The sequence below is a fragment of the Rissa tridactyla genome, chromosome 5 (genome assembly GCF_028500815.1).
Source record: "Rissa tridactyla isolate bRisTri1 chromosome 5, bRisTri1.patW.cur.20221130, whole genome shotgun sequence".
Taxonomy (NCBI): domain Eukaryota; kingdom Metazoa; phylum Chordata; class Aves; order Charadriiformes; family Laridae; genus Rissa; species Rissa tridactyla.
In genome coordinates, this window is record NC_071470.1 from 39,168,343 (window position 1) to 39,456,700 (window position 288,358).

Sequence of the window (288,358 nt, forward strand, 5' to 3'; positions counted from 1 at the left end):
CATCTGTGCTGTCAATGTCTCAGGCCAGCTGAGACGAGTCCCACCCTCTGAGACAGAGGCAGTGCTCTTGAAAAAACAGAATCAAATAACCTGGAGCCGATGCAGCACTTCTGGGCTGCAGCAGGGACGGTGTTCATGGCTTCGCAAAGGCCATCCCCGCCTACTCATTGCTGGAACACAGTTCAGCCGAGGAATGCATTTTCTTGGCTCTCCCTGACTGTTCAGGGCTTAACCGCAACAACTTCTTAACACTGATCTCTGCACGCTGTTAGCAAACGTGCTGGTCGTAGCGATTGCCGGAGCCTCAAAGCTGCTCCTTCAAGGTGGGTGTTATTCTATGTGCTTAAATAGCATATTTATCTCCAGTACCAAACATAAGCTGACTCACAGATCCCCAGATAGTGCCTCTATCCAGTGTTGTTTCTAAAACACACAATATTGCTATAAAGACACCTCTTGGGAGTGCCTTGTTGCTGAAGAGTCCGCTGTTTTCCATCTGCATTCTCAAACACAGCCACAGCAGCAGCTACCTTCGTGTGTGCAGAGTAGATCCTTTCAGCAAACAGTTGCTGCACAAGACAGTTCCACTCTTTGCAAACCAACATTTCTTGCTTCGGCAGGTGTCTCTTCGCCTCCCCATAGTCTTGAACCTCCACTTGCACGTTAAGGGGAACGTGATGCCCAGAATCATAGAATGCTTCAAGATCTTCCAGTTGCAACCCCCCTGCCATCGGCAGGGACACCTCCCACCTCCGAGCCTGCTGCCTTTGCCAGCGGAGCATCCCTGCAGCGTCCCTGTGCAGGGATGTGCAACAAGTAATGTGCTGAATGGGGGGCTGTTTTTTTCCCCATCCCTCTGCCCCCCAACCCTTCATCCTCTGCTGCTTTCCCTCTGACTGGACACTCACACAATAACGATCATAAGGAAAGCTCAAAGCAGTGGAAGAAAAGCAGAAAAGCCATTTTATATTTCTTTTGCAAATCAGAACGCATTGTACATTTTAATAATATTCATTTAAACTGGGAAAAAAATAAAACCCAACCCAGCCCCCCAGACTTTTTCACATGATAATGAGACACTGTTTCCTCCCAAGAAGCCCAAGGGATTACATAGCAATATTCTTCTTGAGCCAAACGTTACGCTTCCTTGAACAGCTGCACAGGGCTCAAATTACAGTGGCAATCACCCTGAATTGTGCCACAGAGCTGAGCTTTTACTGCAGCACCTAAGAGCCCAGAGATGTGAGACCTTCTGGGGCTGCAGATGGGGTGGGAGTACAATTTCCACCCCGGGCAGGGGCAACAGGTTGAAGCCAAATAGCCATGGATGCAGGAAGCCAGCCTCAATGATCTAATGGTCCCTCCTTGCCTCTGACTCCATGAACTGTATCCCATAAATCCAACACAAAACAGAGCCCTACAGTCCCATCCGTTTCCTTCTCTTTTTGCCTTCCCTCTCCCTTCCCGCGCAACCCCTCCACCCTCCCACCCTACATTTTGCAACGACTCACCTCACGGAGCGAAGGCAGGTCTGCTCCCAGCAGTTTATTCCTCCTCCCCGTGCCTCCCAAAAACCATGCCCTGGTGATACTCCTCTTGACGGAGTTATACCGATTTAAAGAAGTGAGGAGCAGGCATTCTTCCTTCCAAGTTTCTTTCACTCCTAAAATTGGTTTAATCCTTTGTTAAGCCCTATAATATGTAGGTATCTGCAGCTGCACTGGAGTTAAGTAGCATGAAACTATTAATCTCGCTTTAGCGGTCAGAGGTGTTGGCTAGCCATTTATTTTCAAGCCCCAGATGCTGCTCTGAGGTGGTTTGGGCTGCTTGGAGGAAGGGGGGAGGGTTGCACCAGATTTCTCCCAACCTGAATTTTTCTGCAAGTCCCTATTTCTGCTTGCTCCATCCGTAAGACAACTCATCCCTGTATTTTGTGTGTGCTCTGCACGTAATTGTGCATCTTCCTCTTTTAGGCATTTCCTACTCTCTAGTGCTGTTCATGCAACCTCTAGCAAAATACCTGCTCCAATGCTGTTATTATCCTGGGCTTTATTATCCCAGTTATACTTTGCACAACTATTTTGCACAGGCCTGCAAGAGGCATTTGGAAAACTAGTTTCAATTTAAAATCTGTAAGTCCTTACTGGTTTGGCCTGTCACGACAGGAGGAAGCAAAACGTCTTGATGTGATCTAGAAATCCAAGTTCCTTATGTGTTGTTTCAACAGCGCATGGGCAAAGCCCATGCAAAGTTTCACTCTCGTTAAGCTGCAGGCACAAGTTTAAGTACACGTCCAGCCACTCCCATGGAAATCGGATGTACCATTCACCCTCTTAATTACAAGCCCATGTGTAAAAGTTTAGATAAAGTGTAGTTTAATAAACTTTGCATAAATGCTAGGCTCCAGATCCCAGAGGACCTATGTTTGCTGAAACCAAATTAGCTTGAGGTGGTTGAACAACAGGGCTTACATCTGTTCTGCAAACACACTCCCCAGCCCGTTTTTAAGTTGATTTAAACCAGCATAACTTCACCCAGGGAAGCCGGCAGCCTAGCCCATGTCACACTTAGCACTGAATGCCGCAGCCCCAGCTCTGTTTCTGCTTATACTACGAAAAAGAAGCAGTTCTCCCATAGCTGATGGTGTTAGACTGGTGTGAAACAGGAGCTACCTTCAGGCAGGCTCTCCCAAAGCTGGGCAGGCAATGCTCCAAAGCCTGGAGCCTTCCTGGTGCCAGTGTGCTGTGCAATTTGCAAGACATCTCAAGGATGAGACCTATGAAACCCAAGACAATATAATATAACACATAATTTAACTCCATTCCTCAGCCATGAACATACAGATTGAGCACACTTCCGCTGCAGCCACCTCCAGTGTAAACCTGGCTCAGAGTAAGCAAGGTGCAAGAAACTTCAGGCGCATTACCACTAAGGGGGTAGTATTAAAGATAAAAAGGCTTCGAGAAGAAAGGTGCTACTGATGGTGAAGAGCCCAAAAGCTGGACTTATGTGTTTCTCTTTTCGTAAAAGTCAGGATGAGGGCATTTGTGCCTTCAGAGTCTTTATTTTTTTAAGAGTCTCTCTTTTCTCTGGCATGAAGCCAAGTTCCTAATAGCTACTACCAGCCCTGCATGACAGCTAATGGAGAGCTTGTGGACCTGCATCCCAGCGTGGCATGGGAAGGTCACCAGACCGAGCACAGTGGAGCCAGAGACGTGGAACCCCCTGGACTGTTTTTGTCTGAAATCCCGAGGAGTCAGCTCTGGAAAGGACTTTGCACCGTCTGGCTTTTTAAGCGGGGTGTTTTCCTGTACAGCCACCTCAGGTCTTCAGCAGGAGTGGCTCTCCTGAGAGCTACTAACAAACATGCCAGATCATTAACCTCCGCCAAGGGGCAGGTGCCTCAACAACCATAACCAGCCTTGCTCCGTCCCCTGGGAAGCTCTGTCAGGAGAACTGAGCATGCGAGAGGTGTACACTCCAGCTGTGATTTTTGACAGGGGGTCACCAAAACAGCCCTGAAGCCCAAGGCTGGTGTCTCCTGCCACTGCTGCTTTCCTGGTCATAGCCAGGGAAGGTGGTTAAGGCTTCAGGCAGCTGAGAAAATGGAGATTAGTCTTCTCCCAGACGGTGAATAACATACAGCTGTCTTTCCCAAGAGGTAGCCAGCTCGATGTGTGAGCCAGAGGGAGAAGGAGGGAGAACTGGTAGCAGAGCTAAGAGACAGAAATAAAGCTAACTGGTGTCTACGGGTAAGTTTATGCATCAATCCCTCAGTTAATTAATGCCTGTTGGTGGAACTGCACCCAGCAGAGGTTGGGTACTGCGCAGGGTCTGTCTGTACAGCAGCCAGAAACGCACCTGCATCCCTGGAGCGGTGCCTGACCTCCCCGTCATCCATTTGACGGGGTGACGCCGGTTCCCAGGAGGTGAAAGCCGCTACGGGGATGGCGGTGCCAGGGGCTGATTAGGGAAGGTGTTTTCATCCCTGGTACGTGAGTCAGCCAGGGCCAGGCTGCACGTCAAGGGCAGCAACCACATTTCCTTGTAGCAGCATCGACGAGGGCTGGGCAGCACCGTTCCACTCCCTCCAGAAAGGGCAAAGGCAAGGAAGCGATGCGCTCGCAAGAGCCTCTACGATGAGCTGGGGAAGAGGAGAGGATGGGGAGGTGCCAATGCGATAGCATCTCCTTCCCTTCCTTCTCTTCCTCGCCTATCTGATCTCTTTACGGGAGGCGAGACCTCCTCAAACGCACCCAGCACCATCTGCCTGCCTGTCTGCCGATGCGCCCTCGAGACGGTGCTAAGAGTCTGGCACCCGTCGCGGGGCTGCCAAGGCTCTCGCTCCGCCGAGGCTCTCGCTCCACCGAGCCACCGCGGGCACCAGCTGCTCCCCCCACCCCGACGTCAGAGGAGAGAGTCGCCGAGGTCAGACATAGCAGAGATGCTTCTCCGCGAGAAACGTGGAGCGTCTGGCGCGGCCCCTAACAATATGCAGCCTGTCTTTGCCGTTTTGTTTGGGTTTTTGTTCTGAACACACAAAACTGCCTTGCCTCCCTTTATTCCTCCCAAGAATACTCTGCACAATGATGCCAGCTCCTCTCTTTTCAGCCCCTTCCCTCCAGCTGAATGTGCAGAGGGTCACATTATACCGGGCTTCGGCAGCGGCTCTGAATGCCTTTCGTTATCCTCTCGCTGGGCTCCGTTTTGGAAGGAAGGAGGGAAGACAGAGCTATTTTTATAGCATCTAGGCTCTCCCCAGACTGCATCTAACTTGCTATTGTTGGTCAATGATCTTTCAATTACTTTCTACACTCGGGACTTTGCTCTGTTCTTGCAAAAAAGGGCTGATGTATTCAACACGCTCTTTCCCATGAGCAGGCTGGAACTGGACGATTAGGCTACGCAGAAGAGTTGCTTACAAACAAAGCCTTTCTTTTTATAAATATCAGAGTTTGAAAGTGCAGTTGGCTCCCCCCCCCCCGCAGCAAATTTACCATTCTGTGGTCGTTTTCAAAAAATACCTGTCAGAGATGGCATGCTGAAGTGTTTTTTCTGTTCCCAAGGAGCACAAGTTACTTTCTTTAGACTTTTTTTTCTACTATTTCCTTTTTCCTCCTTACTCTTTATACAATACCCCGATTTTCGTTATGAAGCTGGAGGTTATCTCAAAATATGCCAGGATTTCAGAGGAGTGGCTTTAGAGAGATTATGGCTCTGGGCTGGGAGCCACACTTTCCAGGTTTGGACCTAACTTTAGTCCCTAGTCTATACAAATCGACATTTTCCCAAACAGACAGTCTGTTTTCATAGCTACCCAACCTAAGGCAATCAGATGCCGGTCTTCAGGGCCTGCGTATCTTCCCACTAAAATCAGATGGAAATATATGTGTCAAATATTTCCATAAAGCTCTTTCAAGACACGACCTGAAAAGGGAAAATCTACAAGAAAAACAGAAGCAGAGCAGATACACTGCGAGTAACTCGGCCACTGCGATGCTTTTTGCTGAACCTGGATCAATCCAGCAGCCTTTGCGGCCTGTAGAACTGTACAGTATGAAATATTGTTTCTTTTGAATTAGATAGAAAACCAAGATCCTAACATCTGTAATCACTAGAGCTCTTACAGGGCTCTGCACAGAGACCAGTGATATAACGCAGGTCTACGTGGGGTTGTCACCATGTCACTAACCACCATTTCCACAATTATCTTTGAAAGGGTGTAAGGTTCTTCATTTTCTCTTTCAGTTTCTGCAGTACTCATAAAGTTTTATTATTAGTTTCCCCCTACCCTAAAAATGAAGGACCTAAAGCAACTGCGCAGATGCCGGTATTTTTCAGCTGTTCATCACTACCGTGCTTGCAAATCTATCAGACCTTTGTTCCCGGCAGCACTTTAGTTACTATATTTCATTCCTTATTAAGCATATTTTCGAAGGACCTTTGGTCATTACTTCCACGTCTAAATGAAGGAAAAAGAGAGATCAAACTGGACCTCTAGCAAACTCCCAGTTTATGCCTGAATGTGCTTAATAATTGGATGTGTGTTGTCAAACATGCTCACGGCAGGATTTCCAGGTGGGTGGGTGGAAAGCAGAGGGTTTCTTTGCTCATTCCTGCTGTTCTGACACTTGTATCAGCTGGGGACCTTCACTGCAAAAGCTCCTTATTTGCATGAGAGGGAGGAGGACTTGTGCCAGTGTGAGGTCTGGGACACGATCACAGAAACCAAATGAAAACAAGGGTGAGCTGTTTGCAGGAAGAAGTCTGAATTCTGTAGAGGGAAAAAACCACGAAGCAAGCCCTTCAAACGACCCACGGAAGATCACGTGGCTGTTGTTAAGTGTAGGGCTGGCTCACACACCTCCCCAGACAGCGACCGAGCTCCTCAAGTGAAGATATTTTGGTCCGGGCCTGATCCTGTTCAGATTCAGACTTCGCCGGCACTGCAGAGGCGAAGCACCGACGGAGGGAAGAGGAGCTTTGGGGAAAATGGGTTTTTGTTTTGAGTCATCTCAGTTGCTTGGCCTGAAGTTGCATTTAATGAGAAAGGCTTTAGTGTGATGTGTGCGCTGCTTTTTTTTTTTTTTATAATAGCAGGAATTTCTTTTTAGCTGTTTGCTTCAGCCTGGGAAGGCGAGGAATTTCTCGTGGGGTGCAAGGGATGATCTCAGTGCTGGATGGCAGGACATCCTTTTCCTTCCTCGTGCCATTTAGAGAGCAAGGAGGATGTTTTGGACGGGGAGCAAGGACACGCTGCTGGAGCCAGACTGCCCCATGTCATCTGGATACAAGCAGGGCAGCTGGAAGGACCTGCTATGGAAGGGACGGGGCTGGGAGATGCTGAGGATTTGGGAACATGGGCAGAGGTCGCAATGGGTGGAAACAGCAGGTTGGATGAGGAACAGAAAAACTGGCGATGCTGGGTTATGAGCTAATTGGAAATAGCTGGGCCCTTGGGAAGGGTTATTTCTGGAGTTTAGGGCTCCTGTGAAATAGCTCATCTCAACAGAAGGAAAAAAGCATGTATAATACAGCATTATGATTATGGCTTCATGTGATTTTTGACCCCAGATACCACTATGACTTGATCCATTTTGAGTCGCGCAGATAAACAGACCAAGCAACGAGCTTCCCAGGGCAGCTCCATTGTTTACACATCCATGATACCCAGCTCTGCCCGTGACTCAGCCATCAGTAATGATGTTCTGACCTTATTAATATCAATGGGAGTCTTCTTAACAAGGACATAATTTCACCCCAGAGGCCAATTCATTAATTAGCATCTCCGGCTATCCTGTCATTGGGCATATGAAGAGGATAGTAGCTTGACTTATATACTGAGCAAATATGTGCTGAGTAAATATGCACTGAATTGCATGTGTAACGACAACATACAGGGTCATAAAAGTTTGGCAGCGAGACTGAAAAGAGACGAGTGTAGCTCCTCACCCCAAATGCAATTCAGTGCTGGTGGTTCCTGCTCATGGTAGAGTCTTATCTGAAATCAATGTCCAAGGAAATGCTTGCTTAATAATTAGTTGTTGATTTCCCGTGCTGCATGAAGTCGTGCGAGAGTCACTTAAGTGCTGTTCTGATGACTATAATTTTTTTAGCTGTGATACCCGGGATTATTCCATCCCTCAGTGCAATACCCTTACTGTGTGTGGTTTGCAAAAACACCATTGTCCTGTTGTGCCTGTTGCCAGGAAAGGGTGTTTTAATCATCCTAGTACATCTATTATGAAATATTTCTGTTTTCCAAAATAAAAATAGCTTAGCCTGCACTCTGGGCTAACCTAACTCCTCCCCTTCCAAACCGTATTTTCATGTCAGAAAGCTGCCTGCTAATAAAAAAAAAATAACCAAAAAACCACAAAATGAAGCATTTTTGTACATTCTTCGCATGTTAAAACTGAACAGACTAAACTTAATTTAACAATAATGATCTCCCACAGTTAATGTTTCATGCAGACAGCAACAGGGCACAGTGTGATCACTAACAAGGTCACGAAAGGATTTCTTCTATTGTGCAACATTCACGGATGTTAGTCTTCTCTTAAGTATTCGAGATTGGCCGCTGGGAGCTGGCAAACGCTCTATTAGCTGGACTATTGGCTTGTCATGATGGGAGAACTCTCTCTCCCTACTCTCATTTGCTGGATGATCTTAATCTTAACTCTTCATTTAAGAGAGTTAAAGTTTGCTTGATAAAAACCAACAAAACAATCACTGCACAGATCTGATCATTTTAGTTATTCGGTAGAAAATCTTTTGATTTGCCGATTTTAAGGAAAAACAATCAGAATAAGGGTGGGGAGAGATCTAAGGAGAGATAGCATCTCGTGTTTGTCCATCTAACTGGAAAAAAAACCCACACAAATTGTTGAGCACAGAAGCAGTTCCTCAAGTCTGACACTGATGCAGAGAAGTTCAACCGAAGTCCAGGATGGGAACAATTTCTCCAAATTTATTCTTACCATGTTAACCCATGTTTTTGCTTTCAATCTCTTGTGCAACAACTAGCAGTATTTGGCAAGAAAGGGGGGAGCAGATGTTGTGAAAATATGAGTATTGTTATCTCTGATAACTGCAAGTGAATACAAACAGATGTGGGTAGAGACAACGTAGAGGATGGAGGCGGTATCTGACAGCAGATGCCAACCCCAGGCCTGAGCTGGTAATATCTAACTAAGCCATGTGGTACGGAAGCTGTGCCAGAGAAGTTTCCACTGGTGGGAGCCCTTTGGATAGCAGTCAGCCCAGCACAGCATTTTTAAACTGAACCCAAGATTTCATTCTCCTTCTTGGGGCCTCAAGCAGAAAAGGCAAAAAAAATGCAACACAATGGTTCTGTTAGACAGATGCTTGACTCACAAGACGACACAAACTGGTCTTTAGACCAGTTTCCTATCTGCTCACCACCCTTCATTATCCCTGGCAATTCACTTAGAAATCACTGAGGCTCCCACTGAAGAACCTCCTTCAGCTCAGATAGGTAACTAATATTTTGATTTCTAAATACAAATAAACTAAACGAATATAGTCAGTTGGCTACTTCCATCTAGTCTGTTGTCTGCCTTTGCATTCCTGTACCTAAACCCTATCACCCTTTTTTACAGGGAAAATGTGAATAATATCTTTTTTCGCCTTTCATTTAAAAAAATATTTATTTCTCAGCTGTTGACATCTGTCTATATTTGAAACAAGGTGTTACATTAACTATTGAGTAACTCTAGATACAATCAAAGAGATTAATGGAGACAGACCAAAGGCAACATTTACCCAAGAACACTGTCAGCTTTCTCACTCCTTCATCCCACTGAAAATGAAAGGTCTGATAATTTCGAATAGCATCTGTGTTTCTGTTCCAGCCTTCCTGCTGCAAATGGCATCCCTGCTAGTGTGTTTACAAGAGTTGGCTGCTTTGCCCATGAACTCAGGAGAGGACAAGAGACTGCTTTACTTCTTCTCCCTCTGTTCTTCGCTGTTACAAATTAAGGCCTAGAAATCCTTGGAGAGCATCAGCTTAACTGGTTTTCCAGGGTAGGAAGGTATCCCTTTTTGCAGATCCCTGTTTTCTTGCTTCCACAATTAAATAGTGAGACAGATGCATCTCCCCCATTTTAAACAGGAAACCTTTACTACCAAGTCATGACAAACATCCCACGCTGGTGAGCTTGGTTTGTTTGTGCCACTGTAATTCTTGCGGGAACAGCAGGCTGCTTATTTTGCTTAAGCCAGACCCGATGACGGCGGATCTCAGCACTAAGCAAGCTGACCCTTGGAAAACCCCAATGCACAACCTGAGCACGAACAACTGCGGCTTTAACTGCTTCCACTTCCAGCTGTGGAATGCAGCATCCCTTCCCATTGCCTGGACCTCTGTGGCAAACCAAGGCTCGCCATCCTGTACAACTGGCAGCCCCCTCTCCGCAGGGCCATGGCACAGGGGTGGCACACACCTCTCCTCACTCAGGAGCTGGTGTCTGCAGTCACATGGCCACGGGTGGAAGATCCTACAATCATAGAATCAAAGAATGTGCTGGGTTGTTAGGGACCTCTAAAGGTCACCTAGTCCAACCCCCCTGCAGTAAGCAGGGACATCTTTAACCAGATCAGGTTGCTCAGAGCCTCACCCTGAATGTCTCCAGGGATGGGGCCTCCACCACCTCTCCGGGCAACCTGTTCCAGTGCCTCACCACCCTCAGTGTAAAGAACTTCCTCCTAATGTCTCACCTAAAGCTACCCTGCTGTAGCTAAAAACCATTGCAGCAAATGAAGCAAAAGCGAAATTAAAAAACAAACAAACAAACAAAACAAAAAAACCACCCCGAAAATCTCGGCCTTTTTTCCTTCTTTCTCCCTCCCCTTCAGCCTCGAGGCCTCCCACACGCCTCAGCGCCTCCCCACTCCCGCTTTAGGGTCAGTTTGGGGGGGCTGGCCGGGGAAGCAGGCCCGTGGCGGGACGAGGGGTGTCTGCCCCGCCTCGGAGGGTCCTTTTCCCGGAGGCGGCCGGGGAGGTGGCTGCGGGGACACCCCCGGGCGGGGTGGGGGACACCCCCCCCCCCGCTCTATGCCTCGCGGGCGGCAGAGGTGCCCGCCGCGGGGCCGCTCTGCCCGTCCCCCGCCGCCCGACTCGCTGGCAGGAGGGGGCGGGGCCAGGGAAGGCAGAACCCCGCTGCCATTGGCCGACCTGCGGGTGGCGTCATCGACGGCGGCCCGGCGGCGCCGCCTGGCTGCTGCGCGCTCGGCTCGCCGCCTTCTCCCTCCGCCTCCCCCCCCCCTCCCTTTCCCCACCTCCCGGCCACCGTAGCGGGAGCGGCGGAAGCCCCCTCGCCGGCCACCGTCCCGGGAGGCGCCGCGGCGGATGGTCCGCGTTGTCCCGCCGCCGCCCCCCGCCCGCCCCTGCCGGAGTCGGCGTCGTCGTCGTCGGCGGGAGCAGCAGATGGCGCGGGAGCGCGCGGTGCGGCGGGGCCCGGGCTGGAGGGGCGGGAGGCCGCCACCGCGGCGGCTGCTGCTGGCGCTGCTGCTGTTGTTGATGCCGGCGCTGCCGGGGTTGGGGCCCGCCGCTGCTGCTGCCGAGGAGGCGACGGCGAAGGAATGCGACAAGCCGTGCGCCAACGGCGGGCGGTGCCAGCCGGCCAGCGGGCAGTGCGAGTGCCAGCCCGGCTGGGTGGGTGACCAGTGCCAGCACTGCGGGGGGCGCTTCAGGTGAGTCCCCTGAGGGCGGGGGTATCGCCGGTCGGGGACGTTTCGGGACAACATGGTCGTGGGTGCGGAGATGAGGCGCTGGGAGCCGGGGGGGAGCAGGTCTGGGGGCAGCGGGGGGCGGGGGGCTTGGTATGGCCGGTTTAGGTTGCCCTAGGGGACGCTCGGGGTGTGAGAAGGTGTGAGGTTCGGGGCGGCAAAAGGGGTGGGAAGCTTCGGGGCTGAGGCAGCCCAGGGGCCCTGGGTGCGAGGGGCAGATCCAGGTGAGGGTCAGGGGTTTGTTGAGGGGACAACAAGGGGCTTGGGTGTCCCCGGTTGGGTCTGCTCAGGGGCAAGCCTGGGGACAGCAGGGATGTGGGTGTGAGGGGCTGATGCAGGGGGGTGAGGCTGTGGAGGGCTGGGTGGGAGCCGGGTGAGGGGGACAAGAGGGATTTTGGTGCAGTCGGGGAGGTCTGGGGGCATGTGGCTGTGAGGGAGGGTGACGGAGGGTGACAGGGTGTGACGGGTTGGCAATGCACAAGGCCAGGTCTGGGGGTGTCAGTGGTTATGGGAAGCCTGGGAGTGACGGGATGTGGGTTCCGGGTGCCCCACCGAGCGGTGGTGGGTGAGTGCAGGGTGTTTGTACCCTAAAGAGGTGCGTTTGAGGGGATGTTATTTTGGGTGTTGGCTGCTGGGGTCGCACGGGGTGACTGGGGGTCAGCTGTGAGTCTTGGGGGGCTGTGGCGGTGTAGGAGCTGGGACGTGGGTGTAGGACAGGTAGGTGTGGGTCTGGGCGCAATTGACTGAGTAGGGCTGAGCCTTGGAGGTGATGGGGGGTGAATGCGAGGGACTGGGCTTACGTTGTGGTAGGTCTGGAGGGAAAATCAAGCTGGGGGGGATTGGATGGGGGACGTATTAGGGGCAGCAGGGGTGGAATTGGGGGCTGTGTAAGTCTGATGGATGAATGAACCTAAATTAAGACTGGTTTTGGATGTGCGTGGAGGTGGCTGGTGTCAGAGACAGATGAGAGCTGTGAGCAGCGGCTGGAGGACAGCGTGGGTGTGGGGCCAGTTCCTGGGTGGGGGCAGGTAGAGGAGAAACACTGACTGGACCTGGCTGGGAGCAGGTTGGAGTGGGAGAGGAAGGGCGTGCAAGTGGGTGTTAGGGCTGGGTGGAGGCAATAGAGGTGTTTGGGGGGGGTGTTTAAGCAAGCTCATCTTGGCACACAGTGTAAGCAGTTGTTGGGTTTGGTTAAGGGTGAATTTGGGAGGGGTGTGTGTTGGGGACAGAAGTGGCATCTTAAAGGGGGTAGCTGGCACCTGGGGAAGCTCAGCTCTTGGAGCAGAGGAGTGTGTGCAGGCGCTGTGCTAGATCTTGGGGACGGACAAGTGGGAATAGCAGCCTGGTGGAAGGAAGCTCCATGGTTTGCTCCTCAAGCTCCAGAGTTGAGTGGCTGGAGGGGACCGAACAGGGCAGGGGGTGGTGTGAGGGTCCTGCCTCTGGGCCAGGTCTTTTTTTTTTTTTTTGAGAATAAAGATTAAAAGGTGGTTCTGGGCAGGGGGATGGCGACCTCCCAGCCCTACGCTTGTCCAGGCCGTTTGCATATGTATGTGTGTGTGCAGGAGCAAGGGGTGTCTGTGCAGGAGGAAGGTGATCTTTGGGCTGTGCCATACTGGAAAGCACATTGCCTGCTGTGCCGAGACCAGTTCTGGTGGTGATGGGTTCTCAGACGGGTTGTGTGTCTGAAGACTATCCCACAGGATGAGAAATTGGAAATCTTCATGGGAATAGGCTGGAAATGCACCTTGGCTTCTCTATATAAACTTACATTTTCAGCAGAAGGTTTTCCTGTAAGATGATTACCTGCTTTGGTTTTGGCAGCTGTGGCAGCGAGAACGCCAGCATGTGTGTCTGCGTGTGTTAGGTGAATTCCCTGGGCAGAGCTGTTCCTGGAAAAGAAGGAAATGAAAAACGGATGATTATTCTAGGCAGCGATTGGTTTCTCAGGGAGCTTCTTATGGAGAGTACCAACCACCCTTTGATGATGCTTGCTGTAGATTTGGGGGAAGGGGCGCTGTCTGTATAAGCCGAGGAGGAAAAACACTTTGTGTGCTTTAGGAATTGAGGTTTCTATTTTTTTATTTGTATTTTTTGACAGTCTATAGACGGGTGTGTGATGCAGCTAATTTGAAAGGGGATTTGTGTGGAAACGATGCCAGGCTAGGCAAGCCCTGGAAGTTGAAAACTTCCTTTTTATTGTTTTTTTGCCACTGTCATGATAAGAATTTTCTTCTACTTGAGAGAAAGTGTTGTGGAATAGCCATTTACCTGTAACTTTCCTTGGGTGGTTAAGGATGTTGGTCATTTTAAGATCCGCTACTAATGGCTTTTTTTGCCTCTTGTCTGTTTTGATAAATCTTGTTTCTTTTTTGTCTAAAATTTTGACTAAAAATATCATGCATGTTTTTCTCTAGAGGTGTTCTATTTAGTTGTTTATTTATGAGTGAGTTGAAGTTTCTAGGAATGTTTTTAAACTTTGAGCTCTGAGAAAAGTGCAAACAAGTGTTTTTAGCATTGTTTAGAGCTTTGCAGTCACAACTTTCACATGCCTTGAGTTTACTCTGTCTCCTGTCAGAAATGGCATTGCAAGGTGTTTTGGTGGTTTTTTTGTTTTTTTTTTTTTTTGTTGCATGCTTGTCAAGAGCTTTGTTTTAAAAGGCTTGATGTGTGTTAGTAGGCGCTGTAGGTACAAATGGCAAGTAGAAGGGCAGGTGAAAATTATTTTTTGTGTGCTATATTCCACATGCTTATATGCTTGACTGAGAGATGTAATTAAATTTGGCATGTTAATCTTCCTGTCCTTATCTAGATGTATATGATGACTATATTTGTGGCTTTGACTTTTTTTTGTTCATGTTGAACACTGGGGTTGTCATGATATAACTTGTGCTTTGCTGACCTACTAATGCCTCACATTTTCCTGCGTTAGCAGCAAAGACGGAATGTTGTAGCTTCGTCTTGCAGTCTGCTAGTATTCTACCCGCCGCCTTCATGGGGAAAGTCTGTTTATTTAGACTGAGCTAAGAAATACAGGTAACAAACCTGGGGTGGACCATTTTCTCTCTTGTTTCACCCAAAACACGAAGGCGGGGGATGATATGCAGTGTGTTACTGTTCTAATGCTGATGTGTGGGGTTTTTTTAAGGATGTGTGGTGTGCTGTGACTTCTTAAAAAGAAAGAGGAATAGCAGAAGTGTTACCTGCATTTGGTTTTGTAAGTCATTGTTCTGGGTTGTAGGACTGGCTTCTAAGGAAATCCTGACCTCTGCACAGATCAGGGGTGCTCTTTGGGGGGGTGCAGAAGATTGAGTTATTTTTTTTTTTATTAATTTTTTTTAAGTTATGGAACCAGCCACTTGAGTTCTTTAAAGGTAAAGGCTAAGATCTTGGTTTTATGGGAAGCTGAAATAGAAAATACAGGACGTGCCTGATGTGCTTGTGTTTTCTATTTCTGTACAAACCTCCAGTGGGCTTCTGTGCTGGCTGGAGTCTGCTGTAGGCCGGTGGCTTTAAGCTGCTGTAGTCCGGGCAGGAGAGGGCTGCTGCTGTGAGGCTGTCTGCTGGGAGGGATGAGAAATCTCCTAGTCACAGAGCTGCAGCAGCGCGCTGGAGATAACGTTCTTGAGCAGTGGGAGCTCAGGAGCACCAAACTCGCGAGTGAACTTGTCAGCATTCCATGTTGTACAGTCGAAAGGATGCGGCAAGCTTTGAGACCACAGTCTCTTCAAAGCGCTTTCTCTAGCTCAGTGCCACAACCTCTTGTCCTGCTTGAATTGAATTGTTTCAGCCGTCTGTCTGATGAGCAGGCAGACAAGGACTCCGGAGGGAAGTAGAGCACAGTTGAAGAAGTGACCATGATTTTGCATGGATTTATTGGTCAGAGATTGTAGAGGATTGGATTAACAAATTCAAGATAGTGCTTGGCTTCTGAAACAGTAATTGTAGGCAAATTGTATACATAGGCACACTGATGGGTGATTTGATGTATGATTGTAGCTGAAAATATGAACAGAAATACCAAATGATTCCAGAAAACTGTTTTTTGTGTGTAAAGGCACTGGTTCCCCTTTCATGGTAATGCTTTTTTGAGGTGGGAGATTGAAAATGCTAAGCAGTGCTTAGCAATGCAACGTGACAGTTGGAGGAAAAAAAAAAAAATTAAAGTGTATCTTTTAAACTACCTTTTTATTAATTTAATGGAGACAGTTAATGGGCTGCTGATTGAACATTATTAAGGAGTTGGTGGTAATACAGTGTCCTTGGCCAAAGAATATTACAGTGAAGAGGAATTTTATCTCTAGGAGATTTGGGTAAATCATAACCTGAGAGAGCTGCGAACTGGCAAAGAACTATCATAGTTTCCTTTCTTGAATAAATGGGAACTTTTAGTCAAAAGCTAGTATACAAAACCATTGTCTTAAAAAACTACCTGATACAGTTTAAAGCTTTAGGAAAGTCAGGAAACTACTCAATATATCTAAGGACATTGGTAATTTGAATCAAATCAGTTTAAGTGCTTAAATTAGATTTGGGTGCTGCATTTGTGCCTGATCCCCATTCTGTTTCTCTCTTTTCATTACTACATTATCGTGCTTTAAAATGATTTTCTCTTCCATGTTGCTGTGTGAAAGGCTTGCTCAAATGTTGTGCACGGGTGATAAAATAATAAGCTATTCAAGTAGGAAATCTTTAAGCATTATCAATTTTAAAGAATACACTGGAGGAAAAAAGAACCTTTATACACTTTTATTTAGTTCTTGGAGGCATTATTTCCAACTCTGGATTTATAATTTTGCTAGGAGGTGCGTGTGTGTATCTGTCCACGTATGCATATCTATATTTCTATCTATCTATGCATGTTTTTAAATAGTCTGTTCATTGAGAGAAAAACTCATGGCTAATATTTCATCTGAATTCTCACTCTGTTGTTACTCTCACTGTTTTATTGGCCAGTCTGATGTTTTAATAGGGCTGTTTTAAGAACAAAAATTCATCCATGAAATAATTCAGTGTTTTTGAAATATCTGAGATGTTCTACACTTTTTGCCTTGCACTGAACAGCCAGCGTAAATGTTTGACTTGTGTGAAGTTTTGTTAATGTTGCAATAAGCTCATTTCTTATCGTTACTTTTCAGTCTGCTTTATAGCAAGGAGTTGATAGCGGAAAATTCAGAACAGTAAGACAATGCAGTGCACGCTAGAGCCTCCCTGTCATCTCTGCCTCATGCACATCAAACGTCTTCACTGCCGGAGCATTGGTTATTAGAATTATCGAACAGCTCATGGTTTCAACCCGTGAGAGAAAGGAGTAAGTAGCGTCCAGCTGCTGTCGTCCTGCTAAGCACGTCTGAGCGTTGAGACCTCTGGGAATGGTGCAGGTAGAGGGTAACGTTCCTCTGCCTGTCAGTTCCAGGAACATATCACTGCCTCAGACTTGATTGCAAATGCCTCCTTTTCTGCAGTGGTCAACAGGAAAGACATTTCTGTCTCATTTCTCTCTGTCTGTTTGAATATCAGAGAATAGCTGCCTGAGTCACTTTGGCTGAAGTTGTCTGACATGGCACTGGATTTTTCCATTATTTCAGAGTCTCGGTTGCTTCTTTCATTATGGATCCAAAATAAGCTCATGTCCAACCGGGTGTTTGTTACCATCTTAGTCAATTTACATTTAACATAAATGTACTATTGAATTATCAACAAATGACTGAGGTTAGCACTGTTTTCACAGAAACGGTGGGGTTTTTTTTTAAGCTTTCAAAAGAACGAGGACCAGCAATGCTTTTGTTGTGCATCCTGATAAAGTTAAATAACATTTGGAATGCATATGATGGATTTCACTTTCCTGGCGTGTTCCTCTGAAACCTTTGTGAGCAATCAAATCTAAAACCATGAGCTTACTGTGCCTAACATAAGTGTCTATGAAGATTTGTGCTGAAAATCCTCTATATATTGAGATAATGCTGCTGCTGACCAAACTATTGTATTATTGCATTAATTTGTGATACCCTTGGGTGCTCTTTTCTCAAACAGCCGGTTTCCTTGAAGAATTTCTTCTAGTTTGAAGTTCCAAGCACAGTGCTTGGAATTAGCTTCTTGATCTGGTAGAGCTTTGCTTTATTTTCCTGCACTTAGAATGTTCTCAGCAAGTAGTTCTTTAGGAGCTCTTAAATCGCATCTGCTAAAGCATAGTGAAAAGTTATTGTAAAAAATGCAGAAGATGGGATTAAGGATTACGTGATTTTTGTAGGTAAAGCGGTTTTGGTGGAGGAGTGAGCCGCTGCAAACTGGAATTCACCGTAAGGAGGACTGCAACAATTTTATTACAGTACTTTGTTCTTGTATAGCCATGTGGTAACATCTGCCCGTGTAGCCACTGCAGTGTCTTGAAAGCAGGGCTGGAAAATTTGATAATCAATTTTACAGCACAGAACAGAGATGATAATTTGCTTTTGTGCATGGCTTTGAATCAAATACTCATTTAGTCACTGAAATACCGAACCAGTAATGATGTTTGCTTTTTGTTTCCTGCTTTTGTTCCCTTGCTTTGTTTGTGGCTGATACACATGGTGTTCCTTTAGAGTCTACTTGAGATTGTCACTAATGCCCTTCCCTCCCATTGCTTAAAATAAATATTTATCTAATAGAGATGCAGGTTGCTGCAAGGGTTTTGATGGATGTGCTGCACACGTACAATTCTGGGCACAGTTTTGCTTTGTAGAACCTGAAATCCTTGGGATTCTCGCTCCATCCTGATTGTGTAGTCATGAAATCATTAGGGATGGTAAGAGACCTTAATTGCACACGAACAGTCTTCATGTGAAAAATCTGATAAGCTAAATTTGGTACATCAGGAAAGTGGGTGATTTTTAGAATAATGTTTTCAAGAAAATGGACTCAGTATTTTTAAGGCTGATAATAGGCTTAGTGCATCTTGTGTGACAAAGAAGAATTTAAATGTTTTACTGATTGGCTGAGCAATATCCCTGCTAAAGAGGGGCAGCTGATCTCTAAATCAGCTTGTATGAGCTGCTTCTAGGATGCCCCAGGATCTAGTTAATGTTCCTGGTACTGGTTGTGGCATAATTTGGTAAAACAGGTTTCCTGCAGTATTGTCAGATTCAGAATTTTCAGTTCTCTGAAAATGCAGAAGTGGAACTGAGCTGGTTTAAGGGAGATCATGGTAGCGGAGGTGGTCCAAGGGTTTTCCAATGCGTAAACTACCTTTTCTTCCCCTGCCGTGCCTGCTGAGCTCAGAGCTGCAGAAGAAATAGTGTTCCTGTACACAATGCTCATCTCAGACACGCTTCTTGCATGTTGTAAACATTAAAATAGGGGTTGTTGCTTTGTCTAGGTACAGAGTGTTATATGTCCTGTTACGGGTGAAAATTATCTGTAATGTCTTTTACTAGTAGCCAGTGCCACTCGGCTTTCTGTAGAGACTAATGCAAGATGTACGAACGCAGCTGGGAAAATCCCAGTTTTTCTATGATTTTTCTTCTCTCTTTTTTTCCTGTTTTTCAGAAACCTCATTTTTTTCTTTGCTGCTTTCTGTAATCTGAAAGGACACAAAATAAGGAAGGCTACATTAGGAAAACACCCTTTTGAAGACTCTCTTATTAGTCAGTGTTTGTATTGCATGAAAATTTAATATCCGTCTCCAAGGTGGTGCTTGTCTACTCAAAGTGTAAGAAGCTTGGCACAGGTGAATTAGCATTTTTTGTAAACTCCTTTTATGAACTGAAATACAGAGGTGAGAACTACTTTTCCATTCAGAAAATTTAGGTTGGATTTGATATTATTTCATTGTGAAGTGAAAGAATAACTGTGTCTTCAATTACTCTGCTTTTAAAGCTGTGGTAGTTTTCATCCCTGCTGTTTTTCAGTTATTAGTATTGCTATGAAAAAAAAAATTACACCTCCAGTGGATTTAGCTTTGGCGAGTTGCTGCTGGTATAATGTATAGCTGTGTATTGAGTGGGTTTTGGTTGGTTGTTGTTTGGTTGGGTTTTTTTTTCCCCAATGTCTTTGTGCCTGTGTGATTATATCCTTCCTTTCAGTTTTTGTAATGCTCTAAGTATTGGCATTGTGGCACTGTTGCCAGATATTTTGAATGTAACTGCTGTATCTGGAGAAAGTCTATGATTGAGGTTCACCCTGTGCACAATTTTTGGATTTCATTGCTTGTTAGGATCGAGAATGTGTTTGAGTTCTTCTAAAATAAACTTTTCAAGATGGCTTTGTGAAGGTGTTTTGTAGCAATGTGCAGCATGTTTCCTGCCAAAGTTCTGCACCTGCTGTTTAATGATTAATTTACACGGCTGATACCCTATTAATGAAGAGAGGAGAGCGTCGCATGAATTTTATAGCGATTTCAGAGCTTAGTATCTCCAGTGTCTGCCTTTGTTACATACTTTGATCTTGGGTGGAATCATCAAAGGTGATGCCAAGAAAAAGATTTCTAGCCATTGCAAGACCTGAGACGCAAAGTATTCTGGGGCTGAAATGCTGACTCTGCAGGTCAATGTTACAAGAAAAAATTCAGGCAGAAGTCCTGTACTATTTCCCATCAAGGACTTCTGTGCTGCTAGAAAAAAAATATTCTACTGTATCTGAATTGTGAGCATACATTGAAGTTGTTGGTCCGCTGGAAGAAAAGTATTGAATTCCAAATAATATATTGGGAAATAATTACTTTAGAGGTCACTGATGATTCTGTGATTTTTATTTTTTTTCAAATGGAGACTAGGAACAGGCATAGGTAGGGTGCTGCACCTGGGGAGGAATAACCCCATGCACCAGTCCAGGTTGGGGGCTGACCTGCTGGAGAGCAGCTCTGTGGAAAGAGACCTGGGAGTCCTGGTGGACAACAGGATGACCATGAGCCAGCAATGTGCCCTTGTGGCCAAGAAGGCCAGTGGCATCCTGGGATGCATCGAGAAGAGTGTGGCCAGCAGGTCGAGGGAGGTCATCCTCCCCCTCTACTCTGCCTTGGTGAGGCCGCACCTGGAGTACTGTGTCCAGTTCTGGGCTCCCCGGTTCAAGAGGGACAGGGAACTGCTGGAGAGGGTGCAGCAAAGGGCTACCAAGATGATTAGGGGACTGGAACACCTCTCTTATGAAGAAAAGGCTGAGGGATTTGGGTCTCTTCAGTCTGGAAAAAAGACGGCTGAGGGGGGATCTTATCAACACTTATAAATACTTAAAGGATGGCTGTCAGGAGGATGGGGCCAGGCTCTTTTCAGTGGTGCCCAGTGACAGGACAAGAGGTAATGGGCACAAACTTGAGCATAGGAAGTTCCATCTGAACATGAGGAGGAACTTCTTTACTTGGAGGGTGGCAGAGCACTGGAACAGGCTGCCCAGAGAGGTGGTGGAGTCTCCGTCTCTGGAGACATTCAAATCCTGCCTGGACGCGTTCCTGTGCAACCTGCTGTAGATGACCCTGCTCTGGCAGGGGGGTTGGACTAGATGATCTCCAGGGGTCAGTTGCTTTTATTTTTGTTGAAAAATTTGGAACTAAATTTATTGTTGTACAAGGTAGACTCTGTTTCCAGATGCATTTATTTATAGGTGCTGCCTGCTTGCTTGACAGCATGTTAGTGCACTTTTGTTAACTGATTGATTTATTGCATTCAAACATGTCACAGGCAGATCTTTAAATTTGGGTCAGTCAGTGTCTGTTTCTCACAAGCCCAGGTTGCAGTGAGTCTTTAAAGTCAGTGTTTTTCATTTTGGGGATGGTAATGGGTGTTTAAATATGCCCTCTTTCAACTTTTGGAGTATGAATCATTTTGAGGAGGTGTTGAAGTGGTTCAAAGTCAAAAACAGAACTTGACTTCCCGCCTATGCACATTTTTTCTAAAACATCCATTCTAATGTTGCTGGAAATATTTATTTTTTTTTTCCTCCTCATGGATATCACTGATATTTTATGAAGTAGTTTTATTTGAATTTATATTCTGAGCCCAAAGAAAACTCAGAGCTATGTAAAACATAATAAAGTTAAAATAGGAGTTCTTGGATCATTTGCAGCTATTCTTAGTAACCTGAACTATTGGAGATATCTGGGACAGCAAGCAAATGTTGTCTCAATACGTGCATAATTCCCAAATGTGAATTGCATAATAACAATTTCTATGCAGTTTTGGTGTTTGAATGTGAAAGGATCGGGATTCAGATTTCTGGTGGAAAACAGGAACATGTGATCCAGCTGCAAAAGCTGTAGTGACTTTATAGCCTGTAACTTTTCTAACAGCACGTAAGGAAGAATAAAAAGAGTGCAAGGGGACTTCAGTCCTGAAAAGGTGAAGGGAACGAATAAGTGAAGAACTAGCCAAGGCTGGCACGCTGGTTGGTTGTATAAAATGTGCAAGTCACTTCTGAAACGTGTCTGAAGTTGAGACCGAAACGAGTTGGTGTCTGTTCTGCAGTTCTGCTTTTGGGCCCCATCCTGGGTGTCTGTGAGCATCCCTTGGCTGGCAGGCACGGCACTATGGGCACTTGGGGTTTGAACCAGAGCTCAATGGGAGGAGGAGAGCAGTGACGGTGTCCCTGTGCCAGCCCTGGGGGCTGAGGGATGGTGGACGGCTGCACAGATTGAAATCTCTGCAGGACCTCGGTTGCTGTGAGCTGTAACAAGGCTTATGGATAAGAACATGTGGGTTCCTCTTGCTTGATGCTAGGTTGGAAAAGAGGTGCGATGTGTTCTGGTAGCTTGGAGGTAGAGAGCAGTTTTTCTCCTTTGTCCGCATTGCCTGGTAATGCCTTTTTAAGCAAAGACAGTCAGGTTGTATATTGCTATAAGTTGTGGGAGTGTCTCCTGAAAGGAAAGGATGGTATCACAGCCAGTGTTAACTTTTTTTGTTTCCCCCTCTTCAGTTCTGTTAAAACTCCATGTCAGTTTATCTGTGTTTTACTTTGAAAAAATTTGGGGTGTAGCCATAGCATTCGTAGGGTGCGATTCCCTTGAAAATAAATGACCGTGTAACTTCAGGAATCAAACAGAAATACAGTTCGTCATCTAATCTTGGTTCGGTTTCCCTACCTATGAAACAAGGACAAGTAATTTATATGTTTCAAAGATGCTTACATAGGAATTTGGGGGTTTAGAAGCCATACTTTAATGGCAGTTTTGCATGGCAACTGGTATCCAACTCGTCTATTCTGAGAATAATACTGTCCTATAGAAGGAATGCGGTTAATGTTACTATAAATATGCCTAAATCATCTTCACTGAGGCTTATGAAAAAGGATATTGTGTGTTAAAAGGGATGAAGTTTAAATGTGATCTTAAATTCTCTATTCAGTGCTGACAGGAATTTGTCATGTGGAATTAAAAGAAAAAAAATCACTATGTGAAAATTGTTATATCTGATCAAAGCTGGTCAAGGCATCAGAATATCTTTTGTGCCTGAGGTTTGCATGTTTTCAGTACAAGATGTGTATGTATGAGATGAAACACGGTGCTGGAGAAGACATCCTTTGCTGTACTCCCAGCCTCCTAAAACCCACTGATCTTTCAGTATCTCAAGGCAGCTAGGACAGAAACACGGTGAAATGTGAGTGCCGAAATGAAAGTACGGTGGTTTGCCCTATAAAATTGTATACAGGGCATCCTCAAGTAGTGAACTGTAGTGAGCCATATTTTACCATGATGCTCACCAAAGATGGTGAGATCTTGCAGGAGGTGGACTGCTGGTGATGCTGGCCGGCACACCTGCTATGGTGGAGAAGGAGGAGCATCCTCCAGAGCAAGTCACTATGGCTGGGCTGGAGGTTCTCTCAGGGAAGGTGGGGGGAGTTTTTCCTTTTTTTGTAACTTCATGTATCTTGTTCTGAGCTAAAAAAATAGCTACTGGGCTGAAAACCTAGGCTGTGCCACAGGACTCAGAGCATGCACAATTGTTGTGGTCCAAATACTTCTGCTATTCCCGTCTTCTAACCTTTGTGTTCTTCCTCAGTCCCTAGATCCTTCTCTGTGTAGGCTTTATACAGCCTTCTAGGAAGCAGCTGTGTTTCTGTGATCTCTTGAAGAAGGATTTGAGAGCTTCTCTTTACACCATGTGTGAGGAGGAAGGAAAGACATTCTGCCCTGTTGCTTTGCAGACCCGCTGCAGTTTGGAAATGGGTGTATGCAGTGAGCCAGAAATCTGAATCCCTATCCTTTCACATTCAAACACCAAACCTGCATAGAAATCCTCTCCTCTGTAGACCCTGATTCTGTAGCATTACCTGAAAAAGACATGTATTTTTTCCTCTGTTAAGGCTGGAGAACAGGAGAAGGCAGTGCTTATAAAGGGATTCCTTGCTTTTACCTGTGGATTTAAGAAGAAATTCTGTAGGAGACAACTGTGTATGTATCCATTGATTTCTGTTTGCACTTTATTTCTTCATAAATTTCCTATTGATTTAAAGCTATGATGGAGTCATGGACATCAGCAGATTTGCAAAAGCCTGAGCACTTCATGGCTAGGCTTTGCGAGGTCTTCTTTGGGCATCAAGGCTGTCTTCCTTTTCTGTAGCAAGGTCAGTAAATAAGTGATCTCCTGTCATCCACTGAAGGAAATCTTACCGTTCAGGAAGACTTATAAGATGCTGTAGACACAACTGGAATTGCTGATTCCTGTAGTGTCTGGTAGCATAAAGGTTTTGTGAATGGTGTGGCCGGAGACAACAGATTCACGCTGAAAAATTGTAGCTGGATGAAGGCCACTATCCATCGATTCTGGAGGAGATAAACCCCTATGAATGATTTCTGTAATATCTTTGACATCATCTTGATGTCAGAAAGTATTGTGGAAACTTAAGCTCCCTTAATTTACACATGTGATATGAGTAGTACAAGGTGTCGTGCCGAACAAACAGACTGAGTGTCGGAAGCCCTTTGGGAGTCTGGGCTTGTGATGGGCTAAAGATTTACAGCAGGTCAGGACTGTGACTTGGCACAAGTTGCTTTCCCTTTAATCTCCAATTAAATAAAAAACCCCTGGTAGCTATAATTCTAACAGAGTTATATATACACACATACATATATACGTATATCTCTCTCTCTACAGTGACTGTCTGGCATTTTGACAGAGGTTCTCCTTTCTGCTAATGACATAGAGCGGAAATCACTCTGTAGCTAAGAGTCTTTTTATAAGCTTTTCTCCTTGGTCATATGTGTTCATTATTAGCTCTTGAGTATATAGACAAAGACTTTAAAAACAAACTCTGGAAAAATTTGTCCCTAATTAGTCTTGTGTTGCTTTAACCTCTGCATGGGGTGAAAATAGAAGAGGTGGTAATTTCCCAGCTGTTGTTGAGATGGTCTTGTGCTTCTTATGTGTAAAAACACTTCTAGTGTAGATAAAGCCGTACAATTACCTAGGTGTGAAATTAAAATAATTATTGTGCAAGTCACTCAGTGTTCCTTAGTATATAATATCCTGTTTAAGTGATGGAGGTAAGGAGGAAAGAAGAAATAGTTTGTCCAAAGTAGTTTTGATACATAATACACTTCACAGTATATGTATTGTCTCATCTTGTTAGGAAAGGTCTTTATGGATTATATAATAAAATATCTAAAAGACACATTCTCTGGCACTGATATTGTTTCAGACATTCACTTACATGTAGTGTAAATTAAACATAAACTTTTTATGTGTGGTATTGTGAAGTTAAACCCTGCTTAGGCTCTAAAAATGTGAGTAGAATGTTGCGTTTTGAGGAATGCTATCCTTGGACTGTATGGGAGGTGAGCACGCTAACATAGGCACTGAGTATTTTAACTGACTCAAGTTAGGTGATGTCAATATGCCACCTTCAACCTTATTCCAGGTCATCTTCAGAAATACGTCTGCGGGAGCTTAGCACGTGCAGGTGAAGCCAAAGAGAATATAGCATGCTGCTTTGCTCTTTTTGCTTCCTGCTGGCATCGACAGCAAACTTGCGGCAGCAAATTGCAACAGGATTGAAAATGAGGAAAGGAAATCTCTGTCCATTACGTGGTCTGTTGGGGTTTTTTTTTGTTTGTTTGTTGGGGTTTTTTTTTGTTTGTTTGTTGGGGTTTTTTTTTGTTTGTTTGTTGGGGTTTTTTTTTTGTTTTTACAAAGCTGTGCATTGTACCTTGACTTCTTCCCTGTGTTTTCAATGAAGTTTCAATTCAGAAGGGTGTAGCTCACTTCCCTCTCCAAGTGAATTAATGCAGGACAGAATTAGAGGATGGTTTTATGAACTGGTTAACTGCTTTGATGCCTAATTGATTCAGTACAAGTAGGTACTTCGCAGCCCTTGTAGACTGAGGCTGGGGTGTTGTCAGATTTTGATGCAAATCAGAGTCTTAGCTCTCAATCTAAAACTGGTCTGAGAGAGCTGTTTCCCACACCGCTGTTTAGGAGAATGCGGAGTCCTTTCCCAAGCCGACTATTAAAACTGCAGAGCTCCTCCTGAGTCCTGGAAATGAGAACATGGTACGTGTGGATACATATCGTGTTACTTATTTGTACTGAGAGAGTATGTAGGAGTCCTAGTCATAACATTTGGATTGTGTTCCCCCTAAAATAGTCCGTGTCCTATGCCATCTTGATTATTTGTACCGATGGCATTCGCATTCACTGATTCAAATAAAATTTTCTGCCTTTTTCATTGCAACTTTTGAAATCTTAATACTTTGGTTATATCTTCAGAAGTTGTGTTATTTTCTCTATATCCTTCACTACTTCTAAAATTTTCCTCCATGTAATTATAATCAAATTTTGCCCCTGGGCAGGTGTACTTATAATCTTTTAAGAGCAGTTTTAAAAATAGCGAGGGTGAAGAGCTGGTCATAGAAAGTAACAGTAGTTGAGTCTTTGGTCTGTGGAATAGTGATGCGCAGTGTCTATTTAAAACAAACAAATAAGTTGTGCGAAAGATGATCTGTGTATTTACAGACCCATTAATCTGACCTTGAAAGCAAACGGGACTTTAGAGCACGTTAAAGGAAAGAACGATTGGAGACACAGAAATTGCCAGATAGGTTTGCCATTTGTAAGTGATGCTATTTTAAATAAAATACATCATTATCACTCTTGCCAAAGATATATATGTGGGGGTGAGGTATTTTTAAGCATCATTTAGGATGAAGGCATCTGTAGCAGGTAAATGTTGCCTGGACTTTGGAAGCCCGTTTGATGCCATGTCACCCAAAGTACTGTTGAAATAGAAAAGCTGGACTACGCTACGTGATGTGTGGAGAACTTTTCACTTTTGGTGTGGTGGCCAGGAAAACCGGACTAAGCTGGCAACCAAGTTTATCTTCCATCTGTCACTCCTCTTCACATAAAATTCATCAGGCTCCTTCTCAAATGATAGGTATCGAAGGTATCGAATTTAAAAGGGGAGTACTTTTTTGGTAAGAAATTGGAGCTGGAATAGGATTTAATATTTTCATTCGTGACCTGGGTAGAGTCCATGGATGTGCACTGATTACATCATTTATGACATCATTGGGGAGCCTAGGTACAGAGAGATCGCACTGTCATCCTGGGAAAGCAGGGTGAATAAAATGACAGAATGGGGGTGAAACAGCATTGTGCAGTGTGGTGTTACACTCGCCGTGGTGTACAGAAAAAACCTGTTAAGATGAAGTTACACAAAAAAGACCCAGAAACAGTAATTGGTCTTTGAATGGTGGTTATTTGTCAGCACGATGCATTTCGTGAGACAAAGCAAAAAGGCAGTGAGGAGAGGAGGGAAAATGATATTAAGGTTCAAAGCACTGGTAAGAGCATGTCCTGGGTAATATCATCACCCTCTGATCAGATGCTTTCTCTTTTAATCACCTGTTAGTAAAGAGGATTCTTCTGCTCTTGTTTTTAGGGGGTCTCATTGTCATTTATGCCTAAATTCTTTATGTCTATTGATTAGCAAATGCTTGTGCCTGCAGCTATTTCTTATCAGCGTAAGAAACAGGTAGTATTCATTCAGCAATGCTTCACAGGTGCTAAACACAAGCTATTATTTCAATTACTGAAGGTGCACTTGGCCAAGCATGTAACTCATCTGGTGATTTGGAAAAATGGAACAAATAATGTTGGTTTTTTTTTTTTTTTAAAAACTAAACAAGTCCTGACATTTAATCTGGAGAGTTCGATGATTCACTTTGGCACCAGTCATTCAGTGATCCTGTGCATCACTCGCTGCACAACCTAGTGATGCTGCCATCTACTCAGATGTGTTACAAACTGGAAGTCGGTAATTGCCGACACTTTGTCATGCAGTATTCCCTTTTAAAATGTATTAAATTGGGTTAGAAGTTTTTTGGTTTGTGGGGTTTTTTTTTTTTTTTAATGCGTTGCTCTCCAGCTAACAGTTTAGGCTGGGAGCAGATACAGATATTTTGTTTCCTAATCAGTACTATGTCAGTATTTTCCCAAATGGAAAAAATACTTTTATATAACTTTTCATAGTTAATTTTTAATATAAAGGCCTGTAACATGCTTAATATAGAACAACAGCCTCAGATGGAAACAATTAAAGCAAAATAATGTGTTTATGTTATCATTCAGCGTTGTTTGGCGTGGTGAACTTCTGACAGCAGAGTGGCTGGGTGTTCGCACCCGCCTGTGCTTTCCATCGGAGCTGAAGTTAACCCCAGAACCGCTGTTTGAGGAAGCCTGGCCTTTCAGGGGCCTCACAAGAGGTCTCAGGTCCTCTTCTGTATGTAAAATTAATTTGGAGTAAGTCCAGTTTTTTCATTGCTTGCAGTGTTGTAATGTTTGGGGTTGGCAGGTTGTGTTTTGGTTTGGTTTTGTTGTTTTGCGTTGTTTTTTTTTTTTTTTTTGAAGTGCAAGGTTTTATGTTTCCAGCTTTCTGCTGGAAATTGTTTTCTCCCAGTTCTGGTTGCGCATGTGACAGACCCAGCATTACACGTAGTCAGTGTTCTTACGATACAGTTTATGTACTTAAGCACTTGTAGGATTGTAACGTTAATTTCAACCATTTTAGCTTGTAATGGTTTGGAAAATTCAAGCAAAATCTTGTGTTGGAAGTGATATTGTTGGTGAGGAATGGTGGAACCTGTGGAAGGCCAATTATGTATCTTATAGTTTTTAAGCAAAATTTCAGTAAGGCATATTTGCAAATACTCTTTTTTCCCTAGATTTATTTACATAAATGATTTTTGGTTTGTTGCAACCTTCCTCTTTGGGTTAAAAAAATGATTGTTTTTAATATAGTTCTGAAATGATGACGTTAGTAACCTTGTAGTGGTTTTGTGCTAACATGTCGCTTTGATATAATGCTTCACTACTCTCAGATGTTCATAAAATACTCCTCTTGCCCAATGTACCCATGTTTGGTAAACGTGGAAATGTGATGAGGGTAGGCAGGGTACTGAATGCTCTGCTGCAAATTAGTGGCCGAAAGAGGTTTTGGAATATCAAGGCTTGTTTGGCAGAGCAATGTATGCATGTTGACAAGTCACGGCACCGCTCATGTAGAAATAATTCTGTCTCCAGAGAAAAGAGGACGAAGAGCCATGGGAAAACGTCTGCTTTTCAGTTCGCTATGGAGGATCACAGGCAAAAGACAGCTCTGAACCGAACCCGTAATAAATGAATCAGCTCTGACTTTTACTACTCGTTCTCCAGGCGTGAATTACTTATTGATTATTATGCCAACCAACACTAACAGTATGAAATCCTCTGTCTTGCTGAGGCAGTAAACCCCCCATGCAAATAGTAACTAAATTCATCTGGGTTCGGAAGCAACAGCAAACCATGCTCCGTTTAATTCACTGATTTTGTACAAACTCTGAAAATGCCCTGTTTGCTCTCTGAGGTTAAAAGCGGCTGTTGTGAAAGGTCCCGTCCTGCGTTGGATGGGTTAGTTTAATAATTGTCTTTGGCCATAGAGCCCTCTCTGCTTTCAAGGATTTTGAATGTTTGCTCTTCATGAAACACTTTGGGATTCTGTGTTAAAACTGTTGACCACACATAGCAGAAAATAGTGGCTCAAGTTAAGCTTTTAAATTAACGGCCCAGCTCTTAAAAGCGCTGAGCATTCACTATTTATCAGTTCTGGCTTTTTCTGTCTTTAAAATACCTGCCCTTTCAGACAGTCATTTAGGAGAAGGGGGAAAAAAGAAAATCATTATGTAATTTGTTATGTAGTTGATGGCAAGCGTTTAAATGCTACTGATTCTTACCGCTTTTGTGGTGTTATTGCCCATTAACCTTCATTTGAAACGGGTGGCAGTGCGAGGGCATGCTGTACCTAGGGCAGCTGCTGCTTTCTCACCTGTAATATTTAACTAACGGTGAGCAGTTAACCTGCTTTAATTTTACAGCAAAAATTTAAATTGACATTTCCTGGAGAATGCCATTCTGTGGTTCAAGAATTGTCGGATGCTTCAAACTCAGCCTGTTAAGCTTGCTGAGATGAGAAACAAACCCCTAAGTTACGCAGGTGGATAATCTAACTGAATGCTTCCATTTCTCTAAAATAGGGATTGTAATTAGTGGAACAATTTGACTGTGAGCCAGTTTGAACAGCCTGGCTTAATCTAAATAAAATCCAAATGCTTTGAGCAAGTTTTGTCTCCCTTTCTCCAAATCAGGCTTTAATAAATAAATTAAATAATGAGATGCAAAAAGCTCAAAATAGTACCGCAGAGCTCTTGGCATGCAAGAAGGCATCTATTTCTGCAGGCGGGATGAAGGGGAAAAACAGGTTGGGTCTCCATCCTCATCCTGCTTGGACTTGCATTGGTCTGCCATGGTAGCTCCCCTTCATCCCAGAGCTCATCCTGGCCGGTGACGCTCCTGAGAGCTGGGCACCACCTTTCTCTCCGCTTTCCTCTGAATCACGTTTGCTTTTTGAGTTTGCAGCTCTGTGTATTCAAGCATAAAAGGGCTCAGACATGACCAGTGCTATAGGAACCCCACCCAGCCGAGTCCCCAGTCGTCCTGGTGCTTGGGATGCTCCGAGGGGCTCTGAAATGGGACGCGTGAGTTTTAAGATTACCGAGAAAGATTGTGCAGCCGTCGTTTTTACATTTTTGCCGGGCATTTTGAAACCGCTGCATGCAAGTCTTTTGAATACCATAGTTAAAAGAAGTCTGGACAGTCCGCTATGGAACTTTTCCGCTGCATCAGGAGTGACTGCAAGTACCAAGTCTCTTAATTATGTCCGGCTGCCTTTAAACTTAAAAAGGCACCAGCTGCATGAGTGTTTATTTATATTTTTGCATAGATAATTTTAGCATAAGAACAAAATGATTCCTGAAAACTGTTACATCCAGTGACTGGTACCTTTGTATTTTTCATGTGTCAAAGAGGAATTTATTACCATAATTGCTTCACTTCTTATTCCTTGCTCTATAAATTATCCCTGACAGATTAATTTAAAGCACAGTAGATAAGAGGAAGTTACTGGCCTTATGATGCATGGATAATTCTGTGGTTAGGTCTGGAAAGCATTCAGCTTGAAATTTCCTTCTTTTAATAACCTGAAATTTGGTATTTGTTGTGTTAAGTGCCAGAAATGAGTACTAAGACACCAAGATTGCCCTCAATGCTATGCCCGTGACCATTCATCCAGCCCGACAGCAGGGCAGAGAGCTGCTTTGGGCCAGGGATAATACTACAATCAAGAGAGAAACAGCCTTATAGATGCACAAGTTGCATCAACACCTTGAAATCCTTGCCACGAACGCAGAGCGTGGCGAGGCAGACAATGCAGCAGTGTTTGAGCGTGCCGGATGGAAGCACTCGACGTGAAGTGGGTTATTGCTTTCTGCTCCAGAGGACTCTGCATAAGTGGTTCTCCTAATCCTTCCTGATAGGGTACATCTGAATTTTCATGTCTTAGTTGCAGCAGTTTTAAGGCAGGAATGAAATTTTTCTTACAGGACTAAAGGGCGCTTACTGTAGGTGGTCCGTGTTTCTCTTGTAAGTAATGTTTTAAGTCATCTTGGTTATGAATAGAGACAACTAAATCAAAATATAAGAAGCTAACTGGGAAACTGGAATGAGGCAAAATCTTTTCCTTTCCTGTTTTTCTTAACAAACTAATGCGAACAGAGCAACATTTTGTGCCAAATTCCTTGTTAGTGCAAACATGCGTTTCCTATGGATGTTACTGGAGTGAGGAAAGAATTTGTGATGACTGAATCCTAAACAAGGAGGTGGCATTTTTTTTTTTTTTAGAGATGGTTAATTGAGAGGCGGCCTGTAAATCACGCGCGATTTAGTAGTGAAGTGAGGGGTTACTTCAAAACTTTGCATAAATAGCGTTGAGCCACCGTCTTTGTTTTTGTTGTTACAAATCTGTTGGGAGCAGATGGAATTTCATTTTTTTCCCACTGCTGTCCAAGAATAACTCCTTTCTAAGTCGTTTCAGAGGCGATGGGAAAGGTGCATATGGCAGAGGTGGAGATGGAAGCAATGAATTTTGCAGCTACGCCTTCCCCTGGGGGAGTTTGTCTCTTGCCCGATGGGTGCAGGTGCTGCAGACGGGTCCCACCAGAGCACCTGTGCTGGAAGGACGCACACAATTGCCTTACCTTCTGGATTGACCCCAGTGTCTGTTACATAGTTTGTCTGTTGGATTTCTTTTTTTGTAGTGGGTTTTGTGGGTTTTTTGGTTTTGTTTTTTTTAGGGAGAATTTCTTTGCTCTGTAGTGGTTATCAAGAGAGCTGTAAGTTAGACTCTGCCTTACTACAAGAAAAGAGGGGAAAAAAAAATAAACATGTATGCATATCTGCCTCCACAACTGAGAAATCAGTAGGCTGGTGGTTGTGACCTTCCCTGCACTGCTGAGCTATTTCATAGACAAACACTCAAGAGCTACTTATCCTATAAAGAAATGCTAACAGATCTTGGATTATAAAGACGTTGTAGCGAGTCTGTTGCTAAGGCTGCACTGACATAAACCATAAATTTTGTATTATGTCCTAATGAGTGCATTGTTACCAAATTTTCAACACTCATTCCAAAAATAAAATGGTTTCTCAATCTTTGCTTGATTAAAAAGCACGTAAAAAGTCTATTATTTGGAAGGATTTCTTGTTTTTTAAAGTGAGTTTTCATGCTGCTGCTTCTTCCATCCCGGTATGGAATCAAGGCTTGGTGTTTTAATAGCCAAGAATCTGTCTTGGTGGGTTAGGAAATATACGGATTGTTAAATTTATGGTGCAGATGCATTTAATAAAGCGTAGCAGTCTATAGTGGCTAAAAACACTCCTTTTCCGAAGGGATTTATACTTGCTGGTCACAGCGAGGCTGCCAAACATGCTCCGGTTTTTGAAAATCACTCCAGTTCTTCACCTCCTTGAGTGCGGAGCTGTTGAGTTACTGGATGTCTTTCACATTTGGTTTATTTTCTCAGGCTCTTAAATAAACATTGTGGTTTGAGTGGCGTGGACTTACTTCATTCTTGCAAGAAGCTGGTGGAAAAGCTTAGGCTAGCTAATGGAGGAAGCTGAGCGTGGTTAAACCGATCTGTGCCAGCAGCAGAAAATTTTCATTTACGGGATTAAGATGATTTAACCAAATCTATGTAAAGTCTGGCCTTTTCTCCATTTTCTACACCGGGATATTGGCTCTGCATTTGGGTGTAAACCAGAGCAGGTGTCTTCCCATCTCATCGCGTTGTATTAAAAGCTGCATTTCCTTATGATGGCAACTAAATGAGCGATTCCTAGCGCATTCATAGAGTTGATCAAATTTGTTGACTCATTTCGAGGAATTTCAGCAGCCATTTAACTTCTCCTAATAAAAGTCCGTGCACTGGAGGGTTTGCATGGAGCGGGGGGGGGTTATGCTCGCCGCACGTGTGGCTGTATTGCGCCGACCTTCTTAAACGTCAGCATTTCTGCTGCGGAGTCAAACATACAGGTTGGTGTTAATATATAGAGGTGCTAGAGCTGCACTTCGGTAGCAAATTAATTCTTGAGGAGCCTTAACATTTATTATACTTCACCCCCCTTCCCCCCCCCCCCCCCCCTTGTTTACCATCTTAACGCCAGATTTTTTCAGGTTGGTATGTAACCTATTTTGGCAGGAGTGTGACTGTGTTTGGGGGCGTATGGTGTAGATGAGCCCAGCACACTGCTGTGCAGGAGCGCAAGAGGAGTGAGAACCTGTAGCTGTACGGGCGCTCGGTATTTGCATTTTTAGTATGTAAATGTAGTCCTGCCTAAATTCGAATCATCTGTGGGGTTTTTTTTTCTTTATTTTTGAGTTTTGTTCTACTTAACAAAGGGGAACTTCTCAAGGAAGCTAACTGTGTGCATCTGCCTTGATTAAATACTTGAAGTATTCAATATTTAGCTCTTTTTTTTTTTTTTCCCCTGCTTGGTGTGAAATCGGTTTCATTAAAAATGAGTCATTTGGGGAAAATACCACTCATGCTTTTCTTCAAGGGGTTACAAATCATACTTTTTCTCACTGTGATTAAGAATTTAGCACAATGGTCCATGGGACAGAGGAACAGCTGGCTTGAACTGGAAAATGGAAGGGGAGAAGGACTGGTACTAAGTGTTTATGGAAGGCAATTACAATTCTGTACCAATATGTATGTGGAAATGAGAAGTCCCTGTAAAACAAGACATTAGGAGAGCTTTTTGTTCCTGTCTGTCTTTCTCCTGGATATTGGCAATCTGAAGTTAAACTTTGCTTATTTATGTTATGAAGGTAGGTGCTCATTTCCAGTTGCTTCTGCTGGTGCCGAAAGATGTTCAGCGGGAGGGGAACTCGACTCTGTGGTCAGGAGTCGGTGGTGAGCTGGGTTCACCTCTGTGAGCCAGGGTCATAGTCCCTGCTTGAATGACTGTTCACAATCTTTCAGGTGTGTGTGCTGGAGGGGCTATTAGGAAAGAGAGCTCATGTGGCTGGAGAGAATATGTCTGGGAGCAAAATTCGCTCAAAATGGAATATTTTTATCAGATCTTAGAAGATTGTACTGAATCAAAAAGGTGGGGTTGTTTTTATTACTGATGCTCTGCAGACTTCTCCGTCTACCCTCAATTAATTTATTTTCTGCCCCCTCCTTAAAGCCAAATGGTATTTACATGCCTTTCATCCTTTAAGGTGGTAACACACGCGAGAAGAACGTTTTTGGGCCAGACAGTATATCCTTGTGTGGTATGAACATAGGGGACTGCACTTGTCTTGTTCTCTTAAGTTTAAATTTAATGTTCAGTGCTTATGAGGTCTCCTATGGATGTTGGATTATCAAGGTATAATTCAGTTGTTATCTTACCTGAAAATCTGTTTCATCAATAAATGTAATATTTTCTTCCGAGTTTGTTTTTGAATGTTTAGTTGTCAAAGTGCTACATTGATGTCACTGGTGTCAAGAAGCAGAATAAAAAGGTGCAGGAGCTCTTGTGAATGTTCAGTAAACTGTTGCAGCAATAAATTGATTTAAACAAACACAGGCTGCCCCAAACACACGTTCCTGCCTGGATTCCTTTTTGAATATTGATTCCCTGCTCTTTGCATGACCTTCTCCATGTCGCTTCAGCCAGAAACCTGCTTTAAAATGTTAGAGATTGTAATTCTGTAGGTTCACAAAACCCTGTCTGGATCTTGGGACGTACTCTATTATTTTAATGTTCTACACCTGAGGATGTGCGTCAAAATCCTTTTTTCGTGTGGGGACCAAATGGAAGTTAACCTGCACACTAAGCTGTTTTCTAACTTTTTTTTTTTTTAGGGGGGGGAACAATTTTTATAGCAGGTAACACTAATATGTAGTGGCTCAGAAATTTTTGAAGGCAGGAAATAAAAGGAATTATTTCTATGCCTGTTAGGAAAGTGGGTCAGACTGTGATATTTATTTATAGGATGTCTCAATATTTTCATTTTCCTTTTTTTTTTTTCTGAAAAACTGACTGATCTTTGGCTTGAGCTTTTCTGTAAGTGATGCTAGCAGGTACTGCGCTCAGCATTTGGCCTAGGAATCAGCGTTAGTGGAGGGGGACACGTTTGCAGCTAAAACAGACTTTAAACATGCTTCCTGAGGGTTCAAATGGAGTATTTTGTGGTGCAGTGGTTAGGAAGAACTGGACAGTGGTTTGGAAAAGGCAAAGGGATTGCTGCTGCTGATTTTACTGTCGTTGTAAAGACCTAGGTTTTTGCATATGTCTTAGCAAAGTGCAGCAGGATGTTGGTCCTCTACTCCATGGGGATGGCCTTAAACTCCATTTATTTCAATTCCTGCTGGCTGAAAGGTTAAGTCAGCAGCTCAACCCCAATTCATTCATAATGCAACACACGTCCCACCAATGAACACTTTTTGCCTGGGTTTAAATGTAGGACTGGTAACTTGAAAGCTTATCAAAGTGAAGTGCTCTTCACCTGGAGGAGAATATGGATGTGTCTGTCAGTTCTGAGCATGTGCTTTAAAAATTTTGATTACAATGCCTTATTTACAGGGTACACAGGTGTGGTGTACTGCAATTTAAATGCTTGTGCAAGTACTTAAGATACATTTTTGACTAATTGAATGTTTCTAATTTTGGGAAAGTGCTGAAAAATCATCCAACAAACCTCGCGTGCTGTTTGCAACTGAGTGTGAATCACAATTAACTTTTGAAACAGAAGAGAGGGCAGAATAACGAAAGAATCAGATGTGCGAGCTGCATCTTGAAATGGTCTAAAATAGCTCATTTGTAAAAAATGGTATTTTTTTGTGCTTTATTAAGCCTTTGAGCTTGCAAGATCTTGAAAAAAATCATCTAGATACGTATTAAGTTTGTTTAAGGGTCTGCATAGACTGAATATGTGTAGACTCTTTTTCTGTTAAAATTACACTGATTGTATTTTACCTCAATATGAGTTGGAAATTTTGCATGTATGAATACAAATGGTACAAGCAGAAATTATTAAACTAGAATCTTGCATAGGATTTGTTATATTTTTAATATCTAACCAGAATTTAAGTAGTGCAGCATGTTACTTTTTAAAAAAGAGACTCTGTAATTTTACAGAGTGGGATAATGAATTTAGATAATAAGGGATTCACCCCCCTCTAGAAAACTAAACAAAAATTTGATGATTGGACCTAAAGTTTGGTAAATGCAAATCTGGGTATAGTTTAAGAAAAAAAAAATGTCATAGTGTTTTTTTTTTTTTTTTTTAGTCCTTCTGAGTATATTTAGAACCATTATTTTTTCCTGGATGATATAGTTTATTTAAGCATAGGTTATAGTGTTTGTTTTATATATTACCTGAAGTCAGGCTGGATCATCTAATGCAATGAATTTTTTTTTTGATCTTCCAGTGGTAGACCTTGATGGGACCTGTCTGGCTCTGGAGATCTTTCATCATTAGCCTTTGATGATTCTCTTTGATGATCACAATAATGTGCTTTCTCCTTACTTTTGTCTTGCAGGGTGTTGAGTTTTGGGTGATGCTGAGGCAATTCCTGGGGGGTAAGGCTGTTTGCAAGGGTTCTTGGCCAAAGGTTGTAAAGATTCCTTGTGTGCAAGGGAAAGAGAAGGGTTGATACATTCCTTTTGCTGCTGCAAAGTTAAGTGGTTTATGATGTGCGAGCTTTATTTGCTTCTGCTCGGCACTGTCGTCTCCTCCTGCCTATCGTGGAGCAGATAGCTTACTGGTATGAAGCCCAGGAGCATTTCAGGGCCACCAGTGAAGGATGAGAGTTGAGTTTTTCTAGGCATTACAAACACTTGCAGCTAGATTATCTTTATTTCAAAGAACTAGGCCAAGATCCAATAAATGGATTTGTGAACAGATGGGGAAAGCATAGTGCAACTGTTACATCAGCTTAATAGACAACTGTTGTAGCGTTACACCATCTGTGTGGCTGTTGTCTCAGGTACGGGCGTTGGGTAAAGGTGGGCTTCAAGGGGACGTCATGAAGTGGCCTTCCGTCATGGTAACATTTCTGCAGATAATACAGGCACTGGGGAATGTGTTTTGAAGAAAAAAAGACTCTTGTGGTATGGAGGCAGAGATCAATGATAATACAGGGGTAGCAGAGCAAAGCCACAGAAATCTGCACTTACAAAATACTGCTTGTGTGAAGGAGACGCTCCTGCGGTGTAATAATAATAATATCTTTTATTCTTTGCTTTCACCAGTAAATTTAAATGGAGGGAAGAATTTGCAGTAGTCAAGGTACACAATAATGTTTACATTTACACTGCAGCTTGGATGTTTGGTTCGACAGAGATAAAGCTGAGGTTATGCAGTGAACAATGCTGTTTTGTGGTCTCTGAGATGGGGCTGGAAATGAAGATACAGGAACGTAGACCAGAATCTACATCTGGGATATTTTCAGTTTGAATTTAATATCTGGTGAAACTTAGAGGCAAGAACATCAGGTGGAGCTACAGCACATTTTTGGTGCGTCCAAACTCAGATGTTATTACATGGCAGTGTCTCTAACCGGTGTTTGTGAAACTGGTGAAATGCCGGTGTCTTTTGGGATCCAGCAGAGACGGGTTGTTTTTTTGTTTTTCTTCAGTGCTTCTGACATGAGGAAATGGGGTTGGAGGAGGGTAATGAGCTTTTCCTTCATCGTTTCTGTTGTCTGAGTGCTGAGGTTGGGTAATTTGATGTCTTGTCAAATGACTTCTCCCTGGATATAATTCACTTAACTTTTGGGTTTGTAGGGTAAGAGAGAAAACAAGCTTCTTCCATAAAGAGGAGCTGAAGTGGGTTTTTAGATTAAATGTCTCTGAAATTCCTCTCCTTCCCCAGCAGGAGATCTGGTTGGGCAAGTTGAACTTTAAAGGTATGACTAGAAACTGGGAGGAGCTCCAGGCATGGCTCAGCAAATAAGCCTAGGAGGGGATACGTTTCAAGATTGGCGCTGATGCTGAAACCAGCTGGCAGCTCCAGCAGGGTAATGGCAGAGGCACCAGCCAGCCCCAAAAGAGATGACTTCGGTGGCATTGATTTTTGGTGATAGCAGAAGAGCAGGAGCTGGGACAGTGTGTCAAGATTGGGAGCCTGATGGAGATACTGGTGGCCAGCTGGAGAGTGGCAATGTTTGAAAATATTTGGTTTCTAGCATGTTGACTTAATGATTTTATTTTTTTTTTAAGACTGTAGCAGCATTTGTGCCTTCTGATCTCTCTCTGGCTGTCCATGGTCATTCAGTCTTCTCTGGAGTGCAGCAGGTTGTCAGATCAAGGCATATCTTTCAGGAGCAAAGAAGGATTTAGCAGGTTTGTGAGCATCAGTGCTGCAGGTTGTGACTCAGACAGGAGAGGCTGCGGTGATATGTTTTTATCTGCTGCAATTTCACTGAGCATCCTTTGTCAGACCTCAAACTAGGCTCTGCCCTTATCTCTGATCAGCAGCCAGGAAATCACTTTCCATATTTTTACATATCTCACACAGAAGGGCAATGCTAATCTCCTCCTTTGAAGAAACAGTGTTTCCCATATCAAATTAACTGTGTCAGTCATTCAAATTGTTTTTTTTCTGAAGCAAGACAGCTCTTCAGCGTCAATTCATCCGTACCGTGGAAAGTGGGATGAAAACAGAAGCTATTAAATGTAGAGGGTGATTATCATTCCTCTCTGACCTCTGTGCCATGGCAAAATTGTCATAGCAGTGCAGAGTGACCTTGAAATACCTTATTCTCTTTGGAGGAAAACCCTGATGAAGGCAATGCAGAGGATGGCTTTGCAAGCAGTGGAATAGCGGCATGTTGCCGTGAGAATGCAAGCAAAGAGCATCCTCAACCAAAGCCATCAGATTTTGTAGGGATTTCATGTCTGTGTGCGCCTCTGTTGCAGAGTATGGCTGTAAATGGCATTATTGTGGGGAATTTTGAACTCTTGCTTTCCAGATTGAGTGTTTATATCAGCTGGGGTTGTAGCAAACTAGTGGAGGTACCTTCACCTGCACTTTGTGCAGCTTTTAGCTTGATGGGAATTGTGTGAGTGCTCTTTGCTGGAACCGTTGAGGAGTGTCCCCGTTGAGGCTGGGACCTTTCTTCAGATCCTGTGTCCCCACCACCGCCCGAGGAGGAGGACAGGAGCTGGGCGGCTTCTTGAAAAAGGGGAGTTGCACCATCCCAAAGCTCTTACCAAGTAATAGAAGTCACAGGGTAGAGCTGTCTTCAAGCTGATGCAGAAACTAGTGCAATAGCACCATGAAGGAGTAACTGAAAAAGCATTAGGTTGAACAAGCAGTGACTTTGCACCCTTAGTTGTAGAGTTAAGGTGATCGATGCTTATAAATACTTAAAGGGTGGGTGTCAGGAGGATGGGGCCAGGCCCTTTTCAGTGGTGCCCAGTGACAGGACAAGAGGTAGTGGCCACAAACTTGAGCATAGGAAGTTCCATCTGAACATGAGGAGGAACTTTGAGGGTGGCAGAGCACTGGAACAGGCTGCCCAGAGAGGTGGTGGAGTCTCTGTCTCTGGAGACATTCAAATCCTGCCTGGACGCGTTCCTGTGCAACCTGCTGTAGGTGACCCTGCTCTGGCAGGGGGGTTGGACTAGATGATCTCCAGAGGTCCCATCCAACCCCCGAGATATGACACTTCTAGTGTGGTGGCAGCAGTGACTTTTGCATGAGTTTACTCATCTTGAGGACTCTCTTATCTCAGTTGCAGTGGAGGCTTTGGATTTGAGAGGGAGTCTCTCTACATCTCTACATATCCAGAGTAGTTCATGGTCTTTGGTTAGGCACCTATTGCTACATAGGTTAAATCCTTATCAAACTCGATTTTGCAGTAATGTCACTACCTTCATCGGTGTGAGATCTGGCATATAATTATCTCTTCCCAGCTGTACCTGTGGTGTGGCATCTAGCTGGCAGAAGAGGGAATTTAGCTGTTGCACGTTAGAAATCCATGAAACAGATGCATAGATTTTGTTTATCTGGTTCTCTCATCCCCTGTGTGGCTGGTCACTCTTCTATGCCTATAAATTAAGGCATTTGCTTATAACAAAGCCTAGAAGGATATATATTTTTTAACCTCAGTGCATTTATGGAGAAAATGAACAAAGCTAAATTGTTAATCAATTTAGGCTAGCACGCCGTTGTTCTGGTAATAGGCTGTAACAGCCCTTTCTTTATTGGCTTCAACTTCAAATTTACCCGAAACAATGGCTTGTAATTGTGGTGTGCTTGAGGCAGCACAGCAGCACTTGGAAAGGAAAGGGGAGAGAAGAGGAAAACTCATTGTTTGCATCAGTCTCTAGATCTAGCAACTTCAAAATTAGGATGAGCAACTGGGTTTCGGGTTTGTTTGGTGTTTTTTTTGTCTTCTCTTTTTTGTGGGTTTGTTTTTTTGTTGTGGTTTTTTTTTTTTTTGAGTGGAAGGGCTGTGCTAAAACTTTCCAAACAATATACTGATAAGTCTTCTGTGTCATAAGTGTCATGGCAGTCTTACTGAAAACAATACAAACCGATTTTTAGATCCACTGATAACCTCTTAGATGTTAAGGTTTAATGTATTTTATAAACCAAACCAGCCTGCTTACCTTTTCTGGTGAGCGATGAAGAAAAGGCAGTCTGCATTTTCTCTTTTGTACTACTTCTGTTGAAAATAAGTATATTCAACACTCTGTTGCCATCATATAGTGTACCTTTAATGTTGAAATGCTTTGGAAGTAAGTGCTGCAAAATGATTTAGTCCTAAGTTAGAAGCTACTCTTGACTTTGACATTTTGTACTCGGCTATTAGCAAGAGGATTGCCTTAGATTTATTAGATGGTAATTAGATAACATTTTTGATTCCGTGCCTAGTTGTGCAGTTCGTGTCTCTGTAGGAACTCTGTCAGTGTATACTAATTTGTATTTGAAAAATATCCACTGATAGTATTACTTGTGTTATTATTAAAAACACATGGATTTATCTGGTATGCTTCAGTATGAAAATTTGGCTTTTTACCCAGGGGATGCCATTGCTTGCTGGCTGATTTTCTTGTGTTGGTGTTGTGCTTTTTAGGGGCTCCCAGAACTAGAGGGGAGTAGCTAAATACACAGAATTCTTTTACATAAAGTATTTCTTTTTGAAGCAGGCTCTCTTTTGTGAGATCTTCATCCTTTTCATTGCTTCCCTTTTGTCTTTGTCTTACAGAAAACTGAAATAGGCAGCACTCAAGGTTGGAGCCCTTTGAATACGCATGCCATAGATTCAGCTCCCTAACTCCTTTTTTTCCCTTCGATTCTTAAATACTGCAGTCCACTTGAAAATCCATGAAAAATTTACCCCAGCTGTACACAACACTGTTGCCACCTGGTAAAGTTTGAAACAAGCTTTGAGTGGTGTTTGTATGCACATGAGTATACGTATATATTTTTAAATCTGAGTTTTGTAAACAGATTGGTGCAATTGTTTTTCCACCCTGGAGGTTTTAAAGTCAATATTGTAGCTTTATAGGTGCTAACTGCTTTACCTATGCTTTGTGTATGTTTTTCCACCTGGGTGTATGTGTGTTTATGCATCACAGAGAATACTTAAAGGCCTTGCTTTTTTGTTTTCTTAGGGTGTAGCAGCTGCTCCTTGCAGAGCTGTAACACCCAAGTAGTACAGAAGTGCTTCTTGTACAGTAGCATCATGTACTACCAAGTTAGCAAAGAAAATGGGAATCGGTCCCTTTCCATACTTTACGGAGTCTGATTTTTGTGTCTGAGTGATAAAATTATAAATATGCACAAAGCATTTAGTAGGGCAAAAGACCTCGGAGCCTGGTGGTGTTGGTAGCAGGTCACCCAGGAATAGGTGTCTTCTAGTGTACGTGGTGAGAGTAGTTCTAGCGTGTAGCCCCGTGTGTGTTAGGGAAATGCCCTGCATTGAAGTATTTCATTCCTGGATTGTTTTTCCTCCTCTAGTTACTCATGTATTCCCTTCCTGAGCCTTTGCTCCCAGACGAAGCCAAAACATTGTGTAGGACATGTCCTACTTATCAGCGCTCACAGTACTGAGCAAGGCACCGTCACGTACAGTGCAAACGGGACCGGCTTGGAAGGGACAAGGGATTTTGTTTGCTTTTTTTAACTAGAGCTGGGAGATCACTTTAACTTTTTATATTGAATGTAAAGATAAAATTCCATCTTCAGTTTGCTTTTAGTGCTTAGTATTTATTTCTGTCTGTCTTAGAGCATGTCCCTGCCAGTGTTTATAGAGTAACGCAGATCTGCTAATGCCCTGCCCGTGCCAGGCAGTACATGGGATATGAACTTGGTTCCTATTTCTTTTGGTTTCAGAGACATCAACACTGATTTTTTATTTTTTTTTTTTAATATCCTGTATTTGTTCGTAATGGCAGCAGCTTCTGAAGCTTAGTAAGGAATCTGAGTAACTTACAGATAAGTATTTAACTAATGGTGTATCAGAGAAATTTGACTTTGCTTATTTTTCTTAGAACTAAATCCTGTGTTTTGATTTTCCATTGCTGAAATATGATTAGATTATGTTGATGTTGAAATGCTCCTCTTTCTCTCCTCCCCCCCAACCCCCCCCCCCCCCCCCCCCACGGCCCCGAGATGTGACATGGCTGGGGCAACATTACTAACAGGATTAATATTTTTTTTCCATCACTCTTGATAGCATTTCTGTGGTGAATGATTTAGTAATTGTTTCCAGAAAAAAATGTTCAAAGCATTTTCTGAGCAGAGGCTCTTTGAGAGCTTGGCAGATTGCATATGGTTGTTTTTAGCTTGTGAGACTTGCTCAGGTTTCCAGAGTCTGTTTACTCTTGGTTGCATGCAAAGTGCCGTCGGCGTTGTATCACTGATATAGTTTGATTCGTAGCTTTTCCACAGATATTATTTTCAAAAGGATGAATTTTTAAACAAAAAGTCTAGATGTTATTACCTACAACTTGGAATTTGCATCTGTTTTTGCAAATTCCTGGTCAGTAGATAAGTAATTTGAATTTTCAAAGATGTCAAAGCCTTAAAATATATATGCATGTGTGATTATGTTTATTTATCTACATTTCTATCTACATCTGTCTGTGTCTGCATAGAAGGTACAGATGCTTCCTGTAAAAAAGGAACTCCTAAAAATTGTTGTTTCTTCGCTTGCTTAAATGTAGATCTCATGCAGAACTTCAGTAACTGGTTTTTAAATTTTTTAAGCTAATTTTCTGAGGTTGAAAAGTATTATAATAAATTAATATGGAGGAAGAAGAAGGTAGTTTTCAAAATCTGTGTTTTCTGCCTCTTTAACTTGGATCAGAGATGAACCTTGAAAGATTCTGGAAAACCATTTTGACTCAGTCAAAATGTTTTAAAAAGATTAGATAATAACATTAACAGATCACTAGGAAAAGACACAGCAAAGGGTTCCAAGATACCGGTTTTAGGAACTTCTGATCTTACTTCCTTCTCTTTTCTGCCAAATTTGATTTTAAAGAGTGTTTTTGTTTTAATGAAACTGTGTTTTAAGTAGGACAATTTAATTTTGCCAGAAGGCTGTGATTTGGACCAGCCGTGTGCCGATGATGGAATAACCTCCCTAGGTAGGAATCCTGTTTCAGGTGCCAGTACATGCTCTGCCAAAACGTGGTGTTTGGGCATCTTTGGATACTGCATCCATTTGATGTCATCCTTCCCTGGTAATTTTATTTTCAGCTGTTTCTGTTATACTTCAGCTGTTTGTTAAAACCAATCTGGAATATTTGGACTAATGCATATGAGATGGGAGAGTGTATCCCAACAGTGTGGTTCTGGCTTTTGTCTTCAGCCCATGCGTGCTCCTACCAGTCTCTCTGCTAAGGCAGAAGATGCGGAATCTCAGTAACTGTTTTTTGGAAGCCCGAGTGATGTATCAGATCTGCTGCCCCAAACTCCTGCTAGATCCGTCTCCCTCAGCCTTGATGGAGCGTGATTGTCTTCTCTGTTGTCCGTGGTCTTTGAAGAAAACATACCTTGTTAAAATCTATGGAAAGGAGAAGTTACAGCTGCAGCCATTGTTACCTTCGTTTTCTCTTACAGTGTGGGTGTGTTTGGTTGTCACGTTTCAACTAGGAGTAATGGAAATGTGAAAGCAAGTTTGGCATGGCTTTGCTCACTCTTTCCAGTACCTGTATTCATGCTCATTACAAGTAATTACAAGTTACTAGTAATTACAAATTACTATCAATTTCGTTCATACAACAACAAAGGGTTAAGCATAGTTCTGAAATCTGTTGTGAACTTTTAATCAAAACTCCCTTACGAGTTCCAGACTGGGTTTGCTACCTGTTTGGACATCCCTACAAGCAGTGTCAAGACAAATACAGTTGTCTAGAATTTTAACTGTACAATGTTTTGCAGATGTTGACAAAAATGAGTCCTTTGTTGGCATTGTTCCCTTCTCTCTTTCAGTAGCATCTTGAATTTTTAATGGTTTTAAGCGCTGGTGTTCATTGAGTAACCTGGGATGAATGATTCCAACTGTACTTTCTGCTTTTACCTCCTTTTCCAGAGTCTTTTGCTACTGTCAATTTGTCACCTCCTGTTATAGGTGCAGAAGGGAAGGGATGTTCATGGGGTAGTCCTAGCACCATCCCGGCGGTGGGGACCACTCAACTCTTTGGCTTCGATCGTTTAATGTGGGATGACATGGGAATAGGAACATGCTACCGAAGGTGGGGGATGCCTGGAATAGCCACGGTCTGATGTTATCCGGAGTTGTGCAGCCCTAGATAACATGAGGAATTAAGGTCGTCTTTGGCACTAGAGGGTTATGGGGATCAGTCCTTCATTCAGAAGGCCGTAAAGGACTTTGTGAAGAGTCCGATACAGAATGGGCAAGATGTTGCGCCATGGAGTGCATCTAAACTTTTTCCAAGAATTGTGTGGTTTGTATAAATAGTTTAGGAATAACTTCAGCTTTTCTGTTAGGGAATTCCTTTTGCTGGCTGCATGGTATTGGTCTGTGTATTAGTCTTTGTTTGTGGAGGAAGGTTGTTTTTTTTTTTTTTTTTTTTTTTTCTTAGGATGCTGCTTTGAAACAATACTATCAATCTGATAGAGAAACCGTCAAGCTCAACTCATTCTTTAAGGACAGTTATCAGAAAGCATGTACAGAGTTTAACAGGAGAATCCCGATTGCCTGATTGTTTTTTGTTGTTGTTGTTGCATTGTTGTTGGTTTGTTTGTAGTGGCTCTTAAGTAAATGATAATTTAAAGATAGATCTTCTAAATTTCCGAAATCCTTTATGAATGTTTACTACCATCAGAGACTAATGCTTGTCTTTATTTTTTATTTACAGGCTCACTGGACCTTCAGGGTATGTAACGGATGGGCCTGGAAATTACAAATACAAAACAAAATGCACCTGGCTCATTGAAGGAAGGTGAGTGTAGTAAGCATCATGTGGTTTTGTGTTGCTTATTGTGACTTTTAGGTGAGGTTTATCTTCACTGAGTATTTTTAGATCTTATGATTCTTTTTTGTTATTCTAAAAACTAGATAGGGCAGCACTTAGTTATTCTTGGTAAATAAGTTTTTGGGGTTATGTGCAATTGAGCCCTCCAAACTGACTTCTGAATCACAAGTTTGCTGTGTAAAATAACATTCACATTGGAACTGTGTGTGGAAAATGGGATAAATGCATCTGTGTAAATAAATTAAGAACTAAAAATTATTTAACTGTTACTGTAGTGGGCCATTCAGATTCACTGTGTATGGGGCTTTTGGGCAGTATGACAAAAATAGAGCAAACTCTATTAAAGCCCTTATTCCTGAAGAATCAGTTTCTGTAACGATGCACTTCAGATGTTTATTTACCCACTAGGCCATGAAGAGTTCAGAGGGACCGTTGACCATTTTTACAAAGGTCTTCTAAACTGCAAGAAGTCTCTTAAACCTCTTCCCCTCACTTCTCTGCCCTTCCTGTATTTGATCTTTATATTGCCTATAGTGATTTTGGGAGTAGCCTATTTAGCGCGTATCCTCTGACTGTCATCTGATCAATGGTGCTGCAGTTCGGAGCCTCTGACTTGTTGAAATATGTTTTTCATAGCAGCAGCCTGATGCCAGGACTGTAAAATCAATTTGTATAGTCTGTGAAACTTTGCACGGTCAGTTACGATGCTGTGTGTTAACAGCTATGTGTTAAGTCACATTCCGTGCTGTTCCCTGAACCTGTAAGTAGAGAGGTAGGTGAATAGGAACCAGTCATGAGAGAGCATGAATGATTTCACTTGCGTGGAACGCCTGTAAGCTGAGGTCTCTTGGCATCTTGGAGGATCAGAAATTACTAAAAGCCCAGGGTACACTTTTTTCTTCAGTCTTCTCTCTGTGTCTGGGAGGTCCGATGGGTGGAGGGGAATTGGTATTCGCTTCATCTACTTCAGACATTTATTTTGGATGAGTAACTTAAATACCCAAGCTCCCAAAATATTCAAAGGTAAGGGCTAAGCTGCTCCAGAGAGCCACCTAGAACACTGAAACTGGGAGCCTACCACTCACTATTAACTACATAAGGAGCCCAGTTCTTTAATGTGGTTAAGATCAAAGTTAGATGCCGTAAGTGGCAACACCTCTTAATTTTTGTAGGTAGTAAAAATAAAACTGTGGCCGGTTTGGAATTACAAATAATTAAATAATGTTTTGCAAGAATGTTATTACAGACAAACCAGCCTCAGCAATTCCAGTACAGCCAGCTTAACCCTCATAACTTCTTTTTCTAAAAGATAAAGTGATTCATGTTTTTATCAGATGTGAAGTGTTGCTCACGGGTCCCCGATAATGTCACCATAACTGCTCCTTCAGCCTTTGTTTGCTAGTACTGAGAGGCTTCCTAGAGAACTATCACTTCCTGGGGTTTGAAGTGAGATCTTACTTGCTGTAAAGAGGTGTACAAAAATGTTCCTCCTTCTTTCGTAGCCAGGTATTTAAGTCGGCATCCTTTTCCTGCTTCTGATTGTTTGTACCCTGCTGTCAGAGGATGGTGGTAAACAGAAAGGAGATAATCACACCGATTAAAACAGCTGAAATATGCACCCTTGTGAAAATAGCCCGAGCTCTCTGCCAAATGTGAAATTCCCAGAGAGATCTGGACTTGGAAAACAGCTTCTGCAAAGCTGTTAAATTCTGCTGAGTGCCCTCACCTCAGTGCTAGTGTACTGGTATTTCCAGGGCTTTTGAGGGAAGCAAGTAAAGGCACAATCCAAATGTGCAACTGAAGACAGTAGATAAATTCAGATGTAAAATAAGCCATGTGTTCCTTACTGTACTCCTTTTTGCATCGTTCCTGGCTCTTCTTGGCTGGTGTCTGTCCTGTGTCCTCATCCCAAGGGTGTCCTTTTCATTTTTCCCCAGGAGCACAAGGCAAGGCAGATGAGATAAAGACAGTCTGAGGCAGAACCGGTAGCCATGTGCCTTGTGATTCTGTGAATGAGTGCTGTCTTTTAATGAGTTGTTAGCTGTAGAAAAGATAATATCTTTCTTTTTGTTCTCGGTGTAAAGCTTTTATTGATTAAGTATTTCTTTCTGCTCTACAGCTGTCAGACAGTTAAAATAGAAGACAGCCCCCTACAATTTCATAGGCTGCTCAGTTTTGAAATGCTGAGTACTATTTGTACACTTTCTTTAAGCAAGACATCCTGGAGTTACACCTGCTGCTCTTTTTTCAAAGGCCTGGAGTAGATCATTGTGCCTATCAAAAAATATTCTTTTGCAGAATAACTCCCTAAAGAATTCCCTTTCTGTGGGAGAGAAGGACTCTATGGCAAGCGGACATTTTACTAATTTATTTGATTAGGATGAACAAGGGTTTCATCTGAACCCAAGGGCATTGCTGTTGAAGAGATCCTAATCACTTGCATCCATCCTTTCAACAGCCACAGCTGTAGGTAGGAAAATGCAGTGCTGCTATATATCCACAAGTCACAGAATCACAGAATCTTCATGGTTGGAAAGGACCCTTAAGATCACCGAGTCCAATCAAACAACCTACAATCTCTGCCACTAGAGCATGCCCTGAAGTGCCACATCTAGACGTTTCTTAAACACCTCCAGGGATGGTGACTCAACCACCTCCCTGGGCAGGCTGTTCCAGTGCCTGACCACTCTTTCAGTAAAGTAATTCTTCCTAATCTCTAATCCAAACCTCCCCTGCCACAATTCCAGACCATTTCCTCTGGTCCTGTCATTATTCACCTGGGAGAAGAGGCCAACACCCACCTCTCTACCACCTCCTTTCAGGTAGTTGTAGAGGGCAATGAGGTCTCCCCTCAGCCTCCTCTTCTCCAAGCTAAACATGCCCAGCTCCCTCAGCTTCTCCTCATATGACCTGGTCTCCAGACCCCTCACCAGCCTGGTAGCTCTCCTCTGCACACGCTCCAGCACTTCAATGTCCCTCTTGTACAGAGGGGCCCAGAACTGAACACAGCACTCGAGGTGAGGCCTCACCAGTGCCGAGTACAGAGGCACGATCACTTCCCTGCTCCTGCTGGCCACGCTATTCCTGACACAAGCCAGAATGCTGTTCGCCTTCTTGGCCACCTGGGCACACTGCTGGCTCACGTTAAGCTGGCCGTCCACCAGCACCCCCAGGTCCTTTTCTGCTGGGCAGCTTTCCGGCCACTCTTCCCCAAGCCTCTAGCGTTGCTTAGGGTTGTTGTGACCGAAATGCAGGACCCGGCACTTGGCCTTATTAAACCTCATACAGTTGGCCTTGGCCCATCGATCCAGCCTGTCCAGGTCCCTCTGTAGAGCCTTCCTACCCTCAAGCAGAACAACACTCCCACCTAGTTTGGTGTCGTCTGCAAACTTACTGAGGGTGCACTCAATCCCCTCATCCAGATCATTGATAAAGATATTAAAGAAAACTGGCCCCAAAACTGAGCCCTGAGGGACACGACTGGTGACCGGCCGCCAAGAGGATTTCACCCCATTAATCACAACCCTCTGGGCACGGCCAGCCAGCCAGTTTTTAACCCAGCGAAGACTACACTTGTCTATGCCATGATTCGCCAGCTTCTCCAGGAGAATGCTGTGGGGGCTGATGGGATGCACCCGAGAGTGCTGAGGGAGCTGGTGGATGTCATTGCTGGTCTGCTCTCCATCATCTTTGAAAGGTCCTGGAGAACAGGCGAGGTGCCTGAGGACTGGAGGAAAGCCAGTGTTGCTCCAGTCTTCACAAAGGGCAAGAAGGAGGACCTGGTGAACTACAGGCCGGTCAGCCTCGCCTCCATCCCTGGAAAGATGATGGAACAACTCGTTCTGGGCATCATCTCAAGGCACGTGGAGGACAAGAAAGCTATCAGAAGTACTCAACAGGGATTCTCCAAGGGGAAATCATGTCTGACTAATCCAATAGCCTTCTATGATGGCATGACTGGATGGATAGATGAGGGGAGAGCGGTGAATGTTGTCTACCTTGACTTCAGCAAGGTGTTCAATGCAGTCTCCCACAGCATCCTCATAGGGAAGCTTAGGAAGTGTGGGTTGGATGAATAGACAGCGGGGTAGACTGAAAACTGGTTGAAAGACAGAGCTCAGAGGGTCATGATTAGGGGCACAGAATCTAGTTGGAGGTCAGTGACGAGTGGTGTTCCCCAGGGGTCAGTACTGGGTCCAGTCCTCTTCAATATATTCATCAATGACCTGGATGAGGGGATAGAGTGCACCCTCAGCAAGTTTGCTGATGACACAAAGCTGGGGGGGGGCGTGGCTGACACACCATAAGGCAGTGCTGCCATGCAGAGAGACCAAGACAGGCTGGAGAGTTAGATGGAGAGGAACCTTATGAAATTCAACAAGGGCAAGTGTAGGGTGCTGCACCAGGGGAGGAATAACCCCATGCACCAGTCCAGGTTGGGGGCTGACCTGCTGGAGAGCAGCTCTGTGGAAAGAGACCTGGGAGTCCTGGTGGACAACAGGATGACCATGAGCCAGCAATGTGCCCTTGTGGCCAAGAAGGCCAGTGGCATCCTGGCGTGCATCGAGTGTGGCCAGCAGGTCGAGGGAGGTCATCCTCCCCCTCTACTCTGCCTTGGTGAGGCCGCACCTGGAGTACTGTGTCCAGTTCTGGGCTCCCTGGTTCAAGAAGGATGGGGAACTGCTGGAGAGGCTGCAGCAAAGGGCTACCAAGATGATTAGGGGACTGGAACACCTCTCTTATGAAGAAAAGATGAAGGAATTGGGGCTCTTCATTCTGGAAAAAAGATGGCTGAGGGGGGATCTTATCAACACTTATAAATACTTAAAGGATGGGTGTCAGGAGGATGGGGCCAGGCTCTTTTCAGTGGTGCCCAGTGACAGGACAAGAGGTAATGGGCACAAACTTGAGCATAGGAAGTTCCACCTAAGCATGAGGAGGAACTTCTTTCCTTTGAGGGTGGCAGAGCACTGGAACAGGCTGCCCAGAGAGGTGGTGGAGTCTCCATCTCTGGAGACATTCAAATCCTGCCTGGACGCGTTCCTGTGCAACCTGCTGTAGGTGACCCTGCTCTGGCAGGGGGGTTGAGCTAGATGATCTCTAGAGGTCCTTTCCCCTACCATTCTGTGCTATAGATTCACTTCCTTTTTATCTCGGGGTCAGAGCACAACACTAGTGGTGTTTTCACCCTCCTTGAGCTGAGCCCTAAATTAGATATCTGCTGTGGCTTCTGTGTGATTCTCTTTAGATGTGTCTTTGTATATTAGCCATGAAACTAATGGTATCTAAATATATGTTAGTTGATTATGGCTTAGGGGGCCTCTTCTGTGTATGGAGTGAAGGAAATGCTGATGTGTTTTGGTGTCTGAACGACTGTTACCATCCCCACATCAACTAAATAAAACCTTTATCCTGCTGATACATCCCAGAAGATCAGGCCCCTTGATGGTCTTCTCTTAACTTAGTATGTCAACAGACAAGACTCTTAACTTAGTATGTCAACAGCCTAGACTCTTCTTGACCTGGCCAGTGGTGTTAACATTGGGGTCTGCTGGGCCCACTGCCTTCAGGTGGAAGGCAGCAAGTCTTTTCCCAGGAATTCCAGCTTGTTCATTGTCAACTGGTCCCAGTATTTTTTGTAATGCAACTTCAGAAGAAAGTCAAGCAACCTGGTTAGTGTTTGTAAGGAATGGGGGGCAGTGAGTGGTTACTGCATCTTGACAGTCCAATAATAATCAAAGGCCTGCCTTTTGGAAAAAGGTAAAGCCGCAGGGCCTCCCATCCTGTAGAAGTCGGGTCTCCTCTGCATTCTCTTGATGTGTTTTCTCCAGCTCACAGGAAGTGGTGAGCAAGACTTTAGTTAGGATCCACTGAGGCATATTTCCAGTTTCCAGTTTGGAGGGAGTTCCCTCAGGAGGGCCATCTTGCAGTACTGCAGAAGTAATAAAGTAATAGAAGAAGGATTTCTGCCAGCTTCTGGGCAAATAAATAATCTCAGGCCATTGTAATCATATCAATCTGCAGAAAATCCCTTAAACAAGAAAAAGAGCTCTGGTTAGTTCCCTCATGGTGGCTGTGATTCTTCATAGAATCATTTAGGTTGGAAAAGACTTTTAAGATCATTGAGTCCAACTGTAAACCTAACACACTGCCAATTCCACCACTAAACTGTGTCTTTAAGTGCCACATCTACACATGAATGTATTGTCCATGTAGATTTTCCATGCTTACCCCGGCAAAGCCCTGTCATCAGGGGAGTCAGTACTGGTAAAGAGCAGAGGGCTGGCAGCGCCTACTCTTCAGTTTCTGACGTTGGTGGTGGGCAAAGGTTTAAGGACACAGTTTTCTGACCATAAAGAATCTGTTGTTTAATACCAGGGGAGTGTGCACACAAAAAGAGAATGCCACAGAATGTTTGGTGCATCTGCAGTTACACTGAGTCACTCAGTTTTAGTTTTGTTTAGAGGAGAGCTTCACACCGGAGGAGTTTGTTGGAGGGACTTTGTCATGTCTGTCAAGTGGCTAATTACAAATCTCTTATTTATTATCATTTTTTTTACAGGCCAAACACAATCCTCAGGCTTCGATTCAATCACTTTGCCACAGAGTGCAGTTGGGACCACTTGTATGTGTATGATGGAGATTCAATTTATGCTCCCTTACTGGCAGCTTTTAGGTAAGTTCCCCTTGGTAAGGATCTAACTGTACGCAATGATATTTCTTTAACTTGGAAGCTGAATCAAATGTGGCTTCTAGCAGTATAAATATGTTCCAGTAATCTAAATATATAATACTGCAAATACAGCAAGTGTCCTTTTGTGCAGTCATCATCAGCATAAACAATTAAGGAGTTGTTTTTGCTTTTACAATGAACAAATCATGTTACTACGCTATAGCGTGTAAGTATTATGTTTTCATTTCCAAATCCTGATTATTTGAGAGACAAAAAATTATTGTCATCTGGTTGAGCTTGAGATGATTCAGTATGCAGGCTCCTTCTAAAGTTGAAAACTGCCCCATTTATCAATTTTGAACATGACTTAAGTTTGACTCATAGTATGTCAATGCTGACAGAAAATTAATCTACATTGCAGACACACAGGTCTCACAGAACTATGTATATCCTTACGTACCTTAAACTTTAAATTCTTAAACTCTTTGGAACATGTTCAGAAACAACAATGATGGGTCAGACAACCTTGTATAAACGTGTAAAAATATGTGTTCTTCTGATGAATGACTGGTATTTGGCTCATCTGTCTGTGGTGAGAGACCAATTTGTGGATGTTGGTTACCCATCGACATTTCACGAAGAGACCTAAATATAACTTGTGCGTTTATGTACTTTAGTCTTGCAGTGACAAGCACCACCTTATGTTTTCTGTTCTTTTAGCTGAAATCAGAAAAATAATCCCAAGTTGCGTATGGAAAAACTAATGGTTCCCTTTGGACTCTGCTTGTTCCAAGTGGCTGATTAACTATTTCCAGAATTAACCTTCTGCTGTGCTTCCTTTCATTTGTGAAATGAAGTTCTAAAAATACTTCATGTTTATTCTAAAAAATCCTTGTAATCTCTATGAGGGAAGATCAGCATAGGAACAAAAAGTTGATTAAAATAAAATTTAAAACAGCAACATGGTGATTTTGGGTCTTCAACTGAAAATGCAGAGTGGTTTTGTAATGAAAGAATGCTTTGTGTAAACCTTCAGGCTAACCTGAGGTCAAAACAGGACACACAAACGAATTGTTATTTTATTCTTACCCCATTTGAAGAAGAAGCAACCTTCTCTCTTCTAAAACTGCTCCCCAAAAAAACCTGGAAATGCTCTCCTGGTATTTTGCACTGAATTGATATGCAGGAAGAGGGGAAAAAATGTCATCTTGACTCATAGTCATTTTGTTCTAATCGAGCTAATTTTTAACACGCTGTTGAAAAGGTGAAATGATCATGATTTGTGCCTGCAGTTTCTCGTGTGTTTCCCAAAAATTAATAGGCTTTCCAAATTGAGGTTATAAGTAGTTCACAGCATTAACAATTATGGTTCAGACTTTAAAATCATCTGTAAATCACTAGGAAGTCTGTGCCTGAGGAGAAGCAAGCGTGAGCTTAATACAATAACATTTTTGAGGTAGGAAAAAAATTCAATTATTTTTTTAAATTGCTTCTTTAGATGACATTTGAATTTCATCTTCATTAGTAGTGAGCTGTGTTGTTCAGTAAACCAAGTTCAGGAAATAGCAGATGCTTCTAATTTTGATGAAGTGCAAAAAAGCATCTGTTGAAAAATACCTTTTTCTGATACAAAAATAAATGCACTAGAATTTTTCAAGAGCAGTGTTGATATTTTATCTCTCTTCTTGGATTATGTTATATTTTAATATTAACCATAACCATATTTCACTGTTCACCATTTTTGCACCGTTCCAGGGGATTTGCAAGATTGAGCTTTGTAGAGCAGGACACTGTAAAGTTTTGGAGTTTCTTGATAAACACTGTAAATTCCTCCTTCTCTAAACTTGGGGTTTGTTACCTCCCTGGCTTTTTACAGTAGTTGCCTGAGCCCTCGCTTCTTCACTTGCTCTCATGTTTTTTTCTTGACCTTCTGCTGCTCACGTATGTGTGTTTACAGTATGGTATTTACACTGAATATAAAGTGATCTTGGAAATCCTCAGTACTGGACTATGGAGAAACTTTAAATTGGTTTTATCAATTTTTAACTGTGATAAATATTTGCATAATGCAAAGATTTACACAGCGCAAATGTCTGCATAAACTGTTTACTAAACTCATTGTAGTCCGAGTGTCCCCAGGGCTGTCCAGTCCTGTACATTAAGCTTTTTTGTTTTCTATTAAGCAGGGTTAAAAATATCTTTGCTGGTTTATATGTGTGATCACAGGCAACGTGAGACTCTAAATCTGTTGCTTCAAAAATGCAATAAAAACATGGAGGAAACAGAAATCCAGCATGTTCATCTGCACAGTGAAGAAATCTGAAGCAGATAAACTCCACTCATCATCTGTGAATTTTGTTGGTTCTGTTTTTACCTCTACTCCATGTTAAACATTTACTGGATCTGCTTTTGCACCTTTATTTTCATTTTGCGCGGGTCGGCAGGTGGCATTTTCCTCTTCAAAAATGGTAATTTTTTTGCAAGACCTTTGGCCGTGGCTCTGCACTTAGTGCTGGGGGGGTGGGACCACTGAGAAGCACCTCGTGGTTGCTGTCAGGCACCCGATGAATGGTGGTGGTGGCAGCACTGACTGATGGCAGTGGCTGCCCCACGGTCACTTGCTGAGCTGGCCGCTCTGTGGTGCCTCCGTGTGAGCTCCCGCACCCTCAGAAAACAGGAGCAGCTCACCTTCCTTTCGTTACTCGCAGGTGGATATGCACCCAAATTTGAGTCTAGGCACAGAATGTGGGGTGAGTTGGGTTGGAAGGGACCCTGGTCTGATCCCTCACTCAAAGCAAGGCCAGCTTCAGAGTGGGGTCAGGCCCTTGCCCAGCCAAGTTGTGAATTTCTCCTAAGGATGGAGATCTCATTGTTCCTCTGGGCCAGTGGTCCAATGCTTGGCCAACCTCATATTAAAAAAAAAAAAAATAAAAAAATTATACTAGTATCTAATGAGAATTTCCTTTGCTGAAACCTGTGTCTGTTGTCTCATGTCCTTTTTCTGCAAACCTCTGGTCTTATCTCCTGTGTAATCTCTCCTTAGGCAGTTGAAGGCAGCAATTAGATTTCACCCCATCTTCAGCTGTCTGTCCTCCAGGCTAAACAAACCTTGCTCTTTCTGCTTCTCCTCATAGGTCATATGGCTGTCCCTCTTCTGTTTTTTTTCCTTCTATTCCTTCAATTCTTTGTCAGAAGTTGTAACCCCACATTGCTGCCATGGGCACATGCAAAGGCTCTCTCTTTCTTCTGCTTTGTCCTCCGTGCCCTTCTTGAACTAACCCACAAACACTGCTTACCCCTCACCATCGACTTGTCTGATATTGCTTAGAGCAAATGATCAGCTGGTAACAGCAGGGGGGTTGCTAACGAGGATTAATTACACTGGGAAAGGCACAAAGCATGTTGAGTTGGTACTATTTGTGTTTCGAGAGTATCCAGTGGAGCTAATCATCTTAGAGCTGATCTTATATAGACGTATAGGAAGAAGTGGTCCTTGCCTCTGGCACATACAGGCAGAGAATGAACTGAGGGTGGATGGACGTGCTCTGCCTAAAGATTGGCCATAGATGTGGTAGATGTCCCACTCCTGGAAACGTTCCAGGTCAGGTTGGACGGGGCTCTGAGCAACCTGGTCTAGTTGAAGATGTCCCTGCCCATTGCACGGGGGTTGGACTAGATGACCTTTAAAGGTCCCTTCCAACCCAACAGATTCTGTGATTCTATGAGAGAAGACAAAGGGACTGTTTAATGCTTCAGTTTTATTGCTCTGTTTGCTTCAAAGCATGTGTTGCATGACCTTTGTTCATGTGCATAATCAGGTTTTTGCCTGTCAATGTTCTTGCCTTCCTCTGATGGAGCTGGCACTCAGCACATAATCAGTCATCACTTCCCAAATCAGTTCTTATTCTGTGTCCTGAGATACGGGCTAGGGGATATATTATATTATGACCCTGTGCTGGACTGTGTTGTGATACGGTCATCATGTACACACTCAGTTCATGGAGCAGTCCAGTTGACTTTTTGTTCTACCAGGCTGTTGTCTAAGTATTTATTATTTTGGTCTATTTGTTTTCTTTGTATCCACGATAACTTTTAGAGCACTGATTTAAAATAAATAAATAAATAAAAAATCAGTGTAAGGTGAGGAGCAAATGTATTTGGGATTTTGCTGGAAATGTACCTGCTGAATGATGTTCCCTTGTTTACATTTACTGGTGAGCCAACTGATCCTTTGAAGGCATGAGAATTGATTAATCAAAATGTCTTTGTGGTGGAAAGTCAGATTTCTTAGAGAAATGTAAATACATTGTATCAAAATTGCTTTTGTTCACTAAACCTGTAATCCCCTCCAAAAACATCAAATCAATTTGACGAGATGGACACAGACAGTTTCTATTTTAGAGTTTTGAAAGGATAAATCCTCATAGTTAAATCGAGGCCTGTAAAGGAAGTTCAGATCAGAAAGTTTCTTCAGTTCTTCACTTTCTCAGTTCTTTTCTCTTAAACTCTGATGGACTGAAGAATAAGGCTTTGATTTTTTTTGATTTTTTGATTTATTTTTTTTTTTAATTCAAATGTTGTGTACTGAGCTTTACAGGTAGCAGGCAACAGACTTTAGGTATTAAAAAATGAAAAGACGTTTGCACCATGGCCGGTAGCATGCTCTGTCTCTTGAAGACTAGATACTAAAATAATTTTTTAACTTTTAAAGTACTTCTTCACTGTAATGGCAAAAAAGATGTTATTTCTTTTGAGGCTTTACAGTCCAAGTTCTCCTGAAATACAGCTTTTTGTCACGTTCACCATGTGACATAATCATTAAAAATTACGGAGGCATATCTTGATGTGCTTATGGTTTGTCCTTGTTCTGCTGGCTCTGGAAGGAAGAGCGTCATGTAAGAACTGGAGAGGTTTTAGGGGCAAACCCCCCTTAATCCGGGGGGCTCTTGGGCCAGGCTCGCCCTTTGCTGCTGCTGCAGCAGCTGCGTCTGTCTGTAGTGCGGCAGGAGAAGAGGGATTCAAGAAAAATTGTACTTTGGGGTGCTGCCAGCTCTCAATAATGAGTCTTTTTTTTTTTATTTTTATAAGTGTCATTGTAATAGCTTTCCTTCCTTAAAAGTCTCTGTTTGGGAGTTGTCTTGCTGCACAAGAATCTTAGCTTTTCCTTTAAGAAAATCAATTTGAGGTGTCTCCTTATTTTCACCCCCCTCCTTTTTTTGGCATTGATTTATTTTTAGTCTCTTGTAATTTCTGTTTTAGGCTTGTTTTTTTTTTTTGTTTATTTCTCTTCTTGTGAATGTAGCGATCTGCACGGACTGGTTTTTAGTAAGGAAGAAATGGTGTTTGTTTTGCATTCATGCGTGTCCAGATGGGTCAAAGCATTTAAAAATTGAGAGAAGAGAATGGTTTCTTATTGCATTTCAATAGAATGAGAAGCCAATGTAGTACCAATGCTTTGGTATCACGTTCATCCTTCCTGTTCTCTGTGATGTGTACTCTGTGTTGTCTCCTTCTCCTTTCCTGGCTCCCATCTTCCTTTTTGACTGTTTTCTGCCCGGTAGAGCTGCTTACGTTTTTGATCTCTGCCACGCTGGCAGGTTGTGTCTCAGGAGAAAATGATGAGACGCTTGCATAGCAAATCAAGGAAAAGCGATAGAGGAGATGCCCTTTGTTTTAAATAATTCCTATTTTTCTGTGCTGTAGGGGAGAGAGGAAGGCAGGCGGTGTGTGCAGGGCCACAGAGAAGTCAGGTCTCCTGGATAGTGTTTTTTCACTCTGCCACTGGCTCTACAAATCCAGCCCACAGAAAATAGAAGTTATTTCAGGGCAGAGCCAGGGGTTTGCCTTTCAATGCCTAAGAAATAGTGTCATTGGACAGCTGAGCTGATGAGTAGGAGTATTTATTTGCTTTGGAGTAGTGATGATTGCGAAATGTTTTGAAACCTTATAAAAAGAAATAGAAGCGGTACATTTTGAAATAGACTAATCTTGGCCAGAGTTGAGTCTCTGGGAGATTCTGGATTGTAGTTTAAAGGAAATTTTGCATAATCCTTTATCATTCTGATTCTGCCTATTGGATTTTTTTTATTCATGGCAGATAATCTAAATTCTGTTTGTGCTGGTTTATTCAAAATGATACTGTGCACACGCTAATTTATTCACCGTTTTCTGGTTCAACCTTTCACAGACCTGATCGTTATCATTGTGTTTTGTTCTTTTCATGGCTTTCTCTTGAATGAAATTACAATCTCTCGATGAGGTTTCATCAGGCTGTTTTAAACTTGTATAGGAGGGATAACATCCTCTTTAGTACACTTACGTATGAGTCATTAGAAGAAGATGGAAAGAGAGGAGCACGTGGGTGGGAGACTTGGTGAGAGCATCCGCTACAGAGGTACCTGCGTTCTTCCCAAACAAATCCCAAAATCACGATTTTTAAAAGAAAACAAATAATTGTCCTGTGCTAGTCCTTTTATTAGGAAAGGTTATTGGGGAAGACTTTTGTCTTCTCTCACTATGACTGTTCGCTCTGTACTTTTATTCTTTGCTGCTGCTGTTCTCCCCTCTCCAGGGCCTTCCAGTTAGATTGCACTTTAGTATCAGTGATCAGTGCTGCAAGAATAAGACCAAAGAAGAATAAACCAGAGCAAAAGAATTTTCTCTTGTCCCTGAGCTGTAGTTTGTGTTACTCTGAACTACATTCAGATGTCTTGTTTTCCTGTGGCGGAGAGGTACCATCCTATGGTTTGCATTACAAAGGAAAACTATGAACCAAATAGCAAGGAGAAATCTATTAGACTTTTTGGTCTTTGATGTTTCATGAGACAGTCTTTTGGGAGAGATCATCTTCATATCAGAAGCCTCAAATTTTAGAATGAAACAGGTACTTCTTACACGTGGAGAGAAAGGCAGTGAATTTTGCCTTTTAATCCCAGATCCTTGAGATCTGAAAGAGGAAAAAATAATTGGCTTTCTCATGAGGAAATCTTTATTGAGCTACATATCAGCAAATGTGCTGGAGTTGTTTAGCCAAAACATGGGATCAGATTACTGTGTTTTTATGGCATGTTGGTAAAATGAAAGTTATCTTTTTGTCCACAATAAGACTTGCTGTGGGGGAAGGGCTGTTGTACAGTTAGCAGTTTTACCCAGCCCATAGGTAACACGTTCCAACATCTATAGCAAAAGCTTTTGGAAAGGATCACTGGGTGTCTGTGTTATTCTTGGAGCACACCATTGTATTGTATTGCAGGGACAGAAAAATTCAGGTCACAAAAAAGTGCTTTACAGGCAACGTGAATGGGCTGCTGTGGATAGCTGTGAGTGTTTTCCTCCGGTGTAGAAACTCATTTACCCTGTCCTGGGGATCTGTCTTCAAATGCATTTGCTCTCTGTTCTGAATAAATCTGAAGAGAGGAAAAGTAAGTTCTTTTCAGGGGGAAAAAATGCTTTTCATCGTTGCTTTTTAGTCGGTGGTGCCCTCGGATATTCAGAATTCACCAGGCACAAAACCAGGCTCGGCTGCTTTCCCAGGAGAGCTGCGGGGCTCTGCCGCTGCGCTGGCTGCCTGCAGCCCCGGAGCTGCCTGCCGTCCCCTGCCCGACACCCTCCGCTCTGGGGCTCGGAGTCTCTGCTTTTCAGAAAGCTTTGCCTTAGCCTTTGAAAATAGGACTGAGGCTGGGGGAACGATGGTTCTCTACAAGAATTCACAGCAGCTGACTGTGAATGGGCGGTGGTAGACAATGCGCTTTGCTTAGATAAAGGATTTTTAAAAAATAAATTGAATAGACTTCAAATTTATGCCTGATCTTATGTCTTTTGTATGAGGGAGGAATTGACTTCTTTGTTTTGTTGTTGTCAGGCTTCTGTTAAAAGAAGAATAAACGTTTCCTTTCAGATACAAACTATTTTATGCAATACATAAAGGGGTAGTAGTTAATCTTTTCAAGAGACATTTAGTCTCATTTTCAGATTACTCCAAATGTTTTGGCAAACCATTGTTACATAAATCTGTACTGTGTCCAATCTCGAATACTGTAAATAGTCTTGCCCTTCATCCTCCCTTCTCTCCACCACCCCTGGAAAACTAAAAGGCTGAAGGAACTAGCAGAACCTGGAAAGGTGTAGAGAAACAGCCAGAGGCATCCAGAAGTGTGAAGCAATGAATGGGGTGGGAATAGTGAGCGTGATAATCTTTTAGGACAGAAAAGGCAACAAATGTGGATGCGATAAGTCAGATGGAACTTTATGAAAGAGTGGATGGCAGGATGATGGTGAGTAAAAGGTGGTTGTACTTACTTCTCCTAGAGGAGGAGCTCAAGAGACAGTGGTGGATGATCAGGCAGCAGATGTAAAGCGAATATAAGAAGTCCTTTCTCTGCCACTGCAGAGTTAAATTGTCAATGTCCCTGCTGCAGATTTTCTACATGAAAAGGGTAAAAATGGTTGAGAAAGGAATTAGATAGAAGCACGGATGAATGGTTTATTTAAATGGGCTGACTTGGGTGCATTCTCCAGGTCAAAGCACCTGAACTGTGGGTTTCTGTAAACTGGATAACACATCGCCAAAATGCCCCGTACTTGCTTTATTTGTCACAGTCTTTCCCACAGTCTTTCCATTTGCTGTAGTCCATAGTCAGGAGGAGATACTGGGCTCGACAGATGTTTAGATGGGCTTGGTATAGCAGGTTTTATGCTTTTGGAACACAGTAATTTCTGTTTTCAAGTGTGTCACCTTGTTTTAGGAATGGGTCCTGTTTAAATCATGGCAGAATAATAAGGGAAGGAAAGTAGACTTTTTGGGTAAGAATAACTGGAATTCTAGACAGCTTCAGATTTACTCAGGTTAAACACTTTTAATATACACTTATCTTGCAGAACAGCCAAGTTGATTACTTCAGGGTTTTCTGTTTGCATTCCTTTCTGCATCCATTCCTGTTGTAGACCAAAGTCGTGCATGTTGAGGGCAGCAGTAATGCTACTCTCGATAGCCGTGATATCCTAATTTGTCTGCACTCCTTGTTGGTAACATGGTCACCATATTGCAGATAATTAAGCCAAGTAAGAGGCTTACTAAATTGGTCCCTGAAGAATGTAGTTTTACCTTTCTGAGAGGGTCTTGAGGGTTCTTACGCCTTTGTGAACGGGGTTGTTCTGAGGGTTGGCTGCGTGTGTGTACTGACAATGTTGAGATGTTTTCTTTTGACTATTTAAGGAGTGTTGTTGAAGAAAAACAACCTGATAACACTGCTCTATGAAAATCATTACTTTATGCAAATTCATTATACTTCCAATAGGTGCAAGTAAATACCTTGTTTCAATTGTTTTATTAATACCGATGCATTTACTGTTGTTGCTTTGCTCCCTTTTATTCCACTTCTAACATTGTTTGGGATTTTTTCTTTTCCAGTGGTCTTATTGTTCCTGAGAAAGATAGCAATGAAACGGTACCAGAAGTTGTAGCAACTTCTGGATATGCTCTTCTGCATTTCTTCAGTGATGCTGCCTATAATTTAACAGGGTTTAACATCACATACAAGTAAGTAGTACTACTCCAAAGTGATGCTGCAAGTTGAGGAAAAAGAGGTTTCCTCTTTTCTCAGTTTTGTCTTGAAATAAGCAATTGCCGTTGAAGCATGTAATTATGAGCAGATACTTGGAATTTAGATTTTTATCTTTATTATACCCTTGCAACGGCTAATAACTGTAATGTGCTCAGCATTAACTTCAGTTGTCAATTGTAAGCGTGCGCAAATGTTTACTCAGAAAGACATCATATTATTTATTTTATGTTATTAGATTTATTGGATCATAGTCAGTCAGCCAGAATTGATGTATTTTGTGCGTGTGTGTGCTCTTATGCATTCTGCAGAAATACTTCTGCAGAAAGATGCTTTTGCATAAGCACACGCGTTTCACCTGGAACACTGAACTGTACCTACTGTTGAGGATTCTCAAGCAGTTTTCTTTGGGATGCTCTTTCTTATTGAGTCCTTGGATTGAATTGCTTAATCTGTCTCCTTTTTAGTCTGCAATGGTTTTGTTATTTGGTTCATATTTTAAATATTATAGATGGGTGCTTTCTGTTCGCTAATGTATATTTAGTCATCATTGATAAGCTTTTTAAAAATAATTCTAGGGTACTCCCTAATTCGTTGTCTGCTTTTAGAAAGGTTTTGTTTTGAAATAAATGTGGACATACTAGCAGACTTGTAACTTCTTGCTTCTGGTGGGGAACGTGGATTTTGAATTTTTTGCTCCTACAGATAGAAGTTATGTTTGTGCTGCACTGGGAGATTTTGATTTGGGTGTAACTTGCAGAAGTTCTCTCCTCTCTCAAAAAAATGAGCTGCGAAATCCTTGGTCATAACCGACTTCTTGCAAAACTGGAAGTTTTCCTTAAAATGATGGTCTTAATTTTTTGAATTGTATGAGGTTTAATAAGGCCAAGTGCTGGGTCCTGCATTTTGGTCACAACAACCCTAAGCAACGCTAGAGGCTTGGGGAAGAGTGGCCGGAAAGCTGCCCAGCAGAAAAGGACCTGGGGGTGCTGGTGGACGGCCAGTTTAACATGAGCCAGCAGTGTGCCCAGGTGGCCAAGAAGGCCAACAGCATTCTGGCTTGTATCAGGAATAGTGTGGCCAGCAGGAGCAGGGAAGCGATACTGTGCCTCTGTACTCGGCACTGGTGAGGCCTCACCTCGAGTGCTGTGTTCAGTTCTGGGCCCCTCTGTACAAGAGGGACATTGAAGTGCTGGAGCGTGTGCAGAGGAGAGCTACCAGGCTGGTGAGGGGTCTGGAGACCAGGTCATATGAGGAGAGGCTGAGGGAGCTGGGCATGTTTAGCTTGGAGAAGAGGAGGCTGAGGGGAGACCTCATTGCCCTCTACAACTACCTGAAAGGAGGTGGTAGAGAGGTGGGTGTTGGCCTCTTCTCCCAGGTGAATAATGACAGGACCAGAGGAAATGGTCTGGAATTGTGGCAGGGGAGGTTTGGATTAGAGATTAGGAAGAATTACTTTACTGAAAGAGTGGTCAGGCACTGGAACAGCCTGCCCAGGGAGGTGGTTGAGTCACCATCCCTGGAGGTGTTTAAGAAACGTCTAGATGTGGCACTTCAGGGCATGCTCTAGTGGCAGAGATTGTAGGGGGGGGTTTTGTGTGTGTATGGTTGGACTCGGTGATCTCAAAGGTCCTTTCCAACCATGAAGATTTTATGATTCTATGAAGATTCTATGAATATTAGTCTTGGTGCCTTCATCCTTATTCAGCACTTAAATATACAATGGATTCTTTGAAAAATGCAGAACATTCAGCACCCCTTGAAAGCTCCAGAAGGCGATGAGGAGTCTTTGCAAAGTTATGTGAAACACAGCAGCTGAAGGACCAGCATTTTGAAAGTCTGGCTGATACCATAAGCCATGCCACCATCTACCGCCAGCTGTCGGTATTGCACCATTGCAATAGAACAAAGAGATTCTCAAAGAATAACCTGCCTTTTTCAAGTTCCTTTAAGATATTTTAATATTTCTTTAACGTTTCACTTTCTTGACCATTTCAAACAATTGTCAAGTACTTTTTTCTGTTTGGTTTCTTCTACATCTTCTGGTCATTAGGATTCTTCCTAATGTTTTTTCAGAGAGTAGATAAAAGCATGTATTTATTTATTTTCAGTTTAATAGCCTGTATAGTTACTACTAGGGTTGCATATGCGACAAATACTTGTGAAATTATGGTCTTGGCGACAGTGACTCCACCTGTCCCGTGACATTGAGAATATTGGGTAGTAATCCCCATCTGTGAGTTATACTGGTTAATAGACTGGTAAAAACTGGAATTTGGAAAGAATAGGGTTTCTGAATTTGGATCTTCAACAAAGATGTATCTGGTTTTGCCTCAGCTACACTGCAGATATTATAAAATCAGAAATGATGCAAAACAGGCGCATCTTTGGCTTGGGGTTCATCTCAAGTGTGTTCCTTTGGTAAGCAGATCCCAGAATAGCACGTAATTGTGAGTAGTTTAAGTATAAATTGCACAGACACCACAAAAGCCTTAAGCGCTGATTAAATTCTTTACTTACTGTTGGGCGTTTCAAGGCAATTCATTTGCATTACAAATAGCTAAAAATCATATTGATAATTTTTCGGAGGAGTTGTAAGTTTAACTCATTAAGTGAGGCAGCTCTGTAGATGATAGAGAAAAAAATCTCCACAGGTCCATCACGTCACGTTCTGAATGAGTGGCTCTTGTTGGTTTGTATGTTAACAAACAGCTGAACGGGTGGATTAACTCTTGATCAGCATCGCTCTCGTATTTGTTAATAAGAGGTGCGGCTTGGGAATCTGTTTCGTTACTGACAAACCTTTCCCTGATGTTCGCAGTTTCAATATGTGTCCCAATAATTGCTCCGGCCGAGGTGAGTGCAAGCTCAATAACAGCAGCAACACTCTTGAATGTGAATGTGCCAAATACTGGAAGGGAGAAGCTTGTGATATTCCCTACTGCACAGATGACTGTGGGGCACCCGAGAGAGGGCATTGCAACTTTAATGACACCAAGGCATGTTTGTGCGCTGCAGGCTGGCAAGGTAAGTCTCCTGATTAATATGGAGAAGCTCTTCTAAGAGGTTGCCTTTTTTATGTATGGCTCTTGCAGTTTAATTGGGAGTATTTGAGAATGTTCTGCTTGACAAGTTTTAGCATTTTGACTAGGAACAAAGCATCTGATGCTTCCATCTACCTTTTCATATCAAAAGATCATACGTCACTGGTAAAAAAAAATTATTTTTAAAGCAACTATGCTACCACACAAAGCATTACCAGCCTATTCTGTGCAATCATTGGATAAAAAACTTTTAAGTCTCGTTAGCGTGCACCTAAAATGAAGTTAAGCCAAGTGGCAGTAGTTAACTTGTTTGAACCTACAAAATGCCTTATTCTCATGTGCAGCTGTGCTGGTCAACCATGTCTGTCTTAGCAACGGTTTGGACCAAACATACATTTTTGCTTTGCATAGATATACTGACATGCAAGTATTAGTCTCATATGAAATGCAGCCAGCCACAGCACTGGCAGCACCTGCTACCACCACTCAGCTACGCTGCAAAAACAGACAGTGTGTCAGGCACTGTGGAAAGAATCCAGGTTAGCAAAAGGAGCATCCTAAGGAGAATGTGCTAACCTTGGTACAGGGTGCACCTGCCTCTCGGATATAAAACCAGCCACAGGTGATATACTTCAGGGCTTGTACTTGCCTGGAATGCCACATCTCCTTATGCAGTGCGGTGCCTCCTGATGCTTTTCTGGAGTCTGGTTGTGCACTGACAGCAAAGGTGGGCTTATGTTTGCTCAATTTTTAGCCTGCCCTTCTTTTTCCCGTTCTTTCATTTCTGTAGCAGGTTAGTGTATAAGGATTCTATGATTCTATCTATCGCTGGAGGCGGGGTGGGGGGGAGAACAAAGGAAAGCCCCAAACCAAACGGTAGCAGAATGAGATCCAAGCTGCTCTCCCCTGTCCTATTCTGAAACTTTTTTACATCTGGAAATGGTCACTCTACCTCAGAAACCAGGAATTTTTCAAGGGTGATAAACCAGATTCCGATCTGCTTTACTAAGATTACTGCAAACACAGCAAGAACCGAGCAGGTGGTGTCTCTTGTAGTCAAGACCATAACTCCGGTACACAGTGACTCACTTCTATGACTGTCTAAAGGCTATCCTGATAAACCTATGCCCTTTCCAAGGTCTCAGCAGGTTCTGTACATTCTGTTGTCTGTAGTAGCCCTGTGCATGCGGATGGTTGTCATCGAGAAGGGAGAGCATGCATGCAGCTTTTTACTTCACTTCCTTCTTGCTGCTCCTCTTCTCCCATGACATGGGGAACTGTGGAGGGAAGCCTGGCAGTGAAAAAGTTGGTTTAAGAGAAGCAGAAATACAGGGCGGGGAAGCGGGGGAAGTGAACAATTCACAAAAACGTATTGCTGAGAAGGAGACGAATGAAGAGAGGGAAAGATAACTGTAGACCCTTGGGTTTTTATAGCATACTGCTAAGAAGGTCTCCTGAAGCTTTTGCAGGTTGTGCTGGAGCTTCTGTGGGCACATGGTAGCTAGGTAAGTGCTATAAGACATGCATTTAGTGTGTAGTGGGAAGGAGTCTGCCCACAGCAGGGAAGAACAGAGCGAAGTGTCTGCTTTGCTGCATGGCGGATTCATCTAGTCTGGAACTGCTTTTTAGTTCTGAAAACAATTTTAAATTTGAAGTATGAGGTTATGGTTAAGATTGCACACCAGGTCCATCACAGATTGCTGGTGTAGGCAAAGAAATGAGGATTGCAACTTTCACCTGTTACCTGTCCATGCACCATTTTTGTCACCTGTGGTGCAGGATATTGACCTAGCTGAAATACAAACTTCGGAAAAAATCAGCCTAATTTTTAAACCTTATTTTCCCAGGTCCCAGCTGTTCAGTTCCTGTTCCTGCAAACCAGTCGTTTTGGACCCGGGAGGAATACTCTCTTCCAAAGCTTCCTAGAGCATCTCACAAAACCATAATCCATGACAATAAAATGTGGATTGTTGGAGGCTATGTCTTCAATCATTCTGACTCTCAGAAGGTTTTAGCGTGAGTATAAACCTAGATAATAAAGTCTAAGTAGAGAAACTTGGATTTGAGATTTTTTTTTTTTTTTAGAAAAATGTCATCTGACATGTGTTGTGCTTTGGCTTACACTCCATCTCCAGGGGAAAACAGCAGTAATAAAAACTTAGACTCATGTTTGAGATCTGGGAAAATGCTGCTAAGGGGTGCTAATTTTGGAAAAGAACAAGCGTAAGGTTCCTGATGTTCAGTGAATTTTGTATTCATCTGCTTCTGACAGCATTTAATGATTTGCTGCATATTTAGCTAGCTTCTAAATTATATCTGGCCTCGTATTCAAAGAGGGTAGTTTTGCTTCAGTGTTATTTGCCCTTCCTTATATTATATGTGTGTGACTTCAGAGTGTTTGAGTCCTTAATTAATACATACTGATTACTGTGCATGTTTATGCACAGTGGATGGGATACCAAACGGGGAATGGCATTTAGGATGATGACATTTATGCAATTAGTTGAGATTTAACAATAACTAAGATACCAAATAGTAATTGTGTACCTTGTGGAAAACCCCCATAAAAAAAACTTCAGGCTTCCTCTTGAGCTTGATAGTATTTGGGCAGGTCTAGGCAAAAGCTGGATTTTTTTTCCCAGGGATACCTCTGTGTATTTTGCTTTCATGGGCCTAAGTGAGAGCTGTGTGTTCTGCACTCACATCCAGAGTAATAATTCTTCTAGAGGAAGTCAAAGAAGAGCTGAAAATGCACACTTAGTTGTAGAATAGTTGCTGATTACATCCACAATTTACTCTTTCAAAGTCATGCCTGATTTTTCAACAGATGCCCTGTAGCTTCACTGAACACTTTCTCAGAGGTGATTTTATCTTATAAGGCTGTAAGCCTGGCGAGTATGGTTCATTCTTTTATCTAAAAAGCCACAGGCCATTTTCAGGGCAGAGGGTTTATCTTGCTTCCAGTTCACAGAAAAAATATGCTTGAAAGACAAAGACATAATTAAAAAGTGCCTTTTAAACATTGGCAGTTTTTTTTTTTAATCAAGTAGTTGGAACTTATCTGAGCTTAGTGTAAACTTTTTTTGCTCTTTTGGGTGGATCCTGTGGTGTAAATTGTCATAGCTTAATATATGATGCGTTATATCTTGGTTTTCCTTGGGGAAAAAAAACCTCAGGGTAAAGCAAATCAATGTGTGGACGTTAAGTAACAGAGCAGGCTTGACTGGATTTTTTTTTTTTTTTTTTTTTAATCCATAAGTAGTCTTTGAGTGCTTTGTGCATGCTCAAATCTTGGTAGGACATTTGTCAAATAAAATAATTTCCCACAAATCTTGGAAAGGACGAGCAATATTTTTCTCAATTTTATTATCTACTTCTCAGATAATTAATTCGATCTTTATTTTACAGGTATGATCTTATTTCTGAAGAGTGGCTTCCCCTGAACAACACGGTGAACTCTGTAGAGATGAGATACGGTCATTCACTGGCATTACATAAGGTAAGTTCAGTGCAGCAGACTCATCTCCCAGCTGATTTCCCCCTTTTCTCCCCCTAGGCCCACCCCTTTCCACAGATCAGTCTTGCTTTGGGAGAAGCATTTCTCCTTCAAAGACTTCTCCATAGATATCTCAGTCTGTGTACTTGTACTGCAGGGAGTCCTTGGACTGGTATCCTGGGAAGTCTGTAATGCCTTTGCTTGTGTGTTCCTCCTTTGCCCTTTTCTCAGAGATTTTAAGGCTGACTGAGGTCAGTAAGTCCATTATTTCCTCCTCCTGTCTGTGCTTGCAAGACATGCCTGATGGCTAGAGTTTGCTGGACTTCATCTGATTCCCCATTTGCCTTTTGTGTAAACCACATAAATATTTTCATGAGCTCTGTTGTCCAGAGCAGCAAAGCAGAGGACTTTTTGGAACCTGCTTTGCTTCTGCAGTAGACCTGTGAATCTATTCGTCTGAAATGACAAGTGGATTTGACTGCTTTTTACCTCATTTCTCACCTGCATGACTTGCCGTGGGTGCAGGCCATGTGAGAGCAGAATGGCAAAATCTTTGAAAAGGAAATGAGCTAATCCTTTACTGACCTTTGGTTTTGGAATGTTAATTAGCTCATCACAGTGTAAGCCTATATAAAGCATAATTATAAATGCTTGAAAAACTCCACACAGTGCCGTTCACAAACAGAACACTTGAAGAACCTGCGAAGGATGGTGATTTCTACCTGCGAGGGCTTGATGCACATTCTGCAAATAACTGTTCAAAAGTAGGGTATGATAAGTGGGTTTACTATCAGTGATGGGCAGTGGTTCTGAGGAATTTCCCAAGCACCAGCTACAGTAGAGAATTTCCCTTTCCAAGGTTACCGTCCTGTCAGTAGGGAAACGGCTCCACTACGCACTTTGGGTCCATGACTGACACTGAGATTCCTGGAGAAACCCACAGAGGAAACTGGATAGAGTTTTGGAATTTAGCTCTTACAGCATGATTAATAAAACCCTCTCTTAATTGCCCTGGCTCCTGTCCTTGCAGAGGGTCCTCTTTTTGTTTTGTGTCAGTGCTTTAAATTGGAAGACAAAGTTTTATTGTACAGACACAGAGGAGTTTCCATCGTAAGTGCCTTTCTTACCAGCTATCTTCTGCTGTTTGCGTTTGCAAGCTATGGGAGTGATTGAGCTTGCTTATTAAATCATCTGACTTCAGGTGCCTAATTTTGTGTGCCTTTGGAAGCCTCTGAGCTCCATTTATAGTGAAAACAGACCTAGTCAGTACAGCTAGTGAAATCCGGAGAAGCAAGTCAGCTCACTCAAAAGTAGGCTCACCTTCCCTGCTTTTCAACAGTTGAATTGTTCTCCAAGCTCCACTATCTTTTATAGTGGATGCTTAGACACTCAGCTAGTGTAAAGGCACCTAAATTTTGATGTCTGTCATCTGAAGGTCAGTCCTGCCCCATACACCCGTACCCTGATGTAGGGTGAATCGTGTGTGTTGAAGGTATTATGAACTTGGGTACAAACCCTGGCAGTCATGGTTGCTTTCATATCAAATGTGACTGGTGAAGGAGATATGTTTCTCCTTAAGAGAGGAGGAAAAACTCAGCTTTAGAAAAGATAAAACACAATAACTTCATTACTTAAATATTAGCTGTTTCCTAAGTGCCAAAATCGCTGGACTCATTTTAAATCTAACTTCTTTCAGGATGATATATACATGTATGGTGGAAAAATAGATGCAACGGGGAACGTGACCAGCCAGCTGTGGGTGTTCCACATTCCCACCCAGACCTGGTCTCAAGCAACACCAACAGCCAAGGAGCAGTATGCAGTTGTTGGCCACTCGGCACACATCGTCACCCTGAAAGACAACAGCACAGTCATGCTCGTCATCTTTGGGCACTGCCCTCTTTATGGGTATATCAGCAATGTCCAGGAATACAACCTGTGTGAGTGAGGCCCTACCTACCATTTGCTTCAGTTTTAAGAGTTGGTTTGAAAATTGATTTAAATGATCCATATTCACACAGGAAAACAATGACAGATATGTTCTTCTCCTTCTATTTGTATTTACGTGACATTCAGTCTAACTTCCAGTGTTTGTATAGCACAAACAGCGAGCAGGCAGCCACGTGCCTCCAGCTTTATACAGCTTATTAGGTCCCAAAGACAAAAAAGCTGTAATTGAGGGACAAAAAGGGATAACTGTGGGACAATTTAAATTAATTTTCTTCTCTCCCTCTGACAAAGCAAGCATTTTTGAAATTATTTTTTGTATCCTGCGAATACAAGGATAGCTGTAACAATTCAGACCAAGTATCTGCATAACCTGATAGCCCTGTTCCCAGTAGTGGTGGTTAGTGAATGCTTAGGGGAACAGGGAATGACTTTCTGCACTTCCATTTGCCCCATATCTCTGGGAATAGTCCAAACTCTGACTTTAAGATCCAGACATTCCCACTATCATCAGTGGAGAAGTGTAGGAGGCTCTCCAGATGAACCGAACCTCTGTTTAGCTTAGCTGCTCTGAGATGGTTCTCTGGAGGCATGTCCCTTGCTCCGCTGACCAGGTAGAGAACATAGTTAAGCACAGGAACTTCTCAATGTGAACGTGCTGCTTATTGTCAGAAGTAGTGGCCCTGTCTGCACTTTTTGACCTGTTATCCTTGTCCTTCAGTCATCCTGATCCAGAGGATCTACTGGACCCTACTCTGGTTCACTGGCGTCCACATGAGTGAGCTTTCTTCGTCTAGGCGAAAGCTAGAGAAAACCAGGATGTGTGGGGCAGTGTTTTGATCTTCTACTGTTCTGTTTCTCCTACGTGTGATCTTGCAGGCTGTTCAGTTCCTTTGCCTTTCGTGTTCCTGATCTGCCCTGGGGTTAGGAAGCTTGTGTAGGGTTTCATTCTGTACTTGCTACAGATGTTTGGTGTGTAATTTAGCATTTTTGTTTGAGTTGCCATTATATTATGTCTAGAGTGCTTCAAACCAATGTTATCTTAGTGAGTGAGATATAGGACCATTAATCACATATTAGTTTTTAACTGCAGTGTTCTTCACAGTCATACTTGGCTTCAGTGATGTCTGTCTGTATATATATATATATAAAAAAGTGCTCTTGGGTGTCATTCCAAATCAAGCCACGGTGCTGGCATTTTCATGTCATTGAAATGCAATGTATTATTTCTGTACTTTTTATCGCTCATTTACTTAGCTTGTCTGCAAAATGTAATAAATGACTGTAGAAGAGATGTTTCTGATCTAATTAAAAATACTTGACAATACTTCTTGACAACAAACTCCTTGAAGGAGAATATTTTTGGATATGAAGTGGTAGAGACAGTGTCTAGACCTGGGTCAAGGGAAACGCAATTTGTTTCACCACCAGATTTGTTGATAAGTTATTAATGGAGATAAATTAACTATGTTCTGTCACTCACATTTTTCATTTCTCAGATGCAAATACATGGAACATTGTACAGACGAGCGGAGCTTTGGTTCAAGGAGGGTATGGTCACAGTAGCGTTTATGATCCAAGTACAAGATCAGTTTATATCCATGGAGGTTACAAAGCATTCAGTGCCAACAAATACAGGCTAGCAGATGACTTGTACAAGTATGAAGTTGATTCCCATATGTGGTAAGTAGTTCTTCTTTCTGTATACCACCCCATCATTTTTATTTGTAGTGGACAAGGGGATGGGATATTTGATAAGGGTACATTAGTACACATTTACCTGCATTCGGGATAGATAGCGTCCTCTTGCATCTGTTATTTTTATGTCCCTTTGAATAGAGAATCATATAATCACATATAATCAAGACTGTGAACGAGCCAAGAAATCCATTTTAATCTATTGTTGTATTGAAGCTGAAAAGAAAAATATTTGATGGGATTTTCTTGCCAGCAGTACAGACTGTGCATATGAGTGCAGTTACTGGAGTCAAGTGAGTAATAATTCATTCTGCAGTTAAGACCACGAAAGAATTTCTATTATAACCCCATTTTCTTCTGGCTCCGTAACTGCTTGAAATGTTCATTTCTTAAGCTGAAATCTTCTGTGATTGTTTCTGCCCAAAGGTGAGTTTTATTTAAATGCTGTAGCAAAACTTCACAACTCTGAGCTGTAGAGGTGAAATAAATTTTCCTCAATTTTGTGTTTTCTTAAAATTGTTTTTAAAGGCTCCTGACAAAAAGGATGCTATCTTTTGAATTAACACATGTAAATTTGAGTCACCATGTCGCCTTTTTTGAGAATTTAAAATAGGTTGTGTTTGTGGAACAACTGTTTATGAGTCTATGCTGATGAATGAACTAACTTGTGACCAATTTCCAAAAACCTTCCTTCCTGCTCCGTTGTACATGCAGTCATAACCATGCTTCCTTTCTTGGTTCATTTGATCCTCCGCTTCAGCCGTGGAGCAGGCAAATCTGGCTGAATAGGCAGCAAATGTCACAAATGTGACAATATTCTTCCTGCTGCAGCACCGACTTCCTTTCGTCACGTTTATTTTGTCAGTCTCGGGAGGACTGTCAGAGCAGGTGAGCAGTCGCCTTGCAGCAAGGCGCGTAGGAGTGTCTGCTCATCTTTATCGATACTTTTTTTGGTGTCATTGACCCCTTTTTTCTATGTTTTTGATAATTTAGGCCCTCTCTCCCTCTTGTGATTTCTTGAAAGGGCAAAAAAGCATTCCCCATATCTTTATCTCGGCAAGTATGTTTCTCCCCATGTTCCCTCCGGTGTTTCGACTGGCAGCTTCACAGTCGAACGTTGTGCCCCTAGCAGGGGCAGAGTAATGCTCAGAAAGCTCCTGTGTGCTGCGATACCACTGCTCGTGCCTTAGGAACAGGCCCCTGGTCCGTGTCACTGATGTACCGTTTGCTGGATGTTTCGTTGTGAAAGTCTGGGCTTCGGTGGAAGCTGCATTCGGGATGCTGCTGTTCTGCAGAACTGCTGCTGTGACAGCCTGCAAACGGTGGCGCAGATTTGGCCCCATCAGGGTTTTCCTGCAAGCCCACCTTCTCAAAACAGTAGGGAAATTCTACAAAGGGTGAGCCTTTGTGTGCAGTGCTGTTAATCATGCTGATTAAAGGTGAGGTCAGTGGCAAGTATGATTAATGCATCCCATGATTTAGTCATAGATGAAGCATTGAGTTTTGCTGGTATTAAGCTGCGGGGCTCTGTTATTGGCAGCTGCATAGATTTCCTTAAAATAGGTTTGTTAGTTTTGAGCAAGAGATGATGCCCAGTTGGACAGAAATCTTTAGGTTACTATAAAACTAGAGTTACTATAAAATATTGGAGTCCTTCCAGGCGGTGTCTGTATCAGTGAGTTTATGCTCAGAAGCCCAGTTGGTGTGAAAACTTGATAATCCTTAGGGAAGGAATTGACAATTTTAAGACCCGTAGCTTTGGAAAGAGGCTTTAATAGGTATATTTCTCCTATAAATTGACAAGCAGATGGGAGGATGAGAAAATCAAATTACAGGAGGAAGTGAACAGGCTGGAAAGAAAGTTGTTAAACATCTCATTAGTAAAAGTAGTTAAATACTATCCCCCCCACTCCTCCCTGCACCCTGAAACCTCCTTCAGCTTCTATTTCTGTATTGTTTTGTCTTTGCCAACTACTAATCAGTTTTGTTAATACGTGTATTTTTATTTCTTGAAGGACGATTCTTAAAGACAGTAAATTTTTTCGCTATTTGCACACGGCTGTGATAATGAGTGGAACCATGCTGGTGTTTGGAGGAAACACACACAATGACACCTCCATGAGCCACGGCGCGAAGTGCTTTTCTTCAGATTTTATGGCATACGATATTGGTAAGTTCTTCCAGAAATAATAATAAAAAAAATTCTTGGATATTCAAAATGAGTTGTCTTCAAGAAGACTAATTTACATGCTGGGTATATTATACCAAATGCCACTAAGCATACTGCAGAAGAATGTGTAATCAGGAGAGGCTTGTTTAGCTTGCTACACATTACCAAGAAAATGAGCTGGTGCAGTGATTTCTAGGCAAATACAGCAACAGTTATTTGGTCAACAGTTTGTACACAACCTTGGGCGTTCAAAATTATTTCTTGAACAGAAAGCATATTGTTCTACCATCTCAGCCATAAAGCTATCCTGTTATTTTGAGTGTGTGTTAATCTATGATTTATCAAAAATGCAGGCTGTTACAAGCACTGGACACTGCTGAAGCTCAACTTGTACGTTGCACGCTCTTGTTTTAACTGCAGGCTGGCTGACTTGTTTGGCTGTGCTGTTTATAATATCAGTTTATTTATATGTACGCTTTATAAGCATAAATATCCCCATAAGCACTGTTTAGCAATAAAGCCAAACGATTAGATTTTATTTGGAAGGATTGGGTTTTGATGAGCTTGAATAGCCAGAAGAGGGCAGCATTTATTTGTGAATCTGGAGTCCGGGATAATGCATTTTCGAAGAAAAGAAAAAGAGATGAAATTATATAAAAGAAGGTGCATGCACATCCGGATAATTCATGCTGGAGAAAAACACCATTCTGTACTCATATCACATTCTGCCTTCTGCTCTAAGAATTCCTTAAACGTAGGCTCTCATGATTGATTCCCTGAAATAATCATGTAAACCTGATTTCTTGGAGTGACTGTCCACTGAGATATCACTCCTGGTTTTGAAAGGAATATGCAAGCGAATGGATTACATTCAACAGCAGGGTTTGGCATCCTTGTGCCATTTTGCTGTCTGTTACAGGGATCATTCCCTTCTGCTTCCTGTGATTTCAAATCATATCCCCGTGGAATTTGTGTGCTCCTAGCTAGCTTTATTCTGAGTTTTTCCTTGAAGAATTGAAATGAGGTATTTCAGCAGTCATGGGCAGAGTAATTTTTAAAAACTTTTATAGCAATAGTGATTGATTTTTCTTGCTACGTTTTGCTATCTTCCCTGACCCGTTAAACTATTAGGTGTAAAATGCAAGTTGCATTAATTTGAAAAAAATATGCCAATAATTATGTGCATTTTGATTCAGTTTAGTTAACAGGCAGGTTCCTGTTACATGAAGTTGCCCAGCCCGTACCAGTTTTACACTGAGAATTAGAGCTTGCATTGATTACACTTCACTTGACAGGGATGGGGAGGTGTTCTAGTGTTTTTGGGTACCCTCATTCCTTAGGGCAGAGACTCTCAGGCTGGAAAGAACAGTTTGTTTTCAGAAAATAAAGACCATTTTTCCTTTTCTTTTCATTGCAGGGCACCTTTCTTTGCATGATTTACCTTATCCCATAGGACCAGGGGCAGTACCAGGAATACTGATTGTTAGTGTCGCAGCAGAAACACCGACTTGGTGGTTCTTCATGCATGATTTCTGCAGTAATTATATTGATCGTGTTGATGTTGGTCTCCACTGGAACAAGCCTGTGTGCTGTGGGGAAGCGCTGTAAATATCAAAGACCGTTGTGGCCATGCCACCGTAGATGGATATGGCAGTCACATCTTTAATACAAACATGCTTGTGTGTTTGTTATCTATCCCTTGATGCTCCCACGGCTCAAGCTACCCAGGAGAAAATCAGGCAGCAAGGTCAATTAATACTGAGTGCCTTCAGAGGAAGGGCTTAGTAATTGGTGATCTTAGCGTATTATAGAAGTGGGGAGTATATGGCTAATCTGCTCATTTTTAACATCTTGTTGATGAAGGTGATATCTTAGTGATAATAGTGGTGGTTGGAAGACTGGAGAAAAGTGAAGCCTTCTCTTTAACCTTTGCCATTACAACTTATTTCTGCAGTAACTCAAAATCACGGAATTTCAGAGTTGGAAGGGACCTCTAGAGATCATCTAGCCCAACTCCCCTGCTAAAGCAGGATTGCCTAGAGCACATTACTCAGGACTGCATCCAGGCAGGTCTTGAAAAACTCCAGAGAAGGGGACTCCACAACCTCCCTGGGCAGCCTGTTCCACTGCTCTGTCACCCTCACCATAAAGAAGTTTTTTCTCATATTTGATTGGAACTTCCTATGTTCCAGCTTGTGCCCGTTACCCCTCGTCCTGTTACTGGGAACCACTGAAAAAAGTCTGGCTCCATCCTCCTTAAACCCACCCTTTAGATACTTGTAAATATTAATAAGGTCTCCCCTCAGCCTTCTCTTCTCCAGGCTAGAGAGTCCCAGCTCTTTCAGCCTTTCCTCATAAGGGAGATGCTCCAGTCCCTCAGTCATCTTAGTTGCCCTTCGCTGGGCTCACTCCAGCAGTTCCCTGTCCCTCTTGAACTGGGGAGCCCAAAACTGGACACAGTGTTCCAGTTGTGGCCTCACCAGTGCAGAGCAGAGGGGGAGAGTGCAGAGTCAATTTTTTCTTTTTTCTCTTCTCAAATTTCTAAGTAATGAGACCACATGCATTCCATGTTGTGAGGACATATTATCTTCTTTTTTTTTTTTTTTTTGGTGTAGGATGCAAACAGATGTCATTGAGATGTGTGCTGGGATTCCCTGGAGGTTTAGCAGATTAGGTAGATCTGAGAATGCATTAATGCTTCTTATCCTTTTATCCTCCACTTGACCAGGTGGGGCTTATTCAGCCCAAACTGTCCAGCTAATGCCCAGTTTTGGAAGGTTTCAGGATAACAGCCAAGCTGTCTGTGTGCATGTGCATTTCTTGTTGCTTTTCAGGACAAGCTTTCAGATTGTGTTGACATTCAGGTTGAGTGAGCACTTGGGTAGAGCAGTCTCACAGGATTTTTCCTGTATTCTGCACACTTCAGTGACTAGTTAGCACTTCCTATCCCCAAAATTGGTCTCTCTGGCCTTTGTAGAAGAGTTTCCTACTCTGCAGCAGTTTAGTCTCTGGGTGGACAAATGCCTCACTTGAATCCTTTACCACCTCCTCTCAACAATTCATTGCAGCAAAGGAGCCACATGTGAGTTGCAGCCCTTCCATCGCTACATGTTCTTGCCCATGAGTGCAGAGGGGAGGGTTTTGCTTTCCAAAAGGTCATGTCTCTCGCGTATGGGAAGTGTCTGAAACAAGAATAGAAACTTCACAGGCAGATTGTGTCAAAATGCAGTTACTGTGGGTTTAAGTAACCATTCTTTTTAATATCTAAATAAGTTATAACTTTACGTTTGTGTTTTGTTTTTTTTTTAAACTCAGCATGAAATATTCATGTAAAGGCTGTACTCGTATAATGGTCTTTTCTCCCCACAGGAAAGAAATTAAAACTCTTCTATTTACCCCATCAAAAATTCAGTTCTGATGACAAACATAGAAAAAGGCTGGGTGTTTTCATAGTATATGTGTTCTTTTCAAATAGTATATTTAATAAATCCCGTGCATCGTAAGCTTTAGGCTTGGCTTAACTTTTATGTCAGGAAGGAGAGGATTCTTTGTAGTTTCATAATTATTCGTGTTTTCTGATATTTGATCTTCAATTAAATATGAGAAAGAAGCTTAGAAAGCAAAACATTCCAGGCCTTCTATTAATCTAGAAAAATATGTTTCTTGGCCTCACATAATTCACAACTTGATGGATAAAAAATTGCAAATTGCTGTCCAATTTTGCTGAAGTCTCGTGTTAAAAATGGGAACCATGCATGCTTGTCTCAGGAGTGATGCTGGGCTAGGTTAAATTCTTTGAAAATCGAGCAAATGACGTTCAAAAATAAACTTTAAAATCACAATTTATCGAAGTATTAAATCCAACCAACTGGGTCCTATATCTTTTTATTTGTCAGCACTCTTGAACAAAAGTTTCTGCTGGAGCAGAGGTTTGGATCAGTTGTTTTACCCAACAATTCTCCAATTAAATTTGGTAAAAAGTTAATAAGGTTGTTTTTCTTTGCCCTGTCAGTTTATCTATGTACTAGTTTGGGACTTCTTTTTTTTATTTTTTTTTTTTGTTTTTCAGAGGTTCAGTCCATGGCATAACAGTTTTATCTTGTATTAAAGAATCTGCGAGTATTTGAGTGCTCTGCAGATCTTCACAGCAGATTACCTTTTCTGTCTTAATTGCATAAATTGCATACAACTGCCTTTGGGTTGTTAGCCCCCAAGGTGATCCCATTCACTTTGCGAAGTTTAAGTGATATGAATTGGACTGACTTTTCCTGCTTTTGTTCCTTTGATTGCTCAGTGGGTTATATGTTTCTTAGGTTATTTTTCTTCATGCTGCCTAAAGGAAGAAATTACCTGAGAAACCGAGTAAAAAACGAAGCAGAACTTATAAATGTTATGCTAATAGAAAAAGATGGCATAATCTCACATTTATTAAAAATAGAGAAAAACAACCACAAATCCTTAAGCTATGATGAGTGAAAAATATTTTTAAAAACATGGATATCTACCCTCTAGGAACATGATTGCAATGGAATAAAAAAAAAAAAGTCTGTTCTCAGTGATACTGGTTTGGGGCAAAACCACAAATAACTCACATATAAACAGATAAAAACTGAACTTGTTATGCAGTGAAAAATTCCACTAGTAAAGGAGAAAAAGCAACTCAAGCTGTTCAATTACCCGTCATTGCCAAAAAGCTAATAACCCCTTCAACACAATGCTCTGCAACTTTCCTTTTTCATGAACAGTTTAGGTGGTGGAGCAGAGCCATTACATCCTTCTTCTCCTTTTTTGTCGTACCATGGCAGGTGGGGTGTAGACTAAGTCTTAAATCTCACGAACGAAGATAACTCAGCGCTTTCGTAAATTGTCCTGTTTCACTCAAGATTTGCGTTTTGATGGTGGATGGAATGGTCTCTCTATCGTTATTAAAGTACTTTGGTATCTTTCAGGAAGAAATGTGCTGCTTAAGTTGAATTGTTAATTGCACTAAGGAACTTTTCTGAAATGAGCTTTCCTTAATCCTAGCTTGCGATCGGTGGTCTGTTCTTCCTCGCCCGGGTCTCCATCATGATGTGAACAGGTTTGGACATTCTGCTGTGCTGTACAACAGGTAAGGTTACAAACAAGCTGGGGGGTGTTGGCATTTTTCATACCTCAATAAATCTGATCTATGTGTAGATCAGTAACACTGAGACCAGAAAGTTGAGGCTCTGTTGCAGACCTCTCAAAGTTCTCAGACTCTTGTAATGTCTTCAGCATCCACCTGTCCCTATCAGCCCTTCTTCTTCACTGGACTAAACTGTCTCATCTCAGTTCTTTCAAAAATTTCATGTTCTTAATATTTCTATTCCTTTTTCTTATTTATGTATATTTTTTCTTATTTATTTCATAATTTTGTATTTTTATTTATTCCATATTTCTATTTCTTATTTAGCTGCACTGACAACTCTTATCTGCCAATTCTACTTTCCCTTATGGCTTCTAAATTTGTCCACGTTTCAGTTTCCATAGCTTATTCTGTGTGGCTTATCCTTATTTAACGTTCACGTGATGCACAGTATTTGGGTGAAATCATAGGTGAGATTTCTGCTGTTAAGCATTACATCACTGTAATAATATCCGTGCTTTCAGGTGAACATCTGTTACTGTATTTGAGTCTGCAGAACCGGGTTTGAGAAATGGTATTTCTTAGGAGTCATTCATTCTGGTTCCTTTATCCTTTGAGGATACTTTCTGTAAATCAGTAACACTATTTAAAGCTCAGTTTAAGCCAGGCGGATAGCTGTCACTGCCTCTAAAAGGAAGTGGTGCTTCTAGATACCTTTTTTTGTCTCTGAAATCTCGCTCACTATGTGTTTGTTTCAGTGTGTACTGAATACCAGCTGTGCATTTGCTCCCATGAAGGGCAATTAAGCCCATGCTTTAGTTCTTTCCTAAAATACGATGAAAATTATATTAAAATACTTACTATTCAACCAAAATTTTTATTTGGTTCCATAGACTCTTCATTGTCTCTTTAAATGTACATTTACAAACATGGAGGCACAGAGGGTTTTGGGTGACATTTTTGTGTACCTGATGAAATTTGGTGTTTTGTCTGAAGCAGTTGTGATACTAAGGAAGGTTTAAAAAAACACCCCACCACACCCCTTCAAAAAAATATTATTTAGTTTTGGGTTTTTTTTGGGTTTTTTTTGGTTTTTTTTTGTTTTTTTTTTTTTTTTAGTTAACACAATAACTCTTTGCTCGGTTGCTAAAAGCCATGAAAATAACTGTGGTTTTGTCGCAGCGGTGTAGCAAGATGTGACAACACTGAATTGTTTTGTCACAGTTTCTGAACGCTGGTTTAATAGTGTGATACTGTCTCCCTGATTTTTTTTCTATCCTTCCTCTTTCTTTCGCCACTGTTCTTTACAGGAGGATCCCACATTTCTGCAGCGTTTTATGTATAGTCATGTTGGTCAGGTGTCACCTGAGTTTTGGCTGAGGGGGAGGGTTGGCCCATGACTTCAGAGTGGTTTGACTCTGTCTCAGCACCCATCTGTTGAGATTCTCTGGCTTCTCTGAAACAGTGGAAGTTGACAGACCTTTTCTTTAGTGCCTTCCTTAGCCAGGAGCTATTTATTTGGATTTATACATGCTGGAACATAATAAAACACCTTGCTCACGCCTTGAATCGCCTTGACTTGCAGCACTGTGTGGTCTATAAACATAGGCACAGATATTTATATCTTTACTTACATTTTGTCTAGCACCATGTATGTATTTGGAGGCTTCAACAGCCTCCTCCTGAGTGACATACTGAAGTACACACCCCAGAGATGTGAAGCTTTTGACAACGAAACAGCCTGCGTGCGAGCAGGTCCTGGTGTCAGATGCGTGTGGGCTGCCACCCTTCCTCACTGCGTCCCCTGGGAAATGGCAACGGTAGCGCAGCGGCAAAAGGTCTTTGAAGACTGTCCACCCAAGCCAGGTATGTGCCACGTTCTTTCCATTTCCTTTTCTAAAAGGTGTGTAGGGTCTCTTTCTTTTCCAAATTCTGTCTTGTGTTGTATGCCATTATCAGATCAAGTTTAAGATGTGGTGCTGTAGTTCTGCTTCCATACGTGCCTTGAGAGACCTTCCTCTGACCAAGTGGCTGCAGTGGCTTGGAGATGTTTCCACCTCTCCTTCCTCCTGAAGCTGCTTGCTCATGAAATTTTTTTTCCTGCCCGTTTTGCTTGTTCTTACTTTCCTATCCCAAACAGACATCATCAGTTAGAAATCAGGCCTGGACTGTTGCTCTCTAGATGTTTGCTCCAAGAACTGACCTTGTGAGAGCCAGCAATTATCTGATGAGCACCACGGGGCATGGGAAGGGGGATCTGGGTCCTGTGGTGTTATTCCTGTGCTCTTCAAGAGACAGCAGGAAGAGCATTTTAAGAAAAGTTACTTTATTTCTCCTTCTACAGTATTACACGGATAGGGACATACAAAAAGAACACTTGTTTTAAGGTCTGATTCCTGTTTTCTTCCCTACGATAATTTTTAAAGAACTTCTCAATGCTTTATCCTGATGCATTTGTTGCTCTGAATTGAATTATACGAACCTTGATTCTGTAATAGATGGCAGCCTTTAATTATTTAAAAGAAATTGATGTAAAGGGACACTGCTTTGATGGGCTCTCAATGTACAATAAATTTTCACAAAACACAGGCGATAAGCAATTGGAAAGATGAAGTGGAAAGTTCAAGCTTTGCATGAAAATGCTCCATGTAATTGAAGGTCAGGCTTACAGCAAAATGGGCCTGCGGTGGGAGATTTTCACTGTCCTTGTGAAATGTCCTGTGGCATCATTTGCATGGGCATTGCCTGAACATGCATGCCTAGTCTTAGTTCATGCGCTTCCGTGTCCTGGTGCGTTTTCTGGTGGTGTATTTTACGGATCCTTGGGCACTAAAAATGATTGATGCTGCAAACGAATGCAATTTTCTATCAGTTCAATCGCATAAAAGTATCTGATTTACTAAGTAGTTGATAACGGAAAGATCTACAGGCCCTACTGTTTGGTTATATCTTTTGCTATATATAATCAAGTTCTTAGAGCTCTGTCAGGAAATGCCTGTTTTTGGTCATGCAGGTTTTTTTCTTTAATAGTTGTAGACAATGAAAAATGTGATCAGATTACAGACTGCTATAGCTGTACAGCAAATACAAACAACTGTCAATGGTGCACTGACCAGTGTATCTCAATGCATAACAACTGCACAGAGGAACAGGTAAAGTCTCTCTCATACTTCTGTAGTTTAAATTTAGCCTTTGAAATATCAAATGTTCAGATGCCTTCATCTGTCGGTGTTACTACCCCTGTTGTTTTGTTATTTCCAGGGCTTGTGTAGCTCTGAGCCATTGAGATGCTTGAATTTTTTTTCAAGTTGGTCCAAGGGCTTTTTGTGGGACTCTCCACTTAAGTTAGGAGGATGGCGCAGGGCAGGGGAAGAGGGGGTGTGATTATTCAGTAAGGCACATAGCCATTTGGGTTTGAGCCTTCCCTAGAAAAAAAAACCCTAACCCTTTTGTAAAAGCTCTAGTAAGGAAAATGTGTCAGATGGTGGCCTGGGGGAATATCTTGCATACACAGTAGAGTCTATGTCCGGTGTCACAGCTTTTGAATATATAGGTTGCTTTGTAGGTCTGAACTGTGAAGTTTAGTGAGGTAGTCATTATGGCTGTTGTAAACCGACATTGGTTGGATGGGAAAAAGCCTCATCTGTGCTATTTATTTTAGGTTCCTATTACTTTATATGACAATTGTCCTAAGGATAACCCTGCCTATTACTGTAACAAAAAGACAAGTTGTAAAAGCTGTGCCATGGATCAAAACTGTCAGTGGGAACCCAGGAATCAGGAGTGCATTGCTTTACCAGGTAGGTATTGGTTGTATTTCTAAGGAAAAAAAAAACCCAAATTCACCCGGTCCAAAAGTTGCTGCTTTTTTTTTTTTTTAACCCCATTGTCTACGATCTTTTAGTGCTAAGCTGGAGTAAATAATGTTGTTTAATCGTACCAGCTTTGGTATGAAACTTTATTTCTAGTAATTTCAGAAAGTCTGACGGAGTATTTTTCAGTCCCAATTGTCTGAAGAGTAGTGTGATCATTTGTGTAATTATTAGGCTGTATTTCATCTCTCTCTTTGCATTTGATAAAAGCAGTACTGTTGATATGATAGGCTTCTGGAAGGTATTAGATTTAATAATGCATGCTATTTAATTTTAGGAACTAGAATTGTGCAAAAGCGTAATGGCACACACTGAACGAATTAGGCAAATAACACATAAAGTGTGTAAGGAAAATTCTCTTATTAGAATGTTTCCAGTGGGAGCTCATAGGAGTTGATGATTAGTCCCCCTGTAGTAACGTGCGTTTTTTTCCAAGTGACTGGGAGAAAAATATAGCATCTTCGGTGACTGACATTTGCAGTTAATAAAATACAGAGAAAGGGGGGAAAAAACCAACACAGACAGAAGCTTTAAATGGGCATGGAAAACCTTCCCCTAGTTACTCTGATACCTGGACATGTCCAGGTCTGGCATTTGCTAGTCTGGAAGAGTGAAAAAAATGAAAAGGCTTTGGAGAAGAGCAATGAGAGCAAGAAAAACTTCTTTTAATGAGACGAAGAGCTTGGTCTGTTTAATTTGTTGTAGAAAAGAGTGCGACTTGATCATATGTGTAAAAAGCCCATTTGAAAAACTGACACTTGAGAGCTTTTCAGTCTCAGATAAATTTAAACCAAGACATTGGAGCTAGACATCAGCTCTACAGAAATTCACACTGAAAATGTTCATTGGGTTTTTTTGTAAGGGTAGTTATGAGTGGGGGAAATAATTCCTACAGGGAGTTTTTCCCTACTGGGCATGGCCGTGCTCAAGATGAAACAGGGATTAATCCTGGAAGTTTGGTGCTGTGGACGGGATTAGCCCAACAACCCTCTTCTGTCGAAAGCTATTCTAACAACTGCAGTTGAATAAGTGGCTTTAAGCCATCAGCAAGATACTCATTTGCTTTCCTTTACTCTTTCTTCTACAGTGATTTTACTATTCGATGCTGCAATAAGTTCTTTGACTACCTACTGCAGATAACTAAATGGTAGCATTGCACTTCAGCTCCCCTAAACAGCTTTTCTTTTCCTTCGGTATTTTTATGCATAGATACTTCTGAGCATGCAGATAAGTCATGCTGGTTTGGGATGGGGTTGAAGGTTTTATTTTGGTGGAAGAGCTCTTTCACTACTTCAAACATTGTGAAGGTCACTGGCATCTCTGGTTTTACTTTCTTCCCCCCCCCCCCCCCCACTAGAAAATATCTGTGGAACAAACTGGCATTTGGTTGGCAACTCCTGCTTGAAAATTACAAATGCGAAGGAGAACTATGATCATGCCAAACTGTCCTGCAGATCCAACGGTGCTTTGCTGGCTTCCCTCACAACCCAGAAAAAGGTAGAATTTGTTCTAAAAGAGCTGCAGAAGATGCAGTCTTCGGTGAGTGCTTCTCTTTTATGTCCCTTGAGTAATTAAGCTTTGACTGTGGAAAAGTCCTTGCTGTGGTATTGTGTGCTCTGTAAAGAATAGACATGCCTCTTAACTGAAAAGGACTGATTTTTCTTTTGAAATTCAACATACCCTATGGGTGCTTTTGAAGTGAAATTGTAGGGAATGTAAATGGGAAAGATAAATACAAACATACACGGTGCCTCAAAGGTATCGCTTTCTATAATGAAATCACACGCACGTTTCTCTTGTGGGATACATGACTGCAGCAGGAGTCCTCTTGTGACTTGTACACAATATTTTATAAATAAAGGTCCCTTTGGGGTACCGGAGGTGTTTAATGTAAAGCATTTAAAGTTATTTATTCTGCTCAGAAAAGTGGCCGTTTAAAATGTCGGTTTCTTATTCTGCAGAGCTGTTTGGCTTATTGGGAGTTATTTACGTTTGATTTAGTGGCAGGTGCTTTTCTGTCGGAGCCAGTGAGAAGTGAATTGGAATCTGTCCCTCTTCATGCATCAATGAAATAAATTTTTTTTTTTTTTTTTTTTTCCCCCCAGTCCCTGGCAGAAGTGTGGAGGTATTCAGGGCAGGTTGTGTAGGTGGTGCTAAAGCCCTAACAAAGAACAATGCTGTGCGGCTTTGCTGAAATCCTGGTTTAGGTTGTAGAGCTGCTGTGGCTTGACGGCACATCAGAGTAACTCCTCTTGGGTCCCAGAGGCCACTGTGGGCAGGGCTGGCAATCAGGAAGAGTTTCATATATATGAAAAGTGAGACTGGAGGCGGTAGGATTGCTGCCTTTCAGAGGGGTACGTACTTCAGTGCTAAAGAGAAATATACCCCTGTTGAAAGGAGAACATTCCCTGCTTTGATTCCCTTTGTAATTTTAAAGTAGCATTTCAACAGTTATGGGGTTTTAGAGGGGGATTAAATTTATCCAAGAAAAGGTAAGATGCAATTCAAGCAAGATTTTTTGTTAAATCTTTTGTAAAGAGGGGAAGCCAAGCCTGGTATATTTTAAAAGTATGTGGTTCTAATAGCTACGGGTGTTCCTGGATATCCCAGTAGTTGTGTAGTGCAAATTCCTAAAGACACATGGCAACCTAATAATGTTTGAACCCTTACACTGGAGAGAGAAGAAAGTTGCTAATTTACAGGGGGTTTTTTTGTCTACACTGTCCTTTAAAAAGTGAGCCATAGAAATCTGAAGAGACTATTAGCCCTTTTTAGTGGATATTAGTATTGAATGTTTTTAATGTGGGAAAATGCCTTTGCTAAAAAGCCAACCTGTGTCTGGTACTTGAACTTTTGCCATTCAGTGGCACGCTGCTGCTGGGCTGGGGGAGGCTGTACTTTGCAGTTATTCCTTTTTAAAGTAAGCTGTGTATGGATGTTTCATAATATTAAGAAAACGTGTTGGTGTTGGCACATAGTGCTGTGTAACCCTGTTGCTGTTAGAAGTTGAGGCTTTAAGGTTTACGAGTGCATAAAATCGGTTTGAGGTAGGTGATGGTTATATATAGCAGTAACAGAAGATGTATGATCTAAGGCTTTCCTAGAACAGCTGTGCCACCAAAGCGCCCTGATGGAGAAAGATTTTTAACAGTAAAATAAGATACTGTACCAATACAGTTAAAATGCATCTCCTGTAAATAAAAGTGTGCCAAAAATTAAATTGCCAACAGAAATAGTTGTATTATGGGTTTTTCATATTGAGAATTTTATTACAGCGATACTAATTTAGATTTGACCTGCTCTGTCTCTCCACCCCTCCATATATCCATATATATGCAGTCTGAAACAGCAGAGGTCTTCTAGCCAGACTGCAGAGTTAGGTAGCTTGTATCATTTAAATTGTGTCGGGGACTGCTAGTTTTCTTCCTCATATCAAACTGTAGCTCCAGAATTATTTTTTTTTTCCTGTGTCTAGCTATTTATAGGAGTCACAAATGTACGAAGACCAACTTGCGGTTAATTTCATAGTCAGCCAGCATGAGTGTTTTACTTGTTCTCCTCCTGATTTAGATAGCTAGAAATGTCATTTGAAAAAAAAACAACAACAACAAAAAAAAAGGTGTTTCCTGAAAGATTTCTCTGTGGCACTTAATTCCAATAGCACTGAGAAACAAATTTTCCTTATTACATTTTTGCAACACCTAACCTGGCAAAGTTGTTATGAGCATTACATGGTGATGTGTATTTTCTCTTAATACCTAAGGTAAAGAAACCTGGGTATTAAATCTACCATTTTCCTTTCTTCCTAGCCTAAAACTTTGACTCCGTGGGTTGGACTGAGGAAAATCAACGTGTCGTATTGGTGTTGGGAAGACATGTCTCCCTTCACCAACACCCTGCTCAAGTGGCTCCCCAATGAACCAAGCGATGCTGGATTTTGTGGTTATTTAGCTGAGCCTTTCCATCAGGGACTGAAGGCAGCAACGTGTATCAACGAAGTCAACGGCAGTGTCTGCGAAAGGCCAGGTAACAACATCTAACTTCTGTGTCTCACGGAGAGCAGGTTGACTAATAAGTATTTGTATTTCCTAGAGAGTAAAGAAAATCCCATTCATTCCGTCTAAAACTAGATGCATTGTGGCTTTGCCAAAGAAAAGTGGTCCTGAAAGAGTGTCGTGTGTAGTGATTTCATACAGGAGTTGGGGATTTTAAAAATAGCTCTACATTTACACTGTTAACTGTAAAATGCTTGAAGTACATTATAGTTTAATTATATTTCTCTAAATTGTGTACCTGAATGTGACATTTAGGTTAATTATGTTATGGAGCAATCTCCCATTTAAAAAAAAAAAAAAATGAAAAAAATAAAAGCTACTTTCCAATTGAACTTCCTTTTCTCCCCTCCGCCCTCTGCTCTGTAGCCAGAGGAGGATTTTATCAAAGTTTGAAATTAATTGGGCAAGACACTTTTGAGATATGAGAACTTTGAAAAAGAAGCTATTTGCTTTTGGGAAAACTCTTCCAGCTTTGTTGAAACTGTGTATCTTTTCAAATGGCTTGGTCCGTGAACTCCCTGTTATAGCTGATTATTTCTGAATACCAATTAGCGCCTCTTAAAGTTTTAAGAAAGTTGGCTGATTACATGAAATCTGTAAGTAAGCTACACCACTTTAAGTCATTCTTTGTGGAAGTGCAGGATGCAAATCATGAATGTGGAACCTGAACTCAAAATTTTGTGTATTTAACTTGCAGCACTTTGAATTTGTGTAAGCTCTATCTTGTTTTTTATGGTCCGAGAATAGTTACTTGAAACGGATGATAAAGCACTGGCTCACACCAGAAACTCCTGAGTCTGTTTGCTTTTAATACTCATTTTATGTGTGCAACTGATCAAATAAAACACATCCCAATGTGCTCACATACAACATGGGGTTTCTTCCCAGCACTTCAGTTGGGAGAAGAGCTAAGGAACACACCGACAGACCTGCAGAGAGATAAAGACCACATTCGTAACACCATTTAAATTGTTTTCTGTCCACCTTAAAAAGTGTTAACGCTCATGGGGGATACGTAATAAGAGAAATGATTTTGCAGTACTTACTGCATTTCTCATACTCACCGTGGTATAAGTGGTATCTCCAGCTCCATCCAGCAACACCACACCACAAACGAAGAGCTTCAAGCCTGTGATAACGAGCTCCTTTTTCAGCCCAAGTAACAGACAGGGCTTTTTATCTTCTGTCTTTCTGTCTCGGGGCTCGTTACCTGTATCTTTCGGGAGGAAAGCTGACTCCTCTTGTCCCTCCCGCCCGCAGCTAACCACAGCGCCAAGCAGTGCCGCACGCCCTGCGCCCTGCGCACCGTCTGCGGGGAGTGCACGAGCGGCAGCTCCGAGTGCATGTGGTGCAGCAACATGAAGCAGTGCGTGGACTCCAACGCTTACGTGGCCTCTTTCCCCTACGGGCAGTGCATGGAGTGGTACACCATGAGCAGTTGTCCGCGTGAGTAATGGCTTCTGTGGCTTGACGGGTGGGCTGGAGCCCTTGCATTTGCAGACCTTTGCTAGCAAAAGTCGTCAAATGCTGCACATCAGCTCTCCTGTCCAGGGGATTTTCAAAAATAAGAAGTGCCTCACCCCAGGAGCTCAGTGTGTGCAGCACCGTCCTGCATCAAGTAAAGCATTACAGAATTAGGTCCCCAGTTATGGGAACTATCAAACTAAATAGCGGATAGTGAAGGCTTTCAAGTGAGGTGATGAAATCTCCACTCTTCCCCCCCGCCAGTGGAAAAGTACTTGTTTCATTATTTGAATTCCTATCCTTCAAATTAATTGTTACATAATTTCATGTGATTAACTTTTTTTTTGTATCTCTGTTATTCATATATGGAGCCATGTAATTTAATATTAGATTATCTGTATCAAATCCCAATTAGGGTTTACAGGACTGTTTTATTCTGGAGTATTGTCTGTGTATAGCCCACAGTAGGAATTTCTAACTTAGTTTTTAAATAAATGATTTAATTTTTTTCCCCTTTTAGGTAGATGTGAGCAAACTGCAAAAGATTTATGGTGCTTTGGAATATTGCTTTCTGTTTTCAAAATGTGGGGAAATAGTCTAGAAATTTAAAAAGTGGTTGAACAGTTTCAGAAATTATTTTTACTTACGTTGACTTCTTTAGGAGCCGAGTGTGAGCAGGGGAGTCAGGAAAGCCGGGGCTCTTGGGGTAGCAGAGGGAGAGGAGTGCCTGTGTTCCCCAGGAGGGAGGTTGGGCAGTTCGAGTTGGTGCAGTTGCTCCAGGAACTTTTGGAAGCTGATGAGAATAAGCTGGGTAACTCAGCTTTGCAAAATAAGAGATGGAGAAAATTAGTTTTGGGTAACTGTCAAATATAAGAGTGTGAACTTCCCGTATTGCCAGAAGTCAAAAATTGGAGGAAGCATCAGGCAGGAGATGAGTAAGCTGAAATAATGGAAAATGATGTTTTTCTACTACTTTTTCTTTTTTTTTTAAAGGCAAATATTGCCGATTTTAAGATAGAAAGCCTGCTCATCTTAGAATATCAACAATCTACAAATTTTTTTTCAAGACGGTATTGGGAAAAGAATAGAAAAACTTTCCTAGATATAAAGAGTTTGTCACCCCTGAAATACAATCCCGTTTGAGAAAGGAACAGTTAAAGGGTGGTGATGGTTTTTTCGCTGATTTGGTTGATTCCTGGGCCCAGGGGATCTGCACGTGGCGCTCTGAGCCTCCTAAGATGACAAATTCTGTTTTGTATTGGTATTCTGTGCTTCTTGGCTCAGATAAATACTTGAAATAGTAGTGTGTGATATTAAAATGTGTGGTAAGAAGAAACTCAATGCGAGTAAACAAACTGTGGTTTTTTTAGCCTTTACTTCCAGATGGCTCATTTTATAATCTGATCTGTTGTAAATCAATTGGAGGGCTTTTGTAGTTGGGAACATTAACCTCTGGTTTTAGTGGGTGGTGTTTAATGTTTAGAAAAACTTTACGTGTGTATTGCATTGTTTCATAACTCACTTACTGATTAATTCAACCTTTGTGTTAGTAGCTATCTTAGATTCTAGAATAAATATACTGATAGGAATGAATATATATATATGTGTGTTACTGTGAGTATCAGAAATAAATATTTACAGATTTGGCGGGATAAATGCTTAGGGTCACAAAAGACATACAAGGGTTTCTACATTCATTGTTGCCTGTGTTTTGGGATGGTGATTTATTCCACGATTTGATGTTTGGGTTGGATTTTTTATAGCTGAAAACTGTTCAGGCTACTGCACGTGTGCTCACTGTTTGGAGCAGCCCGGCTGCGGCTGGTGCACCGACCCCAGCAACACTGGCAAGGGGAAGTGCATCGAAGGCTCCTACAGAGGCCCGGTCAAGATGCCAACCCCGTCCGCAACAGGGAAGCACAGCTTGGAGCCCGTCCTTAATGTCAGCATGTGTCCTGTGGAGAACAACTATAATTGGTCCTTTATTCAGTGTCCAGGTAAATGAGCAACGCGTAATTGTTCAAACATATCAAGGGTAACAACAGTTAAATGCGAGGGGAGAGACCTTTTTAAGACTGTGGAGATGTCTGTGTTCCCTCCTCTTAATGGAGGGAGAAAAAGAAGTTGGAAGACAAACAAGAAATAACACATTTGAGATGGAAGGAGTTGAGTAGGTATCTGTAGGTGAGCTGTGGAGATTTGCTACATGAAAACTTATTTATGCATTACTCTCATGAAATTTTTCCTTTGCCTACAAACATTTACGAAGTTTTAAACTCTTTGTTCTTTGTTTGTTTTAGGGTTGTTTGCAAGAAAGGCAACTCTTTCTTTGAAGGGTGATGTAACTGTTAGTAATGCTCAGGGGGATTCTGAAATAATGGATTTGAATCCATACATGCAGAATAAAATTACTTGGACTGCTGCTAAATCCTTTCTTCCCCGTTCCTTCTTGTAAATCTGTCCCACTAGCTTTTTCCAGTCCTGTGTGTCCAATATGCACATAGTGTCTTGGAGTTCAGTTTTCCCTGTGTTGCTTTAAATTTCACATTTTCAATACACACCTCTCTTTGAATTCTTGTATTGTTAGCAAGACTGTAAGAACCTCTTCGGAAAGTGCATGAAATGGTTGCATTCAGCCTCTGCAGAGCACAGACTTCTGGGGCTCTATGCGTAGCACTGTATTTGAGCACAAATACTCATCCTTTTCTGTTTTCTTCAGCCTGCCAGTGTAACGGGCACAGTAAGTGTATAAATGAAAGCATCTGTGAGAAGTGTGAAAATCTGACAACTGGGAAACACTGTGAAACTTGTATCTCAGGCTACTATGGTGATCCCACTAATGGAGGAACATGTCAGCGTAAGTGATGCCTTAAATCTTCTTCCCGCGCTGAAGTCTTTGATGTTTTTTGGTTTTTAGTCATTTGTCTGCTATCTTAACTGAAACTATATCCAGATAATACGTTTCTTTCTTTCCTGCAAGCAAGGCACAATCCTTGTTTCTTCAAATGGAATATGGAAACTGCTTGATGAAATTATTTGACTTTCATTCCACAAGATAAAGATGATTTTTTTTTTTACCCTCCTTTGTAAACTTTAAATGACCACAGTGAAAAATTAGTGTTTGATGATCCTGTTTTGAAAAGAAACAGTGATAATCCCAATGTCTTGAACGAATTTCTGCTTATCTAAATTCCACCTTCCATTACATTTGGTTAATGTATTGTGCGTTTATTGTTACAATTGTCTGTTTCATAAAAGGCTTGCCATGTTTCACTGAGGAGTTGGCTGGATTTCAGTTGAGGATTAGGTGATCCCTGTTAAAATTGTAGAAGTCAGTAAAGTGCTTTGGGACTCTTTGGTACAAAGAATGTTTTTCGGTTATGCAAGATCTAGTTAATAACCTGGGGAAAAATCTTTCTTGAAGGACCAGTACTGGTGATGCTGAGGAACGAACATGTAAGATTTGAAGTTTTGACCTTGAACCTCTCAATATTACTCTGAATTACTGCAAATTCTGTAGGGCAGCATGGGGAGACCAGTTGTAAACCAGAATCCATCTGTGCTAGGTGATCTGCAGATGTAAGGGAAGGTGCTTCTTGCTCTGAAGAATTTTTGATGGAGTATATTTAAGTGGAGTGATATCATTAGATACAGTGATAGAAGAGGTAGAACAGAAAGGACATTGTTTGGTGTCAGAGTAGTATCAGTTCTTCCATGAAATGAGTGTGGCTGGTTTGTAGACATCCCAGAAGAAATAAGTGAAGGTGATTAATGAGGGGATATTGAAGAGTTTCGGTTGCTCCTTCCAAGCATGGAGACAATCCAGTAGAAAATACTTGGAAATTCGTTTATTATGTTTACTGGAAGTAGCGTTGACCTTTTGGATGAAGATGAGAGTCAGTATCTGGAGCATGAATGTCCTGTTTCCTAAAGCAAGTAGTAAGTGATGGCTGAAGCTATGAAGGAGAACGTCCCAGCAGACAGATTCAATGAAGGGTGTGAAAAGATCACAGACAGGGACACGGCTGCTTTACTTAGAAAAAAGCTGGGATATGAAATTATGAGAGACAGCACAACAGCACGCGTACAAAGGATAAGGTGCATCTCTGACACTTTATTTCAGAAGATTATCTGTGAGATTAAATACTGCTGATATTCTTAAACTCATTTTGGGTGAAGATAATTTGAAGTGCAGGAATTAATAAATAGAGACTGAGTTTGCCCGAGAAAATTTATCATCCTACTCTAAGCATTCAGGTTTAATCATTGGATCATGACGTCCCTTTTGATATTTGTCGCTTTTTTATCTATGTGGAAATTGAGAATAAGTTACTTTGGACTCTTTCACATGAGGATTGTCCAGAAATAGTTTGTTGTTGAGATAATGAATGATAGACTAAAGTAATCCAGATGCCTGAAAAAGAAATTAGAAAATGTGTTGAGAGACTGTGGAACAGCATTCATTCGTTATCTGATGAAACTAGTAGCTCATGTCAAAAGTGCTTTGCTCTCAAGTGCTTTGGGCCCAGGTTTTTAATTTGCTGTGATTTAACGCTATTTACTGTGAAGGCGAAAGAATGAGGAAAGCAGGAAGCTGGGCAGAAAGACCGAGGTGGATCGGAAGAGGGAAAGTGAGAGGAAATCATCCTGATGCAGCCAGAGCGGCTGCTGGCCATTAGTAATTTTTGCTCAGTGAAAACATTTCCAGAGGGGAATTCTTCAGATAAGGGTTGGCTGATGGGCAGCCGAGCCAAATCTTGCTTTTTCCCTCCTCTGACCCATGGTCCCCCCCTTCCTTTCCCATTAATGATGTGCTGATTCCACTCTTTTTGTGCATTTATGTGCAATATTGTGTGCTGCTCTGTTTTTAGAGCCCGCGGTCACATCCGTGCTGGAGATGGTTGTTGGTACACTCCGTCCTGATGCACAAGGGTCTGCGTTTTCACGCTTAGTACCTAGTGTGTGTCCTTGTACTTTGATGTGCAGGTCTGCAGCGTTAGCCCAGTGGCCCCAGCAGCATGGGGACCATAAATATCCTCAAAGTGGCAAATATTCAGTGCTGGAAAAATTGCTGGTGTGTGGTATTTCCCATTTTGTTGAGCCATCGAGAGTTTGAGTGACACGATTAGCATCATGGTTGCCTTTTAAACAAGTACGGCTATGCAGAGCTGTATGTGGTAGCAATGGGGTTCAAAAGCCAGGGAGGAATAAAAAGAGTGAATGGAATAAGATGCCTTTTTTTGCTGCTCTGTGCCACCAGGGCAGGTGCGCACTGCTATATTGCTTGTGTTGAAAAAAATTTTTGACGAACTGCAGTTACTTCTCTGAAAGAACTGTTTGCATATCATCATAGGCATTGGTGTTTGCGGAGCGGGGCAGATAATAACTAAATGGTAGGTAAATCACTCCTCAGCGGTTGCTTTTAGGAAGTGTCCAACGTAGGGAAGTGTTAATCGGGAAGGGCAGGAAATGCAGCACATCAAATGTAAAAATAGCTGCAAGGTGCTTTCTCTGCATTCAGGATTTTTTGAATTTTCTGATTAAAGTTTCACATGAAAATATGCTAGCGGTAGATAAGAAAGTTATTTGCAAGAGAACGGAAGGCGCTATTATGCCTGAAATCAGATTGCTGCTGTGCGCTTCTGAGTGCCTCTGTGGAGCGTTTGTTGGTGGCCCATGATGAGCTGCTGGCACCGTGGTCCTGCCTGCTCCCCCTTCCCAGGGCTGCGTGGGGCCTTGGAGGATGGGTAATGCACTTGGCAGGGAAAAACGGTGTTGGGCAGGTGGGTGATGCAGTTGCTGTTGGGAAGCTGGACCGTCACAAATGTAGGAAGAGGAGTGGAGATGCCCACGACCATCTCTGAATGAGTCTGTGACCCATGCTTTGTGAAGAAGGTGGAAGGAGACTTGCTGTGAGGTGGTTCATCATCAGACTGTTACCGTGCTTCACAGTCAAAAAGCCATTTCCAGTAATTTTGGCTTTCTGTTCTAGCATCAGACTCTGGAGGGAAACTTAAGACTCTGGCAAGGGTGTCTAGTATGTTTTGTTAATAGTTTGTTTCCAAACTTCATAGTTGACTGAAAAGCCATGAGAAAACTTCTCTTCTTTGTGCATGTTCCAGTCTTATAGTGAATGATCTCCGATTACGGGGCTCATAGAAAAATGGATAAATAAATAAGACTGTTGTTTTAAATAAAGGTGTTTGAGTGTTCAGTTTTCTTCATAAGCACGTAGCTAAAGAGCAGGGTGAGGAAGCATTAATGTTAGTGCTCAAGATACACTGATCTGCACCTAAACAACATGAAATTTGAAATTTCTCCTAATTTTTATGTGTGTTGAGTATTGATTGACTTTCACTTTGCTTACCTTTTGCAAAGCATAAGGAAGGCAGTGCAAGGCATTCTCAATAGTATTAAGAATTATTTTTTTTAAAGTGCCATTAATGAGAAGTGTGTTTGCTTCACAGAATACAATTATTTTGTCAAATCTTCATTCAGTCTACTTGTTCCCACAATAGGCCTTTATGCTTCTTTGTATTTTGTTCCGTGTTGCTGCTAGGAAACCAGTCATCCACATCTGAGAAGCGCAATTAAGTGTCCCTGATACAATATAGCTTCCATTATATGCCAATATAAAGATGACATCAAAAGGATTCATAAAATAAGGTCCAAGGTTGGCAAGGATATTCAAGATGGAGACTTCATATCTAAGAATCTGCTGGTACATGGGGTGGCACATGCCTTCTTAATGTGAAGGCATATGTCGTCTTAGTAAGGAGGCACCAGCCTTTAAAGCATACTATTTCCAGGAAGCTCGGAGACTGCAAAAGAGGGATCTTCGTGTACCTTTTGCCTTCTTATATTGTACACTTTCCCACGCACAGCTCTAGATGAGTGCACCTTCTAGTTCATTGGTAGAACAACTTCTAAGAGGCACCCACCTTCTGGGAAAAGTTACTATATCCATTCTTCTAGTTATAGTGAACATTATCTCAAAGAGGTCTGCTTGTGTCGGTATTGTTGTTTATTGGTTTGGTTCGGGGTGTGTTTTTTGCACATATATCTCCTCTACTTCTTTATGAGTAAGTCTCAAAGTGTGTCAACTTTAGCAATTTAATTTGAATCAGGAGCGTTCTTTTGCAACAAATCTCCTGCACGTCCCCACTGTCGTACCTTGGTTCGCATCTCTGAGCAGGCTGAGTGTATATGAGCTGGTCTATTTTGGGCATGCCACAAATCTTAATTAGTCTAGGGGCACGCCTGACTTGCTTCAACCACGACTCAGTGGCATTCAGCTCACGGGACCAGGCAAAAGCTATTCGAAACTGCATTGGGGCACACACCCTAAACCCCTTACAGTGCGGACATTGTATTCTTAGCACCAGCCGTTTTACACTGCAGATGCACTGACATTGTTGATAATGACATTATTTTCTCAAAGGTCTAGCTATTTCTAGAAATAGCCCTAAAAGCACCATGAGCTCTGCTTTATTTGCAAAAATACTCTTCTCTCGAGAGTTTTGAGTTTGACTGAAATGTGTTAGCAAGCCCAAAACTATTCCAAATATTGGTTTTTTCCTACCAGTTGTGATATCCCTAGTGCCATTGAACAACAAGAGAGGAAGTTAAATAAATTTTTGAGGCTAAAAAGCACAGTCTGATCATGATTTCATACAAAATATCAATCCTGGAGCCCACACTCACTCTGTTTTGACGCATGGTTCTATTTTTGGCTGCCTTCTGTAGCACAAAGAAACCAGAGAGTACCAAATGGGTTTTCATATGTACTTTAATTGTTGATGTATCTCAGTTTGGCAACTAAAGAAGTTAATTGCTATCAAATCTGTTTCTCTTTCTTCATTTAACATGCATCTTTTCCCCCCCCTCTGCTCAACAGCTTGCAAGTGCAACGGCCACGCGTCTGTCTGCAACACAAATACAGGGAAATGTTTCTGCACTACCAAGGGAATAAAAGGAGACGAGTGTCAACTGTGAGTTCATTTCACTTTGTTATTTGAAATTAAAAGGCTATGCACATACCGGCATGGAACCCCTACATTTTTTAATGATTGTATTTACAGTGTCTCTGCTCAGCTCTTCCTGCTGACAGTTGACTAACTTCATTGAGGGTCCAGCCAGCCGTGCTTCCCCTGGGGGGATAGCACGAACAAAATGATTTCCTGAAGATTTCCATTTTTAGGAACATTTCAACTGAGAATGACATGCAGAAGGGATGGGGTGAAAAAATAATGCCCCCACCCCCCAAACTATATGTACCACTTTACTTTATCCCTCAATAGTTTCTTTTTAATTGGTATATTTTTGCTGTCTGTGCACTGTGATGCTGTTCTGAGGGAGTGTAAATATATCTGAAATAAGACTTTGACATTCTGGCATTTTAATGGAGCGGTTTCAGAGCAACAAATTTGCTGGAGGTTTCTCTGTAACGTAACTGAAATGCTTTTAGTGTAATGTTAGTGGAAATAATTTCATTCCAAATGATTTCATTGCCAGGTTTATTTTTAAAGTGTTGCTCACATAAGCAAACGTTTATAGGACTACATCCTGGAATAGCTGTAAACGTAAATGGAAACTTCAGGTTTTGACTGTAGTAATCCAGTTCCCTGCATTATGAAGAGCTAATAAGTACATTCCAAATGGATGCAAAAGTTAATATCCAGAATTTTATATTTCAATTTTACTGTGTGCTAGTTCGACATGCAGGGATTGTGAAATTTCTTCAGCAGCCCAATATAGCTCAGACATGCATCTTTCATTTTTAATTGTATACTGTTATCGGCACAGGTGGTGTTTTCTGATTTTTAGTGGCTGTGGGAATAAATAGAACTGAAAAAAAAATCCATTTATTAAAAAATATGTATTCTTTTTAGGTGTGAAGTTGAAAATAGATATCAGGGAAATCCACTTAAAGGAACGTGTTACTGTGAGTACTCTTGGGATTTTGTTTTGAGATAAAAAATGTGTTTGAAGTTTAAAAGATCTTATTTAAAACTAGTTTTAGTTGTCTCAGCATCTGTTTAAAATACAGAGGATTAAGGGAATGACTAAAAAATCGTTTTAAAAAACTTCAGTTTTCACAAAAGTATTGTTTAAAGAGAATGAAAATACTCTTCTTGATAAGGTCTGTGTGATGATTGGATCTTTCAGAACAAACTTTTGAATATTTTTCTCATGACTTTGAAATCAAATCTGGTCTTCTGGAAAATACTGTAAAATACATGCCTAATAAGTCAAAACCAAAGCACGTCTTCAGAATTTTTGTAAGTGCAAAATACTGGGTTTTTTAAACATTCTGTTCCATGTTAGAATGGGTAAGGTTTTAAAATTGCCACATTTCCTCTGAAATGAACAGTTGGATTCCCGTGCAATTCAAGAAGATACTTTGCCAAGATTCAGATTACTTAATGGAAACTCTCCAGCTTCTATTTGCAAATATTAGTAATCAGCATACTGGCAGGCATGGATAAATGTAATCTTAAATTACATAAAGATGCAGGCCTCAAATAGTATTTCTGTGCAACATAGAAATTTATCTACATGCTGCATTTACCAAATTTGAATTCTGCTTGCGTAGCCGAACAAGGGCACTGATGCCTTCTCACGACAGTCTCTTTGCAAGGATGACCTAATTTGTTTCTGCCAATGGCAGGGGTGGTAAAGTGGGCAAAAAGAGGAAAAAGGCAGAACTCTACAACTCTTACAGGAAGAACCTCACGCTATGCAGATTAAGTCTCATTTGGTTTTCTTCCTTGAAATTTCTATCTTCGTGCTTCATAGGAGTTGTGGGTAGATGTCAGAAGGTTGTCTAGCTCGTGTCTATGCAGCTTGCATAGACCCCCTTGGGGCCTCCAGGAAGTGATAAAAGAAAAATAACAACTGGTGTATGGCTTCGTATTTATTATTGCTTAGAATATCTCTGCAGGGGTTTGGGAATATGTAAAAGTCATACTGTGTTTTAATAAAAGGATGCTGAGACTGGTGTTAGGTATCCCCAAAACTGTCTGTGCGCTGTTTAACAGAGCGCTGATAACCCCAGCCCTAGGCAGACATGAGCACAGGAGGGCATACAGGTAGGCATACAGGTGGTCCTGGCATGCCTGGACATGATGTGACCAAGAGATGGATGGCAGCTGTGTCCATTAACAAGTAGCTGCTCTGTAGAAATCCTCCCTATATGGTCCACTGATGTACAGAAACTTACCCTGCATGGAACTCAGTCCCCTCCCAACTGGGGATTATACACTCTTACTTTATTTTGCTAGTGTTCCCTGCGGAGGTATTGCAGTACAGAAAAAGTAAACGTCTTGGCATGTTTTTTACAATGTATAGGTATGAACGGTCATTTAGATTAAGGCTGGAGGCTATTGCCTGGAAAATGTAAGCAGAATCTTTTTCCCCTCTAGTCTCAACTTCAAAATAGGTTTTTGTCCCTATGGTCTGGGATCATACATAGATTGGAGTCATTTGTAACAGCATGGTGATTCCTAGTTGCACTCTCGGTGCAAGAAACACTTCAGCGACATCATGCCTTGCCTTGCAGAAGATTATTTTATTCTAAGACATGGGATAACTTTCTCCATGTGTTCCTTACAGATACTCTTCTCATTGACTATCAGTTCACCTTCAGCCTTTCTCAAGAGGATGATCGCTATTACACAGCAATCAACTTTGTAGCAACGCCCGAAGAGGTAAATTTTCTACTTTCCCTTTAAACTTAATCCTTTGGGTATATGTTTATCATCTCCTGGCCATGGAGGTGATGAATAGTTACAGTTCTGCGAGTCTCCAGGTGTAGTCTCTTAACATGGCCCATGTGTCCAGCTCCACGAAACAATCAAAACTTTTGGAGCTTGGCTAGGCCATGCAGTCCCAAATCTTCATGGTAAAATTTTGTAAGGGAACCACAGTTGATTCTTTACAGTTATTTGAACAACTGCTGAGCAACTCTAGTTTTGCTTGTTGTTCACACAATACATTGTGTCTCTATTCTTCCTGATTTATTCTATGCCTGTGTCTTGTTTTGTTCTTTATTATGCTTTCCTTGGGGAGGACAATACTGCTTTCAGAAAATGTAAATAGTTTTTTGCTTGATGTATTTGCTTCATGTAAATAACAAATTCCAGGGTTTTGGGGTTTTTTTTCAATGAAGGTTTGCTAGGAAACAGTGTAGTAAAATTGTTATCCTAAAAATGGCTTTTCTTCTTTTTCTCCCCCAAGCAAAACAGAGACCTAGACATGTTTATCAATGCATCCAAAAACTTCAACCTCAACATTACTTGGTCCACAAGTTTTGCAGGTAAAATGAGCATGACCTAAGTTTCTTGGTAGCTTGTTTCAGTTACCAGTTTTCAAGAAATGCAAGTTTTGTTGGGGAAACTTTTTTTTAACTATGAACTTGTTCTGTAATGGTTTTAAATGTTAGGCCTGGAGGGCAGAAGTAAAATATTAAAAAGAACTATATTTTTCTGTCTCAATAGTGTATTTTGGAAACATCAAAGGTGCAAATTTGATTTTTAGTAAAGCAATATTTTGGCATTCAGTGGTTTTGATAATGCAATGCAGCTTAAAATAAGTAGTGTTCAAATGAACAGTTAATTTTGTAACATTGAAATTCAGGATGCTTCACCCTTTTTGTTTGCCACTTAGAATGTACATGAAACATCTTTTCTTACTAATTTTTAACTCTTCAAAACAGCTGGCACGCAGGCTGGGGAGGAAATTCCAGTTGTTTCAAGAACGAATATAAAAGAATACAAGGACAGTTTCTCCAATGAGAAATTTGATTTCCGCAACAACCCAAACATCACCTTCTTCGTTTATGTCAGCAATTTCACCTGGCCGATAAAAATACAGGTAGGAGCTCTTAAAATGTGTACAATTATTTAAAAGTACTTTTTTCTTTCTCTCAAGCGATGTGGCAATTTGGTGTACTTTGTGTGGTCCAAGCTGAATCAGTTCTCAGTGTAATCCTGCAGAGGACAAAGACTTTGATGTTCCTGATTAAGAGCAAAAAGGTGCATCATCTTCTGGTATTGCCTCAGCCCAGTGGATCTGAAAATGTGCTGTGAAATGAAGTGGGATGCTTGCTTATTAACAGGGCTATGCTCTAATGAGGTCTGACTTTAAATGTGTAGGTACTGATGTTGAAGAAAATAAAGACTCGTATAGTCAAAACCCAAAGCCTGGAATGAGAAAACAGAGGAAATGTCCTTAGTGTCTCTGTTTGACGTCTTGTTCTCAAAAGGCACCCCCCTTTCTCCTTGTGCTGCCCAAGACTGGTGGTACCTGCAGAATAGGATGAAGGTGAAGCTTAAATCAGTGGAGTCAGCTAACACACGTGTTGCCTCAGGTGTCAGACTGACTGTGATGATAATGCTAGTGCTGAAGAAGCAGTGGATGAAGCTTGGTGGATCATGAAGGCACTTGTAGATCATAGACTGCAATCACAGAAACAGCAACTGCTGTGGCAACTAATAATTTGGAGAAATGTTGGCCACCTTCTTGTTCTGGGCTAAGTCAAGTATCAACCTGCAGTGTACTCAGAGTGATACACGTGTCCTTTGAAGGGCAAAAGGACTTCTAGGTTTGGAACAGAGATCTCAAATGGGGCTCTGTATATTTGAATTCTGCTGGGTTTTTTTAAGAACCTTGGTCAAATGTGGGAACCCGAATTCTTCCATCTTCATCCTTATTCAGCCAATTATTATGTGAAAGCTGACGATTTCACATTAATTTACTTGATATTTCAGACATATCAGTCACACAAACTCACCATACGGATCACTTGCAACAAAGATAATGCACGTGATAATAATGAGCAAGGAAGTGAGGTCCACCTGGAAAAAAGGTCCTTAAGCCATAGTGATATTTTTCAAAGTATTTCTGAACTTTAAAAAAAAAAAAAAAAATTTGGAATGCTTGTGAAATGTACGCATCACCTTCTGGTAAAAACAGTGGGGTTTATGTACTCAGGAAGCTTTGTCTTGTTGATTGCAGACGGTAGATTTGATAGAGTGGCTTTGGACTGTATTTTGGTTCTTTTTAATATGACTTACAATATTGGTAATCATTTTCCAGCTGGAAAGTTTTTACTTTACGCTTCGATAAAGTCTTAGTTCATTGTCAAGTCCTAATTTCTAGATGCGGAGGAATTTGCAAGAGCTGCAAACAGCAAGTACTAAGCCTCGTTGTTTTTATTTAAGTACTGATTTCAGTAGGGGAAGTAACATCCTGTGTATGAAGGTGGGCACTTGTGTCATGATTTATTTAAATATTCAGGCTTTTTTATCAAATTGGTAATCGCAGGAGTCAGAAAAAAATCATATTTTATTTAACTTACAGGTTATGTTGACTGATAGATTACTTTCCATAATCAGGGCTGCACTGTACCTTACCCTGATAGATTTATTTGCTATTTCTTAATGCAGAACTGTGTTAGGACTTTGTAAATGTTTAAGACAGCGCTGTCTCCTATCCCTTAAGCTCTCCTGTGTTTACTCCAGTCTCCACCCTACCTGTACTTAGAGTGAATTTCTGCTAGCTTTTCCTATGCCGGTGTTGTCATTGAGCTTAAGTGCCCCTCCATCATCTTGTTTGGCAGATGGGTTTCCCTCTTTCCCCCGGGATGAATTTGGACAGGTCATATCCTCTCTCAGACTTTAGTCTGTGTTTGTTGGCTTAAGCCAGACAAACCCTCATCATCTTGTCCTGTGAAACAGGTTATTCAGGTTCAGTTGCCTCATTTGTTTTTCCTCTGCCCTTGCTTGTCTTAATCTTGCTTGAACAGTTTTGGTCAGTCATGGAGATCAGGTCTCACCATTGCTTTATGCAGCGGTACCTCTAGGTTCTTTATGGATCTTTCTAGGACCATTTATGGCAGTATTTTCCTTTGCTCCTTCTCATGGCTGTAGCAATTAATAGTCCTTATTCCTTTTAATATGGACCAATATACCCTATTCTTTCACATCCTTGGTTTCCAACTGATGATCTCCCAGTATTGATAGCGAACATTCTTCTCAGTCCCTAATAGCATCGTAAAATGTTATCCTGCTGCTGTTACTGCATAGTATTGCCAGTCCTGAAAATCATCTAGTTGTTCTTCTGTGTCGTTCTTTTCCATATTTTTATTGATGATCTCCTTCAACTTTGTCAGCAGATTGTGCAGTTAGCACACTTGCTTTTTGGGTCTGCGCCATTAATGAAGATATCAGTCAAAGTCTGTCCAAGTGCTATCCTTGAACTAACTTCTGCCCCCCTTGACCGCTATGACTCTTGAAATAATCGACACCATCTTTATTTCACCCAGGAATTTCCGATGTATTGAAACCCATAATGAAATTTGGATTAACTCAGTTGTACTTCCTAGGTCTATACAATTAATTATTTTTACAGACAGAAAATAGTGGGCTGGTGTATCATCGTTTACTGTTGTCAGCTCTGTTGCTTGTTGAATTTAGTTTTTCATGTGCTACTTCAGTTCTATTCAAAACTTGTCCTAAAACTTTTCAGGCTATTGAGGTCTTGGGAGTGTGAATATCTAGATTCTTCCTCCTCTTCTAAATACAAGTTTTAAATTTTTCGTAGTGCCATGCTCAGCTGGTAGATTAACAGCTTGCTACCAGAGGCATTATTTCATCTGCCATTTCTTTTGGAGTGCTGGGATGCGTGCTGTCTGCTTTCACCCCCTTTGAACACGTTGAAATATTTGAGGTTTTTCCCCACCTTGCTTGTGTATCTTTTTATAACTTTGTTCCATTTAGACACTTTGCCTTGCACCTATGTTCAGTGTCCTTGTCCTTAATGAGGACTGTAATTTAGTTTTAGGGATGCAGCTGACTGGTTTTGATCTCTTGCCTATCCTTACAGCATATCCTCTTCCCTTTGCCTTTCTGGTCTCCTTTACTTGTATGGCTGAAGCATCTCTTGCTATTTTGTTTATAGTCTGCAGAGGTCTAGCACAGCTTGACATTTGGCAGTTCATATTTTATCTCTGTACTACTTTGTGGCTTCTTGCTAACGAATCCTTTCCTCTCCATAATGCGTAGACTTTTTAATTGTTCCTAATGTCCTTTTTGAGTTTAGTTCTGAGGATGCAGCTTTCAAATAGTTTTGCATCTTTGACCTGAGAGAAATACTTAGATGGCCTTCCCCTTCCTTATCTCCTTAGTCCACTTGATTTTACTGTCTTTATTTAATTTCTCATGTTTAAAAAGAATGAACTTTGATTCTCTTACAACACTTAACTCGTTTTATCCTTATTTTAGTATGAATTTGCTTATGTGCACTCAATCCAAGGTAATATAATATCACCACCTCTTCTTCACATCCTTTTACTTACACTTTGTTATAAAACAAAGGCTAAAATAGCAACAGCTCTTACGGGTTGAAAGAACCTTTTGTGAAGAAGTCTGGCAGTGATATCGCATCCAGGAATATATGGTCCTTACGATTTCTCTTAGCTTGTTCTTCAGTTCACAGCCAAGAATTCCCCCCCCCCCCCCAGTTGATGTTTTTCTGCTGTCTTTTTCCAAATACCTATTGGTGTTGAATGTCTCAGTCCTTTCTCATGTGTGCAATAGCAGTTCTTTGTTACTTTGCTATGGCTTTGTCATTCTTCAGGAAGCCCACCTGCACCTCCTTTCACTGGAGATCTCGTCATAACTCAATATAACATTCCTCCTTCCTTTCTCGCAGCAACCCAGACACATTGGTTATCTGAGTGTAAGATAAAACCAGTTTTCTTCTGCATCCTTTAACAACTGTTGGAGACTCGAGTCTGTATTTTGCACTCCTAAATTTGATGAACAGCACGGTGTTCATCGCAGGCTCCTTGTGGGGTTGAGGTTGGAAGGGACCTCTGGAGGTCACCTGGTCCAACCTGCTGCTCAAACAGGGCCACCTAGAGCAAGTAGCCCAGGACCACGTCCAGGCAGCTTTTCAATATCTCCAAGGATGAAGATTCCACAACCTCTCTGGGCATCCTGTGCCAGTGCTTGGTCACCCTTTCAGGCAAAAAGTGTTTCCTGTGTTTCATTTTGTGCCCATTGCGTCTGGTCCCATCACTGAGCATCAGTGGAAAGAGCCTGACTCCATCCTCTTCGCACCTTACCTTCGGGTATTTATAGACATTGATGAGACCTCCCCTGAGCCTTCTCTTCTCCAGGCTGAACAGTCCCAGCTCTCTCAGCCTTTCCTCACAGGAGAGATGCTTCAGTCCCTTCTTCATCTTTGTGGCCCTCTGTTGGACACTGTCCTGTATGTCCATGTCTTGTACTGGGAAGCCCAGAATTGGACCCCGTACTCCAGGTGTGGCCTCAGCAACACTGAGTAGATGGGGAAGAATCATCTCCCTCAACCTGCTGGCAATGCTTTGTCTAACACAGCTGTTGCAAGGTAAGCAAATACCACTGGCCTCCTTTGTGGCAAGGGCACATTGCTGGCTCATGTTCAATTTGATGTCCACCAGGACAACCAGGTCCTTTCCTACCAAGCTGCTTTCCAGCTCTGTGGCCCCCTGCCTATATCAGTGCCTGGGGTTGTTCCTCCCCAGGGGCAGACCTTTGCACTTCTCCGTGTTGAACTTCATGACGTCCCTGTTGGCCCATTTCTTCAGCCTGTCAAGGTCCCTCTGGACAGCAGCATGACCCTCTGGTGTATCAGCCACTCCTCCCAGTTTGATGTTGCCTACAAACTTGCTGGGTGTACGTTCTGTTGCACCATCCAGATCAATAATTAAGATCAGACCCAATACTGATCCCTGAGGTACACTGCTAGCCTGGCCTCCAACTAGACTTCATGCCACTGGTTGCCATCCCCTGTGCCCAACCATTAGGCCAGTTTTCAATCCACCTCACTGTCTCCTTATCTTAGCCTGTATTTGGTAGGTCTACTCTCGTGAGGGTTGTCATATCTCTTTCACAAAGAACCTGTAGTCATATAGATCTGCTTTTGCCTTTACTTTCAGTCCGTTCTCCATCTGGTGTAACTGTGCTGTCAGACTTGATGCCACATGAAAGCTTTTCCACACTGGATACTAAAACGCTGTACAGTTTGACACTACGCTTCTCATATCGCCCAGGGGTACTGCTTTACTCTAACATTTCTTTTCCCTCTTCACCATCCTGATAATTTTCTTCAGAGCAGTTGATGACTAGGAGATGGTATTACGAAAAGTAATGGTTCCATAGAGGAAAAACTAGAGGAAAGTCAGTAAAAAAGTGTGATTTTTCTCCAGGACTCACTGTGTCCTTCTAGGTCTTGTGCAATCTTCCATAGCGGATTGAGCTGCCCTCAATTGCCCTTAATTGCAGTCTGTGTTCCTACCTGTCCTTTCTGTGTGTCTTTCCTACTTACTTTCCCTGTTTTTCCTCTTCTTGTAAAGTCTTGGCTCTCTGTAGAAGTTTATCTTTAATAAGATAAAATAGAAGATAACTCAAGGTATGGATTTTTTGGGACAAAGACTTCCTAGCTGTCGATCCTTGACTGGGGTTCACTACAAGATTTAAAATAGAGCCAAGGGGTGACTTATCACTTCCTGACTTCTCTGCTCTCCTGACTGCTTCTTCAGCACTCACCCCATGCTCCTTTCTTTTCAGGAATATTTTTTTTTACTCACGGCTTTCCCACATTCCCTCCCTTATTTCTTTTTCTAAGTCGTTGTCCCTTATTTCACCGCATAAAAGTTCCTGTGCGGTTGGGTTTAGTCCTTCAGGGCAAGCTGACTCGTTAATTAAAACTACGTGTTGCCGTATGGCCAGGATGCAAACTGTTTTTCTTATCTCAGAGACTGCCTCCTACAGTTCTGCTCGTTGGCAGTTACACTATTAAACTTTATGCAGCTACAGAACATGTTTCAATTTCCCTTTTGAAATTAAGAGTGTTTTTAATATAAGTAGTATGATGAAGTCAGTGAAACTCTGCTACTGCCAGACTGCTGGAAAATATTCTCTCCTTGTGTCTGTGTGTGTCACCTTGCAGCTTATGTATGTGTTTGGTCTGTTCTGTGCAGTGCAGCATGTCCAATTGGTATTTTGGGACTTTTTTGTTTGTTTGAATATCATAATAAGCAGTCATTGTAAGTACACTGTCTTATCCTGGCTTATTTTCAATTTAGATACAGTAGATGTATCTAAACAGAAGTGTTTATGTATATACTACATCTTGCAACAGAGAACTTCAGAAATGTGGAGTCTTTACTGCAGAGCAATTAATCTACAATCCACGTTATTTTTTGAAAAATATTCAAAACTTTATCCTGAACTCCTTGATTGAAATCTGTCTCTCTTTCCCACTTTTCTTGCCTGTTAAAATCTGGACTTGGGAGAGTATAAATGCTCTTTTGTGTTAGAGATAGCTGTGTCCTTGCCAATGCTGAATTCTGGCTTTTTTTTTCCTTCTTGCTCCACCTCTCTTCAAAACCACTTCAGTTCAGGGTTTTGTTTTGTTGTTTTTTTTTTTTGTCAAGTATATTGGTTTAGGATGTCTTTCCCTCCCTGCTTTAATGACTTGATTATTTTGTAAAAGAACTAAAGCTGCAAAATGCAGAAAGCCTTCAAAATACAGCAGTCTGCTTCCTAACGCCTCCTGCCTGAGTGGTTTCCGGGTATGAAAGCTCCATTGCGGAGTTCACTTAAAACCTCAGCTTGCCAAGCTTTCTTGAAAACCCAGGTAAGGTCTTGTCAAAAAATGTCTTGATATTTCCATTCTCTCTGCTTTGTGGCTTCTCTCTGCTAAAGAAATGAACTTTGTTTGGCACGGCCGTGGTGACTTTTTAAGTGTGGTGCAAACTACAGCTGTTCACCTTTCTCTCTTTCACTTGGAAAGCACTGCCCTAAATATTCCTTATTTTCCACTGAAATGAGAGCACGCCCTTTAGAAAAGGATATTAGTAGATGTTGTTAGGGTTGATTTTTTTCTGTAGTCATGTCAACGTAATACAATCTTTTGCCCCACTGTTTTTTCTGTTTTCTTAATCTCTGTTGTGAGTTTGCTTTGTTAGTCTTTCAAGATATATCTCAGATTAGAAAGGAGCTATAGAATACAAATAATCAGCTATACAATATTGCAGTAAGAAGCAAGGATACTCAGTGCAGAAACTTTCAGAGGACTTCTTTCCATGGGTTTCCATCCAGAGAAAAGTCAGCTCAGTCAGAGGTGAAACTTCAGTTCTGGAGCTGACAAGTAGTTAATGGTGAGAATTTGAAACTGTCTTTGGTACTTGGGTAAATGTCAGCAGTTTTTAACAATGTTTAAAGTAGCATGTATTTACCTGCAGCAGATTCCAGTCAGTCCCTCTCCTGAATGCTCACGGAGTGAAAATTAGAGTTGCTAATATAGCTAACTTCAACCCCTTTTTAATGGCTGTAAGCTTTCTGCTCCATTATAGCTTACTGTTCGTGGTGTTTTCTACCACTCACTAAGTATAAACTTGCGTTCTTGTCTTGTTCCATACCCAAACAATTGTTTTCATTAACATTCTGTCCCATTTGATTTTAGATTTGTTTTCTCCCAGATTCAGAGCCCTCGCTATGAAGCCTTTTGCATTGATCTCTACTTTCTGAGTATATGTAAGATGCTTAGGAGCTGATTAAGGAAAAAACACACTTTGTAATTGTATCATTAACTGGCAATTGCCTCCTCTCTTTCCCTCGCGTTGGTTGAAGTATTTTAATTTGAATGCGCTTAAACGTTAATTATGAGCCAAATGCTTCAAGGAACAAAAAGACGAACAGATTTTGCAGCCTTTTGCATACAAAATATACCGTTTGCAAAATCTCACTAAATATTTGCTGCATATTACGGAATCACGGAATCTTCAGAGTTGGAAGGGACCTCTAGAGATCATCTAGTCCAACTCCCCTGCTAGAGCAGGATTGCCTAAAGCACATCCCTCAGGGCTGCATCCAGGCGGGTCTTGAAAGTCTCCAGAGAAGGGGACTCCACAACCTCCCTCGGCAGCCTGTTCCAGTGCTCTGTCACCCTCACTGTAAAGAAGTTTTTCCGTGTATTTGAACGGAACTTCCTATGTTCTAGCTTGTGCCCATTGCCCCTTGTCCTGTCGCTGGGAACCATTGAAAAGAGCCTGGCTCCATCCTCCTTCAACCCATCCTTTAGATACTTGTAAACATTAATCAGGTCCCCCCTCAACCTTCTCTTCTCCAGGCTAAAGAGTCCCAGCTCTTTCAGCCTTTCCTCATAAGGGAGGTGCTCCAGTCCCATAATCATCTTGGTTGCCTGGCAATTCCTCACCATGTTGGGTTTCAAAAAAGTGCCTCCACGACTACGTGGCGTCGCTGCACGTGCTGCTTGGTGGAGCGCTGCAACAGCATTAGACCGCTTACAGTGTTTTGAGGACTGCAAGTATTTGATAACCAGTGGGAAATTTTCAAGTCACTTAAATTTGTCGCCATCCACTCTGATTTCATAAAGGCTGTAGTGGAAAAATAGCTAAAGTTGCTTCTGCTGTCTTATGGTTTTTTTTTAGTTTCGCAAACTTCTGCACGGGCTGTTGAAGCTTTTTTCTGGGTTCCTCCAGTTGATTTATTTCAGGACTGTGGGCCTATATAGTCTTTTCTAAAGCTTTATTCCTTTCTACACAGAAAGTTAATGCAGTGTGGATAGCTTAATTCAGTCACATAATGTGTTGTCATAATTATTCTTGATATTCCAAAAGGTGCTGGAAATCGGAAAATATTTGTGAACCCACTCAAAATGTTAAATTACTGTCTAGTTCATCTGATGAAATTGTGAACGGTGAACTGAAAGGTGGAAACAATTCATCTCCCTTAAATTGATCACTGCTTTCTGAGGAGCTGCCAAAAGTTCAAGCGCAGAAACTGTAACAAGTGGGAGACCTGAAAATTGAGGACAGCCTCAAACGTGCTGTAATTAAGTCAGCCTTTCATTTGCAGCCCTTTTTTTTTTTTTGGTGATGGAGTGGGCGACTGTCACACTGTCCCTAACCTGTGCGTATCCACGCGCGCATCCCCGGGTTATGCCGCGCGTAACCGCTGCTGTGGGTGGAGAAACCACCGTGTGCGCTGTCCCGAGGAGTGAAATGTAAACTGTTACGTGCAAACCCCTTGGATTATGTACTCTTTAATGAACTGCCTTCCTTTGGGGCCCTCCCATCACTGCCTAATGTTGCTTTTGTTAACTTATTGCTGGCGCGGGTATTGCCAGGTTGACTGCATCCAAGTTTTGAAGCAAAATACACATTTCGGTGCTCCAGTTAAGAGCTGCACTGCTGCGATTGAATAAGGTTTCAAATAGATGTGGGAGTACGATTCTGCTCTGAATAAAGCTTTCAGAAATGACACTTAGATTCAAGTGCTTTGTGTATTAGACCCGCGACTGCTAATTTTGAGAGTTTTATGACCTTTTCTTCTTTTCTTAGTTGTTAGTCTAAGGGAACAGCCTAACCTCTGTTTATTCCCATGCATCAAAAGACTTCTGCTCTGCTGCTGATTGCAACCGAAGGGTTTGCTCTGGGATTGTATTATTTTCACTAATGGCCTCCTTTGACCTGTAAAGCAGTTCCCACTGGCTTACAATGATATGCTGAAAATGTATGTAGGAATGTGAGAGAGCAGATTCTCTTCACATCTATTTGGCTTTGCGGAGCTGGCAATAACGTTGTAAATGTGTCTCTTTCTTAAGCCAGTAGATATTTCCTGTGTTAGTGTGTAGACAAAGTTCACGTGGAACCATATGCTGCTGGTGTCAGCTGGATTTCAGAGTAGAGATGAATTATAAACTAGACTAAGATTCTTCTAAGGCATGGCGCTCTGGCTGATTAAAGCAGGCTCATTTTCTCTTATGCTGAACGTGGCTATTTAAGTGGGAAATAGTAACCAAAATTTTATGAAGTGACAGGAATTACATTCCTAAAAAATCTTCACAATCCTCAGACAAAGCTCTTACTCTGATCTTTATCATCATTATTTTAATGTTTCATGGTTCTTGTGTCCAGCAGCATGCAAATACTGAAATCTTCCCAAGGTCTCATTTTTCAAAGAAAAGCTCCTTCGTTAAAGCAGTTTTGGATTAAATTTCTTCTTCTGATACTTTTTCCCCATCCTGCTATTTTTATTGGCATTGTTACCCATAAAGCAGGTGGTCTCCATTAGCATGAGTCTTAATACCAGTTTCAATTAAGCTTTAATTTTACTTGCCATTCGGTGTTTAATGTGGTTCAGGAAGCATTTGTTTTCTTGCAGAACTAAGTGATGGATGGCACTTTGCTACAGCCAAGGAAAGCTTTGGGGGTACCCTTAGCTCCTGTCAGGTGAGGAAGACAGTACCCCTCGGCTTTAAAAACAGCAACGGAGGAATGTCGGATCCCACACTTCCACCTTCCTTTTATTTTAGGCTTTCGACCTCTTTAAGGTGACGTGCATATTGCCAGCAGTGATGCTCTCTAGGGTTACCTCTTTGAGGTTTACAGCTGAACTAAAAGGCTTTGATAATGCACATAATAAGATAGAGCGAAGAAACCGTACCGCAGTTAAAAAGCAGGGTCTGTGACTGACTCTAATACCCTGACTCATCTCTGGAGGAAACATTAGGCATTTGATACAGGGCATGAATATCCCTGAGGACTGGACATGGCCCGTGGAGGTTTCCAGCCTTTCTCTAAATTAATGTTGTTCTGTAATCAAAAGCCACAAGCTTAATCGAATGAAAGCTCTCGGTAAGGGTAAAGCGAAAGAAAAAATGTCTTTGTTGTTGGCTAAAGAGAATAAAATACATATAGATAGGTAGCGATTCCTTTGATAAAATAATTACGTAGGCTTGAAACCGTACCGAGGATGGTGATCCTGGTAAGTTTTTCTGCCAGGTCCTTAGTGTGCCTCATGCACCTTTAATGAAGAATAGATGTAGGTGCAGAGATATAATCATCCTTAGCTCTCTGGGACCCTTCTGTTCCAAAAATGTTCTTTTTCTTTTTCTTCTGAAAGCACAGGAATGCCAAAGTTGTTTGCTAATGATGTCCCTTGCCTTTATTTAGATATAACTGCAGGTGCTTTCGAGCCTCTTTCACTGCAACTCTCTTGCTGTGGTGAGAGGTTTGCTTTAAACCGAACAATGAAACGTAAATCAATTTGTTAATCTGATGAAATTTGCTGTTGAATGTAATTACTTTTGGAGACATGCAATTACACGCTGATTTTTCTGAACAGGCAAACTGACATCTTCTGCTGGGGATGGAAAGATTTAAAACAGAACAGTTAAATGATACTTTAAAACATGAAACAGCTGCTTCCTTTTTATCTGCTCCTGCTTACTTATTTTTGGCATCAACCGATGACATTTTTCTCCTTTTAGAAGTTGTTCCCTTTCATATTAAGTAGTATTTTTGTTAGCAGCTTCTTAAATCCTTAAAAACTAGGGTTTCTTTCAAAGGCAGTTAACCCTTGCTAGGATGTGTTGTAACTTCAGTACTTTTACTGAGGTGGTGGTTTTAGCAACCTTGAAAATTGCTTACGCTAAACTTTCCCCAAGTGCTATACTGTTGCATGGGATTGGGGTTTTATATTGACAACTTGAGCTATACTTGGGATGAACTGTAGCAACTCAGGTATCTTTGTTTGTAAGGTTTATTGTAATATCTTCGTCTAGCATTGGAAGTCTGCTCCTGTAGCTTTGCAAAACTTTAGCTGCATAAATAAGAAAACTTACGGGAGAACGGAGGTACATAGACTGAGATTCAGATTTAATAATACCAGGAGGATTTCTTAGGATGAGGTTTTCTCCAGCTATGAGAGTAAGATGTGTATGGATGGTTTTAGTTTTAAGGAAGCTGATATTTTTTTTTTTTTCCTTTTAAGATGCAGGGCTGGAAAGCATAATATAAAATATTATTTTATGCATATATATACATAATGTGCATATATATTATATGCATAATATAAAAATATTATATGCCTAATATAAAAAAAATTGCAGAATTAATTTTCTATGCAAGAAAAGTCCACATTAGGCAATTAATTTCTCCTGGGTGAGGCCCAGGGTAGTGATGTGCTGGTTGCTTGCAGTTGCTGTACTTCTCTGCTGAATAGCTCTTCTTGAAAATACAGTGTGTCACCACTGAATGTAAACGTAAGCCTCAAGTTCAAATATATTTCAGAAAACGAGCGATGTGGGCTGTTGCTGGGAAGCTTTTACAGCTACCAAAAGAGCCAGATATATTTCCTTACACGAAAGCTTATTTAAAGAGTCAAAGAATAGTGAGCAGAGTTAATGAAGAGGAGAAAAGTGCACTGCCAATAAAATATAAGAAGCCAACGTGCTTAAATGCAACAGTAGATACAGCCTGGGTGAACCACAGGGGAAAAATATATCCCAAACTAACACAGGGTGACAAAACCAGAAAGCCTCTGGCTTGTTTAGCTAACAGAATGAAGACAGAGCCACCAGCGCTCAAATAACAGCTCTCAGATGGCTCTGTGGGTCTGCTTTTGTTAAAAACAAACCATTCCTGGAATGTCTCTAAAACTTCTTTTTCTCTCACTTAGTTTCCTGACTGCGTATTATTAAGATTTTTTTTACCATATTGGCAAATCTTGCTCACAGCAGTGTTGGCAAGCAGTGTGGAGAGTTGGGGTCAGGGCGGTGTAATACTATCCCAGCCCTGTATAATAATACATTTCTGGGACAACTGAGTATTTTTGTTGTTTGGTTGGGGTTTTTTTCTAAATTGGTTTATTTTTTTTCTTTTTTTCCTTAATTTTGGGTGTCACATATAGCTATTTCTTAAAACAATCTGCTTTGCACGCAAGACTAGCACTGTCCTGGTTCCTACACCTGGACCCAAAGTGCCTTTAAATTATGTGACTATTTTGAGTATGGGGATTGAAATAAATCATGATCGATTGATTTGTCAGTTCAGTTTTTTACTGAGAAGTTCTTCATGACAAAGTGGTGAAACACATGTTCTACAAAGCCTTTAGTGATAGATACTAACTACCTGTCCTTTTTTAATGCTAATATAAGAGCTCATATATATAGGTGGTTCATTTTTCCCTACACAGCAGTGTTGTTATTTTTCATGTTAAGATTTCTTTAACGCAAAATCGTAGCTGAGGCTCTCAGCAAAGAAAACCTTGATGAATAAAACAGCCCAGCCCCTGATTTCTGACTTCATAGCTCTTTCAGAACTGTTCCTGTTACTACATACGGAGGCAGCCCTCTGATCAGCCCTTACATCAGCTCGCATCCTCTGTGCTCCACAGCATAAAGTTTCCTTCCAAAGTACCTGATGTTTTTTCTGTCGTTTTATGTTGGAAACACAGATCAGGGTGCCAGTCCTACAGTTTATGAGTATGCAGTGGGGAGAACTGCATTTTTCTCCCTGCAAATAGGGAAGGAAGTTGGAGTTTTTTTGTTCCTGCCCCTTCACGTGGTAGTACGGCACCAGGTCTGAAACAGCGTGTGGCTTCAGCATTGTGTAATAATGTTGAGAAATGTTGTCACTAAAAGGTATTTTTATGTGGTTATCTATGTAAATATATACTTAATTGACTTTGAACTGTATATATAGTTTAAAAATATATATAATATATAAATATATATACTTATTTTGCTACTTTGTTTTATTAAGGATGTAAAACCCTTAGAATTTCCGTAGAGGCTTCTGCAGCTGGCATATCGCAAACTTTTTGTGATACAGATTGATAAACGTTTTAAATCTTTCATCCCAGATGATCCTTAGAAATCATGGCTTCCTCGGAGAGGGAGACAGAGCTTTTTTTCCACTAATACCACTGCAACACCGAGCTCTGTCTTGCATATATTTCCAGTGTTTTGTCTGGTCAGAAGTGATGCAAGACATAAGGTTTTGCCGATTTCCATCTGTTAGCTATTTTGCGGCCTAAAAAAAAATAAAAAAATTGCTAATGTGTATTTAGCTGCTTTACTCTTCTTTCTATTCTTGATTCCCTCTTGTGTACTCACATTTCAAGCTCTTTAGGAAAACAACTTTTATTCCTTTTAAACTTTTGGCACACAAGTGGTCGTAGACTGTAAAGTTCGTCTTTTTGCTGGACTTTCAGGGTCTGAAAGGATGTTTGAGCTGTTGTGCCCTAAAGTTTTATTTTTTTCCGTGCTGAAACTCTCCGTAAATAGTTGGTATGCTGATGAATGTAACTTACTCTGCACACAGATGGTGTCAGAGCTCTGCACGGCATGAAGCCAAGGAGCGGGATCCTTCACAAATGCATCCAAACAGCAGCGACTGATACTGGAGGGAGGTACTTGAGAACTTGCAACTGGGTAGGGTGGAGTGTTTCAATGCGAGCAGCTTGCTTTCCGTGTCTAGTTTTATTTTTAACAGTTTTTTTCAAAGCAGCTCAAAACTGCCTTGTCTCCAGAATAATTGTTGCAGTCGCGTATAAATCCAAATCCATTTAAAATAAGGAATACATCAGCATATTTCTCTTTAAAAGACTCATCTGGTGGCAAGAAAACTCACTCCATAACCAAAACGTTATTCTCAGCTGCAGCTTGTACCCTCTTTTCTTCTCTCTGGGGCACGAGCAAACTGCTTAGCGCTCTGGGAGCCAGCAGAGCTTTGCTGCTGGGACTTCTCTCGGGATGCGGGGGCTCGGCCGGCAGAGCAGCCGCTTGCCCTGCGAGCCGCCTGCCAGCCGTCGGGCGCTCCGGCTGGCGCCCGAGTGTAGCAGCATCCCTGCTGCCAAGTTCAAAATAACTCGAAACAGCTTCGCAGCATAAACACATCCGAGGTCCAGTGGGAAGGGTTGATATTTTGTACAGGTTTTCAAGAAGTCCTCCTCTTCTTGAACTTGTTGCTTTTAGACCGAGCAGTGGAAAATGTGCATCTCTTTGTTGTTGTTTTAAATGAGGGATTTTATTGCATGTTTTTTCTCAGCTCAATTCCTCTGAAAGGAGTGCATTCCTTACCTGCATTGCATTAATAAGCAAAACATTTTAGCAGAGAGTGTGGGGGGTTTTTTTCCCCCTCTAATTAAACGTTTAATGTAGAAATGGCATGAAGCTTTTGTGCAGTGCTTGAGAAGGTGCTGTTGCTTAGAGGTGGTAGAATTAAAAAAGGCAACATATAGGATTGCTTTAAGAATCCTGTTTCAGGTCTTTTCTACCAAACCTGTAGGTCAGTCTGCAAGGTTAAGCATGGACGAGAAGAAATCCCTTCTTGGACAAAAAGGAGCACTTTGGAAGTCAGTTGTTTTGGGGGCAGGAGCAATGTGACTACATCTCTTCTATACCTTTTTCCTTTGGTATTTTTTTTTTTTTAAACCCTTTTCCTTTTGAATTCAAAGCATAAAATTTGCATTTAAAGGTATTCAGCTGGATGCCTTACCAATACATAGGTTTTGAGAGGCTAACGGTAAGTAAAGATTTTTGTCTGCCAGCAGTCTGTGAGGTTGGGAGAGTCTTGACCGTTTGATTCTGTTTCCAAACCCTTAATATAGTTTAAAGGAGTTCTTTTTCTATAACTGGTCTGCGGTGCTGTTTAGTGATAGAAGTGATTAATGTTCTTAGTTTTTGTCTCCAGTTGATGATTGTAATTTGCCTGAACTTAATTGCCGTTATCATGAAATACGCTATTTTTAACTTTAGTCTTAAGAGTGAGGTTTTAGGTAAAAATTCACCAGAATTCAACAACAACAAGTTGAAAGAACGGAACAACTAGCTCAGATGTTTGCAAGAACCCAAATGAGGCAGAATTATTTGCGTGTTGTGCTCTCTGCTTTGGGAGGGATTGTACCTGAAGTGTGGAGATAATCCATTTTACTGGCTTTTGAATTATAACTTGGCCATCTCAGCTTGTTGGATGTGCTCCTCATCCTCCTGATTGCTGCCTCTTCACTGAATGTTCTCTCAAACTTTACAAAGCCAACAGGGATTTTTGCTGAAGTTGTTTTAGAAGTTGCTGCCTGAATTTTCAGTTTCACCTCGGCTGCTGTGCCTATGGAGTCACCTGCAAGGATGGCCTCATTGCTGCAATGCAAAACACAGGACTTTGGTGGAAAGCCACCATCTTGTAAATCAGCCTGAGAGGTTGCAATGTGCATTTCTGGGGCAGAATTATTGGTGTGAATTCCTTCTCTGACCCTCCTTGGAGGCTACTTAACTCCTGCCTGGGAGAAGAGTTGGGACAGTACCTCTTAACCCATTGCAGCAAGGTTTATCGGAAGTCATCTCTCACAATCCTTTAATGCCAACCACCAGCGTGCTGCTGTTGTTCACAGCGGGCATAGAGCAGGAGCTCGCGGGGAGAAGCATCCAGCAACTGACCGCAAACTCCAGTGTCAAAAGAGAGTTTAAGGGCTGTGAATTCTTCCATGTATTTTCCTACAGCCTGACACCACCACCAATGCCTGCATAACCCCCGAGATTCACGGCCACCACAGCCCTACCTCTGCTGTTACTTCAGCTACTCCCTTTTACTGCCATAGCTCTGAAAGCCAGAGCTGAGGCTGTTTTATTTTGGTTTGTATTTATTTTTATTTTTATTTGTGGTTTTGTATTTTATTTCTATTTTTGTATTTATTTTTTTTTCTCTCCTGCAAAATTGCTGCAATAGCCTCTGGTTACCTATCACTCTTGTCTTGCATGACCATTGCCACCTTCAGTGTGTGGACAGGATAGGGAGAGTTTGTGACAAAGGTCTATGGGAACGGATGATCTTTAGTTTTAAGGTATTTGCCTGACATTCATAAGAGCTGAGGTTTTTTTTTCTGGCCCTGCCTCAGATTTCTTGTAGCACTTGGCAGTGCATTTCTGTAATGAGTAGGTGTGCAGGGTCTGATCTGAGATTGCTGTTCCAATTATGGGACTTTACAGAACATTGTTTGCTAGTGCACTTTAAATTTAGATGAGCATCACTATTCAACACCTGGCTGTTTATTGAACAAATACTTCCCATTTGTCAGATTTGTGTGGTAATTTTTCTGATGCAGAGAAATGGGGGACTAAATCTTAAGCACTATTTTTAATTTAGAGACAGCTATGCCCATGTTTGCTCTGCACAGCAATCTGAAAGCTCGCGTGGGGAGACAAAGCATATATAATTGGCATTTCTGAGCCAACTGCTGACTGCAGCCAATTAGCTGAAAAGTGACAATTTGTGACTACTGCAGTAAGGCGGTACAGTATTGGAATATAAATCGATTTCCATCTCAGTATAAGTTCAGAAGTGAACTAGTTTTTATATTTGCACAGTATCAAGTGTTTGTGCTGTAAAGCTCAATGGCTTAGTTAGTATTGCAGCAAGTGAGGAAGAAGTCATTTATCTCTTTCATTGGTCCTCCACACAGGAGCAATGTGGCTTGTAGTAGTAGGTGTGAAAATCAAATTTTAGTGGAGATTTTATTTTTACTTGTTGTAGAATGTAAATCTGAGTACGTGAACCTCTTCAGCTGCACCAACTTGGTCAGAAGTTTTTCTTCTACAAAATATATAGCCGCAGTCTACTGAGTGTGCTTGGATGCAAATTGTTTTTTGAGCTTCTGACGATCAATTGAGTAATTCTTTTAATGCAAGCAGGAGCAGATCAATCTGGGCTTACGTCTGGGACTTCCCTGCTTTCTGCGATCCACCTCTCTGGACCTTTAGCTGTCAGATCAGCTGGTGTTGCAGCTATGGGTGGTTATCCCCTACTCAGTTGAGCATCACAACGCCTCCTTCTGATGCCCACACCTACACTGTTAGGTGTATTCCAAACTCTCTGGGATGTGCCATCTCTGAATCATGATCCATTTTAACTTGTTTGTCAGAGTTTTTCAAGTTACCATTAATTGCTGTAAGACCCTTCCTTCTCTCAAATGTCTGCTGTAACTTTTCTGTCTAGAAAATCTTTCCCTGGGGAACAGGTTGTTCTTCCAGCTTTTGAAGACTTGCAGGGGTCAAATCAGCTTAAATTTACTTCCTGACTTCAAAATTTGACGTGTAGTTTAGCTGTTCATTTAAAATAGATCCATGGTGCCTCTGAAAGGGAATGTCCTGCTGCCTCTGTGACATGGCACCATATCCCATTGGTGCAGTGACCGTGACCAGGGCATGAGTCCACCTGAAAGCTGGTTCAGCAAAGATTAGTTTTGAGCTGCAGTGGGTTGTGTGATCTGGTTTACCATACAGCTGCAAATACACTGTACACTCTTGCTGGGTAACGGGAAATATGGGAACAAGTGGTTAAAGGAAAGGAGTGGACGCACACTTGGGCATCGGCAGCACTTATGGAAGGGTTAAAATGATGGTGTAATCATGGTCTTGTAACAAGCTTTGCTTCGTTCCCTTGGAGATGCAAATACCTTTTGTTTTCTCAGTGTAGATGTCTTGTTCTGCACTTAACTGAACATTAACCCTGCAACCCTGTGAAGAAGCAAGGAGTTGTAATGCTCTTCCCTTTTGGAGATTCAGTATCCACATTTCACTGTCAAATATCTTCACTCACTGAAATTTGTATTCCATTATCCATTTGTTAAATTGCCAAACTGTACTTCGTACATCTGAATGCAGATAGTTTGGGTCTTGACTAAGACAGGGCATAATGCTCATCAGCCCTTTTCCAGGTGAAGGAGGACTGAGGGCAACTGATCCCCTGGCATCCAAAAAGAAATTGTCTTTTAACATAAGGTTCCCCCCCTACCCAAAACCAAACTGGTATATATTCTCCTTTGTGAGCACCAAAAATTAGATAAGAGTTCATTAGATTCTTTTAAGAAGATCATGGTTTCTCATAGCGATCAGTCATCCTGCTGTATTTGCCTATTACCTCTCTTACCTAGATTACAAATATAATCGTGTACATTTAATAGTTTAGTTCTCTAACATTTTGTGAAGTGTTAGCCCGTGTTCGTTGTCCCCAAGATCTACCATAATTCAAAGAAGTAAAGAAAGAGCAGATATTAATGAGCTTATTCTTTCCAGATGTGATAGACAGTGTTAACACAGAGGAGGTGTAGTCTTGACAGCCTGCTCCTCTGTACTTTGTGGTTTACTCCATGGCCTGATCTGAAAGGTAGAAATAATTATTTCCCTCTGTACCTATATCCTAATGTTGGGACATGTTGGTCAGGTCTCTGACTGGAATTAGTTGCCTTTCAAGACTGCTACAGCCTGAATTTATCAGATTCATCTTACTCAAGTTTGCAGATTTGTGTTTTGAGGTGGGTAGAACAGGGATGCAGGCTATTCAACCTGCTTATCAGGCTTATAATGCGAGCTTTTCTTATGCTTTACCACTCTGGATCAGACTTAGAAAAATTGTCTACTTGTAAGCTTACCACCACATCAAAGAGTTTTGCAAGAAGGAAGCAAAGTGGTTCTTGTAAGCTTGAATCCCGGATTTGAGTTCTTCTGTTCAATGAAGTTCTTCCATCATTTTCATTGAATTATCTAAGCTTTTAACACTGGGATGTGCTGACCTAGTTTCCAATGTCTCTGTGCTTCCTGACACTGAAAGCAGATTTAATAAATCAGTAGCTGCTTCCTTCTTGTTGTTCAGCATCTCGTCTGATTTCTGTATGCCTTACCACAAATGCAGCTGCCTGCAGTCCAGCGGTGTGGTGTGATATTCCGTGCCTAAACATGGGCACATACTGCCAAGAGGATGGCAGAACACAGGACCTATCAGAGGCCCACACCCTTCTGGAGCAGCAGCTGGAGGCCAGGTTAGATGTCCTAGGGCCAGATGTGAATTACAATTGGTTGCCCCTACTTAGGCAGTGAATGGAGCTTCCACGATCCATGACACCCAGGGCAAGGAAGCACTGTGGAAATTTAAACAATCTAAACGGTTTGAAGACAAGGGGTCTACAAATAGATGTCTTTGTGTGCCATGGGTGTTTAACTTCTTGTTATAGATGGAGACTTGGATCTGGAACTGTTCAGATAATCCTGTAACAGACACCTACATTGGCAACTGAATCACAGATGAGGTTTCTGTTGAGTATAAAAGAACGATAGGCATATACCTCTCTATTCTTGTATTTCGATGTCTTAATCTGTGACTGAATCCCATAAATCTCATCTGCAGAAGTAAACAGATGCTTCCTTCTGAAAAGTTGTCCTGGGAGCTAACATCATCGAGACTATTTGAGAGCCACCTGCCCAAAACGGGTCATCTTGCCCAGCTCCTTCCTTAGGTTGCTGCTGAGTTTGCCTAATCCCTCAGTGAGCTGGGTCAGCTCAAAAATACCAGCAAAAAGCCCTGCATTCCTACAATTAGCTCTTTGCTGGCTTAACAACTTGCCTTGGATCATTAAAGATGGTCACAGAACGTGTGAAACAGCAGTAGCAGCCTGTGTCAGAGGTGGGACCACCTTTTAGGTGGTGGAGCTGGATTGCTAGATTGGCTCGGTTTTTCCTGAAACCTCACCACCGAGGCTGTTGGAGTTGGCTCACTCCTTCTGTTGAGTGGAGAGCACCAAGAACAGTATCTGTTTTCTGCCATCTGTTTCACTAGGGCACCGTTGTATTTGTGTTTAAAGGAGAACTGAAACAGGGAATGATGTTTCTCTTGAGCAGAATAGCAGTCTATCCCCCCGTCGCTATCACAGAGGGCAAAATGAATGTTTTGATGACTTTGGCATCGCTCAAGAATACTTAAAAGCCATTTGTTTTACAGGAGGTCCTTTGACAGAAGCTCAGGCACTCAGCATTCAGGCCACGGCATCCTGTTGCTATTGTCTGTATTCTCCAAGGTCAGATCGAATCCTTGCCTCTAACCATAAAAAAAAAAAAAAAAGAGACAGTGGAGCTGCTGAGGAAGAAATAGAGGAAGATGTACATAAATGTCATCTGCAGCTTGTTTGGCTGTTGGCTTTGTCTCTTTGGAAGCCCTTGGAGCTCCCAGCCTTTCAGTCTTACGTGCTGCTTTTTTGTTCGTTAACTTTGGCACTGGGGCTATATTTAAATAAAAAGCAAAGCAGCCTGAAATCTCTGAATTTCCATGGTTTTCGGTGCTGTGTGGTCCCGTAGACTTTCAAAACACGAGTGCTGTAGTGTTCTCCCACCTGCTAGGTGAGGCTAATGGAACTAGCAGTAGGGACCCTTTTGATATCTTCTGAATTCACAGCAAGTACCAAACTCCGGTAGCCCGCTTCATGTTGCGCCTTCTCTGTTGTACTTCTCTGGTTTCATAAGTTAATTAGACTTCATTTTTCTCTCCTTTACAATTCTATTCTAGGAGTGTGTCCTGTTCAAAATACCATTTTCAATTTCCCTTTTTCTCATCCCTAGGATGAAGTAGGGTTGAAAAGAAAGGCAGCAGTGATGTGAATTGAGTCGCTTTATACAATAGTGGAAAAAGGCAAAAATATGGCATGTAAATAATCCTGAATTGTTAACAGGGAAAGAAAAATCATAGAAACAAAGTTTTCTATGTTTGTTAATGTTTTCTCAAGCATTTAGAAACCCTAAATGCTCCGAATTACGTTATGAAAGTGCCACACTTGAAATGTTCTTAGTGAACATTTGAAGTTGTTCATGTGAAGAACACATGAAACGTTAGCAGTTCTTCAGTTAACAAGTTTAGATTAGGAGTACTAATGCTATGTATAATATTAGAAATTTTTTGAGTTTGGAGAGAGATTTGCCTCATCCCCATTGTGGCTAATAGTTTGGCTTCTGTTTTTCTAAAATAACAGTAGCTTCCATCACAAGTGGAAGGAGTTATGTCGTGATGATTTATCTGTAAATCTGTTTATTACAGGTAAAGGAGAGGAGTTGCTAAAGTTTGTTTCTTGCTATATCTAAGGAAAAAAAAAAGTTTCTACAGAATTTCTCATTAGTTTGGTGATACTAATTTTTCTTAGTGGTACCTGAAATTCAAGTACTTTTTAATGGGTTCAAAGCAGTTTTAAATCACAAGAATGGGGGCTTAAATAACTTTAGATGTGGTTGCACTTGCCAGCTTAAGGTGAACTTGTTTCAAAATAAGAAGTGACTAAGAGTCATATGGACCCATTTTTGTACAAAGTTATTCTCTTGAAATTATTCTCAAGTTTCTTTTCTCCTGAAGCACAAACTCGAGTACTAATGCAAACCAATTCCTGGTTATGTAATTGCCCCAATTTGTTTGTCAAAATTTGTATCAGTCGCAGACTGTAGTTTAACTCCACAAGTATTTTGAGTTTGAAATATCAGCTGTTACTGAAATGTCAGCTGGCTTCAAATAGCTTTTCCTTTACACAAAATATTTTGTGGCCAAGTACTTTGCCGTTAAGTCCTTTGAAATGCATGTGTACTGATTTCAAAACTAGTGCATTTTTTAGATGTTGTTGGGTAGCTAGAGGTGTAGCCAGTTTTCTCCTTGGCTTAATATTTTATGCTAATCAAAGGATAAAGAAAGTAAAGCTCTTAATTATATGTTTTTATTAGTCCATATAGCCAGCTATTTTTGTTCATCTGGAAAGCGGATAGATTTTTATTTTTTTATACTTCAAATGATGTGGCATTAGAAAAAACGTGATCGGCTGGTGTGCTTTTTCAGGTACCTTTTCAGACCAGATAAACACCATCTTTATAATATTCTCTGGAATGAACTTAATTAGTTTTCTGATCTGTTTTGATCTTAACTACTTCAGGATACTGCATTATTCCTAAAACATAGTATAAAATGTCTTTAAAGGACACTTATGTTAACGAAAGTGGCAATCTGACTTTGCAGCTGAGCTGATTGTCCGCTCAGTACCTGGAGGAGGCGCTCCCAATCCCAGCACACGGTGTTTTCCTGCAGTTACGCTGTTTGTTCCTTCAGCACAAAATTAGGGTTTCTCTGAGAATGGATAAATGAATCTTCTATTGTCATTTAAACTTAATTAAAAATCCATACCACAAAGAAATTTGTGCCATATTTTTCCTATATCCAGAATGAACAGTCTACTTCTAACAGATATTTCTAACCAAACTTTCTATGTAACTGAATTAATTAAGTCCTAGGAACAGATTATATTAGGGGAAATTAAGCTTTAAGTAAGCAGACCATTAACAATTATGACTCTAAATTGCCTGTGACACAGATTGGTCAGGTTTAATAGTATAAAGTGTTTCCAGTTTATGAGAAGTAAATTGCAGAAACCAACCTAGGCTTTCTTTTTTAATCTGCGTACAAGGTACAGATCCTCAGTTGGTCTTTGCAAGGGAAGACCAACAAGTAGGCAAAAGAACCACTGATGGTAAAGCATTTATAGTACTTCTGTGTGAAACAAAGTCAAATTTTCCTTCTCTGTTTTCTTTCTTTCCTACACTTGTATTACTGAAAAATGAGAAGCTCGTCTCTGGTAACAGTTTTTGAGAGATGAGTTTGCAGCCTCTTTAATCCTTCATCGAATCGGTCCTTTTTTAATATTAGCAGATACTTGTTTCTTCTTCTAATTGGAGCAAGCTTTAGTTTCCATCACAGAAACTGGTCCCACTGATCATCTGCAGAGGACGGGCCTGTTGATGATTTCTGTGTTCTTTTAATTTTCTTTTTCTACAAAAGGATTTTTAAGTATAAGCTGTTGGTATATAATAAGGTCTTTGTTTTGAAATGGATCTTTTATAGTTAGTCAGCATCATAGTTATTCTCGGACCATATTTCTATGTACTGGATATATTACTTGTTTGTATTTTGGAATGTGATGTTTTAGTAAGAAAATTCTTTGCCTTAAAGAAATGCCAGAATAGTTGTGTGAACATAAAACTACCTCAGTTACCATGCACTGAGTTTTAAAATAAAAAGTGAAATCATACTCACTCTCTTTTTCTAATCAGAAAGCTATTGGGAAGCACTTTATAAGGAAAAAATCAGCAAGAAACTATGTGTTTTCTTGTCTTTTGTAGGCAGTAATATTGAGGTCACAAGCATCTGGTCTGCAGGTTTTGAGTTAGCTTTCCATCGAAACAGAAGTTATGCACTCTAAAGGAGCTTTCAACTTAAGAGCACGTATTTATAAGAAAATTATTTTGGTCAGCTTCCATACCAAGTTACAATGGATAATTAAAGCAAATGTGATAATAGAGGATGCTCTAGAGCAACAGAAATCCAAGCAATAACTCATTTTGCATATATTCATGATTTTTGGAATGTGACTATTGCTGGGAGGAGAGATTTGTATTTATGCTAATGGTACCATAATAAGCGATTTATCAAGGAAAAAAGCGCAGCAAAGGACGCCTTAAGTGAATTTAATATCCATGGAAAGCTTTTGTAAGTGCAGAGTTCAGTTTAGTTTTGAAATAAATTCAGTAACTTCGTGAAAGGGTTAATATCCTGTCGTGGTGCTGAGATTGATAGTCAGAGGAAATAGGAGGTACCTGGAAAGAACCTCTGATTCCTAAAGTTGCCGAAGTTGCCTTTCTGTTGGCTCGCCTCCCCTCTGCTTTGTTATTTTTAACCAGGCTCCCTAATCTTTCCTTTTGCCTCTAACCACCTCCCAATTTCCTGTTCGCTTCTTCCCTCTGTTTTTTGTCCAAAATATTCAGTTGTTTTTCGCTTTTCTTTGCAGTTTGAGTGGATTGCAGGAAAGTGAGTTAAGATGAATGCCATAGCTGTTTTTACAGTATCTATTATCTTCTGTGTTTCATGCCTTTTTGCTGCTCTTGGTGTAAGTTACTTGTTCGAGGAGGTTTTGATGTACGAATGTTGTAGGAATAGGAGCATGCATTTTGAACTTTTAAGTGTTGTACTTTGGGTTGCTGTGTATACAATAATTAAAAATGCTCTATTTTTAGCTCTATGAAACTTCTGTGTTCTAGCTTTTTGAACTAGTGTTTTCTCCAAGGTGGTAAATGTGCACTGAAGACTATTCCTTGAACATTGTTGGGAGAGAGAGATGCTACTTGTTTAGATTAATTTTTTGGATTATATGAGTTGAAAATAATGTGAAGCTATAGTTTTATTTTCTTTTACCTCCAAATATTTCAGTACTTTTTCAAAACAGTGTTCAAAAATGTTAATTGACTTAAGTATTAAAATAAATTTCATTGTAATTTTTTGATCCCAGCAACAATGCATCTTAAATATGAATTTTCTTTTCAGTAAGTAATATAAAGTATTTGCTTTTCTTTTGCAGATTGCATTCTCACAACACAGCAACTTTATGGACCTGGTGCAGTTCTTTGTGACATTTTTCAGGTACTTTTGATTTAGGACAGCTAAGTGTTTCTTGTTTAGGAAAAACGTTTGGGTTTTGTTTTTCAGCATAGTGTTTGGTTTTTTGATGTTTTCGGGTTTTTTAATTAAACATCCTGCTTACATCACAGTCTAGAAAGTTGAAATCCCTACTATGTTTAAAGTATTTAATTAGGAAATATGTTAAGAAAATTGTCTGCTCATCTTTGCAAATGCGTCTTGTCCCATGTGTGCAGGGAAAGGGAGGTTGCGGGGGGGGAAGGCTTTTTGAAATGGAGAAGTTACTTTTAAAGTGGTGTAGAAGACTTCTTTTGAGTTACCACATCATACAAATAATGTATGACTTAAAGACATTGCAGATATTCACACATCGTCAGACACAACTCATAAATTAAGGAAGTGATTTTGCAAAGAGTTAAGCGTGGACTAATTTAAAACTTTAGGTAGCACCTTTTGAGTTGAAACTGAACTCTGGAAATATGTCAGGTTAAGTAGAAACATATGTTTCAACACAATTGAAGCCAAATGCCCTTCTGTCATTCATGAACTGCTTGGTACAGTTCATTTCTTAGTAGGAAGAAAGCTGATGGTCCCTAGGAGTTGGAACCAACAGGAGCGATTCCAATACTTGTTTCCCCTTCCATTCTCCAAAAAAGTGAAGCCTTAACAAAGAGGTTAAATAGCAGGCCATCCTTATAAGATTCAAAACCTAATGGGTTAGCCTCTATTTTAGAAACTGTTAATACTCCACAAATATAAACCAATACTTGATCAATAAGGAAAACTCCCTCAGGAGGGATGTACATGTAGCAAACAGTACTCCAGATCTTATAACCTGTTTTAAAGTAGGCAATGTTATGCCCATTTTAAAAGGAGCAGTGGGAATAATATCTTGCTTTAGATTCCATGCTAAATTTAATTAAAGCAAGGAGCTCCAGGTGGGTCCTTCAGACAAGTGGTTTATATCAATTTATTTTTTTATTTTTTTTAGTACGTAGCTTTTACAGAGTGGAGTGTGCTTTAATACAATCCCAGATAAACACCAGGCTTGAACCACCACCTTGCTTCCATTGACATGGAGTGTTTACTCATGGATCAGACTTAAGCATTTGTTCTGCAGAATCCATCACAGTCAAGGTCTTCCCTAAAAATCTTAGTGGCAGGGTAATTACTTATAAGGCGAATGAAGAGGGAAGCAGTTGGTTCCTTAGTTCCTTTTTAATGGCATAAGATCGATCCACACTTTAAAAATTATCCATTCGTTCTTTACGGGCCCAGATCCACCTGCATATGACAGTCTGAAACTCTTTAATATAAGTGATTCCTCCAGTTCCATTACTGGAAGAGACTCACACTTTGAAGCAGAAGATAACGTGCATTACATATCTCAATGAGCACATGCAGCTGAAAATACATGTCCAAAAGTTAGGTAGATTGAAGATAGTCAACACTGATTTTTCCTTCCCTCCGTCACTGCTATCACATGGATCTCCTGGAGAAGTGATATTATTTAACATCCTAACGTGGCAGAGGAATAAGAATGGGTGTATTTGGGAGAAGACAGTTTATTGGTGTTTTCCAACCAACCATTTATAATGCATTAAAAATTCTTCGATTCTTTAACTACTGCTAAGTTGCTCTCCCAGTATTTTATTTTACAGTCACTATAACTTGATAAATAACCAGTGTATTAGAACAGCATGATTCATCTCTGCTGTTTGTAGGGGAAACTATTGAAACGCTTGCATTTTTAATGTTCTAGGGCACATTTCATAATTGCGGTTGAATCCAAGTTAGACCATAAATAAGTAATATCTGATAGCCCCCTGTGATGTTAATGAGATGGAGTTCGTTGAAAATTAGCACGCTAAGTAGAGGCAATGAAAATACTTTTCTGCAAAGCCTGAAGACAGTTGATAAAAGCGCCTTAGATACAAGCCACCTCTAACTCAAAAACTGAGATATGTCTTAATTCTTTGAGTGTAATTGTCATGGTTTGGGCCTGACTGACCACTGAAATGAACTACAGATTCTCTCTCCCACCTCTCTCTCCAAGGAGAGATACAAAAAGAGACTTTGTTCTGGAAAATGGATGTTTAGAATGACTTTCTGTTATCATGTTCAAGGGTCTTGTTTCATTTTGCCATTCTGTAGGTAATTTTGGAAATTTTTCTATGCTGGTGATGTTGTAGCACATTGCCATCTTCTAGAAGCCACCCTCTCCACTTTGTTGTAACCCCATCCTAAACGTGCTTTTCTGCCATGCTACTGGAAGAAACAGCTGTACCTCAAGCTGCGTGGGGAACCATACAGGGAAATGGGGGAGGGGGGGTTAGATTCTCAGTTTTATTGCTGACATTTGTGATGATTTAGGTCTAGTCAGTCCCTCCAGCGGGCGCTGGAGTGGAAGCTGCATTGCCAGACTCCAGTGCTGCTTAATTTATGGAGTATCACAGGCCCTGGCTGAACTGGCTCTGTGAGGTACACAAAATTGCAGAGAAGCCAGGAACCTGGCCATGCATTTAAACAACATCGGGCGGCGCGGAGCAGGACAAAAGGCGACTGCTGGATTTGATATCCATTTCATGTAAGAGCTGGGCTACTGTGGGTGTGAGGCGGGGTGTGCCCCGCATTGAGGGGTGCCGTTAGACTCTTGGAGCTCCTTCTGGAGTCGATGTTCAGCACAAAGTCAGTTGTGTGGCTGTATGTTATCATTATTTTATTTTGCAACACGTTAACGTTTTATAAGCTAAGAAAGTATGAGTGGATGAAGGTTGGGTAGAACGGTGAAGTTACGGGGTCTTTAATATTGTATTGTAATTGGAGGCACAGGAGAAATGATAGCCTAACTTTTATCCTTTGCAAAGCTAAATGAGTTGCAAGCAAACTGTTTTTTCTGTTTCCTCTGCTTTTTATAACATAGCTCTTTAATTTACAAATCTTGCATGTGTTGCAAGCAAACTGTGTTTTTTCTGTTTCCTCTGCTTTTCATAACATAGCTCTTTAATTTACAAATCTTGTGTTGTCTTTCAGCAGATAGTTTGAGCTATTTTCACAGTGTCTGGTAAACATTTTTATTAGTATCTGTGCTTCCTTATCTTCCAAAAAATCTGTGTATGCCACCACATTTATCTGTAATATGTGTTTCTCACCAGTGTACTTTTGCAAACAGAAGATGTGAAAATATTTATTATTTTGAATCTTTGGCCTTCTAAACTCATACTGATCACCAATGATCCTTTTTCTTCCTTTATTTTTTTTAAAGGTGTATCTGTGTTTCTTCTGTGCTTCTCTGCTTTACTGCCCAGTTCTGTAGAGATTTATAAGAGGAGTATTAAGAATGGTTTGAAGGAAATAAGGATATGTAAGCGCAAGAAGAAACAGCAAACAAGGGTTGAAAGCATGGCTTGTATTCTAACTGGTGATACAGTTGGCTGTAAAGGAATCAAGGGTCGTGCTGATAACCCTGCAACTTGTCAGGAGGAGACCTCTTGCTCCAAAACGAGGAGGGTGGCAGCAAGGTCACAGCACATCACCGCTGCCATTCCTTTTCCTAGTGTAGCAGCCCTAAGCATCTCAAAATGAGGAGACGGAGGTATTGACCAACAGACTTGCCTAAAAGATCAGAAGTGTGAAGTGAACAAAGCTGAAGCCAACGTGTCCTGCCAAAGAAGCTGTTAAGCTGTATTGGGTATAAAAGACCTATAAACCCTATTAAACCAGGTTGCTGTCTCCAGGAAAGAAACCAGGAGAAGTGGTGAGGACCTGACAGCCTGCATCCCTTGCCCTCTGTGTGGGAGACAAGTGATGTTGGCCAGCCCAGCTGGCCAATACATTTGGCACTTGTGGCTGTGAGAATGTTAATGGGTATAGTCAATTTTTACCTAAGGTTTTGTTAAATATAATCACCTTCAGCCTGGAGAGGAGAAGGCTCCAGGGAGACCTTACTGCAGTTTTTCAATACTTAAAGGGGGCTTATAAGAAAGAGAGGGACAGACTTTTTAGCAGGGCCTGTTGCGACAGGACAAGGGTTAATGGTTTTAAACTAAAAGAGAGTAGATTCAGATTAGATATAAGGAAGACTTTTTTTTTCAAGATGAGGGTGGTGAAACACTGGCACAGTTTCCCCGGAGAGGTGGTAGATGCCCCATCCCTGGAAACATTCCAGGTCAGGTTGGATGGGGCTCTGAGCAGCCTGATGTCGTCTAAGATGTCCCTGCTCACTGCAGGGGAGATTGAACTAGATGACCTTTAAAGGTCACTTCCAACTGAAACTATTCTATGATTGTATTCTATTACCTCATCCTGAGCTTTCTTACATTGATTTACTGCAGACCTCTTGTCTTCTACTGCATTTCTGTTCTGTGTCCTCACGTGCACAGTTCACCCCATTTCTTGGCTGCTCTATGTCTCGTCTTTCATATCTGCCCTTGAAACGTCCTTCTAGGGATGTTCAGTGCTGACTTTCTCTAGTCCCATAGCAGTCTTACAATGATTATTAGAGAAATGGGTGTATTTCAAGAATGGAACAGAAGTTTCAAGTTTTCTGTTCTCATGGTTGCACAGGAAACCCCATGTGCCTCTACTCTGGTCTGAATATCAAATAATGTAATTTTACTTTGGTGTAAATAATTCAATCATAGAATACCAGGTTGGAAAGGAACTCAAGGATTATCTGGCTAGACAAGACGGCCCAGCAACCTGTCCAGCTGAATCTTAGAAGTGTCCAATGATAGGGAATCCACCACTTCCCTGGGGAGATTATTCCAATGATTGATTGTTCTCATTGTGAAAAATTTTCCTCTTGTGTCCAACTGGAATCTCTCCAGGAGTAACTTTACCCATTACCCCTCATCTTTTCCATGTGACTCTGTCCTGGTTCCAGCGGGGATAGGGTTAATTTTCCCCAGGCTCTGGCAGGGACACAGGTATTCCATCCCATGTGAGCCATGCCCAGTCTGTAGCTGGGAGCTGCTGGGGAAGGGGACAGGAAGGGCACCACTTGGGAGTGGGCTGGGGCATCCCAGGTGGTACCATAATTGTGTTTGTACATTCCTCTATCCATGTTATTGTTGGATTTGGGTTTTTTTGTTCCTTTTGCTGTTCTGTTAAACTGCCTTTGTCCCAACCCACGAGTTTTGCCTTTTTCTTCTGATTCTTCCCCGTAGGGTGGCATCTGCGACGGTGGCCACATGGTTCCTTGTCTGAGGCTAAACCACGACAGTCCTTTTTGGTGCCCAACCTGGGGCTAGATGGGTTGAGATAACGACAAATCCGACTAGAGCTTGTTAAAACGAATTTATTGTGTGCATTTATTATATTAGTTAAATAGTCACTGGTCACCATGTTGCTTTGTTTGTACTCGTGGCTGTGTTATGTAGATTCCTATATGGTTTATGTACTTACCACGATGCTTTTTATCACCTCTGGGAGAGGGATCAGGATTATTATTATTTTGCCGTCCTGTGTAATATCAATTTATGATATGATAGCATCACTGTTCAGATGGTTATTTTGGGGTGTTTATGTTACAGCTGTCCTGGCTGTACCTTGGGCACCACCTCTCGGATTTATTAATAATCACACCCAATCTATGGGGGAAATGGGGGGATACTTTCCCTAGCTCTTTCACCTCCCTTTCCTCCTTTGTGACACGTATGACAGCTTTTGAGAATTTTGAATACTCTGGGGACATTCAAACCAGTATGGTCCTATTGCTGTGTCTCCTGAATGTGTTTCAGTTCTTGTTCAGGGTTAAGCAACTATTTAAAACTACCACCCAGAGATCTGCCGTGAGGCTGGATGGTCATGGGTGGCATGGCATGTGGGAGAATATGGGCAGGTATCTAGAGAGCTTCTCACCTCCAGTGGTCTGGGACTTCACCCACGAACAACTACAGGACCCTGATAAAGTGATAGAATATTTGAAAGGAAAATGCTGTGGCTATTCCAGAGAGGCACAAATAGCTGTGCTGGGCCCTGACCAACATCTACCAAACACTGCTCGATATTATGCAGCACCCTTAGGGGAAAGAGAGGGAAACCAGGCTGACAGACACTGCGGCTGCCCCAACCCCTGTGACAGACACTGCGGCTACTCCAACCCCGGTGACAGGCATTACAGGTGAACCAGAAATCCAACCCATGCCAGTATCAGTTGCCCCTGTACAGGAGAAATACACGAAGAAATCAGTTTGCTTACAAAGGGATGACGGTGAACCACGGCCATCACGAGAACAGCAGGAAGAGGCAGAACCAGAGGTAATCACTTGATCCCTATCCCTGGGCGAGTTGCGGGATAAGTGAAAAGATTTCAGCTGACTTCCAGGCAAGCATGTTGTCACCTGGCTGCTCTGGTGCTGGAATAATGAGGCCAGTAGCCTGGAATTAAGAGCATAGGGAAGCCAGGCAGCTGGGATCCCTGTCTAGGGAAGGCAGCATTGACAAGGCAATTGGGAAAAAGACCCAAGCCCTCAGCCGCTGAAGGCGACTCCTGTAAGGTGTGAGGGAAAGGTACCCCTTCAGTGAAGATGTTGTATGTCACCCAAGCAGGTGGACCACCACGGAAAGAAGTGTCAAGTACCTGAGAGAATTAGCCGTGCGGGAGATGATTTATTCTGACCCAGACAATGCACAGTTACCCACAGACCCTGATGAAGTGCAATGCACAAGGCCCGTGTGGCAGAAGTTTGTACGGAGTGCACCATCGTCGTATGCCAACTCACTGGCAGTAATGGAATGGAAAGGTGAAGAGGGACCAATGGTGGATGAGGTGGCTGGCCGGCTCCAACGATATGAAGAAAGTCTCTCTTCCCCCCTCATCTCAGGTGTGGAGAAACTGTCCCAGAAGGTCCAGCAACTTGAAGAGAATATGTCCTACTCCCCACGTGTATGGGCCAGAATTTCAGCTATTAGGAGCAGGCGTTTCCCCACTCAAGAGAGAGACTACAGAGGGTATACACCACAAGGCACCCTGTAGTTCTACCTGCGTGACCACGGAGAGTACATGAGGAAGTGGGATGGACAACCTACTTCGATCCTACGGGCACGGGTACATGAGTTGCAAGGAAGAAGAACCACAAAAGGGGATCTCTCCAGGAAGAGTGCCTCCCTGGTTTCCAGTGGGCTGTTCCCTAGACAGAGGAGAAGGCCTGATCTTACTTCTGATCCTCTTGAAGGAACTTCCAAGTCATTTCTGCAAGAAGTGAGTAATGGATACTGTGACCAGGATTAGAGAGGCCCTGCCTCCAGCCAGGTAGGGGAAAGGGACAACTGGGTTTATTGGATGGTGTGGATTCGATGGCCTGGCACATCAGACCCACAGGAGCATAAGGCTCTAGTGGACATGGGTGCACAGTGCACCCTAATACCATCAAGCTATAGAGGAGCAGAACCCATTTGTGTTTCTGGAGTAACAGGGGGATCCAAACAGTTGACTGTACTGGAAGCTGAAATGAGCTTAACTGGGAGTGAGTGACAAAAACATCCCATTGTGGCTGGCACAGAGGCTCCATGCATCCTTGGTGTAGATTACCTCAGAAGGGGGTATTTTAAGGACCCAAAAAGGGTACTGGTGGGCTTTTGGCATAGCTGCCTTGGAGACGGAGGAAGTTAAACAGTTGTCTACCTTGCCTGGTCTCTTGGAGGGTCCGTCTGTTGTGGGGTTGTTGAGAGTCGAAGAACAGCAGGGGCCGATTGCTACTACAATGGTGCATCGGCAGCAATATCGCACTAACCGAGACTCTCTGATTCCCATCCATAAGCTGATTCGTCAACTAGAAGTTCAAGGAGGGATCAGCAGGACTCGTTCACCCTTTAACAGTCTCATATGGCCGGTGCGAAAATCTAATGCAGAGTGGAGGCTAACAGTGGACTCTTATGGCCTGAATGAAGTCATGCTGCTCCTGAGTGCTGGACATGCTAGAACTTCAATGTGAACTGGAGTCCAAGGCAGCCAAGTGGTGTGCCACAATTGATAGAGGTAATGCATTCTTCTCAATCCCTTTAGCAGCAAAGTGCAGGTCACAGTTTGCTTCCACTTGGAGGGGCATCCAATACACCTGGAATCGACTGCCCCAGGCATGGAAGCACAGCCCCACCATTTGGCATGGACTGATCCAGACTGCACTGGAACAGGGTGAAGCGCCGGAACATCTGTAATATATTGACAACATTATTGTATGGGGCAACACAGCAGAAGAAGTTTTTGAGAAAAGGAATAAAATATTTTGAATCCTTCTAAAAGCTGGTTTTGCCATAACATGAAGTAAGGTCAGGAGACCTGCGCAGGAGATCCAGTTTTTAGGAATAAAATGGCAAGATGGACGCCGTCAGATCCCAATGGATGTGATCAACAAAATAGCAGCTATGTCTCCACCAACTGGTAAAAAGGTAACAGAAGTTTTCTTAGGCGTTGTGGGTTTTTGGAGGATGTATATCACAGTCTGATTGTAAGCCCTCTGTATCAAGTGACCTGGAAGAACAACAATTTTAAATGGGGTCCTGAGCAACGACAAGCCTTTGAACAAATTAAACAGGAAATAGTCCATGCAGTGGCCCTGGGGCCAGTCCGGGCAGCACAAGATGTTAAAAATGTGCTCTACACTGCAGCCAGGGAGAATGGCCCTACCTGGAGCCTCTGGCTGAAAGCAAGAGGGGAGACTCGAGGTCGACCCCTCCGGTTTTGGAGTCTGGGGATACAGAGGATCTGAAGTCCACAGAAAGGAGAAATCCCCAACAGAAAAGGAGATATTGGCAGCTTATGAAGAGGTTTGAGCTGCTTTGGAAGTGGTTCGTACAGAAGCACAGCTCCTCTTAGCACCTTAGACTGCTGGTGCTGGGCTGGTTGTTCAAAGAAAGGGTCCTTGCTACACATCATGCAACTGATGCTACATGGAGTAAGTGGATTGCACTGGTCACACAGCAAGCTTGAATGGGAAACCCCAGTTGCCCAGGAATTCTGGAAGTGATCATGGACTGGCCAGAAGGCAAGGATTTCAGAATGTCACCAGAGGAGGAGGTAATGTGTGTGGAGGGGGCCCCACTGTATAATAAACTACCAGAAAATGAGAAGAAATATGCCCTGTTCACTGATGGGTCCTGCCGGATTATGGGAAAGCACTGAAAGTGGAAGGCTGCTATGTGGAGTCCTACACGACACGTTGCAGAAGCCACTGAAGGACAAGGTGAATCGAGCCCATTTGCAGAGGTGAAAGCCATTCAGCTGGCTTTAGACATTGCTGAGCGAGAAAAATGGCTAGTACTTTATCTCTACACTGACTCATGGATGGTGGCAAATGCTCTGTGGGGGTGGTTACAGCAGTGGAAGCAGGGCAACTGGCAGCGCAGAGGCAAACCCATCTGGGCTGCTGAACTGTGGGAAGATACTGCTGCCCGGATAGAGAATCTGGTTGTGAAAGTGCATCATGTAGATGCCCATGTGCCCAAGAGCCAGGCCACTGAGGAACATCGAAACAACCAGCAGGTGGATCGGGCTGCTAAGATTGGAGTGGCTCAGGTAGATCTGGACTGGCAACATGAGGGTGAATTATTCATAGCTCGATGGGCTCATGACTGAGGGGTGGATTTGACCATGGACGCTGTTGCACAGATTATCCGTGAATGTGAGACGTGCTGCAATCAAACAAGCCAAGTAGTTAAAGCCTCCTTGGTGTGGAGGACCATGGCTGAAATATAAATATGGGGAGGCCTGGCAGATTGATTATATCACTCTCCCACAAACCTGCCAAAGCAAGCACCATGTGCTCACAGTGGTGGAAGCAACCACTGGATGGTTGGAAATATGCCCTGTGCCCCATGCCACTGCCCGGAACACTATCCTGGGCCTTGAAAAGCAAGTCTTATGGTGACATGGCACCCCAGTGAGAATTGAGTCGGACAATGGGACTCATTTCCGAAACAGCCTCATAGACACCTGGGCCAAAAGGGCATGATACTGAGTGGGTATATCACATCTCCTATCGTGCACCAGTCTCTGGGAAGATACAACGATCCAATGGACTGTTAAAAACTACACTGAGAGCAACGGGTGGTGGGACTTTACAACACTGGGATACACATTTAGCAAAAGACACCTTGTTAGTTAATACCAGGGGATCTACCAATTGAGCTGGCCCTGCCCAGTCAAAACTTCCACGTACTGTAGAAGGGGATAAAGTCCCTGTGGCGCACATGAAGAATATGTTAGGGAAGACAGTCTGGGTTAATCCTGCCTCAGGCAAAGGCAAACCCATCCGTGGGATTGCTTTTGCTCAAGGACCTGGGTGCACTTGGCAGCTGATGTGGAAGGATGGGGAGGTCCGATGTGTACCTCACGGGGATGTGATTTTGGGCGAGAATAACCAATGAATCAAATGGTATGATGTTAATTGCTAAGTAACCCTGTCACTCTATGTCCTCGTTACTATAATTGCTATTGGTTGCACTACAGTAAGAATCACACAAACTAGTGACAGATGGACTTTGATGAAAAACCGAGTAAAGTGCATCAGTGATGGGATCAGAACTGACCTCAGCAGCTGGTGCCCAGCAACTTCCATCAAGATGGACATCTTCAACCCCTGGTCTGTGGGCATGAGCCACACCAGATACATCAGCCGCAAGCTCCGAAAATACAGCATGCAACAGTCCAGCACCACACAGCATGTCACCTGCCCTGAGAGACTGTTCTAACAGATGGAGCCAAAAGTCATGGATCAGATGAACTCAACGGGCATATATATACACACATATAAATATATATATTATATATATTAAAAAAATAAGACAGGGGAAAATGGTGGCAATTAATTGGAAATGGTAAAATCTGGGCATGATGTAGATGGTATGGAATAAGGTGTGGATAATGTCCTGGTTCTGGTGGCAATAGGGTTAATTTTCCCCAGGCTCTGGCAGGGACACAGGTATTCCATCCCATGTGAGCCATGCCCAGTCTGTAGCCAGGAGCTGCCGGGGGAAGCAGGAAGGGGGAGCAGGAAGTGGTTGCTTGGGAGCAGGCTGGGGCATCCCACAATCGTGTTTGTACATCCATGCTATTGTTATTTTCTTGTTCCCTTTGCTGTTCTGTTAAACTGCCTTTGTGTCAACCCACGAGTTTTGCCTTTTTCTTCTGATTCTCCCTCCATGTCTGTGGGGATGGGGGGTTGAGAGAGTGGCCACATGGTTCCTTGTTGCCTTCTGAGGCTAAACCACAACAGACTTCTTGTAAAAAGGGGGTCTCCACCTTCTTTGTAGCCACTCTTTAAATACTGGCACCTGGTGATAAGGTCTCCCCTAAGCCTTCCTTTCTCAAGGCTGAACAAACACAGTCCTCTCAGCCTTTTCTCATAGGGCAGGCTTTCCAGTCCTTTGATCATCTCGGTGGCCCTTCTCTGGACCCTCTTCAGCCTGCCCACATTTTTTTTTTCGTATAGCGGGGGCCAAAACTGAACACAGTATTCCAGGTGTGGCCTGACAAAGCCACAGGTAGAGTGGGATAAAGACTTCATTCTCTCTGGTGGTGATGCCCTTATTGATGCAACCCACCATCCTGTTGACTTCCTTGCCACAGCAGCACACTGCTTACTCACATTGAGGTTTTTTGTCCACCAGGACACCCAGGTCCCTTTCCACAGAGCTGCTCCCCAGCCAGGTAGATCACAGCCTGTGCAGCACTCCTGAATTACGTTTTCCCAGGTGCAAGACCTTATGCTTGTCCTTGTTGAACTTCATAAGGTTCTTGTTAGCCTGCTCTTCCAGACTGTCCAGGTCTTCCTGCAGGGTGGCTCTCCATTCCCAAGTGTCCACTTCTCCACTCAGTTTGGTATCGTCAGAAAACTTCATCAGGGTACACTTAATCCCATCATCCAAATCACTTATGAAGATATTAAACAGTGTTGGCTCCAGTATCTATCCTTGGGGGACCCAACTTGTGACAGGTTGACAGTTGGAAAAGGAGCTATTTGCCACCACCCTCTAAGTGCAACCTGTCAGCCAGTTCCCACCCACCGCACAGATCGCTTGTCTAGACCGTAATGCATCATTTTCTCTAGGAGGAGCCTGGCGGGAACTTTATCAAAAGCCTTGGAGAAACCCAGGTAGACAGTGTCCACCACTTACCCCACATCAACCGAGTAGGTTACTTTGTCATAGAAGGTGATCAGGTTTGTCAAGCACAATTTGCCCTTGGAGAATCCATGCTGGCTTTTCCCAATCATGTCCTTCATTGGGCTTATGATAGCCCCCAGGAGGATTCATTCCATAACTTTCCCAGGGACTGATGTGCCTCTAATTTCCTGGATCCTCCTTTAAGCCTTTCTTGTGGATGGCAGTGACATTAGCCTTCTTCACTCTTCTGGGACATCCCCCAATCTCCACAACTTCTCAAAGATTATGGAGAGCTGGCAATGAAATCAGCCAGCTCTCTGAACACTCTCAGGTGTATACTGTCAGAGCCCATCAATTTGTAGGGGTCAAGCTCCTGTAACAGTTCACGTACCAACTCTTCCCTCACTGGCAGCGGGTCTGTGTTTGCATCAATGTGGATTGTTGTTCCCAAGGCCTGGGGCCAACAGTGCTGGTAAAGACAGAGGTGAAGAAAGTGTTGAGAACCTCTGCCTCTTCAGCGGTGTTGATGACTAATTCACCTCTTCCTGTTTAACAGCAGGTCAGTATTTTCCTTCTGTTTCTGCTTGTTTATGTACCTGAAGAACCCTTTCTTGTATTTTTTTGGCATCGCTGGCCAATTTCAATTTGAGCGGAGCTTTTGCTTTTCCAACTGCATCTTTGCACGCCCTGGTAATGCCCTTGTAGTTCTCAACAGGTATTTGTCTGCTTTTCCAGCTCTGGTACGCTAGCAGTTAAGCCAAGGTGGTCTCTTGTACCACCTACTTCCCTTATCGTTAAAGGGGATGAACTGTTTTTGTGCTTCTGGGAGAGCATTCTTGAAAAACTCCCAGCACTCGCTAGCTCCTTTATTCTCCATGGAAGCTTCCCATGGAATCTCTCCCAGTTGAGCTCTGAGCGAGCTGAAGTTTGCTCTTCTAAAATCTAAAACCTTTGTCCTAGTACTAACCTTCGGCATGCTCAGCAGGATCCCAAACTCCACAATATTGTGATTACTGCAGCCAAGGCTATCGCTAACTGAGAAGTTGCAAAGCAGGTTTTCTAGGCTTGTACGTAGTAAGTCCAGCAGTGCCTTGTTACTGGTTGGCACATCTAACATTTGTATGAGGAAGCAGTCCTCTATGCATTTCAGGAACTTGATGGATGATGTGTGAGCTGCTGTATTGTTCTTCCAATAAATGGGTAGCTGAAGTCACCCATAAGAACCAGGGTCTGTTGACCCGAAGCTTGCTTAAGTCACCCGAATATTGATTCATTGGCCTTTTCGTCTTGGTTTGGAGGTCAGTAGCAAACGCTACTTGAAGATGAGCCCTCTGATCTTGACACAGAGGCATTTGATAGGGCTTCCACAATTGCTGAAGTTGAAATCTACACAATCAAGATTCTCCTTAACAGAGTGTGATGACTCCTCCTCTTCTTCCCTGCCTGTCTTATGAAACAGCCTATGGCCATCCATCGTGATCCTCCAGTCATGTAAGTTGTCCCACCATGTTTCAGTTATTCCTCTGGTATCGTAACTTTCTGACTGGGCATGAAACTCTGCCCTTCTGTTCCTTCTGTTTGTTCCCTAAGCTGCATGAATTGATATACCTGCACTTGAGATGGTTGGTCTTCTGGTTCTCATCTTGGGAGGCAGCTAAAGAACATTGGTTGCTCGCCTGGTTTGTTCCCCAGTTGGTTGCAATGGCGTGAGCGTTGCCACTTTGGACCCCGCCTGGTTCCTCAGAAAAACTTCAGAGGGAGCAGTATTTGTCTCTGTATAATAGTCAGGCAGTTGTTTTAATGTGCTGTATATTGTTCTTCCTGTCTGTAGACATTTGCCCAGTGTTTTCAAGAAGTGGGAATGGCCTCTTGGCAATAAACCAAATGTGGAGTTGTGATGCAGATATTTTATTTCCTCTTTTTGCTTATTAAATAACTTCTTACTGCAGCAGAAATGGCATTACTAAATAATTGCCTAAAATACAGTCTGAATCCCTTTTTTTTTTTTTTTTATGAAAAGGAAGACCTGTCTTCTTCATCTTGTTAGAAATAACAGTTCAGCACCTATGACTTCCACGTTGTCTTCTTCACTCTTTACTTTGTCCTCCACAATGGTCACATGTGGACCAGAGCAATGAGGCCATTTGGTCTCTTCTCCATTAATTAGTCCCATTGTTATCTGTACCCATTTATGCTTTAGGCCACTAAAGTCTCCTGTGACAACATAGTGGTTTTGCATGTGACATAAGCACTTTGGGGTTCTAAACCTTTATTGAGGGGGATTTAGTTTATAGCTTTGACACCTTAATTTAGGTTTCTTTGTGTGTTGTGTCAAAGCTCTTCTAGTCAGTGCAGGTTATGGACACCGGAGAGCAGTTCAGTTACCAGACATAGGTGTCCACTTTAGGGTGAGCCACAGAGCTCCCCACAGATAGCTGACTGTAATTCATTTGGGTGTTTCTCATGAGTTGAGTTGACAAGATGACCGAATTAGTGCAGAGATTACGGAAGAGGAGAACTGAGAATGGAAGGAATCTACAGGGCTAATGCCGTGCTAGGTCCCCAGTCCCACTCGTAGCTACAGCCTGCTCAGACATCCCTGCCTTCGGAGTAGCTTGTTGGATGCCAGAAAATAGTATGAGGGAAAAGCCTTCAAAACACATGTCAAAATAACACTGATTTCCATTCCAGTTTCATCATGCGCCCTGTGATTTTTCATGTATTTACTTAAAGTTCCATCTTCTAGACCTGCAAGATGACTTTTCTCTTTATTTGATGCTATGCCCTTTGTGATAGCACAGAAGGACTTGCAAATCTAAACCCTAAAAAGCAAAACAAAACCAAACAAAAAAACCCGAATAAACAACCAGACAAATATATTAATACCTGCTTTCCCAAAAGATCTCAAACTGCTAGTTAGACTAATCTTGTGTTTATGGAAGCTGCTCCAATTATATAGGGCATCAGATTGGTTGTGCTAGTGAATAAGTAGATTTTTAAAACAGATACAGAAGAAAAATAGTACCACCTGCCACAAATAAGGTTGGTTATGCCTTGTTAAACCTTGGTGCCGTCTTCAGTAGAAAGATAAGGTCATTAATCTGTAGACAAGATCTGTTGGTTTGCTGTTGGCTGCAGACAGCTGTTTGGCAAAGGCCAACTGTGCAAACCGTGTGCACTCCTTCTGCGCTACGTATGTGTTCCGATTATTTTGAGGCTTAATGTATCAAGGACTTAACAATGTGTCCTATAACTCACCAGCATATTAAAGTTTACTTGTAAATAGCACTTAAATAGCTTCCAAGTCATCAAAATAATTTGGGGTGTGTTTCTAGTAATCATTGCAGTGTTTTCTGAAATTAAGTGACCTATATATATTAAAGTGCAGTAGTATTGAAGCTGCTGTATATTTTGGCATTTAGAACTGCCGTTTTTTACTAGCAATTCTGATGCTGATAAACGTTGTAGAAGGGTTTAATAGTTGAGCCCTAATCTGCCAGATGGCTTTTCTTCTTTCATCGTGAGAATGCATCGTATCAAAGTGCCGATGAAGTTTTCCAGCCATTTAAAGATGAAAGTGTACTTGTTTGAAGAGCTTTAAGGATACCTGGAGTGGAGAGAATACCCTCTCTGCTATGAAAAGGAGTTTAGGCTACAGAGAAGTGCCACCAGACGGGGTGTTTGGGTTCAGATTGGTGTGTCAGGGTGGGAATACCCTGTGGTATAAAGAGCGCTGAAGGCTTATCAACTAATGATTAACGCATGTGTTGAGGCCAACTGAGGGGAGATTACTTACAACCATGTTCCTCATTTATTGTATTTAAATAATCAATAAATAATTAAGAATTACTTAATTAAGCTATTTATGAAATAGAATATTGTCCATAAAATGTAAATGTAATTTCTCCCTGTATTGCAATATTTGTGCTGCATAAGCATAAGCTTTTGTAACTTGTGTGGGCTAATGAAAGCTGCATTTGGTAGAACCTGACCCAAATGAGGAGTCGTGTTCAGATTTCCCTGGGATGAAAAAGTCTCCAGGGGTATTAGATGTTTCAAAATTGCTCTCTTTCCTTCCAACCTGGTTTCACATCTGAGTTTTCTGGTTTCCTCTTTTTCTGTTGGAACAATTGAACTGTTCTCAAACTGGACTAATCACTGGCCTTAGAAAAATGGAAATCTAAGAGCTGCTGGTTCAGGTACAGCTACTGGATGTGCTGCGTCACCTGTACGTGATATTTGCAGGACCGCATACAAACCGCACTGGGACATTACAAGCCCAAGAGCATTTCTGTCCCCTTTACCTTCTTTTCAGAGAGATGAGTGAGGAGCATTGTTTGAGATGGGAGGTGTAGAGAGAAGGCTTGAATGAACACTGGATTTCAGGGATGAAGGAGGCTCTTGGTAGACTATTATTTTTGGAGGAGAGAGAAACAGAAGGAGAAAGTAAAGCAAGTACTGCAGCAAAGGTTTATTTTTAAAGCCATTTGGAAATGGGTGGATATTTGTAGCTGGCAGAGAGATCACTGAGGCTGTTCAGGAGAAAGCAGGGCAGAGCACAGTGTTTGACTAGGACTCTGCCAACCATAGACTTTCACTCCAAATCATTTTCCAACACGGCTCTTGTTCCACGCAGCTGTTTCTTTCCGCTGCTTCCATATTTACACACTTGCTTTCCAAGAGAAGGTACGGAAAAAAATCTTTTTTAAAGCTACTGACATGAAGACAGGCCTTTTAAACTTATTTCAGGATGCTTCAGGCTGAATAAACCCAGCAGATAGATCTTGACTGCTCTCTTCCCCCGGGGTTTTCCAGCAGGTGATGGACTGCAGCCCAGCAAGCAGGCGCTGCCTTTTATTCCTCCCCAAGTGCTGCCAAAGGGAGGGAGGGTAGTGCAAGGGGGAAAATATATTTCCTTAGTGACTGTATAGCTTTTGTGGGTATTTGCTGCCTCCTTGTGACGGTACAAAGATGTATGGTGCTGTTCCTCTGAAATACAGGCTACTGTGGTGCTGGAAGGAGTTTTTATTAGTCTTTAATTGTTAGTTCCTCGCTGTGCTTTTCCTCAGAAAGTCTTGGCTGTGGTGCCAGAAGTGAGTCAGGAAAGAGAAACCTGTGAAAGACTCTGGCATGAACCATCTTGTGCAATGTTGCATTTTGGAAAGGGGATTTTAATATAAGGATAAAGGTGATCCTCTGGGTTCTCCTCTAGCTTTCTTCTCCAAGGGAGTAAATGAATATGTAAGGAGATGCCGTGTTCAAATCAAACAAAAATAAGAAGTCCATACCTGACACTTGCAACTCACTGAGGTCACATTTTTCCTAAAAAGTAGCCATCCTCATAGGAGGTCAGCATGTTTTGATGTGTATCTTCAGTTTGGTGTGTAACGTTCCTGGTGCTGTCTGAATGATGCTTGTGAATGGAGCGCATGTGTCTTTTAAGGGTCACCTACAGAAAGGTGGAAATTTCATTCACCTCGCTGGTTGTGCACAGCACAAAGCAGCAGCATCTTTATGCTTGACCTCTCGAGAAACTCCTCCTGAAGGTAAATCTCTCTGAAATGGGTCTTTATAACGCAGAGGTGCTAGAGATTGATGAAGCATCTGGCCTTTTTCTTCTGCCCTTAGAACTTCCACCTCCTTTCCCCAGAAAAAAAGGGATATTGAGGAGGTAGACTTAGATAAGCCATGGCAGTGGCTGTTGCCCATAAGCTGCATCTAAAATGCTTTATCCAGAGATGAAACTTCTCACTGGAGCCATGACGTGAATGGGATCATCTGGCAGGGGTTTGTGCTTTGGCAGCCTGTCCTGAGGACTCCTGCAGATGTTTTGAATATTGTTGTTTTCATGGTCAAATTAAGTGTGGAGCCAGGAACACTTTCCCCCGCTGCCTTGAAGATTTTGTTTTATTTCCACCCTCCATTTGTACATTGATGTTAAAATGTTACTGAAAACAAAGCAGACCAAAGATTTAGCTCATGGTCTCAGCTGTGCTGGCTTTGTCTGGATACATTTTGGATTTTTGCTCTTCAGGGAGCACTGTCCTCTTTGGACCTCGGAGATGAAGCAAATGTTGCACCTTAGGAAAACTTTAGGTTTCTTTGAGGAAAAGGGAGCTCGAAAGAAGAAAAAAGCATACCCAAGCCACTGAGAAAGTGTGATGGCATTCATGCCGTGGGGAGCTAACAGGAGTCCCAAGACAACTGTGGGCACTCAAAAATGTTGCTAGTCCATCATTCACTTGTGCCTGTTCAGGTGTGGCAAAAGTGAAAATCCATGTAGTCCAAACGTGACCGTGTTCAGGAGAGAAGTACTGTTTCCAGGTGGTATGGACAGTTGGGTATAGCACTTAATATACTGACAGGGAGATTTGGGAAAGAGAGGGAAAGCTGAAGGTATGAAGTCCTCAGTCATCAATAATGCATGTTAGCTTCTTTACCAAAATAGCAATTAAAGATTTAATGTATATGTTTTACTAGTTAATGGGGGCACATTGTTTTTTACTGCAAAAGTCAGTAATAATCCAGTACCTCTCAAAAAGGGAAATAAAATAGCCATTAAAAGTGCTTGTCTAAACTCTGTGTGTGCGCAGAAAAATGGGCAGGCTTTTACAGTGAAATAATGTCAGATTTTAATATTTAGAGAAAATGTGGGGGAAGTGATTTGGAATACATACCTCTTAAAGTGAAAAAGGCCAAACAAATCTCTACATAATCCTGCTTAAATTTATAAAGAAATAGGCACTGTAGGAGTCATTAAAAGCCATACAGACATTTTAATGCTGAAGTCACACAAGTGCCATTTTTTTAATATCATATACTATATGATAGTAAAACATACTTCTGTGCATATCTAAGCCTGAAAAATATAATCATGTTGCCTGCTGGCCGCTTCATGAGTGTTTGGTGCCTGATCATACATAGTTTTCATAATACATAGGCTATGGATAGTGATGTGTAATCAGGAACAGGCCCTCCTCCTTCTGTCTCAGAGAATAGTTCCTGCTGTCTGTCCTTTTTTTAATGATAAATGTTTCCATGCCTTTGCATTACTCTCTGCTAAAGAATTTGCTGTTGTAAAGCAGGACTCCCAGTTGCTGAAGTGGGGCTTGAAGGACAAAATGTGCGGTCCCTTGCAGCTCACATAAGGCAAACAGCATGGCGTTTATGAAGAGAGGGGAGAATAGGGAATGGGTGCGATGAGATGCCATCCATCATCATAAGCTGCGTTTTTTTGGTCAGCAGTGCAACCATGACTTCATCTCCAAGTAGAAGCTGTCATCATTATCATCATCGGGGTCACGTACATTTGTATGAGTAGGGGGGGAGAGCACAGTGCAAACCACAGCGTTGTCTGGAAATGGGAGGTTTGGGGTTCTGCAAAAAGGATTGATTTTTGAAAGCAGAGCTGAGTTTATATTCAAAGGCAGGGAGTATTGAGCAGTGGTGGTCTTTCTGCCACCACAGCCTTTCCTGCATGGCTGTGGGTCTCCACTGAGAGGCCCAGAACGGCAAGAACCAAGCCGTGCCCAGAGGCAGGGAGATGGGCACACCAGTTCCCCCATTCAGCAGAAATCCCCACTCAAACACACAGAGCACAGCAGTTGGTATAAATAGTGCGCTTTAGGAAATAACTCATCTATTGTGGCTAATTTTCCTTTAAGCACACTTTAAATACACACTAGAGCATGGGGAAGGAGGTTTGAAGGCACTTTCTCTTACCCATCAGTGCAGTACTTGAGAGGCATTTACTGGGGTTCAGCTATACAAAAGGAAAAAATTCAATGTTAGAAAGCTTTTGTGCCTTGAAGTTGCTCATTAAGTATTCAGAGTGATAAGATCATAACTGTCAATAAAGTTGGCTTTTATTATTATAACTGCTTTTTATTATATCTGCTTCTTTGCATTTTCCCTAGAAGTTGATAAATCTGTTCATCCTTTTCTCCTCTTTAGGTTTAAGAAAAGCAATGTAGATTTGGGGAAATCAAGAAATGCCTATAGTTCTGCAATAGCCAGTTAAAAAGAATCCAACTACTGTACACTTTATCTTATTTTTTGTAATTTGGAAAAGAAAAAATAATCCATTTTCTCTGCTTCTTTCAAGGCTTTTCTTTTTTGGGTCATCCTCTCACTTTAAGTATCTCCAAATGTAGTCAATACTGGCCTTTCCAATTCAATTAAATCTTTTTGCCTTAGTGTTCTGATTTCCTGGTCAAAATTGGTGCATGTCGTATAAGGAGGTCAAATAGGTAACTTTGGAACAACAGTTTTCTCTGAAAATAGACGTACATCATTCCTCACCAGGTGTCGTGAGCACTGAACTGTGCAAAATACTTTGCACTGCTGTATTATCTTTCATCAAAGTACCCCTAAGTATTATATGAACTTTTAGTCTAGTTTTTTTGATTTGCTAGAGTTTTTCAGCTGCCGTTATGTTATGAACAAGGACAATAAGATACTTTTATTTTTTTTCCTTTACAGTTGTTTCCTGTCTTTGCTCCTGGTGGCAGCTGTGGTTTGGAAGATTAAACAAAGTTGCTGGGCATCGCGACGAAGAGAGGTTAAAATGACAAAATTGAATTCTATCTCTTAAATGACTTTTTTATAGTTGTTCCCATTTGTATTTATTCACATATGCATAGCATTAACCTTCAGTTAAGGATAAGCTCCACTAATCTATAAATGCTTCTGTTTGGGGATTTATAATAGTGTACTTTCGACTACAGTTTCAGTGACAAATGGTGCTATTTTAGTATCCTGATGCTGCAGTTTCCACGAAGCACAAAAAAATAGGGGTGAATGTCCTATGTTGCCAGAACTCAGGTTCTAGACAGCATAGGTACAAAAACCCCGCAAATTAGGAGGTTCTTTACATCTGTTTTGAAAGAGGAAGTTTCTGCACTGAAGCTCTGAACCACATTACCTCCCACTTTAATCTGTTAAAAAAAAAAAGGCTAATCCCCATTTTCAAAACAAAAGCTTATCTGAATGGTTTGGGGTTGTTCTGGCTTTTTTTTTCCTGGAACATAGTAACATAAGAGAAAGGTGAGAGAAGCCACCCACTATTTGAAAGCTGTAGTGTACTACTTAAAAAAGGAACTTTTAGTGCTAGAGCTTTCTCTTCTTCACCTAGACATGGACCATACTAGCTTCCCAACTTATTCTTGTTTGCAGCATATAAAAAAAATTGTGCTGTAAACCCCTCCAAATACCATTCCTCCTTGTTTATCCCTGATGCCTGTGTTTACTTTTTTTTTCCACCACCCTTTTTTCCCCGCTTCTCAAATGAAGCTATAATGTCACGTTACACCCTAAGCACGCAGGGTAGCTGAGGTAGGATCGCCAACATGTTCTCACTCAATAGCATAAAGAATGTGTACTTATTTCTAATTTTTAAGCATAAACGCAGAAGCGTGTAGTAGAGCTGTGTAGAGGAGCAAGTTCTGTGTGCTGCAAGGCAGACGACTGCAGGTTCCTGGGGTTTTCTTGCTGTGGTAAGCACTAAAACTGTGGAAGGCAGAGCCCTGTCAGAGGTTAGTCCAGGCTGTGCCTGGGATTATTTGTAGGAGCTTTTTCTTGTGCAATCTGTTTACTTGTGTGCAAAATGAGAGAAGCCAGACTTTATTCAAGTGAGTCCCTGTGTGCTTTCTGTATGTAGGTGTCTGTACATTGTCACCCAAGACCAGATATCCTTTCCTAGAGGAGTGAGGTGTGTTTCTCTTCTGCTTTTGGATTTTAGGGTTAAATCTGCCCATTCCTATAGATTTTCCTCTCAGCTGTCCTGCTGGTATGGAGCTCTTGGCAGCTGTAGGCACCCAGCCATGTAACTGTTCTATTCAAAAGTGTTTTATTCATACGGAGTAGTTGATCAAGAGTATTCTGGGGATTAATTTTTACAGTGATGAAATTCGGTGCTAGTGCCCATTTCTTGCATGTCTTCGAAGTAATCTGTATCTAGTTGTACTTTGCGGTGCAGTAGTGGGAATAGTAGAAATTTATTCAATCTGAGGGTCTCCTTATAATAAAGCGGGATGATGTCTGTTAACTCTTTTCCTCCTCTTCCTCTTTCTGCTTCAGATGTTTTTGCTCTTACTAGTGAACTCAAATGCGTAATATAATCAGTGGTTTTCAAACAGATAACCCTTAATCTTTGAAATAATTTAAGTCTTTGAGCTTTTCTGTATTCTCCGAAGGTAGATAAATTTTGACTAGGGTGGCTGGTTTTTTCCTTCTCACTTTCTTGGCAAGAAGGTAAGCTGGAATCAGCATAACATTCCCTGTTGGCTCCTGAGATTAAATGTTATCTAGGAATGTATAAGGAATATAGACTGAGAAGTAAATACTGCGCTTTGGAGCTCAGTTAAAATATTTTAGCAGTGGCCTAGACGAAAAATGTCTCTATAAATTACTTTTCAGGCTGATGCATGTTTTAAGGAAAACAGCTGGACTACTAGCAACGTATTGGCGTGTTTTAGTCTTAAATTCAGTTTACATATGCGGCTATTTGACGGGCAGTTCATCAGTGTGTTTGTTTCGTGGCAGATTCCTGTCTTTTGCTGTTATTTGTCTTGCTCCTTCTTTACATCTAGTGACTCTATCTTGCAGTTCATAGATCTCTGCTATTCCATTCCTCTTTTCTTAGAAATACTTGTAGAACTTGAGGAAACTCTTTTAAATCTTCACCGTGCCATTATTAAATGGCATTACATTAATATATTATAAATATATTTATATTATTATTAATATATTAATAAAGACTGTCTCCAGAAACAAAAGGCTGCCCAAAAATTCTCTTGACTTTCTAGTATTATCTATGGTGATTTTATAGCTTGCCAGGATTTTTTTATATGGACTCTCAATAAATCCTAGCAAGGCTCTCTTTAAACATTAGTAGTTAAAATAATGATTAATAGCAATTTGCTATACTGGAAGTTTTAAGTGTACACAAGCCTACCCCTCTGTTCTGAGGATGTTTCTGAAGCGTGTGATTTTTAGATTTGCCATTCTTCCTTTCTTTTGGAGGTGGCTGTTCTCTTTGGTTTTCTCCATTACCCTTAACAGGAGTCTTGGATCACAGAGTTTGCAGGCTGGACTGGGAAAAACAGATTTCATTTTACCGGTTTTTTTCTCTCTATAAACTGCTGACACAGTTGATGGAGACCACCTCCTCTACCTCCTTCCCCCATATTACAATTTAGAGGCTAGTTGAAAGGAGAGGTGATTAAGCAGCAGTGGCAGGACACCCAATTCAGACAGCATATTGTAAGCTTTAAGTTAATACATGCTGCAGCCCTGGAGGAATATATTTCTCTGGTTTGGGCTATGTTCGTAGAAGTAGTCAAGTTACAGTCGCCTGTCTCCCATGGGTTGTGCTGTGGTAATTCTGTGCTCGTTCTCTAATCTTAACCAAAAAATAAGTAAAATATAATGCAATCTGCAGGTAATTCCCAGCTATCAATCACTTCTGCTTCCAATATAAGCATTGCAAGTGCCTAACTTATCACAGTGCAGAGTGAAAAGCAGATAGCTGAAGCTTAATCTGAGATATGTATAGGGCAGGAAAAGGAGTGTGTTGAAAGGTCTAGTAGTCAAAATTATTTAGACAATATTGCTTGGAAAATGTGCTGGGAGAAGTTGCACAGCTGTGCTTGGTGTATCAGGTTAATGGAACAGAGAAGCATCATTTGCTAAACTAAATTTGCATTACTCCATACTGAGAAAGCAGTGTACCACAAATCCAAAATCTACATCAGGATCTTGTAAAATATATAGGATTCTCCTGACTTCTTTTTTCCCCTTTCTGCAGCTAATCCTCTTTGAGCAGCTGCTTGCACATGTCGGTGCTCATGTTCTTCAGCCTTCTGACTAAAGGGTCTTTTGGGTGTGCAAACATGGCGTATCAAATGTATAGTTGTTGGAAAATGAGTTTGGAGCACTGAGCAAAAGTTCAGGCCTTGCAGAGTATAAAACTTGACCTGAAGTAAAAATGGGAACGATTTGTGTCATATCAGGCATGGAGGAGATGGGATTGTAAATTGTGTGTTTATTCCCTCTCCAGTGAGCAGCAAGTTTAAGTATCTTCAGACATCTTAAAGAGGGAAAATGGAAATAAAAAGGAGGCTTTTATAGGAGGCTTAGGATGAGGTGAATGACATTAGGAAACAGGGATAGGAAACCTTTCTATCTTGTCTCTAGAAAATGACACGTTAAATGTATCAAGCTGGTAATAGAGAATAATGCACAAAATACGAGAGTGGCATTAGAAATTTAATATGCCCATCTGCTGTCATGAATTTTCTGTCCTATTGTTTCATTTTAGCATCCAGATCCTATTCTCTTCACCCTCAGTCTGCTGCTTCTCCTCCACTTTGAGCAAGAAATAGCTCCTCTTAACATTTCCAGCAAATGGAGCGTGGATAGTGATTTGGCCGACCCAGAGTAACTGTCTGCATGAGGGTCAGCTGGATCACTCTCCATGCCCCGTTGGGATGTGTTGGGAGCATCAGCACCAAGTGCATACGGAGATAACTAAATTTGTGTGTCTAGAGCCTAGTTAAACCCTTAACGTACATAAAATTGTCTACATTTCACCTCCTTTCTTGCCAAGACTGTCCAGGACTGAACTCCGTGTGCACTGCCCAACTTACTCAGGGTGGGTTTTGTGTGTTGATTTACTGCGGGGATTATCCTTTTCCTTCCTGACCTCGTTGCTGAAACCTCTTTCCCCTCCCAAGTGTATTCAGGATGTAGCAGTGCTGCTTTTTTCACTGGCACCTTCCACTGTAACATCCGTGAGCACTGAATACCGTTTAGGCAGGTGGATTTCTGTATTCACTTTTACAGCAAAGACTGTCCAAGGGATGTGTGCCGTGTGTTATTTATTGCCCTGCCTTCATTTTCTTCCCCTTCCCGCTCTCGCCTGTTAGTATTTCATTTATCTCTTATGTCTTCTCTCTTAGACTGTGATTTAGGGTATCCTTTGTCAAAGAAAGGGATTCAGGACTGGAGTGTTTTCAAACTGTAACTGTAGATCAGAATCTTCATTGCTGTGTAGAGTCTCCGGTGGTGTCTTGGAAGGATCTGGTATTGGCCTTATACAAGAATAGTAAAAGGTCAGGCTGCAAATGTTGCTAAATTTGGGCAGTCATGGGTCCTTTGGAGGGCTTGTAAGCAATTTTGCTGCTGTATTCTCCAAGCTCCCAGCAGTCGTTTGGCATGTGGACCTTCTTGTTTGATAGCACCATCCGTGCTATTCAGTCTCTGTCGGCTGAGAAGAAAATATTAACTTGTAGTTGGTTTAGTTTTTAGAGGAAACACAAATTGAAGGAGTGAGAAATCATGGCAAGCAGGTAACTTCTACGGAGGTCTAGATTACGTGGTCAACACGTAACCAAAACGTCGTCAGTTGTCTCGTCAGGGTGAAATGTAAACCTGTATATGTATTTTTTTTAAACAGTTAGGTAGGTTTACTTCCCAGAATGCCTGTTCCCTGGAAAATAGACTGAAATGTTGGTGGCCGTGGTGAATTAACTGTACATGAACTCCCAGTTCCTATGTTTATAAGTGGAGTGATAAAATAAGAGCATAGTGTTAGTATTGTGTTTAACCGGTTATTGGAATACTGTGTCCACTCTGATCTCCGCAATGTCTTGGGTGCTGCAGATGGCACAGAGCAATGCTGCAAGATGAATTTGTTATCTGGAAGATAAGCGAGAGACTAAAGCATCACAAATTACTCATTTTATCCAAGGAAGAACATACTGAGATTTGATGCTGTGAGTCTGTCTGTGAAAAGGAATCATAGAAGATTCATGATGAGATGAGGGTCTTCTAAACAATCAGCCAAAGGCATAACACCCAGTGTCTGCATCTGGGGGTAAAAAAAGTCAAAAGCTGTTTTGCTTTTCTCCTCTTTTTAATGGTGAGAGTAGCAATGCCAAAAATTTGATTTATTTTTTTTAGAAATATGGCTCTCGGATCAGAATTTGAATGCTTTTGGAAGGATCTTTTCTAGGTCAATCTGAGTCACATCCTTGTGGAAATCACATGGTGCGGTTCGGTGGCTCGTACTATGCAGGAGGTCAGATCAAATAACTGTAACTTTTTCCGCTACCCCTAAATTTAAAATCTATGAATGGGAACCACCTCATAGTGCCTGTAGGCTTTTTCCAAAATACAAATGCTGTGTGCTCTCTGCAGTGATCTATGTGGCTTTGGTCACCAACTGAAGGAAATTATAGCAGAAATGAGATGCCCTGAAGAGGAAAAACATCCCAAAATATTAATGTTGACAAGAGATTCCAGATCAGGGGGAAACTGATGGTCTGCTTTTGTTTAAACATGCTACTGTCACTTCTGTGCCTAATTGAGCTTGTCGCTGGTTGAGCTTGCAGATGGCCAGTTACAGCTGACCATTTGTAGCTTTAATATGTCCATGTAGGACACCATCATACCAGGTGTTGGTATCCAACCGAGCTCTTCTCATGTAGTCTTTAGTGGTGTTTCCACTGGAGAATTTAATTGGTTTTAGAATATCCCAAAAAAGAAATGTTGGCCAGTATTTGCAATGATGAAGCTAGACTATCGAGTCAGTCTGTTTAAAAAAAACAAACCCACAATTGCAGGTATATTGAAGCTGTTGTCATTTCAGACTCCCGGCTCTCTCTCTGATGATAGGAATCAGTGGTACAGGTATCTAATTTAGTTATTTGGAAAAATCAGGGAGAGAAGCAGTATTGTGTAATTATGCTAGAAGAGCTCTAGTCAATCAAAGGTGCACTCTGCTATTGTGTAATTATCTGGTATTGGTATATATTTTAGTCTGCATGGACTATATACTTCTGGTCTTTTAAAAAGAAATGATATCTTATTCTTCTTATTAAAGGTCAGGTTTTCTGTGCCCTCCTACGGGGCATGATTATGATGAATAACTTATCTTAATCAGCCCTGAATTAAATATCTTCTGTCATTTCAGCATGAGGCAACTTCCCAGCAGCTTTGCTTTCTGGTTTGTTATAGTTTTGAAGTGTGGAAATGCCTGTTGAGAAGCATTTGAACATTAATTCTCTCCTCCTCTCTCTTTCAACATAGCCTGCAAAGTCAGTTACAAAACTAATTAGCTAACATGAATATGTGCACTGCTCTAGGGGCTTAAAAACTTAATTTTCAGTGATGATGGAAGTGTCAGAGAAAATTGTTTGTTTGTTGACTTACGTGGTAGTTAATGTAATTGTAGCTAAATGCTTTAAATCACTTATTTCTGAGACAATGTGGCTCATGTTCGTGGAATATTTATATCTTATATGTTTGCTTCTTTGCTGATGCTCCTTTTTATTTTGGAGTAGGTAATTCCATTGACTTCTCCCCTTTCCCCCAAGGTCAACAAGTAACTATAAGGTAAAGCAAAGGTTCCCACACCAAGATATATATGTTACTTCAAAGTAACGCATAGTGCTGTCTGAGCACCCGTCATTGCTGGCCATGTAGACATGCAGCTCCATCTAGCTGCTGTTGCCACCACCTCTGGGAAGGACACCTTTTCCAAAGGCCCTTGGGAACCCCAGGAGGGTGGTGTCCCCTTCCCATGCTGGCTGGGAGCAACCTGCGAGTTGCAGTTTTGGCAGATGTCATTACGGGAGAGCTCTGGGACGAGTACTCAAGACAAGGTTTTCTAAGTTAGTCGTACAGGGGTGCCTGGAAATAGGTGGTTGATAGTTTATGTGCATAAGCAAATATGTGTCTGTGCACAAATGGGACGAGCCACCTTCTGAATTCACGTGAAGCTCTTACAGCAATTCAAGATGTGCAGGAATAAGCTCCAAATGCCTGTCTACCAGTGCAACCACTCTACCCAGTATGTTTTAGAAGGACAGGAGTGCTCTTCATCCTCTGACCTCAACAAAATCACTGTGACTTCAGTTAGCAAGTGATCAAGTTGGAGCTAATAAGACTTGCTGGGGGAATTTTCTTACCCTTTCCAGCAAGACCTTTAGATATTTGATTAGATTGTGTGGTTTATATGTTGTGCGGAGCCTTGGGGGGAACACGTAAGAGGACTGACACGCTTTAATAACTTTGCAGAACTGATGCTGTTTAAAAGACTGGTCAGGAAGAAGACGACAACTTTGTTGTTTCCTTATCACCTTCTGTTTAGCCTTGGTCCGAAGGGGGTGACTGGGGTTTCTGAATCCACATTGGAGAATAGCATCTTTACACTCTGCGTGGTAGAACTGCACACTTCAGCTTCATACAGGAAAATTCCAAATATTCTATTCTGTCCCCAAATCTTTTTTTTTTTTTTTCCTAAATGTCTTAAGAAGAGTACAAATCAGTTTGTTCCCTTATCTTCTTTATCTTTCTTCTCTTTCTGTGACGCTGGAACTACTACTTTCTTTAGACTCGCTGCTGTTTGTGAGGTCTCTGGGGTTTGGCCCATCGGACCAGTTAATCTTTGCAATACAGGCAGGGTAGTGGTTCAAAACACACAACTGATTTCAGTGTATTTTGTTTTTTAAAGTTGGTGGACGGCATGGAGAACACAGCACAGCTGCTGATTTTCCTTGTTTGTAACAGAGTGGAGCTTGATTTTTTTCGTGGTGGTACAGAAACATGGCAGTAGAGACCCGGTTCAGAAGCAGGAGCCTTATTGTAGCCTCAGCTTTAGAGCACCATCCCAAACTCATTGCAGACTCAAAGGTTGTAATACGAATCCTCAAAGGATGACCTTTAATTGTACTTTTCGCATCAAAGTAAAGGAACATGTAGCTTGTTCTGTTGAAGTATCTTCAGTAAAAGTTCCTCTAAAACCAAAATGTTATCTCCTGAGGATAAAACAACAAGCTATAGGTCCAGAAGGATCTGAATTGCAGAAATACTTTGAGGGATTAGGTTTACAGATTTCCTGGAAAAAAAAAACAACAACTGTTGATAAGACTATTGCTCTTTTCTGGCTCCCCTTTTTAAAGTTCACCTTGTTCAACTGTAGACTGGTGTAATGGTACCAGACATTCCTGCTGATACCCTCCCTGAATACGTCCAGTCTGCTGGAAATAACTTTGCTCCCTTTCCTGCTTGCTTCTCTTTTACTCTACCTTAAAATGAAAGCTCATCCGTGCCTGTTGTTCACTTAGCGTAGCCATGTTTTTTTTCCTCGAGTTTCTACTTTTTTCCTTTTCGTCTCTGTTGAAAATGGCGATGAAATACTCATGTAAAAACTTGAGTTTATTACAAGTTCCAGATAGCTCTTTTTGCTTAGCTTTTTTTTTAAAGCCATTCTTTATAAGGAGCAAATAAGATCCAAAATGTGTGGCTTTCTTCTGGCAAAACTGACATCCTTTCATGGCTGAAAATATCAGAGTCCCGTCCCAAAAGGTACTGTAGCCCTGTGCTCATAAAAGAGACTCTGCAGGGGGCAATTGCTGAGATGGATGGTAGCAGGATGGTTATACAGAGACCGGTGACTGCTTTATTATCGTGAATAAAATGTTCAGGCTTTTCTTGTCAGAAAACACAGCATAGGTTATATTAGTCAATTAACCTGGTAACCCGAATAGCTGTTTTTCTTCCGTGTGAGAGCCTGTGCTACTGCATGAAAAGGTTTTCCTCCATTCCTCTGGCGGTTTTTCTCCCATCAGTAACACACTCTTCATTTTGGATTATCCATTACTCAACGTGTTTGACTTCAAAGAATCACTGGTTTAAAACACTACATTTGTGCACCATTCGCTCCTGGATCTGCACCTCTAGTCCTGGGCACTATGAGATGAGCAACCTCGGTGGTCCCCCGTCCTCCCTGCTGTTTTTCTCCTCCACCGCAGACCTTCTGTCGAGCTTGTTTATTGTCAGGTTCTCTTAGTGCCTCGTTGCACCAAAACCTTCAGGCATTGTTTCAACCCTGCCCATTCTGCAATTGCTTTAACTTCTTTTTTTTTTTTTTTTTTTTTGTTTTGGAGTTTTTCAACTGGTAGTGGAAAGAAACCCCAAACCAATGCAAATGAAAGTTGTGCAGGTTCTCACAGTTTGCAGTTACTTAAATATTAAAGGCCAATGGTGTGTTCCAACACACACTTTTTGATGTGTTTTTATTGTAAGCCTGTCAAACATTTTGCCTTTAAAATCCTCTTCAGACCTAAGTGATTTAAAATATTCCCAGGTTGTCCTATTAATTGTGTGATCTAGAAACCAAAGCTTTACTTGAAAGAGTACTGAGGTTCATTATTTTAAATCTCAGAAAGCCAATCACAGGGAGTGAGGGTAAGCCAAGTTCTGGGGTATCCTGATATTAACTGCTGTTGATTTCTAATTACATGCTCAACATCTTGGCTAGGGAAATGCCACAATTTCACCCTTACAACATAATACAATCTTTTAATTAAAATTTTGACACACCAAACAAATATCGAAGGATATATACGTGCACAGGTTAAACATGCACAGTGCATGCCTTGGGGGAAAGAGTGACGTTCTGGTTACAGAGCAATTATTTCTCAAATGTATTCTTAATTTGAGGTGAGAATTGGTTTTATAGTGTGACTTGTGCTACACCAGAAGCTGGTGTTAGGAAAAGGATGTTCTGCCTAAGGCATTTCCTGCTTTGGTTGCAGCTTGGACTTTTGGTTTTACCTGGTTTGGCCACCGTTATGCGGAGAGTCAGATGGCTTTGGGACAACCCCAGAAGCGATGGCTTTCCTTGGCCAGTTCAGCAAATGAAGGCAGTAATACCGCTGTTGGCATTGCTTTTCCCATTGCTCGTGTTGTAGCACTCAAGAGGCATCTCTGCCTTCACAGCGCTGCTCAGGGGTTTATTTCTTGAAGCTACTATTGACTTCAGTAGGAGTCGTGTTGTCAAATTGCACATTTTCTGGAGTAAACTAAACTTCCTTCAAAGAGCTAATAGCTTTTAGTTTGTAAGTCTCTTGGACATCTTCATCAGGACAGCTTGTTCTTTGATTTTATAGCCATTAAACAAAGCGCTTTATGATAGCTGAAGGGGACAATTGCAGGAACAACAACCCAGCAATCTGTTTCACACTTGCTTTAGTCTGCAATCTGCTGGTGTGCTTTAAATATTCGAAAACTCCTCGTGTTCTTTTACCCAAGTGTGAGTTACACACAAGTTTGCTTGCAAATGCTTAGTACAGCTCCATTTGTGTGAATTTGTTGGGTTTTTTTGCTTTGTGACAGTATCTACAATCTGCTCCAAAATGCCTATTTTTTTTAACCTTTTTTTTTTTTTTTCTTTCAGGAGGTAAGCAAAATTTTGCCACTTGCCTTCTATGGCAGTGAAATTTTGTATTTTTTTTTTTTTAATGAGACTGAGAACCATACAAGCTTATATACCCCCCCAAGCTTAGTTGCATCGCCCATCATGCCTTCCTGCCACCTTGCCTGAGCCCCAATCTTACAGAGACAGCCTTCCAGTTTTCTGCACAAAAAACCCCCACCCAAAACTAAAAGATACCATGGCAAAGAGAAGCCCATAGAAAGTTTATGAGTTCAAGAAAATGGTAATGTAATTAGTTTTGTCCAGACGAACTGCACGCTGGATAGCAGCATCTTCCTTTTGCCTGTGTGCTGTGTCCCCCGCTGCTCTGTTGGATGGGGGTTATTCAAGGCACGATGCGTTTTGTGGTGTTTCCTTTAGCGCTTTTTGAGTGCTGTGAATGATCAGTTAGGGCTTGGGCTTGTCAAATTGCCCGGAATTAATGGGGAAATGCGGAGGTTGGTGGTGGTGGGAAGTATAGAGGGCATTTGGTGGTGCCTCAGTCTAGTTTAAAAGTAGAGTATAACTACTATTGCTGCAGCTAAGTAATAATGCTGAATGTATAAAGCCATGTACAAGTGGTTTAGGCAGTTGCAGCGCTTAAAGGCAAGACTGCTGGTTTTTTACGTGCTATACAAAGCGTGTGCCTCTTCCCTTATTAAATAGGGGCAGCAAGTCACATCAGACCCATTGCTTCAGGGAATTAGGGTTATGGCTTCTGCATCCACTTACAGGTTGTCTAGCTTGCTGTTAGTATTTGAGATTAGCCACTGAACCCAAAAAGAAGCATGTCCACAGCTCAGCTAAAATTGAAATGCTGTTTCCAGCCCAGACATATAGGAAATGTCTTTTTTTTGTGCTAAAAAAAGGGAGCTGCATTGTAATGCTTATAAGTGCTTAAGAGTACAATAAAAAGATGTCTTGTGTCATGAAGGCTTGCAGAGATTTACTTGGGAAAAGGTTTTCTATTTTAATAAAACATATTGCAACAAGGACATGCTTGCTGTTTGATACATTTGCTGCATTCAGAAAGGAAACAAACAATAAAAAAAGATGATTATTCAGTAGACGCCTGACAGCATTTCGCTAGTGCTGTTGTAAAAAATATCAAATTCTTTCTTACAGTAGTTACATACTGCTGCTAGTTTAATTTTAAAATGGTTACCACAAATCCTATGGAGTCCTCTCATGTCCCAGACAGGTGATGACAAACAACTAGGGTATCACAGCTTAAAAATTAAATAACTGCTTTATGCAGACTGAAGCAGATGTGTTTCCCCTCACAAACGAGTCAGGCTGAGACTGTGCATGTAGCTTTACTTGCAATAACCTGTGAAGTTGTAGTAATCTGAATACTTACAATTATCTGTCTGTACCCTTAAGCGCGTTAAAACACTGGGAGGTTATTTCTCTGTATTCATTGATATCCCTTCATATTGGGTAAAACCTCCTAGATACATGTTTTTTTCATTTTTGTATTGGAACAATGTGATAATAATATTTTTCTGTTTATTAAATTAGCAACTACTCCGTGAGATGCAACAGATGGCAAGTCGCCCCTTCGCCTCCATCAACGTTGCCTTAGAAACAGATGAAGAGCCGCCAGATCTCATTGGGGGGAGCATAAAGGTGAGAGCTGGTGCTTTAGGATGGTCCTCACCATAATTAATCATGGATGTTTGTTTGAAGCTGTGGTTAATGCAATAATCCCAAATCCTCTATTTGTTATATACCTCCGAGAAACTGTCAGTCTGGGAGGTCCAGCACAGATATTGGTTTTATTTGCTTTTATCCCTTCAGGTATGCATTTACAACTTTTGGGCTGGTTTAGATAAAACTTATGCCATTTGGAGGGTATGAGATTTTGTGTTTGCCTTGTTAGTTTTTATGCCTTGTAATAGAGAAGAATGCAGCTTTACACAGTAGAACATTTGGCTAGAAATAGCTATAGGTGCTGCAAATAGAAATCATTTTCCTGCGATATCTCAAAGCAAACAGGAATACAGTAATGTCTGTGTGCTGTAATAGTGTTAACATATTTCTGATTATAAATATATGTTCAATTACATCTTGTGATGCGCAAATAGGAGCATGGAGAAAGGCTGGCACCAAGCTAGCATGTTCTTAGACACAACACATTGTATTTTTAGGAGAATCATATTTTAAAGGAGACTAATAAATTGCAAGATCTTTTTAATGTGATGCTTTGACTAGCAGACCTGTATACAAAAAGAAAAATTAAGAACCTAAGAACATTGAGTATTTTCCTTTCCTGTCTAAGGTGGCTGTTTTACTTTATTTAGACTTCAGTTTTTTGGAAATCTGCCTCATTAGTCCAGGCACAAAGTTTCTCACAGTCTATTACTGTGAAAAGAAAGCAGGTTCTGCTTTTCTATTAAAAATGTATGTATTTTATTTATTGTAAAGCACATGAAAACAATCTAACCCAAGAACTTTGGTTTGGTCAGTAATAATATTTAGGTCTTGGCCACAATTAAGGTTGCCTGTATAGCTTTAGCTCTTCCTTATTTCCATGCGAATATAGTCTTTTATGGCAAACGGTAGCACTTTTTTCCCCTGATGGGTGTCTTGCAGCATGTTCTGGGTGGACACTGTGTAGAAGAAACTTTTCAATATATTGTCTTAGTCTGATGATTTGTTCGGGTTATTTACTGTGTTCCATCCAGGCATTTGGTCCCAAGCTTGAATGATTTCTATGATTGCCCCACCTTTGAGTTCTTCATGAATTAATCGTTACCTTTCTCTGAATTCAGGGATTGTTGTCCCTGTTTTTCAGAGATGAACCTTGGAGTGTAGTGAAAATAAAGTAAAATTTGCAAAAGCACTCAGTAATTTGGGGTAATTGAGTGACTGGGCAGCTAAGCTGACCTGTCTCTGGGACCTCTCCTTGGAGGCTGTGAGTGGTTCTACTCCCCATTAACTTTCATTTGACTCCAGATCATTCAGTTTTTCTGAGTTTTTACAATTTCTGTACTTGTGTTATGAGGACGGTAGGCATTGGAAGTCATTAATAGCTCACCAAGACTCTGAATTACATGCTGGTAAAATCCGATTGTCACTCAACAAATTAGAATGAGCCTTTTTTTCATTGCTTCAATGAAGAAGCCGTGGCATGTGTATGAATGTTCCCATTGGGCTGAGCACGATTTGTGAGGCTGTAGGCTGGCTGCTGATGGTTTTGGGGGCATCTGTCCCATCTGTCTGGGGGCAATTCCCTTCCCCTCTTCCCGTTTTCTGGAAATAAGCTAGCTAAAAGCACCTCTCCTTTAGGATCAGGCTAGAACAAAGCTGCCCCAAACTTTTTGATCTCTGACAAGTTTGTCTGCGCTCAAGAGCTACAGAGAAGATGATAGTAAACTTTGGATCTCTTATGTTCTGATTAGTGTGTTATTTCTCCTCTTGTTCAGCTGGCAGTGCTTTTACATTTTTCATTTGGGCTTTGTTGTTCACTTTCTCCTCCATACCTTTCTGCTTTTTTGTCCTCTTCTGAGTTTCTTCTTAGATTATAGGAATGTTGAACTCGAGTTCTCTTTGGAAGTGCTTCCATGGACAGCACTGCAGACAGGATTTCATCTTTGTCTCACTTGCAGCTACGCCTCCTTGCTTTCCCATGTCTGCCGTCACCTTCCATATCTCACTTGTCTGACCTCCTTGGGTTAGTCAAGAACGGATGGAGAAGCCGATTTTAAGCATGATAAGTAAGACTGTGGACAGATGTCCTTTTTCGGACCCAGAAATTGTTACCAACTGCTAATTGCACTCCATGCTGATAACTCACACGAATGTTTCTAAATCCACTTCAAGCATAAATGAGATGGTCTGATTCAGGCAAACAGCACAAACCTTCTACGGTGACCTCAAGCCAAGTAGGGAACATGGACATGGGCTGTTGTGCCAGCAGGTAACTTCATCTGCTGAGAGATCTGGGTGCAGAACAAGGATGCTTGTCCATGACAAGGAGAGTCACTAAATTTTGGAGGATTTCGTGTAGCTTTTTATCATCTTGGAGAAGTTGAGAGTGGGGGACAAAAGTATGTCTAAAAGTCTGGAATGTTTCGGCAAAGTTGAAATCATACAGAGAGGAGGCTCAGGAAGCTTGTGGGTTGTGAGAAACCTGAGGAATGACGCTTCTGACATAGTCTGGGCTGTCGGATACTGCATATAAATGAATTTAAATAGAAGTGAAAAAGCAGTCTCAATGGGCTCAACTTTGGTTTTTCTCCTCATCCCTTTTGCACCTGCAATGGGGAAAAAGCTCTTAGCAGGAAGGAGCTGCAGGAATGTAGGCTGGGATGACACAGGATTGTAGAACTGCATTTGTCTTTTGTGTTTTGTCTGTTCTTTAATTATGAGCCAAGAAAAGAGTGAAGAGAAATGTTGACACATTGTTGGACTGTGAGCCATTCTTCAGTTGCACTGCTTTTCGCTGTGTCAAAATTTGAGAGCCTTCGTTTTAATGCAAGAATTCCAGACTTGCGTTATCATAAATGCATTGATGTTTTTCTTTCCCCATGTGAATCAAAGCCTTTGGTTAATAACAAGTTTATTTGAAGGTTACAAAGGAGAAGTGGAAAATGGGACGTCTTGTCTGCAAGAGATTAATTTCCTTTTCCATTGTGCATAGCCAATTGGCAGCCAGCGTCAAGCTAGTTCCATCCTAAGCTAATGTTTTCCAGCTGGACAGTATTAGAACTGTGTTTTCAATTAGTATTTTTCCTGGGGTACTTAGAAGTAATAGGAAGTGATTTACCTGCAGGGAAACTATTCATATAACAGTCTGCAGCTAGGCAACACGTAACTAGCTGCTTTGGTTTATTTCCCACTCAAGAGATACCCAGTGGATCGCAAGTCTACCACTAAATTTGCTTAGTTATTACAAATCCATTGGCTTTTCTCTGCGGCTTTTTGTGTGTTCTGAGGTGCTGCCTATCGCAGTTTTTTTTCTAAGAGTATTTAACATCCCTGGATATCTAGGATTCGTCCAAGTGCCTGAACTGGGATTACTGTAACTGAGGCTTTTTTAGGTCTTGTTACCTAATTAATCTAAGTCTTGTAGTCCTCTGCAATGATTTTTATAAGAAGCTTTCCTGAAAGAATTTGGAATTTTGACATTGATTTCCAAGTATCTTGAAGTTGGTAAAGGCATGAAGCTAAGGCTTGTTGATTCTTGGGAAAAACACATACACAGCATATCAAGCAAATGCTTAGCTTGAGCAGAACACTTACAGCATCAACAAGAAAATTGTTGCATTAGAAAAAATTATCCTTCAGCTGGAAAAAAAATTGTCTTGGAAGCTTTTAGAGGATTTGAAAAACACTCTTGTAAACTGGAGCATTTGCCTGGTGGAGCTGGTCTGTAGAGCAGTCTTTGCTGTGCTCTGTTTAGGGATCCAATGTGCAAAGCCAGTGCTAAGAAGTGATTATTTTTGCATCCGTGATCAACAGGCTGTCCACATCTATAGTTGCCTAAATGGAGTGAGAGAAGTATTTGGTGAGCAAAATCCGTCTGAAGTTCATTTAGCATGTTCTGTACCTTCATGCCGACGTGCATTTAATTGTGCTGCGTTAAGCTTCTGAGGGCAAAATAGCTGCACTGCAAATCCCTAATCAGAGATCAGCTCACCAAGCTGGCTGATTCCTTAAAAATAGCAGAAAAACTAATGGAAAAATAGCATCTTACTCTAGTAATTAGTTTGCTTTGCTATGGGAGAAAGTGCCGTTGAGTGGTTTAAAGGCTGCCAGAAGGTTCCATCTGTTCAAGAAGTACAGAGATGAAGTGGTGGGCTGATTTAGGAGTGGGTCAGGGATACCATAGATTTATATTTTCAGTCTACTTGTATTTCGCATCTGAGTGGTGCCCTTGTGAAATTCCTTTTACACCGCGATGAAGTTGCAACCATCAGTAATGAGCAGAGAAGTGAGAAGTTGGAAGTCCTGTGCTGCAGAGCGATGGGTTTGGAGAAGCTGCATGGGTACCACTGCGGTGAGGAATGATTTGAAATGAAGCTCCAGCACTTCTACATCTTAATTTTTACATGTAGCTCTGAGCCCTGCTGTGCTGAGCTGTTCCGTGCAATGAAATAAGTTCAGTGAAGAATAGCTAAGGGCCAAGGAACTGATTGTTTTTAGAGCTGTTATCCTGCTATGGTTGTCACTCTTGGTGACTCATTGCCCCTTTAGTTCATTTTGCTGACCTATTATTTGTCTGTCAAATTTGCTGATGGACCAGCTTCTGTGATCCCCTCCCAACCCACTTCACTTAAAATGAGCCGGGTTTAGCACAAGCGCGGGGAGCACGAAGTCTCCTGCTTCGCCGTGCCACCGAGCTGAGACCGGGGGGGTCCTCGTGCAAGCAGGCAGATCTGGAAGGGCAGCAGGCACGAGCTGTGATGTACAAAAGTAGTCTTAAGTTGAAATGACCAGGCTATCAAGATGCACTGGAGGGGGACAAAGCAGGTTTTTCAGAGGTGGTATAAATAAGCTGAAAGGACGAGTCATTCCTTATTCTCAAAAGAACAGAGGAAGGTTGGAGGAAGGGGATGAAATTGTGGGGGGATAATAAACTGAATAATCTTAATCTGATGTGGCAGTTACTGGAGATGGTTCATGCACAGCCTTCGAGGCCGGAGAGGCTGGTTTTATTTCGCCTGACCTGTCTAATGCAGGCTGCTCGGGCTTGTTAGCTTGCCTTTTGAAATGCAATTTAATTTCTAATGTATTATTTCTGGGGTTTCTAGCATTTGCTGGTTCTAGGAGCTTTTCCTTGCATTAATGGTAAGGCATTCAAAGCATGTCAGTGTGTAGCCGTCTCCTTGTCTTTAGCAAAACCACTTCTTCCACCCATTAGACTCGGTCCGTGTGCGGGAGCAGATGGCAGGAGCCCTCCTGGTGCATCAGGGTGGTGAGGGACATGAAACAAGAAGCAACATCCCAGCTCGTACTTCATATTTGCTGTTAATTCTGCTTATGCTGGCCCACTTTCTAATTCATGGAAAAGTGTATGATCCCCTTTGAAGGAGTGCCGTGCTAGATGGAGTTGCCAGTGGTAAGAAGGGAGCGTTATCTGGGCAGCTGAGGTGTGTAAAACGGATTAGCTGCACTAGAATTGCATATAGTCTGGCTGTGATTTGTACTGCAAAAGCAACAACAAAAATACCTGATAAAACCTTCACCTAATGAATTATTTCCAGTTAACTAGTGCCGGGTATCTTGTTTTGATTTCTGTTGCAAAATTAAGAGACTTGGGGGGAAACTTTTGCCACTTCCATTGTGCAATATGGAATATAAATATTTGGAAGAGAGCTATCATGAGATCAACAGAGACATCTGTTAAGTCTGCCTTGTATTTAGGGAAAACTTGGCTGATAATTGGGATTTAACTAGTTTGAGATTTGAAGACTGTAAATTTTTCAGCAGGACGGACCCTGATTTTAGCTGATAAAGAGGAATTTGCTGGAGGGAGAGGAAGGAGCACGAAGCTTCCCACAGGAGAGGTTTTTCTAAGCTCTTTTTTCCCTTTAGTGCAAACGAGCGTCTCTTCTGATTGAAGTACTAATAACGCCAGCAGCTTCTCAAAAACATTATTGGGGACCTATTTGCATTCCTTTATGCCAAGTAGTTATTTTGTGTGTCTTGTGTTGGCATTCTTCATCCAACTGTCCTATTTCGTTGGGTTTTTCACTTACACTTTCTGAAATACAAAAACCAGCCAAGTGGTCAAAAAGAACCAGAAAAATCCTGCCTCTTCACCCGTACAAAATCGAAATAAATATCCACCGTTGGCCATATGTATTTTGCCCAGATTTGTTACCCACGGCCTTGTCCATCCCGTCCCCTCCCCGGGGTGTCAGCAGCGAACTGAAAAAGAAGGGTGAGTGTTGGCTTACGTGAGTGGCAACGCTCAAAGCTGTGACATGAGATTTTGTCATTTGAGGGTGACTGCTTTTGAAATACAAACTTGCCTAGCGATTTCGTTTCCTTCACTGAGAGCTTGTGTCTGTGTTTTGCTGGATTGACAATGTGCGCTTTAAAATAGAAAGCAGTTGTTAAATGCAGTGGGAGCGAACTTGGTGCCCCACGAGGCTGGTTTGCTCCCAGTTATTGGTAACTCGGGGTGCTCAGATCTGTATTTTCAATTTAGACTGTTAGCATTCTTCTGAGGGTTTGAATATGTTTTTTATTTAGCTCCTCATATGCAGGAACCCAGTGTTGGGGCTGAGTTGCGAGCAATTCATTCCCCAGTGCCTGTGGCGCTTCCAAGGTAGATATCAGGGACAAGGTAAATGTAAAATTTTAATCTAGACTCATTTACTGCAAATTATTGCTGGAATTTCATTCATCTCTATCTTGGAGGACATACATATTACCCTGAGAATATGATTTTTAAAACTTAATACTCTATTTTTTATAGAAAATTGCTTGTAACTTATTTTACAAACGTTCAGTCAGCTTTTAATGGCACAATTTAAAAACTTGCAAATGGAATTTGACCCTTTTTCTACAGAGTGAAATCATCTGAAGAAGTGGAATCAAATAATGAAGTTGAACTGTTTCAGTAATGTTCCTCTGCTCTTCCCCCACCATAAGATTTTTCCTTTATTTTAATTTCCTTACTGGAAATTGAAAACCATGTAAGAGTTATTTGATCAAACCATAGAAATAAGTTTTCTTGTTAAGGAAAAAAAAACTCTCAACAGTATTTTTTTATACATTTTGAAAAGCAGTATGCTGGCAGTGTATTACAGAACCTAAATAAAATTGATGGTGTATTTTTTTAAATTACACAGAATATTTATTGTTCTAGCCATTAGTTTTATGTGACACGTTATTAACCTTTAGAATTTGTCGAATATAAGCAGCGTAAATAGAAATAATGAGACAAAATAAAAAAGAAATGTTTATGTTGAACATCATGCCATGCAACTGGATTGTGGAAAGCATTTGGCTGTGAAATTGCCTCCCAAGGGAACTGGTGGTGTGCTCTGCACCTGGGTCACCTAGAAATAGTCCAGACGAAGTCCCGGGAAATGCCCTGTTTTGTGTAGAAAATCCTGCTGGGGAAGCCAGACTAATTAGATGACCTAATAGGTCTCTTACTGCTTTTAACTACTATAATTGTTTAAGCTTTACACATATTAAGTACATATCAAAACTCATAAACAACTGAAATTGCTTGGCTTTTTAGTGCTGGTTTTGCCAGTAGAACCATCTATGGAAAATAGCTGAGAACAGATTTCTCTGCCTCTAGGAACAATGGGGCCATGTCACCACTTAGTAAAATGCCATTAACATCATATTTCCATCCAAAAAGGGCCGTCTCTGTTTCCAAGCACTGCCTTACACAAAATGCATGATAGCACTTTCCCAACAGCGCACCTTGCCCAGTAAAGCGTGTTAAATCTGTGTGCCAGGCTGAGAGGTCTTTGCTGGTTTGTTGGTCTTTGCTTAACGTTTGCAATACTCTGATTCCTGATTGTGGGTTTTTTTTTCCCCCACCATTTCCACTGGTCGTAGCTTTGCCGGTGTGGATGAGCAGTCAAAGACCATTGCAGAAGAAAGGCTTGTGCTATCAGCTGCATGAAATTGTCGCTCCAGCTCTCTCACAACGTTTCTTTGAGGACACGGAGTAGCTTTAGGGAAGGATGCCTGACGGGTAGACCAGCTGCAGTTGTCTGTTTGTAGCACAGATACAGCACAGCATCCCCTTCACTGACCTCCACCCTTGGTTGCAACCAGAGGGAGATAGTCTTCTGGTTTTCTTACTGCTGCTGTGCGTGTTGGCTGGGTGCAAGCGTGCTCCGTGTTTCATGACTCAGGGGCACAGCTCCTTTTTAATGAGCCGCTGGTTGGCTCGTAGGGATTGAACCAGTCCACCAAAGGTCAGATCCTCTTACTCTATTAACTGTGGTCTTTGCCCACCCGCTCCAGCAGCTGGGCTCCGCTCCCCGCTCTGTGCCCCCCTCCTGGTGTGGGACTCTGCTGTTCAGGCACTGCACAAAGCAGTCACCATGTGCCAAGTGTCTGAGGGATGCACCTTATTTGCATAGATTTGAATAATGTCTACTTTATTGTGCTATTAAGCCTTCAATAAAAAAGAATTGCTTCTATAATTCAGCAGTGGGTTTATCAAAACACTCTAAATGAAAGTCTTTGGCAGAGGCTGGTTTTAACCATCTGATGAAAGGTGTTACGAAGTTTGGAGATCTACATATTTTTTATTTTTTTTTTAAGTGGGCCATTAAAAACCACCTGTCAGACTGAAGCACAAGCATTTATAATGACCTGGTCTCTAGTTCCCAAGTCCACTCCAAACCTTCTTGCAGAAAAGTGGCTTGGATCTGCAGCAAGAGCATTCAAAAACCACGCAGGAGGCAGATGTGCTGCAGAGGTGGGGAAGGAAAGGAGAAGTGAACTCTTCTTAGGTCTCCCCACAAAAATTCAACTTGATGAAACCAGCCGGCTTCTCCTTATCTGCTTTGCGCCGTGGTAGCACCTACACAGGTCATGTCAAAACTTGAGCAGGCTCATGGCAAGACCGACTGTGGGTGAGATCCACAGTCAAGATAGCCGTTAAGTTGCTGGTTGAATTACCCACGTTTTTTCCTCCGTGTCTGCAGAATATGGTCCCCGGGCTCCACCGCTGGGTCGTCTCTATATCTCGCAGAGGGCACAGTATGCCCTTCACTCCCGGCTGACCTCTTGCTTGCATCAAATTCATCATTCCCGTCACTCGGCATGTGAGTCATTTCATCAGGCTGCGCTTTGTCTCTTGGTCTGGCGAGCGCACGCTTGGAGATGGGATGTGGTATGAGTCACAGTTCAAAAAGCAGGTGCCTGAACTGGTGCTGTCAAAAATAAATTTGCAGGACTTGGTTCTTTGTGCTGTTTTTTTGCTGTTATTAACTGCAGCTTGTGTCAGGAAAACGGCTGGTTTTGATGGACACTAGACCATTCTTTCCCCTTTTAGATGTAAGATCGGGATTAGCTGCAGCAAGATGATCTTGTGCTTGGTTTGTTCCTTCCAAATTAGCTTGCGACTGCCTGACAGATTTTGGATGCATCGTTGTAGAAAGTATACTTCCTTGCTTTGCATGGTTAATAGAAACAAAGTTCCACATGTGGTGAACTATTAACAATTGTTTAATAATGCTCAGCTTTTCTGAGCAGGTTGAAAAGGGAAGGAAGGAGGCTCAGAGGTATGTCCTCTGCCCCTCAACTATCTGTGGTACATCAGATAGATTAAAAAAATTCACTGCAGCATGAGGGTCAGACTCATGCCTGTGAAATAACACTGAATTTTAGGTACCTGCATGCCTGGAGTCTGCTGTCACTCGCCGGGGGACAGTGCTGGCTCCTGTTTGGGGCTCTTTCAGTACCAGTGACACCCGTGTGGGGGCTTCTTACGGTTCAGAGTGGGATCAGGAGAGCAGAGAGGAGGAAGATGTGTGATGTTCAGGAAAGAAATAAAAATCCCATGGAAAGGGAAAGATTGTGCCCACAGGGACTCATAATGAGAGTTTCTGCTGCACGCTCAGGGTTCATTAGTTGGAAAGGGCAGAGGAGGAGAAAGGGTCCTGCTTGGGGCTGAGAGATGAGCTAAATTACACTCAAAGTCCCTTCAGCTCTGTCACTGAGAGCTCTATAATGAACTTTTTCTCTTCCTTACCTTTTTAGGATGTGTGGGAGAATCAAGGTGGTTTTGGTAGCATTAACAGGGGTCCTGTCAAATCCTGAAATGCCTCTCAGGTCACCCAAGGTCCACAGCAGCAGACGAAGTGCGGAGAAGGGACTGTTGGGAGTGCTGGAGAAGGGAGTTTTTGCATTCAAAGAAGAAATTCAGAGTGTTGATGTTCATATTAGCCAAACGAAGGCTGAGATGTACACTAGGGTAAAGCCTGGGAGTGAGTCAAGTCACAGAAGAACATCAGATGGATGAATAAATTTATGTGGGAAAGAATTGAGGTTAAAAGAAAGTTTCTGCTGTCAGACCAGTGGGATCCAGGAGCGGGGAGCCTCTGGAAAGGTCTCACAGAGTTGATGGCACAGGCTGAAAGTGTGGCTGATTTTAAAGCAGAGCATTGGGCTTTTATGGGCAGTCACCTGCATTAGTGAAGGGCAGGATTCGGTGACTGTGAGAAGTATTTTCCAGCCTCCTGCATATTGGCTGGAGGATGATGAGCGTGCTGCTGAACATTTCCATGACGTTATAAAGCATATTGGAGTAGAGTTGCACTGAACTATTTATGTTGGGGACAAAACAGAGTTGCAGAGCGTTTTGATTAGAGTCATAGAATCATAGCATGGGTTGGAAAGGGACATTTAAAGGTCATCTAGTCCAACCCCCCTGCCATGGACAGGGACATCTTCAACTACATCAAGTTGCTCAGAGCCCCGTCCAACCTGACTTTGAATGTTTCCCAGGGATGGGGCATCTACAGACTCTGGGCAACCCGGTCCGGTATCTCAGCACCCTCACTGTAAAAAATTTCTTCCTTTTATCTAGTCTGAATTTCACCCTCTTTTATTTTAAAGCCATTACTCCTTGTTCTATTACTACAGGCCCTGCTAAAAAGTCTGTGCCCATCTTTCTTATAAGCCCCTTTTACGTACTGAAAGGCCACAATAAGGTCTCCCTGAGCCTTCTCTTCTCCAGGCTGAACAACCCCAACTCTCTCAGCCTTCCCTCACCTCTTCCTCAGCAGAGGTGTTCCAACCCTCAGATAATTTTTGTGGCCGTTAATCCAGTGGGATTTAAAAGCCAATACATTAAAAAGGTATTAGAAAGGATAGTCTCTTCTTGACTCCTTCATCGTTCTCTTTTCCCCACTACTTCTTCTCTGCTTGGTCTTTGCTGCTCACTCTGCTCAGCGCTGAGTGTGAGTGCTCTCTGTAACACCCAGGCACCGTGCTCCAACCTCTGGGATTCAGCAGGACTGTATTATTAACAGTGGAATAAGTAGGGTACTTGGCTCTCTGCAAAAGAAAATGAACTTTGTGCTCAAGGCATGTTCCACCCGTACGCCAGAAGTCCGTGGGCTGTATTTCTGCAGTTGCCTTCTCTCTGGGCGCTCTCCATTACCTCTGGTAATTGAGTCGCCCATGGGATATAGCACCAGGGTATGCTTGGTTGCTTTGTGGGAAAAGCGTTATTTTGAGTTTGATCCCTTTGTTGGGGGTGGGGAGAAGATGAAGAAATCTGCAGTCATAAACCGGGCAGACGGCAGCTTACGTCGTTAAAGCCTGTAGAACACGTATTTATCTACCTCGCACAGACTAACAAATTGTTGTTGCAATCATTACAGTAAATATGAGATATGAAAACAGTTTTAAGTTTCATTTTGCTTGCTGTCGTCTCTTTTTTCTTTTTTATTGAGCAGCAGTAATTTAATAGCATTGTTTGACTCCTGTTCATTTTTTTCATTGTCTTGCATTGTATTGAGTTTCTGTTGAACATTTAAGTACAGTAGTACAATTTTATGCCTAATGGAAAAAGCAATAATTATTTCATTAATACCAGGGTAGAATTTGTCCATACTAAACCAGAAATCAGAAAGCACTGAGTGTTTGAGGTAAAATGGGGTTTCTCAGCTTTTTTTTGCTTATGTGGGACAAAAGAAGGCACTCTCTTGTAGACTTGCGTCCTCATCTTACTGTTACGCCATCCCACAGTAACACTGATTGTGTGTAATTGTGTGTGGCATCAGGGCCCAGCTTAGGTATGAACGTATTTTAGTTTCTGGGCTGTGCTGTTGCATTTTGTCTTCCTAGTGACATATTGAAATTGGCTGTTGATCATTCAAATAAAACCTTTACAGGAGAACAGTGGGAGAGTGATGTTCAAAGATGCTGAGGGTGAGCAAGGGATCCGGTCCCCTGCTTCTCTAGGGTGGGAGAAGGCTGGCTGACCGTTATATCTGCATAGTTATCAATTCACATTTTATCTGAAAACTTTATTTCATGTCCATGTTTGTAATGTAAGTGTAAAATATTCGTATTGAAAGTAAACAAGCTTGAGTAAAGCATGTTAAGAGTAGTCCATCATAGGGTACGGCAGGTCACTGAAACCAGATTCAGATCCAGGATCACAAACCATTCCTCTGAATTCTTTGCTTTTCAGTTTAAAAAAGGACAGTACAATCCAGAAGACTTTCTAAAGCACTTTCAGCTCCCAGAGCAACAGGCTACCTAAGAACATAGTCCAGAGTGGTCTAGAAGACTGCTGGAAAATGAACATGACCCCTTGGGAAAGAACAGAAATGAAAAGACAAAATTGGGGGAACACAGCTTAAAGTAAACAACAGTGAAATAGAGTGTGGTTCGGGAGTAAATGTTCTTTGCCGTGTTAATGCGTACAGCGCTGTGAAGGTCTTACGTGGAGTTAAACGCTGGAAACAGAAGTTGAACTGCCAAATTGCAGTGGTCAGACGTGCCGATGTTTGTGATACGCTGCTGATGGGTTCAAAGGAAATAAAACCTCGATCCTGTTGTTTAGTGTAAGCTGCTCCTTCGTTACTGAATTTGGGGAGGAATACCTGTCTTGTGCAGTGCTTTCCTTTTTAATAACTAGATTTTTATTAAGTAATTGTGGTTTTTTTGCAATGACTAGGGTTTTGATTGTTACTAACATTGATTTTAGCTTTGCTAGCTACGTTCCGGAAATTTGCCAAGCACAGAAACATGGTTCATGCCCTGAAGCTTGTACGATCTGAAAAAGACGACGCTGGGGGAAGAGAGCGGGTGTAACACACTGTATAACATTTGTTTTCTCCTCTTCCTTCCCTCGCTGCAGACTGTACCAAAGCCAATAGCGCTGGAGCCCTGTTTTGGGAACAAAGCAGCCGTTCTCTCTGTATTTGTGAGGTTGCCTCGAGGACTTGGGGGTATACCACCACCAGGCCAGTCAGGTGAGGAGTATCATTGTCTCTGCTGGCTTGGGATTAACTCTGTGCTCCTTCCCCAACCTTACGGTTTCACCTTACAGTTTCAGACTTGATCCCGCAGTAATTGCTGTACCCACACCGCAGCTGAGGATGTGCTTGGGTTATTTTTAGCTAGGTCCCTCCTAGCTTCCAACCTGAGGTTTGATTCAATTTCTTGGATCAGTTGATGGATGAACATTTGATATTTGGCTTACACTTTAATTTATGGCTGGAGAAAAAGGGGGATCTGGCACAGACAGGTTTGCAGTAGTTACTTGTGAAACTAACTTGCCTCCCAGCCTGTTCCCCCCTTCATTCCCAACTTCGTTTGAAGAGAGACATCAAGTGCATGCCCTCCTCTTAGCAGCTCTGCGCAGAGAAGTTTTCTCCATCCGGCTTAAGGTTCCCAGCCTCTTCTCACTTAAACCTGCGTGCAGGGCACTGAGGCATAAGCTGCTGGTCGGTTTGTGATTTAACTGGGATTTCTCCAGTGCCTAGTGAACATGGTGAAGCAGGGGATCTTAATAGAGTATTAGGTGGGTGTGAGATGGGGTGGGTTGGTTGTGAGCTGTATTGAGCTAAATCCCAGGTGGCCGACAGTGCTTTGTCTGTGGATTTGCCGGGAGTAGGTTGCAGAGATGATGGATGTCCAAGAAGTGCTGTGAAACATCCATGCGCAGGTGCTTTGAGGATTTATTCTAGCACGTCTACTGGTGCAGGGAAAGACACCTCCCTTCAATATTAGGGGTTTCACATCCATTAATACCCACACTTCTTATTGCCAGCTTTTTCTACTGCAGTTGCTTTCAATAAAACATGCAGTATTTAAAACTTATTTCAGAATAGCAGCTAGAGTTTAATCTCTTAAGCCAAAACGCTTTTCTAGTTTGCCTTTTTTAAGAAGAACTCAAAAAATGATATTCATTTTGTGGCTCGAAGGGTTTTTCTCAGCAGTGGTGGAAGGATTTGTTTCTGTGGCTGTTTTGTTCCATGACTGTTTTGTTTCGTTGCCTCAGGTCTTGCAGTGGCCAGTGCACTGGTGGACATTTCACAACAGATGCCAATTGCCTACAAAGAGAAATCGGGTGCAATACGGAATCGGAAACAGCAGCCCCCTGCACAGCCAGGAACCTGTATTTGATGCATGGACATCAGAAACTGTATAGGGTTTTAAACAAAACGGAAAAGTAATACCGAGGAGGAGGAGAAGGATTTCCAAGTTGTGTCACAAGAGACTAGAAGCACTCAGAAAAACACAACTTCCTTGAACCCAACTTTTTCTCTCATCTACGTGATAGTTGGCTTTATTTGACAACTGCTCCACTTAAGTTTTACTGACACGTGACTTCAGATTGCTCCTTTGTTTTCTTCAAGTTTAAAGTAAAATAATTTTATTGCAGGTCCAGTAACATCCAATCGCCACCATTCATGGTCAGTGTAAATAGAACTGTAGTCCAATATGAATGACACTCAGGTTTATACATGGAAAGTGCTTTGTAGTTCATGTATTTATCAAACTGTACAAAAAGAAAAAGATGCAGTGTTTACAGGTGTCAGCTCTCAACACATAAACACTACTATTAATCTTCAAAGCATCTTCATCCTTTGTTTTCATTTAATATTATATGTTTATTCCCTTGTTATTTAAGTGGAACTCTCTTCCAGATACAGTGTTTTTGTGGTCATCGTGTTCCAGAGCACCAGGAACGCAAAAGCTGGGATGGTTTAAAGGCTGATGTCGCGTGTTGCTCAAACCACATGCAATACTTGGAGAATCTGAATGTTGCTTTTGAAGGACACACTGTTTACATAGTCTTAACCTGCTTGGAGTACACCACACACAAGTGCCTAGACTTGAACAGATCTAGGGAGTGAGGAGACTGCTACACACATTTCTTGTTAGCATAATTATATTCCTTTTAAATATGTGTATACACGCACATATATATAGTCACTCAAGGCAATCTGTGTTCTTTGTAATACATCACGTGCAGTCAGGGGAAAACGGCATTTTCCTGACCAACAAACTACTCAACTAGATGGAAATATCTGGAGGGAAAGCAAAGTTTCAGTATCTTATAAGAAAACTCCTGGTTTCACCAGCGCTTTTAGTAGAAGCGGTTTGTGTTCCAAGTCAGATACATTACAGTTCTGATTTTCACTGCCTGTTTGGCCTCTTTCCCTCCCCCTTCCCTCCTGCCATTCTTCTGGACGAGAGCTGAGCTGTGCCAGGGCTCAGAGACATCACTCCTCAGCAGTAAGATTTGCACCATCTCCTTACGGGATGTAAAAAGCAACACTCCAGGTGCCAGATCATTTCAGGATGAAATAAAAAAGAACTTTAAATAAAAAGCAAGCAGAGCAGCTTCGTTTGGCCACAGGTTTTAGTTCTACGTGATCAGTTACTGATATTTTCTATTGGAGTTGAACTCTCTTAGATGTGGAAGAAAGTGGCTTGTTGGTGAAAGGAAGGGACTTGCAAACAGCAACGAGAAGGCTTGGCTTGTGGGGGATGTATCAATCCATCTGAAGTACTCCGACTAGTTGGGATTATGTTTTGAGGTTCAAGGTTGGATTTAACCCATCAGTCTGTGCATGCTGGTGCCCAGTGTCTCCCTTGATTCTGGAATGTGGCGCAGTGCCGGGGCCAGGCAAAGTTGCGATGTTGAAGCTGGTAGGAAGACGTTACGTGAAGGTGCCAAACGAGGCGTGTAATTGTTGCTTAATCATCACAGTAAGTGTGGTTTCATTCAGGTTGCTGAGTCGCTTGTTTCTGATGAGGACACCTAGTATGTATGAAACGGAGAAGTAACAAATTGAGGGGAGTGAAAGAAAGTGCTCTTGAATCTTCTGGCCAGATGGTACCCTTTTCTAAAATGAAACCCAAGTCACTGCATCTTCTTTTGTGCCCGTTTTGGTGATCCATCGCATATCAGCACTCATTTTGGAGGGTTTTTTTGGTTGTTTTTTTTCTAAACCATGTATTTTGAAGAAGCTCTTTGGAGCGCGGCAGCATCGCAATAAAGATGTGAATTGCTGTGCGTGTCCAGACAGCAGTGATGGGGGCCAGCCTGCTGGTTTAAAGGCCGTGGTGTATGATAATTCTGATTTAATGTGTCATTTAACAAATACAACAGGACTACAGAAAAAATGTTCTGGAAAAAATGCGTTTTTATGTATATATATCTGTGTGTGTATATATATAAAAAAAGCATATTTTTCTAAACTAGAAATTTAAATGCCTTCTGGGGAAAAGAAGTTATGGGAGGGAAAGGGGTGAGCTTTGTCTTTTAGAATGAAGGGGTTTAGGCAATTTAAGTTTTAACTGATGCACAGATTACCTCAGACAGATTCATCTCCTGAAAATACTTTCTAACTTCCTATGTGTATAGGGATAACCTGAACTAGAGAAATAATACTGGACTAAAATCCCTCCCCTGTTATTACTTCATGTCTTTTCAGTCATGATGCGCATCCTCATGTTCAGAGATGTCGTCGTCTTGCTTCTCCGACACTTCTTTGGGAGGAGAACTGCCAACCCAAATCGAGAAAGCTCTTGTGCTTAAGGCAGCACTTAAGCCGGTGCTTACAGTCGTTGCTTAGGTTTCCTGAACAGAAACTGCTTTCAGAACAATAGGCCTGGAGGGTGATATATTTTTACATTAACAAAAAGACATAAATATGTTTTGTTTTCCCCTCCGCCCCCGGAGAGCTTGGTTGTCTGATCTCAGAAGTTTATGGTGGAGTGTGCCTGGAAGCATAGCCACAAAGTTAGGTGTCAGATATTGGAAAGACGAGCAAAAATGATCAAACTTTGAGGGTTAGCAGAACCAAAAAATGTAAATAGAGGAACAAGACTTATTTATATAAATAAAATGAAACAGCTCCTGTAGGATGTAGCTGTGCTCTGCATCTTATCTCCATACTGATGAGGGAAAGAGAGAACTCTCATACATATTTCTGCTGCAAAAAGTTTCATCCCGACTTAAAGGTAAAATAGAGACAAAGGTGGGAATGGATGGGGGGACGAAGAGTTGCTGGTGGTTTATCGCCAGGCCAATATCAAAAGTGAAGGATTTGTGGGTTTATTTCTTTTGGAGGTGGGGGGGGTGGGTGTAAAGAGCAACCTTATTTCATGGGAGAATCTGTAAATAAATGAAAAATAACACACTGATTTTGCACTTGTACATAAACTATACAGTAGCGTGCAGAACATTGAAAGATTTAAAGTGTATATAAACCAGAAAAAATATTGAATGTATTTTTGATGCATTTTAAATGATGTATGAGTTTTGTCTTAATAACTTCTTCATATGATGAGTAGTAGATAACTTTCCAGAGCTTTAAAGAAACATCAAATTATCTTCGTGATATCTTGCAGTATAAAGCAGGGAGGCATAACTTGACTTTTATGTATTCAAATGCTTTTCACTTAAACGTGTAAGTGAAGTAAAATACGGCTCTTCCATTTGAAAAGGGAAAAAACCAACACTTGAAGACAGGTAATAAATGTACTTAAAGTAGTCATTACTTGGAGGATTAAGTCAGCAGTTTAAGCCTCTACCATTAAGATTGTGGCAGTGATTTCCATTCAAAATCACTATTTTCAAACGTTTATAACTGGCTGAAATTCAGCATTCAAGATCTCAACCCTCATAACCTTTTTATTCTTTGAGAGTAGCCTTTAAAAGAATTTAATCAAAAATCAGAAATGTAGCCCTTTTATTCTAGAAAGCACCAGTGCCATTGGATCTCCAAATAACCTACTTTTTTTTTGGTTCACCATTTTCCATTCTTTTTAGCCCAGGATTTTCCCTGGGCTGCTGTTGTAGCATGAGTGAAGGGAGACCCTGCCATGCTATGGGTCAATATGTTGGATACAAGAAGATTTATGGGATACAACTTTGAGTTATTGCCACTCTCCCTGGGCTTAAAATGCGCTGTATTGAAATCGCCAAAAAGCTATACACGAGGGGGTAATGCCTGTGATTCGCATAAAGTCATAGCATATAACATACCAAAATGGTATGGTATGGTATCCTAAAAGCATGACAGCCCCTGTTGGCAGATACAGGCTTCCTTAGGGGTAGTTTCTATACTATATATTGCTCAGAAACATAATTTTCTCTGCGGTAAAAGTTTACTAAAATACTACATAGTCACTGGGTTTATAGTATAGTTTTAAAATGGCAGCTCAGCTTGTTTGGCCCTAAGTTATCTGAAACGAACTTTTGGTGAAATAACCCTCCTCGCTCAAGAGCCTGAAATAAAACTTGAGGCTTTTCCCATAACCCGCTGCAAGGGCAGCGCCACAAAGATGAGGCTGATTCTCCATCCTTGACTGCTCCCGATGTTAGCAGCTGCCTTTCCTTTTCCGTGAGACCCCGAGTTAGGGACAGGGCATCAGCTGCATCTCTGAACCCGTAAAACCCTTCTCCCTGCAAACGGGGATTTGCTGGCCCTGAGCTTGTGAGAACGCAAAGAACGGATCCTACGTGCCGGGAGCGACTTCTAAATTCATCCATCCATCCAACTCACAGTAAGCTGCGGGCGCCACTTCTTGTCCCGTTTCCTTTTTATCTTCATTTGTGAATACTCCAGGGGAAGCGGGGGGGGGGAGTTTGGGTCTTCGGAGCCTCCTGAGCTAAGCTGCAAGTGCGGGTTGGGAGAGGGAGTGAGTTGTGCGTGTTTTAAACGGAAGGGTGTGACTGGAAGATGCGCGCCCGAGCGTCTGGGGACGTGGGAGCTATGGGAAGGGAGGGGTAGGTGTGCGTTTCTCATTTTCAGATGTGTTGGCAATTTTAGTCCAATTCATGCTTTTTCTGTTGATGGCTGCTTAAATTAGATGAGTTTCCCATGCTAGGAATACTTCAGTAATGTGTATATGCTGGTTTTTTCTGCTTCTGCGTCAGGGCAGTTCTTGCTCAGTTTATCACTTTGTTCTAACACTACACATGGACTATTTTTGTGTGTCTTCCAGGTACTATAGTTCTTTAGACATTTCTTCTACGTTTATCATTGACTCCACAAACCTCACCAGAATACAGAAGAAAAAAATAGTTGTGGAGGAGTGTAACATATGTCAGTCCATTTTTTTTTTAAAAAAAAAAAAGCAAAAAAAAAAAAAAAAGGAGTTTTATATTACTCTGAAATTTGTGCACAATAAATGTTCTTTACACTAGGATCCTTGAATTAATTGTATTCTGGATTTTTTTTCTTTGTTCTGTAATTATTTACGATTCTTATCTGTGTTCAGACTTGAGCTTAGTTTGTTAATATGTATAATTTAGCATTTATTGCATTCATATGTAAATACGAGCAAGTATTGTAAACTATTTCATGGCTGGGGATTGTGGGTGTTATACATACATAGGACTGCAGTTTTTGGTATAATTTTTTGTATTGTAAAATAACAGCTAATTTAAAGCAGGAACGAGAAAATTATTGGGAGATCTGTGCATTTTAAATACAAATGTGAAGTACATGTATATAAATAAAAGTAAATAATGCAAATCTTTCCTCTGAAATAAAAAGTAGATGATCTGGTTAAAAAAATCTTTCCCCCGTTTTTTCTTCTTCCTTTTTTTCCCTCTTTTCTTAAAATAGGGAGAAGAAATAACGCCTGACTGGGGTGAAGGTGAGTTTCTGCCACGGTGGTGGTGGATCTCAAGGTGCTCATGTCTCCCTGAGCAGGCTGCGTTCGCCCTGTGCCAGATACCAAATTTGGGAGGAGGAATGAGGGACGTGTCCTCCTCCAAAGCACGGGGGTGGGCTGCTGCGTCCGCACACTGCCTTGCCATCCCCCAAAACCATCACCCTCACCTTATACCTTCCCTAAGGCGCCTTAGGGAAGCTCTTGTCCCTGATCTTCTCCAGGGCTGTCACTGAAGGGTGGTGGGAGGGAGTAGCATCCTAAAGAGACGTCAGTCTTCACTGTAGAGAAAAAGGGGCTCATCCTCCATGCAGGTCACCTGGGATGGTCAAGGCTGAAGAGAGAATTTATTTGCTCCAGCCTCCTCGGCGCTAGGGTCATGAGTCCTTGCTGGTCGTGATAGAGCGGGTCTACTGTCCCAAAGCTCAGGGCTTCTGCATTTGGGGTTTAAATAAGCCCAACAGAAATGGAAAATCTCAGCCTCTTCCCGTTCTTACTGCTAATTTTTCCACTAAACCGTTCCTTCCTTTGAATCAGAAGTGGAAAACCTGACACCCCTGGAGACTGTATCGTCCAAAGAGTTTAGCTAATAATTTTGTAACCTTATCAAATGTTGGCATCAGCTGGTGTTTCAGATGCACACAAATGCGGGAAGAGCAAGGTCGGAGGTGACCTCTCCTCTCCCACCCCTTGGAAGCCCACGTGCGGCACACCCGGCATCCAGAAACAGATTCCTGCTGAGACGCAATCCGTTGTTCTCCATTTATTTTTATGTCGCTCTTCAGCTTTGAAATTAAGCACTGCTGAGATGAAGCAGAGTTGAACCTGACATTTATGAGCCATGAAGGTTTCAGTCACCGCCATCTCCGAAGACCGTTTTGCTGCTTCGTCCCATGGCATTAAACTTGGATGCAGAAGCCCAATTCTCAGAAATTGCTGCTGAGCTGAGTGGAGCATGCCAGTCTGAAAGCACAGCATGGTGTGTCCAGACTTGAAATGAAGTGGGCAGGGGGTAGGGGTTTTAAAGCTAGTTTAAGCTCACTTTGGACAGCAGGACAAAATGTAGAGGTATGGGGCCACGTTTCATCCCTGCTCTGATTTTTCTTCTTGTGTTCTTGCAGGGAAGGAATGGAAGAAAGCGTGGATGCTCTCCAAGGCTCTGCAATAAGTCCAGGACGATGCTCTTTGCTGTCATTAATGAATGCAGCTGGGTAAGGAGCCAGAGAGGTATTTGCCATGCAAGCATTCTTTCCACAAGACTTAAGTATCAATCATCTACAGGGAGAGGGGAAGCAATTCTAAGTCTTTTTACAAAGCAACCAATTTAACTCGACCAACCCTACAGAAAGTCTGGACTTTGGGGTGGATGGGGTGTTGTTTCTCCTTACCCATGTAAAAGGTGGGGTTTGGGGCATCTCTCGGATGGGTTACACATCACTAGTTGGTAGGAAAATCATCTGCTGGTATGGTGGAAGCACAAATGCTTGCTCTTCTTCCCCATTAATGGGAAGGGAGGGGTGGGGAGCCAGGGGGAAAGAGGTGTACAAATGAGCCAGAGCTCCACAGCCGGCACAGCTTACCATTTTGGAAAAAAAGCACAAAAAACCACAAAGTTTTTGTGTTTCTCCTTGAGGGCTTTGGTTTCTGAACTAATCAAGTAGCAACAAAGCAGGGAGGGGATTGAGTGACAAAATGAAAACTGGGAGACGTTTTCAGAGGCATAAGGTAAGGTAGGCGGGGGATCTTTTAATATGATGACTGATGGGACCTGCTGATGAGTTTACGGGCTGGTGGTGGTGTTTCAGGACCCAGGTGTCACCATCAGTTAAAGGTGGGCTGAGCTCCCAGCATTCCCCATTGCAGGGGTGTCTGGGAACAGGAACACCTCCCCAGACTGTCTGCAATGCAGGTAGCCCCAACACACCCAGTCACACGATTCTGGGACACTGATCATCACTCTGTGACCAACACTGAGGTCAGGTCCATGATGTCCTTGGAGGGCTGTTTTGTCCCCGGCGACTCAAGACTCAGTGACAAACTTGGGTTTAGGGATCTGCACTAGAGATGTCTTAGAAAAAGTAAGATCTGCCCACAAACAGTTCAAACCACCTTGAGATGCTCGATCGGATCCTTCCTTCCCCCTCTGCTTCCCTGTATTCCTAGGTCCCCACTCAGACCTTCTTGTGCATCTCCCAGAAGCCATAGCTGCAGGGAATTTAGCCAAAAAACACTGCCAAAAGTGCCTCTGGCCACTCTGACTCTAACAGCAAGGATAACAGTTTGCTCCCCTTTATTGCCCTGCCGCTGGCAAGAAGCCCGGGGTGCAGCTCTGCACGCACACAGCCTGCAGGACACGGGCTGTTTCCGATCTCACCCCACCGGAGGTGACCAGCAATGCCGCGGGAGGGTGGGATTTAATCTTTCCTGGTCCTCACACTGATCCCTGAATTTAGTGTGGAAGCAGAGATTTAGTGGGGAGGTCTGGATTGTGACAGCTGCTCACGAAGCATCATCGTGATGGGGAACTGGAGCAGAGCACGGAGATAACTCTGGTGTCCGTGTTGCTCCATCCATCCCACCGGCAGTTTGCTGACTGGTTTATCAGCTCTGCTTTCCAGTCTGCAGCCACAATGTGCCTCCGACAGCGTGACTGGCAGTATTTCCTTGACACGTTCCCTGGGATCCCTGCTCTCACCAGAAATTGTTTCCATTTCTCCTTAGGAAAAAAAAAAAAAAAAAAAAAGCGCTTTGAACGTTTTTAATGTCAGAGCTAATTCTGCAGCGCTTCCCTTTGGCTAACATCCGCCGTCTCCGCACTCAGCACGGAAAGAGACAACATTTTAATAACCGAAGCGAGATGCATCCACCCCTATCAGCACATTAGCACCGTTTGCGTGGAGATAACGGATGGTAAATTGTTGTTTCTGCTTTAGACGTCCCTTCGCAGCGGTTGTACATCAGCAGCAGGGTTTCACTTGTGCTGCATCTGCAGTTGCAGCGTGGTGGGGGATCGTTGGTCTCCATCGGGTCCTGTCTGCGGGTCTCTCCAGAGATGAACACAGCAGAGATGTCCCAGGCTCATCTCTGCCCTGGGGGCTACACGGGTTGTAGGACTTTTTCTCTGGGAATCGGGGAAAATCGCTTCACCTGCTCTTGCTCCAGCACTCGTCCCTGTCTGATGTCCCCGGCTGACGTCCCCAGCTGGAGGAGGGAGCGGGGCTCAGTTGTGTTGTGGGCACAGCCAGCGCCCCCGAAAAACACATCCAGGTGTGTGACAGAAGTGAGGCTCAGGCAAAGCATCCCCTCTAGCTATTAGTGGTGCTCCTGCTCCAAAATCTCGTCACCCTAAATGTAGGGTGATTTACGGGTTTGCCTGGTGCCAGTTGCTATGACCCAGAGCAGGGATGTCCTAACCAGCCCCTCACCCTGTGTCAATCAAACCAGCACACGCTGCCCCAGTGCGTATCCCGCAGGAGCGAGGACAGACCCTGTGACCAGGGAGTCCTGAGGTCTCCTTCAAGACCAGGTCCCCCCCTGAAGCCCAGCAGCTGCTGGCATCCCCCATCACCGCCTGGCCCTGGACCGTCCCCCACCAGCTTTTCGGGTGCTGACCTTGGTCGAGCGGCCGCCTGCCAAGAAGCAGGGAAAATACATCAGACCTGCAACGTTATCACAGCCCATTCCACATTCAACCAGCTGGAACTTTCCCAGGAATTTTTCTTTGTGTCGGCAAAAGCCCAGGTGCCAAAACAGCCCGCAGGTTGCGGGGAAGGAAATGGCTTTGAAGAGAGCCCTGAGCCTGGCCCTAACCCTCAGGCTTTGCTCCCTCTCTGCATCCTTGGCTGCTTCGTGCATGCATGAAGACAAACACGATTTTCGGGAAGAAATGGTGCAACATTTCTGGGTTTGACCTTGAACTCACTTCGTGTTTAGGAACCGACTTGAATGTCACTTGGTATTTTTATATAAATTTTATATACATTTGTTTTCTAGAAACTTTTTCCCACCCAAAATTGGCAAGAAAACATTCAATTTGCCTCTAGTCGATTTTCCTGTGGTCTCTTCTTTTTTTTTTTTTTTTTAGGTTTCCAAAAATAACTCACAGATGTTTGTGGCATGAACAGAAGTCTCCCCGGCTGGCATGAACCGCCACCCTCCCTCCTCCTCCTCCATCTCCCCTCCTCCTGTGCCCTGTGGGATGGTGCAGCCCCAGCCACCCCCAGTTATTCCCACCCATGTTACGCGGTGGCATCTCAGTATGGGCGGCTCCACGTGCCACTGATCGCAGGTGCAATTATTCCTATCCCTGCTACATCTCGCAATGCCTCCCTCCTCCTGCGCTGGCACCAGCTTTGAGCTAAATCTTCCCCAAATTGTTCCCACAGCTTTGCATGCCTCACCCGCTGTGGGCAGCACAAGCAGCCCCAGGACTCCCGTGGGTCCGTGTCCCCTTCCCGGGTGGCACGGATGTCTCTCCATCTCAGTAGAGTGGGTTTTTCACCTGCTGCCCCTCCTTGCTGGTAGGCAGCAGATCAGAGCTGGGTTTCCAGCCAAGCATGGGGCATCCGAACCCCACCGCTCTGCCAAACTCCCTCAAACATCCCTCCATTTATTTTCCAGCTGCTCTTACGGCATGGGACCAGCAAGCTCAGCAGATGCACCAGACGGGACATGCGGGCACGGCCAATGCAGCATCGCAGACAGGAGCAAGGGGGTCAGGAAAATGCATGTGTGCTTTATTCATGGATATGTTTGAATATTGACATGTACAGAAGAGATAAGTACAGGTTATACCCCAGTAGCACAGGCAGGCATCAGCCATCCTCCCCTACGTGCACGTGTGCACACACGCACCCAGCCTGTAGCATCACCATGGCTCCAGCACCGGCTCCCCGCCGCGGTGTCTCCCTCCCTGCTCGTGCTCTTGCTTTGACAACGATGTGGGATTTGTACATACACAATATTTCACGGGCTTTCAGGACTGCCAAACCACTGGGAATGGTGCTGAGCAGCCAAAAAAATCGAGTTCAGTGGCTGCAGAAAGCTTGGTTGTTCTTTTTTCCCTTTTTTTTTTTTTTTTCCCCTCCCTTGACTCTTCTTTATGCTTATGAAAGTCCTCAGGTACGGAATACCTAAAAAATTGTCTCCCTTTCTCTCTCTTGGCTCGCTCAGTCCTTTACTTTTACAAGCAGCTGCTATGACTTTGGTGGTTAGTCAAGAGGCTTAAAAATGAGGATCCATGGTTCACTTTGCAGAGTTCAACCGAGATGAAATGTCATAAAAAAAAAAAATTACTGACTTTTCACAAGGGAAAAAAAATTGCCTGTGCATGCGTGTGTTTGGACGGGGGCCGGGGGGGGAATGTAATTGGGCTTCCTGCCCCCAAAAGGACTGCTCAAAAGCCATCCTCTTTTGCAAAGTTTAAGTTGTGAGCGGGCTTGGAGGGAGAGTTGACATTAAATATTGACAAAAAGGGTGAAATGATGAGGAAAAAGTCATGCAGGTTTTTTGATCATTATTTTTCTAAATTCCGCACAATATGACTGCCCGTCCAACGCACCCCTCAGCTCTTCCCCGCTGGGCAGGAGACTCATTTCTCTGTGCCTTACTCACTTCATTTCGAAGCGTCCCCAGGTGGCGGGGAACCCCTGGCAGAGCAGGACCTGGCCTGGGACCGTGCTTGAAGGATGCTGAATCCAAACTGCCAGCACAGGACAAAGGCTGAGGACGGCGAGTGCATTTTCAGACCTGCAACCTCAACTCTGCAGATGCTTTTGAGGCCCCCCCGCAGGGCACAAGGAGGAAACGCACGCAAACACTAGCAGACACCCATTTACACTAACTCATTGTGCAATTTTTGCAGGGATCCCAGCAGACCGTTGCCATGTTTTTTGGCCTTCTCGTGCAATGCCTCTGTGTTATGATCCATGGTAGTTGGCTGTCACCTTCCACAGCCTTGGGGCAGGTTTAGCTGTTGGTTTGCCATCCTCCCAAAACTGAGGACTTGAGAAGAGACTACAATGGGAATCAAGGATCTCTTTGGCCTGTGATGGTACTTAACACCCTAAGGAGTCTTTAAAGCAAGATATAAATCCAGAGATGATGAAGTCTGTCATTGAAGTTGTTAAAAAACGTTTAAGATAACTATGCTAGAAAGTGGAAAGGTGGCCTGCTGTGGGAGACGGCAATGGACTAGGTAACCTCTAGAGGTCTCCTCCATCTCCGGTAATCTGAGTAGGTTTCTCCACATCTATTTTTCAGAGCATACTAGTCCTAAGGGAGAGCTGAAGCGGGGTTGCCAGTCATCCTGGCCACCTAGAAAATATCTATCTCTGCTGGCTGTCAATTAGAGAAGGAAACAGCAAAGTGCCGTTTCAATGCCAGTGAGTTACAACAGACACAGGAGTGGAGCCGTGAAAGACTGCAGGAGCGAGTACTCCTGGAAAGCAGCTGCCACTTGCACGCCCGTCCTACGCAGAGGTTCAGCCCGTGCAAGAAGATTAAAAGCTGGTGGAGACCTGGCTTGCTGGGGCCAGATGTGTAGAAGAGCAGGGCATGACTACAGGACTTGAAAGGAAAGCAGCAGAAGGCAATTCACAGCATGACCTCATGATGTTGAGGTAGTTCCTTGCCTTTGAAGGGCTGAGCATCAGGGTTTAATCCCTTCCTACCTGTGCATTAGAGGACACAAGTTTTGCAGAGTTACAGCTAGTAGTTGTGTCGCTTGGTGCACAGATGGCTCCACCGTCTCTCAGAGGACGCCGTTGTCCTGGATAACAGGGAGATGTTCACAGCGACTCAGTGCATGGCTATGGCACTTTGAAGAGAGGTGAGGGGCTTCCCTGCCTGTAGCGCTGCCTCTCTGCCTGCTTTTCTGATCTGGGTGAGCCTCTTGGCAGTGAAGATTTCACATACACGTTTCAGTTCAGAGCGTGACCTGGCCCCCTGCACACAAGACTTAAATCTTGGCATGTTCCTTTGCACAGCCCTGGATTAGGACAATCAGGTGCTACAGCCCCAAGGACCTCCAAGAGCAGAACTTTGGATAGGATGCAGCCAGGAGGATTTCTGTGCGTGTCTTACGCATCCACAGGTGTTCATTTGAAAACAAGAGTGGTTTTATATTGGGCCAAAACCCAAGAAAGCTGCTGCACTTTCTCAGCAAAATCTGAAGCAAAAAAGCAACGGAAGGTGTTCTATAGGGAATGTGAATAAAAAGCAATAGACTTTGCTGCATCAGCTGCTGCTAAGCCTTTCTATGCATCCAAATGCTAAGGAGCTAGCGATGTTCCTCGAAGGAGCACAAATCAAGGAATAAATGGGCTGCTGCAAAGCCCAGGCCTAAATACTCAGGGAGAATCTGGAGCTATTCCTGTGCCTTCTGTGGCAGTCAACCTGGGTAAGCATTTATCCTGGGAAACTTTCTCACCCTTTCTTACCATCTTCTTTCTTGGCTTGATCTAACGAGGGGTTCAGCCCCTCAAGAAGGCACTGGGAGTCCTCAGCTCACCTCCTTGAGGGAAGACCCCTGAATGCTCAGGTAACCCAAGGTCATGCCTCTGCCTCCCTGTGCCCCGAGAAACCAGAGAGACGTTTGTCCTCACCCTCCAGCTGGGTTCTGCCTGCAGTAGAGTGGGTCACTTCACCAGCCTTTGCTTAAACCACCTCTCAGCTGAGTAATTAGCACTTGGCAGGAGGCAATGTCCTTCATGTGCTAACCTGGACACAAGCAATTGCCTCCACCAGCTCTTCAAGGAGGGGAACCTTAGTAATCCATTCCCTACCTATGACACAATTCATGACTTGCCCTTTCCAAAAATTGGCTGGATATTTATGTCCACAGGGTGGTATCTATCAAACCTTTTCTATCCTATCTCTTCCTTGCATAACTAATGAAACCCTCTGACTCTCTGAGAGACTGATGGAAGCACAGGTAGCACATGAGAATGAGTTGCGTCGGGCTTGCATCCTGCCCATGGGCTCACATGTTCATCCTGCATGGAGAAAGGTTAGCTTGGAGTGGGACAACATTGGCCTCTGGTTGTTTGGACATGACAAAAAAATACCTACCCCAAACACTTTACAGGAACAGTGAATATAGATGCTAGGGTTGGGGCACGAAGAAAGCCAGCCGTAAACAAAACTCAACACACGTGTTTCTTCCTGAACACCATCGATACATAACACGTTTCTATAAAAAGGAGGACCCAGGGGGTAGGTGACAGCTTGGCAATGCATGCTGGCCATGGTTTCAAGCAGGTGGTTAATGCCTGTGAGCCAGTTCATAGCATGGTTACTTGGTCCACCCCAGAGGTGCTTCAGGATCCTCTCCAGTAAACAAAACCAATCACCTTCTCACTGGGGGTCTGGTTTCATCCCTGTGAACCAGGTAGTTTGCCTTTGGGTCCTGAGCAACCCTGGAGACAGTCTGAACTCCACATCTTGACATGTCCTGTCAAGAGCCCCCCATAGTGCGTCAGGGCTTCAGGAAACTTCCTGACAGCTCAGCCATCAAAAGTCTTTCCCCTCTTGGCTGGGACAGGCAAAAGGATTTTCTTTGCGGGTCTCATTTCTTGGCTTAACTCTCTCCTTCAACTTTTCCAAGGGAATTGTCCATGGCTTCAACCCCATCTGCAGAGAGCTGGAGAGACAACGACAAAGCTGTGGGGTGGAAAGGTGGCCAGGACCAAGAATGAGCTGGTTATCGATGATGCTGATTGTATAAAATCAAATAAATTGGCAGATGGATGAGGAGAAGAAAGGGATGCCCACACACTCTCTTCTCCTTCCCATCCCTTCCCTCCTCCCTCCCCTCCCACTGAAAAAGTTACTTGTCTGGTTGTTTTGTAAAGAAACCAACACAAAGAGAGTCTCTGCCTGGCGTGTGCCCGCCCTGCTTCACATTACGAAGAGGCTCAGCACAGCAAGAGCGGAGAGAAGCCACATCTGCAGTGGAGAGGCTGCCCAGCAGAAGGGAGCTGCTGGGCTGGAGGTCCCTGATGACAGACGAGTGGAGCCCCGCAGGAGCCTCTCCTCTCCAGCCACCTGCAAGAGAAAGGAGGCAGCACAAGGTAAGTGATGTGGTTGTTCCCCACCTTGGTCCTTCTGAGGCTTTAGGGCTTAGTGATCATGCAGCCTTCCTATGTGTGTGCATGTGCAGAGGGATCCAGGGCTGGTCTCAACACCCCAGCTCTAGTCTGGAGGTCAGCTTAGCTCTGTTGGAACTGGTGGTGAAGGTGGTGGTAGCACCACAGCATTTAGCAGGGTCACCTCATGGGCACAGAACTGGGCACGCAGCCTGCAGGTTTGGACAGTAGCTGGAGGTGCCTTTGTGTGAGGTGGGTGCCTGGATGCCCACTCCAGTCAATGGAGATCCATGTAGCCCATGGAGCCACTGCTAGCCAGCAGCTTGACCCAGTGGCCTCTCTAGGTGGAGATGTCCCTTGGGTATTGAAAACGTCTCCATGGGGCTGGCAGACATTTCACCAAGGAGCAGCTGGGAGCCAGGTGGGTTACTCCAAAATACAGTGCATGTGTTTGCATGACTGACTCCTGCCCTGGGTGCCGGCCCCCTGCAGAGAAACTGCACCCTTCTCCTTTTACAGTGTATTGACAACTGTGGCTGAAAATTTGCTTTACTAGAGACTTGTATTTGCATTAGTTGACAACTGAGATAATTTAGAGCTAAGGCTCTGCACTGCTAAGGAGATGGGAAGCAGGTGTACTAATCAGTCCATCATAGCTTTCCTCCTCAGGTCCAGGGACGTGAACAGGGTCTGGGTTTAGAGTTGAGTCCAAAGCCAAGGCCCAGCTCCCCATTTCCTCTTGCAGTGTCAGCAGGGACCATTCTCCAGCAGCACTCACGCCTCAGCAGTGGGATGTGCTGCTGTCACATGGGTGTTCAGGATGTGGTAGGACCATCCCTGACTACAGTAGTTTTTCCAGCTTCCCACTTGCTAGTGGTAGCATCAGTTGGCTATCTGGGCTGGACTGTCACTGATGAGGGAGGTTCACAGCTTCTCCATCACTTCCAGGAATAAAGCTCTGAGTGTGTTTGGACCGTGCTAAGGTCTGGGGAGCACCGTCTAGAGGCAAGTCCTCCAAGTCTCCTGGGTGCGAAGTTTATGGCCTGCTGAAAGTATGCCTGTGCTGTGCATGGCCACCAACGCCCTGAGAAGCAGTGAGGGAAGCTGAGGCCACATCTCTGCACCTCCCAACCCGCTGCTCTGTGAAAACAGAGTGGAGGGAGGTGAAGCAGGTGTTTTCCCAGCAAAAGAAACACAGAAGAGGCTTAAAAAAACCTGTCTGTGGAAGCTCCCTGAAGGTATCGGCTAGCCCAGTGCAAAGCCCACGCTCAGTCCCTGGAGTCTAGTTAACTGACAGCTTCTGTTACGTGAACATTCAGCAAATCAGGGTCACTGTTAATTATTCAATAGTAAAATAATTCAATCTGAAAATTACTCTGGTGGGTGGCAAATCAAGGTCATTTCTTTTTATTTAAAAATAAAATATTTAATGCTTACTACTGCCATCATCAGTAAATTCATCTGTTATTTGTTTTAAAATAATTTCAATTTAATGTTTCTTTGATACTGACAATTCGCTGATGACTAGAACCTTTCAGATGAAATTTTCCAGTGCTTAGCAAACATTAGTCAGTGAAGCCTCAATGCTATGACCTCCAGGCTCCTCACCTAACAAGGGAGGAATCTACATCTCAGGCAGCTGAAATGCTTGTGCCAAACCAGTGGTCCTGGCTCCCCTACTACAGTCCTGAAAAGCCCATGGATTTCTAAAAAAAACATATCTCTCTGTAGCACCCACAAAAGAAAAGAGAAGGTGACCAACAGGAAGGAGGGCAGAGTCAGGGACAGGAGCGTGTAGCCCCATGCTTGATGTTGGGGAAGAATATGTCAGAGCATGAAGAAGAGGGTCAATCAGGGATTCAGAGGTGGAGGGGAGGTTGGATGTCCGCACGTAGCTGAAATTACACAGATGAAAGAGGGAGCTGAGGTGAGGCTGGAAGGCATGGAGGAGGTATAGACACTGCCAAGCATCTTAGGGCCAGGTCAGCCCTCTCCTACCTTGGTGGGCTGGAGGTGCTCGAAGATGTTCTCTCTGAGGGTCGCCACAGCTCTGTTGGCATTTCGCTCCTGCTTGTACATCTGTGTGGTGGGGGGGATAGATGGGGCCACAGCCGCATTCAGGTAGGTCCCATTGCCAAAGGCCAGAATGGCATTTTCTGCGTGTGGGAAAGAGATGGATAAAAGAGTTGTCAGGGCAAGGTTTCCAAGCAAAGCACGTGCATCCCTTCTCCAGCCTCCTCCAACTGCATCATGTAAATGCATGCCTGAGGGGCTTCAGCACTCCTTTGTTGAAAGCACAGGGAACTGGACACCAACAGACTCTTGAGGACCAGGGCATCTTCATACCCTCATTCACAAGAAGCCTCACCAGCTTGCGGGTGATGCTGCCACAGCAGCAATGTGCCGTGTGATACTTACGGAGACAGATATTGTCGGTAAAGAGATGCAGAAAGCTCTCACACTCTTCCTGCCGGTTGCCGCTGGCATTGCACGTGCACCAGGGAGCTATGCTGGAAGTTGAGTTGTCAATATAGTTGGGTGTGATGGGGCTGCCTGCCAGGAAGGGTGGAGAAGTGTTACTGCAAGGCTGGTACTTCAAGAAGGGACAATGATTTCCCTCCTTGCTGCACTCTTCAGTTGCTCTGCTTACAGCCTCAGCTGAGCCCCTCCGTGATGGCAATACAAGAAAACCCTTCAGGTGCTGGTGTCACAGGTCTGTTTTGCTCCCAGGGAGGAGAAAAGGAGGCAGTCACAACCCTTTTGTTCACCCCATCACCACCAAAGCCTTCAGTCAATTAAAATGTGCTATCCATCCAAGGAATGAGCAGTTCCTGGGAACTCAGGTTCCCTAATATTCAAAACCTGTATGTGAGTATGTACAAAGTTTTTCATGCTGTCATTGAAAAAATCAAACTCAGTCTCCATAATGGTCAGAGACAACAAAGGAAGGATTAAACCAGAATGAAATCTTGACCTAAAAATCTGTCAATCTATCCCATCCGTCAGGATGGACCAAGTCCAATGGCCATTGGCACTTCTCTTTGGACTCTGGCTGTACTTGTGCTAACTGCTGCCAGCTGGGTCTCTGCAGCATCTGAAAACCCAATTTGACATCCTCTGAAGTCAGCAAGATGGCATTGGATAGTGATTTCCAGTGGCATCACTGGTGATAGTATCAGGGAACTCCTGACAGAGCAGATGCCCTGGGATGGCCCATCTATTTCCACCTGAAACAGAAGCCGGGACCTTGCAGCGGCCCATAGTGCATGGGTTTTCTCCTTCCATTACAACTATCCTAAAGTTTCCCCTTGATCATAGCTTAGGTTCCTTCTCTAATCACTGCAGAGAGAAGGCCCAGCATCTCCCTGGGATCCCAGTCTCAGCTCTCCACCTTACTGTCCTCATAGCTTTTAGTTGGCCAGAGTAAGAGGAGATGTTTCCCACCCAGAGGAGATGATTCCCACCCAGAGAGTGGGAGAGAGACCAGCCGAAGGATGCAGCCTCTTACCTATGATCCCTGTATACGCCAGCAGACAGGCAGCATAGCTGTCCCTCCGGCAGCCGCTCGCCGCCTGCAGGGACGGCTGGCAATTAAACTGGAACTCCGCATAGCGTGACCTGATGGAGGGAGAGCACAAAATGGGACATATTAGCACAGATAGTCGGGGCAAAAAGGGACATAACAGCACACTGGTGGTGTTTACAGAAGGGAAGACATTTGTAAAATGCTTTGCTGCTGCAGGTGTTGCTAAACCAGTTTGAATGCATGTCATTTTATACCCTCCTGCCCCCTCCCCAGCAAACCCAGAGGTGGGTTTTATCCCTTTGAGATGAAACATGAATAGGTGCTGTAGTTCATGTCTTACAGGCTTCTGGGATTGCAAGAAAGGTCCAGTCTTGGAAGAAACGTTCGTTTTCTGGTGCGTGAAGCTGGTTTTCGAGGGAAGAACTGTTGCAGGCAGTGAGGGAATTCATTCTGTATTGCCATTATCTGACTTTTGAGTAATAACTTCCCTTAGAGACCTAGGCCTTCATTTTTAGGCTGATTGGCTGAAAGAGAAAATCATTCTGGTCCAGTTTCTCTCTCTTCAAAGACTGTGCCTTAAAATTAGCTGAGGTCATCCTCAGATTAAGGGAAATGCCCAAGGGCTCAGATATGAAATGCTCTACCCATCATCAGGGCTGCTGCCATACCCTCTGCTGCAGGCACCCATTCTCAGGAGAAGGTTGGACTCCTTGGAGCCTGTGGAGCGAGAGGTGTATGACATACAGCTCTCACCACAGACCACTGTGCCTCAGTTTTCACATTGTCTAGGTCAAAGCACCAAACCAAACCACTTTGCACAAAGCAGCTTTGAGACACGCGCTGGGCTCATTGGGGTTGTCTGGGCCATGCAGGGAAGTAGGTGCATGATTCAGACAGATTGCTCTTTGCATGTGGCCCCCCTGCTAGCTTGGTTGATTAAACTCTGTTAATCATGCTGCCAACCAGATATTTGCCACTTAATTCTTTAGGGATGAGTCAGTTGGTGGCACATAGGCATCTAGTGGTGTTTGGCCATTGTAGGGTAATCTAAGACATCCACTTTGGGCTTTCAAGCAGGACATAGGACCTACTGGAGATTCAGATCCATTTAAACAGGCATGCCATGGCCAGGTGAGAAGGCATCTCACATGGCATTTGAGCTGCTTAGGAAACTCAAGCAAGCACTAGCACTGTCAACACTTGAGGGGAGGGTCTGCAGTGTCTGAACTGTGAAATGAGTACCTCAAATGTTTGCTCTGCCTGTGCAATCTCAGAAAAACTGAGACAGCCTCTCTCTTCCAGACATTTTTTGTGCTCCTGGTCAGTGCTCCTGGTCAGTGTCAGCACTCAGACTTGCACTGTCCTGCCCGTTTCTCTCCTCCTCCCCAGTCTTCTCCTTTTTTCCTCTTCTTTGCTCCCTTGTTTGCCCCATACCAACCCCTTTGTCCTGTGCCATGGCCAGACAAACATTTCTTGCACAAATTTTTGCTGCGTTATTTAGGGGAGGGGGGTAGTGATTGCAGGTTTTGTATAATTCATGTTAGTAGAGCCCACCCCTACAAGCTGGGAAATTCAAGAAGTTACAGCTGTGAGGAAGCTGCAGGAGGACTAAGCAGTGCAGGCAGGGTTAGCCCTGGAGTATTTTACTCTATTTCTTTAAAGTGCCATGATTTGTTCCTGGGTCTCTTTGTGGTTTCTGCACTGCTAGCTTTGACCAGGTCACACGTCAATCCCTTGCTCCCACCATGTCTCTAGAGGACGTTTTATATTATATATTCAGAGACCAAGGAACCAGATAATTAACAGCTGTGCTGCCTGCAGGAAACGGTTTCCAGCCTCCTGGGAAGCAGCGCTCTCCCCTTTCAACCTCTTCTTCCCTGCTGGGCCCACTTGTCTTGTTAGGAAGAGGGCAGTACCCGGCTGTTGTGGGTTCCCTGGGTAGCTGGGTGAAATCTGAGCAAGAGACGGTGTGGCTTAGGGGCTTTGTGTCTTTCAGAGTCAGCTTCAGATGTATAGCTCAGTTTCTTTCCTTCATTCATGTTTCTGGGCTGCAGAGGGGTGAGGATATTAGTACCAGTGCATCCATCCAAGAAGATGATGCTGCTGCTCTCACCTTCCTTTGTGAAAGGACATAATTTTTTAATTGTAATTTAAAGATGATGTGCTGGTAGGGGATGTCTGCTGGAAGTTCAGCTCAGGAAGTCCCAAAGCCCACAATAATTAGAGACTGGGACAATACTGGGAGATGTGTCCTACACTTGCTCTTGTGCTTTTCTCCAGGTGTCTGCTCATGGCCACAGCTGCACACAGGGCACTGGGCTGGGACCACCACATTTGGTGCAGTACGGCTGCTGGTATGGTCTTACATCTCTTACTGGCAGATGGGCTCCACTCCTGAGAGCTGTATGTGGATTAACCTTCTGGAATATCAAAGACTTTTTGAGAAATAGAGAGGTGGCAATAGTGCAGCTGAGGGAAAAATACTTAAGGGGTATGCCTGTGAGCGTGCACACTGGGATCGGTCTGTGCAAGTGTGCATGCATGGGGCTTAAAGGGAAACAGAGGAGCAAACCTCCCTGGCCACATACCGGCTGATGGATCTGGAGTGAGAACTGTGACTCTGAGACTCCTATTGCAATCACTGGAACGTCCAGCCTTGCAGCAGAAGGGTATAGTTTTTATATATATAATTCATTTTTCTAAAAGACAAAGCCATGGTTTTAAGGTATCTACAAGTGCCTGTGACTGTTAGGACAGCTTGTGTGCTCCTGTGGGATGCTCTGGGCTGGCGGAGATAGACAGTGAAGAGACAGATTGGTGAAAGTGACTGCAAGCACACCACACCACATCGCTGCTTAGCTTGCACCTTCCTGAAACTGTTTCCATAGCAGGAATTTCTTTAAGACCAAACCCAAAAACCCATAGAAAAGGTCTAAAAAAGCTCCAGCACAAACTTCTCAAATCTTCTCCTGCCTGTAATGCTTTCTGCATAGAGTACGAGCCAAGGACATGGGTCATGGGAAGGAGCCACTCAGGCAATGGCCTGTGTCAGTAGGATGGGTGCCTCCAGACAGGATCCTTCAGGTGGGTCTGTTGGGTCTGGTCACCAGGCTGTCAACCCCAGGCTCGTCAAAGGGACAGCTGTCCACGTTGGCCACCCCAGTGTGTGAAGGTTACCTGCAGACGTAGTTTTCTCTACAGGAGTCTAGAGGTGCCAGGCAGTTGGGCTTCTCCTTGGACTCATAGGAGCAGGCAGGAACAATGGTCTGCCGACGGCGTTCGGCACAGGCTGTGTCATCGCAGGGGCAGAAGAGCAGCTCGTGGGTGTACTCAGGTGGCACGCGGTCGAAGAACTTGCGCAGAGCCTTGTGGCACTTGGAGCGGTTGCAGGTGTCGGCTCGGGCCAGGCGTCGGATGCAGAAGGAGACGTATTCCGTCCGCAGCCGCTGGCACATCTCATCCACGTTGCAGGCTTTGGCAGCATCCAGGCACCGGTTCACCTGGGTCACCTCGTTCTCAGACCCTGCAAGGTGGTGGGAGAATGGTGATGGGATTTTGTGCTGACATCCCCGACAGCAGCACCACCCTATGCTGAGATCTTCATCCCCATCCTGCTCCCATCCATGGCAACCTCAGTGAGGCCACCACCCACTCTAGGAGGGCAGTGGCCTAGATGAAGTCCACATTTGCTCTCTGTGTCCCAGCAGGGATGAATCCCCTTTCCCTACTCACCTTTTCCAGGAGGTGCCATGGCCACACAACAAACCTCACAGCCTAGAGCCTGCTCCACCAAGCTCCTACATTTAATAAACGAAGTTTTGATCTACTCTGGGCACCTTATAACACTTTACCAACATGAATTAATCAACTTGAAGTGTGGGAAGACAGAAGTCATGTGTCCATGACTGGATCCAACACTGCGATGGGATCCCTTCTAATGAACCGTCTTTGTCAAAAATGTTGTTCAACATCAAACACTGTGAGTGGCCATGCCAGGTCTCAGAATACATAGGTGGTCTGCACTAACCCTCTTGCACCCCAGACCCTCTACCCTCTTCAATGAGTTTCCTCAGGCCTCCAGAGGGTCAAGTCAGGCTTTGGCAGCAGCTGTGCTGTGTTCATCCCAAGACCTGCCCAACTAAGTGAGAGCTGTCCGGCTCTCAAAGCCCCACAGCAGTGCTCTGGCTTCCCCCACCCAGACCAGTCCTGCCCAGTATGCCCAGCTTCTAAGCAGTGACACTGCCTTCACGGGGTGGGGATCAGAGCTACAATCCAATCTGATGCCCTGGCACCTTCATGCTGCCTGCATGTGAATGCATGTTGGTCTGTCTCCATACCCTCTGCAAGGTCACCCCTTCACTGGCTTCAGTGAAATCACTCTGCATCTCCACCCTCTTAAACAAGAGGGAAACAAAAGTCCAGGATTAGCAGTCCGGGTGGGAGATCAAGGTTATGCTGTGGGGATGCAGGGGAGGTGGAGGAAAACCTGCAGCAGGGGGAACAGTCAGCAAAATAAAGCAAAAACTGTGGCGACGGACGAGAAACACACCGTCTTCAGTAGGCAAATAGGGATCTCATGAGTTTATATGCCAACGACCTCCTCTGCAAACAGGGGAATAGTAAAAGTGAAAGATATTTGTCTAACACTGCTTTTAGGGCTCCTCCAAGGATGGTCTGGACTGTTTTTATAGAGGAGGAAAATGCTACAGAGTCCCTGGTTGGTCAAGACATTAGGCTCTGTCTGATCAGAGAGATAAGATGAGGGTCCTCCAAGCATGAGAGAGAAAATTAATCTGAAGCCGTTTCTCACCTCTCTGAATTAAGCCCATGACCTGAAGCACAGCAGAAGGACTTTCTCCCCAGCAGAGAAGGATTTTTCACAGAGGAAAAATCCCCAGGATGATAAATTTCCAATGCAGAGCCAAGCCCTATCTTTGGCCGGGAGTTAAAACCAGCCAGTCACTGCTGACAAGTGTTAAAACATTGACAGTCTCTCTGAGCACTTCAAAACTGGCTGCCCTCCTTCATTTTCACTGACGTTATCAGATTCTGCTTCTCTGAGCATTTATTTTTCCCTTCCCGTTGTCCCCACTGCTTGCTGTGAGCTGGAAGTCAAATTTCAAGTTTCGCAGTTACTTTATGATGGGTGAAACTGACGCTTGGTGTGTTTTTACCACGTAGGTGCTTCCCTTTAAAAATGCCCAGAGATGAATATTCTTAGAGCATCGGTTTATGCTGGGGAGCTGTCAGCGGACGTGTAGGAAACAGTTACTTGGAAGGGTTTCATTACCCATTCAGTTAATGAATCACAGGGAACACGCTAGCATTTCTCCTCTTCCCACGCAACAAAGGAGGATGTGCTTTTTAAAATCACGGCTACAATTAGAGTGGAGAGATATAATTCTGTTTGTACATTTTAATAGCGGCTATACCCTGTTTATGCAAAATTTTCTTTAAAATATCTGTTGCTCTGACTTAGCATAGGGTCATGGGGGTGTCTTGTGTTTCAGCAATTTATTAGAAATTTTTTTTGCGGTTAAATTTGAAAGAGGGTCCTTTGGCAATGCTGACAGAATAATCCTGGGCACCAGACAGGCACGGGGTGGCAGTTCATAAAATGTGTTATAGGTGGTGTTGACGAGTATAAATAGGGAAAAAAAGATTAAACCATGAAACGTAATGTCCCTAGATGGATGCTGAGCCTTTCGTACACAATCTTGCTGCTCCGGCCCCATTCGTTTGCTACCCAAGCAGTTTCAATCTGCTTTACAAACCTGAAAATGTGTTAACCACGCATAAAAATCCTTGGATTTCGCCGTACTCTGAAGAGCCCTATAGGACTTCCAGTGAAAGAGGAAAAACTCTAGTAAAGAAGGCTATGACCTGGCAAACAGCCTTGTGCATGCTTCACTTTCCATGCTCAAATCAGTCAAGTGAAGCCAACAAGAAGATGTGAGGTCAGGGAGCGACCCCCCGCCTTCCCCCGGCTGCTCAGATTGTTGAGGGCTGATGGGTTAATTTGCTCCTGGACATTTTCACCTAACAAGTGCCTCGCTATCTTGGGGACCGCAGACATCCATCGGCTGCAGGGACGTGCTGCTCCTTACTCGCTCGGGTGCACCCCAGCTGTGGATGCCACCCCAGAGTCAGGTGCACGCTTGGGAGGAGCTGCAACAGGATTGCTGTTTTGGCACATCTGTCAGAGACACACAAGGAGTACGTTACCTGCTCCCAGACGGGCACTTTGGGAACAAAAATCACCGTTGACCGTTGGTAAATTTTGCCTGCAGCTGTGGTGCATAAGCAGAGCTGAACACTGGTTGTGGTGGCAGCTGTGATGTTGGTGATGGATGGCTTAATAGCTACCGCACTGACCTTTTAACTGCTGAGCCGGGGGTTCGTGCCCTCGAGGGGGTTAAAATGTGTTGGGCAGCTCTGCTCACGTTATTAAGCAGATTACATGATGCAGAGCAGAACATGGGTCTGAGTCCTGAGGTTGCCCTCAGGGCACGGGGTTAGAGGCTGTGGCTGGGATCAACTAGCAGGCTGGGTTATTGACCTTTTTGCCTGCAGAGTTTGACCCTGTGACTGATGTAGAAGCACATTCTCATACCTGATGATACCCAAGCAGCCTCTGTTTGGCAGGGTGTCTGCATGGCACAAATCATACACCTGCTATGAATACTCATCCCACCTGTGATGGCTCATTGGAAGAGACCTTCCTACTATGTCCCTCAGTCCCAGCCCTTCACAGTATGGACATGAAAAAGTCAAAGAACGAAAATCACAAGTGCTTCTTCCTAGGACATGTTCTTCTAACAACAGTTTAGCACAGGAATCGTAGGCAGCTCATTGGAAAAATTATTACAAGATCTCAGCAATGCTTTGTGAAGAGACCTCAAGAGACCACGTAGGCTTTCCTTGTCCATAGTGCTTGATCCCACAGCTAGTTCCCCCTTGTTTGGACCAGTCAATGTAAGAGCGTCTTCCCACCCACCTACCTGCAGTGATGGATGCCAGCCGGACGTAGTCAAAGCCCCTGATGAACGGCTCATAAGGGGAACTCTCCAGCACGTTCATGCCTGCATTGAAAAGAGAAGTTAGTGAGAAGGCAACTGAGGCTCCTAAGGGATGTCTGAGACGTACGAGGTTCAACAGCTACAGTGCAGTTTTGCTTGGTGGGACCAGGGAACGTGTGCTTTAAAGGTCATAAATAAACAATGAACTTACGTACTTATGAACTTACAGGAACTGATGTATAGCCGTATCCTTAAGGAAGGGAATAGGATGAAACTGGCTTTTAAAAATATATCACAGTTTTGAAGTAGGACAGCCTCTCAGGGAACCATTGAGTTGCAACCCTCTATAGCTCAAGTCTTGGGTCCCTTTACAGGGTTTGCCACTGAAAGGAACAGACCGTAGCACAGGGTCTTGCTCATGGGCAGAGTTAAAACCACCAGCTCCCTACACATGGGGTTTCCGTCACTGTTCTTGGTATTTCCTATATGTCCTTCCCTTGGTCAATGGTCCTTACCTGTTTCTAGGACGCAGCCAGGGCTGTGCACAGGGCTCTGTGTGTGGCAACACACACACCTTCATATTCATTAATACCTCTCCCCTTCTCCTTGCCAACAGCCCTTTCTTACTTGGCACAGAGCTAATGACCCACAGCTCCCACAGAAACTTCCCCTTTTCATTTTTAACTTGCTGGGAACCTAATTCTATTCAATCGGTGCTTCGTCTCATCCGCTCAATGGTCTGTAATGCCTTGTCATCCTGATGAATACTCCAGAATATTATTGAAGCAAACAGCTCAGTATCTTTTTTTTTTTTTTATTAGACATTTAGATGGATATGGACAGCAGCAGCAGATGTACTGGCTGGGATAAAAGGACTATCAAACCTCATGCTCCGGGCATATGCTGATCACCAGCTGTGGTCAGGAAGAAATGGCTCCCAGGGTACACAGCCCTGCGGAATTACCACAGGTGCATTACAAGGCAGCTTTACACCTTCATTGAAATATCTTGCATCGTTACTGACTGGAGAGGGGCCCATTTGTATGTTCCAGCATAGCAGTTTTATGTCCTGATGATATAGCACCTTATCAGAGAATTGTTATCGGGTTGTCATCGTGTTATTGTGTCTCCAAATGGGAAGGTGGCTAAACACAGGCGCACTCAAAAGAACCTGAGTAAATAGTATGCTTTGTAAATTCCCTGAGCACACACTTCCACAATTGATTTTATAAGAGGGCTTCTAGGAAGCTTTTAACAGCCTCCTGGGTATGTACGACTGAGAGACAAAGCTCTACATGGAGCATGTGGATTGGCTTCCTCTCTCAGTCAATTAAACCTGTGTAAGGACTCTGAAACATGTGACTATTATGAAATATATTTCCCCGGGGAAATTAAGGCAAGGAAATCAAAGGTTTAGGAGAGTGAATTTTCATTGCAAGTGAACTCAGTGCTTGAAGAAATGTGGGGTTCAAGACACGACAGCAGAGAAGTAGGACAGATTCTTGGCAGTCTCTGATAAAAGCCTTCTCACAGTCATCCCCAGGATGGAGGTCCCAAGCTGCTGGGCAGGAAGCCCATCCAACGTGGCCATCCAGCATCCATCTCCTACTCTGCACCTGGAGACCCACATCTGGCCCCTGCCTGCTCTCAGCACTCCCTGCCACCCTCTCACTGCTCTTCCAGCAGTGCTCCTGGAGCTGGAAGTCCTCTTGACACCACTGTCCTGCACAGCCAAGTCACAGATGAACTCTGTCCAAAGCTTCAGGCCACAAAAGTCAGCGGGGAAGGAGTTGCGACACAGCCTGGTAAAATGATTGGAGAGGCTGGATTGCCACCTCTTCCCCAGACTTCACTTTGATGCAAACAAATTCACCTGGCACGTGATTATGGGAAAGACTGGATCCTGGAGGGTGCTGAGGTCTCTTTCTTCCCCAGTCAGTTCATAGCACCATGTTCTGCACCTTGCAAGCCGTGGCAGCTGAAAGCTTTCCGGGAACTTGATGAAGCTAGTTCCCATTCTGGCAAGCCTGTGCATTATAGTCTCCATCCTCTCAGTTTTGCTTGGCCTTTTGGCCTGTGTTATCACCCCTGCACCTTTCCTTTCAGCTCTCAGCCAGCAGTGTTTTATTAATCTATTTCGCAGGCCATGGCTGGAAGGTTCTGTTTTATTCTCTGTTTTAATTTTGATGGTGCATAAAATACTCACCAGCCTGACAAGGAAGAGTTATAGCCACTGAGGTGTACTTTTATGATGACTCTTAAAAACCGTCAAAATCCAAACTTACTAAATACTGGCTCTGGGAGCACTTTAAATTCCAACTTGATGTCACTAGCCCCAAATCTTTACTAACCCAAAGACACCGATGCATTTGAGATCCTCCAAGAGTGTGATTTTTTTTTATGTTTGTGCTGTTTTTTTCCTCAGTTTCCATGCTCTGTATAGTGTTTCTGTAAAATCTGTGGTTTTCATCGTCCTGCATACTTAGATGCAAAACGTACCATGCATTTCCCAAGCAAAAGATTTCAAGGAATACTGGGAATGTCATAAAAAAGAGATCAGGTTAAAAAAACGAAGGAGATGATAGATAGATAGATATCTCAGATTTTCAGGATTGCTTCCCCCAAAATGTCATTACTGTGGGGGTCAGTAGGTCTTGGGAGGGAACAGGATACTACAGGGTGACCTTTACTGCACCAAGGTGTTGGGGAGCTCTGTAGAAAGCCCCAGCAATAATTCCTTTTTAGGAAGATCCTCAGAAATGAGTACCCTGCCTGACTGACCTTCCATCAATGTATGGTGGATGCTCCAGTAAACACTCAAGCAGTGCTTCTCCTTTTTCATGCCTCGCTTGCACTTGCAGCCGTACAGCTGGCTGGAGAGCAGGGCCGTCACGGTGCTCCGGCACTGGTTCTTGGCATCGGGTCCCAGCTTGTTGGCTCCATTGCCTGCGATGCATTGCCGGAGGGTCCTGAATTTGGCACTGCAGATGGGGTCATTGGTGCAGGACTCGCCTGCTTGAAGGCAGTCCCTGCTCGAGCTGACAGCTTCCGCCATACCTTCTGCAAGAAAACCAGAGAAGGGGTGTTAGGGTGATGGAGCAACCCCAGGTGGGAAATGAATTTTGTCTCCCATGAGCTGGACCAGGCTGGATGTCCATCTTCATGTGCAGAGATGGAAATCCTTCTCATCAACTTCCACTCTACAAGCAATGACCCTGTTTCCGAAGTCTTAAAGTGGGCAGATCTCTACCCAACAGGGGTAGAGGGTACCTGGAGGGTTTAAATGCCCAGGCTTGCCATTCCTACACATGGATTGCCTCCATGATGTGGAACATGGGCTGCTCGAGTGTGCTGCAGCACTGCTCAGCAGCATCGCCGAGGAACAGGAGTGGGTGAAAAGAAGTTGAAGGGATGTTGAGGAGACAAGACACAACCTGACATTCAACACCTCGACCCAAAAGTCTGTCTCCCACATTGCTGGGCCACCAGCAGCAGTGGTATGCATGTGGCGTCCCCTGAGGAGCTGGAAGGAGAGGTCACCTTTCTCCTAGAGACCAGGTCCTTCCTGATTTCAGACAGTTACCCTGGGTAGGGTTAGCCTGGAAGCAGGATTATATGTGGCAGAGACTTGACCAGTTCCTGGTGCTTGCTCTTCCCCGCTTGGAGCACAAAAACTCCCCAAGTGCTTTGCTCCCCCAGCTCTTTATCTAATTTCTCCCATCTGATATTAACAGCAGACCAATGTTGTGGAGACCCCAGCCTCTCCTTCTTGCACATGATTTAACTCTGCCTACACTTCCCTGAAGCTATGAATGGCTCTGTGTGGCATGTTTTGACATGGAGTCAGCCCACGTGTGTCCCAGGAGTTGGCCCTTGTTCACTGTCACCACCTCCCCAGGACTCGCACTATTTTGTCTTGGCTTTTTCCAAGCTTCTGTAAATTCTCCTCAGTTAACTTGTAAAACTACCGTTCCCCATGCTGAAAGGACAGAGGATAGCACTGGAGGAAGACATTATTGCTACATGTACACCAATAAATTAAACATGGTCAGTGGGGCTCAGTGGGGCTGTGCCCCCATGGCCTGGAGCAGACCAATCCCATGCTATTAAACACTCTTCCTCTCTAAAGCAGGCTGGACACATCCAGGATGATTCCTGGGGGTGTGCTCACTCCAAGGCTCACGGCTGCACCACTGCACCCCGGCAATTTCAGGGCCAGAGGCTCAGACACGCTCAGCAGGACATGGTGGCACCCAGGTGATAGAGAGGAGAAGGGGATGAGGACAAGGTGAATCTCACTCCTTCCAGTTGGTGTGATGTCCTGGAGCATGTTGACATAGGTCAGGCATGACTGCACCATGGCTTGGGGGAGTGATCAAGAGGGAAATCTGGTTTATGGAAGGGGACAATCAGTCCCTGCGCCTATAATGTAATTTCGGATTCTGCTGTACCATAAAAACAGAAACTGCTTGCCATGACCTTGAAGGTGGTCTTCTCAAATACTTCCCAAAGGAACTCCTTGTCCCTAACATAACTTCTCTTCCCTCTCGATAGGAACGAGAAGGGTAAGGACACCTTACCCTTCATGGAGTAGATAGGGTAGGTGCACCTTCTTGGTTTTGAGCCCCTGCAGAGTCTGTTCCTGGTGAGACCCAACTCGGACAATATTAGAAAATCCTCTCTCCTGAGAAAAATATGGGCCCCTGATTTCTATCTCTGAGGGCTTCATGAAATTTCCCGTCTCTCCAAGACTCTATTGATCGTTCCATGAAGTCCCTTTTTCCTCCTTCTACCTGCTACCTCTCCTGTCCTGAATTTCTGCACCCGCCTCTGTTGCCCTCCCAGTTCAGTGCTCGAGCCCAGTATATCCATTTCTCTTCCCTCAACAGTCACGGGGTGTTTGCTAAGAAGGAGCTGCTTCTGTTGCTCTTGATTAGAGTGGAAGGTAGCAGCTGGAGTCAGATATTTCAATTATGTTTATTACAAACTTTGGGTGAACCCACCAGGAGGTTTCCTCCTGAAACATCCCAATGTCATCTCAAATGTAAAACTTTTCATCAGACTCCAGACTATTTCGAAATGCCTCATGGCCAACGTCAAGCTTTCAGTTATTTCAAATCTCACAACACCTGAAATTTGAGTTCTCCTACCCCTGATTTATTCATAGATGTGGTTTATTTAGCACTCAAGGCTTGTTTGGATCTGCCAAATGTGGAGAGAGAAATTATTTTGAACATGTAGGGAACTCTGCCTTGGGCTGTCGTATCTTGAAGAACTCTGAACACAAGGAACCGGTTTCCTTGAAATATCATTTGGTCTGCAATTTCACTGAGATCCATAAAATGAGCCAGAGCTGCTCATAGTCTTTGCTTTCAGACACCACTGAATTTTACATGCACATATCTAATCAGAATTCATAGGGGAAAAAAAAAAAGTGCTTGACTTATTTTGCCCTGATTTTCTCCAAAGGATCTCCTCTGGACGAGGATAAAGTGTTGCAGGCTTTATTCTAGAAGAGATGACTTTGTCAGTGTCATGTCAGCTGCTAGAAAAGTAGGTTAAAATAGAAATTATGACCCTCCTTCCCCCTCTCCGCTACATGAATTGCAGAAGATACTCCCCAAGATGGTTATAAACACAGCCAGCCTGTAAAAGCCGTAAAACACTTTGGGATCCCACTTTAAATAAATCAAGCAGATTGACCATTTGAGAAATTTTGCTGCAAAATTCTAAGTAAATATATCCTCAAGCTGAGACTTGCTTCGTAGAACAAAGGCCAGGGGTGAATATTTACAGTCCAAACCCAAAGCATAAAACACCCCCATTCAAGACTTTATGACAGAGGTGCTTGAAGCAACTTGAAGCGGAGCGTCACGAATGACCCATTCCATAATCATGTCACTTAAAAACCAAATCATTCAGGGGCTTTTATTGTTAGCGATGTCTTTGCAACTGAGACAACATAACACCACGTTTTCCTCCTCACACTACCCCTGAGAGAGTAATTTTATGGAACATTAAGAGAGCGCCTCTTAGGGAAAAAAAATAAATCTCTGTGACTTATAAAATAGATGGTTCTTTCTAGCGTGCAGGGACAAAAGCAAAATCAGGTCTTTTCTCCCAAAGATGGAGTAGCCTTTCTGGTTTTGCCTTCAAAAATAGCACCTTGCGGACTCTCCACCATGGGATTTTCGCCCACCTTTGCCCCTGACTGACCAGGGGGCTCAGGATATGCACTGGGTTGTGCATGGCTTGGGCTTTCTATGCCTCTGCTTTTCGAATAGCAGACCTTCCAGCTCCCTCTGCTCTCCTTAAAAGGCCATTTGTCTGAATTTTTATTCCTCGCTTGCTGCTAATTTCACGCTGTTTACGGTGGGCAGATGGAGTAATGAGTTTATTTTCACATCCTGTTTGTAGCTATGCTCCACATCTGTTTCTGCTCTTGCTTACCTCAGTGACACTTATGTAAAATTACTCATAACGTGCAGGAGTAAGAGAAAAATCTGGCTCTTCCCATTGCCTTAATAGACCCTCGGTTCTTCTTATACAGGTATCTCAAAGTACATTTTGTTGAACAAGGAGGTCTGACTCTCCTCCAAAGAGACCATTTCCTTCATGCAGTTTTGTCTAGGGAGTGAAGTGTGAAGGTTACCCCACGTGGGCTGGAAACGGTGAGCAAAATGCCTGGAGAGCACCAATGTGGGGCCCTGCCGCTCTGCCCTCTGATCCAACCAACACTTGGGCTTCAGATGTTTTAGAAGGAGCCACACTGTTTCTCATGATGCTGTTCAACCTAGGGATGTGGGATACGTCCCCCTCCCCTCCAGTTTTTGTATGTATTAGGTGTGAATGCTTTTTCCACCCCTGATTCATGCACAGTCCTAAGGAGTGATGAACACTCTTATTATTTTCATGACAAGCTGCTGACTCCAGAACATTTGGTGTTTGCTTTTACAATATTTGCTGCTAAGAGGAGAATAACCACCCCATATCTCCAATAAAGCAACAGGAGTTGTTTATTACCCCTTTAGGTTAGTTGGACATCTTTTACATAATTCTTCCTAAATCAGACCTGCCAAATCTTGCACAATGAGTACAAGTAGGATGCAGAAGGCTCCTGACTCTCACGCCCCTCGCGCTCAGGATGGAGCTCCTGTGCTCACGCATCCTCCATGCTGTGGGGTCCTTTCTGCTCTGCCACCTTACCTGCCTGCTGCACAGCAGAGGTCTTCTGCTCACCAGACATATCACATGCAACATGTTATGGTGTGTGAGAGGCTGTCCCTCTACAAGCCTTGTTTTGCCTCAAAGGTGGATGGCTCTCTTCATGACAGAATTAGTATTCCAGCCAGCGCATAGGCCATTTAAATGCCTGGGAGAAGGCATTGCAAAGTGTACTTGCATCCTGTGTGACTGACACCTGCAGAACAGGGGTCTAAACCTGAGGTGGGCACCAGACCATCCTTTTGTGTTCAGCTGGGAGAAAAGACCTGGGCAAACCTAATAGGCTAGGTCAAATTAAATCTGCGGGACAGATGTTAGTGCTTGCTAATAGGCTACTGCCTGATATCCAGAAACTTTCAACTTACCCAGAGCTGTCAGAAATAAGTTGTTACACACAGTTGTCCTGGAGTGAAAAAATGATGGGAAAGGCAGCCTGGAAGAAATACTCCTAGTATTTCCCAAATATTCATAAACCAATAGTGATGCATGAAAGGGACCAGGTGGTGAATGCAGGTGGTCACTGCTAAACCTTGTTTAGACTATGTTTTAACATCATAATTTTACAGCCAAGTGCTCAGGATCACCTAAGGAACAAATCCTTGTACACAGCTCAAACTTCATTTCCCATTTACTGTTGAAACAGCTGCAGAGTGTGCAGAGGACTGCCTTTCCTCCAAGTCTGTACTTTGGATATGCCTCCACCTGCTTACCTTAGATTTGTTCCAGGAGTGAAGGAAGTTGTGGTTCACAGGTGTCTCCCTCTCCAGTGGTCCCATTTGCAATGAGGTTGAGGCACTCAAGAGTGCTTGAGACATGCAAGAGTGGCAATGCTACACTGAGAATTCACTGTCTGAGTTGCACTAACATCTACTCACATGGGCTCATCTCACTGGACAAAAACCCTGGACCCTGCCTGATCTGGAGACAAGCATATAAATCATACGAGGTGCCCCATTAAACACCTCTGCAATACCGATGGTCCTTCCCCAAACCTGCCTTAGAACAGCCCTCCTAGGAGATCCCACACACCTTGTCCAAAACTCATAGCTGTCATCCGGATTTCATAGTGCCCAGCAATCGCCTTTGGGATGCCGGAATGCAAGGCGAAGTTTCCTTCCCTTCCATCCCTCTTGCCATGGGCTTAGTGCATGCTCAGTCCTCCAACACCATGAATACATTGAGGGCTGGTTCACTGTTTTCCTGGATTAGATCAGAGCAGCTCACGCGAGGAGGATGACACCATTCATTGCTATCAGCCCTCTGTGGATTTAGATGGATTTACAAACATAACACACATATCATGAAATCCCACAGTGCAAACGATCTTCATTTGCTATTGACTCTTCCCAGTCAGCACTGGGGTGGTGGAATTTGCTGAGAACACCTCAGGAATGTAATATCTGAAGATGTAAAAGCAATGCTGGAAAGTTCAGGCCAAGACCAGGCTGCATGTCTCGAGCAGGCATTAAAAATGTGCTGCCTGACTCTTTTTGTACCTACAGATCTGACCTTTCTCCCCTTACTTTCAGGTTATATGCAATCTTTTGTCTGTATTTTCTTGGTGCCTTCAAGCAGGACTTTACAGGCACTGGGGAAATACAAATAAATACTATAACATTCATTAAGCATTTCCTTCTCCTCTAGTATCTGATTCACATAGAAGATAATTTACTCATTGCATGGAATCAAAATCAGAAGAAACCACATTCCTTTGATCTCTCTTCCTGCTTAACATAGACTAATATGTGACACCTAGATACCTTCAGAGTAAACTTGAAGTTGTCCTCCCTGCTGTAGCAGGAAGATCATTAAGCAAGCCATCCCACCTGTCCTTTGGCGTGATGTATCTGCAAAAGTCTGACCATGTGCAGACATTTTTAGTGGGTCATTCTCTGCCCTTTGTGGACTGCAAAGTGAGAGTGAAATGTGATGGCCACAAGTGTTAAATGAAAGTGTGAATGAGTCAAAGGGAGCATGGTGAGTTGGGTTTCAGACGGCTGACGAGATAAACTCAATAATCCCCAATTTGTGTTTGACAGCCCTTCTCATCCGTAGCTCTCAGCCATTTACCAAGAAGGCAAGCATCACTCTGAATTTGATGAAGCCTAAAAAGATGAAGCATTTTATTTGTCCCCCACCAAGTCAATGACTAGAACCTGGCTGGAAAAAAAAATCATGGGCTAGGGCATTAGTTGTTGGATTGTGTCTGCGAACTTTTAAGTTGGAAGAAAATCCGTAGCCCTCTGGGTGTCTGTGGTCTGATGAAGTTACATCATGCCTCCATTACCCTTAAGGAGAAAAGAATTCTTAGTGAAAACTCTCATGATAACTTGGGGTGAAGTCTCCCTAGATATCATTACTCTCCTACACTAACACATCCTTTTTGACAAGGCTTCAGCCTTTGTTTTCTAAAGATGCCTCTGGAATGCCCCGTCCTGCTGGACTGACTCATAAAGACATAAAGATTCTCTGCTGAGGCATAGCAAAGCAAATTTAGACCCAAGATGGCTCCTTTTCAGGTCTAACTCTGCCTGTGTCTGCTCAATCACACCAGTTTGTCTTCTATCCCCTTTCTGACCTCTCATGTTCCTTGTCCAGAGATCTTCTATGTGCTGGGCAGGGTCCAGACATACCCAAAAGATGATGGTGAGCAAGAGCTCTGATTGCATGCCTTCCTGTGACTTCAAGTCTGGTATTTGACCATCGTGTGCTGTAGAAAGCACATCCCGAGGAAGGTGACTCAATAGGAATATCAAGGATTCTTGATTCTTCAACCCACCTGGACGTGTTCCTGTGCAATCTGCTGTAGGTGACCCTGCTCTGGCAGGGGAGTTGGACTAGATGATCTCCAGAGGTCCCTTCCAACCCCTACCATTCTGTGATTCTGTGTTATTCAGAATGATCTTTATTCTTCCTATTAGATTGATTCCAGGAAGACATTGTGGGCATCCTGTTCATAAGAGAGGAATCCATTAGGCATTTTCTTGGAGAGAAATAGCATAGCGAGGCAACATAACTGGCCATGGCTGCAAAGTGGGAAGCATACAGGTTGCCTGCATCTCTTGGAAAACCTCAGTCTGGGCTCTTCAGAAAGCAGGGAAGAGAGAACGTATGTGTGCACGTGCATGTGTGAGTGTGTGCGTGAGAGAGTGTGTGTGTGTGTGTGTGTGTCTTTGGAGGGAGGGTTGTGGAAAATGCAGTGAGTATTGTTCATGCTTAGCATTTATTCAGTCAAAAATACAGCCGACGAGAACATATATGGACTTTACGGCCGAGGCACTAAGTGTATTGCTTTGAATGTGTATTTATTGCTGGCATTTTAAAGCAACTCTTAGTGACATATGAAAATACTTAGAATGAAAGCTGCCATTGAAATAGGAGTCATTATCACTTCAATTGGTGCTGCATTCGGATGAACCGAGAGCAATCTGAAAAGGATGACAGTTGTCGGTAATGCTCCACACATGGGTGACTTCCATTTGCCCTGTCCAGTGCTGTGACATTTTCTTTCCCTCTTCGATGTCCTTGAGAAGAGTGTGTGACACGTCAGAGCTCTCCATTGCGATGGTGAAAGCAACAGTCCTGATGAGGTCTTTTTCTAAGCAAGATCTGGCTATAGCAGCCCCAAAGACAGAAATCCATCCCCCACTAGAGGGAGGTGGGGGGAAAGGAGGATGTTTTTAACCATGTTACCACCCTGAATTGTAGCAAAAAGGGGAAATTTTACATGGGAAGCCAGAGACTTAAAAAAAAATCATACAATCGTAAAATCACAGAATAGTTTGGTTTGGCAGGGACCTTTAAAGGTCATCTAGTCAACCCCCCCCGCCCCTTGCAATAAGCAGGGACATCTTCCACTAGACCAGGTTGCTCAGAGACCAGTCCAACCTAACTTTGAGTGTTTCCAGGGATGGAGCATCTACCACCACTCTGGGCAACCAATTACAATTGCAATGTTGATGACTTGCTTTGTGCCACCATCAAGAAGCCGACCCTAGTCGTCAGCTGGGTTTGACACACAGAAGGAAATAAAAGTCCCTGTCCCAGATACAAGTCTAAGGTAAGGAACAAGAGGAGCAGTCAGCAAGCAGATGCAGGAAGCATGAGGCAAGGGTGGCACAATCCTGTGTAGAGACATGCAAAGACAAATAGAGGTCTATATATGGGTGAATTGGGAGAACTAAAAAATACTTTAATCAAAGCAATATTCATCAGCAGCATGCTAGACATTTACAACAGTCTCCCCTACTTGGATTGCACACTCAAGTTCATTATCAAGATTGCCATGGGGCTGATTTTCCAGTCTTTAGAGGAAAGAAAGTGCTACGTGCTCCAACTATTAGACCAGGCATTTCTCTGGTGCTTCTAATGGCTACATTTACTCTTCTCAAAGCAGAGCGATGGTAAGTGCATACTCCTTAACTATAGTCACTGAACTGCGAGATCCCCAAAGAGCTTAGTACTGTGGTGTTTGGGGTTCCTCAAAAGTCCAGACCTGTAGCAAGATTTATATTAAAAATATGTTTCACAAGCCTATATTTCAGTAGGAGATTGGAGAACATGCTGTCAACATTTTCTCTTGGTCTCTATTTCCTAGATTAACCTGAACATAAGCCCTTTACATCTCCCCCTTTTACAAGGAGAAATTCTTCTCGCATTGCAGCTTATGTTCAACTGCCACTAAAACAGCATTCAGGGGTCATCAGCCACAGAGCCTATAGTAACTGTGCTCCTCAGCTATCATTTGATGTTGTGCATGTATTTTTATACATCTATCTATCTGTGCCTCGAGATCAGCTCATCTTCCCAGCCCAGATTTGAATAATCAAGACAGTCAGATTCTCTGCTTTCTGAACAAAATTTCAGCTAGCAATGACCAGTGCCTTCAAGGCAGTCTTCTTAAATCCAGTAGAGTGAGATACAGATCTTTTTCAGAGCTTGCAATGATTTTAGACACATAAGTAAATATATAAGTATTTTTTAACTCCCTTAACTCCACTTTGATTCAAACCGTTTGACTGAAGAATTCTGGCATTCACCAACTCTTGAAAATCTTGCAGTCCTGTCAATTAAGTAAGGGCCGTTGTAAATAATGACCATTTCTGGAAGCCCATATCTGCCAAATAAAGGTTTACTATTTCCTACAAGATACGTTAATAGAAAAGTTTCTAATAACGCAGTCTCAGAGTACCCTGGATAATCCAATACGTCCACCATATCTGACCCATCATCATTGTTTTTTCTCTCTAAGGTAGAAATTATTGACACATTTCCCACATACCCATTTATCCATCTTCTTCATCTCTGTGTTCATTTGTGACCACTGCAACACATTTTTCAAGATCTCACAGATTCTGTACAATACCTCGGGGCTGTAATATTTTTGGCACTACTAATTTTTGCATCTGTACACTACACTATCAAATACAGAAAGCTCTGATTTGAATTGATATGTAATTCCCAAGACTTCTTTCAGTGACAGTGTTAATAGCTTTCTGCAATGTCTTTTTTTTTTTTTTTTTGCCATGGCTTCCAGAAATTTATTCCCTACTGTGTAAGAGACAAGAGAAATCTCTTTCAACAGATTTGCATTCGTTATGCTGTTCTCTACACAGCCTTCAAGAACAGGCTCCTCAAACACTCTCAGGACCGTGCCTGCTCTCAGCTCTTGTTTTCCTGGTTTGCACAAACTGCATAGATAGATGCGGGCAGAAAATGAAAGGTAAACACCCTTCTGCTTTCTGGCAGGTGAATGAGCTTTTTGCTTTGGGAACAATGAATTTGGGGTCTGTTTTGTTGTTGGGATCCATCTTCACTACCTGAATATTTTCTTTTAACATCTTTTGCAGCAGAGAAAACCTCTATGCATTAAGATGATGTTTCCAGAATTTTTTGGAAAACCAATGCCACCAGTCTGCAGAGTGCACAAGAGTTTTGTCACACAGTCCTGAGTTATTTACGGAGGGGTTTAATGTCCAGGTAGTTCATCGTTGGGTGACACAGCTTGACAAAGCTCAGGTGCTTGCTTTCTTCTCTCTTTGACTTCCAAAACTCCCTGTCCAGGTTGGCAGTCCTTTTTCATAGAATCATAGAATCAGAATCATAGAATCATAGAAAAGTTTGGGTTGGAAGGGACCTTTAAATGTCATCTAGTCCAACCCCTCTGCAATGAGCAGGGACATCTTCAACTAGATCAGGTTGCTTAGACCCCTGTCCAACCTGACCTTGAATGTTTTCAGGGATGGGGCATCTACCACCTCTCTGGGCAACCTGGTCCAGTGTTTCAACACCACCTTTGTAAAAAATTTCTTCCTTATGTGTGGTCTAAATCTACCCTCTTTCAGTTTAAAAATATTACCTCTTGTACTATCACAACAGGCCTTACTAAAAAGTCTGCCCCCATCTTTTTTATAAGCCCCCTTTAAGTACTGAAAGACCACAATAAGGTCTCCCTGAGCCTTCTCTTCTCCAGGCTGAACAATCCCAACTCTCTCAGCCTGTCCTCATAGGAGAAGTGCTCCATCCCTCTGATCATTTTTGTGGCCCTCCTCTGGACCCGCTGCAACAGGTCCATGTCCTTCTTGTGTTGAGGGCCCCACAGCTGGACGCAGCACTTCAGGCGTGGTCTCACGAGAGCAGAGTAGAGGGGTATAATCACCTCCCTTGACCTGCTGGCCACGCTTCCTTTGATACAGCTCAGGATATGGTTGGCCTTCTGGGCTGCAGGCACACATTGCTGGCTCATGTCCATCTTTTCATCCACCAGTCTCCCCAAGTCCTTCTCAACAGGGCTGCTCTCAATCCCTTCATCCCCCAGCCTGTTTTGATACCAAGGGTTGCCCCCAGCTCAGGTGCAGGACCCTGTACTTGGCCTTGTTGAACCTCATGAGGTTCACACGGGCCCAGTACTCAAGCTTGTCCAGGTCCCTCTGGATGGCATCCTGTCTCTCAAGTGTTTCAACTACACCACTCAGCTTGGTGTTGTCTGAAAACTTGCTGCAGGTGCACTCCATCCCACTGCCTGTGTCCCACCTATGTCCCATCCCACTTTCTTTGATCTTCATTTTTTGGCTCACATACCTGTAGAAGCCCTTCTTATTACTCTTCGCATCCCTTGCCAAGTTCAGCTCCAGCTGCGCCTTGGCCTTCCTGACCCCATGCCTACAAAACTGGGCAGCGTCCCGATGCTCTTCCCAGGACACCTGTCCCTGCTTACACTGCCTGTGCATCTCCTTCTTGCCCTTTAGTTTGACCAGCAGGTCTCAACTCAGCCACGCCAGTTTCTTGCCTTCCTTGCCTGATTTCTTACACCAGGGGATCAAGAGCTCTTGCGCTCTACGGAAAGTGTCCTTAAAGATCTGCCAGCTCTGTTCTGCTCCTTTGTCCCTGAGGGCAGTTTCCCAGAGGGTCCTATTGACTAACTCCTTGAACAGCTGGAAGTTTGCTTTCCTAAAATTCAGGGTCCTGACTTTACTCTGCCTGACCCATATTCCCCCGGACTGCGAACTCCACCAGGCTGCAGATCACTGCAGCCCAGGCTGCCTCCAATCTTGATGTCACCGATTAGTTCACTTGTGTTGGTGGCCATCAGGTCCAATATTGCATCCCTTCTGGTAGGGCTGCCTATTACCTGGCTTAGGAAGTTATCCTCGACACACTCCAGGAGTCTCCTGGATTGCCTAGAGCTCGCTGTGCTACTTTTCCAGCAGGTGTTGGGGTGGTTCAAGTCGCCCAGCAGAACAAGAGCCTGCAAGCATGATGCCTCCTGAGCTGGAGTAGGAGGGCTCTGTCAATAGGCTCCCCTTGATCGGGTGGCCTGTAGCAGCCACCAACCACAAGGTTCTCTTTGTTGCCTCCGTCTCTAATTCTTACCCATAAGCTTTCAACCTGCTCGTGGCTGTTCTTCAGAGACAGGTCTTCACACGCTGTTTCTTGATGTAGAGGGCAACGTCTGTGCTCCTTCTTCCTCACCTGTCCCTTCTGAACAGCCTGTAGCCATTGACAGCCACACTCCAGTCATGGGATTTGTCCCACCAGGTTTCAGTAATGTCCACTATGTTGTAGCTTTCTAGCACCATGGTGGCTTCCAGCTCCTCCTGTTTGTTGCCCATGCTGTGTGCACTGGTGTAGAGGCACTTCAGTTGGGCTGTCAGTCGTGTTACCTTGTTAGAGGCACACTCCTCAACTCCTTTGAGGTATTTCACTCGTGTTTCTCTCTTGGCTCCTCTTACCTCAGGAGCCCCTGGCTCATCTCTGTAACACTTCAAGTGTGCTTCATTGTAGCTAGCGTGTCTCAGAGCAACAGGCTGTGGGTCCTCGCTAGCACCCCATCCCTCTAACCTTGGCGTGTCATCCCACAGCGTGCCACAGGCAAGCCTGATACTATCCCCCTCCCACTTCAAGCCTAGTTTAAAGCTCTGTCAATGAGCCCCACGAGCTTGCGAGCAAAGACCCTCTTCCTCTTTTCAGAAAGGTGACTCCCATCTGATGCTAGCAAACCTGGTGCCGTGTAGGCCATCCCATTATTGAAAAACCCAAAATTGTGTCGGTGACACCAGGCACAGAACCACGTATTAATAGACTGGACCCCTCTGTTTCTTCCAATGTTGCTGCCCGCAACTGGAAGGAGAGAGGAAAAAATAATCAGTGCTCCAGATTCCCTTACCAACCATCCCAAGGCCCTTCATTTTGAGTCCTTCTGCATAACATCCCAGAAAGAAGAATTGTCATCTCATTTTATTTCAGGAACCAAACTCTGAAAATCTTTCTTAACTGTCAAAGCAGCATTTCTGTAATCACCTGGCTTTGGCCAGAGTCTCTGTGTGTATGTCGATTCACTTGCACTTTCTCCCACATATCTCACGTTTCTGATTTTAAATTAGATTTCTCTTGCCATGTCCCATTTCCTGACCCATTTCTGCAGCCTTTTGTTGTCTTCCCCTTTTACTATCCCTGCCCCCCAAGTCTTTCAGGATATCATCTATGTGTATTGCAATGCCCTCATTTCCTTCAAATAATTCTTGCACTTTCCTGTCAAAAGTCTCAGGAGCAAGTTAAAACCCAGAGGGAAATTTGTACAAGCAACATCTTCCATCAGGGGCACTGAAAATGCAGACTCTCAGAAGTCTTCTTGGTTAGGGCTATTTGCAAGGACCCAAGAGGGCAGCTAACAGCATAAAAGAAAACACATCTCTAGCCATTGTCTTGAAAACGTCTCCCTTGGCAGGCAAAGGAAAATATTTTCTCTGAATATTCCTATTGAGTTATTTAGGATCTAATCTCAGTCCGAGGGACTTGTCCTTCTTTCCTGCTGTTCCCGGGGGCAGGCACATTGCAGTGGCTTCTATTTTTAAAAATTATTTTCAGTGTTAGTAGATAGTCCAAACCCTTCCCTTAATTTCGGTCTTATGAACAGAGGAGCGTTTCTGGAGGCTGAAGCACTGAGCGCTTAAGTTCTGACAGCACAGATTTCTAAGCTTGATTCACCAATGCCATTAAAGACATCTTAATACTCTTTTCTTTTTCTTTTTTTCTTTCTTTTTTTTTTTTTAAACTAGATTGTCTCTTTTAATGACCTTACTTATAATTCAGAACTTCATCTACCTTATGACTGTGATCCACCCGCTCTGCTGATGAATTTTATTTTTCAGCTTTTTAAAGTTTTAGCTTAACTTGATCCCCCTTCATGCCAGCACTCGTCTTTCCTGGTATACGCTTGTTTGCAGTGTATCACTTTCCTGCTCCTGATACCATCCGGTGTTTTGGATTTTTTAAAGATGTAAACCTGAAAATGGTAAACCTGGGGAAAAAAATGAAAATAGTAAAAAAGCTTTCCTTCTGTCTTGGTCTCTGACTACAGTAGGTTCCTATGGAAGAACTGTTAACTGGGAAGCAGTTGATGGAGCAAGGGTGAGGGTGCGGAGGGGGATGTTTGGGCTGGTGATCCATTGATGGACAGGTACATACACATAAATCAGGAACAGAATTTTGTCTGGCATGAATGTCATGGGCTTCTCCTTTTCTGAGAAAATGAAGTGTAGGACCCTGAACTTCTGCTGTTGTGCAAGCCAGGAGACGTGGTGGGTGATGAGATGGGCAGCAGTTCTCAGGGGATAAAGCACTTTGAGGATCCTCTCAGGCAATACCATCAGAATGACATCCAGGCTGCTTCCTGTCATGTCCCACCACACTCTCCATAGAATAAGAGTTTGTCCCTTCAAATACTGTTTTAAAATTCAGCCCCCCTCCCTCCTCCCCACCGTGTCATACAACTGCTTACACAGAAATATGTTCTCTTATGGGTTGCAGGTACCTGTCAGAGAGTCTATGTGTATCAACTACAAGAAATGGCAGAAAAGGAACATGTTTATCTTACCAATTGTCATCAAGAATGAGATCCCAAAGGGGTGGACAAAGACAAAGAAATGCCCTTTTTAAAGAAGCAGACGAAGGAACCAGGTGAATTATAGACCAATCAGGATAAGACTGGCCAGAAAAGCAAGGGGGTGACATGGTATGATTTTACTTTTGCAAGCTATTTGGCACAGGTCCATATGATGCACCCATAAGAATGGCCCGTGAGCAATTATGGTAAAGTGGGTGCTCATGAATACTGTGCCCCAAGAAGAGTAGCAATGGCACATTTTCTGACTACGAAGGTCTCCAAAGGTCTGTCCTGAGTCTGGTACTGTTCAATATTCTCATAATGACTCGGATGATGGAATAGAGAATAGATTTATGTAATTTGTGGCTGACAAGATGAGGAGGGGGTCACATACAATGTGCAGGACAAGACTGGAATTCAAAACTATCTTGATCTGTTAAAGGCAGTGTCTGAAATCAGGAGGATGACACCGAACAGAAGCAAAAGCGTCTCTGGGAGATGCAAGCGTGAGAGGACAGGAGGGAGAAGTAAACCTAGGAAATCAGTGGATTGCCAGCAGTATGGGAGGCATGACCATGGGGTGGGAGGTGGTCACAGGCTGAACAAGAAAAAGCAACAGCATGCAAACAGAAAACACAAGGTTTGGGACACAAGAGGTGCGCATTTATCACAGGGAGCATTTATCCTGCAACTTTTCAACTCCAGTGAGGCTTTAACTGGAGTTTGGGTCCACCCTTTTGATGGGACAACATGTGCTAATGAAAATGACAAGATCCCAGAGGAATTCGATTAAAATTATAAGCAGTTTTGCAGGGCAAGGAAAATCTGAAAGAACTGGCTTTGTTTAGTTTTGGAAGAAGGCTGTGAAGAAATAAAATCAGAGAACTCAAATATGTAAACAAGACAGTACAGAAGCGGACAGTGAAAGATAGCCCTCCTCTGTCGTGGGACGTAAGATGAGAAGTAATTTTAAGTAAATGTGCAGCAAGGGAGATTTAGTTAGATATTAAGAAAAATGTTATATGGGAAGTTAAAGAGTGGAACAGATTACAGAGGGTCTTTTTAATCCCCAGCAGTGGAATCATTTACGGAAGCATCTGTCAGAAACGACTCTTGCATCCTCCCTTCTCTGCTGGAGCAGCAGGCTGTATACGTGCAGGTCCTTCCCGCTCTCCATCCCTATGACACTGTCCAGTTGCGATTATTGAAGACCTTGTGTCTGGTGTGGACTTGTAAAGTGAGAACAACTGCTTCAAAATCAAAGAAAACACACTGCAGTCCGACACAAATGAACAGGAAATAAAGTCCAAGTGAAGTCTCACTCTCCCAGAACAAGGTGCCTCCCCCTTCTCGTGGTTAAATTGGTGTTAATCAGCAGTGACTTCATTGAAGTATTCAGGATGAAGGCGTGTAAAACCAAAGCTGAGAAGAAGGAGACCTGGTAAGACTGTTGTGGAAAAGAAGAAGCAGCATTTCCTTCTCCGAGGATAATTATGCAGGCTGGTGGATAGTGACTCCTTTGGGAAGTGGAGGAAATGGTTTTGGAAGCCCTCCCATCAGAGAAGAGCTGTAACCACCACACTAACCCATGAAAGACAAGCTGTTGGAGACTGACTGCAGGGTTGGGCAAGCTGACCAAGCCCTAGAGAACACACAGGTCGCAGGACAGATGGTAGGATGTTTTCCCATTTGTATTTAACTTTCAGATCCATGAGTGCCTCTTCCTTGTTCAGCAAATAGATCTGACCAACACTCCACATGTATCAGCTGCCCATCTGTGTAATGAAGTGAGTAGCTCTTCCTTGCTCCACCAGGCTCTAACGCAGCTACTGAAGCTCTGTAGCTATCCATTGGCTTCCACCAAATGCTGACACTCTGATACCAAAGTAGCAGAAAGGTGGCAGTTGTTTTAAAGCACATTTCGGCACCCACTGGAAGTCTGTGTCCTTCTTTGCCATCCTTGCCAGAAAGCTGAGGGAAATGCTGATCAAGGACAAACTGAGCCCATTTGTTCACTCCATACCCACCTTCACCTCAACACCATCTCTGCAGGCTTGATGTTAATGCAGAGCACGTAGTATCCCCTTGTCTACTCCTGCCAACAGCAAAATAAGCGCAATGCCTTCAAAGACAGAGAGAACATGAAGTTCAGCAAGCTCTCTGAGGGAGCCGTGATGCCCACTGCATCAAACAGTCCTAAGAGCATGTCAACATTGTTGGTTCAGCAGGGGCCAGGTCTCATTTTCAGGTTACCGTTCTCACTGTAGAGAAGCAAGGAGAAAATTACATTTTCTTCGTTTGATCTCTGGCACTTTCTGGATGAGGAAAGTCCACGGGTGTTGAGTTTGAACTACTGCCAGACTCACAATTGTTATCAAAAATGGACAGCATTTGGATCATGCCTTCAGTGGTTTCAACACACTCTTATCTATCCTATACATCATTACATATAACTGAGGACTGAAAAGCCTTCCAGCTCTGCCTGCAAAACACGAGCATCCAAGATGGGCCAAGACAATTGCGGAGACCTTGAGCATTTATTGGTAAGGAGAGAATCTCACCCATTTTTAAAGGGTCATTTATCAATGAACTCTCTTCTTAATGTAGCTCTTTAAAACATTTAAATGACAATGCATTCTGTACTGCACTGTTATGACAGAGAACCCAGCCATATGTCAAGCAGGAACTGTGACCCCTTTTTCTGTGATTAAGTTCATTTTTGTCCTATCCACTTTTTTTTGGTACATGATTAACTGGTGAATAAAAAGGCTCTTTTTTATTTTTCTTTGCAAGGACTGAAGCAGTTTTAATCATATATAATTCAACACTTGCTATGCGATTTGCATTCCCTGCTTTAAGATGAATTTGGCACTAAACAAGCTCTCTATTATACTCCCCCGCCTCTGTTTTCTCTGGAAGTCACAAAATTCATTCAAACAACAGCTAACCCCCCCTGAAGTTTTATGAAGATGAATGATGATTAAAATCAAAGAACAGAGATCCTTCTCCTGACTTTACAAAACCACAGGGTTCCAATATATGTTCTCCGGTGGCACTTTTCCAGGCAACCTTGGGTTCAAAGACAAAACTGTGTACATGTCTGTACCAGCCCAGGTCATTGTGTCTATCTATCATCCCTTCTTCTCATGCCAACCTTTTTTTTTTTTGCGTCTGACACTAGATATTAAATATGAAGGCTGGAGTTTGCAAGCCCAAAGCATAAGTGAGGACGAATAAGGCAGAAACTGAGATTAGAGGAGGAAGCCAAGTTGGAAAAACTGGAGAAGATTCTTGCTGAAGATGAGAGGAAGAGAAAAGGCAGTGAGAAATGGGCACTGATGCAAGACAGCTGGAATTTAGTTATGCAGCTATATATACGTATACAGTCACATAGTAACTCCAGTCTATGCATTAATACAACTTTACACACAGGGTTGCTTCTTATTATGTGTATCTACATCACCCGGAACATCAGGGGCTGACTGCAAGTTAGACCAAGAGGTGCTATTTTAATCATCAAATTCAGGTTAAAAATCTATGTTTGGAAGCAGCGCAAGCATCATATTTGTACCTCGTGTAATATTTAGAGTGCTGCACAGAGAAGTAAGAAGCAGCATTGCAAGATCTAAGCAGCTTTGGCAAGTCTTTTCAAATACATCTCATAAAAAGGAGGGTGAAAGAGATATTTCATCCATTTAACTGTTAGTAATAAAAGGCATAAAACCAATGTGGAGGCCACAAAACAGGGAAACACAGAAACAATATGAGAAAGAGAAAAAAAAAACTGACCACGTCTTGGGGTTGTTCCAAAACCAAGATGACAGATTGGCTTCCCCTACAGATACTGAGTTGAGGCACTGGGAGGGATGCAGGCAGAAATGGGCAGATAATGAACCACGGAGGGAGTGTGTTAAAAAAATAAAATAGAAAATATAGAATAAAAGGCAAATATTTAATTATTTGTCATTTGTACAGCGGAAGAAAGATGGGAATTCTCTGGCATTCATTTAGTTGCTCCCATTTGAGCTAGGTATCTACCTTTCTATATTACTAGAGGAGCTGATTGCCCACATGTGGATACTTAGTGCCATTCGAGATGCTCTAGGGTGTTTGAGACACGAATGGGACTGCAGATGTGACACAGTCCCATGGGAAGTCCGTACATTTCTGGAACAGCAACTGGAAACCAAGCAGAGAGTTAGGCAGGGCAACCAACTCAGCTGTAGGTATAGGAAATTAGAGGGTTATGACCCCTGGAGCTTAATCCTGGTCACATAGGAACATGATGTTAGCTGGAGGTGCACTGAAACAAAGAGAGATGGCAATAAAAATCTAAGTCCCAGGTGTCAAATGTGGCCAAAGCAGGGATCATTAACTTCATTGTCTGGGGAAGTAGCAAGCTGATTAAAGAGAAGACCTCTGGCTTGTGTCAGGAATTAAATAAAGCATCTGGAGCCAGCCCACTAGAATCAGAGCCTGGTTAAGGTGGGATGGGCTTTCATAGTGTAACACAGCAGCAAAGTGCCAGCAGTGTCATCTGCTATAAACACTGCATCCCCTGGAAAGCAACATTTCTGAAACACCGAGAAAGAAAACAGCATCCTAAAATCACGACGTCTTCACCTGAGTTAGACCTGCATTTATGGCAATTATGTGTTCCTTCCATCCTAAAGATCCCAGGGGATGGAAGGAAATTAAATAATAATAAGTTATTAAGAAAGGTTTGAACCTTCATGCTGAACTTTCTCCCTGTATTCTCCCTGTTTTTGTCCTGGAAATGTGTTTTCAGTCTCAGCTCAAATAACTAAAGAATTTTGCTGTAAGAAATGATCTTGTAGTCCAAGACAACTTGATCCATACAAAAGTCTCGTAACTTTCTCGAAGGCTTCTCTTACCCTTGTAAAGCAAGAGTCCACCCAGGAACAGGAGTAGAATCCTAAAGTTTTAATTACTGGCTGCAGTATATATGCAATTATTTATTATCACTTTCAATGATTATTCATAGATTTCATATTGGGGGAGCGGGGGAGGGAGGAAGGTCACCAGGTTACAAATAAGCCTGAAATTCAGAATTGCTTGCCGGGGAAAGATGATTATGATGGATAATACAAGAGAAGTGCATAAGGGAAATTGATTATGAAGGTTTACCAGGAACACGCAGACTATTAAAAACTCTATTGCACATCAGTGAATTTCAGACCCTTAGATTGACAAGATCTTTAAAGGGAAATCACATTTTCTATCATCTAATCAATGTAGGTAGCAGTGTGTTTGGTCTGTCTTCCCTGCTCTCTGTTGACTTCGATTAGCTGGTTTAAAAAAGTTTAATGTTTAATCTGATATTAAGTGTCATGAAGTTTGAACAAATCAGAGGCAGCTGAAAAAGCCAGAAGCAATAAAGTTCAACTTTCCAACTAACCGCCTGTATAAAGTCCGGCTACTCAGAGCTCTCCTTGAATGGCATTTGTTATTTCAATAACCCAATTTTTTTCTCTCACATGGCACCTTGAGGCTGCTCTCAGCCCCATACTGCTCTGCTGAAGACAACACAAAACTGTGCCAGCATCTGACTGTGAGGACCCCCTTCCTCCATCGCATGATGAAAAGTAATTCAGAGCTGTTTGGGACCTGGCCAGAGAAAATACTACCAGTGAGGTACTGCTCCTCTGCTCCCTTTCACCTTATAGAGTCATACTTCTGTTTGCAAGTGCTATTGCAGTCAGTGGCCGGCGTTCCTGGCTCTGTGCAGGGATAAACAATAAGGCAAAGGGCTTCAGTGGCTGCTTTTCTTCTTCAAAGTGTTTTTTCAGCTGTGGATGAACTCGAGGTTGCCAGTGCCTGAGGAAGAATTAAGCTCCCATAGTGTTTCCCCACGGTGTCCTGCTCAACAGCAAAAAGGTCCTGATGCAGAAGAAGATTGTGAATGACCAAACAAGGTAGTGACCGCAGTCCCCTTGGGAAAGGAAGATTGCTACACCCATTTAAAATCCCAGAAACCCCGAGGGAGAGATGACAGCCAGGAGGGAATGGGCATGAGCCTGTCTCCAAACCAGACTCACACATGAAGACCTGGTGCAATCCCAGAGGAGGATCCTGCTGGAAATAAAGAAAGTAGGCATGTTTAGGATTGCAGTGTGAGTGAAAGTTCCCTTCCTTGTGTGGTCTCATATTGAGTTGTCAGCAGCTGTTATGGAGCAAATGAGGCCAAGGAGAGGCAGCAAGTTAGGGGAGGCGTTGGGATTGTAGGAATGAAGGGCCTGTGTTGGACGAGCAGAGGCTGGATGTGGTCGTGGATCAAAACAGAGCTAATATATATAGTCTAGAAGTGGGTCAGTGTAAGGTTATTTGGAGTAAAAAACACCCATGGGTAGGAGAGGGGAAAGGTCTGAAGCGCTTGGCTGCTCCCCTATCAGGACCTGCATTAGAGCCAAGATGCATGAGCATCGCCGTTCTGCTGTGGTCAGCAAGCAGTTGATTAAATCTCTCAGTGCTGTCTGCATGAATGAGTCAGGGGCCCTTCATAAAGCAAAAGGACCATATGATTCATAAGTTCAGAGGCCAAGAGGTCAGAGCTGACCTACTCCCTTACACAGGCCAAAGGATTGCATCCACTTACACTGGTAATGGCCCCTATAATTTGTCTTTGGCTCAAGTGTGTTTTCCAGAGAAGAGCCCACCATTGATTAGAAGACCTCAAGAGACAAAGAAGTCTGTTATCATCCTGGGTAGTCTGTTCCAATGGTTAATCATCCTTCTTGCCAAAATGTACTGCTTTTGGCTCCTTTGGTTCTAACTTCTTCCCCCACCTCTTGTTACTGCTTTCCCTGTGATTTTTTTTTTCCCCTCCTACTGAAAACACTTTGATAACAGAATCACTGCACCACTCATCTCCCTTCTGAAACAACTTCATTCTTTAAAATCTCTGCCCCTGGAAGGTCTTTGCAGAATTACAAATTATTTCTGCAGCACATTTCTTCTCCACTGATGAAATGGTCCAAAATCCCATGCACAGGGAGGGGGCCTGACCCCATTTTTTTGGAATCCACCCCAGCTGTGCTGGTCTGGTTCAGTGTGGAGTTTTCATTTTGTGTCCATGAAGGGTTTGAGACCTGCATACAACATCTTCTCAGCAAATCATCAGGACTGCCTGTCCACCATGGCCCCTAATTCCTTCTCTCTCTGCCAAAACATCATCATTCTGTGACAAGGAATTGTGGTTTTCCTCCCATCCTGGAAACTTGGACTCTGCATTCAGATAAGGAAAAAGCTTATTTCATCTGCCTCGATTATGTACCAACGGTGAGGATTTGTGTCTTCAGTTACTCGATACCTCCACACTACAGATTGTTATCTTGTCCAAGAACAGTATCAATATTTTTAAGCATGCAATTAAAGACCATATCAGAATGGATATGCACCAGGGGAAAGGAATTAAATTGCACAGACAGCCTTGGATCTGTCATCGCCTGTCTTTTGACTGCTTGGCTTTTCTACCTTAACTTTCTCTAATAAGGTCAGACCATTCTCCCTCTCCTCCCCCACAAGATTTTAGCAGGTGTAATGTACCTGTGCTGACCTCCCACTGTCCTCATTATCTCCAAAATAAACACTTCACAGCTTTGCAAATTACCCTAGAGAGGGGCGCAGGCATCTCATCTGCAGGCATTGCTGAACCTCCTCTCTCCCCAAATCCTCCACATCTAAAGAGCACACATGGGATCAGTAGTGATTACCATGTTTTATGCTTTATGCCTCATGAGAGGACATGTAGCTTCTTTTGGAGAGGTGGCATGTATGCCTGGTGAGATGGTGTGGTCTGCATGCAACACATAAGCCTCATATGAGGGCTTCTGGTCTAGTTCCTAGCAATGACACTGGAATTCCCTCAACTGTTCCATGCTTTGGTTTCCCCAGGTGGATTCGGAGATGTTGACTTTTGCACAGGGGGCTTTGAGAACCCAGGTTTACTGCCAGGTAAGTGATAGCCATGGGGTGTTTATTTCTAGTGGTTTTGGAGTGAACCTGGAGCACTCCAGAGCTAGGTACAGCCACAGTACAGAGGTGTCTATGCATGGCTGGTTTACCTGGCCAAGGTGATTTGCTCATACAGCCTGACTGTGCACAGGAACACATCCCAAAGGGCAGCACCATTGGTGGCATTGTACCCACCACCACTGGGTCACAGAGAACCTCCAGTGTTGATGAAGGAGCCAATTCAGAAGTGTCTGATTAAATGAGGATAAAGGTCCTAAATCCTTGAGAGGGTTTTGATCATTTCGGCCTGGTTTAGACTGTTTACTGGAGCTGGATCCACTTTCTTTCAAGGTGCCTTTGACTCACTAGTGACCACAGCCATCCCCTCTGAAGTGCTCATTTCATACTTTACCCGGTTCCAGTTTTCTTGCAACTCTTGTGGGACAGACTTAATGGGAACAGATTTGAGGTGACTTGAACTTCTCTCTGGCCTATGAAGCTCACCTGGGCTCAGCAAGCATTGTGCCCTAAAGCCTCCTATATCTCCTACAAGTCTAGGCTGATGGTTGAGGGCCAGGTATTGAACTAGATTATCCTTTTGCTAGTGATGCAGGTTGCAAACTTAGTTGTCTACCGGCTCCAAGTTGTGAGCCACTGTTCCTCTCCATACACTTCCGCTTCAGACAGTTCCTCAGGTTGCTTTTGCAAGCTGGGAATTTTGTATTACACTTGTGCTGCATATTCCCAGCTCGCTGCAATGCCATTCTCTATGGAGAAATCCCCAATTTCATGAAATCAGAAGCTGGAACAACTGAGTGAAGACACGGCTGACTCAGATGACTGTACCGAAGCTATGCCGATTTACACCAGCCTGGGGGAAAGCCACAATAATTTTCCTCTTCTTTGACTGAGTAGCCACAGTGACAAGAGACTTGAATAGATGACAAAATGAAACAGATCATGAATCTAGAACATGCAGCTGGAATTTCCCCAGCGGACTCACAATGTGAAACATCCAAAAAAAGGCCTGTGAAATACGAATTAGTGTAAGGACAAGGTTTTAATCACAGTTACACAAGTTTATAGCCACAGTAACTCCACAGAGTTCAGTCTAGTGACTCAGGATTTTTGCTAATATCACAGATGCTTCTAGAGCACAAGGAACAGACCTTGGTCTTATTTTTGATGGTGTCAGTTCTGCAGTGAAGTCAGTGGCATATAAAAGTATGAGATTAAAGGTAAATTTCATGGGCTGAATGAGATTAAAGGTAAGTTTCATGGGCTGGATGATTTGCTTGTGTGACTGGTCACCTCTGCTTCCTCTTCTGGATACACAAATATCTATACAGGGGAGGCTTTCACCCTGCCAGTGGTCAGCAAGGTTCTTGCAAAGTATCTGCTTTGAATATTCAGTGTTGTCCTCTTTTTGGTGCAAATCAGGAGTAAAAGGTATGAAAATGAAAATCAGGACACTTGGTTTTCATCTGCCACTTGTTTATGTATGGCTGTATCCAATTGAGCACCATGAACCAACCTCCTGCTGAACACTATAGGTATTTGGCTGCTCTGAGAGCAGAGGGAAGCCCTCCAAGCATCATTCAGCAGCAGAAAATCATGTGATGAATGTGTCTGTCACATCCCTTGTCTTGTGGCACAATTTCCAGAACCAGCACGTGTGCAAGTTACATGGGACTCGCACACTGCAGGCCAAACTCTTCCCTGGTGTCACCACAGTAAGGCCACTGGGTTGCACATGGAATCATGAATTATGGCTTGGTAGCAGAGGAAGCAGCATCTTGAGCTTGATCTGCCCTGCTCATCTCTGGGTGATAATGTGGGGACATCCCATGTCGATTTTGCCTCTTGCTGGTGTCCTAGTGAAACACAGACGTGCACATATACCAGGAGTGACTTCGTACTGTGGTCGCTCACACCCATGACTAATCCCAGCAGCCGCCACCCAAGGCAGCCCCAGTGAAGGTAGCCCCTCAAAAGCCTCTACAGTGCTGACTAACTCATACTTCATCAAGAAAGGAGAGAAGAGTCACAGAAATGACCAGTCCTGGCCTGCACGCTCCCTGGGTCCTTCCAAGCTGTGCGTCCAGGTTTCCTTCCTGTGGAGACCGAAGCGTAGGCCAAAGTAGAGCCTGGTGTGTACTGAGCCCTTCATGCAGTGTTGGGTCCACCCCAGGGGACACAAGAATGAGGGATTTCTCCTGATTCTGCAAGCTGGAAGGCATGCTCCTAAAATTGTTAAACATTTCTGGAAGTGAGGTTCTCACATGGCATAAATGCTTCTGAATACAGAGATCATTATGTGAAAAACACAGTGGTGCTTAGGTCTAGAAGAACAATAGATCAAGTGGGAAATCAATGTCACTTTTAGTAAATTAAGGAAAATACTGTATTGACATTGTATGGGCATGGCTGAGTAAAGGTACTGTCTCTTGGCTACCCATGGAGAGGAGAAGAGACGCCCTATTATCAGGAGAAAGCTTGTTGTTTGTGCCATGGAGAGAGAGGTGTTTGGGGGATTTAGTCCCCGGTGTAGCTGTGGAGTCACTCTACAAAGCAGAACTAGCTAGTCACCACATTTAGACCAAAAGGAGGGGTTTTCATTAAATTATCTAACCAATCCTTCCCTCCCCCAAAATGAAACAGACCCTTCCCTACATTTCACTTTGGGCAAGGCCTGTTTTGAGGGGAAAAAGTTGTCCCAAATGGCAATTTTTTAAAGAAAAACTGTTATCACTAATAACAAGTTAATCCACACATTAATCAGCAGCTCTGAGCACTGAATTCATTCCTAAGCATGGATTGGGATAGTCAAGGGTCAAAAAAAGGCATCTTTTAATGGAGGTACTCTGTAGATAACAGGACTCATTCAAGTGTTACTTTGAGGAAAGCTGGAGATAGTGGGATGCCAAGAGAAACAGCCATCTGTAGCATTCCTGGAGAGGGAGGGCTGCCTGTCGCGTAAAAGGTGTCCCCTTTTGCCCGCCCAGGCTCATTGCACAAACTCAAACCCAAGGGCAGCACAGGGATTTTGGCAGAGGGAGTCCCTGAGCTCGGGGAACGCAGAAGCAGCAGAGGGACAAATATCAACCTCAGGCCCCATGGCAGCCTTGTTATGGCACACGGTGGCTGGTGCTGCTTGTTTGCAACACAGCTTTTTGACTGCGTTCCTTTTCAAGTCTTGGGCAGAGGCATGTAGAAGTAAAACTGGTGCAAAAATAATCCCTCCAAAAAGTGCTGTGGGATCAAGGTTTTGTTTTCGTTTGTTTTTTTTTACACACCCAAAGCTCTGGTTCTTGCACAGAGCAAATGAAGATGCATGGACAAACAGAAGATGACAGATATCTTTGCCTTTAAATCAAAAACCTGAATGTCCCTACACTAAGACAAATGTGGCCTCTGAACAGTGGCCATGGTAAGTCCTGCAATCTGGCTCACTTCTGCTCTGAGTTTCACAGCTGGAATTCATCCCCCAGCATGCACTACAAATGCAGGATCCAAATCACCTCCTTTTCAGCCAAAAACATTTTCTCTTTTGCCAAAAATTCATCAGGCTGCTGGGACTGTCTTCCTTACCTCTGGTTTTGTCAATATTTCCCACAGAGGGGAAACAAACTCCAAAGGTTTTACAACCTGCTCTGCTCGGTTAGAATGGCCGCCTGCTCAGTGGGTTTTGTTTTAAGGCTGCCCAGTGGCTGGCTTCTGGACTGCCCCATGAAAAACTCGTCTTGTTTTTGAAGTGAGTCACAAGCTGCTCAGGTGGCCTTTGGATGCAGCCTACAAAGGGCTCTTTCATCAGACCGACCACACAGGGCCACAGCCAAAAAGTTCTTTGGTCGTGCTTACGCAATCGTGCATATGCAATCATGCAAATACGTTATACAGCGTATGCAATACAATGTATACAATACCCATATGCAATACGATGCATGCAGTGCAGCACATGCAACATGGCATATGGAATACAGCCCTTGGTGTGCTTAGTGGCTGCAGTGTCTGATCACAGGCTCTACACAGATGTCATTTGTTTATTGAGTCCCCAGTACATTGGAAGAATATTTCTTTCAATCCTTTCTTATGCTGGCAAACTTGGTTTTGTGGTCACCGAGATCCAGATGGGGGCACTTTTTGGTTTTGCAAGGGCAAGAAAAGGTTGGAAAATTTACTGGAGTCTGAGCAGTTTTGAAACCTTGCACCTGGGCTTCTCTGAGACCTGAGTCAAAACCAAGGGGTTTGTCTTGCAACAGCACTCATCCCTGACAGATACGCATCTAACTTGCACTTTACACCTCTGTGATGTCTATGGCTCCAGTGTTCCTCTTTCTCAGTGCTCAGAAAGTGTTTCCTGACTCCTGATCTTGCCTCATGGTAAGCCCATGACTTCTTGCCCTTTATAAAAGGATGCAAGGGATGGATTGTCTCCTCTGCTGCTCAAGGCTGTATCCTCCTGCACCTCTTCTCCAGACTAAATGAGTCCCAATTCACCAATATTTCCTCTTGGCCTTTGACTAGGGCTGGGGCTCAATGATAGCTGGGGATGTCCGAGTGTACTGAAAATGTGCATTTCTTCTTGCAGCCCCATATATTTGCAATTATTACCTCATTTTACTGGTGCCACTGAAAGCCATTTCCAATCACAAATCAGTACCAGAAGAAGGAAAACCTAGGAACTGTAACTTTGTTTTTTGGTGGGTCTATCCAGAACATGAAAAACAGATCTGATGCAAGGCAAGGTTTAGCATGGCATCAGAATAGCTACAGCTTCTCACTTTTCACCATCATTTTAGTTAGCCCAGGGCAGATCTAGGGCAGGGTCCATATCTAGACATATCATCCTGCAATCACTAGCAAAGAGTTGCTTGCCTTCAAAGGAAAATTCCCCTTTTCACAACAGATCCCCAATTCTCCTCTGCTCCCCAGCTAACCTGCAAAAAAAACAGGTACAGAGAGAGCACCTTACATAGAGAATTTGGTAAGGCAGAGCTTGCTGAAAGCAACTTTGTTCTCCCTTCCCCCCTTGGTCATGTACACTTAGTAAATGTGCTTTTAATCTCATTAATGTTGTTTGAAAGAAGCAGTGGTGGATGAATCATCTGATGCAAATGGAATAGTTTAGGGAATACATGCATTTTCATTAGCCTAACTTCTCCTCCAGCACTACGTATTAGCACGGAATTAACCCATTAATTCTATTGATTTCTATTAATATTGTGCATTCCATCAGTGCTCGAATCCCCGTGGACTCCCAAGTCCTTTCCAACCATCTATAAGAACTGGCTTGTTTAATCAACATTGCACAACTAATTGAGGCAACTGTTTGGGTCATGAAGTGAAAAAGAAAATTGTTTCTAATTGAGAGTACGGGAGGAATTTGGGGAGGCAGGATATAATTATTACTGCTGGAACAGGGCCAGGATGCCAGCAATCACACTCTGCTGATGTTACCGAAAGTGCCGTGGGAGTTGTTGTAAGCACAACTGATGAAGCCAAGAGCAGATCATTTCACCCGTTCTCCTGTCACAAAATCCAGCCAGCGCCGCACCGGTAGGAAACTTGTACCCTAAAATCCACTGGGATCTTCTCAAACATCTCCTGTCTGTATGTCACAGGCATTCATCAACCTCTATCACAGCAGTATCCTGTTACCTTATTGTACTCCCCGTATCTTTCTTCACAACACCCTCTTTGCCCTGTGCAGATCCGCTGTGCCATTTCTGGCCACACTCTTCCCATCATGGTGGCATTGATGGACTTTGTCTGGGAAGGAGTCACCAAAGGTAGCGGTCTGTCTACACAGCGGCAAGAGGAGGTGGTCAAAGTGCCATGTCCCCATGTAGGACAAGGAAAACTTCCCGTATCTCTGTTGCACCAAACATCTTCCTGCCAGTTTAGTGCAGTTACATGAAGTGTAACTTCATTTTAGGGGCATCACTCAGAGAAGCGCAGTAATCAAGGGACAGGGAGGATCTCCAGAGACTGTCAAAGTCAAAGCAGGGTCACAAAGATGGTCTTTCATGTTTCTAGCACAAAGCTGCTGGGTTTTCTTTACTGCTCAGGTAAGAAGGATGGCTCTGCCTCTTGTAGCCTTTTGCTTGGAGGAGAGGATAAACAAGGTCTTTGATGTAAAAGCCCAAATGAAAGCAAACACGACAAAGTTGCTCTTTAAACTTAGCTTATTCACCAACATGTAGTTCTGGCAGTCTCCTCCCTGGGCAATCAGTGTAGCGAGCTTGCCCTCCCGTTGACTATGCACACTGAGACCATATCCATGACATTTTTTACAGCACTCTTCCAGCAATACTTCATCTCAAATTGCCTTTGCAAAAGGGTCTCTTTATTCCGCTCATCATAAGCCCAACCTCATTTTCAGCAGCAAGCTGAATCCTCTCTCTTGCATCCTGGCCTAATTATTAAACAACCCTGTCGAAGTATTCAGTCGTTTGCTGATATTTTACTCACAATTAGAAGTATGACTGTGCTCCATTAGGCTTCTAATATCCTTTATGATCAGCCTGACATTTGGGGAGCTATTTTATTACAGCTAACACTCTGGGAAATGGGGCTGCCATAGTTAGCATCAGTAATAGTGTTATTGACCCCAATTTTATGAATGCAGGAGGATGCCTGAATTTTACACACTCAGGTATCCAGAGGGTTCTCACTGTCTCACACCAATGTCTGCTCTGGCAGCTAACATCCTTACCTTTCTGTGAAAGTGTGGGGGTTTTTTTCTCACTCCCCTAAAGCTCAGAGACACTTTTCTGATCAAGTGTTTGGCAACTAGTTAACACCCAAAAAAGACCATTGAGATAGTGAGGATTGAGGCTGAGTTTCTCATTGAAAAGCCTGCTGGCATGTTGATAAGCGTCAAACACAACTGGGAATCCTCAGGGTTGTTCTCACTTCTAAAAAAAGGTGGCACGGTCCTGGGCAAATTACTTGACTTCTCTGTTATTTCACTCTGGGTCTGATGGTGGTGGCATTGCCATTTTTGTAGCACAGGAGGTTGTTAAGACCCCCTCTGTGTCACCACCTCTCTATAAAGCATAGGGAGAGATGGTCCTTGCCACGGAGGTCTTCAAGAGCAAGGCAGAAAGCCCTGATCCTACCAAAATGATTTGAAAGCTGATATTAGGACATGGGTATTCTAAGCCACAGTTCACAGTCACAAACCACTCATATTCTTGCCATAGAGATTTGTCTAGTTCTACTGTTGCTTTTCTGGCAACTCATTAAATGGATCTCAGTCAACAGTAGGTGATCATGGGACTTTTCTGGTGCCCATCATGCAGGAGCGCAATACCAACAAGAATAAAGCTGGGGAAAGGGAAGAAGTAGTGAGCTACTGTACCAACGTCTGACTGCTGAGCACCATCAAACAAGTCCCCATCCCCACCTGCCTGACTAACACTTGGGTCCTTCTCTCTGACCACCAACAGGCACCTGGAGTAGTTCTTGGAAGTGGTTCTGGATGGGGCTACCCGGGCATAACCCAAACCACCATATTTCTGAGACTGCATCTGAGGTGAGTTACAAAAGGAGGGCCTGAACTTACCCCTGCTGGGTCTTTAAGCAGTGACTGGAAGAGCGGGCCCAGTGGCAAATCCAGCTGGAATTTGCAAAAAACCATGTCTGGCTGATGCTTTTCCCCTTTCTTCTTTAGTAGTCATGATGCACAGACTCTTGCAACTTCATATAACAAGGAAATATTCCCCTTTTCTCTCCCCTCTTTTCCCAGCACAACATGAGCACCCTGGGACAAACAGCACGCATTTTGGAACACAGGAAAACACCCAGTTCTCATCAAGCTGAGGTTATCACTGAAATTTTGCTCCTTTTCAGTGCTAAAAAGTGGAATTCCTTGTGTTGAGGGTAGTTATTGTACTCTAAAGCCTTTTTAAAATAATGAAAAGGAGGAGCCATTCATCCGTCCAACACTGTGGGCTTTTTAATGCAGAGACAGGGCAGGCATGGACCTGACAGCGTGAGGAGGCTTCCCCAGGTAACACAAAAAGTCAGTGGCAGAGAAGGGACAGCCCAAACTCCCCTGAGCGCCAGACCAGTCTTGTGGTTTCAAGTTTTCACACGCTCCTGACCTGAGAAATTGAGCTCAGCCCTGGGCTTGGATCCGGTTTGCCTCTGCTTTGTGGCTGCTGCTCTGCCTTCAGATGAATAGATGTTGGGAGGAGCAAGGAAGACAGAGACAGACTCTTCCCAGTAGTGCCTAGTGACAGGACTGGAGGCAATGGGCCTGGAACACCGGAACTTCCACTAAACCGAGGAAAAACATTTTTTCTGTGAGGATGACTGAGGACTGGAACAGGTTACCCACAGAGGTTGTGGAGTCCCCGTCCTTGTAGATATTCAAAGTCTAACTGAACACAGTCCTGGCCAACTGGATCTAGGTAACCCTGCTTGAGAATGGGGGTGGAACTTGATGATCTCCAGAGATCCTTTCCAACCTTAATGATTCTGTGCAGTGCCATAGCATTATCTGTAATGATAAAGGAGAATTTCCCAGAATGGGCAGGAAAATACAGGCTCTGAGCAGAGATTGAAAGGATGACGATTGTGAAGGCGCTACACAGGTTCTCTTGTAACTCCAGGACATTTGTCATCCTGAAAGTGGCTGTCTGCAACCACGCCTGGCATAGCAGTTGTCTGCCTGTCAGAGGTGCCAAACACTGACCATGTTCCTCCAAAATCAAGGCATCAAAGAGGGGAAGTCAGCACCTCTCCATATCAGGCTGCTTTTTTAATGTCCAGGGATTCAATCTGGGCTGCTATGTCTGGAAAAGGTTGGCTTGCACTGCATTGTGTATCTCCAACCTTCCTCCAAAACTGTCTAACTGGCCAAATGACCTTGTGCATTTATTTCATCATCAGCAGAAGATCCTTCCAGCCACCACTAGCCACAGGGACCAGGAGAGGGAAATCACTGTGTCACAAGCAAGAAGGGACTTCTTTAACCAGTTTGGGGTTGGAGCATGGAGCCCAGTGTCACAGGGCGGATCTGTAAGGCAGTGGCATGTCACTGGCAACTGTCTCAGCTCCCATTGTAAGCAGTGGAGACACTAGGCAGGATCCACATGCCCGTACGGAGGTGCTCCATGACCTTGTGATGCCTTGGGATTCCGTAAAGGATGCAGGGGCTATATCGTTAGGAGCTCCCACTTCTTTGCAATGAGGAAAGGAAGCTTTCAGACCAAATCGCCATCCAAAAAAACTACAGAAGTGGTTCTCTTTTTTTCCAGCTGTGTCTGCCTCTGGCTGACCACACAGATCCAGACCCATACTGCCCCGCGCTGATACCGAGAGAAGTTTAAACGTCTCTCCTGCTCGCCATAGCCTCCCCCCAACACACACACACCCCACCTTCTGTAACAACAAAGCTCCAGCTTCTGCTTCTGAAAATTCAATCTTATCTTCTCAAACCACTCCAGCTCCGCACACCTAGGATCCCATCTCTCCCTCTCATCTGACTTTAACAACTACACCATTCCCCCTCAGAAGGAGGAGCACGGAGCCCAGATTAAAAGGAGCTGTTTAGCTGGCAGCAATATTACCTTCCTTTGCCCTTTGATTTTTGATTTTTTTTTGTTGTTGTCACTCTTGCATTTTTTATTGAGCAACCCGGCTGAATGGCTGAATAAAATCGAACTTCCCAGCTGAGACCGCAGATGTTCAGCTGTGCATACCTTAGGGAAAAATGTGTGCAATTTCCATTTTGGCCAATTATTATGCAGGGGAACCTTTTATCCTGCTGGGAAGGTGGATAGGAGGAAGAAAAGCCTTTGGAGGTGCTGATTATCTTTTAAAGGAATGCTGGCCATTTAAAATTGTTGAACCAGAACTTCATCAGACATGAATCATCAGAGATCTCTCATAAATACAGGGATGAAGAGCTCAGAATTTAGCTGGGAATCTGGGGATTTGGGTAGGGATACATCTATGTTTATCTATATATCACTGCAATTCTCTTATAGTGAGTGTATTTGGGGTTTGTACTATTTAGTTTTTTGGCTTTTTTTCTTCCCCTGATTTGCTTGGGATCACATTTCTATGTGTTTGTTAAATTAATCCCAGGACAGCGAGCACTCCTTCCTTCCACCCTTGCCAAATATGCATAGGTCCTGCACTGCTGCTCTTTGCACAAGCACAAACTCCAGATTCACAAAGCTAAGCTTTATTTTTCTTGTTTGTGCTCAGTTAGACTTTCCAGACCACCTCCCTTTCCTGCTTTCCCTCTCGCCCTTCCTTATTCTGTTCTCTCACAACTGGGTCTCAGCCTCGGGCCCTGTTTGTGGTCCACTGTCTCATCCTGAGATGGGTTACTTCCCTGCATATTCAGTGACTAAAGGAAAACTTGTTGTCAAACACAAACCACTACACGAGGCAGCTTTGCAAAGTTGGGGTCTTGTGAAGTTGCTACGATTTCCCCTGTTTGAGTCAGCAAACGTCGATGATGTTTGGGTCCCAAGAAAATCAGTTATTTGGGAGTAGGAGCTGGAGCTGTTGATCTCCTGCAAGACACAGGACCATTTTGAACGCTGTAGAAGGAACCAGGAGTAAATTGTCATGATGCACTTGCTCCCTGTTGAATTTCAAAGCCTTCACAGGTAAGTTGGCAAAGCTTTTTCAGGAACAAAATAGTAATCTTCCCCCATCTGGGACCAAAATTAACATATTCCTAACAAAATAATTCTACAGAGGTTATAGAAGCCCCTTTACATCCACCGCAGTCTCAAGCACTCAAGCACCACCCCTGCACACGTATGCTGGGAAAAGTCCTTCCCAGTGCCGCCATGAAGTCCTGCAGCGTCTCTCCATCCTGAGCATGTCCACAGATCTGGACTCCTCCACCTTTTCACCTCCATCCTTGCATAGACCTGAGACAGCCCAGCAAGGACCAGTCTGTCCACCTCAGCAGGGACTAAGCAGCCAGACTGAGGTGGGAGGGGGACAGCATGGGGCTGGTGGATTCAGAGAAGAGTCATTAGCTTTGCCCCAGAGGAATGGGTAAAAAGCTCGTCCTTAACTTTGATCAGAGCAACTGAGAAGTATTTTGACTCCAGGCGTATAAATGAGCTCTTTAAAACCTGCCCCTCCATCCCTCCTGCCCTGAGTTATTGACTCAGGGCTCCACGCTGTGAGCGGCTGCTATGGACTTCAGGCAGCAGTGCTTTTTCTTCCTTCTCGCTTAGCAAAGATATCACATCCCTTCTTACCCTCGGAGACAGGCTTATATCTTCCTTCTTCCCTCACCTGCCTGATTAGCATCAGAAAGCACCTTGGGCATGAATACACCCAAGGACTAATCCCGGCAAACCATACCTTCTTCTAATATGCTGACACCCTCCCTCTTCTTTGCATTTTTCTTCTCCCTTCCTCCTCCCTCTTCTCAAAACATTTTCTCCTCCTGCTGGGTTCATCTCTCCATCTGTTGTCCTTCCCTGCCGGGCTGGGAAGATGCTACAGGGTCGCGGCACAAGACCAGGCTTGTGCTCAAACCAAGCCTGTCCTGCCAGCACCGAGCTCCTTTACCCCCGGCATCTGCTCTGGGGAGTGTGGATGCATTGCTGCCTGCAATTAATTTCTTATAAAGTCAGAGCGGCGGCCGCAGAGGAAGTCTGAGTCCGGGGAGGCTGATGCTTTCTGTTCAGTGGTTTAGGGTTTGCTGTTTCAGCTCCTCTGTAACCAAATTGCAGCCTTAACTCTGGCCATCCTTGGAGCTTGGACTGGAAGTGCACAGAAAGTGAACAGCGAAGCAGGAGTCCTGGGTCAGATGCCTGTCCCGGTGGGATGAAGTTGCAGCATCCACTGGGGCTATTAAACAGGAGGGACTGGATACAACCTCTGAGTAAGGAAGTTTTTAAACTGCTGATAACATTAAGCTGGGAGCACGGGAAAGCATCATGCTGGACAGACCTTTGCTCTGTATTCCTTAAATCACACGTTGACCCCACAAAGTGGTGTTTAACCTTCTCTGACCCAGATTTACATAGCAGCAGCCGTTGAAAGGCGCATCTCACCCAGCAGCCTGTGTGCAGCAGTGATCTGGGGAAGACTATGAAAATGGGACCAGCGCATGATACTACCCTCTGATACCTTTCCAGCCTTCGGCTATTTTCATCCTGTGGACATCATGAGCAAAAAGTGGTTTCTATGCAAGGCAGTGACTCTCAGCAGATTTGTCTTTGGGGAACCCGTCCAGTTTCCCCACAGACCCACGTAAACATCCACAATGTCCTGCTGGGAGGAGTTCCACAGATTGTCTACCTCATATCTGCATGATACCATCTTGTACAACTCCAGAAGACCCAGCAGGCCTTAAAACATTTAGAAAGTCATCCTCCATGGAGTAACAAGGAGGATAAGTATCAGTTAAAGACATAGGAGGGGGTCCCATCACTACGACTCTACTTTCGACAGGTGTTTTATATTGAAATTCACATCAGGGAATCACCCCTGGGTCCCCGGGGTGTCGTGTTATGGCAGCAGGGTTTCAGCAGGTATGTCCCTCCTCTGTCTGTTCTATGCCACCCAGCACCCAAAGGGATGGCTTACCAGCCTTCAAGCCTCCTCCATGGGCAGGGGTTAAGTAAAGAGTATTTTTCCAGTGCAGCGTCCCTCTTGCAAAAGCAACGTGCAAGAGCTGCTTCCTCCCTCTCCACAAGTACTGCATAGATATCTGCAACCTGAGCTATCTTCTGATAGCTAGCTAAGAGCAAGGTCTTCAGAAGACAATGAAGATTGTGGGGCAAATGTCCTCAGCCAGGACAAATATCATTGCATGACATGGAAAAACACAAGTATAAAGCAGAACTATGACCAGAAAGCATGCTCAGCCTCATCAGCACCACTGCCACTTTCAGTTACACAACACATGGTTCATATTAAAATCTTCTGACCCCAGGGCCAGATGGTTGTTCAGGAGAATAAAAGTTCCCCTGACTTTTTAAATAATATAAATACGATACTGATGGGCGTTTGATACAACGTGCAAAACAAATGCTGTGTAATGGAGACTGTAAAAGCCTCCTTAAAAGATTTTAAATAAAGAAAACAATATGGAACGACAGAAAAAGGAAATAACGTTTTGTGATGCCAACAAACTTTTCCTGGGCAAACAAGAGGAAAAGGGGCAAAAAAAAAAAAGAGTTGGATGATTTAGCTACTTGGCTTTGGTTACTGGATCTTCTCTGCAAAATTTTGGAAAAAATGAACCTAGAGGGGAAAAAAACAAGAGGTTTTTGGAGTGGCCATATAACAACAGCCCTGGGCCACAGGACAACTGCAGCCATGAGTAAAATCTTCAGTAAAAAAAAAAAATCTTCAGTATCACTCTCTCTGCCCTAAGATCAGACCTTTGAGTGGAAAAAGGAGTGAAAATGAGAATGGAAACATGAGGGAATACATTGCAAATATGTAAAACACATAGTGGTTTTTTAGCTGCTTGTTTTTGGATTTGAGGAGAGACTGGCCCAGAGCAGTCTCTCCTTCCCATCGGGACCTGGACACCTGGGGACAAACGGACAAGAAAACAACCTGGATTGCAAAACCCCAAACTCAAACAACCAGGACATTCATGCACTGGCACAAGACACCAGACCCAGACCCTTAAATTGGGAATCATGAGAGTCCTTCACCCATCCCACTCCCTCATCACTGCCTTCACCGAGGTTAAAAATCCCAGTGACTGCTGACTACCACTGACCTGGTCCCTGGTGCAGAGGGACTAGTGGTATTAAAAAGGGTTTCCCTTTTTGCTGTAGCACAGGGGTGTTCCTCTTCCTTTCAACTATCATTAAGTTTCCAGTGTCGAGATGGCTGAGAAAATCTGCATTAAATACACTCTGACAGCCCCCCGGGGTATAACCTTGAAAACAGTGGCTTCTCCCCAGCATTTACTTGCTATTAAAGGAGTGTGAAGAGTTCATTTTTTTTTAACCAAGGGGTTGATCCTTTCCCAGATGCTAAGAAGATGGGTGGAATATGAGGGGTCTCCAAGATGTCCCCCAAGAGACGCAGGTGCCCACGCAGCCCGTGCCCACTTCTGCCCATGAACTGCTGTGTACTGGCTGGATTTGAGTTTTCAGTTTAGTTTAGTTGCTGAACTTAAGACCTCTGCTTTCAACTCATTTGTTCCTCTCCCCAACCTGAACGTCCCAGAGTGAATAGCTGCTCCTGTTACAGTCCTGGAACAGCTATAACCATTATTATAACGCAGTTTGCACACGCAGCACTTGGGTTTGCATGGATTGCCTCTGCTAACCAAAGTTCCTATCTTTGCTTACAGAGCAGATAAAAACCTCCTTTAGCAGTAGCTTACAAGGAATTCTGCATGGCAGCATTTCTGAAACACAGTATTTTGGGGTCATAAGAGGAATATTGCAAACTATTCCAAACCCAAAGAATAATATATTTGCACATTAAGGTCTAAATACAAGCAAAAAAAAAAAACCACAAAGCCAGAGGCCACCCTCATCTCCTGCATTAAGAGACACAATTCCTAAGAACGCACACGGGTCTTTGTATCAGGTGTGCAAGGTTTCCTCTCCTATTTGGGGCTTTGATGGGAAGGATCTGTGTGTTTTGAAGGAAAACTTTTGACCTTGTCAAATTTTATGCTGATAATTTACATGGCCATTTTAATTGATTTGTGGCAGAGATTGTAGGTTGTTTGGTTGGACTCGATGATCTTAAGGGTCGTTTCCAACCATGGAGATTCTGTGATTCTGAGATTCTGTAATTCATCTTTCCTGAGATAGCGACACCAGAATTAATAAACTTAAACCAGAAATGCCTCTAAAAGGAAAAATTATTTGTTTTCTTTCAGATTGATGAATAAGAGGGGTCTTGTGCAGATGGTGTAAGCACTGCTGTTCCAAAGCAGGTTTTGTGGATTCTTTTCAGGCAACACATGGGCTTAGTAGCAAGTGGGCTGCAGAAAGTTAAGGGCTTTCTGTAACACCCCTGATGTGTGCTGAGCCATGTTCCTCCTTCTGAAATGCTGTGGCTGAGCTCTTACACAATGTTTTGTGGTGGTTCGGAAGGGAGCTGTTGGTTTGGGTGGGTATGGGGAGGCACAGGTGCCGGTGGTGCAGGGTGGGAATTGAGTGCTGGTAATGGGGAACAGAGTAGGGCAGGAAAGGGGGGCAAGGAGAAGATCTTCTTGGGGGTGATGAGAGGTATAAAGCTGGCTACAATTTTTTTGTTGAGAAAAATCCAAAGACGACTACAGAGCTCAGGCTGTGGGGAAAGGAGAGGGTCTGAAAAATTGCCAACCAAACCATGATAGCACTGGAGAGGAGCAGTAAAACCCTCCACTGCTTCTCCCCACAGAGCTGCCAACACCTCTGCGCCCAGGCACATCAACAACAATTTGGCCAAACCTCCCAATGCCCATTTCTCCTCCAGTTCAAATCCGCAAGTAGGGCTTGAGGAACAAGTCAGAGGCAAACAGCATCTATCTCTGGGTAAACTCCTGGTGATTAGTGAGCAGAGCCTGAGCTTTGCCATCCTCATGCACTGTAAGCCCCTTGGCAGCTACCAGGATCTGGTCGCAGGTCCCCGCTCCAAGCCTGGCTGTGGGGGTTTGGCAGGGGGTTGCTTTCCCCAGAGTCCAGTGCAACCAAACGGATGTTATGGAATCATAGAATCATAGCATGGTTTGGGTTGGAAGGGACCTTTAAAGGCCATCTAGTTCAACCCCCCTGCCATGGGCAGGGACATCTTCAACTAGATCACGTTGCTCAGAGCCCCGTCCAACCTGACCTTGAATGTTTCCAGGGATGGGGCATCTACCACCTCTCTGGGCAACCTGTGCCAGTGTTTCACCACTCTCATTGTAAAAAAAGTCTTCCTTATATCTAGTCTAAATCTACCCTCTTTCAGTTTAAAACCATTACCCCTTGTCCTGTTGCTACAGGCCCTATTAAAAAGTCTGTCCCCATCTTTCTTAGAAGCCTCCTTTAAGTATTGAAAGTTGCAAGTATTGAAAGTTGCAATGGTTCAAGTTGAAAGAGTTTAACCTCAGGAGACTGCTTGTTCTTCCTCTGTGACTTCTGCTTGCTTTTTCATATACAGCCGGTTTTACAGCCCCAGACTTGCTTTTAAAAGCTGGCAATCTGTTATCCCATTCACATTTCTCTGCTCCCAACCAGCGCACTAAGAAAATTTCATCTGTAAACATGTTCTCTGAACCTCTCAAAAGAAGCCTTTGCTTTCAGAATGCCCTGATACCTCCTCTGTGCAACGGCATCTTTGATTTGAGAAGGGTCATCAGAAAAGGCTCTCTGTCCCTCCACAGACCAGGAGGGTTCACAGCCTCCAGGAGGCAGGTATGGCTCTGTGAAGGCTGATAATAAGCCAGTGCAGCCAAAGTTACTTCAGCTATAAAATATCACTGCATCATCAAACGTAAAGCTTGGTTTGAGCTTTCTACAGCTTTCATGGCTGTATGACTAACAAAACAGCGACTGTGGTGTTTTAATTAGCACCTCATACTTTCTTCATTTCTTTTGCCAGTTCAGTCTGTAATTTTTGGAGTACCTATCCTTCACTAAAATAAAAGGTCTCAAAGGCTTGGGAGCCTGCAACTCCTTTTTTGTATAGCTGAAGATCAAGGCTCAGGCATTTTAGACATACTGCCGCTAAAATATACTTAAAGCTGGCTCCCCCTGTGTGTCAGTCAGCATGGTCTTCTCTATCCACATCTGAAGCAATGGTTTTGATCCTCTCTCAACACCTGTCAGCCAGTCTATGTGCTGTGCCTTCTGCTCAAATCCTTAGCACATTGTTTTGACTGGTCTTGAAATGGAGCAGGACCAGGGGTGGCTGGTCACGAATTTCCCTTCCTCAAAATTGCCTCTTCAACTGCGTTTTCTTACAGTATATTGAAAAATGTCTCAACTGAGCTCCCCTGCTTCAAAGGAGATGTAGAAACCACCTCTCCATGCTTCACTTATTTAGGAATTATATTGATTTGTCCCATGTTTTGAGGGCTTTGAGGGAGGTCTTCTCAATGACATGCAGCTGAGAGGAGGAGGGTCTTCTTACAGGACAGTGGAGATCCAGTGGGAGAAGCAAAGCCAGCCTGGACATGCCTTGAAAGGGATTAGGGCTGTTTGCATCCCAAAAGGAATGAGAGGACAGTGTCTTCTACATTTTGCTTTCTAGCATCTCTCCCTGTGCATGACAGATGGCTGTTCAGGGAAAAGAAATGAAATTCTCCTATAAGCACCTGACTCCAGGAGCTGAAGTTTTCAAGGAGAAATGCTGAGTCTCAAGGCCAGCCTTGAGAAGGGGGAATGTGTCGAGACACTGGGGCAGCCCAATAAACACTGCAGCAGACACAGGGGAGGCTTGCGGTGGTCTCTGACCATGAGATGCATGGCAGGGTGATGCACGTTCTGTATTTGGTAATATTTTGGGGGAAAAACGGGGCAAAATTCCTGGGAAATAGAATGGCATGTACTGAGGCTCAAAGAAACAGCCCGATGCATTTATGAAAATAAACAGACAAATCAAGACCTTTATGTAATAAAGGGATTTTTCTGTTGTTAGTCAATTTGTTTTCTTTTAAGTTTGATCAGCTTTAATAATGACCCTGCAGCGTTTTTCTTGTTTTCCTCCTGCTCAATCAAGAAGCAGCAAAATGAGGAAGATGGGGATTTCTTCTTCCCACACACAGAGGGGATGAGCCACTTCCCCACTTGTCTTTTCAACTCAAACTTCCAAAACCCAGGATGGAACTTGGTTTTCACCTGTATCACCATGATATAGCAACGAGTCACCCTGGGTGTAAGCTGCAGTGGCTCTGGCAGGTATCTGCCCGGTTATTTAGTGACTGTAAGGAAGAAGAAAAACTGCTATTATATTTTGGATATTTTTTTAATCCTACCCTGAACCTGTTTTCCATCATGAGATGGAGTTAGAGGAATTCAGACTCTGCAATGAACACAGGATGGGGATGTCGGTACTTGACAAGAATTGTGAGGCTCTGAGTGATGTGCTGGGTAGTTAATGAAGCCACCTAGAAAGGCTGACGTATTTGCATTCATGTTAAAAGAAAATAATAATAATAATTTGAGGCTGTTGAAAAGTGCTGTTCTGACAGCCCTGGAGAATGCCTCTCATTTACCCACAGACACAAAGCAGCCTCTGCTCCTGCTGTGCCACCACTGTTTTGAGAGAGATTAGCCTGGTTTTGGAGACAGTTGGTCCCTGCTGAGGATGAACCCCAGACCACCTTCCAACCCATGTCTCTGCCACCTGCAGTCCCATTTTCCAGGCTTAGGGGCAGCTGGGGCTCTTGCAAGCTCCGTGCCCAGGCATTGCTACACCACCAATTCATGGCCATGGCTCATGCATGGGGCAGCAGTAGGGTGGCAGCTGAGGCAAGGGGACCTTCCTTGGGGCATCCCAGGCCCTTCCTGCTAAGCTGGGGAGCAAACCCCAGCACATGCTCTTAATTAAGCATCATCTCACAACAGGCGGAGTAGGCAGGGGATCTTGCTGCCTCCATCTTCACAGAATTTCCCTAGCCCTTCCTCCCTCAGCATCATGTACTGCTCCTAAGGGCTATGCCCTGTCCTGCCTGCACTTTACTTAATTTTCCAAAGCATAAAAAAAAACAACAGGTGAGTAATTCTGCAGCAGCTGTGGCTGGTGATACAAAACCAAACACCATTTTTATTCACTGATGTGTGCTTTGGTTTTGAATGTGATGGGTTTGATTTTTTGTCGTCCCTCCCTCCCTTCCTTCCCTCCTTCCCTCCTTCCTTCCTTCCTTCGGAGCCTCAGAGGCTCTTAAGCCAAATCTCAATCTGCCAGGATTCAGTGGCCCCCATCACAGAGGCTTTCTAGGTCACTTTCTCATTTGTCTCACAGAAATAGCTCGCTGCTATTCCACCAACATCAAGTTTGAGGTGACAGAAGAGCCCCTGGGACCCCGACTGCTGTAACCTGCTGCTGCCCAGCCTCGGCTGACTGCATGGTTTCTGGCCAGGCTGTGCTGAGGTCTGCTCGGGAACCTCAACTGCAGCAGGGCTTTGGGCTAGGAGGAGGCTTGAACTTCCACTGCACACTAAAGGAGCTCCCATTCTACATCAGGCTTTGCCAGGACATGCTTCACTGGAGAGAAAGGCAGCAGGGAGGAAAGCAACAGTGAGAAACAACAAGGAGAAAAGCAAAGAGAACTCAAGATTGGGTAATTTCTGGCCAACAATTGTCTCTAATAAGGTTTGACTGTATTAATTAATTGAGATGTGCCTTGGAGAGCTGGAGCTGCTGCTGTTGGAAGTCAGCCAAGAAGAAAAAAAAATCTCATTTTCTCTGCAAACCTGCTGATTAGACCGGATCTCTGAGGTTCACTGTAGCAGGCTTTGGGGAGACGGGCAGCCTTCCAGGGGCTGTGACACGGCCACAGGTAGAAATTGGTTGTCATGAACTGCCAAGGGAGGTGGCCAGGGATGGAGGAGGACAAAGCTTTGTAGTGGGACCAAGCTGGGCTGTTCCTTCAAATAAGCTTTTGATTCATTTCCTACATGAAGCCAAAATGCACGTATTTTCACTGTCTCTGTAGGAAGAAAAACATAAACGTGTCATTCAGCAGAGCTTCAGGACATTGGTAGGACTGAGACTGCTTCTGAGCCCTTACATACTCATTGCCCATGCTGTCAGTCCCAATAACAACTCCCACATGGACCTCTTTGGGAGGCAGAGACATTGGTGGACTGGATGGACCAGGACCACGAAAGGTGACCTCCCGGTCTCCAATAAGCTCTTCCAAAATACCGTGTAAGTATTGTGCTCCAGCTGAGCGCCAGGCAGCAATGTGGGCAACGCGGGTGCAAGGTCCCTGGAGAAGAAAATGTTTCAGTCTGTTCTTGAGCTTGTCCTGCACTTTGCAGTGCACCTGAGTCCTTGAAGGACACAGGGCATTGGAGTGCATGGTTGGGGGTGTGTGTCCGAGCTTATATCATGCGTGCATGCAGGAATAGTCACCATGCCTCAGGGGGTGCAGGGAGCATGTGTTCATTGTTTGAACTACAGAGTTTTCCTACATCCTGGGAAACGTGCTGGAAAAGATGGTCTGTGCCTCTTTCCAGTCTAAATGCCAGTTCTGAACTGGCAGAGAGAAGACAAAACAGTCCTTTCCAACTTTGTTTTTCTGTGATGCAGAGAAACTCTGCTCCTTGCTTTGAACACAGTGTGTGGGAGTCAGCAGGTAGTCTTTGTGCCTTTGGTCCCTCCGTGAATCTGGACTCCCGTATGTCTCCAAGAACAACCCTCCCACTGCTGCCATGAGAAGTGATGGAGGTTGAGAAACATCCTGCAGCCCTGTTGACCTGACAGCAGTAGCATGATCTGAGGTTTAAACACAGTAACATTGACCCAAATGAAAAAAAAAATCACTAGAATAGAGACATGTCTGTATTAGAGTCAGTGATTCCCAGTTGTTTTTTCATGTAATTTTTTTCTCTCAGGAGTTTTCACATGGGAGCAGAAGGAATCCCTTACATAACACTTTTGCCTGGTTTTTTTTGTCTAAAAAATGTAACTCCTATGGCTTGGATAATAGGGGCTGGTTTCAGACTAGAGAGATAGAGTAAAAATGCTGCTAACAACCCTTGTAGCTTCTACTATAGTTTCTATAGCCGGACCTGAGAAGATGCTGGACAGAGGTGGGTACTGGATGGCACCGGGTTCAGATGTGCAGGAGTTAAGAGATGTTGGGCCAGTGTTGGGATTCCCTCATTTTCCCTTTGAATACAATTTCAACACACTTGGAAAGAAACTGTCCCAGTTTTCCACAGATTCTTTTTCTGCCATAAGAGGGAAATAATCAAGACTGAAACTACTTCCACTAATTGTCTCACTATTTTAAATCTGAAATGCTGCCAAGTTGCTGCTTGGGAATTGTTCAAACAGCTTTAGTTACCCTTCTCTCCTGAAGGCCAGGCTCCCCGGTAGGACTTTTGCACCCAGGCGGTCATCGTGCACCTCAGGAGTCACACAGCCCAGCCCAGCTACAGCCTCAAGTCAATCAAACTAATGTTCCCAAGTGCTTGCTGTGCCATCTACCCTTTGAAAATTTTGAGGTCGGTAAGGGCTATTACGTTTTTTTAAACCTCAAAATAAAAACAAAGCAGAAGGCCAAGATTTTACCCCAGAAGACAAATGATTCTAAGTGGCTTCAGATGATTGAGAGACATATTTTTGCAGAGGAAAAGTGAAATGAAATGTTTTCAAGGACCTTTGCTAAAATCAAGAGAAAGACAGCTTACAAGCCCTTTGCTTGCTTCAACCATCAGTGGTTCTTACGGTGTTGTCTGGAGCCATTTGACTGCTGTCTCAAGCAGGTAAGGTCACAAAGCTTAGAGAGACCAAGCTGCAGAGAAGTCATGGTTATGGGCTCAACTCAAGCAAACTCACCCAAGATCTAGACATACACTAAGTAGCTGTCTCCAGACCCATAGGCATTCATGATCTATCTCCTTCTAAGGTACCTAACTCTCCCAGAAACCTATGGGAAGTTCAATGCCCTAATATGATGATGACATCTTAATATTTTGGAAAAAATTGTCCAAGCCCTGATGGGTAAGTCAACCCCAGAATCTGTTAATAATCTCATGTAACATCAAAGTGTTTGTTTTACCTCTGAATGCTCTATGATCAGAAATGGAGTTAGTTACCCAGAATGGCATCCCCATTGTCCCTCCTGGCCCTCACGTTACAGTCTTGGGCATCAATGCTGTCCCTATCCTTTGATATGCGAATCACTTGCTTCTCCAGCGACCCCTTTCACAAGCCTTGGGCTTATTGGATAGTTGGCTTCATGGGCTTATGTATGGATAAAACCAACAGAAGTTCAGCCAGAAGAAAGGAAGAGAAAGCCCCTGTTCTTTTCAATGCTTGTCAAAGAAGCAGGAGGTCAAACATGGACTTACCCGAGCAAAGCTCTGTGCCTCATATATTTCCTATTCACATTTGTTGGCTGCTGACCCAGTTGTAACTTGGCCTCAGAATGTCCACACTGTGCTGATGAATAGCTGAGAAGTGTTTCTTGGGAAATTGAGGTCAGCCCCTTTCTTCTGATGGCATCTTGGGTTTTATTTGTACTCCTGCATAAAACAAGCCTGGACAAAATCTTTGTCTCTGGGGGTCAAAAGATCCATTCTGGTTGGCCTGTGCCTACATGTCCTGTGTCTATGACACCTCCTAAGTGTGCCAAGGCACTGTTTGGTCAGAAGAAGCAAAAACTATGTCAGTGAGCTGATCGATAACCAGATTGGACAACAGTAGGACAGGGCTTAAGGGTGCTTAGAATCATAGAATGGTTTGGGTTGGAAGGGATCTTTAAAAGTCATCTAGTCCAGCCTCCCTGCAGTGAACAGGGGTATATTCTACTAGATCAGGTTGCCCTGACCAACCTGACCTTGAATGTTTCCAGGTAGGAAGCATCTACCACCTGCCTGGGCAACCTGTTCCGACCTGTTCCTGGCTCTATTTCACATCACATGACTCTTTCATATCAGCAGATGTGGCTTCTGCCTCATTTCATGTATACACGTGCTTAACTTTAGATGTGTGAGCCATGTGGATGTGGGAGTGTTGTGGGAACGTGCTCGAACGTAACTATGGCCATGCATTCATGCGTATGTTCTCACTGCGAGTCTGCCATCCCCACGGGGAACCTGTTTTATACTAAAAATGTTTTTGCATTAATGCGTAAATTAAAGTATGACTGCAATAATAGTTGAAAGGAAGCCCAAAAGAGAACAGAGAAGATTGATAACGTGCATATTTTAAGTGCTTTGTGTCTCTGAATGTTTATTTGAAAAATAAGAGTGAAAGAGAAGCACTGACACTACAAATAAAAATAATATAGGGAAATACATCTCTTTTATTATTAAATTATAGATTAAAATTGGAAACGTGGGGGAATATAGAAACATATATCTCTTTGTGGAGGCTTTCTATAACAATCAGCATAAAATAACGTAGCAGTACCTGACAGCTTAAATAAAGATAGGAGCCTCAGCTCCTATCTACGCATTTATCTCCTCTGATCCAGACAGGGTAAAGAGGCATAAAAGGCTCAGATAATAGCATCTTTTCTGCACACCAGCTCCCAAACGATAGGCAGATTTTATACTCGGTTACTCCACATAATGTCAACATTGTTAGAAAACAAAAGCACCATGAAGGAACATTTTTTTTCCCTCCATCTCTTTCACCTTTTTTTTTTCCCTTCTGATCTTTTACCTTGTGATTTCTGTATAAAATACTACAGGGCAAATCCAAAGCTCTGTGCCTCTGGACCAGCCCTTGAATTTGTGGAGCAGCAGGACATGGGCTGACGAGAGCAAGCAATGAGGTTCAGATGGGTGCACACAAATCTTATGCACAGAAGCAGAGAAAGCACCAGCCAATTCACTTAATCCCTATCCCTTCCTTGCTGCAAGCTGTCACAATATCTATTGTAGTCGACAGCTATCGACCGTTGCATGCCATACCATTAACCTTTGCCACCAAACACGTCAGATGATGGAGATCGAGAAAGCTGCGTGTCACATCTGAGCCAAGCAGCACGTGGGAGGTGCAAGCAGAGCAGCAGCACACACTGAACCAGGCAGTGAAGCTGCTGAGAAGTCTTATTACAACCAGGTGTTCCCTGTTGTCCATGCTTTGTCCAACAAGGTGGACCTCATCTTGGGAGGCTTTACCCTGACCCCGTGGACCCTCTGAAGACCAGCCTATTCTTTCCCCAAATCTCTTCATCACCAACAGTTACACCCTGCGCCCTGAGCAGTTCTCCTGCATCCTTGGCATGTTCAAGGTGACAGCATGTCAAGTAAACCCAACCTGGAGGAGTTCCTGCAAATTTCCGTGCTAATATCAACCTCTTTGGAAAATGTAGCCCTTATCAAAAGGTGCAGATGGCACAGGACCAAGGTCCTGGGTATTGCCCAAGAGACAGCACATCACGTTAGTGTCCACAACTATGCTACTTTGCGATGATTAACACCCACAGGACCATACTTCCCCTTTGACATTGCTTAGCTGCTTTTACCTCCAAGGAGCAGACATGAACCCACATAAAGTTCTCACTTTGCCTTTCTCCCTGGACATGCAGGCTGCGTGGACTGCCTTTATGGTCCCAGGAAGACATTTCTTTGGCTCTACTCAGATCTGCACCAGACACTTTACCGCTTAGCTGGGAAAAAATAAGTAGCAGTATGAAAGGAGCCCGGATCTCTACACCTCCTTTCACACGTACCTTTTTTGCTACAAACTTCACTAACTTTTCCCCTAGTGGGCAACACTAGGAGCTCATTCCTATTTCCACAGCCAATTTCACATCAACCTGTGGGATCTGAACATCTTCTGAGACTTCTATCAAACCTGGCCAGGGAGCTCAAGATTTATTTGGGGTGGACAGACTGACACACATACACAAGAGTCATTTTCTCAGGAAACCACAGGCTGAAGCACAGCATAATTAGCTTGTTTACCTTTGGTTGAATCAAGTCGTTAATTCTTACTAGCCTGAAGGATTTTCTCCAGGGACACCTATATTTGGCTAGTTGATTTGTTATGAGAAGAAAGAGTTCTTGGCACTTGCTTGAGAAGACAGGGAAAAATCTTGGCAGCAGCTACCTGCACTTTTTGGAAAATGCTTACTTTTGAATCCCAGCATAGTGGAAGGTGCCGATAAGAACAATTGTCCAAGACTGTCCCTCAAGGAGGTTGCATCGAGCTCCTGCCTTCCTCACCTCCATTTCCAGGGAGGATGGGGCCAGGTCTGAGGGCAGGAGGCACCGTGTCCTGGGGGCAGGGAGGGCCTGGGAGAAGTGGAGAGGTTGAGAGCAGGTCTAAGGCACCAAGAGTAAGGTGGTTTTACTGGAGAGGAGGAGAAAACACCTTATCACCCACTAACAAGGGGCAGAGCCCAGGGCTAGCCAAGCCTCTTGACTGACACAGTCTTATCGTCCACCACTGAGCCACCTCCCAGTTCTACCATCAAATGACTATTAAGACTCTGGATTGAGCAGCACCATCTTTCCATGATACCTTCCACATGACTGTTGGATATACGGGGCACAGGGAAAAGGAGGCGTGAAAGAACTTTGGCCAACCCTCACTCCCAAGTGTACCTGGCAGCAAGGTGGCCCTGCCCCCAGTGACACTGTTGCTGTCTTGGAGGCTATGCCGGCCCCTTGTTTAACTGTGGCTGCACCTAGGATCTGCAGATGCTACTCATAGATGCCCTGTTTAAGCCTCATGCCCACGACCCACAACTCTCCTAAAAAAATTGCGTTAAGCCTCAAGCCTAGCCCAAATAGAAGCCCTTCTATTTCTTTTTCCAGTAAAAGTGAGAAAGAAAAATAGCCTGAGCATTTTGTTCCTAACACTCAACTTAAAACTTTTTCTTTCTCTGCTTCATGCTGTTGCACTCTCTCTCCTCCCTTCCCTGTCTTACAGAAGTGTGACTAATCCTCTTCCTTCCCTTGCACTGTTACCTTGAAGGTATTTATAGAGTGTGATCATGTTCTCTCCTGTGTCTTTCTTCCCTTTTCAACTCTGGATAAATCAAGCTTCCTCAGACTTCTCTCATGTGTCTTATCTTTCACGAGGTCATGCTAACTGCAATGGCAAGCCAAGAAAGGCTTTGCCTGTTGGAGAGGACACTTCAGAGCTGATACTGCTGCTGCACAGGCTCTGTAAGAATCTTCAGATGGACTCGTTCTGCATATGCACATCCCCAGCCCCTTGCTGAGTCTGCGTGCAAATGGGTTTGCATGCACCTGCGTGCTTTAGAAACAGGGAGATTTATCTGTTCCTGATCAAATTAGGCAGCGCTATCATTTATTTTATGTTATCTCATGTCATTGTTAGTGTTCTGACTTCTGAGCTGGAAGCAGCAGAAAGGAAGACAAATGTAGGGGATTGAAAGAGATTAAGCTGAAACATGGCTGTCCAACAACATCTGCAGGCTGTCTGAGAAATGGACAGTGTCTGGGAGGGAAAGGGTGCACTCTTGTGTTGTTCCTCAATTAGACAATTAAGGAAACAAGTTGCTTCTCCAAATGGCCCAGAACTGCCCCATCGCTGCTATTAAATTCTCTTCACCTTCAAATCAGAGCAACCACTTGCAGACCAACTGGGAATAGACTTGGGCTTGTGCTAGCTCCTGACCAATGCCCAGGAGATGGCTAGCTGGCCATGGGCAAAACCGCTTCAGGGATTTTAATGACAATCAAATTCCCATGGCTCCAAAGCTCCTGGGCACGGTGTGATTTATGAGTGGCCTCTGTGACCCCCAGCAGAGTCACCAACTAACCAGGTACCTCTGATCATTACTGTGACCGGAGCCATCAGGTCTGTGAACACAGCTGGAGATTTCCCATTGGATTTCTTTCTTTCTTTCTCTTTTAATCATGGGAAAATGTGGGGTCTGCAAGTAGAAAAGCAGTGCTAAATATTTTAATATTACTTTCTTAATCTTTCTTTCTTTTTTCCCCGTCCCCCCCCCCCTTTTTTTTTTTTGAGTTGAGTACATTGAAATGACAGCTCCTTGACTGCTCCCTCCATCCCCAGACATTCTCTTGAAGGATAAGAAACCTTGTTTGGCTTAGGTGACATTCATCTCATTGAACATAAAGCACCTAAAAATCAGGGAAAGGTCTAAAATTGCCATTTTGATTCACTTCATAGTCCTTGGAGATGACACTGATCTGTAGAGAGACAAGTGTCCCTCTGGACCTGTCAACCTCTCTCTGGTGATTTAAAAGAAAAGTTCAGATGACCAGGTGAAAACCGGGTGGGATGAAACCCATCTCCTGCAGCCTGTTGGGACCAGCCTTGTCTGGTCCATGGGCAGGGGACAAGTAAGAAACAAGGTCCATTTCTCTTCCTGTCCAGTGTCCCTCCAGGAAGATCAATTTCTGTTTTCTTAATAAAAGCAGGTAAAACAGAACAGGGACATCTGAGGCTTTATTTTAGTCCTCATTTTTCTTTCCCTGGAATTATCCTCAATGAGCATTTTATTTTCCACTCGCTATCTTTTATTGCAATTTTTACTATTCCTGATTTGTCACTGTTGTTCAGAAGCTAAATTGTACCAAAAGCCCAGTATTTTACTGGGGGAATAAGTTTCTATTTTCCAACCTGCTCTTCTATCGGAGGCTTTTATTTTTTGCACCCCACGGCTGCTCCCGCCTCCGTGGCACGTCGCTGAATTCAGCCCCTTCTCTTTAGCAGCGCACATCTCTAATCCCGGCGCAAAGCAGGATCACTGATCCCCGTGTAGGGGATATGGGAAGATTTTCAGAGCAGATTAGTCGGCTACTGCACTTGAATTCAGTTCCTGCCTGAGTACCAAAATAAGAGCTCGGTAGATTTTGTGCACGGCAGGTGCTGCTAAAAGTCACATTGTTCCCGATAGGCTGATGAGAAATTTTGATCCCAGCTTGTAGTTAGCTGCGTCGCACAAGCGCAAATATCCCAGGTCAGACACTGCACTGTCACCTGGTTCTGCCTCACAATAATTCCCCTACCTTAAAAATATCCTAGTTTTACACTGTGATGCAGTAAGTTTGCATCATTTTCCAAAACCTGAGAGACACCCCGAAATGGATGCCATAATTCCTTATCCTGTGGGAAAGCATTCACCATGCAGGTTAAGCACTTTGTGGGGAGTTCACTGGATTTCTTTTTGTTATTTGGGGTTTTTTTTGTTCATTTCTTTGTAACTGTTTTGGTTTTTTTTTTTTTTTGGCTCCAGCCCTTCCGATTATAATTAATACTTATTGGTAATGTGACAGCATACAACAAACTTGACTAGAGATCTGGACCCCCTTGAGTCAGGTACTTAATTACTAACAGGCTTTCTGGCACACATTAAGGATTGTCCCGGCTGGGTCTGCAGGGAGGAAGAATGAAGCAATATCAGGAGAGGGAGATAAATTTCCTTGCATTAGTCCCAGGAGGGTGGTAACTCTGAAGCTGCTTTACCCGACGCGTATGCCTCCACACTCCACGCTGACGGATGGGTCCCCGAGCTGTCACTTTACATGCGCTTCGCCTGCGGGGACTCATGTCACCTTTCACAGATGGGGGAAACCAACCCCTACGGCTTCCCCAGCTCCAGAATGGCTCTCAGACCTTTACAGTCCTACACCCTCCTCCTCCCAGCTCCGGGATTCCCTGTTAAGGTTCGTCTGCATCTTCTGTCTAACCTCTCAGGAGCCCTTTCTCCTCTACTTCCCACCTCCAGACTAGAATTGGCTTGGGACCTTCCCTGCTGTTCCTTTCCTACACCTTCTGTCCCTGATGGAGAAGTCTCACGTTGCAAGCTTAACGCAATTCCTGATCTTTTTCCCAAAACAGCAGGAGAACACCATAAGGCTGGATCCTAGAGGAGGTTCTTCATCTGGGTCTCAGCACATTTCCCTTAGTTCTTCACTGCAATTAACATCCTAAATTATCACAAAAATGAGATAAGCTTTCCAATCAAACAGGGAAAAACAAAAAATTCTCTGGGAATGGGACACCCAAGCACTTTTCAGGAGTTCCTTGGGCCAGCACAACTTAGGGCTTTGCTAGTCAGCTTTGCCAATGCCCACAAAGCCTGACAACCCCCAAGCGATCCCATCATCTTCCCAAAGGGAAACCTGCTCTTCTCCCTTCCTTTACATAATTAGATGTTGTCTTGATTGAAAACAAAGCTTTTATTCCTAACAGGCAGCTGGTGTTCCTCTTCACTCCAGCTCCTTGAGAGCTGGAGAACAACTCCTTCACATTACCTTGAAGGTGTTTTATAGGCTGTGAGCACCGTGGCCCCTGAGCACTTCTTCCCACACTGGAAGGAAAGCTCAGCTAAAATGACTTTGTCCATGTCCACTCTCCAAAACATCATGTGGCTGTGACACGCAGACCAAGGTGCGCAGTTTGTCTCTCAAGCAGCCTCGCTGGGTTATGTTGTCTTACCAAGAGGAAGAAACAAACCAAACAGACTGGAAGGGGAGGGGAAAAAAAAATAAAAAAAGAAAGAAAAAAAGAGAGAAAAAAAAAAAGACCTAGTGTGAAATTGCTATAGCTCATGTGTCAGATCTGGGGCATAAATCAACTAACCCTTGCAAGGAGGAGTGTAATTCCTCACCGTGCAGAGGAAACACTTAGGCAAACTCAGCCTTGTCTGGGGCTTTACACAAACAGGTCAAATGGCTTTGATTCATTCCAAGCCCTGTCTAATAATTCAGCATGCTGGTTTGCTCTCCTCTCCATTAGTAGATGGCAAACACATCGTCCTAACCTGCAGCCTTTACTGCACAAGGTTCGGTGTGCATGGATTTATGTCGCCTCACGCCTTGTGACATCTTTTTAAGGTGCCTTCTGCTGTACATACCGAACATCAAAGGAAGACACAGACAGCAACAAAGGAAAAAATGTGCGGTGCTACAGGAGACATCTGCTACCTATTTCCAGATTGCAGGTAACCGAGTCAGCTCTATAATATTTGAGAGATATTGCCGTGAAGGCTGTCACGGGGAGACGCATTTTTCTTCGCATGCACGGAAGTTAAAATCTCAGAAGAAATACCTAGCCTGCTATTAAGACTTGTTTATCCAAAGTCACAGAGACAGGTAGCTCTGTGAAGCTATGAGCTTCCTCCTGGCTTTTCTCTCCAGGGCAAGTCTGAAGAAGGGGCCAGGTTGGCTGCAAGACAAATCATTGCACTGGCAGCCAGCGCTCTGGGAGCCAGTCTGCAGGTCCTGGATACCAGTTAGGGGGTGACGCAGATGAGCAGTGGGCAGAAAGAAAAGACAGGTTATAATCATAGTGGAGCTGATACTTATGGAGGGTCCAGTATGGGCAACTGGAGGAAAAAAAAAAAAAAAAAATAGAGCAAAGCATTCAATAAAGGCTGCCACAGCAAAAGAAGATGAATTGAGAAATTCAAAACCCTTTACGATTGATTTGACTGTTTCTGAAAAACTCTCACGCACAAGACCACATGAACCCCGTACGAGTGGTGGCCCAGACACCAGGTTTGCTCCAAAAAATTCACAGCCATCATCCAAGTGAAGGCTCCTTTCCCATGAGGAAAGCTGCCCTGTGTTTCCTTTGCTCTGATTAATCAAGGATGATGGGATTTCCCAGGTGGCTGCTGCAGAGGCATCAGCCAGCCTCGTTTGATGCAAAGCTTGAAGCAAAGCCTGATTATTTTGCAGAGATTGTGTTCAATTTGCCCTCTCTGAAGGCGCCCTGGAGCTCTCCCAAGACCTGTCCTGAGCATTTGCTGGGTCCAGTTCAGCTCTGAGCCTCCAGAGGCCTCAAATCACGCAGACAGGGACTCCCAAACAGGCTCCTTTTGCTGCCTATCTGAAGAGCCGAGCACTTCCCACAGGCACCTCTGCTCCTGGTGGGTTTTGCAGCTGTTAGTGGCTAAAAATCCCTTGAGGCAGAAGAGATCTGAAACATGGGTGTGCAATGCCTCCTGCAAAGCAGTCTGCAGCACGGACCGCTTACCGTTAAAGACCTGCAGCTTGGACAAAAATGTTAACCTTGAGTCTTGACTCGAATTATGCGTGCAAGTAACAGGAAGTCAGGAGGAAAGCAAAACCCACTCGTTTCTCAGGTCTTAACTCACAGCCCTTTAGCATCTGGACCCGTTTAAAATCCCATCCCAAGTTGAACTGCCATCCCCTTGGGGGCAAAGGATAGATGGCTTAGCCTGCTGATGTATGAAAGATGAGCAATTTGAGCCTGGTTTTGGAAGAAGCATCAGAAAGCCTGCCCCATTCCTTTCTCCTCAATAAACTAGATCCATGAACTTGAAACCAGCTGCCTGCACTTGTGTGTCAAAACCACCCCCCCAACCCATATGTCAGCAGTAGCGTGGGGAGTGCTGCTAATAACTCTGTCGAAGCACTCAGCGAGAGCAGGTATTGTAGACAGGACTTTCCAGTTGGAGTCAATAAATCAAAACCACAGCACAACTATTTTTACTGCATCTTTCATGCAAACTTCTTCCCAGATTGTTTTGGACAGAAAGGGGAACATGTGCACTGAGGAGCTGCCTGTGGAGGAAAAATAGGGATTCGCATGAAGGGAGGTGAAAAGAGATGAGACTCAAAAGTGACAAGATATGGCCAAGGCAGTTTTGAGCTGGGGAAAAAACATATATCTATATGTATATATATAGTGCAAGAGAATACAGGGAAACACTTTTCCCCCATGAGGACAGTCAAGCAGTGGACCAGGAGCCCAGAGAGGGTCTCCGTTTCTGTGCATCATTGATTCCTTCAAGCCACCTGCTGCAGGCAGCTAAATCCCAGTCAGGGATAGACCAGACCGTGTGTGAGATGACCAGGCATTGAGGTCTGGCCATGCCCTGCACCTTGCATGGCTGCCACTCCCAGCAGCAGGGAAAGATGTGTCACTGCTGGGTGACTGAAGGACCCCCAAGGCAGATCTGCAGCTGGGGTAGGGCTTCTTACCAGGTCAGCTCCAGTAAGATGCAGGGAGATGCTTGGAACTATTCATGAAGATAACAACCTTTCCAAACACCTATCAAACACACTGCAGCTCAGCAGCAGCCAGCTGTGGCATCAGTTGTTAACAGACCCAAATCCTGGAGGAGTCACAGGTGATTTAAATGTGATGTGACCTTAGAAGATGTGTATCCTCCCTGCACACTCATTTTATTTCCCTGTTGCAGTCCTAGGATCTCTTTACCCAGGAAAAATGGTGGCTTCACCTTCTGGAAACCCTTCCTGCTCTCCATAAAACAGTCCTCGGTCCCTGTCCTCCATCACCTTGACCACCACAACCCCCTCCGGGACACAGTGCCCCACCCAGTCACACCAAACTTGGTTTTCTCCCTCTTCCAGTGCCAGGACCCACCCACGGCTCCATTCCCTTCCACCTCTTCAAACTCATCCTCTCAACCATGACTTTCCACTCTGCTTTCACCAGGAGTCTAGCCCCAGCATGCCCATATTTGAACCTTTAAAGCTGTGGTGGCCAAAAGAGACGAGGTGGTGGAAATGTCTTCCCAGCCCTATCACTCCCCCCTCCCCAACTATCACACAGCTCCCACCATCAGTCCATCCAGGCTTGAAGCTCACTGCCAGAAGGTGTTACAAGAGGGGATTTTGACAGTTGCATTTGAAACAAGGGAGCTGTACCGAACTGAAGATTGACAGGAACAAGCTTTTCATAGTTTTGTTCCTTTTTATTTTTTTCAGTGAAATGTGTCCTCCTAAAAAGAATTCTTTTAGTGGGAGAACTTCCTTTGCATTTGTCTTCTTCCACCACTTTTGGGTTGAGAAGAAAGAGGTTTTTTTTTTTTTTTTTTAAAGGAAGCAAACAGAATATGAAGTCCGCTGGAAGGAAAAAGAAATCATGGATATCTTGGTAGCAGAGTACTGTTATTGAAAGGTGGCAAACTTTAGCAACCTTAAAAGTCATGTTTAAAAATGACCAAGTAGAAAGTTATAAAAATGAACAAGTCTTGTGTGAAAATAATGAAGGGAATTTCAGGCACAATAGAATTCATCTGTGAAAATTGCCAGGAGAGCAGAGAAGACACTCTGCAAAATAAAACACTATTCACGGTAATTCATACTAATTATTAGACTTAACTAGTAGTAATTTTTACCCAGCAGTAATTACTATTTAAGGCTCCAGAGCTCTGCAAAAAATATTTTCTGGGTGTGGCGAGATCCTTGCCGAGGAATTTGCACAGTGTTTGAGAGCAGCCTGTTGAGAGAGAAGTTTTATTTCTCCTCTGCACCAATTCGGAGAGACATAAATATCACATTCTTATTGATGCAAATAACGGATTGCTCCTGTCAGAACTGACAAAGGCACTAATTTAAAGAGCGTTTCCCTCTCTCATACACACAGACGCATTTTTTAAGAGATTTTTGCACTCCCCCTGGGATCTGAGTTCCCAAACCAGGTGAAAATCCGCCAGACGATCTCTTATGTTTGATTGCATCTGTGAAGAGCCTGTGGGAAACATATGCCAGAAATTATGCTAACGACCAAACGCAGTAAAACTTGCCAGGTAAATGTGGCAGTTGTCAGCAGCAGACAGCCCAGATGCCATTTTGGGATCCTGCCCTCCATCGCAATGGTCCAGAAATGACTTTTGGGCCCATGGGGACTTCGCAGCAAACTACTACTTTCAACTCTAGCCCAGATTTTCATTCTCCTTCTTTAATTACTGTTTTATTAGCACAGGGACTGATGCATCCTCTGAAAGCTGCACAAGGGATGGGCAATGCTTTGGGGGCTAGTTACAGGTGTAACCCAGTGTCCTTGTAAAATTAATTGTATTCTTTATATTTAATTTTGTCAGTGCTTTCTAGCGCATTGATTTTCCATAAAGTCTTCCTGAATGCCTCACCACTGTCCTGTGGATGGGATTTCTAGCCAATACCACAGATGCAAGAAAATATAAGGGGACACTCAGCCAGCCATGGACTTCCCCAAAGCCATGTCCCTGTCCCCAGCTCTGTGCTCCTGTTCCGTCCTTGCCTCTGGCACTGGTATTCATGTGTCTGCTGGTGAGACACATCAGGGAGCTGAAAAGTGGTTGAGGGGAAAAACCAATTTGTTCAACCGTCTCAGTTGCCCGGTTTAGTTCACCCTGCGTGCCTGTGACATCAGGCAGCTGGGTATGACGGGACAGCAGGAACTCTCCATCCAGGCTGGATGAGGGTGATGCTGCCTGGTCCCACCTTGGAGAGACGTAATTTCTCCAAGCCTTGCCTCCTCCACCCAGGATCATTCCATAAATGGCAGGACACACACACACAAAAAGCAAGGTGCTCACACTGTGGCCCACGTGGTTTGCAGCCAGCGTGGATGAAGCTGGGAATTGCCATGTTTGCAGCTGCAGAGGCTGCCATCTCCAGCCCAGCACCCCCGATCCCTGCAGGGGATCTCCCCAGGCACAACTACATGAGGAGCCCTCATCCATCCATAGCACAAACATCTAGAAAATATCTAGAGAGCAAGCTGGGGGCACTGAATGGCATCTGCTGGGACGGTGATGAGCCTGCAGGGGTCAAATACCAGTTCAAAGATAAAAAGGTCCTTCTGGAAACCTCAAGATCAGAAGGCAAAAAGGTGAATACTAGTTGATGGCTTTGCTCTGGCTTGGACTGGAGGCGATGAGTGTACCCTTAACACCTGCCTGCTATTCCCAATTGCATTGCTGACAGTGGAGAGCTGGCCATTTGCTCTTTTCTTTAAGTCCACTTTCTCTAGAGAAAATCAATCAGTCCACCAGTCAGTCAATCAGGCAGTCAATCAGTGAGTCAGTCAATCTGAACCACTTGGAAAATGGATCCTGCAGTGACCTGGACTCCCACCCAGAGGCCTTGTGAGCCTTGCAGGAAAAATCCTCAGCTCCAAGGGAGGCTGAGACCTTCTCCAACCCGGGGCACAGCTCAAGCCCCTGAGAGGCAGCAGCCGTCCCAACCCGCAGCACGTCCAGATTCTGGTGCTTCTCCAAATCCCTGGAGCAAAGTACTCCCTGGCTGGAGATGGCCCCTCCTGGGGGATCGAAATCCCACCACCCTCCCCCCTCCCGCCTTTGGGACTTGCAAGAGTTGCTGCTGCTGCTGACATCTAGTGACAGGGAAAGCCGGCAAGAGGAGTTACCTGGAGCTCTGACAATGCCTTCCCCACCGAGGGAAAAACCTACTCGGGGTCTTCCCCAGGAGGTGGGCTCACAGCAGGGATGCTCGGGGTGCGGAGGAGGCAGTGCCGGGCCATACCGGGATGTCCCCGTCCCTGCGGTACACCCCAAGACCTTTTCCTCCCCCAGTGGTTACCCGAAGAGGACCGGCGCATCCCACCCCCTACCTTCCCACCACCTTTCCTGGTCTATTTAAGCACAGACTCATTCTTGGGCTTGCTATCTCAAAGAAGCACAGGGAGGGGAAAAAAATACCCTGAGGGGAGCTGCCGGGGTTGTAGCCAGGGAAAGGCAGGCAGCGAGGCGGCTCCCAGCCGTGGATGCCCGCTGCCGGGTGCTGCCAGCCCCGGGGCTGCATCCCCTTCACGCAGATGCGGAGAGCCTCGGGCACTACACGCAGGAGGACCGTCCGCCCCGAGCCGGGGAGAAGCAGGGTGCGAGCGGGATGCTCAAAACACGGGTGCTGCAGACCCCATCCCTGCGGATACGGCGGCAACCCAGGGGAGACGGCGTCTCCCAACCACGACAATGGACGAGGGCTGCCTTGAGAGCTCACACAGGGATGGGGGAGACATCTGGGGTCCTTAGACCCCCGCTCCCGGTGCAAATAAAAAGCCCTGAGGGCAGCTTAATTTTGGGGGGGTGCGAGGAAATGTGCAGCCAGAACCTCTGAGCACACAGAGACACACACAGATGCTCGGGTCAGGCCGGCGCTCAGGACACGGTGCACGGTGCTGCACAGCACAGCGGCGGAGCTGGGGCTGCCAGCCCACTCCCACCCGTCCCGAAACCCCGACATTTTCCAGCTTCACCATCACCGTGGGGCTGCCCGACGCCGTGCAAAATCAACGCATCCCTCCAAGCTCCTCTTCCCCGGCAAGTAGTGCCTTAATTCCCGGGGTAAATTTAGCCATTTCCACGGCAAACAGGACGGTCCGGAGTGACATCAGGAAAGATCACAGCGGTTGGGTCCAGCGCAAACGAGATAACAGAAAGCTGGGTGATGCTACCCCAGGGCTTGACACTGCTCCCGGGGTGCTGGGGAGGGGGACACCTCCCGTGCCCGAAAGCAAACCCCAGCAGAAAGTTGTCCTCCCCCGCCCCTTCCCCAGTGCCGCCACGCTACTCACCCAGGAGGATCAGCGTGCAGAAGTAGAGGATGCCCCTCATCCTACCGCTCGGCACGGTTCGGATCACACCGACTCGGCTCGGCACGGCTCGGACCGACCGGCCCGGCACGGCTCGGCACGGCCGGCGCAGGCGGTGCCGGAGGATGCGCGGAGGCTGGGCAGGGCGGGAGGCGTCCCCGCCGCCCCGGCCCGGCCCTCCCGGGGCGAGCGCTCACACCGCCGCCGGCTCAGCCCCGCTCCGGCCCCGGGTCATGCCCGCAGCCGGGCCGGGCACCGCGGGCTCCCGCCGGCCGCTCTTCGCCGCATCCCTCCGGGGCAGTGCAGAGGGGGTCTTCCTTGGGTTTTAATATTTTTTTTTTTCCTCCTTTTTCTTTTTTTTTTTTTTTTACCCTGCTCTTTCAGCAGCAAACTTCTGTCCGCGGGGCGCAGGCTCCGCCGTGCCCGAGCGGCCGGGCAGCCCTCGCCGCTTTCCCCGGGTGTCCTCCACCGCCCCCGCCCCCGCCTCTCCGCGGGAGGGGCTTGGCGGCCCGTCCCCGCTCCTCCCCGCCTCCCATCCCTGTCCCCGGGGCAAGGCGGGGGGTCTCCCCCGACCCGGAGCAGCTCGTGGACCTGTGTCGTGGGGGAGCACCAAGCGCCCCGGGGCGTGGCCCCCTTTCAGGCCCTCCACCCCAAGGATGTCTTCTTTCTCCACCGCTGACCTCCCGGAGGGTCCCGGCATCTCCCGCCCCCCGCCAAACCCTCATCTCTTTGCAGCCTCAGACAGGATGACAGCGCCAGCCCCATCCCCCTGGGACCTGTGTCCTGGTCTTGACAGTTTGCTAGCAGACACACAGCCCCAGAGTCTTGGGCCACACGCTACCACCCCTCCCAGTCATGATACCTTCCATTAACCCCCTGCAACACCCTCTTCCCCACCCCTCCAAAAACCACGTCTGTAAATTCAGGCTGTGTGCTTCCATAACCTTCCATCCAGGTCCTCACACCTCCTTCCCCATGGTGCACTGAGCACATCCAGCCCCTGCAAGAGATCCGTCACAATCGTCCCCTGTTTTTTCTCCCATCCCTCAGCCTCCCTCACCTTTAACCCCCATGTCCTAGTTGGTGACCCTCCTTTAGTAATCCAAGCAGCAGAGCCTGGCTCCTAAAGCCACCTCTTAATCTTTATGATGATGGGTAAGCATCGTTTTCCACTACCTCCATTTCATGCATGGAGTAGCTGAGACACAAAATGTGTAGTGATATTGTCGGGTTCCCACAGTAATTAACTGACCGACAGAGTAAGAAGCCTCATTTCCAAGTCAGTATTCTGTAAACACAGCCACCTCTGTTCTTCCTCCTAACGCAGGTTTGCCCTTTCAAAGATTCCCTTCCCTCTCCTCTCTTCTTTTTCTTTCTTTTCCTTTTCTATCCCTTCTTTTTCTTTCTTCTCTCCCCCCCCTTTCCCTCCTCTCCTCTCCTTCGTCCTTCCTTCTCTGTCTCTCTTCTAAACACAGAGGCTCCTCTGGTGATTCAGGGAAGCACCGGGGCACTTTTTCCACGCTGAAAGCTCAAGCCGTGCTTTTGAATATTTGCAGCGAGAGTTTTCTCGAGAGCTGGGTCAGGTGTTTTAGCTAAACCGGTATTTAAGCGCTGCGGGAAGGTCTTTTTTCGCTGGAGCTGTTCGGGGTTCTTAACTCGCATTTCCTCGTGGCATCACCTCATTAGTCCTCCAGCGAGTCCTCCTAGGAAACCAGAGGAATTGCACATTTGTATTTTTCATGAGCAAAACAGAAAAGGGAAATAATTCATACGGCCATTTGTAGGTGTTACGTACAAAGCATAAGGAAGTCAGGAAAATACTGCTTTTTCTTTTCATTTTTTTTTTGTTTTTGGTTTTTCCTCTTGGCAAATCAAAAGGAAAGTGTGATCCCTGGCCTTCCTCTCCTCTTGAAAGTTTCTACCGTGTTCCAGTCTGGAGCTGTTCATTTAGCAAATTTTTTAGTCCTCTGTCAGAATTGGAAAGTTGTAAATAAATGAATGTCTTTAATAACTCTGTTTAACATCCAAAATGAGCATTTCCTGAGCTACTCAGTGGGGAAAAAGAAAGTGTTAATAAAAACTCATTTGGAGTAAAAAAACATTACTCTTGAGCTGGGGTTTTTTTTTGGGGTTTTTTTTTTTTTTTTTTACTTCTTAAAGAAGAGTATTATTATGTTTAAGCAAATTTCAAAATGAAATTGCAATGAGATGCAATTGAAACATCTAGCTGGGAAACTGGGGAAATGATTGGATTTTTCTGCTTATTATTATTTTTAATTATTTTGCAGATTCTTTTTTAGTGTTCTATTTTTGAAGTAGCTATTTGCCCAGGAAAAATAATATCACTGGAACAAATGTGAGTTTTTGTGGGGTTTTTAACAAATGAAAAAATATTTTCCTTGGAAAACGTCTGCCCTCCCCACAGGAATGAGATAATCCGATGTCCTTGGACCAAAGGAGGAGACCTGAGCCCCATCACCCTGTGCATTAAAGATGGGATGGGTTTGGCTTGGTGTCCCACCTAACGCAACAGTGCTGAGAGCAGGGACATGGGGACTTGCTTTCCCTGACACTGTGTCTTGTCCCCTTATTGAGGTCTGAGCTGCAGGAAAACCTTCTCTTTGGGCAAAGGAGGGAAGCTGCATCAGCTTTCTCCATCAGCACAGCTGGAGCTGGAGGAGGCAACCCAAAGGCAGCTTTGCTCTCCCCTCTTGGGAGAGAGAGGACAGGATACAACCCCCCTCTCTAGACAAGGAGAAGCAGTCAAGAAAGCAGTGCTATGAAAGCAACATTTCTTCCTAAGTTTGAAGAAAAAAAAAAGAGCAGGGTGTTTCAGGGATGGGAAAAGTCCAGGCATAGACAACCACCACCATTTGTCCCAACAGGAGGCATTTCCTGCATTTTCTGTAATTACTTGCATGTGGGGGCGGGGGGAACCCATGCACTGTGAAAAGCCACCCAGAAGAGACATGCTCCAAATACTGCGAAGAGAGAGGGATCATTGTTCCTTGCTCCCTTATTTATCAGATCTGGGCTTTCTCCTAATCACTGGGTGGATGGTGAAATGAATACAGTTACGTAAAAAACGCTCCTTTCACGCACATACACACACCCCTTCTAAAATTACCTGCTACCTTTCCTTACAAATGAATCAAGGTATTGATCAGTCAGATGTAAAAAAAATCCCATTGTTACTTATGTTAGACCTATCCCAAAAAGCTGCTCGCCAGAGCTCCGGACAACAGATTTAGCAAAGAAAGAATTGTTTGGGTGGGTCCGTGGAGAAATCACTGGGCAGGAAAGGCACATAAAATATCCTGATTAAAAGAAAAGCTCTTGTGAGAATGAAAATAGTTACAATGGAAACTGGAACAGAACTTTTGTCTGCTTTCCCAAGTAAGATCACTGTGGAGGACCCTACCATGCACACTCACATGAAAATAGGTGGTCCCTAATCCAAAAAACCCCATGGAAACAAGCCGAGAGAACTGTAGCCATCTATTTTTATGAATGGTGAAGTGCTAATTGAGAGATTAAGGGATTCATGCAACTCGTGAAAGTTGGAAAACCGCCAGGACCATTCCAGAACATCCATCCATCCATCCATCCATCCATCCATCCATCCATCCATCCATCCATCCATCCCAGGACAGCACCCATGCACAAATATTTCTTGCTTCAAAATGACTCTCAGGGAAACAGTAGCAGGCCTTCAGCGCATCACACACAGGGGACAAGAGAAGCACCTGCTGCCCAGGAGACATGCGGAGGTTTAGACTGAGAAAAAAGCTGTCTAAAAAAGTGTGGTGGGAAGTGTGAGAATCTGTGGAACCACCTGCGGTGGCAGAAAAAGCCAGGCAGATGTGGGGAGGATGCACCAGGCAGTGTGAGGCAGCATAGAAGCCCCACTCATTGACTATCTTGATCTCCAAAACTGGGAAGACCAGAGTACTTCCTGCCTCAGAAGTTTCTAGACCTCACTGTTTGGTACTATTTGGAAAATCTCAAAATTTGGACTAAGATAGGCAAAAAAAAAACAAAAAAGCAACACACTTTTAGGTCGGCTCTGCAAACATTCTTGACGAATTTTCAGAAAAACCTGCTGATGAGCTGACCTTGTTGATATGATTGATAGGCTTGTGTTATAATTGCTCAAAGCTTCTTGAAACCCATCCAGCCTCACATCAGCTGTGTATAAACCCAATGGCTGCAGAAATCCAGAAATCCAGACCTTCTTCACTTTAGCAATGATCTGAATTTCCAAACTGAATCCTGTTTTACCTCTTGAGCTCAAAACATATGGGCCCTAAGCAAAAGTTTGTGTGCAAAGAGAAATACTCTACCAAAGTGATCTGCAGAACAATGCAGGAATACACTACCTGCTATGCCGAGAACGTTCAGAAACAGGAGTAAAAAGCATAAGCTGTCTCTCCTTCACCAGAAATGTTTGACAGCCTAGCCCAGGAGGAAAATCCAGGGGAGGTAAATCCAGTTGGACAATCCTAGGGAAGGAGGAAAAAGTGATGGGCATCAAAGAGAGACGAAGGCAGGCCAAACCTCATTCTCTATGAGCAAAAATGGTCACCCAAAGGAGGTAGATCAGAGACAGGAGGAGTTTGCTGGAGGGGTTAAAGCTCAGGGACTGAGGAGGATAAACTCACCTCGCACCTTGTCTTCTGTCACAGGAGGATGTTTCCGAGCCAGCCAGCATAGGATGTTCTGCAGCGGAATGATTACTGGAGAGGTTCTCAGTGTCATGCCTTCCCTATGCGCATACACCTGTAGGACCCTCATTTGATGCCCTGCTGGGGGACAACATGGAGCAGGAGTAGCAGTTTTCATTGAAAGTCGATAGCATGCTTGACACTAGGATTCTGAGACTGCTAGACCTTTTCTGAATAACTTCCTTCAAAAATGATTTCCGCCTGCAGAGTCCGGTGAGAGTTTGTTCTCACTCACTTAATCTATGCTATATAATCCAAGATGTGGATCAGCTTGTCTAAATAGAGTGACTTTATCCTGAGTATGTTGTCTCTTCAGCCTGGAGAGACACAGGCGTGGGCAGAGAGGAGAGAGATCTATTTGGGAAAGGTGGATGGAGATCACCTGTCCTCTGAGGGCCAGGAAATTAAATAAGAAGGAAGCAGAGTGGATCTGCTGATTGGAAAAGGAGGATCTTTGGATTGCTGTTGCCTTGACACAGGATTTTGTGACTCTTAACAGCTAACATGGTTCCAAAAAGACAATCTCACAGAAGAGTGCCCCAAGCAAGGGTTGTTAATACACAGACCTCACCTGTGGCTCAGCAACTCCCAGAGCTGCAAGGTTGGAGGTTAGGGAAGTATTTTTAAAAGGTTTTGCCCCGTTCTGCCCTCATTCTTATTGTCTTCCTTAGATAGCCATTACTGACCACTGTAGAAACAGATTAACCTTTTCCTGATCTGGAAAAGCTTCTGTAATGTTCATCCTTGCCTGCTGTGCTTGAGCACCAGCTTGCGTTACCTGCATCGCCTCGTTAATCAGGTGTTGTAGCTGCTGGATTTAAGAGGGAGAAGGCAGGAGGAGGGGCTTGGCTCGGCTCTGCCTTGTCAGCTGTTTGTGAGCGTGTAAGAGCTGTGAATTGGAAATTTGGCTGGGTTTTGACAGTTTAGGAATTGTTCCCCTTGCTGTTCTCTGCTGCTTGCAGACGTGTAGTTTTGTGACTCTGGTTGCTGAACTTCTGGGATAATGTCGCACAAATTAAATTGGTCTGGCAGGAGAGTAGGAGACTTACTTGCTACCATTTAGGAGCAAATAAAAAACAAAACAAAAAAAAATCCTGTGGCGGCTGCCAAGCCTTTCTAGGAAGATCTTAATTCTTCCAAGGGCTCTGCAGTGTCTCAGCACCTGTAGGGTGTTTAAACATTGCCAAGCAGGTTTGACTTTCCAGGAAAATACAGGGACCTTGGGAACCCTTGTACATTTTGCAAACTCTGCTCCTTTGTTGAGATCCTGGGAAGACTGAACTCCCAGCCGGGTCAATTGGGGGATCATACTGCTTTGTAGAGTTATACCATCAGTAAACACAGCAAATCACACTCCTCGCCTTGCTGGAGCGCAGCCAATCCTTGGGTGGGATACAGCGGGTTTAATCTGCTGCCGTTTGCAACTCTTTTGAGGTAAACAAAGGGAAAAGGGAATCTGAGTGATGTAATGACCCTAGCCCCTCTGTATTCTTCATATGTCCGTTCATGGGATACATTGAAAAGAAAACACAGAAGTTGGGCAGACATTATACAGTGAAATGAGGGAAGAGATTACGGCTGATATCCGGTTATATGTTTCACCATAATGTAGGTAAGATCCCTCAGAAAAAAATAAATATTTCACCTTTGTTCCCAGTTAAGATGAACCATTGAAGAGGGTGGCAAAACCAAAGTGGGTCATGGAAATTCACTGAGAAATGAGAACTACAGGGAAGCTCTATCCCAAAAAACACCATATCAGAAGGACCGGCTGCTCTCCATCATCAGATCTCCAAGGACCAGCATGCATGACTTCAGACCTGGAAGCAAGGACTCAAAAGAAAACTGTCGAGTCAAGGTGCAGCCTCTGGGCTGTGGACCAGCAAAAACAGGGTTTACATTTGAAAGACAGAGGTAATCCAAGAGACATGAGAGATGCTTGCTGATGCTTAAAACTCTGCTGGGCTTTATACTATGGAGGGAAGGGGGCACTAAAGAGATAGAAAATGGCTAAGAGATTGTAGCATGCAAACCTGGTATTTTCTTGGATAAAATAAATTTTTGTAGGAAAAAAATGAGCATGTGAAAAATCTCCTTTCTTTGTATTTTAAATGAAGAATTGATGCAGTGCCATGGGGTAACCTTGTTACTCCAGCAGGAGAAGGCAGAGTTTGATGAGGGAACTGTGTCAAAAGTAAGGAAGTGGCTAACAGGGAAATGTTATTGAAAAGTGCTGGACTGGGGAGCCCATCTATTAATGGAGTTTCTCCTGAATCTGTCTTGACATTGATTTGTTTAGGGTTTGCAATAACAATTTTGGCCCCCCAGGTGGAAGTGAAACGCTAATGAAGTCTGTTGATGGAACAAAGCTGAGAAACCTCCATGAAATGTAGGAGGAACTGAATATCACAGAGGAGACCTCAAGAATGAGCAAAACCAGGATGAAATAGTACAAAATTAAAATCATGAACCTGAAAGTAAAGGGTTCCTTTAACAGGGCACTTAATATGCCATTTCTCTGTTGGAAATCATTCCCAGTTTGAGCCATGGCAATATAAACTGGTACTGGACATATACACATAGACTGAGGGGCAACATTTCTGGGTACCTGACTAGAGCCAGGCATTTATCCCATGTGAAAATGCTGAAGGCACCACAGCAAGATGCAGAAGGTGACTTCAGCTAGTGCATGAGTATCTCAAAAATCAAACAACCTGCTGCTGGAGGCTTCATACTTACCACAACACCACCTCCCCTGCAAAGTGTGGGGGAGGAAGGACTATTTTGGGAAAAATCCCTGGGTTAGACAGGCTCAACCGAGTGCTGTCCCTGCCAGGATGTGACACATTGTCTGGTCCAGCTTCCGACTCCTGAGATGGAGCCACTTCTAAATCCACTTAAGATGTGCAAACAGCCCTGTCAATAGCAGCTCGCCAAGCTGTGTGCTGAACTGTGGCTTTCTCTGGGCTGCAGTAGCCTTGGTAACTCTGGGAAAAAAATAACCTAATTTTCTCTTTCATCCATAAGCCGAACCCTTTAATTTGCTTTCAAGTGAATTAAACATAAGCCTCCATTTTTCTAATTCCTTTGTCCTAATTTAAAAGTACCGACATTTATCAAAGGAGTTTTCTAGATTTCCCATTTTCAGCTCATTGTTTTAGTATTTTTTAAATAAACCAGAGATTGACATTTTTATTGCTGAAATGCTTTCCTTCCCTCCTCCTTTTCTTAATAACATGGTGATATTGTGTTAATTTCTAAACTTTTTCTAATAACAAGGAGGGCAGCCTGTGTCCTGCTGCATAATCAAGGTGACTATGTTGTATAACTGAGCTATACTATCTTCGACTTGTGTAACGCAAGACGATCTTTGAAGCAAACAAACTCATTCAAATATCTTGAATGCCATCTTAGTTCCTTTAATGTTCAACATACTGAATGACCCACGGTTCATCCCATGAAGTTATTAGAGGTAGCAGATACCTCGGAACAACCACAATGCTATGAAAACAGCTATGTACCAGTGCCAATTTGTTTGTATTTCCAGAAACAGCAGCTGCCTGAATAACTTTCATCCTGCAATGATCCAGCTGCCCACCTTTTTTGAGAAAAGAATTTCTCTTGTTTAGTGTTTGCACAATATCGCACTCATTGAGGCTGCCCTTTTGGAGGCAGCATGAGCATAAATGCAGCATAAAACACATCCTGGGGCAAAAAGTCTTCTTCCCTGTGGTTGGGGTCCCTCTTGGACAGTCTGTGCATTTGCTTTCCAAACTTGTTTTTCTTTTAGTAAATCACAGGGCTGGTGGAATGGTCTCAAAGCTGATGGACAGCCCTTGGGGACCAAAGTCCTCTGTTTATCCACTGGCATGGAGGGTTGACACTGGAAATATTTCCCACATGGCTTTGCTAACGTGTCTCAGAGCTTTCTCAGACAGACAAGAGGATGAAGTTCACCCATCTCTAGATGATAGCTCTGCTCCAGGCAGTGTTATTCTTCATTCCAGCACCAGGCTGTTTTTCAGTGATTCATGACAAATCTCCATTTTCCCCTCAGAATTTTGGGTTGTATTTTCTTTTGCTTTCTGACACCGATAGCCATTCTACCGTGCATTAAGCTATCTAAGAGCATTTGATCTTCCATCAGTGTCAATCTTGAGTCTTGGCATTTTGGGGGAAATGATGGGAAGTTCTTAGCGCTAGGCTTAATTCAACATCTCTCATGTTTGGTCCAGTCAAGGCCAAATTCTGAAGTTCATACTCTAATGACAGTCCCATCTGCTTAGAGAGGTCACTGTCTGTGCTGAGGACTAAAACAATCACTATTATAATAAAGGATATATAACAATGGATTCATACTTCCAACACATGGGGCAGTAGGGGTGTACTAAGATCAGGAAGAGGACTAGATGCCAGCAGAAAGTATGTTGTATGTGGGGAAGAATGAATTTGAAAGCAAGTTTAAGCTAAGATTTTCTCACGCTTCGTGCTGGGATTTGGGAGAGTCTGCCATGAAAGCTTCTCCCTGGGACACAATGTTCTGTCTGCCCCCGCCATATCCCCTTGCAGACACTGTAGTTTCCCCATGGTGTCCAGTCTTGCACACAGTGCCTCCTGCTTTGGATGGAATGATAAATGGAGTTGGACCAGCATGTGTAGGGTTGGACAAGTGTCAGAGAGTGGGTTAAGATTTGGGATAAAGACAGCTGCGCAGAGCCAGGATCTCATACCTTAAAGCAAAATGGAAGAATAGGCTTGAGAGCCAACATAAGCACTGAGATACCCATCATTTCCTAATTTCCACTGGCAGTAGCTTGGGTTCAATCCTTCAGTACAGAGGAATGAAAGAATAGCTGAGCATGGGACCATTGATTGCTGTAGCTCAGTTGCTACTGAGTCCACCTAAGACTCGTGAACAAGAGTAGATAGCAGGGTGTGTATGGGCTTCTCTCTCCATAAAATGTCCAGTGTTTTGGTCTCCCATTGGCAAGTCTGGTGCTGAGAGTGAGTGGAGACCTGCACTCCCCATTGTGTGGACGTACCCTAAAGCATCCTGAGAAAAAGGCTACACAGCTGCTGGCCTCTTGTTAGGTAGAGTAGTCAGTCCAGGGCTACAGCTGGCAAATATATATCCTCCCCATTTTGTGGCACAGGTTATTTTTTTTGTTATTTATTGCCAGGAGTTGGAAGTCTAAAGGAAAAAAACATGTATGCTGTTTTTCAATGGACTTCTGTCCCTCACTCCCTGATGGACATTTTCTGTGGAAATGCTTTGCAAATAAAAAAGTGTTCTTTATGGAGCTGGAAAATGCCATTTTAAAAGTAAAATAAGATTTCAGTCTCTTCTGGTAGCAATTAGGAATACAGGATATTGGTGCCTTTGAAAACTGAGCCTCTTATTTAACTGTCTAAATACAGATTTAATTTTCCTGCTTTTGGCACCTGAGCTTGAAAATTTTCTTCTTACAGATGAAAACAGAACATTATAGAAATTGAGTCTGTGCCATTTTTTTCTGCTTTGTGAGAGATAAAAAAAAATGAAGAGGATCATATATCAGCATTTCCACCTCCTTTATTCTAACCACTTTGAACCGAAATCCCTCATGGATATCAGCTCTGGGCCATTCTGGATATACCAAAAAGACTTTTTCTTTTCCACAGGGCCAGAGTTAGTCAACCCATGTCAAGTGGGCTAGCGTTAGTTGAGCCGTTTCCCTCTGGGGTCTCAATTGGGTTGCACTGAGAAGATAGCTTTCAGGTGGGAGAAAAAGGATCAGAAAAGGGACTCTGTAAATTCATGGGGAAGACACAAAACCTTAGCAGAATCCTGTTACAACACAGGATGCTGTACAAAATAGTCTTTTGGAGGTCTGTGCTCCCATAAGACATGCTTTCCAGCCTGCTTGGGGTCTGGGGAGGTCATCTATTCAGCACAGCTCCATCACCCTTCACGGTGACTGTGCTAGCAGCTGGTGAACTCTTTATAGCACTGTCTGACACATCAACTCTTGCAGCTCCAACTGCAGCAGTCCACACATTACAACACAGCAGCCAATTGAAGTCCAAGTCCTGCAAGCCATCCAGTGACATCTCATTGGAGGGGTGCAGCAGATATAGAGCAATAGATATGGTTTCTCCATACCATATCGTGAAAAAGTCTTTCTGACTTCTCGTACGTTTGCTGGTAAAATTCACTCGTACCTCAGGAGAAACCATGGAAGATGACTGAGAAGAAGGGATGGGAGATGTACTCCTGGCTGTACCCCAGCCTTTGGACCCAGGGCAAAACAGTTTGTCTCTGCATACCTTCTTCTCCTATCCTTTTCCCAGCTCCGATCAGCAGTTCTTTGAGATAGGCTTTACCTACCTCTACCCTTTTTTCAATTATATGCCTAACAAGGCTTTGAACTCAGTGGTAGTCTCTAGACACTTCTGGAATTTGATTAAGAAAGCAAGTGCAAAGTGGAAGCATGGGGTGATTCACACCTACATCCCCTCAGCCTCTTGCCTTTCCTCTGTCTCTTGTGTGGGGTGCCTTGCCCAGGGTGCTACACAGGGCATGGGGGTCTAGCTTTGAACACCAGAGGAGAGGTCCCTTGGGGGCTATCACTGCAACTGCAGCTCCAGGGTCTCCATGTGGTAGATCATCTTTCCAGCCAAGCTGTTTTCTTTAGGGGTGAGTGAAGTGGAGGGCGTGAGAGGGGACAGGGATTTGAGTGTTACAGAAATTGGAGGAGGACGTTTTCATCAGCTTTGATGATAATGGGGAAAACAGAGGGGCCGGGGCTGCCTCTGGTAAATGCGTTCCCGAGGAGTGATGGGCTGTCGTGTCAGTATGTTGTATTTGGTTTTGCTCCCAAAGGCTGATTTAATGAAGAAAAATTCAGCAGGGAAAAAGGAAATGCACACACAGAGGGAAATGCCTCTGCTGCTGGAGGGGCTGTGAGCGCGGTGGGGTGGGAGGACAGGGCGGTCCTCAGAAGTGTTTCCACATTTCTAATTAATTGGATAGGTCCAGGCAGGTGGACCTGCCAAAATCATTGATGAGCTGAACTGTGGGGACCTCTGAGGTTCCTCCCATGCCAGCACCCCTCCAGCCAGGTGGCGCTTGGACCTCAGGCCCCTCTTCACTACTTTGTATACAAAGATTCAGCCTCAGGTTGGCCCTTGGCACCCTGCAAAGAGCACTGGCCTCGCTCTCCACAACCACCCGGCGGAGAGAGGAAAAACAGCTCACACACATCAGAGACACTCAGACAGGGACAGTGAGAAGCAATAACATGTTGGTGTTTTCTGTAATTTTCTCATCATTCTTTTTCCCCACTGTTTTCTCCTGGAGGAGGGGAGTAGAGAGAGGAGCAAAGACAAAGCGAACAACAGAGCAAAAGTACAGGAGAAAAAGAAAAGAAAGAAAGGAAAGGCATTTCCAAATCTGACTTTTCCATTTTTTCCACACATTTATGATAACTGCCCTCCCTCGCCCCCCAGTCCCACTGGCTGGTACATCTTCCCATCTGTGATTTCACGCCTTGAGGAGCACCTTTCCACGGCAGCCACTCTGCCCTGCATGTGCTGCCTGACAAAATCTTCCCATTTGTCCCCAGAGCCAAACCTCCGGCTTCCCATACCCAGTGAATTCACTATAATTGCCATAATCTGCTGCCTATTAAATCTGATAGCTCTGTTATCACTGTTAATAACAACTAATTAGTGAGGCTGTCACAGGGAGTGGTTCTGTAAGGGAAGGTATTTGTCCTTAACTTCACATAAAGGCTCTGTATTAAATCAGAGGAAGACACACGACTTCAAGGGCGTCGGCACTTGGTAACTTTTAGTCCCTAGCAGTGAAATGGAAACGCTCCGTTGACTTCTTTCCCAAGGAGCCGGCTTTGCACATTTGCCAAAACGAAAAATTAATTGGAAAGGAGTTACCAAAACTCCTAAATGGCAGCAAAAAACCAAACCAAACCAAAACAAAAAAAAAAAAAAACAACCAAAAAAGCAAACTGCAAAAATGCCAGCAGGGCAGGAAAATGGGAGCCAGGATGGCGAAAAGCAGCAGGGTGCAGGCGGCTCTGGGCAGATGCGGGGCAGGAGGGCGAGGATGGGAATTGAAGGTGGAATAAAAGGGGAAAGGCCTGTCTTTTCTTGACATAGTTGGAAGTACCAGACCCCCTCCACACCTCAAAAGATTTGTTGAAAGCTGGCAAAGATTGCCTCTGAACAGTGAAGGATGTTTTCAGTTTTGATGACGAAACACGAACACTTTTCCCACAGTCATTTTTTCCTGGTGAAAACCTGCTCAGTAAAAAGAAAAAAATAACCCACACTTCTCATTCCTAATACTATTATTTCCTCCGTGACTCAAAACCTCCATAAACCAGAACCTAAATAGCTGCTTTGTCAGGAAAGGGGAGGCATTGGAAAGGAGATGACTGCTCGCCCTGAACCCTGACACTTCTTACTTTGCAACGGGATTGCCTGAGATTCAGGTTTTTGAGAAACACGCTCCCAGAGCTGCTGCAGCAGGAACGGGGCTTGAGAAGATGGAGATGTTAACAGGAAAAGGTAGCAAATAAATACACCCCTGAACCATTTTTTCACGTGAAAAGACATATTTAGGACCTGTTTCACAGTACAGCTAGATGAGAAGTGAGCATCCACTCCCACGAGCCATTATTGAAGTAAAAGAAAGGCTACCAAAATAAAACCCCTTCCATGCTCCAGTCCAAGCAGAACCAGGCCCCTTTGCTCCTCAGCAGAAACAATCCTCCATCATCCATCATAGGTGCTTATTGAGTGAAACTCTTACTTACAAATAGCCACGAAGACCTTAATCGCTTTGGCAGTGAGTGCCTTTGCTTTCCAATATTTGATAAAAAATTCCAAATCTTTATGGTCTCTCTTTAATTAGAGCAGCAGCAATTTTGTGAGATGATGGATGGTCTCGTGATGACTTTGCTAAGGTGGCCTCACGCTGCTGCCGGGTTCAGGAGGTGAAGCTGCCGGTTTTCGGTTTGTTTTACTACTGCTGCTGCCGCTTCTGGGGTTTTGGCATCTGTTTTAATTTGTAAGACAAATAAGGGCTGGTCCTAAAAGTTCCTTAATGCATGTTTGGAACTACTCTATGATTCTATGACATTGTGAAGGGAAATGATTGTGTAAAAGATGCCACAGGGATTAGCTTTTGGTTCTGTCCTTTACTCTTCCTCTTTTTCCTTTAGCCCTTAAAACTGTTGCCGGTGGGTCACCTGCAGCCAATATTCTCCCTCTGAGATTGGAGGGGGACCAATATCACATCCAGAAAGGTACATTTTCTAATGCTCAAAGCACTGGTGTAAGCATTCAGATATACAGGTTCGTCCCTTTGCTTTGGCACGCAGAGACTAACATCCTTGAAACTGTCATTTCTGCTGCCAGAGCCTGCCTCAGTTTCCCCAATTATAAAAAATCAGCAGTGCTTAGGAGAGGTGCCAGGGGCTTAAGAATTATTTGGAGGTAAAAAGTCATTACATGAAACATGCTTTTGCAGGAAGACAAAGACATACTCTGCACAACCGTCCTGTTGGTTTTGAACCAGGATTGTTGTTTTCCTTCCCAGGATTCATTGGAGATCTTCCCTTCACATGTCATTGCTGTCATCACATACAGATGTTTGCGAAAGAGGTAAATGTTGGCAGTCCCTGCAGATGGTGAGCCAACTGGCAGCAAAGTGACTCGTTGCCAGGACTCTTCCTTCCTCACATACCTCAATCTTGCCCCGACCTGTCTCAGGGGTACGTCTGGTGGGATGTCTTCCCTGGTAAACATGGAAGACAAGGCTGGAACTCAAAATATGTGTCAACCTGATTGCTGGAGACGGTCACTGAGAGCTCTCTTGAGCCAGAGGGGAGAAACAGGTGGTTTTAGGGTGCAACTCTTCTTGCCCCAAGGTGCACGCCTGCATCTGCTCAAATGAACCGTGTCTTCTTAGCTCCACTGATTCTGAAGAGCAACAGCTGTGATTAGGCACCTGCACTGCAAGCATCCAAAGGCTGGTGAGATGAATCTCATGCTCTGGGTCTGTAATGGCAGCTAATCTCGATAACAAATGGATGCCATTTCTAGAAGACTGTGAGTCCACGTAACAAGAGAGCAGCAGCAGCAGCAGCGTGTATGTTTGACGTTCAGGGCTGTTTGTCCCTGTCCTGCCAGGCAAGTCCCGCTTCAAAAGCTGTTTCTGAGGTGTCACATTTGTTCTGGTCTCAGGTTCAAAACACCAGGTCAACACAAAAGTGAACAAAGCTGTTGTGTGTCCTGTCCACACAGGACTAGGGCAAAAATAGCGGCTTCAACAGCAGCAGCAATTTGCGGCATGCGTTTACATATACACAGGCACCCCCTTTCCAAAAAACAGCAGACCAGCTTCCAGATTGCTGTCTCAGTTGCCACAATGTAAATCAAGATCAGCTTGAATGTGATGGAGTTTGCTGCCCCGAGCACACAGGCAGATGTTCCGCCTGCAGAGTTAGCAGCCGCAGCCAGAAAGCTGTGCCCCATGCGGCAGAGGGGAAGGAGAGATTTCCCTGGGAAAAGAAACTTCTCCATCCTAATACAGCTAAATATATGCTTTCAATTGCAGACTACAAAGTGAGTGATTTTAGGTGCTGGGTTTTGATATCATAATGTGCCCTATTTTCCATCTTTCAGGCATGAATAATGGAGTGTTGTGTCTGCGAATGCCCCAGTCTTTCAGGATGCTGGCAGAGGAAGCGCAAATCTCCAGAGCTCTCCCGCGACCGCTCTCCTTTCATCTAATCCTGGGGCCAGGCAATCACTAGAAGTGCACTCAGTGGCCAGCAAAGAGCTGGCCTTATTGCTGTCAGAGGAGCTGGGCACGGAGGTGTGTGCAAGCGTGCGGAAGGAACGGGCCAGCTTCACCCCACAAACAGCAATCCAGCCGTGGGACTGTTGCTGGGTTCACATCATGCAGAAACGCTGCATATAAATCCACGAACAGGCTCTGCTGACGGTGCACACAGCTACAGGAGGTGAGCATTTGCTCCCTGTAAAGCAACAGGTGGGTCACACAGGGAGAAGGCCAAGGTGCTGCATTTGGATGTATCTGGGGCTGTTCTGGAGCCCGGAATAAGTTTGCAGGAGCATCTTTGCTGGGAAAACAAATCTCCAGGTAAGTAGTTTTTTTGTGCAAGGGGACAATCCACTGGACTCATCTACTCCAGGCACCCAGGCACTAGGTCCAACCACAAACATAACACTGCCAAGTCCACCACTATGTTCCTAAGCGCCATGTCTACACATCTTTTAAATACCTCCAGGGACTCCAAGAATACAACATTTCTCCTGGGTTTCTTCACCAATGCCCCTGCTCAAGGAGCTCTTGGGTTTTTCCCTGGTGATAATCTGTTACATGTATCGTGCAAGATCAAATTCACACTTCCATCTCCACTCCTTGAGATGGGTATCTGGATGAGCAGGTTCTCAAACTGGAACCCAAGGCCCTTAAAACCCTGGAAGACATCAGTCCCAAATGGGTCCTTTACAGGGGACAATTATAACCTATGAGGTCTGAAACCTGTCAAGCTGACATGCAAACGTGTCACAGAGTGCTCCATAGAATGGAAATTTGAAACTTGGTTGTCCTCCTGTTTCTACCATTGCCCATGGCCACTTTTCTCCGACATCAGGGTGAGGAGCGTTGCAGCCACATCTCAACCCTGTCCTTGGGAGAGATTAATCACAGAATCACAGAATCTTCATGGTTGGAAAGGACCCTTAAGATCGTCGAGTCCAACCAAACAACCTACAGTCTCTGCCACTAGAGCATGCCCTGAAGTGCCACATCTAGATGTTTCTTAAACACGTCTAGGGATGGTGACTCAACCACCTCCCTGGGCAGGCTGTTCCAGTGACTGACCACTCTTTCAGTAAAGTTATTCTTCCTAATATCTAATCTAAACTTCCCCTGCTGCAGCTTCAGACCATTTCCTCTGGTCCTGTCATTATTTACTTGGGAGAAGAGGCCAACACCCACCTCTCTACCACCTCCTTTCAGGTAGCTGTAGATCTACTCTTCGACAAAGTCTTGGGATGGTACAAAACAGCAGGGAACCAACCTCCATTCTCATTTGGATTTGGGAGGGATCATCTTCTGCACCTGAGGGCTTTCTAGGGTCGGGTGCCTGCCTGGCCTCAATCTGGCCTCCTGTCATTGCAGTTTGACTGTCCTAGTGGCTGTGGCAGGGAGATGCTAAAGCAAACCAACAAGACCATCACAGGCAGACAACCTTCTTGTGTATACACTACTTGTGTCAGATGTCTTGTCCTTCCTTTTGCTAACCAGCAGTGAAAATTAAAATGTTAAAAAAGTATTCTGATGCAAGTTGGATTTGTCCTCATTGGATGTTCTGGTGCCTCTGATGCTTTTTGAAGGCATTTCTGGACAGGAGGGAGGTGTTTACAGCAGAATTCAGATTCAGGCTTCGAATCGAGTTACATTTCAAAGTCCTCAGATCTTATATTGGATTAGGAGGAATTTGGATCTGCCTTTGGCAGCTGTCTCCACAATTTGGAGAATTCAGAGCCAGAAATTGGCACCAATTTCAAAGCTTTTTTTCCTGACGCTTCAGCGCCTTGATGTTAGTATCATCCATTGATTCATTATCTCAAATGATGTAAGTACAGCCCAGAGGCAGGTTTGAACTGAAACTTTTGAGAACCCTTCCAAGTTTTCTAAGATATTCCAAGACTTTGACCTTACCAGCCCTTAAGGTGAATGTGGCTGGCAAATGTTTTGTTCTTTCCTGAAAACAGAGATAAAATCAAAACAGAAAAGCTTCTGTTCTTTCAAGGATAAAAAAACAACCTTTCACTGAACCCAGTGTTTTGTGAGGTTTTGGCAAAAAGTTTCTCTGAGTTCAGTCTTCGATGAGAAATGTGAGCATTTTCAACGTAAGACAACACTTTCCACACACAAAAAATAAATAAAATTGTTTCATTGCCCTCAAGTCATTCTTAAAAATGTTGTAATTGAAACATTTTAACAGCTACCCCCTGGATGCAATGCCACTTTTTAATGTATTGAATCACCTTCTAGAAGAAATCCTGCCAAACTGTGCTTTTCTTAAATCCTTATTGTCCAGGCTTCCTCATCCTGAATCAAGTGATTGACGGATGTCATATCTATTTCCATTCACACTTAGGTAGCTGACAGCATCACACACCCCATGATTTTTCTCTTCAGTACTTCATAGTTTCTGCAAAGCCAATGCCCAGATAATTGTTCCTTTGCTGGCTTCCCATCTGACCATTGGGCCAAATACTTCTGCCATGGAGGATATTGCCTCCTGAAGGGTGACTCATTGTATTACTACTTCAGAGAGTGCTTTCCAGTTTATTAGTTGGGAATCTTCCGTTTTGTTAACCAGGAAGTTTTTTGTGGGTTTTGTTTGTTTGGTTGGTTGGTTTTTTTAAGCGTTATAACATCCTAGATCTTTCTCGGCACTCTCCAACTAGTGTTTCCAATAACCACTCCAATAGTGAGGAAAAGCATTCTTCTAAAGGACTATATTCTCCCACATCTTCTCTTGCAGCTTTTAAAATTAGGTGCTATTATGACTTTCCATCAGGGAAGCATTTGAGGATATTCTTTGCTTCCAATCACAATTATAATATATCCCCTTGTAGTTCATCTCCTCCCTGGGCTGGAGGATAGCAGCGCAGAAGCACAGCTTCCTACCCCAGAATTTCATCAGCTATGATAATTTTCTGCCTACTCCAGGAAGCTGAACAGAAGCAGAGAAGGATGTCAGCAGGAGTTGTGCAGAGTTATTTTTCCTCCCTTGTACTCTTCAAGATCCTTTTGCTGTTCAAAGGGAAAGGCATTTCCCAGACACAACCCATAACGCCTGGACAGACTAAACCATATGGTCTGTAGGCTTTGGTTTTCCTTCTGAAATGGGAAATCCCTGGGTTAATGGTGAGGACAACTCCCTTCTGTGAGATGGTTTATGATTCCCACGTGTTCCAGGAGCATTTCCTAAGGGTCCCTGCCTGGAGCTGTGTGTCAACGCGCATTTTACAAGCTTTGCTCCATGAACAAAGTGTCTGGTTTCCCATGGGGTCATATCTCATGGTCATCTGGTATTGCTGTCTAAGAAGATAGTTGCATTAAAATTTCCATTTTAATGTTGCATTTTTTTACCATGCTGGGGAATACAGGAAGATCTCTTTGTCTTATACGCTCTTTTATCTAGAAAATAGTAAACCCACCTAAATTTTCTTAGGAAGCTAGAGCTTGCAACTTTCAGAATGCTATTGGCACGCACAGTTTTGACAGTCGTTTTCCACCCCAGAGGCCAACGTTGAGCTCAGGGCTACTGTATTTTCAGGGCCAGTCCACAGCTGTGCCAAGAAACAGCTATGCCATGTTCAAGAGTTCCTGTGATTCAAGAGGAGAGTCCAGAGAGGCTCCAGGTGCATTTCATCTCATCTCATCTCATCTCATCTCAAAACTGCCCTTTCTGTTTCTTCAAGGAGGTGCAGACATAATAATGGGGGCCCTATGAATCTCCAAGCCAGGCCCTCTTGCAAATACTGATGTCTGTGTGGGGTTTTGTGTGACCTTCCCCCACCATCACCTTCATCCAATTTCCAGAGCGTGGAGGGGCTTCTCATCCATACTGGGTCCCATCAGCCATAACAATCTCCTTGTCTTGCTCCATGAGGCAAGGTGGAGACAGTCGGGGTGGAGGCAGTCTCCATCACCTCTGCAAAACTGGCTTTAGCCCCACCAGAGGCCCCATTGTCCTGTTATATGACCCTGAAAAGGGAGGACTCCTTTACTCCATGATGGCGCTGAAGGAAGAGGATGTGCTACATTAAAGAAGTTGCTTGTCCTGAAACTTTAGCAGCACCAGTTGACCCCAGATGACTCTCTCCTCTTATTTATCTGGATTTTATGCTGCCTGACCCTCTCTCCCTCTCTCTCCCCCTTTATTCCCGGGGAGCAAGAAATAGAAATCAGGATTCAGTGTTGTCCATATAATGAGAACCCTAGGCCTTGATTCTCAGCTGGTGTAAATGAATGTATATCCAGCAGCTCCACTGGTGTCAATATGCACTTAGGGTGAGCATCGACCCCCTTCCCCCCGGTCCATTTTGGTCCTCTCTGTAATGCTGTAAAATAAAATGCACATGTAAAAAGATGTCTTTCTTTTTCTCTTTTTCCCTGACAGACTTTACAGAAGAGCAATTTCCCCAAAGTGTTCTCTAGAAGCAGCATAAAGTATGGCTTGATTAGTTTGCAAGCTTTTTTTTTGTGCTGCAGCTGCCCAGAAATCAGGCTGAGAGCACGGGTGGGAAACTTTGCAGCTCATAGCCTGAGTGCAAAGAATTTCTGCCTGTTTAGCTGGTCTTTTGCCTCCAAAGATGCTCTTTTGCTGTGCTTTCCCCCTGGGGCTGCAGAAGCAACTGTTTCCTTAATGGTATTTCTTGGTTTGTTGGGTATTTTTGTTTTTTGTTGGTTTACTTTTTCTTTCTCTGTCATTCTTTTTATATATATAAAAAGGGTGTATGTAGAGAGGGAGAGGTGTTGAGCATAGATTCAATGCTGAGTTGACAGGACACAGAACAGAGTCCTCTCTCAGGAGAATACAAATGTTTCAGGAAAGGAAATCCCAGATTGTTTGAATTTCAGTGCTAACAGCCCCAACATATGTCTGAGTCTTCAAGGAGATTTACAGGGGAGATTTGCGTTGGGGTGACTGGACATTTTCTCTTCCCACCTTCCCCCTGCCACTACTGAGACCCACCAGCTCCCCATTCCTGTGATGAGGGAAGCATTTACACCCATTGTCTCTCAACAGCAGCATGTCAGATCCTGCTTTGGACCTGGTCCACCTCTAGAAAACTACCACAAAAAATCACATCTGGTGTCAGAAGGCCACCTTGGACATCCTCAAGCTCCTTGGGTCCTGACAATAGACTAAGTGAGGTCTGCAGAGCTCAGCACTGAAATCTGTCCTGTACTGTGATATACTGAGCAAAGATGAAGCAAAGTCCAGGGCCAGAAAACCCAATACAGCCTTGTACTTTGGGGAGGATCCTAAAATGTGCCTGAAAACTGGGCTGAGTTGTGTTGTTGAGCTGTAAAAACAGTTAAGTACAGAGGCTCATGAGATGTGAACACCTTTCCTTATTCAACCGTATCCCTCCGCAAATAAAGCCCTGTGTTTGAGAACAAAACATACTTTCTCTCTTTGTTTACAACCGTGAAGACCAGGACCTTTGACCATGGTTATTGCCCAGTCTCTTTCTCATGGTTGACTGTCTTTTTTCTACCTTTGGAATATATTTAAGATCTCTTACCTGCTGTGGATTCCCTGGTGCCTAATACAGGAGCCCATGTTTTGCCCATCCCCTCTGAGCTCGTGGGTCTCTCTCCCCCACCTGGCTGCTTTTCCCAAACTTTGTTAGCTCTTAGAACTTCCTCTCTGCTTTTAAACTAGTTGAAACTGATAAATGGATTCAGGAGTTGTTGCAAGGAGGAGAGGGAGGAGGAGTGAAGGAAAGACCTAGAAACAGACAGAAATAACCCCAGCTCTTTAAGAAAAATGCTGTGGGTATATCTGGCTGCTACAGTCTGGAGTGGACAACATGGAGGCACTGCAAATCACAAGAAATCTGTAAGAAACATGACTCACATTCACAATTGACATGAGACCAGAATTCAGGCATTTGGGCTGCTTTTTTTGGTAGCAATTTTTGGATGGTGTCTATCTACCAGATTCTGGGCCAGACCCTGCAGGTCATACTGCAGGTCTCCGTAGGAAGCATAGACAAGCCAGAATGCTCTTGTGAGCATATTTAAATAGAGACTGCAAGTCCTGTGAGACACTGGGCACTGTGTTCGCATAAGACACCCCAAGGGAGCAAATTCTGTTCCTTTTCTGTGCTCATTGCCCCATTCCTAGGAGAGAAAAACAGGACAACGGGATCAGATGAAGTGCTATGGGCAGAGGTGCTCCCCTCAGGGAGCTAATGTGAGCTGAGCTCTTTCCTCCTCTGATGCTGCTTCTTCTGCAGGAAGAGAACGTGCTGGCAGTGGCATGGTGTCACGCTCATTAAAGTGACTCCAAGGCGCCCTGCTCATTGACTTACCCTTTCCACATCCGGCACCTTGCCCTAGCACTGTCTCCAGCCCTACCCATCTTCTAAGGACTGATGTCCTTCCAGCTGAAGCCTCAGCAGAGTCAAGGACTGCCAGCATGCAGGAAGCTGTCGAGAAGTTCAGAAAGCTTTTTTTCTTCTCTGTTTTTCTCTCAAATCTTTATTTTAAATTACTGTCTATAAGCACAGACTATTTATAATCAGGAGAAGGTACTCCACCCACGCTACCAAGAGATACAGCATGGTTCAGATCAAGGTTCAGAGCTTGGGAATCATTCTTTTTCAGGTCCCTGGTTTTACTGGAAAATCAATAAAAAACAACTGATGTAAGTCAAACCCAACTATTTCCCTTCTCCTTTTCAGAGAAATGAAAAAAACTGAGAAAACAATCATTTAGGGTCAATCCAAAATATTTCTTTGACCACCTAATTACATTTTTTGCTTCATATATGTTATTAAAAATAAACAGGTCACTCTGAGAGAAATTCCACTTTGAAATGACAAATACAAGCTGAAAGGTTTTGGTTTGAAATTGCTCTGGTGTTTCTGATGTGAAACATAAGACAGGTTGAAAAGAAACATTTTGACATTTCCCTTACATCATCCCCATGCTTTTATTTTCATAGGAAGCCATCAGCTACGCTCAGCCCATATTCACAAATAACACACTGCCCGAAACCCTCCATTTTTAATTGAATTAATTCTTTGTGAAAAATGACTCTCTGGACTCTACACAACATTTGGTCCAAGACAGTCAAAAACTTTTAATTTCTGCTTTCTTCCTTTGGAGTTTGCTAGTCACCCAGCAACAGTGAGAACAGTCATGATTTGGCGATTACAGCCCAAAATGAGAGGGACAATAGATCACTCCTTTTCTATGTGGAGAAGGGGGGAAAAGAGGGGAGAACTGTCAAAAATCTTTCCTGAGGAAGACTTCAAGGCAGCGACCGCAGAAGGACTGCAGAGCTCAACCCATCATCAGGGGTATGTTTGACCCATCAGGACCAGGCACAGCCCAGCGCCTGGGTGTGGGAGCAGACCAGCAGCCAGATGCAGGTGGAGAAACATCGCTGGCCACCCTGGCTCTTAGACCTACTGTGAGGAAGGAGAGGACAGTGAATTCTCCCAAGGGCTGCCTCAGGGGTACGTTGTAAAGGAGACCTTCTTTGTTTCTTTGTGAAAATCTTCTTTTTAGCATCTCTCTTCAGCCAGCACTTTCACAGACGGTAGTTTAAATTGGATAATCATCTGGGTTAAAGTAAGTCTTCCTCTTGTTGCAAACCAGACATTATTCTGCTGGTTTTCCTGCTCCTTACACACGTCTCTATATAATGGCATCAAAGAGAGAGGGCAGCACAATTGTTAGATACAGCCCCAAAGAGATAAAGAAGACATCGTTTTGTGATACACGGCATCTACCCCACGAGCATGCACATGTATGCCATAACCCAGCACAGTCCTCTTTAAGGGATTTTAGATTGACATACATTGCTAGGAGGAAGAATTTTCCAGGAGCAGAGGATTTTGCCAATAACACTGATACTTCCAAGGGCGTGTGAAAGTGTATCTTTGTTAGTCCTGAGCCTGCAACCGCCCCGGCTTTGCTCAGCTCTCACTTTAAATGAACTGTGATCAATTAAAAGCTCTGCTCACTACTTATTCAAAGAGCATATAAATCTTCAGAGTCTCTTTTTTCCTCTTGGACTGCCTTTGGAAGTCTGAAAATAAAGCCAGCGCCAATTCTAAATATTTCATGTCTCCATGTTCCGAAGCTCAAATGAGTCTGACAGCTCTGGTAAGCTGAAAGGAAACAACCAGAAATCTTGGGAAAAAAGTTCACCTCCTATCATGTCTAAAGGGAAAGCATTCCTTTAGGTTTTCTTGCTTCTTTGGATGAATGTGGACTTGCAGGAGGACAAACAGGAGGGCTCCAGCGCTGTTTGTTGTTAGGTTGCTGTTGAAATCCAGCTGTAAAGACCCAAAGGAACTTCTCACTCATCTGAAATTATTTCAGTCTGGAGAGCAGATATCCCAGCAAGCTGCTATGAAGCAGCTGCAAATTGGCTTTAAGAGGTGGGGGATAATATTCTTCTACCTGGAGGTGCATGTTCCTAACTCGTAGCTCCTCACTAAATACAGTGGGCCAAGAACATTGAGCCTGTATGGCTATTTCCCCTCCCGTGCCTCTTTTGAGGGTAAATGCAGGACCACGCTTTCCCAGGCTGTCAATGTGGCACTTTGGAACATGTCCCACATTCATTTAAAATAAATAAATCCATGTTGGACCCACTTTCTCATGCTAATCAAGTCACTGGAGACAGTGAAGACAAATGGTGTGGGACACTGCCTGTGCTTACCGGGGAGGGAATGACACCCCTGCCCCTTGCTAAGGCCAGATTCATAGCCCAGTGCCTGCAGCTTTCCCTCAATTAGCACTGCTGGGTGCTCCAGGACTGTGTTTAGCACAACCACAGGTCACTGCACAGGCAATCTTATCCTCAAACACGAACTGGTGCTGGCTAGGGACCAAAACTCGATCTTGCCGTTGGGCGTTGGAAGTGTAACCATGAATTTCTTCTACCTGCCTGCCATTGCTTCAGGGATACTGATGGCCATATGGACTATTAGAGCAGGCAGAGGGTGACTCCTTTCCTTTTGTAAATGCGGTCTATCTCCTGTAGCTGAGAGTGAAAGGCTGCTTCTCTTCCTAGACCCTTACCTTGTTGATGCCCCTATCTATGAAAGCTGCTGGACTCAGGCTGCAATAAGAACAACAGCTCTAGTGTCCTGTCTTCAGTGTAACTCTGCTGTTCAGGATCCTACCTGAAAACCCACCTAAGCCAGCCAAGGAAAGTGGCTTGATTTACATGAAGTGATAATCTAGACTGGTGTCAAAAAGCAGGGGGAAGAGGCAAAGTTCCATAAACCCAGAGGTGGATGCCTAGAAAACTCATTAAAAGCCCTCAAAATACAATGGATAAAGAATCCTCAGTGGGTCATAATGTCTGTGTAACCCAGTGGGCAGCTGACACTACATTTATCTTCCAAATGTTACCTCTCATCTGTTAAAACACATTATCAGAGCAGATCTGTGTTGCTGGAGGATTGGAAACATAAACACTCCAATTAAAATCTTTATCAGTCAGACAATGCCTGAGAATTAAAGTCCTGCGCTGAGCCTGTCCGTCTCCCACTGATGCCCCTTAAGATACACTGCTGAAAAAGCTTTGCAAAGTATGCTGGGGAAAACACCGTCCTTTTGCTGCTTGTCAGCTAATTGTGTGTTGCTGTGGCTTTTTTTTGTTGCTGTTGTGTTTTGGTTTTTCTCTATCCCCCAGCATTGAAAATTCATTAGTCACAAGGGCGTGAGGTTAAATGGCACTGCGTGCAAGTCACATTTTATTTTAGGTTGCATAAGCTTCACAGAATTTCTGCCTAATGCTTTTGCATTCTCTCATGCCCTCTCCTCCGCCTTTCCATTATTCTTGTCAGTGTAACAACTAACAAGACTGATCTTGTTCACTGCTTTCTGATCTGTTCTCCTCTTCCCAGCTCTCAGTTTACAGTAGTTTTTATTGTAATACAGCTGAACAGGAAAGATTCAAAGGTACAAAGGACCGCGAGGGATTTGCTTCCCGTCAGTCTGTGTTGAAGCACAGGTGGTTTCGTGCCTTTGAAATCTCACCAACACTGAGAAACTGGGGGATCTTACAGTGATCTCTAAATTAATGCTCACATTGGTCTTGTTCTATCTCCTCCCTGCTTCCTTTCGGTACTCAAGTTCATTGGTCAAGGAGTATGGAAGCTAAAAGAAGTAACAGGTTTCCACCAGCTGGAAAGCTGACCTATGATGCCTTTTAATAGCAGATCATGTGGTCTTGGCTCTGTATTTTTATTCTTGTTCTTTATTTCATGAGCAGCATAATGATGCTGGAGTGTCTTTGCTTCCTATTTACGCTGTAATTATGGTCATTTGGTTTCACATCATATGAAGTCTTTAAACTTTAAATCTCTAGGACTTTAAATCAGTGTACACATCTCCATCTGAATTAGCTGCCCACCCTCCATTTTGATTAAAGGGAGCAAAATGGGTATTTCTAGGAATGGCTCATCACCTCCTAAGTAAATTTCGAAAATAGACCAGATGACTTGTATCCTGTTTTTCCCCATTGGCTACAAAGGGAGCCCAGGTCATAGCTCCAGTGGAGACTTCTATATTGCAGACCTGTCTACTTGGTCAGAGGAACCTCACTGTAAATGACTGGCTCAAGAGTGGGCATGTAGATGGAGGGTGTTTAGTGTTAGGGTTAGGGAAGATTCAAGCAGAACCAGAGTTTCTGGGATGGACACTAGGTCAGGTAAGGCCTGGTCATCTGGATTATGGTTTTTTTAAGAATGATGATAGTGGTCCTTTCTAGCTGTAAGACTCTTTCAGCTATATTTCTTGCCTAATGTCTTTGAGAAATTTGCTGCACTCTAAAGATAAGGAGGCCCAGAGACAGCTCTGGGTAGGAAAACATGAGGTTTAATGAGGATGTGGGGTGGGTTGTACATGGAAGGAAATGTTAGGGTGAAGAGAGGAGTATTTATGGCGTATCTGCTAATGCTTTGCTGGTTTTGGCTGTTCACCTGCAACTGCCAAAGGATCTCAGGAAGTTACTGGGAGTACTCATACTTGGGTGTATTGAACCTTGGGCTATATTTACTGTGTGCCAGGTTCAGGAGTTGGTGACATTTAATACATGCTCAAACAAAAAAAGTAAGGGTGTCCATGTTCATCCCGACAGTGATGCAGTGTTGATGCTGGTGGGAGATGCTGGCTGGTGGGACACAGGTGAAAGCCTATCCTACACAAAGCACATGGACCATGAACATGCAATACACCTGTCTTCCAAGGAAGTTTATCCTCTGGGGCAAAGCGTCAGGCCTTCTCAGGGAACACTTTAACTAGGATGCAACTTTTTTAACACTTATTTTGACCTTGGATAAACATGACTTGGATATTTTGCTAGTGCCCAACCAGGTTACTTAACATGCAGTTCAGAAAAACATTGCCTCCTCTCTACGCTAATGGACATCAACCAACATCCCCACCTCAGGGCATAAAAAGGACTCAGAGAGACTTGAGCTTTTGTTTTTCATCAGGAATAACTGTTTGGCATAAACTGACCTGGGCTTCCACAAGCCATGGAAATTCCCCTTTGGAAAATGTTCTTGAGGAAGCAAATTGGGGCGAGAGATGGATGGGAGAACAGTTAGAGGCCAGCCACGCACTCTATCAACCCTAAACGAATGAGCTGTCACATGGATATATAAGGAGAGGGACACAGGTTAGTAAATTAAAGCCCTGACAGCTCTTGACTCCAATCCAAAGTGCTAATTGGAAAGACTTCAACTGTTGCCGTCCCCAGAGACCTATATCTCAATCACAGGCCCGCCCTCCCCAGGTCAGTCCAAAGAGCTGTTATCGTCTATTGCTTGGTCTTTTCCTGGAAGAGGCTCAGGAGCATGAGAACAGGAGAAAATATGTTTTCTTTGCTCCTACATGGCTTTTCTGAGCTCTGCTGTGCCTGAGTAGGAGCACACAGAGGAAGGCCTGATCCTCACCTGGTGGCAAGTCAGTGTCTCACTACTGCAGAGTTGCTATCGCAATACAAGAAACTACACCACTTTGTGCAGATTGGAGACCTTCTGGTGGTGGCTGATGGCAGACTTACTCTAATTTAAACTGAGAGGGGATCAGTCCTCATTGCACCAATATAATAAACACTGAAATTTCACACTCTTAATTACGGCTGTAACTGATTCCACTATTATTGGTTAAGTACCAATTATGCAGATTTACAATAGCCTGTGGCATTGTGTATACCCAGCTTTTGAAATCCCCAAATGACTTCGATAACACTGTATTAACCATCAAGGTGGTATTTGAGATACTGCTTTTTCTTGCTTGAGCGGCAGGAAATAACTTGGATAAATTCAGGGAAGACCTGAATTTCTAATGGTGACTACTTTGACTTTGCTAGTTGGATCCATCTCATCTTGGTTCATAAAATCGCCTTGTTTCCCTTACAGGATACTGAAATCTTTGACACTCATTTTGTGCATTTCTGGGCAGGCACTTTCCCAACTGGCTTCACAGAATCACAGAATCACAGAATCTTCAGAGTTGGAAGGGACCTCTAGAGATCATCTAGTCCAACTCCCCTGCTAGAGCGGGATTGCCTAGAGCACATTACTCAGGACTGCATCCAGGCAGGTCTTGAAAGTCTCCAGAGAAGGGGACTCCACAACCTCCCTGGGCAGCCTGTTCCAGTGCTCTGTCACCCTCACCGTAAAGAAGTTTTTCCGTGTATTTGAACGGAACTTCCTATGTTCCAACTTGTGCCCATTGCCCCTCGTCCTGTCACTGGGAACCATTGAAAAGCGTCTGGCACCATCCTCCTTCAACCCACCCTTTAGATACTTGTATGCCATAATAAGGTCTCCCCCCAGCCTTCTCTTCTCCAGGCTAAAGAGTCCCAGCTCTTTCAGCCTTTCCTCATAAGGGAGATGCTCCAGTCCCACAATCATCTTGGTTGCCCTACGCTGGACTCGCTCCAGTAGTTCCTTGTCCCTCTTGAACTGTGGAGCCCAAAAATGGATGCAGTATTCCAGTTTGCGT

General features: G+C 43.6%; 2 protein-coding genes across 4 annotated transcripts; one reads left to right on the forward strand and one right to left on the reverse strand.

Moving 5' to 3' along the window:
* The first annotated feature begins 10,812 nt into the window (after positions 1-10,812).
* ATRN (attractin) lies at positions 10,813-173,636 on the forward strand. Of its 3 annotated transcripts, XM_054204306.1 has the most exons (29): positions 10,813-11,214; positions 45,417-45,500; positions 52,096-52,209; positions 61,616-61,744; positions 64,588-64,793; positions 66,658-66,826; positions 68,219-68,309; positions 70,003-70,246; positions 71,753-71,936; positions 73,967-74,121; positions 79,147-79,231; positions 80,874-81,094; positions 82,259-82,380; positions 82,890-83,028; positions 84,458-84,639; positions 86,910-87,126; positions 88,416-88,601; positions 90,383-90,616; positions 91,339-91,476; positions 96,517-96,610; positions 97,511-97,563; positions 99,234-99,328; positions 99,858-99,936; positions 100,336-100,493; positions 125,681-125,742; positions 146,326-146,404; positions 158,627-158,734; positions 171,915-172,029; positions 173,061-173,636. In XM_054204306.1, the coding sequence occupies exons 1-29, from the start codon at positions 10,871-10,873 to the stop codon at positions 173,183-173,185; spliced, it is 4,212 nt and encodes a 1,403-aa protein (XP_054060281.1). In that variant the 5' UTR covers positions 10,813-10,870; the 3' UTR covers positions 173,186-173,636. The 3 variants fall into 3 exon arrangements, 2 of the variants coding, with proteins under 2 accessions (XP_054060281.1, XP_054060282.1); XR_008466845.1 differs by lacking the exons at positions 146,326-146,404; positions 158,627-158,734; positions 171,915-172,029; positions 173,061-173,636 and adding exons at positions 130,908-132,000; positions 132,289-136,844; XM_054204307.1 differs by lacking the exons at positions 146,326-146,404; positions 158,627-158,734; positions 171,915-172,029; positions 173,061-173,636 and adding an exon at positions 130,908-136,844.
* A 9,790-nt stretch (positions 173,637-183,426) lies between these two features.
* GFRA4 (GDNF family receptor alpha 4) lies at positions 183,427-260,254 on the reverse strand. Its single transcript, XM_054204079.1, has 8 exons — positions 259,784-260,254; positions 201,109-201,387; positions 198,310-198,390; positions 194,486-194,831; positions 191,291-191,400; positions 190,201-190,335; positions 189,781-189,938; positions 183,427-187,741 (listed from the first exon to the last, which is right to left on the reverse strand). Exons 1-8 carry the CDS (start codon positions 259,821-259,823, stop codon positions 187,595-187,597), a joined length of 1,296 nt encoding a protein of 431 aa, XP_054060054.1. The 5' UTR covers positions 259,824-260,254; the 3' UTR covers positions 183,427-187,594.
* Between the last annotated feature and the right edge of the window lie 28,104 nt (positions 260,255-288,358).

What these genes read in the sequence shown, in the direction of transcription:
- ATRN (XM_054204306.1), top strand. Translation starts at nt 10,871, where the DNA reads ATGGTCCGCGTTGTCCCGCCGCCGCCCCCCGCCCGCCCCTGCCGGAGT. An exon ending in GACTCTCAGAAGGTTTTAGC is followed by an intron (nt 66,827 to 68,218) that starts GTGAGTATAAAC and finishes TTTATTTTACAG; the next exon opens with GTATGATCTTATTTCTGAAG. An exon ending in GTCCTTTATTCAGTGTCCAG is followed by an intron (nt 90,617 to 91,338) that starts GTAAATGAGCAA and finishes TGTTTTCTTCAG; the next exon opens with CCTGCCAGTGTAACGGGCAC.
- GFRA4 (XM_054204079.1), bottom strand. Translation starts at nt 259,823, where the DNA reads ATGAGGGGCATCCTCTACTTCTGCACGCTGATCCTCCTGG. An exon ending in CTGCACGCTGATCCTCCTGG is followed by an intron (nt 201,388 to 259,783) that starts GTGAGTAGCGTG and finishes GTTTTCTTGCAG; the next exon opens with AAGGTATGGCGGAAGCTGTC. An exon ending in CCACCATACATTGATGGAAG is followed by an intron (nt 198,391 to 201,108) that starts GTCAGTCAGGCA and finishes TTTTCAATGCAG; the next exon opens with GCATGAACGTGCTGGAGAGT.